This window comes from Bos javanicus, chromosome 19 (genome assembly GCF_032452875.1).
Source record: "Bos javanicus breed banteng chromosome 19, ARS-OSU_banteng_1.0, whole genome shotgun sequence".
NCBI classification, from domain to species: Eukaryota; Metazoa; Chordata; class Mammalia; order Artiodactyla; family Bovidae; genus Bos; species Bos javanicus.
Window position 1 is genome coordinate 40,220,543 of NC_083886.1, and position 245,838 is coordinate 40,466,380.

At 42.5% G+C, this 245,838-nt stretch overlaps 4 protein-coding genes, 1 long non-coding RNA gene, 1 other non-coding gene and 1 pseudogene across 14 annotated transcripts; 3 read left to right on the forward strand and 4 right to left on the reverse strand.

The window, feature by feature from the left end:
- Positions 1–5,581: 5,581 nt before the first annotated feature.
- Positions 5,582–115,586, reverse strand: NPEPPS (aminopeptidase puromycin sensitive). Of its 5 annotated transcripts, XM_061391554.1 has the most exons (24): positions 115,465–115,526; positions 109,483–109,654; positions 101,689–101,773; positions 53,762–53,839; positions 44,661–44,782; positions 36,849–36,956; positions 35,388–35,588; positions 34,839–34,935; positions 34,690–34,723; positions 33,143–33,257; positions 30,758–30,922; positions 29,816–29,920; positions 29,341–29,401; positions 27,687–27,796; positions 24,869–24,932; positions 22,984–23,123; positions 21,000–21,134; positions 19,533–19,752; positions 14,677–14,819; positions 14,001–14,057; positions 10,864–10,971; positions 10,227–10,382; positions 9,911–9,958; positions 5,582–7,063 (listed from the first exon to the last, which is right to left on the reverse strand). In XM_061391554.1, exons 1-24 carry the CDS (start codon positions 115,524–115,526, stop codon positions 6,911–6,913), a joined length of 2,739 nt encoding a protein of 912 aa, XP_061247538.1. In that variant the 3' UTR covers positions 5,582–6,910. The 5 variants fall into 5 exon arrangements, with proteins under 5 accessions (XP_061247538.1, XP_061247534.1, XP_061247533.1 ...); XM_061391550.1 differs by lacking the exon at positions 109,483–109,654 and having other exon boundaries at positions 115,465–115,586; XM_061391549.1 differs by lacking the exon at positions 115,465–115,526 and having other exon boundaries at positions 109,483–109,978.
- Positions 45,805–45,908, reverse strand: LOC133233090 (U6 spliceosomal RNA). Its single transcript, XR_009731572.1, has one exon. It is a non-coding gene; the product is annotated as a U6 spliceosomal RNA (small nuclear RNA).
- Positions 115,587–119,915: 4,329 nt separating the features above from the next.
- LOC133232312 (uncharacterized) lies at positions 119,916–147,846 on the reverse strand. Its single transcript, XR_009731364.1, has 3 exons — positions 147,552–147,846; positions 145,271–145,381; positions 119,916–120,368 (listed from the first exon to the last, which is right to left on the reverse strand). It is a non-coding gene; the product is annotated as an uncharacterized LOC133232312 (long non-coding RNA).
- Positions 147,847–147,857: 11 nt separating this feature from the next.
- Positions 147,858–167,254, forward strand: MRPL45 (mitochondrial ribosomal protein L45). Of its 2 annotated transcripts, XM_061391555.1 has the most exons (8): positions 147,944–148,068; positions 148,962–149,139; positions 149,537–149,654; positions 153,185–153,283; positions 164,719–164,767; positions 165,668–165,817; positions 166,182–166,355; positions 166,766–167,254. In XM_061391555.1, exons 1-8 carry the CDS (start codon positions 148,003–148,005, stop codon positions 166,850–166,852), a joined length of 921 nt encoding a protein of 306 aa, XP_061247539.1. In that variant the 5' UTR covers positions 147,944–148,002; the 3' UTR covers positions 166,853–167,254. The 2 variants fall into 2 exon arrangements, with proteins under 2 accessions (XP_061247540.1, XP_061247539.1); XM_061391556.1 differs by lacking the exon at positions 153,185–153,283 and having other exon boundaries at positions 147,858–148,068.
- Positions 153,292–164,712, forward strand: LOC133232308 (protein O-linked-mannose beta-1,2-N-acetylglucosaminyltransferase 1-like; annotated as a pseudogene).
- Positions 167,255–169,153: 1,899 nt separating the features above from the next.
- GPR179 (G protein-coupled receptor 179) lies at positions 169,154–186,852 on the reverse strand. Its single transcript, XM_061391557.1, has 11 exons — positions 185,737–186,852; positions 184,335–184,443; positions 182,620–182,707; positions 181,964–182,199; positions 181,113–181,181; positions 180,641–180,750; positions 180,109–180,347; positions 179,801–179,939; positions 179,084–179,189; positions 177,920–178,066; positions 169,154–176,266 (listed from the first exon to the last, which is right to left on the reverse strand). Exons 1-11 carry the CDS (start codon positions 186,717–186,719, stop codon positions 171,236–171,238), a joined length of 7,257 nt encoding a protein of 2,418 aa, XP_061247541.1. The 5' UTR covers positions 186,720–186,852; the 3' UTR covers positions 169,154–171,235.
- A 5,876-nt stretch (positions 186,853–192,728) lies between these two features.
- SOCS7 (suppressor of cytokine signaling 7) lies at positions 192,729–221,668 on the forward strand. Of its 4 annotated transcripts, XM_061391559.1 has the most exons (10): positions 192,735–193,900; positions 201,197–201,261; positions 203,826–203,930; positions 204,410–204,511; positions 205,412–205,542; positions 206,013–206,181; positions 208,262–208,390; positions 217,262–217,397; positions 217,815–217,968; positions 221,408–221,668. In XM_061391559.1, the coding sequence occupies exons 1-9, from the start codon at positions 192,933–192,935 to the stop codon at positions 217,936–217,938; spliced, it is 1,929 nt and encodes a 642-aa protein (XP_061247543.1). In that variant the 5' UTR covers positions 192,735–192,932; the 3' UTR covers positions 217,939–217,968; positions 221,408–221,668. The 4 variants fall into 4 exon arrangements, 3 of the variants coding, with proteins under 3 accessions (XP_061247543.1, XP_061247545.1, XP_061247544.1); XM_061391560.1 differs by lacking the exon at positions 204,410–204,511 and having other exon boundaries at positions 192,736–193,900; XR_009731365.1 differs by lacking the exons at positions 208,262–208,390; positions 217,815–217,968; positions 221,408–221,668 and adding an exon at positions 208,111–208,219 and having other exon boundaries at positions 192,729–193,900; positions 217,262–217,350.
- The last annotated feature ends 24,170 nt before the right edge of the window (positions 221,669–245,838 follow it).

Here is a 245,838-nt window from a genome sequence, read left to right on the forward strand (position 1 = left end):
GATGACAGGGACATTGAAAGCTACTCAGACTACTCCTGTCTCAGGTCTTGCCTTGGTTTGATGCACACAGGTGGGTCCTTTAGAGTTGTGTGGCACATTTGTTTTCCATGTTGGAAGCAGTGAGGTATAGTTACCAAATTAGTGGTACAAGCACAGGAGTGGAAGTAACACAGTGGCCCAAGCTGGCAAGGCAGGCATCAAGCAGGTAAGCAGGGGCCAGTGGGAGGAAGTCATGGCCTTATTTCAACAGCTGCAGCAAGCTGACCCCCCTGTGGGTTTTCAAGCCAGCTCTGTCTCTGCATAGCACTGTCTTTGTGAAATCCATCACCATATACCTTCCTCAGTCCAGTTCATGGTAATCAAAATGTGTGGCTAGATAGCCAGGCAGTGGTGTATAAGGTTGCAAATGTTAGTTCCAAATATAGTGCAGTTCACATTGCCAGTGAGGAAAGAACATTGAGTGAATTCATTACATGAACCACTTAAACTAACTGAACCCAAGAGCTTAAAGCCACATTCTTCAAATATGTACACTCCACAGAACTGGCACTTAGCGTCAGGCAGTCAGGCTGATGAAAACATTTGTGAACCAAAGAAGCTAAACAAGGAAGATTTTCTCAAGGTGTGCATTTGCCAACTGTCTTTGTTTTCCAGTCATCTTTGGTGGTGAGTTCCATGACTTAGAGCTTGACATCAGGGGTTGCAGGTGTATGCCTGGCATACTTAGATGCATAAGGCAAAGACTGAAACTCTGTGGCACTGGTTACAAAGGGGAACAGGCAAAGAGGGCACAGCCTGTCTTCGTACTAAAAATAATTAGATGCCTAGTGTATAAAAACATAGCTGGAAGAATATGCCCCAAACTTATCTGGCAAGCATGATTGTCTTCAGGAGGTGGATTTATAAGAAGGGATAGTCATTCTCTGGGATAGTTTTTTTTTTCATTTCAAAATTTGGAAAATGGATATGTATTACATTTGTGAACAGAATTAAAAATTTAAGGGGATACTTTGTTAGATGAATAGCAAATTGTTACAATGAGGTTGGTAAAAGCATGCATGCGTGCAGAGTCACTTCAGTCCTGTCCGATTCTTTGTGACCCCATTGTAGCCCATCAGGCTTCTCTGTCCATTGGATTCTCCAGGCAAGAATACTGGAGTGGGTTGCCATGCCCTCCTCCAGGGGATCATCCCCACCCATGGATCAAACCCATGTCCCTTATGTCTCTTGAAATGACAGGCGGGTTCTTTACCACTAGCGCCACCTGGGAGGCCCAAAGAAGAGCATGCTGCTGCTGCTGCTGCTGCTGCTCAGTCGCTTCAGTCGTGTCTGACTGTGTGAGACCCCATAGACGGCAGCCCACCAGGCTCCCCTGTCCCCGGGATTCTCCAGGCAAGAACACTGGAGTGGGTTGCCATTTCCTGCTCCAATGCATGAAAGTGAAAAGTGAAAGTGAAGTCGCTCAGTCGTGTCCGACTCTTCTCGACCCCATGGACTGCAGCCCACCAGGCTCCTCCGTCCATGGGATTTTCCAGGCAAGAGTACTGGAGTGGGGTGCCATCGCCTTCTCCGAAAGAAGAGTGTAGACTATCTAATTATTCTCTACCATACACAAAACACACATTTGCACATACTGGGTATAGAACAGGGTGCTCAAATAGAACTGTCTTCGGCTATGGATATGATCTATATCTGTACTGCCCAACATGGCAGCCATGACTGAAGCGACTTAGCAGCAGCAGCAGGAGCAGCCATGGGTGGCTACTGAGCACTTGAATGTGGAACTTACTTTAAACTTAAATAGCTGCATATGGGAAACTTAAATAGCTGCATATGGCTGGTGGCTACTGTATTTGGACACACAGGTCTAGAATTTTCCATTTATAGGGAGCAAAATGTCAGCAGAGGCAGGGAAAGACCAGCTTTGGTAGCCAAGAGATCTTCTATAAGACATGCTGTCCATCCAGTGGAGATAGAGTCTTTTTGTTTCGAGGATGACATGAGAGGAGGCACTTCTTTACACTTGTAAAGGCCACAGCATTAACTTCATCCTTCTACATCCTTCATAGTCTCCTGACTTTAAATGCTCCATTGATAGAAGAGCCACTGACCTATTAGGAAAGCAGCAGTCATCTCACGCATCCTCATTCATGTCAAATATTTTTAATGTTTTGTATTTTTTTTCTTATAAACTGTTTCTCTCCACCTCTCCTCCACTATCTGGTATCCTGTGTTGTCTTAAGATTTCTCCTATTAAATCATCAGCCATTCAGTGTACTGTTTCCTTCTTAATGTCTTTAAAAGTCTAATAAGCATGAAGAAGAGTATATCCATAAGGTTAGTATACATAATACAAGGTAATCAACACCTTAATGAATCAGAGTGGGTTAAGATTGCAGTGTAATGTATACCTGTACAATTAGTCAAATTTATGATAAAGGTTAAGGTTGTTTGGAGGTGAGAGGAGGTGGATGTCACAGAGGACCATACTGGTATGATCAGCCAAACTATGGCAAGACTGTTTTTCCCTTCTTGGTTTTCATTGTAATTGGTGTATAGCATATCTACTGGCAGCTGGCAGCAGCTTCCTGAGAAAGCACAAGTTACAATAGATAGTAAGCTATGTTCCTTCTCTGTTGCTAATTCCACCCCAGCATTGTACCAGGAGCTCAGGAGTGAAAGCTACAGCTGCCAGGTATCAGCAATTAAATGAGAGAAGCAGAGTTCTCTTTGGCTACCTTATGTGAAGAGCCAACTCATTGGAAAAAGACCCTGATGCTGGGAAAGACTGAGGGCGGGATAAAGAGGTGACAGAGAATGAAATGTTTGGATGGCGTCACCGACTCAACGACATTCGAGCAAACTCCGGGGGATGGCAAAGGACAGGGAACCCTGGCTGCTGTGGTCAATGGGGTCAAAAGAGCCGGACACGACTTAGCGACTGAACAACAGCAAGACTTATGTACAAGTGGCAGTAACAACCCAATCAACTTTCCTTCCTGACACTACCATTCATCACAAAGTTAACCATCAAACCATTAGAAGGACCAATCATCCTCTGACTTGGTTTCCTAGGGAAAGGAAGTTATTTGGCCCACACGTTTCCTTACTATCAGGGTCCCCTGTCTCACTCTTGGATTAGAAACCAAACACCTTGACCACTTCACTTGTACTAGGATTGTTCTAAGAAGGCAGGTCAATTTGGGGTGGGTACTAGGATTGTTCTAAGAAGGCAGGTCAATTTGGGGTGGGTATTTTGCATTACCAGAAAAGATGCACGCTGAGTCATGCACTCTTTGCTATCCTACTCCATGGACTGTAGCCCACCAGACTCTTGTGTCCGTGGGATTTCCCCGGCAAGAATACTGGAGTAGGTGGTCTATGCCTTCTCCAGGGGAACTTCCTGAATCAAACTAGAGTCTCCTGCATCGGCAGGTGGATTCTTTACTACTGAGCCACCTGGTATAAGCCCACAGAAGGCAGAGTCTTATTAAAAACAACTCCGAGATCCTAAAACTAGTATCTAGTAACAGCAGATTTATTCTTCAGTCATGTATGATACTGTAAGTATAAAGTCAACATTATATTACCAAAAGCTTATTTTCTTGCTGAGAAAAAAATCACTAGCCCTACAAATGTGGCTCCAAGTCCAGGACTCATTTGGATAACAGAGTTGAAAGACTTGATTTAAAGCTATAAACCCCCTCATACTCCCCAAATTGCACACTACAGAGATACATTCTTTATAAAGGGGTTCCTTACTTCCTGAAACTCATTCTTAGAAAATGCCAGATAAGAATTCATCCACCGCTGCCCACTGTCCCAAAAGCCTCTACTGCTTCCCATGAATATGAAATAACATTTTCTATAAGAAACTAACACTTTTGTCTTTCTTCCCAACTTCCTCATTTCTAAAAATTTTAACCAAGGGATATTACAGAAAAGGGGTTTCCCTGATATCTCCATTGGTAAAGAATCCGCCTGCAATGCAGGAGACCCCGGTTCGAGTCCTGGATCAGGAAGGTATGCTGAAGGGATAGGCTACCCACTCTTGTGTTCTTGGGCTTCCCTTGTGGCTCAGCTGGTAAAGAATCTGTGTGCAATGTGGGAGACCTGGGTTCAGTCCGTGGGTTGGGAAGATCCTCTGGAGAAGGGAAAGGCTACGCACTCCAGTATTCTGGCCTTGAGAATTCCATGGACTACTGTCCATGGGGTCGCAAAGAGGCAGACACAACTGAGCAACTTTCACAAACATTAGGGAAAAGGAGAATCATTAAGTATTTTTAAAGCTATTGCTTGTATCCATTGTGACTGCATGATCTTCTAATTGTGGAAACCTAACAATCAGCCGGAAGAACACAGGTTTGTGCAGACTGGCAAGCTTGAGTTGACCACTAGGACTGAGAGTTATTTGCTGTTTAACTAGCTAATTTTTCTGAAAGCTAATGCTTTCTCATCTGTAAAATGAGTATATTACCTAGGATAGGGAGCTATTTGGAAGGCAAACAATAAACTAAAACATCTGACAGGGAATTCCTGTGCAGTCCAGTGGTTAGGACTCCATGCTTTCACTGCCGAGGGCATCAGTTCAATCTCTGGTCGAGAAACTAAGATTCTACAAGCTTCACGGCGCAGCCACATAAAACAAAACAAAATATCTGACATGGAAAAGGCTGGATTAAGACCTTTAGAGACCCAAAGCATCAAGACTATGATGCCCAAATCAATCAAGATATTAGTGGAAAACAGAGAATATACTTAAAACTGGGTAATTTGAGGAAAGTTTAATAAAGGGACTGTTCACAAAGACATGGGCAGAGTTCAGGAGCTAGTAAATAAGTGGTCCATTCTATCCCTACGTCTGGAAGCTAAGGAGGGCTGCTTGTTAGGAGTCACAGTCTTTGGTAGAGGAACACAGACAACCTATGTGACCTGGCGACTTAGAAGCCAGGGAAATAAATACCCAGGCTTCTAAATATCCATTCCTCAGCCTTTTGATCTTCTGAGGGTGTTACTAATAGGATCAACACAACCTGAAGTCAGAGGCAACAGAACCTGTTGATGCAGTCCACAGGGGTCAAGACCTGGGACACCAAACAGGATGAGCAGCAGTTCTGAAGAGGAATGCAGCCAGCACCATCTCCTCCCCAACACGATTCAAACCACTCAACTGTTATATACACACAACTTGCATGTGTGCTAAAACTGAGACAACTTCTTTCCAGCATTTGATTGAGTTCTTTCATTAAAACAATGTCTCTTAGTCTGTTGGTGTCTTTACTTTGCTGGTACCGTAAGCACATGCCTAGATAAAAGGAAGCCTCAGGACATAGGAACTGACAGGCTAAGGTTAGCTCCTTAATGCTGACTCTAAGGAGCTATAAGAAGTTTCTGAGTTAATCCAGAAGTAATTTAGGAGGAATCTTAGGGTATTTCTGGCTAGGTACTATTCATTAGAAATTCAGCCACTGGATTTTCTTAGACTCAAAAAACCCCTATGGTAGTAAAACTTCTTATAATCCTACTGAATGACAGAAAAGGTTTTAGTTGCTTACCGAAGAGAATAAAGGACATCAGGACATCAATTTCACATTGACATTTTTATTAACGCCAACTGTTTTTTAATTATTATTTTTTTTTAAAACAATAGCACAAAAATGTTTCAAGGAAGCAGTCTCACAATCTGATGACCTTCTGAAATACAGTTAAGCCACACCAAATATGAATTCCTGTTAATAACACACAAAAATATTTTTTTTTTTTTTAAAGAAAAAGAAAAGAAAAAAAGTAGGGAAAGAGGAAAGGAATAAGATTTAGAGTTAAAACTCACTGGATTAGGTTGGTGAGGCTTGTTAGTAGGATACACTGTGGAAGCAGAGTGGCACACACAAGCTTACAGTCTTTTTTTTAAATCAGTTACCACTAATACATGGGCCCTGCATCAGCAACCACTGACTTCTTACAGGCCGAACTGAACCAGAAGCCAGTGCTGATACTGTCAGAAAGAGGGTCAACAGTTGGCCTGTCATTTTTAGCAGAATAACTCCTTCAGAAAGGCCTGACTGAAAACTTTTCATTTCTATTGTCTCACCTATATGCATTTCAGGATTCTTAAAAGTCATCTTAAAAAAGAAAGAAAAAATAATGTATATCAGTTTCTCTTATTTAATGTGGCTATAAAAGATGTTTCCTTATTATTTATCTCTAAGAAGGACACCGGGGTGGTGGGTTGGGATGGAATTAAGGGAAGGAAAAAACCCAGACCAGGATAGGTTTTGTTTTTTTCAAACATTTTTTTTTTTTTTTTCTTGCCAAGGGGTCACACAGAAGGGAAGGCAAGGAGGAAAACTACAATCCTTGGTTCAGATTGAGTTATGCAGGAAAATATATCTTCCTGATCAGTCCCCATGCCAAATAAACAAAAAACAAGAAACCCCACTTGAGATTATGCACAGACTCTATATTATACCAGCTATCAGCCTTTAATGTTAACCATTCCCAGCAATGGACACTTGGCTTGTAGGCTGCTTGGAGAACCCACTTCACAAAAATCCTCTTTACAGAAGCCTCTAGTTTCCTTTTCGTAGGTTATAAAAACAGAACATCTGTCATTAACAGGAGAGTGTTAAATACTTTTAACCACTGACAAGGCTTCAGGAAGTTTCACAGTTTCGTTATGCTCTATTTTATTACTATCATATTTACATTTTTATTTTTTTGCTGAATTGCTGATTTTCCTTTTTCAATAGAATTTAATTCTGGAGTGTGAGCAGGAACCAGTTAACTACATTCATTGTCCAACCCCCACTGGCTTGAAAGAAGACTCCAAATTCTTGGCGTGTGAATCAGCTGTCAGCCGCCCCACCTTCTCCCTGCACAAAGCAGGACCGCAGTGGCGGTGTGCTCAGGGTCACGCTGTGGGCGGCGAGGCCTTGCGCTGCAGGAGGTACTGGTGGATGCTCTCAGCATCGCGCTTTAGCCAAGCAGCATTCAGCAGGATATTTTCACAACACTGCTGGATGGTACGCTCAGCTGAAGGAGCTGGGTGACTCTCGAAGAAAGCCTGGCATGAGACAATCCAGAATGTAGGATCATTACTAGCAATAGTAAGAAGCTAATATCACAGGTCATGAAAAAATACCCACCGTCTATGAAGGATTCATAAGCTTCACTCATGAAAACTGACCACTGCCAGGCTAAAAGAAAACAAGCTGCACCTTAGACCTGCAGATTCTTCCCCTAATGTATTATATGCTAAAGAGCCTAATCACAGAGAAAGAACCTATATTCTTTAAGGTTCATTGTCCAAGTAGCAAAAAACGAAACAGAACGTTTATCAAGGACAAAGCCCCCTGTGTTACTTCATCTAAATGACGATCTTATCACCCAATTCACAGGGGTTAAAAAAACCTACTTGAAGTCTAGACTTTGAAATCAGCCTTGGGACTTGATCTAGCCCCCATTATGTACTAAAGTGTGACTGAGTAAATTAACTGCTCTGTTTTATCATCTATGAGAAAATATAATACTTGGCAGAGAGTAGTTAAGGATTCAACACATTTTGGCTACTTCCAATAAAGATTAATTTGTAAGGGATAATAAAACTAAGAAGCTTAAATTGCTGCCATATTCTAATAATTTAAAATTTTATAGACACATTTTCATACAGTAAACTACTTCCGAGTTCATTGTAATTATTGCAGTGCTTATTGATTAAAGGTTGAATAAACCATTTTCTAATGAAGTACACCTGGTTTCATAGAAAATATCAACCAGCAAAAGGATGGGGACCAGGGGGCGGGGGGGTCTTTCCTTTGAAAGAGTCATCACAGGTCTATAAGAGAGAATGACTAATTCATCAGATTAAGTCTAAACCTCTTAGAAATCAGTTACTTTATTGACATGGATGACAATGGCTCCTGCTCCAAGGCTCCTATCACAGTTGGGTTCTTAAGGCCTGAGTAAGACTTCTCATTCTATCTCAACAAATAGTACCACTGCTTACATATAAGAAACCCTTGACTACTTCCCTCTTCCTCCCCCAGATATGTTCACAATACAGACAAAACATTCAATAAATACTGGCTGTATTAAAGACTAACAAAACAAGCCCTGGAATCAAGATTGCTGGGAGAAATATCAGTAGCCTCAGATATGCAGATGACACCACCCTTACAGCAGAAAGCAAAGAACTGAAGAGCCTCTTGATGAAAGTCAAAGAGGAGGGTGAAAAAGTTGGCTTAAAACTCAACATTCAGAAAACTAAGATCATGGCATCTGGTCCCATCACTTCATGGCAAACAGATGGGTAAACAATGGAAACAGTGACAGACTTTATTTTTTGCGTCTCCAAAGTCACTGCAGGTGGTGACTGCAGCCATGAAATTAAAAGATGCTTGCTTCTTGGAAGAAAAGTTATGACCAACCTAGACAGCATATTAAAACAGAGACATTACTTTGCCAACAAAGGTCCGTCTAGTCAAAGATACGGTTTTTCCAGTAGTCATGTATGGATGTGAGAGTTGTTGGGACTGTGAAGAAAGCTGAGCGCCGAAGAATTGATGCTTCTGAACTGTGGTGTTGGAGGAGACTCTTGAAGAGTCCCTTGGACTATAAGGACATCCAACCAGTCCATCCTAAAGGAAATCAGTCCTGAATATTCATTGGAAGGACCGATGCTAAATCTGAAAATCCAATACTCTGACCACCTGATGCAAAGAACTGATTCATTTGAAAAGACCCTGATGCTGGGAAAGATTGAAGGTGGGAGGAGAAGGGGACGACAGACGATGAGATGGTTGGATGGCATCACCAACTCAATGGAGAACAGTTTGGGTAAACTCTGGGAGTTGGTGATGGACAGGGAAGCCTGGCGAGCTGCAGTCCATGGGGTCGCAAAGAGTCGAACACGACCGAGCAACTGAACTGAACTGAATCTCTTTCATTACTCCATCTCCTCCAAGCTACTTTATCATTTTTGCTTCCCAATATCTCCCCTTTCCAAATTGCATTCTCTATACTGCAGCCAGATTGCAATTCTTATCATATAAACCAGATTAAGTCACCCCTTTGTTTATAGGCCATTTCAAAAAGGGCTTCCCATTCTTAGGAGCATTTTCATATGGGCTACAAGGCCCTCTTCAGTCAGGCCTCTACTTTACACTAGCCTTAACTTGGCCACTGGCCTCCCCTTGAACTAATTATATGTATTTCTCCTTCAGGAATATTTATTACCTTTACAATAAAGTGATTATTTACATAATACAATGCATAATATTGAATCTTGATCTAGACTCTCTGTTATGTACTAACCTGTGACTGAGTAAATTAACTCATAATGTGAACCAAACATTATAGCTCTCAGAATTTCCAAATCCACCCCTGAAACCTTCTTGCTTTCAAGAATGAAAGTGGAAGTGACACTTAAAGGGCTAGGAGTAGAGTCCCTACGTACTCATCTTGTCTCTCTGTGCACATAAAAGACCTCTGAAAGGTATTAGAAGGGAAAAAGAACTAATATGAAAGATCTACTATGTTCCAGGCCCCCTATATTACTTAGTCTAGACATCTTATCACCTCATTTTATGGAAGAGAAGACGGGCTCATAGAGGTTAAAAAGCCCGCTTGAAGTCACACAACTAACAAGGGGCAGAGCACAGATTTACATCCAGGTTGACTCTAAAGTCCACATTCTTTCAACCACTTCAATGCCCTCAAAGATGATTCCAACTCTAAATTCTTCAGGCCTTAAGGATACAACCTATCCTTTCTCCCAGAAAAACATGGAGACACTACTAAAGTACATCACCCCAATAATCTATGATTATAATTGATTAGTATTTTTATTTTCTGGATTGAAAATAATAATAAAAGTGAAATAAAAGTGAAAAGTAAACTGTATTTTCCTTACCTTAACTTCTCCAGCCATTTTATCAACTGCAAATCCCTCAACTGATAGCTGAAAAAACAATGGTTTATAAACAGTAAGTACAACTAAGAGGTTAGGAACAAACTTCCATTTACCATAAAAACAAATCATTCCACTCTTTCCCAACTTCAGTTTATTCTACAGGGTACAGGATGGGCTATGGAGAAACTGTTTAGTAAAGCTAGTAACTACTTAAGGAAACTTTTAAAAAGCAAAGACAATAATCTATGGGTTGAATGAATCATGAATGTCTCAATAATATCCATGATAAGCAAACTACTCAAACATTTTCACCTACCTTTATTAGTCTAGATATTAAGAATCCTCCCTGGTATCGATTATAAAGTTCTTCCCAGTTGTCCTTTATGAATTTCCAAGCAGCCTTCCTTCCATGCTTACTGCCTCCAGCCACTCCACCAATTACTGACACAGTGTCCTGTGGACGTACCTCTTCCTAAAAAAAGAGAACTATAAGTCTAGCGTATCCAGAATATTGTCTGATGCCAGAAACGGCAAATGCTGTTGAGGTACCCAAGTAATCCCCTTCTTATTTCAGGAATAACTGGCACCAGAAGCTTCTAGCAAAGAGGAGAATGTTTAACCTACAGATCAGCCAAATTGAGAATGAAGCACTGAGATGGGTACAAAAGATGGCTGCTCAATAGATACCTGCTCTAGGGTAAAGAAAGAAGAGCCAGGAAGTAGGCACAGGGATGTGCTAACCTTACAGTTTATTTCGTCTCCCAACTATTCTGATTCTTACCGCTAGAGGGAAATACAGTGTGGCTAGTAACAAAAGCTTACTCCAGTTTTTCAAGAAAGAGGAAGCCTTTAGTCTAGGATTAAGACAGATCAAGAGAATACTGAATCAAGGACACTTGCTATAGATCAGCTGGTAGTAATTCCCTCTAAAAGCAGTTTTCACTGTAACTTACTGAAAGTGCAAACGTGAGGACTTTTTGAATCAATTCAGGTGAAAGAGTAGCCCCAAGGACTCTTTCAATTCGGTTTTTCTCTTCCTGCATATCTGCTTGTTTGTGAAGCTATAGTGAAAAAATACAGAAAGAGACAATTAATTTCTCCCTGAATAAGGTGAAACTTTTGCTTTACATTCTCATTGGCTAAGATTGCAGGATATGAAATTAACAAAAGAATATTTTTCAAGAGGTTTGAGCACTAAATTTGTCCTGTGCCCCTAGAGTAAGTCATTAAGTGTTAAGTGCTCACTACATAAATAGCTTGTCATCAGTTCTGAGCAGTTCAACCTCAGGATCTAAGGGGTGAGCCCGTCATGACCAAATTCTTTATTCATTGATGTCTGACCAATGTTCTATGTTAGATAGGCAAAATGATCATTACTAATACCACTGGAAATCAATTCATCAGTTAAAAAATACAGGAAGCATTATTGAAAGTAATATTTTGAGAATATTTGATGACATAAACATGCCACTGATATATTAACTGAAAGAAGAGATACAAAGCAAAATGGTTCTAAATTTTAAAAAATTTAATGAGAAGGGGAGACAAAAACCCTGAAAACACATCAAAATGTTAACATTAATAATGGTCTCTGATCAGTAGGATTATGCAGTATCACATTTTTAACTGCAAAGTATTATGAATGCAGAGCATTAAGAAAATAGAAAAGCATAAAGAAAAAATTACTATATTTACATTAACCAAATCATGAATAAGATCATATTATACATGCTATATTTGTGATCTTTTTAAAATTACAAGTAAGTTCTATTTTCTTCTTTATACTTTTCTAGCCTCTAAATCTTCCATAGTGAATATACCAAAATCTCTTTTCATAATTAGAAACAAAACATTATTATGTTTTTTAAAAATTAGAACTTCAAATGTATATGAGATACTTCTCTAAGACAACTTAATTTATAGACTCTCTTGACCTTTTTTTTTTCCCTCTGAAGAGTTAACACTGACCAGTGTCTGGAGACCCCATCACAGCTCCCAGTTTCCTCTTCCTTTCCTTTGGACTCTTTTGAGCAGCAGTGTAGTAAAATAGATAGGAGGTCAGAAGACCTGGGTTCTAGACCCAGTTTTGCCTCTAACTAGCTGTGTGATCTTGACTAAGTCCTTAACCTCTCCAGGTCTCAGTTTCCCCATCTGTAAAATGAGCGGGGTGGACAGATGATTTCTAAGGTCCTCTTCAGCTCTAATATTCAAGGTCTGAACTCTGGCATTTAGGAAGCATTCCCCACCCCACCCCCAAGAGGACCTGTTATAGGAGTCCACTAGATGGCACCATAACACTACATTTCAAATATACTCTGAATTAGTTATTTAGCCTGCTTCATTCTTCTTACACAAAATCCTCATCTCTCATCAACTGGCTTTGTTTCCTTTAATTTTATATAGGTATAGTTGATTTACAATGTTGTGTTTTCAATGTACAGAAAGTGATTCAGTTATACATATATAATAATAATTTGCACCTGCTAACCCCAAACTCCCAGTCCATCCCTCCCCAACCTCTCCTAACTGGTTTCTTGAAGAACCCTGATTCTGCCTTCATTAGAGCTCTTTGCATAGTAAAGTTGAATCATTGTGGGCTCCCTTGTGTTAAGCAGATGCAAACTCTTATTAAATAAACACACTGGTATAAATTCTTAAACGTATGCCATGACATGAAAATGTCAAACGACCTGTCATGAAATTTTCAGAACCCTTATTTTTCCCATATCTTTATGGAATAGACAAAATATACCAACTATCTCATTTCACATGCAAAGAAATGCATGATTTATAGTGCACAGGTTCACAGAATATTAAGAGTGAGAAAGAGACCTTAATGTCATTTAGTTGAAAGGTAAACCCAAAGTATAATTTTTTATGTTATTAGAAAGGAAACCCTTATACAACATAGGCAGTTAACGCAATACAATTGCAATTTAGTTTCTTAAATAAAGTTTGTGTATTTTTAAAACATTCTAGTCATTTAAATACGATTTGTTTAAAACTAAAATACCAGAAGTTAGATTTTTAATTGTGATGCACTTGGGGTCAGAAAAGTATTCTGATTAAGATCCCTAAGTGTGGATCTTTTAATGAATGGGTCTGATGGATGATTTGGGTATTTAGGCACGTATTGCATGTTTTATTTGATAAGTAGAATCAGCTCCCTCCACCTCTAATGCAACCAGGTTAGACTAATAACTGCATGGATACAGACTGGAGACAGCACTTGTTCTACAGTATTAGGACTTTCGAACAGATCACTGCCATTATAAGGACATGGAAAGTTTTAAATATATATTTTTTCTAAGTCAGAGTTTAATTATATGCCAACCACCCTGGGAAACTACAAGAGGCTATGAAAGCAAGTGAATTAATTTTCTGTCTGTTCATAAGAGGCACCAGCCTAGACCAAATCCTTGAGGCACCTATTCATCTATCCCTTTCCTAAGCACAGAAATAAACTTAAAATGGGCAGAACCCTGAGTAAGTTTGCATTGATGGGAAAATTTTTAAGAACTGGACTTTTTAATCTAACTTAACATTTTAGTATTAAGATTTAAGATACATAAACTTGTGATTTATAAAAGTGAATAAATGAGATGACCTGGCATTTGTATTGGTAGTATAGATGAGCAGATATTTCTCCTGCTGCTGCTGCTCCTAAGTCGCTTCAGTCGTGTCCGACCCTGTGCGACCCCATAGATGGCAGCCCACCAGGCTCCCCTGTCCCTGGGATTCTCCAGGCAAGAACACTGGAGTGGGTTGCCATTTCCCTCTCCAATGCATGGAAGTGAAAAGTGAAAGTGAAGTCGCTCAGTCGTGTCTGACTCTTAGCGACCCTATGGACTGCAGCCCACCAGGCTCCTCCGCCCAGGGGATTTTCCAGGCAAGAGTACTGCAATGGGTTGCCACTGCCTTCTCCAGATATTTCTCCTATAGCTTCCTAAATATATGCATGCCTACAGTATGCATATCAGCATATATTTCTTTTGTTACGACTTTTTTTTTTAAACCATTCAAGGTCATACTCTCTGTGTCAATTCAACTTCAAAAGCAGAAAATAGGAGCCCTTTCCAAATTTACTCACCTTCAGCATAATGTCTAAGGTAGTGCCATCACCATGCTTCAAAACAGTCAGATAGACCTACAAGAGAATACGGAACAAAAAAGAAGGCATCTGATTATATGTAACTTATTCCAAATATTCTAATGTTAAGACAGAAAACAAGTTAAAAAAAAAAATTGTGTGGATATTACATAGAAATTATGGCAACAATCTAAGAGCCCACTTGAACAACCAGAAAGGTAGATGGCAGGTAGTAACAGCAGAGCACAGGAGACTGTGCACTGATAATCACCTTTTAGTACCCTAGTGTGGACTGAGAAACTACACAAATGAGATGTTGCCTACAGGCTCCCTAGATGGTGTGTGTTAAGAGAATTAGGCATGATTTGTAGGTTAATACTTAGGTCTACTTAGGTCATTTTTGTTGTTGTTTAATCACTGAGTCATGTCTGACTCTTTTCAACCCCAAGGACTGTAGCCTGCCAGGCTCCTCTGTCAATGGGATTTCCCAGGCAAGAATACTGGAGTGGGTTGCTATTCCCTTCTCCAGGGGATCTTCCCAACCTAGGGATCAAACCCAGGTCTCCTGCACTGCAAGCAGACTCTTTAGGTCATTTTTGGTTATTATTAAATACATTCCACACTACACAGAATGATGCAGACACCTAGAAATCAAAGTACTTTATTATGAGCCTACCGGACTCCTCAGATCAGCGGAGAGAATCTGTTTCCCTTCTACATGGTCCTTAAACCGACGACGGGCTTCTTCTAATGTTGCCTTATGTCCTGCTTTTCCTAGTTTGCCCAGGACCAAGCCCCTCAGGAGTGCATCTAGGTGACCTGATTGAGAAGTAAAAGAGATACAGAACTACTTAAAAAGCTTAGTTTTTACAAATATGCCACCTGGATATTGTATAATTGTGTTAGACCACGCCTACAATCTTGAACAAACAAAATCAATTACCTTAGTACTTGAGAGAACACTTAATTTAAATTTATCAAACAATAAGAATGAAGTACGTAACACACTAAGATAGGCAAATACGCTGACTCTATGCCAACTGTATTTATTAAATATTTATTAAATGCCAACTGTATCTATTTAAATATTTATTAAATATTCTATCTAGGTAGTTACACCTGTAAGAATTATGTGTGGAAGGAATACACTTAGATCATACAGTTTTGACCCAAAATTTAGAGGAAGGCCACATACAGAACTAGTATGCCAGGGAGATTAAATTGGAATCTTAGATTTTTTAAATCAAAATCTGATGGATTATTCCAAAGATATGCAGGTGGCTGATAAGCACATGAACCAATACCATTAGCCATTGCTGCTGCTGCTAAGTCACTTCAGTCGTGTCCGACTCTGTGCGACTCCATAGACGGCAGCCCACTAGGCTCCTCTGTCCCTGGGAGTCTCCAGGCAAGAACACTGGAGTGGGTTGCCATTTCCTTCTCCAATGCATGAAAGTGAAAAGTGAAAGTGAAGTTGCTCAGTCGTATCCGACCCTCAGTGACCCCATGGACTGCAGCCTACCAGGCTCCTCTGTCCATGGGATTTTCCAGGCAAGAGTCCTGGAGTGGGGTGCCATTGCCTTCTCCCCATTAGCCATTAGGGAAATACGAATCAAGACCACAATGAGATGCCACTTCAAACCAATTAGGATGGCTAAAATAAAAGACAATACCAAGTGTTGGCAAGGATGGAGAGAAATTAGAACCCTCATATACTGCTGGTAGGAATGTAAAATGGTGTGGGCACTTTGAAAAAAAGTCCAGTAATTCCTTTTGAGGAATTAATAAACACAGAGTATGAACCAGCAGTTCCACTCTGGAGAAATGAATTCATAACAGTAAAAAAGTAGAAACAATCCAAGCATATATACACTGATGAACGAACAAAGAAAATGTAGTATAATCATGCAATACAATGAAATATTATTTGACTATAAAAAGGAAGTACTGATACATGCTGTAACACGGGTGAACCTTGAAAATACTGTAGAAAGAAGCCAAATAAAAAATGCCACACAGAGTACGATTCCATTTATATGAAATGTCAGAACAGGTAGATCTGTGAGGCACTAAGCAGATCAGTGGTTGCCTGGGACTGGGTTGCCAGGGAGTAGAGAGTAACTGCCAACAGGAATGGAGCTTCTTTTGAGTGTAAAGACATTTTTCTAGAATTAAGATAGTGGTGGTGGTGGTCGTTGTACAGCACTGTGAGAAAAGACTGAACTGTATATTTAAAAGGGTGCTTTTTTTGTATATTGATTATATCTTAAAAAAAAAGTTAATACTAGCACACAAACTGATAGATTCCAACAGTACAACAAATAAATTGTGATATATTCATACAATGAAATACCACTCAGCAATAAAAAGAAATGAACAACCTATATGTATCTCTAGAACATTATACTGAGAGAAGCCAGATAAAAGAACAGAATATATATTATGATCCCACTTATATAAAGTTCTAGAAGAGACTATATTAATCTAGGGTGAAAGAAGTCAGAATAGCGTTTGCCTGCAGGGGGTGGAAGGGGAGGGGGGTGGCAGGAACTGACTGGGAAGTAGCTTCAGAACAACCTCCTGTGGTGACGGAAATGTGGTATGCATTTGTCCAGTCACTGAACTGAACGTATGCGTTTTGCTGTATTTAAACTGTAACTCCATAGAAGGTTTAAGGAAACCATAAGAAATCAATAGACAACACAACTAGAGACTAGTTAAGGTTCTTAAAAGAACCAATTTATAATTCTGGTGCTGATTTGCTGTGTTGATGTAGAATCTTTATTATTTTGCTATATTTGATTCTTCCATCTGTAAAACTGGAAAACTGAAGACATTCTCCCTATTTAAAAAAGGTGTTTTTGAGCCCTTGAAGTCTCACATATTATCATCATGAAAGAAAAGTGCAACACCCATCAATTTACCTCCATCTGTGTCCATCTACTTCCTGTCTTGTTCTTAGGGATCTGCTGTTTTACAACCTAAAGCCAACTCCTCTCAAGTATTCAGCCATCACTCCAGCAGCTACCTCTCTCTTTCACATCATGAATTTTTCTTTACTGTATCATTTTCATCAACAAAGACATATTATAAAATTCCCCACCATAAAAAAAAAAAAAGTGCCTCTTTGGTCCCACATCTCTCTCCTAGTCCCTTTTATCTGATTTTCTTTTTAGCAAAACTTTAAAAAGTTGTCTGAAACTGCTGCCTCCTTTTCCTCTCCTTCCATTCTGGTGGTGTTCACCACCACGCCATGTGAAGCTGCTCAGTCATGTGTGACTCTATGTGATCCCATGGACTGTGGCCTACCACACTCCTCTGTCCATGGGATTTTCCAGGCAAGAGTACTGGAGTGAGTTGCCATTTCATTCTCCAGAGGATCTTCCCAACCCAGGGATCAAATCCGGGTCTCCCGCATTGTAGGCAGATGCTTTACCATCTGAGGATGGGAAGTCCTGGTGGACTTCCACCATGCCATAGAACCCAGTTAATGTAACCACCAGTTCATCATCATTCTGCCTGACTTGGTACAGTATTGGCACAGTTGATTGCTTTTCCCCCTCTACTGCTTAAGGCTTCTAGGACACTCCTCTTCCTCCTAACTCTCCTACATCACTGGCCAGTCAGTCTCCTTTGCTGATTCCCCCTCTTCTACCCAATCTTTGAATCCTGAACTGCCCAAGGACCCAGTCCTCACACCTCTTTTCTCCACCTACACTCAAGCCATAGGTGGTCTCATCCAATCTTATGGCTGTAAATACCATCTATGCACTAAATGTACTACTCAGCCTGCACCTCTAGGCATGGTACTCTACTTGGATGTCTAAAAGGACCTCAAATTTAACATGTCCAAAATGAAACTCCTGATTCCCTTTTGCATCCAAACCTGCTTCTACAGAAGTTTTCCCTGTCTCTGTATATGATAACTTCACTCTTTCAGTTCTTCAGGCCAAAATTTGATGACTCCCCTCTTTCTCCACCACACAGTCAGGCCACCACCAAGTAGTTTTAGTTCCACCCTCAAAACATACCCAGAATTTACTACTTGCAAATGCTAGTCGCAGGCAGCATCCAGATGCATTACTCAAACAGCTTTCTAACTTGTCTTCCTACTTCCTCTTTTGCCTCCCCCGCTGCAGCCTGTTCTTCACACGGCTGAGTAAATCAAGTCATGTTCCTCTGCTTCAGACTTCCAAATGAGTTTTTCATACCACTAAATGTGAAAGTCCCAAAGGTCCTGTTGGAGCTGCTCTGCTCTCACCCTCCTCTCTCCCACACTTACTCTGTCCTGACTTTACCAGCCTCCGTGTTACTCTTTGAGCACCTAAGCATGCCTCTATCTCAGGTCTCTTGTACTTGCTGTTTTCGGTTTGGACCATTTCCCTACTACATAGCCTCACAGTTCTCTTCTACAGGTCTCGGCTTATGGTTAAATATCACCTCACTGGTTTTCCTGCATTTTCCCGTCCACTCTCTATCCTATAAAACAGTGGCTTATTACTCCTACTCCTGGCCTACCTTACCTAAACTTTTTCTTCATGATACTTGCTGCCACCTAAAATATTATCTATTGAATTGTTTGCTGTGTCTTCCCCCAGAATGAAAGCCACACAGGGCAACTTTTTATTCACTGTTATACTACCAGCTCTTAGTGTAGTACCTGGTATTTACTGGGTGCATAAGTGCTTGCTGAATCAGTGGAAGAAAGATATAGAGCTCTAGACAATTTTTACTATTATTCTTATTGCAAAAGACTCCCAGAACAAGAAGGGCAGGAGGAAATACAACATTCAGTTATTAGCATATGGTAGAAAATATATCTAAAGCCTGTACTCACTATTCCTAACATTTACATGATAGCAAAAGAATACATGATTACAGAAATAAAGAGAACACATGTAGAAAGCAAATAACTCCTTTAACGCAGAAAACTGGCCTCTGTGTCTCTCAACACCATTTCAGGTCGTACATAGGTGTCTGGTATTTATGGTAACAACAAAATAATCCAAAATCCCCTTTAGCTTTTCTTGATTAAAAATGGGCCTTTGGAACTCTGTACAAGACTTATTTCCACCATTTGCTCTGTGCTTAAATCATATTTAGCAACAAATACACATACTACTGTTTTTATGTTGGTTACCCATGTAAATTCACCAGGAGGCTTAAAAGTCCTAAGTCTTAATTTCTAGTTAGCTGAATACATAGTAATGTCCAGTAGATACAAAGATGATGTTACTGTTAACCACAGCTGAGTTTTCGACTCATTAGAAAAGACCCTGAGGCTGGGAAAGACTGAAGGCAAGAGAAGGGGACGACAAAGGACGAGATGGTTGGATGGCATCACCAACTCTATAGACACAAGTTTGAGCAGGCTCCAGGAGATGGTGAAGGACAGGGAAGCCTGGTGTGCTGCAGTCCATGGGGTCGCAGAGTCGGACATGACTGAGCAACTGAACAACAACAACAGCAAATAGCTGAGGTAAAAAGGACCAATTTCTGATCAATTCTTTCCGCATTTAGTACATTCATTACCTTCTCCAGGTTTGGGGTCCCAGCCCAGTCTCTCCCCTATAGGTGAAAAGACATCTTTCACAAACTCTTGGATTTCCTCATAGAAGTCTGTGTGGGACAAGAGAGTTGAGAGAATCCCCAGGTTACAGCTCAGGTCGCTCCATACAGTATAATTGGGCTCATTCACAAAAGCCTCCATGACTTTTAGAACCTCTACAGTGCTAATGATTCCAGCTCGAGCCTGGGATAGGAAAAAACATAAATCAATCTAATCTTCAAACAAAAACAAAACAAAAAGCACAAGCATGCATTTTTGGCACTGTCTTATGCTAATTAGTCATTCCTTAGGGAAGAGACTAGACTATATAAGTTCAGAACACTGTAGAATTTTATAAAGTAAAAACTGTATTATGACATTCCTTACTTTTTTGCTATTTATAAAACAGCTACTTTTTAAAAATGTTAAAATTTCACCAATTTAGAAAGAACAAAGAAGAAAGAGAACAGTTAACTTCCTATTTCTATTCAGTTTCTAGGGTCTTGGTATTGTTTGTCTTTTGAAAATTTTCATACTGTCAGAAAAGGTACAAAAACAGTTGGGGCTTTGGTTTTTGACAGAGGCGCTTTCTAAACTGGAGCTGCAAACTGTGTAAACTTCAGCCTGTCCTTTACTCATTTCTAAAAGAAGACAAACTGGAAGGTACTACAAATTCATCCCTTTCAGAATTAACTAACAGAGTTAGGAAAAAGAACTTCTGTTACAGCAGCCAACTGCACAAACACACCACTCTCCTGGGACAGGTCTCTCTCAGCAATGAGCTCAGCAGATGTGAGGTTTTGTGCATCAATGCTAATCTGTGTTTATACAAAGGAGGAATCCAAAACCAGTTACTATAGACGGGAATGAAAATTTCAAGTCCAATTAAAGGAACATTAGGAGGAATCTGACAATTTTATCACAAAGACATCTAGAAATTATCTAACCTATGTTTTGGAGTTATAAAGATAATACTACTAAGTGCTCCTTTAAATTTTTTCTTGAACAAAGCTAAATATAAATAGCATTTTAGAATGATAATGGGCTATTATAATTTGAATAGTAATGGAATGTTTAAAAAATTCCAGAGTCTCCCAGCAAAGTACAACCACTATTTTAGAAAAATATAAATCACTGAATTATTTTTAAAAAATCATCAATAGAGAAATCTCTTCAAGGTTCATGTCTGTGTCTATTGAAAAGAATTTATGCCTTACAAATGATTGGTTATGTACAGTTGCAGAAAGCTGGCTTAAGAAAGTGAGATTTGTTTCTGGAAAATTATATAGGTTCAATCTTGCATATCAATTAATAATTAGTCATTTTCTTTAGTCCCAAAGGCATGCACCTCTCAGGAAGAACTATATTCTTCTAATTATGTTCTAGTCAGCCATTCCAGGAAAAACAAAACCATTTAATCAACAAAATCCATTATACTACTTGAGGCTCACCAAGGAGAAGAGGTCATTCTGTAGTCCAAGTCGATCCACTGGGGGGAGAGAAAGGTCTCGAATCCCTGGTAATAAACTCTCCAGCATGGCTGAGCTGTACTGGGTCCGGTAAAACCCGACTGTTCCCAGGTTTAACTGAAAAGACATCCAACAGGTATTATTAAACAGTTGCAATTATTTTTTAAATCAGTTTTTTGTAGATATGAAAAGAGTTTTAGCTTTAGTACACCTGGATGAAAAACAATGAAGCTCATTTATGTTAATAGACAGGGAATAAAATGAAACAACACATAAAGATAGTAATCACTTGTCAAAGATAAAAACAGAGGCAATACAAAACAGAAACTTGACATAAGTGAGAGGCAAAGTGAGTGACAGTGGGAAGAACACAGCTGAAAAGGAGGAAATAATCGGGCTAATTTTCTAATTTCAGTGGATAGTTTTCAGTTCATAGAAAATATTTACTGTATATAAAAACTCTTGGATAATAAAGTCTCCAAGGAAGACTAAACCTTTACAAACATTGATCTGCTGAACCCAGAGTCTCAACAGAATAGCAACTGCCAGGACCTAGATTTTAAAGAATTATATGGACTTAAAAGGCAACTTCATATGATTTTTGGAGTGAGGTAATCATTGACTATCACTATTTTCTATGCTCAGTCAGTAAAGAGTCTGCTTGCAATTCAGGAGATTGCCTGAGATGCAAGAGACCAGGGTTTGATCCCTGGGTCAGGAAGATCCCCTGGAGGAAGAAATCACAACCCACCCCAGTATCCTTGCCTGGGAAATTCCACGGTAGCAAGAGTCAGACACAACTTAGTGACCAAAGCATTATTTACCAACACTCAAAAATATGTTTTATAATACTTATATACAAAATATTTTAATGATAAAATGACAGTATAAGATATACGTATTTTACTATTTATATGTATTTAAAAATCACTTCACATTTCTAATACAGTAATTGTTTTGATTCCCTGTATCTTTTACTATAGGAAGAATACCTTTATTTACCTAATTATAACCATACTGTACTTTTTTCTTATAAGAAAAATTTCATACTGCTACATATGCTCCAGGTTATAATTTCAAATGGCAATATAGTAGACCACTGAGAATATTTTAAAATATATTTAAAACAGAGTAAGAAATAGTTCTGCAAGCATGAAAGGCTGAGACAATATGTAATTCTATTGCATGTGTGCATGTTTAGTCACTTCAGTTGTGTCCAACTCTTTGACTCAATGGACAATAGTCCGCCAGGCTCCTCTGTCCATGAGATTCACCAGGCAAGAATACTGGAGTGGATTGCCATGCCCTCCTCCAGGGGACCTTCCCAACCCAGGGACTGAACCTGTGTCTCCTGCATCTCTTGCATTGCAGATGGATTGTTTACTCACTGAGCCACCTGGGAAGCCCATAATTCCTATCAGGAATCTATAATTGGGAGAAAAATTTGTAGCAGATATTTTCATTATGAAAGGTAGAGTACAGAATGATGAAAAATAATATTTACTGTTATTTTTGTGAAATGCCTTTAAAACACCAGCTAAAAGGAACTTCCCATTTCAGTGACACAAACTGATTATTATGTCTGATCTCACTTGATTATAGTTGTACACACACAATGACAACATATCACTGAAGTTAACATGTCACTACAATGACAGGGCAGTTTGAAGTTGCAAGACTACAAATGTTTTGGTTAATGCGACTTTATACAGAGACTACTCTTTTTTTCATCTTTAATCCTATCCCTTTTTAATTGCTTATTGACCACTCCCTTAACTGACATAAAGGCAAATATCTAGACAATACTAAATTTCACATAAGAAAGTTTAGAAATGTCTTTTTCTTTTCAAGTCCTAGACCAAAATGAATCAGTAGAATTTAGAGCCAGCCATAAAATGCATACAGGAAATGAAAGAAATAAATCAATTTAGTTAAGATAAAAATGGAACGGCCTTTCTGGACTCACCTTCACCCACTGGTCTGGTTTGACATCTTTTAAAACTATATTCATCTCTGGCTTGTCCATCAGAATCTTCATTTTGGCATGGCTGGAATCTTCACTAGTAGAGATTGTGATAGGAACCATCCATTGGGGACAGTCTTCTCCTTAAGCAAGAGAATAACAAACAGAAAACTTGAAAATAATTTTTCACTGGAAGAAATGTAAAGTAAGGTAGAGAGGGGACTGGTGTCCCATGTATGGGCTTGAACCTGTTAAGCCAACAGCTCCTTTTTAATGATGCATGAACTCTTCTAGGTAACCTGAGTAATAATGAAGAAAGAACTTACTAACAAAATCATAACAGCCTATAAAAAAGAGAACAACAGAATCTGTATTTGTGTAAAATCACAAATACAACGATTTTGTTGTTTTTCCCTTTTCAGAGCAATATTATACTTAGTCTGCTTAGTCGTGTCCAACTCTTTGTGACCCTATGGATTGTAGCAATAGAGATAATGATTTTAATGATAAAAGACATTTCGAGTGGGTTAAATCTCTCATACAGCACTTAAACAAACTCTAAAGTGCAGTCCTTAATAGGTATATATACTGCTAAGACACTGTGATAGGATACACCTTGGGAGCTGTTGGATTCCGTCACTGAGGAGTCATAGCTAAAAGCCAAAGGTTTTGTAAGACAAATACATATACTCTCTCAAGTATTAGCAAAACCAGATTTTGCATTAAGATGCCAAACAAAAGAAAGTCATAGCCCAGTACATTAATGGAACTATCTTAATCACTTAAATAGCTTTATGCTATCAGGCTAAACCACAAATGAAAATTCTCTCCTGATGCTAGGATAATTCAGGTTTTAATACAGCCTACAGTGGTCACAGAGCACTAGAAAAACCCGCAAAACCTGTCGGTCATACAGTGCAGACTGCTGGTATATGTGGAAAATAGCATCTGCGATATTATTTATTTAGATAATAAACCTGTCGTCGGACTTGTCAGACACATTTACTAAGACAGCAATTCTTGATGCTGGCAAGGCTAAGAGTTGAAGGCTGTAACCTTGGTAGAGTGCATCATCATTTGGTGGGTCGAACATGAAAAGGCACTGGTGGTTCTGATAAACCTCTCTCCCTGTTGACAACGATTTTAAAGGAAGTGAGAAAGGTGCATAAAAATACTTCTTAATTTTTCAATTTATCTTTAATTCCCTGGGTACAAGAGTCTACTGTCATGTAGAAATATTTGAAAAAGCACAGTTGAGTGGCAGTTAAAGAGTATAAACTTATATAACGCCTACTCTTTAACTCATTATATAGGTGATCCTGGACAATCTAACTTACCTAGCTATGCCTCAGCTCCCTCATTTGTAAAACAGAAATAATACGACCCACTTAGTAGGGTTGCTAAGAGTATGAAATAAGGATCGGCTATAGTGCTTACTAGCACAATGACTGGTACAAAATAAATCTAAATAATCATTGGGCTTTATCTGCTTAGTTACTTACTATGACCAAGAGTTTTTTTTTAAAAAGTCACTGTGTATACACTGGGTACACAAGTATACCAAATGTACTTAGCACACAGGGGCATAAGACTTGGTACAAAATTGCATACCAAGTTTTCTTTCAGGGATTCAGGCTAGAGACATCATTTCTTGATGTTCATATCTTTATCTATTCATTATAGCTTCCAATAACACAGAGAGACGCAGAATACTACAATACCCCATGAACCTCCTTTTCCTTCCCTATCATTTTTATTCTATTACCATTTCCTTGTTTCTATTTAATTCTATTATTTTTACATGGATAATTATTTATTATTAGTTTGAACACTACTGGTATAGTATCCAAATTTACTGATTAGCTCCCATGTATAGCCATTTGCTTACCAACATATGGTCCACTGGCACAGAACTTCTTTTGGGACAACCTCAGTAATCTGTCATCTTCTACCTAAAGAAGCAAAACAAAACAAAGGTTGTAGGAGCATTAACACTTTTTTTCCTTAGAGGAGACATTTCTGTGACAAAGCAGAGGTGAAACCAGTACAGCCAAATGGCTCCCGAATACACAAAATGCAATGGTGATAAACATGATGATACTACAGAATGGAAGAAAACTCACTATTTCTCAGTAAGGTCTCAAAATAACAATACTCTAAAAATAAAAGGCCAGGTACTGAGTAATATTGCCCATGAGAACAGAGATGTATCCAGATAAGCACTTCAAAATTTCAAAACGCAGACACAGTTAACTTATGAAGGAGGATTATATGTTTAGTCTTTTCCATTTCCAAAAAGTGGCAACATTAAATTAGCATGTGGATTCAATATTCAAAGTCATTTAGAATAGATACATGTATATGGATGGCTGAGTCCCTCCAGCTGTTCACCTGAAACTACCACAACATTGTTAATTGGCTTTACCCCACACAAAATAAAAAGTTTCAAGTTTGGGTAAAAAAAAAGAATGGCAAACATGAAAGCAGAACACAACCTATTTCAAAGGATAAGCTTTGCAAAGAAACACAAAAAAGGCAGGGGGAGAGACTGCAATCAACTAAAAAAACAGAAGCAACAAAACCAAGTACATTAAAAAAAATACTTCAACAATACTCAATCTTTTGCTTACTGTTTGTTACTATACTGTAGAACATTTTAAATAACACAAGCTATAACAGATTTAAGTTCACCTGAATCAAATGTAAAGTTGGGTCAATGACCTTTATAAAGGGATCAACTAGAGATAGAAATGAAAACTTAAAAATCTGAGTGGGGAAGCAATGGCCACTTCAATGCCATAAAGGAACTACTAATGAACTTAACTACATCACTGATTAGTTATGTATCACACAGATTTCCTTGAAAAAGTTATTAGGTAACCTTTAAATAGATTCAGAAATAAAGCAAAAATATTTAAATTTAGGGACATAAGGTGAGAGACAGATCATAATCAAGATGCTATGTTGCAGAGCTCTCCTATTTGTAAAAGAACTAAGTCATAGGCATGCATTTTATTGTAATGTAAGAAGGAGGATGAATTTGGCTATGCTTGCAGACAAAAAAAGTGCAAAAAAAGTAGCTTCAAAGTAGCTTGATGTTTTAAGTTCCTTGAGTCTCAATAACATTGGGAGGAAGTGGAGTATTAGTATCTTCTCTTCTGATAAATTATTATGCTCTTAAAAGTATACTCTACTTGAAAAAATTATGGCCTTAGTTTGCTTTATGTATAATCATTAAATATTTTAATAGTTTTGAGGTGTTGACAGTTTTTGAGGGATAGAAATTCCCAGAAGTAAAAGCAACAATCATCTTTGTATATTATTCTTTAAACAGGTAAAATGAAAACCATCTATCTGTATAGAGTGTCAATGTCAAGTTTGATCAAGTCATCTCCTATAACAGACTAGTCCAAAGTGGAGAAAGAAGACTAGAAAGAAACAGAATGGTCACAATGGTAGCTCACTAAAGTTTTAGATATCTTTTCCCACCAAGCAGGATTAATTGTGTTATCTAAATTGCCTTTTCAAATGCTTGCAGCCAATCTGAGAGGTCCTCCAATGTGTATACTTTATTATAAAATACAGTCATATTTAAGCTTAAGATGGGTCTCTAAAAGGTTAACTTGCAAGCACTTGGGTGCATTCTGAGAGTACACGGGCTGATTTAAATGTCATCTAGATTCTTAAATTACAGAAAAGCAAATTTACTAACTTAAACTGCCACAATGAGAAGGCTTTGTAAAATATTAGCTTTAGGGACAATGCAGAACCACAAGGACAAACACATACAAAAAAAGAGCTATGAATCTTCCTCCCTAAAAATGAATAGAATTAATTCTCTATGCAGCTCATAAAACCATGGCAAAGAATTTTTTTTTTTTTTTTAGTTCTACCAGTTTATTGCTACCAACCCGTCACCCTCCACCCTCATGCACACATGCTCAGTCATGTAACCCCATGGACTGCAGCCAGCCAGGCGCCTCTGTCCATGGACTTTTCCAGGCAAGAATACTGGAGTGGGTTGCCATTTCCTTCTCCTATGGCAAAGAAATTTAAGAGAAAGATTTCACAATTTCATACAATTAAACTAAGTTAAGACAAACTTTCTGATGTGCATTATAGGATGATGTGTAATTTTCAATCCTTCTGGAGGACAACTCATTTTGAACTACACCTGCCTGAATTCAGATAACAGTTCAACTAATATGAATGTAATTCTAATCAAAGTCACATCACACTGCCATCCAATATTAAAAACTAATTTTGAAGAATGGTATTATAAATGGGTGTTGAATTTTATCAAATCTTTTTTATGCATCTAGTAATGCATATGGTTCTTCTAATTTGATTCTGTTAATGTAGTAATTATGAGTCAATATCTTGCTTAATTTGTTTAATATTAAACCAACTCTGCATTCTTAGAATAAATCTCCTTTGGTGATTTTAGAATTATATCAACAATGTTACAGTGTTTTCCTCGAGGACAGTAAGAGCAGACAATATTTTGTTTTCTACCGTCCCCATGTATAATTTTAAAGATGTGGGGCAAACTTTTGGGTATAGAGATAATAAATCACTGAGAAAAGAGTGTAAGGGCTGGTTTAAATCTTACCTAGAATACTTAAAGTACAGAAAAGCAAATTTGTAACACCGACTGAATTTCATTTAATATATCAGACAAATTGAAGAACTTGGTAGAAGTTTACCTGTTCTGCTTCTACATAAATGAGAGGGAATCCCATTTGTTTGGTCCAGGTATTCATCACAGCTGCTATAGGTTTACCACTAGCATTTTCTAAACTTTCCCAGAGATCCTCTAGAAGATAAATACAAACAATGAAAATCTAAAATGTTTACATTTTTATTTTTGTAAACAAACCAGAAATTTTATATAACTCGAAACTGCATCATTGACCAATTTTGTATTTTTTTCAGGTTCAGGAAACAAACAGTGGACCAAATTAATGTTACCCCTGCCTTGCCATTAAGTGAACTATATTATAATTTGTTCCAATTTATTAAAAAAATTACAGATTATAAACAAAAGACAAACAGGTGAGTTCAAACAAGAAACAGGAACAAACAAATGGAAACATATTCAAGAATACTACAAGATGATCATTCACAAAATTAAAACCATTATACCCATTCAACTAACGGAAGTTAAAAAATATTCAATGCTGATGAGGCCGAGGTAAAGTCCATATGGTCAAACAACTCTGGTGGCTGAATAAGCAAAACAACCATACAATGTAGCATAACTATAACAGAGGAATGAACAGAGGAAAAAGTCCTTAAAGAAAAATCCAAAGAATAAAGTTTCACAAGACATAATTTTTGTTCTGAATCTTGAAGAGGAGTTGCTCATTAGACAGGGGAGAAAGGAACATTCCAAATATACGGACTATATGTACAAAAAGGAAAGTACAGGGGAATTCCCTGGCCGTCCAGTGGTTAGGACTCTGCCCTTTCACTGCTGTGAGCCTGGGTTGGATCCCTGATCAGCGATCTATTAAATTCCTGATTGGGGATTCTATTAAACATTAATGACGTTACACAAATCTTCTTGCTTTTTAAACTATTTTTGTTCATTAAGGAACTCAGTTTCATAATCAATCAACTGCTGCTGCTGCTGCTAAGTCACTTCAGTCGTGTCCGATTCTGTGAGACCCCATAGACGGCAGCCCACCAGGCTTCCCCATCCCTGGGATTCTCCAGGCAAGAATACTGGAGTGGGTTGCCACTTCCTTCTCCAATGCATGAAAGTGAAAAGTGAAAGTGAAGTCACTCAGTCGTTTCCGACTCTTAGTGACCCCATGGACTGCAGCCTACCAGGCTCCTCCATCCATGGGATTTTCCAGGCAAGAGTACTGGAGTGGGGTGCCATTGCCTTCTCCAAATCAATCAACTAGTACACCTTTATTCTTCCTTTTGACTCTAGTATCTAATAAATCATAGACTATCATAAAATTTTAAGAATTTCCTTCAATGAAAATCTGCAGTTCCACAAGTTCAACTCCTACAAATGGTTAATCTGCAGCTATTTTAATGTCCAATGGTCAATTAAGGGCAACAAAACCCACAAATCACCAAAAAAGAACAAGCTATGGTAAAGTAAACAGAACTTTTCAGACTCTTCAGCAAAACATTGAGCTGTGGAAAGCAGACTACTGAAGGTTGACCAAAAGGATAATAGGTCCTGATTCATACTGATCTATGATGTAATATATCTTCAAAAAAGTCGACTTTATTTCCTATCCATCACATGGAAAATCGAGTATTTAGAAAAAAATAAAATATCGTACTCTGGATAATGTGCCGACATTCTCTCCATTTCTACCTCAAGTTATTAAAAATTACCTGTGGCAGCATTCTTTTGTTGGAACTTGGTTAAATACATGTTCATTCCTTTCTTAAAGTCCTGAGAAAACACAATTTTTAAAATCCAGGAGAGTGAGAACTCAGAATTATAGTATATTTTGACTACAGAGTACTCAAGAACTAATTTACTCAAAATTAATTGAGTATTAGATTTACTAAAACACAGTAATGTCTATTGTCTTTCGTTTAAGAATGTATACGCTTTGCCTTCTACTTTTGCTTTTAAGTTTTATACCAGACTTCCACCAACCCCCAAAATATATTTGCAAGATCATTCATTTAAGAGACCAAAACAGTCAACATAAAAAGAAATAAAGATAAGCCAGAGTAATATTCTTATAGATTCTAGAAAAATTACTTAGGAACTTAACCTAAATAAAATCAAACTTTTCTTTTTCATGTAAAACTCTGTGGGATCACCATAAAAGAATTAATTATTATTTTTTTTTCTTACCTTATCTCCAATGTAGTCATGTAGCATTCGGATGACAGATGCACCTTTGCTGTATGATATTGCATCAAATATCTCATCAACTTCAGAAGGATGGCCCACACTGACCTGGCAGACAGTATGATTCAAGGTTATAACAGGAAGCAGACAAACTGTAATAATGAATTACATAAAGAGCTTTCTAGGAAAACTCTTCTAACTCAATAAGATACTTTTTGCCTTTAGGTGACTCATACTGTGTAATTGTTTAAAAGGGTATAATAACTAATACTAATAAAACAGAATACATAACACAATCCCCATCATCTCTTTAGGGCCTGGGTTCCAGTCTTGACACTGCTTTGCTGGAAGGCAAGTCACTGTGGATCTCTTTGGAGATAGGGAGGTGAAGGTAAGGAAGGGAGAGATGAAAAACATTGGACTTCTTGCACTTATTGTAATGGCTAACAGTTACATAGGACCCAGGTTAAATATGTCAAAGTAGACTGTAAGTCTAGCTCTTTGGAGGCAAAATTTATACATATAAACTAGCCAAAATAGGACAGATTAAGTAAAAAGAATTAAAATATATATAAAGCAATGACAACAACAAAAGAGTATGTTTAGAATTTTCTTTGAAACAACAGAATCCTAATATTACCCAACAGGTATGGTTCCCCCATTACAATTCAGTAAAAATCTATTCAGTGAATGTTTATGGATACAGAAAACTTGCTTCTACAAAGATACAGATTTTAAAATGAAATAGAACTAGAACTTTGTAGAATTTCAAGGGGATCTCCTTTGTAGCTCACTCAATAAAGAATCTGCCTGCAGTTTCAAGATGGAAATATAAACTATAAAAGTGACATCACTCATGCAATTTTCTTTTCAAAGAAAATTTTAAAAACTACATATTTCATTGAAAGTGAAAGCAAAGGCCAATGACTGAAAATTACGTCTCACTTCAATGGGATGGCTGTTATCTAAGGCGTCAAGCTCCTGAGCTCGTGTATAATCAGCAGAAACAAACTGAGTCCAGATATCATACTCTGGGAAGCAGTGGTCTACACACAGATACTCAATCCATGATGCAAAGCCTTCATTTAACCAAAGATGAGTCCACCATTCCTAAAAACAGAAGATGGAAATATGTAAAGAAAAGAAGATGCTTGTCACTCCACTAATATAAAAAACTCTTATGTCCCTTCCATTATACTCTAAAACTCTTAATGAGCTAAAATTCAATTCAAAACATTTAGTAAATAACTCACATCTATAAACAAAAGAATTGCCAAGAACAGCCAACTGGTGACACTCGAATTATCACCACTGCTAAGTAACTTTTTGGTACTAAAGGTAGAAGAGGAGGAGGAAGGGGGATGAAAAACACCCTCAAGATGGAAAATGGGAAGGGAGTGCATAAATGTGTGTAAGAGCTACACTGTCATATAAAATTCAGTTTAATAAACAACTCTCTTTAAGAAATCAGAAAGTTATTAGGACCAAACAAAGAAAACTGGGAACTATCTCCGTAATGACAGGGGAAAAAATCATTGCTGAGTGACAAATTAAACTTTCTAGATAAACAGAAAAGCAGTATTGCTTATACAAGAATTGCATGAAATTAACAAAATGTCATAGCAGTAAGTTTAAATACAACTGGTATTTAAACATTTATAGAATATAAAATTCTCATTTGTTAATAATAAGAATAGTGGAGTGGACAAAGAATATAATGGGTCACAGACAAAATCAACTTTTTAAAATAGAAACAAACTTGCTAGAAAGAGATTTCAATCTAATTTTCATTAAAGTTGATTAAATCTCTTATTAAAAAAGCAATACTATATGAATTCAAGATAAAGGACAAATGTAATGGTGAAAAACAAAAGGGTATTTAAAAATTCTGAAAAGATCAAATGTTTTCAATAAAGTGATAAATGGCTATCTGTCCACATGCTTTGCATACTTATTTAACTAACAGACTCCATTGGGATAAGCTGGTACAAAGCTAGTAATTTTCCAACTCTCTCTAAACCCCTGTATTTCAGTAAATGAAAAAACTGACATCCAATAACTAGAAGTTACTCGAATACAACAGAAAGATGTTTAAAAGCAACATGAGAATGCACACATTTCCCCTACTAAAATTTAATACTGGAAGTTTAAAAATAAAATCATAAAAAATAAAATCTGCTCACACAGCAAAAAAAAAAATTGTTTGGTAGCAACAAATTTGCTGCGTTAGGAGAAAGGAACATTTCTGACATATTTGAACACAGGAACTAGCATACTTAATTTCATGTAAAAGTATATTTCAAACAACCTTTTCTTCTTTTTTCTTTTAACCCCTAAGCAAAATTTTAAACAACCAAAGCAAAAAAGAAAGGATTTACTTTCAAGGGCTGACTTTCCTTAGGAACTCTTTCAGACACATTGCTGTTTCGGTTGCTAAGACATGTCCAACTCTTTGTGACCCCATGAACAGCAGCACGCCAGGCTTCCCTGTCCTGCACAATCTCCTGGAGTTTGCTCAAACTCAGACATTTAAGAGTTGCTAAATGTTTTTCTTTCTTGCTTATTTCTGTGACATGTGGTCTCAACTAACATCCAAGTTGGGCTCTGCTCTTTGGCAGCCTAAAATGCCATCAGGGAATTTGGCTGGCTCCACAATCTCCAGTTCTTTCTTTGCAGAGGTACTTCTAGTTCACTTATTAAAAGCTGTGCTTCCAAGCTCTAACACAGTTGGTTGCTATAGATAGCACTCATTTAGAGTAAAAGGGAAAGGTCAAGACTAGAGGATAGAGATCATTCACTACAAACATTACAATAAACAAGGACTTCAACAGGAGAGCTGGACATTTTAATATTCTTCAGTTACTCTGTAGTTTCTTTGCCTTCATTTCTATCAAATATCAGCTTAAAACTTTAGGCAATGAAGAAAATGACCCTTAAAAACATTTCAACCTTATTAAAGATAGTTTGCTATTCATCAGGTTACTTTACAGCAAGTGACATATGACACAAGAAACTTCAGTTAGCCTGAATCTCACTGCATGGAAATTGTCTATCTAAGTGGAATCTCTTCCTTTCACCCAAATTAATATCCTGACTTGCCCCATTTACAGGCAGTATTTAGAACAGTTTAGGTAGTATTTTCTGTTGAATAAAGATTACCTGTATGTTCTTAATTAACATGGATATCCTGATAAAACCTTTTCAAAATAAAGTTTTTCTATCAAAAAAACTTTTTTGGTACAAATTGCCAGCCAAACCTGAAATACTATTTAGCCAACATAAGGTGTAGCAGGAAAAAAATATATTTGAGCACTTAAAAATATTAAATACCATAGTAACAAGATTTCCAAACCATTGATGGGCGAGTTCATGTCCCACAACCAGAGCAACCCACTGGCGTGATGAAGAACAGGAGTTTTTTGGATCAATAAGCAATGCAGTCTCCCTGTGTTTAAAAAAAAAAAAAAATTTTTTTTTTTTTAAAATAAAAGTATTTCAATAAAAGCAGGCATGCAGAAGTGGGGGAGGGAGATTCAAAAAGTAAATAAGATGGTCAAGTTAGGCTTTAAAGATGTCAAGAAAACATTTCCTCAGAGTACACAGGATAGAAAAAGCTCTGCGAAGATTAAAGACTACTCCAATTGAATTCATACAAAAGAATATCAAAGATGTGACACAAGTTTAATTATCAGTTTGTTTCCAGGATAGCTGCCTGAAATTTTAGGAAAACTATCTAAAGGAATTAGGCATTACTGTGCTAGACAGAAAGAGAAGACAGTTCTTCCATTAAAAGCAGAGAAGTGGCAAGCTGGGGGAAGATGCATTCCACAGTCCCAAAAAGAACACTGAACACAGTGTCCAAAACTTAGCTCATCGAAGAAGGCAATTGAAAGTAGAAGGCCAAAACTTGTTTACAGACACTGCTTTTAAAATTATACAACCCACATGTTTGTATTGTGGTGACAGACATGTAAGAACTTGGCTGCTTCAAAGTCACTTCAGTTGTGTCCGACTCTGTGTGACCCCATAGACGGCAGCCCATCAGGCTTCCCCGTCCCTGGGATTCTCCAGGCAAGAACACTGGAGTGGGTTGCCATTTCCTTCTCCAATGCATGAAAGTGAAAAGTGAAAGTGAAGTCGCTCAGCCATGTCCCACTCTTCGTGACCCCATGGACTGCAGCCTACCAGGCTCCTCCATCCATGGGATTTTCCAGGCAAGAGTACTAGAGTGGGGTGCCATAGCCTTCTCCGAGAACTTGACTGCTGCTGCTGCTAAGCCGCTTCAGTCATGTCCGACTGTGTGTGACCCCACAGACAGCAGCCCACCAGGCTCCCCCGTCCCTGGGATTCTCCAGGCAAGAACACTGGAGTGGGTTGCCATTTCCTTCTCCAATGCATGAAAGTGAAAAGTGAAAGTGAAGTCGCTCAGTGGTGTCCGACTCCTAGCGACCCCATGGACTGCAGCCTACCAGGCTCCTCCGTCCATGGGATTTGCCAGGCAAGAGTACTGGAGTTGGGTGCCATTGCCTTTTCCGGAGAACTTGACTAGAAGACATTAAATCAGGGGAAGTTCTTCAAGCTGGATATGTAACTATGTAACTACCAGGAGGAAGAGAAGGCACTGAAATGAGAAACTCAGCCAAAAATACATTTAGAAATGCTACTAATGCCAGATGCTCACTTTAAAATCTTACACTCTCAGATAGTAGCACCAGAGGGTGTTCATCTGCATTCTTGAAATGTTCAAGGAAATGGGGGAAGGTAGGAAAATTTATGGCAGATCATAAAGCAGAAGCTACTGAACTGTAATTAGGAGTGAAGCACTCATGAAATCAGTGATTTAAAAGACAAGGTAGGGTAATACATCATTAACATACCTATAAGTAACAAGGCCCCAGTTCTCCATGGCACCTTCATAAAATAAAATACAAACATTTATTGATATTTATACATACTTCTTCTTGAAAATCATAAAATTCAAAATAAAAGTTATTACAATTTATCAATAAAGTGAAATTTACTTTACCAGCTGCAAAGTCTGCAATAGCAATGAGATCAATTTTAGGTAGAGGATAAGGAACATTGAAGTAGTCCTTATAAAAAGGCAGAGTTTTAGCAGCAACCTATAAAAGTATAAAGAAAAGAACCATCTGATAAATCCTATTGCCATTCCTACAGAAATCCACAAAGGAATCCAGTTGCAAGCCAAATATCTCAAGTTATAAGAAACCAACCCTGGGGGACCCCACCTCCAGAGACTGCTTTAGCCCTAAGCTTTGTATATGTCAGCCAAACTTTAATCCATTTATAACTCAGTATGAAAAGTACAATTATATATGTCCCCCCCGCCACTCTCTAGGTTAATAAATTCCATTCTAATATTCTCTTAATCATTATCTTTCAAAATGTTAACATCAAAGTTGCTAGTTCCAAGATTCTATTAAAAGTAAAACCAAAGTAGCACAAGATATTTCAGATTAGATTATAAATAACTGTACTAATAATTGATCAGAAATGTAAATTCCCCAACCTGGAGTTATGGACTGTTGGAACAATCCTCTTCAAGTACATTTACCTCTAACGCAAATTTTCCTTGCTCTGCTTTGCCAACAGGGGTGTAAACACGGACACACACACCATCTTTTGACCTTGTTTCTACAAAGTCATATTCACCCACAACAAATGCCACCAGATATGTAGACATGACAGGTGTGCGAGCAAACTTCACTTCCACTACATTTTCATCATCAGGGTATGGTTTCCGATCAATTACATTCTTTAAAAAAAAAAAAGGAAAATTTAACAGATTTACATTAAATACCTTAAAGCAAACACTACCCCCAAACTGTAGGCTTTGTAACCTTTTCTTCCCCCTTTCCAGCACTGCTTACTTCTCTATCCTAATTTACCCAGTACTATTACACTCTCAAGGCTTTTCCTGTTAATAAAGAAAGTGAACTGATGAAGCATACACAATAAGAAGTTGGAGCTGAAGTGTTAAAACTACCAAGGATTTGTAAGGTAAAAGAAGCAACTTTTCTTGAATACCTATTAACATAACAGGTATTGGGATGTTTTAAGACTTTAATACTTTTCAAGTGAACGAAGGATAGAAGACAACAAATATTAATGAAAATAAAATGTAGTTATGAAACTGGACATTTCAAAAGGGCACAGATTTCTAGATTTAGAGCATATTCTATATGAAGGTTGGCTCTAAGCAAATTTGTGACAAATCTCATTTACTTTGAGAGTTCCCTAATTTCCCTCTTTTTCCTATTCAGGCTCTCAGTTTCCTCAAGTTCTTGCTATTTTTTCTTCCAAGCAAGACTTATTCAAGAACTGATCTGATAAATTCATTTGCATTAAACTGCAAATGAACATTTCAGTGTAATTTATTAGCTTCCTCTCTAAGAACATTTGAGAAAAGCATCTTTAAGAAGAGAATCTACGGAATTCTCTCCACTAATAAAGGAAGCAAAAGCCAGTTATTTCAGGTCCAGTAGGTGTTTCCAAGTTCCCTAGACTCCTATTATAGTCTACCGGCTACTCTATGTCTTAAATAAGGCAGTCTTAGACAACACATTTCAAGTAGTAAATGCTTATTCTACTATGAATGACATTCAATGACACCAGTGAAGGGAGCACATCCAAGAACACAATCAGTTAAAACCCAAATACACTTCATTATGTGGCTGTAACTTTTGGCATTTAGTAACAGTATCAGATTTTTTTTCTCTCAAGTAATAGTTATTAAGTTCATTTCTTACTTAGATTTCCAAATTAAAGAAAGCAGGTAATCTTGTTAACATAGCTTACAAGAAATTTCTTCCAGGGTGCGGGAAAACTCCGCAAATGAGGCAATAAAAAAAAAGAGGGCTTATAAGAAACTAAGAACACTAACATTTGTGCTCCCATTATGTGTCAAGTACTGTGCTGGGTGACTAGGTAGTTCCATGCTATCCCATCTAATCAGCAAACAAAGTATGCTAAATGCTTATTCAAAATATAAGAATACTCATTAACACATACATACCATGTTTGATAAAGCTACTCTGTCTTTAGGAACAACCAATGAAATATCAAAAGTTGCTTTGATGGCAGGTTCATCCCAGCAAGGAAAAGCTCTCCGGGCATCAGTAGCCTTAAAAAAAGAATATGAAATATGAACTATCACTGAATGAACCTACCGGACTATTTCATGTAACAACCATTTCTTTCTATCATTCATTCATTCACTTTTTCAAATATTTATTTTCTACTTAGCGCTAGGCAATAAGCTAGGCACTGATAACAAAGAAAATGCAAGGTAGCACTTTCATATACAACACATAAAACTGTCAGCATTTGACCTACTTATTTAAAGAGATCTCATTCTTTCTGTAAACATAAAAGTAATAAACTTTAAAACAAAATAAGATTTAGTGGTGCAGCAGAATATTAGTTATAAAATAAAGAATCTTTCATAAAATAGAAATAGAACCGCTGACAAGATTCTGTATCTTGCCCCTCAGTCACGTCCGACTCTCTGTGACCCAATGGACTGCAGCACACCAGGCTTCCCTGTCCTTCACTATCTCCCAGAGTTTGCTCAAACTCATGTCCATTGAGTTGATAATGCCGTCTATTCATTTCATCTTCTGTTGCCCCCTTCTCCTCCTGCCCTCAATCTTTCCCAGCATCAGGGTCTTTTTCAGTGAGTTGGCTCTTCCCATCAGGTGGCCAAAGTATTGGAGCTTCAGTATCAGTCCTTCCAGTGAATATTCAGGGTTGATTTCCTTTAGGATTGTCTGATTTGATCTCCTTGCTGGCCAAGGGACTCTCAAAAGAGTCTTCTCTAGCACCACAGTTCAAAAGCAACAATTCTTTGGTGCTCAGCCTTCTTCACGGTACAACTCTATACAGACCTTTGTTGGCAAAGTGATGTCTCTGCTTTTTAATACACTGTCTAGGTTTGTCATAGCTTTTTTTCCAAGGAGCAAGCATCTTTTAATTTCATGGCTTCAGTCACTGTCCGCAGTGATTCTGGAGCCCAAGAAAATAAAGTCTGTCACTGTTTCCACTGTTTCCCCATCTATTTGCCATGAAGTGATGGGATCGGATGCCATGATCTTCGTGTTCCGAATGTTCAGTTTTAAGCCAGTTTTCTCATTCTCCTCTTTCACCTTCATCAAGAGGCTCTTTAGTTCCTTTTCAATTTCTGCCATTAGGGTGGTGTCATCTCCATACCTGAGGTTATTGATATTTCTCCCGGCAATTTTGATTTCAGCTTGTGCTTCATCTAGCCTGGCATTTTGCATGAGGTACTCTGTGTATAAGTTAAATAAGCAGGGTGACAATATACAGCCTTGACGTACTCCTTTCCCAATTTTGAACCAGTCTGTTGTTTCACGTTCGGTTCTGTTGCTTCTTCATTTTTTTTTTTTTCCCTGAATAGCATGTGGGATCTTAGTTTCTCATCAGGGATCAAACTCATGCCCCCAGCAGTAGAAGTGTGGAATCTTAACCATTGGCCTGCCAGGAAAACATATACTTCTGAAAAAGGATTTCTTGGGGCTTCCTTGGTGGCTCAGTGGTAAAAGAATTCGCCTGCCAATGCAGGAGACAAGGGTTTGGTCCCTGATTTGAGAATATTCCATGTGCCATGGAGCAACAAGCCCCCTGTGCCACAGCTATGGAGCCTGTGCTCTAGAGCGCAGGAGCCGCAACTACTGAGCCCACATGCTGCAGCTACCGAAGCCCAGGTGCCTTAGAGCCTGTGCTCTGCAACGATAAGCCATGGCAATGCCTGCACACCACAGCTAGAGAGCAGCCCATGCGGACCACAACTAGAGGAAAGCCTGCACAGCAATGAAGACCCAGCACAGCCAGTAAATAAATATTTTTAAAAAAGGATTTCTCAAAGGAAAAATGTGACATGTCTGACTGCACTGTCAAAGAAATTAAATAAATTATGAATTCAACTAAACAGTAAATAAGATGTTTGAAAAAGTAAGTAGACTGTAAGGAAAACAATACACAGAAAAATTCAAATTAGGAGTAGCACTAAATAAAATGACACAGATAGTAAGATCTAAGTTTATTTATCTATCTGGCTGCATTGGGCCTTAGTTGCTGCACACAGGATATTTTGGTGTGGTGAGTGGGCTTCTCTCTAGTTGTACCTAGTTGTGGGTGACCCACAAACTGGAGAACAATAATACCAAAGAAGTTCTTGCACTATGGTGAAGGTTCTAAACCCCAAGTAAGGCTTCCCAGCCTGGGTACTGGACAAAGGGACTGGGAATCCCCAGGAAATCTGGCCTTGAAGGTCAGTGGGATTTGATTACAGGACTTCCACAGACTAGGGGAAATAGAGACTCCAGTCTTGGAGGGCACAAACCAAATCTTGCACGCACCAAGACCCAGAGGAAAGGAGCAGTAACCCCACAGGAGCCTGAGTCACAACTACCTGCTAATGTTGGAAGGTCTCCTGTGGAGGTTATGGGTTGACAGGGGCTCACCACAGGGACAGAGGCACTGGCAGCATCAGGCAAGGAAGGCCCCTCCCTTGGCATAGTAAACCCTCTTGGAGTTTGCCATTAACCCTACCATAGGGCAAACAACTACCAGGGAGGGAGTGCAACCACACCCATCATCAGATAATTGGATTAAAGCTTTACTGAGCAAGGCCCTGCCCACCAGAGCAAGACCCAGTTTTTCTCACTGCCAGTCCCTCCCATCAGGAAGCTTACACAAGCCTCTTAGCCTCCTCCATCAGAGGGCAGATCGAAGAAGCAAGAAGCACAGTCCCACAGCAGCTAAGACAAAAACCATAACCAAACAGAAAGTTAATCTCGATGAAAAAGCAGAAAGGTATATCACAGATAAAGGGACAGGATAAAACCCCAGAAAAACAACTAAATGAAGTGGAGATAGGCAACCTTCCAGAAAAAGAACTCAGAATAATGATAATGAAGATGACCCAAGATCTCGTGAAAACAATGAAGATACAAGAAATGTTTACCAAAGACCTACAAGAACTAAAAAACAGATGCATAATATACTAGAAGGAATCAAGAGCAGAATAACTGAGGCAAAAGAAGAGATAAATGACCTGGAGGACAGAATGGTGGAAACCACTGCTACGTAACAGAATATAGAAAAAAGGATGCAAAGAAATGAAGACAGCCTAAGAGACCTCTGGGACAACACTGAATGCACCAACATTCACATTATAGGGGTCCCAGAAGGAGGAGGGAGAGAAAAAGGACCTGAGAAAATATCTGAAGTAATAGCTGAAAATTTCCCTAACATGGGAAAGGAAACAGTTAACCAAGTCCAGGCAGCACAGAGAGTCCCAGGAAGGATAAACCCAAGGAGGAACACACTGAGACACATAGTAATCAAACTGACAAAAATTAAAGACAAAGATAAAATATTAAAAGCAACAAGAGAAAAACAACAAATAACATATAAGGGAACTCCCATCAGGCTATCAGCTGATTTCTCAATAGAAACTCCACAAGACAGAAGCAAACAGCATGATATATTTAAAGTGGTGAAAGGGAAGAACCTACAACCAAGAATACCCAGAAAGTCTCTCCTTCAGATTTGATGGACAAATCAAAAGCTTTCCAGAAAAGCAAAAGTTAAGAAAATTCAGCACCACCAAACCAGGTTTACAACAAATGCTAAAGGAACTTTAAGAAGGAAACACAAGAGAAGGAAAAGACCTTCAAAAAATAAACCCAAAATAATTGAGAAAACGGTAATAGGATCATACATACTGATAATTACCTTAAATGTAAATGGATTAAATGCACCAACCAAAAGACATACACTGGCTAGGCAGATGAAAACATGTGCATGTACGTACTTCCACTTACATCACTGTGCTTGACCCCCCCAAACTGTATGGAACTATTTTATATTGTTAAGTTAATCATGTTCCCATTATGGCTTAAAATTATAATTATCTTTTATTTTTTGTCTGGCTATTGATTGGGAAAACTGATAAACACCTTAACTATGGTGATTATATAACTATTACTCACTTTATACCACTGTATCATGATTGGTCAACAGAAAATTAATTGAACTCTATATCACCAAACAAAACTACAATTTTACAGAAAAACCTATAATCACTTTTTAAAATCCAGATGCTTATCAGAATTATCTTGAAATTTTTTGAAAAATACAAATGCCCAGGTATTGCACTTTTTCCTCCAGAGCTCAAGGTATGCTTCTAATGAGCAGTCATGTTTAAAAACAACTGGACTACATGATGATCTTTTATCTAGTTTGTTTTACTTTTTCTATTTCACATTCAGTCCTCCCATTTCATTTAGTTTATGCTTTCCAATTTCTCCATCTTCTTCTTTCTTTTTAATGTTCTTTCTCAAGCCTTTATCAAGCATAGTAGAAAAGCTTATGTATACACATAAATAGTATGTATGACATATATATTTTAGAAAACTTATGAATTTTTGCCTAACTAAAAATGTATGATATTTTGATTCCACTTGTTTGACTTAGTATGAATAGAATGCTAGATTTCTAATTAGGAAGATGAAATAAGCAAAAAAGGTTTACTGTATAGCACAGGGAACTATAGTCAGTATTTTGTAATAAACTATAATGGAAAATAATTTCAAAAATAATATATGCATAACTGAATCACCTTGCTGTGCACCTGAAACACTGTAAGTCAACTATACTTCAATAATATACATATTAAGCAAAAAGCAAACAAACAAAGGACAGGTGATAAAAGCAATCACAGGTACATTTAGGGGACAGACACTAGAGCTAAATCTATTATTAAATGATGTTCCTGAAGAAGAGATCAGAACAGAAACATAATGAAGATGCAACAGAAGAAAATACTGCTATACTGATGAAAGATCTAAATCTGAATGTGAGTAGGGTTCACCAATTATTAAAAGTTAATGAAAAGTGAACACTAGGTACAAAGAAATAATTTAACAAGCAATCACAAAGAAAATACAGCAAAATTTTAAATTGTGTTACTCTACAAAGGGATAAGACACATTTTAGTCTGACTCCTCCTATTTGACAAAATGAGATGTAAAAGACTTTAGAACATATTTTGTAATATTTATTTTTATTTATTTATTAGGCTGTGCCAAAAGACAGAGAACTTATTATTAGCAGACCTGCCTTATAAAAAATACTGAAAAGAGTCCTGTAAGCTCAAGTGAAATACAGTAAATGGTAACTCAAATCCATACAAAGAAATGAAGAACACCGTGAAGGGGAACACGTAGGAATTATAAAGACAGCATAAATATTTTTATCTGGGTTTTGTCTGTTTTTCATTCTTGGCTGCACCACACAGCTTACAGGATTTTAGGTCCCCAACAAGGGACTGAACCCTGACCAGCTCCCTGTAGTGGAAAGTCCTAACCACTAGCCTACCAGGGAATTCCCATAAACATTTTTATTTGTAATTCTTTTCTGTTTTGTCTTTACATCTGTCTTTAAAAGGCAACTGTATAAGGTAATAATTAGAAAATGACTGACAGGCTTAGATGTATTAGTACTATATAAAGATCAAATTTTTATGACAATTATAGCATGAAGGAGTCAGGAGCTACAATGAAGCAAAGTTTTTATACATTAAAAAATTTTTCATATTAACCTGAACTATATTGGGTTTCTTTAATACTTACTTATTTGGCTGTGCCAGGTCTTAGTTGTGGCATGCGAGATCTTCAGTTGCAGCACATAGAATCTAGTTCCCTAACCAAGAATCAAACCTAGGCCCCATGCATTGGGAGCTCAGAGTCGTAGCCACTGGACCACCAGGGTGGTCCCTAGACCAACATTTATGCACCTCTGAAAGAGAAAAACTGTAAGCCAATTGTATCACTCTTACTGAAGAAGTTGGGCTTGTCAAGGGAAAACTCACTCAAAAGAAACTATGGGGTGTCTCAGTTAAAAGGTAAGAAACTACTATGTGATTTGGAATTTGCCTGAATGATTTGGAGACGATTTAAGGAAGAAAGAATTCTAAGTTGAGTGCTGTCAGAAAGTGGAGGCAATTTTACCAGCAAGTATTATCTTTTCTGTTAATATAAAGAGGGCAAACTAGAGAAAGCCTAAGACTGCATTTGGTAAAAAAAAAAAACAACCAGCAGTCACTCATTTTAACCAAGAAAGGGAATTGTTTGTCTTTTGTGATGAACAAAATGACCTTGTTTTTGTCTGTGCCTGGAGGAAATTACGAAGGGTCCTTGTTTTGTCTCACCTTATCATGGTGTCAAAGTAGTAACCTTGTCTGAGGCTGGCACTTTGTCTACATCCAACAGGAAAACAACATCTATTAGCTTCAGTGCTAGGACAACTTATGTCAGGGGCTGCTCTTTCTTCCTTCCCCCTCCTCCAAACAAATCTTTTATATGTTCAGTAAAACTGGTTGTATATAAAGGCAAATGAAAGATTTTCTGATATCCCAACACTCAGGAAGTATACCACCCACATACTCTCCCTTTAAAAATCATTTGGAGACACACTGCAACAAATCATTCCAAGATGAAGAAGTGCTCAAAAGGGCTAGAGATAAGCACTGGAATCACACTCTCACATACACACACATACACACAGGTAACAAAATTATATTTACATATATATATAAAATCCATATATATCTGTATATAGCTATATATGCATACATACAGGTAAAAAAAACTTCAACACCTGGATTGCTTTTATACTTTGTACCTGTGGCTTTTCCTACTAAATGAATACTGATACTGTTATAAAAATATCATTCCCCAGCCCACATCCCTAATTCTCTCCCCTGTATAATAGAGAGAACTGAATATAGAATAAAAATTCCAAAATCATTAATACAATTATGGTTACAGGCATCTAGCCTCAAATAATCAGGCAAATAAGAGAACAGACCTTTGTCAGAATGTCTCACTGAAGATCGTGATTTTTTTTGGCTGCCCTGGGTCTTTGTTGTGGCACACGGGCTCTTCATTGCTGATATGGGCTTTCTCTACTTGTGGCAAACGGGGGCTACTCTCTGGTTACGGTGTGCAAGCTGCCCACTGCCATGGCTTCTGTTACTGCAGAGCATGGGCTCTAGGGTGCTAGCTCAGCAGCTGTGGTGCGTGGACTTTGTTGCCCTGCAGCATGTGGAATCTTAGCACCTGGACCAGGGACCAAGCCCAGGTCCCCTGCATTGGCAGCAGATCCTTTCTTTCTGTTCTTAAAACAATAATTTTATTTCATTATTTATTTTTGGTTGTGCTTTGTTTTTGTTGCTGCACGGACTTTTCTCACGTTGTGGCGAGCGGGGGCTACTCTTTGATGTGATGTGCAGGCTCTAGGGTGCACAGGCTTCAGCAGTTGTGGCAGGCAGGCTCAGTAGTTGCAGCTCCTGGGCTCTAGAGCACAGGCTCAATAGTTGTGGTGCATGGGCTCAGCTGTTCCACAGCATGTGGCATCTTCCCAGATCAGGAATAGAACCCATGTCTCCTCCACCGGCAGATGGATTCTTCACTGAGTCACCAGGGAAGCCTCTGGCAGGCAGATTCTCAACCACAGGTCCACAAGAGAAGTCCCAAGATCATAATATTTTAAAGAATGCATGCGTGCTAAGTCGCATCAGTCGTGTCCAACTCTTTGCAATCCCACTGACTGTAGTCCACCAGGCTCCTCTGTCCATGGGATTCTCCAGACAAGAATATTGGAGCGGGTTGCCATTTCCTCCTCTAGGGGACCTTTTCAACCCAGGGATTGAACCAGCATCTCTTAATGTCTCCTGCATTGGCAGGCGGACTCTTTACCACTAGTGCCACTTGGGAAGCTCATATTTTAAAGAATACCATACCTCAAACTGTGTGACAGCAGCATAGCGCACCTCTCCAGAAGGGGTAGTATATTTACTTCTATAGAAACCCTTCATTTTATCATTCAGTTCGCCAACAAAATCTATCTTTAAGGTTCCTGTACCTGTGATTGAAGATAAATGAAAATACTTTCATGGAGATATTAAGTACAAGTTATCAGAAGTATGTCATTAAGCATTAGTTCATAGCTATTGACAATGTTCAAATCATTCCTTCGTTTCTCAAACACTCTTCTTGGCAATGTAGAAAATACAGTATTTACTAAAGTAAATGGCAAACTAATCCTAAAGGAAACCTTAAAGTCATGTTTAGAGTGACTGCTAAGAAAGTTCTTTAATTTTACTAGTGAGTTTCAAATCACCAATACATGAAAAGCAGGAGAAGAAATAAATATATTCAATGTATGACCAGCTATTATGCACTGGTGCTTTAAAAATATTTAGTTGGGTAGGCATTGTCTCCATTTTGTGAGATGAAGAAACTAACCCTGAAAAGTTAAATAACTTGCCCAAGGTCACACAATTAGTAAGTAGCAAGAATGAGATTAAAAACTCAGGTCTGTTTAATCCAAAACTCATGCTCTCTGCCAATTATGCCATATACATTGATCCTTTCCTGAAATCTAAGAATATTAAAGAAATAAATTTAAACCAATAAGTATTAAATGCAAATAAAAATACCTGAATACATATTCTATTGTTATATAAGAACAAAATCAATTTAGATAAAATAGGAGGTTTTTTTTAAATTGAAGTATAGTTGATTTACAATGTTGTGCCAATCTCTGCTGTACAGTACAGTGACTCAAGTTATACACAGAGACATTCTTTTTTTATATACAAAATGAGAGTTTTTACAAATATATATACAGCTGACCCTTGAATATTATGGGGGTTAATCCACCTATAATTTATAGGTGCTTAGTTGCTAAGACGTGTCTGACTATTTGCGACCCCATAGATTGTAGCCCACCAGGCTCCTCCATTCATGGGATTTCCCAGGCAAGAATACTGGAGTGGGTTGCCATTTCCTTCTCCAGGGGATCTTCCCAACCCAGAGTTCGAACCCTGGGTCTCCTGCCTTGGCAGTCAGATTCTTTACCACTGAACCACCTGAGTAGCCCCAAAAAACATGGAACGATTCACAAATTTGCATGTTGTCCTTGCGCAGGGCCATGCTAATCTTCTCTGTATTGTTCCAATTTTAGTATACGCACAGCCTAAGCAAGCACAAGAAAAGCAACTAACGCTTCCAGAGACACCACTGGGACAGGGGTCTTCCATATCTGCAGTTCCTCCACATCTCCAAATTCAACCAACCTTGGAATGTGTGGTATGCTATTTACTACTGAAAAACATCTGAGTATAAGTGGACCCATGCAGTTCAAACCTGCGTTGTTTAAGCACCAACTATACTTTCTTTCATAACAGAAAAAACCTTATCACTATTATCTAGTGTCATCTACTAAATTCAGATGCATGACAAAACAATAATCCCATTCTACATTTTATAAATCCAGTCACAAAAATCCCCCAAAATGTTGACTTTTAATTGATCCCTTTAAAGTGCCTATTTATAAAAGAATCCAGAGCATGGGAATCTAACAAATCAGAGATATAGTATGACCATAAAGTAATTAGCCACTTAAATCAGAACTTTCATATCCTAATGCTTCAAACTGACATTTTGTAATGCTTGCAGAGCAATGACACTGACATTGTTCAAAACGTTCTTGACTTTCTGACATATCCTTTTCGAGGTTCACAAAGTCAAATCTTCACCTTCCAAAATTGAATTTGCTTTTTGGAAAGGTCCAAGTCATAAAAAGTTCAAGTCTGCAGATTATGTGAATAACAAATTGCAATCTATTTTTAGCCAAAACACTAATTGTGCCTATTAAGTAATTAAGCTAATTTCCTAATATGCTTCAAACTGGTTCTGAAAGTAATTTCAAGTAAAAATTTCAGACATTTGCAGCAAAGTCACAACTAAGGAAAGTACCACATTCTGAATCATGCTAGGAAAATAAAACCAAATAACTCACCTGAAGGTCCACTGAACAGACATTTGTGATAGTATTTTTTTTTTAAATCAGACATTCTGGCTGAAGGTGTCAATAAATACATTTTTTTTTTTTAAAGAGAATGATAGTTACTGGGACAGTAAATATAAAAACAGTAAAAGAATCTGAAACAATTCTGACTGATACTAAAGAATTTAGCTATAAATAATATAACATTTCTCTATTTTCATTAGGAATTCATTGATTAGGAAAAAAAGGCATATGTGTTCACAGTAATCAAGTTTTTGTTATTGTTGTTTAGTCGCTAAGTCATGTCCAACTCTGCAACCTAGGCTCCTTTGTCCAAGGGATTTCCCAGGCAAGGATACTGGAGTTGGTTGCCATTTCCTTCTCCCAGGATCTTCCCAACCCAGGGATCAAACCCATGTCTCCTGCTTGGCTGGCGAATTCTTTACTGCTGAGCCATCCCTGGGAAGCCCCAATAAAGTTAGTAAAGAATATCTATTAGACTATGAAAACCTCTTTAAAAATAGAACTGTTTGATGAAATTTTATGTTACAATTCCATAAATGGAATTGGTCAGTCTGTTTTTCAATAAGTCAACTATTAAGATGTCTTCATATTCCATGGCAAATCTACTTTTGACTTTTCCTACTTGGAATAAAAGTGGATTTAAAACTTTTAACTAAATAAGAAAGTCTGCTCACATTTTTACTCAGTCTTAAATCTCCAGGGTCATTAATACTATAACAAGATATTGACAATGACCATTTCTGAAAAGTGGCAGACTACAAAATACAAATTATTGGGAAGGGTTATTACCTGAAATTCAAAAAAAACATGTTTTTGTTTTTTTTAAATATATTACTAAATTTAATTGGTGTCACATTATACAGTACTAATTATAGAATATTTGCTATTGATACAGAATTTTAGGGCAAAAACAAGAGGAAAAAGAACTTCATGATAAATTTCATCTGTCAATTTTATACCACACTAAAGAACCAACTGCCAGAAAGTCTGATTTTATACCTATTTTCACATATAACTGACTTTACTTCCTCAAATTAGATGCCTTATTTGAATAGCCAAGGTATACAATATTTACCTTCTTGGGGTGATAAGCCTTTTAATACATATAAGCTCATTTATTAATTAAACAACTGAAAAATTAGGACTTACTCCAAAAAACTTTGGTTTTCAAAGCTTGCTGCTACTGCTAAGTTGCTTCAGTTGTGTCCAATTCTGTGCGACCCCACAGACAGCAGCCCACCAGGCTCCCCCATCCCTGGGATTCTCCAGGCAAGAACACTGGAGTGGGTTGCCATTTCCTTCTCCAATGCATGAAAGTGCAAAGTGAAAGTGAAGTCGCTCAGTCGTGTCTGACTCTTAGCGACCCCATGGACTGTAGCCTCCCAGGCTCCTCCGTCCATGGGATTTTCCAGGCAAGAGTACTGGAGTGGGGTGCCATTGCCTTGTTGCAAAATCTGAAGTAACAAAATTACTAAAAATTATATTATAAAAAATTTAATGCGTCTAGCTATGAAATTTAAGACAGATTACTTTATATAAAGAGAGTAAGTCTCTGACTTTTTGTCACCATTTCTTATGATCCTGTTTTCTACTCCTCAAAATGTTAGTATCTTCTAGCATTTCACAAATGATTGTCACTCTACAGGATCCTTAACCACTGATTCTAAGGTTGTTAGGCCTTACAATGATCATGGGAAGTTAACCAATATTCTAAAATGGTGCCAATTTCAGAAACGAAGATGTTTTACTTTGTTATATAGTATTTGGCACGACTGTTAAGTTTGAATTGGCTAAACACAAAGGTTACTAATGTCCTCCTGATACATGCTCAGTATTTATTACCAGAAGAGAGACCACTTACTGAAATTTGAAAAAAAAAATCAGGATTTTATTCTTAAAGCAAAGAATGACTAGGTAACTTTGACCCAGATATCTGAAGAAAATGTGAAAGCCAATGATTTTCAAACAGATATTTATATATATTCAATAATTTAATACAATCACATCTGTAAATGAGATAACTTTTAATTCTAATATTCATATTAGTTACTTAAGTATATCATATTAGCTAAAAATCTCCAAAACTTTGTCAAATATACTTTGTATGTGTGCGCTAAGTCATTTCAGTTGCGTCCAACTCTTATTTAGAGTCCCTATGGACCACAGCCCACCAGGCTCCTCTGTCCATGGGATTCTCCAGGCAAGAATACTGGAGTGGGTTGCCATTCCCTTCTCCAGGGGATCTTCCAGATCCAGGGATCAAACCTGCATCTCTTAAGTCTGCTGTATTGTCAGGCGGGTTCATTACTAGCGTCACCTAGGAAAAAAGTATAGTGTATACTAACTATAGTGTATACTATAGTGTATACTATACCAAAGTATAGTGTATACTAACAGTCATAATCTTCAATGACTTGTTCCTGCTTTTATTAGAAATGACTTAACAATTTACCATGTCTACTGTAAAAAGTCCTTATCAAGAATGATGTAGCTCTTATATACTGATAATGCTGCTAAGTCACTTCAGTCGTGTCCGACTCTGTGCGACCCCATAGACGGCAGCCCACCAGGCTCCCCCATCCCTGGGATTCTCCAGGCAAGAACACTGGAGTGGGTTGCCATTTCCTTCTCCAATGCATGAAAGTGAAAAGTGAAAGTGAAGTTGCTCAGTCGTATCCAACTCTTAGCGACCCCATGGACTGCAGCCTACCAGGCTCCTCCATCCATGGGATTTTCCAGGCAAGAGTACTGGAGTGGGGTGCCACTGCCTTCTCCATACTGATAATAAATGACCTCTTATATATAAAGGAGTAAAGAACGGTAGAGAATACACATGACATGCTAACTTCTGTGTTCTTAAATGGTATAAACATAAATGCTTATAAAAGCATGGAGCAGTTTTGAAAGAATACATAGGAAACTGATCACTTCAGAGAAGTGGAGCTGAGAAAAAGACAGGAATAGAACAAACAACAAATTATCACTATGTATCATTTGAATTTCAAACCATGTACATGTGTTATATTTTTTTAACATTTAAAAAATAAAAGGAGCATAATGTGGTAGTTAGTAGTACAAAGTTTTGAATCAAACTGCGTGTGTTCTATGACTGCCACTATACTAGCTGTTGACCTTGGGCAAGTTATTTAAGTTAAATACATCATTTGGTGCAATAGTTTATCTTTAAAGCGGAGATCATAGAATCTATTTCAAAACGGATTAACAAATGTTTATGATGCACATAAAACAGTACATGGCACAGATTAAGCACTCAGGAGATACATGTGTGAATATATAATACACACATATATTCATATACAGGTATACATCACACACACACGTATACATATACCTTCTGGGAGTTTATGTCCTTTCTTATCTGATGAGTTCCAGCAAATATATTCTGGCTTCTTTTGATAAACACACTAATATTTTTGATTTAAAAAATTATGTCAAATTTCCTAATGCTAAACAATTGAATCTATGCTATTTTTTTTCTATACATGCTAACTAGGTTTATGTATCTTCTTCTTAGGCTATTTTAAGCCACCTTTAAATATTTTTGCTCCTCTCTTCCTCATTTTTATTTCATTAATTTCTGCTCTTAAATCTTTCTCTTCTACTTTCTTCAAGTTATCTATTCTTTTTGTCTAACATTGAGCTTGATGCCCTCTTAATTAATTTTTAGCCTTTCTTCTGAGCTAAATATCCTCTCTGAAAATAATGCTTTACCTGCATCCCACATGCTCCATATGTAGCAATTTTATTATTCAGTTATAAATATTTTCTAATTCCTGTAACAAATCTTCGACTCATTAATTTTCAGAAGTATCATTTTTCCAATATATGAGAAGGCATTTTTTGTTCGTCTTTTGCTACTGACTTTAATCTTTTCACAGTATGAACACAGAATATAGTCTGTAATGATACAGATTTTAAATTTTTAAAAAATTTCCTATCATTTCTATCAAAATAATAGTTCACAGTTTTAAACCTCATATATCTGCCTGCAATGTAGGAGACCCAGGTTCGATCCCTGAGTTGGGAAGATTCCCTGAAGAAGGAAATGGCAACCCACTCCAGTATTCTTGCCTGGAAAATCCCATGGACAGAGGAACCTGGCGAGCTTTAGTCCATGGGGTTGCAAAGAGTCAGACACGACTGAGCAGCTAACACACAATACAGTTCTACAGGCCCACCCATATAAGCTGCAGGCACGCCCAATGCTACTTATTCCCTATACCTGCCTCAGTAACAACTCTGTGATTCCTAAATACCTTGCTTATTTAGCTATTTTTTTCACTTTTCAATTTTCTTCTTACTATAACAAGTGAAGTTTGAGCTAAACTACATCTCCACTACTATATCTTTCACAAAGAATTAAAATTGTCTATAACTTCAAAGATCTGAAAATACTTTCTTTAACTTCATTGCGTGGCTAAGCACAGAATTCTAAATTGAGAGTCAGATTCACTTATAATTTTCAAGGAATGGCTTTATTAAGAGTCCAGTTTCCATTGTAAATCTACTGCTGTTTTGATTTCTGAACCTTGAAGGTAACTTCCTCCTAACTCCCTGTCTCAGGTAGAAACTCTCTGAGAGCCTCACTCTACCCCCTGAAAATTCTAAAATTTGCTTTGGTGTGGGACTTCTTATATTAATTGAGGTTCCTTTTGATAGTGTATTTTTTCAAACTTAAGGCTTCTGTCTCATCAGTTCAAAAAAATTTTCATGTTGTGTGTTTTTCAAAATTTCCCCTTCCCATTTTCTATGTCCTGTCTTTCACTAGCTGGATGTCTGGTCCTGACAGATCAGTCCTCCAATCTTCCTATTTGGAAGATGCCTCTATTTCACCTCTCAAAACTTCTTTTGTTTTTTTTACTCCTAATATATTATAATTTCCAAAGGTGTTCTTACTCTATTCCATCCTGTTCTTATTTAATGAATGTAATATTAGTAATACTCCTTAGGATACTAATCTGTTTGGGTTTGGGGGGGCTTTCTTTTCATTTTTCTTTGCTTCTTTCAATTTTCTATATTTCTATTATACTTATTGCTTTCCTTTTTGCTTTATGTTTCATTTAGAAGTTTATCAAATGTCTGGTAATTGTTGCCCCAGTGACTTTGGGATGGGCCATGCTATTTGCTTTGCACAATGAAATGTGAAGGAACATCACCATCCACGTAGAATCTTTAAATGTTTGTGATTTGTTGCTGTCTCCAGGCCCGAGCTTCTCCCCTCTGCCATATGAGAGAACAGCATGCTGCACATAGCAGCTACTCACTACAGAGCCTGGCATCAATAGTCATATGAGCTCAGTGGAGTTCAGGGAAGTTGGCAATATGTCTGCAGATGATCAGCAGTCCTCAGGGCGATGTGTAAACAAGAAATATCTGTTGTAAGCCACTGATATTTGTGATCCCATTTGTGGGTTAAAATGTACACATACACTTACGTATACATAGAATATTTCTGGAAGGATTCACTAGACAGTAAAAGTAGAAAATTCACTAGACAATAAAATTTCTCAGAGAGAGAAATTCTCTATTTTCAGGTTATAATCTTCAGTATCTTTTAATACAGGTTTATGGCAAACATTTGTTTTTATAATAATTTCACACAAAAATAATCCTAGTGAGAAAAAGACAAAATGAAAGATCTTTAAGAGTACCAGGATAAAACTTCTCCAATTTAAAATTTTTCTATAAATACTTTCATATTGAGGGAATATATTCTCAATATAAAAATTACGGAAAACAGAGAAGGGTATAAATAAGAATAAAAATCATCAATTGTCAACAACCAGACATATAATATTATTCATACCATTTTAGAGATATGATTCATCACCTTGTATGTGTAATTCTGTATTCTGCTTTTCAATTTTACATTATAATAAGTACTTTACAGTGTTAAGAATGCATAAACCTCACTTTTAACTGCTGGATGTATTCACCATACATATATGTCATAATTAGCTTAATTATTCCCTTAGTGTTGGACAAATGTATTAATTCTAATTTTTTTACTATCTCAGTAATGTCTGAACAGACACTTCTAGGCATAAGGTATTTCTTGTATTTATGACTCTTCTTTAGGATACTATATTCCTAATACCAGAACTTCCAGGTCAAAAGACATGAATATCTTTAGGCTCTTAACAAATACTGCCAGGCTGCTTTCCAAGTAAATTACATGGATTTACATTCTTAGTAGTAATATTAAGGCAGTCACATTGAGATTCATTTTTTTACTTCTGATTACGTGACAGACAAAAACTGGTATTATCAGTAGCAGTTATTTTAATATTTCTCATTACGAGGAGGACAAATATCTTCACACACTGTTATTATTCATTTGCATTTTCTTTCATATTATCTGTGGCTTTTTATATGCTCATTTATCAAAGTCTCAGTACTTTACCAACTGATTTGTATATAATTTCTTCCATTATATTAAGCTCAGAACGTCTAGTTTCTTTGTGCTTTTAAATAGCACATATAGTAATGTATCAACGAATCTTTCCTTTCATGTCCTCACTTAGCATAGCATCTCTCTAATCTCTCTAACTATACCTCAAAATCAACTGTGGAACATTTGCCTCAGATATTTGGATTCAATTAGTAGAAGAACTAGGTAGATGTAATTTTAAAAAACTGAAACCGAAAAAGTGAAAAGAATGCATTATGTTCTGGAATAGAATGACTGTCGTTTTTTACTTTTTTCTGGTGGGCTAAAAGTTGAAACGAACCTGACTGTTTTAAGCTCTGTCTTAATACTTTGTTATTGTTGTTCAGTTGTCAAGTAGTGTCTGACTCTTTGAGACCCCATGGACTGCAGCACGCCAGGCCTCCCTGTCTCTCACCATCTCCCGGAGTTTGCCCAAGATCTTAATACTTAATCTCCCTAAAACAAAGAGCTTTTTTTTTAAACAACAACAACAAAAAAGACATGCAATAAATTTGGGGGGAAGAAGTAAGATGTCGCTATTCATTATGGGATTTAATAAAAGCCATGTCTCCTACCTGGTTGGAGAGTACTAGGAAAAGACAAGGTGACTTTTTCATCTTCATTTTGATAGTTAAATCCTGTAGCATGTATTTCTGGAATGGAAAAAAAAAAATTACTTCACAGATCTGACTGGACCAAATCCAGGCTGCAGCAATTAACATTTTCAAGAGCAAAATCTCAAATAAAATTAAATATTCTGAATTTAATAAATTAAGCTCCTATTAACAAGAGTGTCATTTCAAACTAACCTATTTTAGACTATGTAACCTAAGTATGCTCCTTAAAAACAACTACACATCCTACATTAATTCGCAAAACTTCCATGATATAAGGAAATAGGGCTACTATAAATGTGAAAAGGTTTTCTACAGATTCCCAGACACACTGCATCCTTCTTTGTGTGATAATGATACTGCTTTATTCGTTGCAGTCTTACTCCTGAACATTTAAAATACAGAATAGGTTGCCAAGATTTCAGTGTCAGAGATATGTTAGTGATAAAGAACCTGCCTGCCAATGCAGAAGACACGGGTTAGGTCCCCGATCTGGGAAAATCCCACATGCAACTAATTTAAGCCCATGCATGCCCATGCAACACAACTAATGAGCCTGTGCTCTAGGGCCCAGAAACTGCAACTCCTGAGACCACGTTCCACAACTACTGAAGCCTGTGCACCTAGAGCACAGGATCTGCAACAAGATGAACCACTGTACTGAGAAGCCCTCGCACTGCAACTAGAGAGTAGCCCCCGCTCCCCATGACTAGAGAAAAGCCAAAGATCCAACACAGTCAAAAATAATTCAAAAAAATAAACAAAACAAAGAAACAGATTTATCAGTGAAAGTTCTGTTCTCCCACTCAAACACAGGTAACAATTCCAACAAGATGTAAGTCGTATTTCCACTGAAATTCTTTGTTGTTACATTTTATAGAAATAAGGAAGGTAAAAACAGGTGTGCGGATTAAATTAAGGTTTTGATTTACTCCCTACCAGTAGTAAGAAGCGGAGAAGGCAATGGCACCCCACTCCAGTACTCTTGCCTGGAAAATCCCATGGACAGAGGAGCCTGGTAGGCTGCAGTCCATGGGGTCGCTGAGGGTCAGACATGACTGAGCGGCTTCACTTTCACTTTTCACTTTCACGCATTGGAGGAGGAAATGGCAACCCACTCCAGTGTTCTTGCCTGGAGAATCCCAGGGACGGGGGAGTCTGGTAGGCTGCTATCTATGGGGCTGCACAGAGTCGGACACGACTGAAGTGACTTAGTAGTAGTAGTATTAGTAGTAGTAAGAAGAGCCTGCTTATTTAAATGATACTTCAGAATACTTAGTTGACACTTTAGGAAAAGAGCTAAGCAGATCAACTCCCACCCACATCTTCATTCCAAAAGAAAAAGTGCCCAAAGAAGGTAGCCTTAATAAGCACTTGAAAAGATGTTCAACATCTTTAATCAATCAAAACCACAGTGTGATACCACTTCATACCCACTAGGACAACTATAACCAAAAAGACAATAATAAGTTTAGGGAAGATGTAAAGAATCTGGAACCCTCACACACTGCTGATCGGAATGTAAAAATGTTTCCAAATGTTCTGGGTAACAGCCTGGCAGTTCCTCAAAAGACTAAACACAGAATTAACTGTATAACCCAGAAATTAGGTATATACCCAAGAGAAATGAATAAATATGTCCACACAAAAATGTATACACAAAGGTTCTTAGCACTCAAAAAGTAGAAACAACTCAAATGTCCATCAACTGATGAACAGATAATATGGGATATACAATGGAATACTATGTGACAATAAAAAGAAGTGTTAATATATGCTACAATATGGACAAGCCTTGAAAACATGTTAAGTGAAAGAAATCAAACACAAAAGGCCACATGTCTATATGAAATGTTCAAAATAGGTAAATCCATACAGACAGAAAGTAAACTAGTGGCTGCCTAGGGCTGGAAGGTCATGCAGAAATGGAAAGTGACAGCTCATGGATACTTTGTTTTTGGGGTGATGAAAATGTTCTAAAATTGATTCTGACGGTAGCTTAAAAACCACTGAATTGAATTCTATAGTGTGTGAATTTTATCTCAAAAAGTTTTCATTAAAAGAGAGGCAGCCTTACCAGTCACAGGCTTAAGTTTGATACGGGTAACAGTGATTCAGATTTAATAACATTCTATGAGTCAGGCAAGATGCCCACAATTCACTCTCTTCTCATAAATTACCAAAGATTAAATTCCCAATGTTTCTAATATGATGGTTCAAACATGTTTTATAAAGCCAAAATCTTTATAAAACCAATAAGAATTTATAATATGTTTTTAAAAGAACTTTATAATCAATTATTCCTCATTTTACAGATGAAGAAAATGATGTATAAAAAGTAAATGATTTACTCAAGATCACACTGCTGGACTAGAACTCAGTTCCTTTGCTATTCCTATTGCCAAAATTCTTTCTACTATCATAAGATAGCTCCTAAATTTGAACAGAAATTCAAAGTTTGGTATATATACAATACTGATGAAACAAATCTCTACTGAAACAATGACTTTTGCTGGCAAAAATCTGAGATTTGCTCTAACTTGATCCCCAAGAATAGAATATTCCTTAGCCTACAGGGAAGCTAAAAAGCACTTCAAAGATTAAGAATGCACTTTTCTAACTCAGATATAAAGTAGCATTATGGTACCTCTAAGGTACTCTGCGGAGAAGGCAATGGCAACCCACTCCAGTACTCTTGCCTGGAAAATCCCATGGGCGGAGGAGCCTGGTAGGCTGAGGTCCATGGGGTCGCCAAGAGTCGGACACGACTGAACGACTTCACTTTCACTCATTGGAGAAGGAAATGGCACCCCACTCGTTTTCTTGCCTGGAGAATCCCAGGGACCGGGGAGCCTGGTGTGCTGCCATCTATGGGGTTGCACAGAGCTGGACACGACTGAAGCAACTTAGCAGCAGCAGCAACAGCAAGGTACTCTGATCAAAAACTATCTCTATAAAAGTTTACTAAAACTAACTTGTTTTTATAAATGCATAAGCTTCAAACTGCTAAGAAATGAAGACAGAAAAGCAAAAGAATAGCAGTTTTTAAATGGAAACAATCAAATACTGTATTGCTAGATTATATCCTACTGCATATCCTTCCAAATGTACACATATCAACTACACCTGTGTATAAAACAAAGAGCAAAATTTCCTCCAAAATTCTCTCTCAGTAAAAAGAAAGTAGCCATATATCTGAATTCTTTAAAAGTCTCCTGGATTATGGGATACTCTTCTAATTGCTTCGCATGGACAACATACCACGTTTGCAAAAGTCGATTTTGAAATAACCTCAGTCATTTGTAGTTTTGTACATCACCACCACTATTCAGTGGCGTGAGCCAAAAATAAGAAATCATCCTAACTGCCTCCCCCTCCATGTCTCTTTGTCTCTAACACCATATATTCAACAAGCAAGTTCAACATTCTTAATCCCAGAATTTTCAAGGTTTTACTTCTCTCCTAGGTCCCTATAATAGCTTCTTAACTGGTCTGTTTCCATTTTTGCTGCCTTATAGTCTACGTTATAGCAGCTAGGGTAATCGGTGAGATCAAAGCCTCTAATGGGAGTCCTACAATATTCAGAATGAAAATCTAAATCTGCTTGAGATGGGCAATTATTTCTTGGAGAGGATCCAAAAAAAGCACTAACCACAAAATAAAAAAACTGACATATCAGATTGCATTAATATCCTACTGTATAACACAGGGAACTATATTCAACAGCCTTTGATAAACCATATGGAAAAGAATTATATAAAAAAGAATATAAATGTAAAAAACACTTAAAACTTGTAATTATCAAAAGACACTATGAAGAAAACGAACAGGCAAACCACAGACGAAGAGAAAATATTTTACTTTGTATAGATGCAAAAAACTTATATCCAGAATATACATAAAAACTTCTACAACCCAGTGATAAAAAGACAGGTAACCAAAAACATCTTTAACAGAATCTTTGACACTGGTCTCAGGAGTACAATATCTTTCTAGATATATTTCCTCAGGCAAGGGGGAAAAAAGCAAAAATAAACAAATGGGATTACATCAAACTAAAGGCTTTTGCACAGCAAAGGAAACCATCAATAAAACAAAACGACAACCTATCAAATGGGAGAAGACATCTGCAAACAACATATCCTATAAGGGGTTAATCTACAAAACGTATAAAGAACCCATACAACTAACAATAACAGCAACAAAAACAACCTGATTTAAAAATGGACTAAAAAGAGGAACTATTAAATAGACACTTTTTCCAAATAAGACATACAAATGGCCAATAAGCACATGAAAAGATGTTCAACATCACTAATTTTTAGGGAAATGCAATTCAAAACCACAATGAGATACTCCCTCATGCCAGTTAGACTGGTTATTATCGAAAAGACAAAAAATAACAGGCCAGTGCTCTGTGACAACATGGAGTGATGGGGTGGGGAGGGAGGTGGCGTTCAGGATGGGTGGGTTCAGGATGAGGGGGACACATGTATACCTATGGCCGATTCACGTTGATGTACGGTCAAAGTCGCTCAACTGTGTCCGACTCTTTGTGACCGCATGGACTATATACAGTCCATGGAACTCTCCAGGCCAGAATACTGGAGTGGGTAGCTTTTTCCTTCTCCAGGGGATCTTCGCAACCCAGGGATTGAACCCAGGTCTCCCACACTGCAGGCAGATTCTTTACCAGCTGAGCCACAAAGAAGCCCTGATGTATGGCAAAAGCCATCACAATATTGTAAAGTAATTATCCTCCAATTAAACAAAATAAATTTTTTAAAAAAGGTAACAAATGTTGGCAAGGATCTGCAGAAAAGTAACTTTCACACACTGTTGGTGGGAATGTAAACTAGTATAACCACTATGGAAGACAGTATGGATATGCCTCAAAAATTTAAGAATAGAACTACCATATGACCCAGATATCCTACTTCTGGTATTTATCCAATGAATACAAAAACACTAATTCAAAAAGATATACGCATCCCTATGTTCATCACATTTACAATAGCAAAGATGTGGAAACAACCTACGGACCCATCCACTGGTGAATGAACTAAGATGTGGGATATACAAAAAATGGAATATTACTCAGCCATAAAAAGATGAAATCTTGTCATCTGCGACTACATGGACGGACCTTGAGGCTATTGTGTTAAGTAAAATAAGTCAGATAGAGAAAGGATACATACCATATGATACTACTGAGATTATACACATATAAAGTAATTAGGGACTTCCCTGGTGATCCAGTGGCTAAAACAACATGCGCCCGATGCAGGAGGCCCAGGTTCGATCCCTGGTTGGGAACTAGATCCCATACGATGCAACTGAGAGTCTGCATGCCACAACTAAAGGTCCTGGGACGATCTGGTGGTAAGCACACCATAAGGGCATACAGAAGTAGAAATACAATGCTGTGCACGTGAAAAATATGACAAAATGCTGTTGTCGATGTGGAGCAACAACTAGAACTCATATTTTGCCACTGATGCCTCACTGTTGTTCCTCAAAGACTGCAAGCATTCTATAACCTCAGAGTTTCTGCAACTTCACGAAAAATTCTTTATCCAGTTACCTACACATTTTATGTCATTCAGGTCTCTGCTCAAATAATTTCTTTAGAAATCTGTTCCATCACCTTAAACAACAAGCTTCATTCTATATTCTGTTCCTGTGATTTCTGAGTACTTATCACTACATTCATTACATTACATTATTTGTTACTTATCTTCCCAAATTGAATACATGTATCTGGAATGTTGACTCCTAGTTTTGTCCACCACTCTACCTCCAATACTTGAATGATTTCTGGCACACAGTAGGTTTAGTAATCATCAGCAGAATGAATAGCTCACTTCAAAAACAACATTCTAAGTGATTACATCATGAAGATCATCAATAGTACCCATATAAAATATATTAATAAAAAGTACCTTTACTAATGATATATGAATAGGGATTTATGGCTAGAGAGAAAATTTTCAATTAAAACATAATACAGTAATTCAAAAAGGCCTTAGAAGATAGTATTTGCTCTGGAACAATCAGATTGTTCAAAGTGTGGAAAGCCATTAATATAATACTAAAGATACATGAAAAGTATCAATAAATATGCTTCAATAAAGTAGAGAAAAGGCAATATTACCAAATTAATGTTTACATTAATACAGTTATAATTTAAATTGTATATATGTAAATTGAGCATTATAAGTAGATAGTTTCCTACATCATGAATAAATAGTATCAATAACCTCATATGCAGATGACACCACTCTTATGGCAGAAAGCAAAGAAGAACTAAAAAGTCTCTTGATGAGGTGGAACAGGAAAGTGAAAAAGTTGGCTTAGAACTCAACATTCAAAAAACTAAGATCATGGCATCCAGTCCCATCATTTCATGGCAAATAGATGGGGAAACAATGGTAACAATGACAGACTATTTTGTTGGGCTCCAAAATCACTGCAGATGGTGACTGAAGCCATGAAATGAAAAGACGCTTGCTCCTTGGAAGAAAAGCTATGATGAACCTAGACAGCATATTAAAAAGCAGAGACATTGCTTTGCCGACAAAGGTCCATCTAGTCAAAGCTATGGTTTTTGCAGTAGTTATGTATGGATGTGAGAGTTGGACTACAAAGAAAGCTGAGCGCTGAAGAATTGGTGTTTTTGAATTGTGGTATTGGAGAAGACTCCTGAGAGTCCCTTGGACTGCAATGAGATCAAACCAGTCAATCGTAAAAAAAATCAGTCCTGAATATTTATTGGAAGGACTAATGCTGAAGCTGAAATGCCAATACTTTGGCCACGTGATGTGAAAAAATGACTCAGGAGAAGACCCTGATGCTGGGAAAGACTGAAAGCAGGAGAAGGGGATGACAGAGAATGAGATGGCTGGATGCAATCACCGACTCAATGGACATGAGTTAGAGGAAGCTCCGAGAGTTGGTGATGGACAGGGAAGCCTAGTGTTCTGCAGTCCACGGGCTTGCAAAGAGTTGGACATGGAGTATGTCAAGGCTGTATACTGTCACCCTGCTTATTTAACTTATAGGCAGAGTACATCACGAGAAATGCTGGGCTGGATGAAGCATAAGTTGGAATCAAGACTGCTGGGAGAAACATCAATAACCTCAGATATGCAGATGACACCACCCTTATGGCAGAAAGTGAAGAACTAAAGAGCCTCTTAATCAAAGTGAAAGAGGAGAGGGAAAAAGTTGGCTTAAAGCTCAACATTCAAAAAACTAAGACCACGGCATCCGGTCCCATCACTTCATGGCAAATAGATGGGGAAACAGTGGAAACAGTGACAGATTTTATTTTTTTCGGCTCCAAAATCACTGCAGATGGTGACCGTAGCCATGAAATTAAAAGATGCTTACTCCGTGGAAGGAAAGTTATGGCCAACCTAGACAAAATATTAAAAAGCAGAGACATTACTTTGCCAACAAAGGTCTGTCTAGTCAAAGCTATGGTTTTTCCAGTAGTCATGTATGGATGTGAGAGTTGGACTATAAAGAAAACTAAGCGCCGAAGAATTGATGGTTTTGAACTGTGGTGTTGCAGAAGACTCTTGGGAGTCCCTTGGATTGCAAAGACATCCAACCAGTCCATCCTAAAGGAAATCGGTCCTGAATGTTCACTGGAAGGACTGATGTTGAAGCTGAAACTCCAATACTTTGGCCGCCTGATGCGAAGAGCTGACTCATCTGAAAAGACCCTGATGTTAGGAAAGACTGAAGGCGGGGGAAGAAGGGGACGACAGAGGATGAGATGGTCTAATGGCATCACTAACTCAATGGACATGAGTCTGCATAAACTCTGGGAGTTGGTGATGGACAGGGAGGCCAGGCGTGCTGCAGTCCATGGGGTCACAAAGAGTCAGACATGACTGAGTGACTGAACTGAACTGAAGCTTAACCAAACTTAACCTTGACAAAAAAATCTTTAAAAAAATATTTTAAATGTGAAAATAGTAACCTTATAATCAGGCATATGCAGTTATTCAAATCTGAGCCTTCACTGTCACATCTATAAAATTAAAATCATTATCTATTCTTTAGTTATTTGAAGATTATATATAATGCACTCTATGTAAAGTGCTTAGCATAGTGTCTGGTTATGACCTTCAAAAAAACGAACACTCTTTTTCTAGATCACAATATATCTAACAGTTCTTTGTTAACTACAACTAATTCATTGTTGTTGTTGAGCCCCTAAGTCATATCTAACTTTGCAACCCCATGGACTGTAGCCCGTCAGACTCCTCTGTCCATTGGATTTCCCAGGCAAGAATACTGAAGTGGTTGCCACTTTCTTTTCCAGGGGATCTTCCGGACCCAGGGATCAAACCTGTGTCTTCTATTTGGCAGAAGGATTCTTTACTGCCACCAGGAAAGCCCACTAATTCATTATACCTGTATAAATAAGGACTCTTGCTGAAATTACTTACAACAGAGCACTACATTTCAGAAAAAAACTAAACATAATTGGCATTTTGAAATATGTGGACATAAACACACATATTTGGGTATAAGCATGCATGTGTTGAGTATGTATTTTAGTAATCAAATAAACAGAAGTAAAACTTGAATATAATCATAGCATGTATAAAACCATAACAAAAAAACCTTATACCCAAAACTACTAACAATATTCACTTTGATTAAAAAAGGTTATTCATGACAATATATACCTACAAAGTTAAAAAATAATTTGATATAATTTTGACTTAGAAGTATAAAGAATTTCAGAACTATATACACAAAATGCTATCATTTATGAGCACACACACAATACATACGTAGATACAGATATATAGACATACATATATCTATAGATATCTGTAGATATATAGACACACATGAACATATATGTCTATAAATGCTTAGAACATCTGAGGAAGGATACACACAAACCTGACAACTTTTTCTCTAGGCAGGAGAGATGGAAGGCTGGAGAGGGGGAAAGCAGGCTTACTTAGTACTGTATAACTTTTGAATTTGGCATCATGCTGCTACTGCTGCTAAGTCACTTCAGTCATGTCCAACTCTGTGTGACCCCATAGACAGCAGCCCACCAGGCTCCCCCGTCCCTGGGATTCTCCAGGCAAGAACACTGGAGTGGGCTGCCATTTCCTTCTCCAATGCATGAAAGTGAAAAGTGAAAGGGAAGTCGTTCAGTTGCGTCTGACTCTTTGCGACCCCATGGACTGCAGCCTACCAGGGTCCTGAACATATTAATTATGAAAAATTTTGTAATGGTAAAATCTTTTCAAAGATACTCCTTCTGAGATCCTGATCAAATTTGTATAGCATGTCCATTTATCAAACAAATCTAATGATTATGTGTTCTCATTCTGGGCTTTCCAAGTATGGCTTATTAAGGAGGCGGCACTCTTGCCTAGATCTTTAGGACTCTGGTCAATCATAATTAAAAAACCACAGTCATTCTTAGAGAACATAAAAGGTGAAGTGGCTCATCCTGTTTTCACAGTCTACCAGTGCAAAAAGCTTTCACTATAACCAAAAGAAGGCAGACACACTTAATTACTGTACCACTTCAGTTCAGTTCAGTCGCTCAGTCGTGTCCGACTCTTTGGGACTCCATGAACCATAGCACGCCAGGCCTCCCTGTCCATCACCAACTCCCGGAGTTTACCCAAACTCATGTCCATTGAGTCAGTAATGCTAACTAATCATCTCATCCTCTGTCATCCCCTTCTCCTCCTGCCTTCAATCTTTCTTAACATCAGGGTCTTTTCAAATGAGTCAGCTCTTCATATCAGGTGGCCAAAATATTGGAGTTTCAGCTTCAACATCAGTCCTTCCAATGAACACCCAGGATTGATTTCCTTTAGGATGGACTGGTTGGATCTCCTTGCAGTCCAAGGGACTCTCAAGAGTCTTCTCCAACACCACAGTCCAAAACCATCAATTCTTCAGTGCTCAGCTTTCTTTATAGCCCAACTCTCACATCCAGACATGACTACTGGAAAAACCACAGCTTTCACTAGATGGACCTTTGTTGGCAAAGTAATGTCTCTGCTTTTGAATATGCTACTCAGGTTGGTCATAACTTTCCTTCCAAGGAGTAAGCATCTTTTAATTTCATGGCTGCAATCACCATGTGCAGTGATTTTAGAGCCCAGAAAAATAAAGTCTGACACTGTTTCCACTGTTTCCCCATCTATTTCCCATGAAGTGATGGGGCCAGATGCCATGACCTTAGTTTTCTGAATGCTGCGTTTTAAGCCAACTTTTTCCCTCTCCTCTTTCTCTTTCATCAAGAGGCTTTTAAGTTCTTCTTCACTTTCTGCCATAAGGGTGGTGTCATCTGCATATCTGAGGTTATTGATACTTCTTCTGGCAATCTTGATTCCAGCTTGTGCTTCTTCCAGCCCAGCGTTTCTCATGATGTACTCTGCATATAAGTTAAATAAACAGGGTGACAATATACAGCCTTGATGTACTCCTTTTCCTATTTGGAACCAGTCTGTTGTTGTGTGTCCAGTTCTAACTGTTGCTTCCTGACCGGCATATAGGTTTCTCAAGAGGCAGGTCAGGTGGTCTGGTATTCCCATCTCTTTCAGAATTTTCCACAGTTTGTTGTGATCCACACAGTCAAAGGCTTTGGCATAGTCAATAAAGCAGAAATAGATGTTTTTCTGCAACTCTCTTGCTTTTTCGATGATCCATCGGATGTTGGCAATTTGATCTCTGGTTCCTCTGCCTTTTCTAAAACCAGCTTGAACATCTGGAAGTTCACGGTTCATGTATTGCTGAAGCCTGGCTTGGAGAATTTTGAGCATTACTTTACTAGCGTGTGAGATGAGTGCAATTGTGCGGTAGTTTGAGCATTCTTTGGCATTGCCTTCCTTTGGGATTGGAATGAAAACTGACCAATCACCACTTAAGTCTCTGACAAAATTTGAGAACCTTTCTCATATGAGTTCTTCTAGAATACAGAGTTTATTTTCTGTTTGATATTTGTGTAGGTATGCTATCTGGATCAGTACCTTTCCTTTAAAATGCTCACTTCCACAAAGAATACCAGGATTCTCAGGTCCCTTCATAAATCTACTTTACTTATGAACCTATCTTCAGGGCAGGAATAAAGACGCAGACATAGAGAAGTAAAGACAAAGTAGAGACATAGAGAACAGAACAGAGAACTGATCTGTGGACACAGCAGGGTGGGGAGAGAAGGTGGACGAACTGAGAGAGCAGCACTGATACACACACATATGCTCTACCATGTAAATAGATAGCTCATGGGAAGCTGCTGTGTAACACAGGGAGCTCAGCTGGGTATTGTGCAATGACATAGAGGGGTAGGATAGGAGGGTGGTGGGACGGATGCTCTAGAGGGAGGGGATATCTATATTCTTATAGTGAATTCACCTTGTTGTACAGCAGAAACACAATACTGTAAAACAATTATCATCCAATTAAAAATATTAAAATTAAAAATTTCTTCATTGTAATTTTCTCCCTTTCTGCTGGCCTTTCTCATTTTATCATTTAATATGTTAATTCTGTGCTCTCTTCTGCCATAGTAGGCCTCAAGAGGGATACAATGCTTTTTATTTAGTAAGCACCTACCCCTATGTGGGAACCTATAGCTGTTAAGGCCAATTTGCATTAACAATGAGTAACACAATGAGGAATTATAAGTAACTCCTGTTTTCCCTATTAAAAAAATCTAGGTCAGAGTTTCTCCTAACTGAAAATTTCTAAATATATCCATATGCACTTACAATCCTGTATTTCAATTTAATCTTTTATTCCATCTGTACCATGCTACCTAAATATTAAAAAGTAAAGCATTAAATATAAAAAATAAAGAATAAGTAAACAGTTTCCTTCCTATTAAGCACAGGCTTCGTACAGGTCTCACTGGTTATCTGATCTCTTTATTGCACTGACAATGTAAACATAAAACATTATCTGGGAACTTCCCTGGCAATCCAGTGATTAAGACTCCATGCTTCCAATGTAGGGTGCACGTTTCAATCCCTGGTAGGGGAGCTAAGATCCCATATGCCATGAGGTCCAGCCAAAAAAAAAATTATTTAGATGCTAAAGTGGCTCACTTTTTTTTTTTCAAATTTAAATAATACCAGTAGTCACATAAATTCCATTTTAAAGTAGTACTAAATCCACAGAAGGCTGACCAAGAACTTAATCAACAGATACTAAAGGTATCATTTCCTCCATGTCATCTACTAAATGGAACACTGCAGAGCAGTGGGGAAAGGATCATGTTCTCATAAGCAGTACTGAGACAACAGAATTCCCATTAAGGAGTAAAAGCCAAGCTTTGGGATCTGGATTCACACTGCACCTAAAAAGTAGATTATTTTTCAGTCGCTCAGTCATGTCTGACTCCTTGCAACCCCACTGACTGCAGCATGCCAGGCTTCCCTGTCCTTTACCAACTCCCAGAGCTTGTGCAAACGCATGTCCGTCGAGTCCGTGATACCATCCATCTCATCCTCTGCTGTCCCCTTCTCCTGTCTTCAATCTTTCCCAGCATCAGGGTCTTATCTAATGAGTCGGCTCTTCGCATCAGGTGGCCAAAGTACTGAAGCTGAAGCTTCAGCATCAGTCCTTCCAATGAATATTAAGGATTGATTTCAAGATTGACTGGTTTGATCTCTGAGCAGTCCAAGAGACTTTCAAGGGTTTTCTCCAACACCACAGTTCAAAAGCATAAATTCTTTGATGCTCAGCCTTCTTTATGGTCCAACTTTCACATCCATACATGACTACTGGAAAAACCCTGATTAGATGGACCTTTGTTGGCAAAGTAATGTCTCTGCTTTTTGATATGCTGTCAAAGCTCGTAACAGCTTTTCTTCCAAGGAACAAGCGTCCTTTAATTTCATGGCTGTAGTCACTGTCTGCAGCGATTTCGGAGCCCAAGAAAATAAACTCTGTCACTGTTTCCATTGTTTCCCCATCTATTTGCCATAAAATGATGGGACCAGATGCCATGATCTTAGTTTTTTGAAGCTGAGTTTTAAGCCAACTTTTTCACTCTCCTGTTTCACCTTCATCAAGAGGCTCTTTAGTTCCTCTTTGCTTTCTGCCATTAGAGGTGTTATCTGCATATCTGAGGTTATTGATATTTCTCCCAGCAATACTGATTCCAGCTTGTGCTTCATCCAGCCCGGCATTTCGCATTATGAACTGCATATAAGTTAAATAAGCAGGGTGACAATACACATCCTTGATGAACTCCTTCCCCAATTTGGAACCAGTCGGTTGTTCCATTTCCGGTTCTAGCTGTTGCTTCTTGACCTGCATACAGGTTTCTCAGGAGGCAGGTAAGGTGGTCTGGTATTCCCATCTCTTTAAGAATTTTCCACAGTTTGTTGTGATCCACACAGTCAAAGGCTTTAGCGTAGTCAATGAAGCAGATGTTTTTCTGGAATTTTCTTGGTTTTACTATGATCCAACGGACATTGGCAATCTGATCTCTGGTTCCTCTGCCTTTTCTGAATCCAGCTTGAACATCTGGAAATTCTCAGTTCACGTACCTTTGAAGCCTAACTTGGAGAATTTTGAGCATTACTTTGCTAGCATGTGAGATGAGTGCAATTGTGCAGTAGCTTGAATATTTTTTGGCATTGCCTTTCTTTGGGACTGGAATGAAAACTGACCTTTTGCAGTCCTGTGGCCACTGCTGAGTTTTCCAAATTTGCTGGCATATTGAGTACAGCACTTGAACAGTATCATCTTTTAGGATCTTACATAGCTCAACTGGAATTCCATCATCTCCTCTAGCTTTGTTCATAGTAGTGCTTCTTAAGGCCCCCTTGACTTCATACTCCAGGATGTCAGGCTCTAGGTGAGTGACCACCCCACTGTGGTTATCCAGATCATTAAGACCTTTTCTGCATAGTTTTTCCGTGTATTCTTGCCACCTTTTCTCAATCTCTTCTGCCTCTGTTATGTCCCAAATGTTTCTGTCCTTTATTGTGTCCATCCTTGCATGAAATGTTCACTGATATCTACCAATTTTCTTTTTAAATACATGAAAAAAATTTTTAACTTTACAGTATAAAGAAATGCAAAGTAAAAGAAATGCAAAGTAAAAGCAGTGCAAAGTAACACATTTTTTACCATCAGATTAACAAAAGATCAAAAAATTTGAGAAGAGAAGCTGCTAATAAGCACGCTGTTTGGCTAACAAGCTGGTAGATGTTGGTACAATCTCTATAAAGTAAATCTGACAACATGATCTCTATAAATTTGACAATATCAAGCAAAATTATGAATATACCTCCTGACCCAGAAATTGCCTTCCAGGAATTTATCCTAGAGACCTATTCACACGTGCAAAATGATGTGAGATATGTATACTACTACTCATTGCAGTATGGGTTCTTAATGATTTATTATAAATTCATTCCATTATATCATAAAAAAGAGGAAGCTCTTTATGTACTGATTTACAACAAGCTCCAAAGTATAGACCAGTTTCTCAGAAGATGCTACATTTATATTAAGAAGGAAGTCTCAGTTCAGTTCAGTTCAGTTGCTCAGTCCTGTCCGACTCTTTGCAACCCCATGAATCGCAGCATGCCAGGCCTCCCTGTCCAACACCAATTCCTGGAGTTTTCCCAACTCATGTCACAATTAACAAAAGTTGGTACTTCACCAGTAAAATTTACCAGAAGCAGTAAGTTTTAAGTTTAGAACAACACCTCTTCTTCCTTACTTTATCTAACTTTTTAATATTAGTCTTCTACATACACATATATATTCTGTCTCTCTCTCTGCATTCAGAAAGTTTTCCTATATTAATACTTGAGCATGATAATCTTGGGTTGAAAGGTAATCATTAGTTGAGCCATGAAACTAATGAGCCAAGACCTAATAGGCCTTCCCCATTTGTATAAACATAATGAAATTTTTAATCACAGAAAAGGAAGTACAAAGAGAGAACTACAAAGTGGTACACTCAAGAGACCACATTTTTAAAAAGATTGAAATGGAAAAAATTATATAAAATCAGCCAAAGTTGTCAGTGCTTACATCATCTATGAAATCCATATTGGATTCTGCCTTCATATTATATTATACAAAATTCCACAAAAACATCTATTTCTGCTTTTCTGACTATGACAAAGCGTTTGACTGTGTGGATCACAATAAACTGTGGAAAATTCTTCAAGTGTTGGGAATACCAGACCACTTGTCCTGCCTCTTGAGAAATCTGTATGCAAGTCAGGAAGCATCAGTTAGAACTGGACATGGAACAACAGAGTGGTTCCAAATAGGAAAACGAGGGTGTCAAGGCTGTATATTGTCACCCTGTTTATTTAACTTATATGCAGAGTACATCGTGAGAAACGCTGGGCTGGATGAAGCACAAGCTGGAATCAAGACTGCCGGGAGAAATATCAATAACCTCAGATATGCAGATGACACCACCCTTATGGCAGAAAGTGAAGAAGAACTAAAGAGCCTCTTGATGAAAGTGAAAGAGGGAGTGAAAAAGTTGGCTTAAAGCTCAACTAAGATCATGGCATCTGGTCCCATCACTTCATGGGAAATAGATGGGGAAAGAGTGGCAACAGTGACAGACTTTATTTTTGGAGCTCCAAAATCACTGCAGATGATGACTGTAGCCATGAAATTAAAAGACACTTGCTCCTTGGAAGAAAAGCCATGACCAATCTAGATAGCATATTAAAAAGCAGAGACATTACGTTGCCAGCAAAGGTCCGTCTAGTCAAAGCTATGGTTTTTCCAGTAGTCATGTATGGATGTGAGAGTTGGACTGTGAAGAAAGCTGAGCGCTGCAGAATTGATGCTTTTGAACTGTGGTGTTGGAGAAGACTCTTGAGAGTCCCTTGGACTGCAAGGAGATCCAACCAGTCCATCCTAAAGGAAATCAGTCCTAAGTGTTCATTGAAGGACTGATGTTGAAGCTGAAACTCCAATACTTTGGCCACCTGATGCGAAGAGCTGACTCACTGGAAAAGACCCTGATGCTGGGAAAGATTGAAGGCGTGAAGAGAAGGGGACGACAGAAGATGAGATGGTTGGATGGCATCACTGACTCAATGGAGACGAGTTTGGGTAAACTCCAGGAGTTGGTGATGGACAGGGAGGCCTGGCATGCTGCAGTCCATGGGGTTGCAAAGAGTCGGACACAAGTGAGCGACTGAACTGAACAAATGTAAAATCTAAACATCTCAACTTAGAAGCTCCAATTCAACTGTACTTGTAAGGTTTCTTTATAAACTGTCTAAGTGGAACTCAGAATGTTATTTCCTCCAAGCCATTGCTGTATGTAAGTAACAGGAAACCTAGCCTAAGTAGTTCTATATAGCCCTCATAAGCCTGTATAGTTCAGTACTAGATTAAACATGTGATGAGGTGCTTTTTTTTTTTTTTGGCAAACTACCCACCATATTATGTTTGTGGTTTTAGAAGCCATTCTGCTGTATGCACAGTTGCACTTCAAGCAATACCTATATTCAAAGTTCCATATTTTGAAATGGATTTATATAATAATCATCCTACCCTATTAAGCAATCTAAAAATTCTAAAGAGAATTAGCCATATACCAAATACACATGAAACCCAAAATGACTGCTGCATAATTAGTTAAAATGACTTATCAGCAATGCAAGTATCAGAGTAACACAAAAACAGATTCTAGGCCTGGTTCTGCCACTGATTATGTGGTATTATAATACTACTTAAATCTCTGGATCTGTTTTCCTTATGTATAAAACAATTAGAAACTTTATTTCAAATAATGGAGTAGTATGTAAAGAAACTTTCCTCTTCACTTACCCAGCTCCCTTAAAACTAAAAAAGTTAAATGGGGAGAAAAAAAATCTCAAAGGTATGACAAAGAAACAAGATAAGGAAGCCAAGATGAAGAAGAAATAGAATTCCAGAAATAGGAAGCTCTTGTATGCCAGGCCACTTTTGTTCTAAAGTCACTTGCTGATCTGGTATACATGTCTTAAAGGCTGAGTCTGGTGGGCTCCTGGGACAAAAAGTGGAATCCAGGGTCTGTTAAGATTTCGGGGTGGGGGTCCAGGTAAACCAATTCCTCCTGTGGATCTGAACCTCAAAAGGTGATAACATTACAGTAAAGGTGACTAAAAAAAAAAGTCCACACAGGAAACCACTTGGACTTCAGAAAATCTAAAGCCCTTATACTGGAAAAAGATTGTAACTGAGTACTAGTGACTCCCAGATAAAGTAAACAAAAGTCTTCCCTAGATGAAAAAAATATCATCTTATTTTGATGACACAATTTTCCTAATTGAACATCCAATAATCGAATAAAGCCTGGCATGGAGGACAAGACAAATTAAATAGAAACAGTTAAAACAATGTCTTTATTACTCAAAGACATGTAACTAGCTAAATATACATATGTAGCTAAAAAAATTAAACTATACCACAATAATACCATATAAATCAGAGGATGATAAATAGAGATTAAGTGCTCTAAGATACTTGTACTACCCAGAAGGGTAAAATGATCAATTAATACTGGATTTTTTTTTCCACCTGCAAAGTGTGGCATCCAGGAATTCCCTGACCAGGAATCAAACCTTGCCCCCTGCAGTGGGAGCATGGAGTCATAACAACCAAACCACCAGGAAAGTCCCAACACTGGATTTTTTTTTTTAAGTCAGGGATGGCTGTTAATTCCCAGAGTATTGACACACATCCAAAAAACAACTACAAATTAAAAAAAAAATTTTTTTTAAACTTTTCTAAAATTACATACGTAAGAAAATGGTACATAAAAAGCCAAATAACAGTAATTACATTAAATGTAAATAGATTAAATGCTTTAGAAGACAAAGATTTTCAGACTGGATTTTAAAAGGAAAAAAAAAGTAAAAAGAGCTGTTTACCTAAAACATAAAGATTTGAAAAGAGTGAAGGTAAAGAATGAGAAAAAATTGCATACAAACATTAACCAATAATTCATAAAACAAACAGGAGGAAAAAATTGGTAAAAAATGAAGATTTAAACAAAACTAACACACGACTTTATAAGACATACATAAAAAAATACATCCAACAGCTATACTCTGTTTCAAGTTTTTTTAATTTATTTCTAAATTTTATTTATTTATTTTTGGCTGTGTCGGATCTTAGTTGCAGCATAGAGGCTTCTCTTTTTAGTTGTGGCTCAAGGGCTCCAGAGTGCATGGCTCTATAGGTGCAGCACATGGGCTCTCCAGTTGTGGCGCAAAGACTCAAGAGTTGCAGTGCCTGGGCTTAGCTGCCCTGCAGCAAGTGGGATCCTAGTTCCTGGACCAGGGACAGAACTCCAGTCCTTGCATTGAAAGGCAGATTCTTAACCATGGGACCACCAGGAAATCCCAGCTATATAGTCTTTTGAAGCACACACGAGCATTTTAAAGTTGACCATATCTTAGGCCATAAAGCAAGTCTTATTGAGCACATAGCACACATACAGACATCATACAGTAAATTAAACTAGAAAAATTTTAGGTACATATAAAAATTCCATAGACTAAAAATTAAAAAATATTTTTCACTGAATGATAAAAACTGAACATCAAAAAATGTAGAGGCAGACCAGTGGCTGCCTGGGGATAAGGAAAGGGAGAGAAACGGATTACAAAGGGGCATGAGGAAATACTGTGTGGGTGATGGCTATGGTCATGACCCTTGCATTCACAGGTCAAAAAGTATCAAATTATACATTTTCTGATATGCAGCTTATTATATATGAATACTGCATATACCTTCACAAAGCTATAAGGGGCGTGGGAGGGGAGAGGAGGAAAGGAGCACCAGCAATAGCAAGTAACAAGAGCTATAGTCATTGCCTGGAGAATTTTCCGCAAAACAAACAAATCCCGCCCCCCCCCCCAAAAAAAAAATCCAAAAAACTGTGGGATATAGCTAAAATCAGGACATTTTTAGGAGGAAAATTTACAGCTTCAAATGAATATACTAGAAAAGCAATTAATAAGCCAAGCATCCATCTCAAGAAATTAAAAAAACCAAAAACTTACAGTTGTTTTATAAACAAAGCCAAAGAAAGTAGAAGGAAATAATTAAGGTAAGAGCAAAAGTTAAGGAAACAGAAAACAAACATTTAATTAGGATTTTTAAAAAAATCAAAAGTGAGGGTTTCCCTGGTGGTCTTGATATTTTATTATAAGGATCTCAAAGCAAAGATGCCTTGCAATTCTAAAAATCTGAAACTATTCACAGCAGAGATTTTTCACACAATGTTCTACGGCAGTTCTATAGATTACAGGTTTGCCCAAATATTGATTCCTTGGCCTTTGGGTCAGCCAGCAGATCCTGAACAATGAGAGGCTCACCCTTCTGTGAGCCTCTCCTTTCCAGTGTACCAAGAAAATATCCTTTTCTATTAATATCTTGGGGGGGGGAAAGCTAAGAAGCACTGATCTGGAGAACAATTAACTCTTTAGCATATAAGAACAGCATATATATTATGAAAAAAGACAAAAGATACTAAACAAGTGGTGGCAAGGATATGTACAAAAGGGAAACTTGGTAATACTGTTGGGAATGGAAACTGGTACAGCCATTACAGAAAACAGTATAAAGATTCTTCAAAACATTAGAAAAAGAACTACTTTACAGGGACTTCCCTGGTGGTGCAATGGGTGAGAATCTACTTGCAAATGTAGGGGACATGCATTCTATCTCTGGTCTAGGAGGATTCTACACGACGTGGAGCAACTAAGCCTGAGGGTCACAACTACTAAGCCTGAGTGCTGCAACTACCGAAGCCCATGTACCCAGAGCCTGTGCTCCACAACAAGAGAAGCCACGGCAACGAGAAACCAGTGCACTGTAATGAGAATAGCCCCTGCTCGCCACAGCTAGAGGAAGCCCACACAAAGCAACGAAGACCCAGTGCAGCCATAAATAAATAAATGAAAATTAAAAAAAAAAAAGAGAACTTTATAATCCAGCAATCTCACTTCTGTATACATAAAGGAAATGAAATCAGTACCTCCCAAGTTCATTGCAGTTTTACTTACAATAAGTATAACACAGGAACAACGTAAATGTCTGTCAATGATGGATGAATGGATACAGAAAACATGATGTGTTTGTGTGTGTGGCTGTGTATATGTGTAAACAGAATATTGCTCAGGTGCTTCAGCTGCGTCAGACTCTTTGTGACGGTGTGGACTATGGCCCACCAGGCTCCTCTGTCTATGGGGATTCTTCAGGCAAGAATACTGGAGTGCGTTGCCATCCTCCAGGGGATCTTCCTGACCAAGGCATTGAACCCTCGCCTCTTTTGTCTCCTGCACTGGCAGGAGGATTCTTTACCACTAGCGCCACCTGGGGAGCCCTAAATGGAATATTATTCAGACTTAAGAAATTCTTGCCATTTGTGACAACGTGGATGAATTTGGAGGACATTATGCTAAATGAAATAGGCCACACACAAAAAGGCAAGTATTACATGACAGCACATAAGTGGAATCTAAAATAATCAAACTCACAGAAGCAGAAAGTAGAATGGTGGTTGCCAGGAGCTGGAGGGAGGGGGAAATGGAGAGATATTGGTCCAGGGTATGAAGTTTCAGTTATGGAAGATGACTAAGTTCTGGAAATCTAGGTACAGCAATGTGTTTGTTGTACTGCATGCTTAAAACTTGCTAGCGGGTAGATCACAGATGATGATGAAAATGGTGATCAAAATGAAGCAAGGAAAAGAAAAATGGTTAACTATGTGAGGTGACAGACATGTTAATTAGCACTGTATATTGTCACCCTGTTTATTTAACTTATATGCAGAGTACATCATGAGAAACGCTGGACTGGAAGAAGCACAAGCCGGAATCAAGATTGCTGGGAGAAATATCAATAACCTCAGATATGCAGATGACACCACCCTTATGGCAGAAAGTGAAGAGGAACTCAAAAGCCTCTTGATGAAAGTGAAAGAGGAGAGTGAAAAAGTTGGCTTAAAGCTCAACATTCAGAAAACGAAGATCATGGCATCTGGTCCCATCACTTCATGGGAAATAGATGGGGGAACAGTGGAAACAGTGTCAGACTTTATTTTTTGGGCTCCAAAATCACTGCAGATGGTGACTGCAGCCATGAAATTAAAAGACACTTACTCCTTGGAAGAAAAGTTATGACCAACCTGAGTAGCATATTGAAAAGAAGAGACATTACTTTGCCAACAAAGGTCCGTCTAGTCAAGGCTATGGTTTTCCCAGTGGTCATGTATGGATGTGAGAGTTGGACTGCGAAGAAAGCTGAGTGCTGAAGAATTGATGCTTTTGAACTGTGGTGTTGGAGAAGACTGCTGAGAGTCCCTTGGACTGCAAGGAGATCCAACCAGTCCATTATGAAGGAGATCAGCCCTGGGTGTTCTTTGGAAGGAATGATGCTGAAGCTGAAACTCCAGTACTTTGGCCACCTCATGCGAAGAGTTGACTCATTAGAAAAGACTCTGATGCTGGGAGGGATTGGGGGCAGGAGAAGAAGGGGACGACAGAGGATGAGATGGCTGGATGGCATCACTGACTCGATGGACGTGAGTCTGAGTGAACTCTGGGAGTTGGTGATGGACAGGGAGGCCTGGCGTGCTGCGATTCATGGGGTCACAAAGAGTGGGACACGACTGAGCGACTGAACTGAATTGAATGTACATGTATATCAAAACATCAAATTACATACCTTAAAAATAGATAGCTTTTACTAATTATACTTCAATAAAACTGGAAAAAACAATAGCATATAATATAGTATTATATAATACTACGGAATCATTTTTCTCTCCATTTAATCTAAAAAGTATATAATTTACAATTTTTAAGTTCTCCGTTTCCTTAATAGTAAAACACCATACAGAATCTCTACAATTAGTAACTATCCTTTTTTAATTAACTTTAAACTTTTTATTTTGTATTGGGTACAAGACATCTTGATTGTATTCCTCAAAAGGAAGTAAAATACAAATTAAAGCTAATGAAAAATAATCCCAAATATAATTTTGTTACACATAAAGTCAATAAATAAGCATATGAAGAAATTCATGCCTAACAAATATGACAGACTTACTCTATTCTTTTAGACTCTGCTTTAGTTCACTCAATAAAAATTTACTGAACACCAACTATATGTCAGACACCATGGAAGACTACACATGAAAAAGAATGAATCATGGCTCTTAGACCTTAAGGAACTTAGATTCTAATAGGAAGCAGCACAGACACAAACATATAATTAAAATATGGTATGGTTAAATTAATGACAGGCTGTGATTTAAGGGCATGGACCCTAGGAGCCAATTTTATGACCTAAAAGTAACCTCTCTGTAAGGAGGAGTATCTGTATGATTCTGTATTTAGTGCCTAGCACAAAGTAAACAATGAACTCATTGTTTTTATTATCATTACTATTAACATTATCATTCTTAAGAAAAATGATACCCTTGGTTGCACCTGGTCAGAAGGCTAGGAAACCTAACAGGAAGACAAATATACCTTGTATAATCAAACAATACATCATCTAAATGCTTAAACTAATAGTCACTAAAGCAATCTATATCACCTTGAAGCTGTTTAATGTTTTAAAACTCGCCAAATACAGATGATTTTTTCATTTATTATTTTTATAATGTTTCCATGAGTTTTGCTGGCTTTTTTAAAATTAGTTTATTCTTGGTTGCACTAGGTCCTTGTCGCTGCACACTGGCATTCTCTAGTTGCGGTGAATGGGGGCTATTTTTCCTTGCAGGACATGAGCGTCTCATTGCAGTAGCTTCCCTTGTTGCAGAACACAGGCTCTAGGCGTACGTACTTAAGTAGTCGTACCATGTGGGCTCACAAGCTGGGATGCGTGGGCCCTCGTGCTCAAGGGCTCAGTAGTTGGCGGTGCGCAGGTTTAGTTATCCCTCGGCATGTGGAATCTTCCCAGACCAGGGATCAAAACCAAGTCCCTTGCATTGGCAGGTGGATGATTATCCACTGCACCACCAGGAAAGTCCCCAAATAAAACTTTTAAACTATGATACACTCATATACTTTATATTTGTACATAGCCATATGGAAAAAACTATTCATTAGTCTTTCAATCAGTCACTCAGGGGGTGTCCAACTCTGCCACCCCGTGGACTGCAGCACACGAGGCCTTCCTGTCCATCAACCCCCGGAGCTTACTCAAACTCATGTCTATCGAGTCGGTGATACCATCCAACCATATCATCCTCTGTTGCCCCCTTCTCTTCCTCCCTTCTATTTTTCCTAGCATCAGGGTCTTTTCCAATGAGTCAGTTCTTCGAATCAAGTGGCCAAAGTGTTGGAGCTTCAGCTTCAGCATCAGTCCTTCCAATGAATATTTAGGATTGATTTCCTTTAGAATTCACTGGTCTATCTCCTTGCTGTCCAAGGGACTCTCAAGTCTTCCAACACCACAGTTCAGAAGCACTAATTCTTCGGCGCTCAGCTTTCTTCATGGTCCAACTCTCACATCCACACATAACTAGTTTGGAAAAACCATAGCTTTGACTATACAGACCTTTATCAGTAAAACAGTGTTTCTGCTTTTTAATATTCTGTCTAGGTTGGTCATAGCTTTTTTTCCAAGGAGCAAGCATCTTTTAATTTCATGGCTGCAGTCATCATCTGCAGTGATTATCTGATTTTACCAATTTAAACTCAGATTTTATCAGTAATCTGAAGTTACTGATATTTCTCCCTGCAATCTTAATTCCAGTTTACGGTTCATCCAACCCAGCATTTTGCATGATGTACTCTGCATAGAAGTTAAATAAGCAGAGTGACAATATGCACTCTTCATGTACTTCTTTCTCAATATGGAACCAGTCCACTGTTCCATGTCTGGTTCTAACTGTTGATTCTTGACCTGCGTACAGATTTCTCAGGAGGCAGGTAAGGTGGTCTGGTATTCCCATCTCTTGAAGAATCTTCCACAGTTTGTTGTGATCCACACAGTCAAAAGCTTTTGGTGTAATCAAAAAACCAGAAGTAGATCTTTTTCTGGAACTCTCTTGCTTTTTCTATGAGCCAACGGATGTTGGCAATCTGATCTCTGGTTCTTCTGACTTTTCTAAACCCAGCTTGAACATCTGGAAGTTCTCGGTTCACAAACTATTGAAGCCTCACTTTAAGAATTTTGAGCATTACTTTGCTAGCATGTGAGATGAGGGCAACTGCACAGTAGTTTGAACATTCTTTGGCATTGCCTTTCTCTAGGACTGGAATGAAAACTGACCTTTTCCAATTCTGTGGCCTGAGTTTTCCAAATTTGTTGGTATACTAACTGCAGCACTTTAACAGCACCATCTTTTAGGATTTGAAATAGCTCAGCTGGAATTCCATCACCTCCACTAGTTTTGTTCACAGTGATACCTCCTAAGGCCCATTTAACTTCATACTCCAAGATGTCTGGCTATGGGTGAGTGATCAACCATTATGGTTATCTGGGTCATTAAGATCTTTTGTGTTATACTTCTGTGTATTCTTGCCACCTCTTCTCAATCTCTTCTGCTTCTGTTAGGTTCATACCATTTCTGCCCTTTATTGTGCCTGTCTTTGCATGAAATTAGGCACTCTTATCTATCAGATCTAGTCCCTTAAATCTATTTCTCACTTCCATTGTATAATCATAAGGGATTTGATTTAGTCATACCTGAATGGTCTAGTGGTTTTCCCTACTTTCTTCAATTTAAGTCTGAATTTGGCAATAAGGAGTTCATGATCTGAGCCACAGTCAGCTCCTGATCTTGTTTTTGTTGACTGTATAGAGCTTCTCTGTCTTTGGCTGCAAAGAATATAATCAATCTGATTTCGGTGTTGACCATCTGGTGATGTCCATGTGTAGAGTCTTCTCTTGTGTTGTTGGAAGAGGGTGTTTGCTATAACCAGTGCATTTTCTTGGCAAAACTCTATTAGTCTTTGCCCTGCTTCATTCTGTATTCCAAGGCCAAATTTGCCTGTTACTCCAGGCGTTTCTTGACTTCCTACTTTTGCATTCCAGTCCCCTATAATGAAAAGGACATCTTTTTTGGGTGTTAGTTCTAAAAGGTCTCGTGGGTCTTCATAGAACCGTTCAACTTCAGCTTCTTCAGCATTACTGGTTGGGGCATAGACTTGGATTACTGTGATATTGAATGGTGTCAGACTTTATTTTTGGGGGCTCCAAAATCACTGCAGATGGTGACTGCAGCTATGAAATTAAAAGATGCTTACTCCTTGGAAGAAAAGTTATGACCAACCTAGATAGCATATTGAAAAGCAGAGACACTACTTAGCCAGCAAAGGTCAGTCTAGTCAAGGCTATGGTTTTTCCAGGGGTCATGTATGGATGTAAGAGTTGTACTGTGAAGAAAGCTGAGCGCTGAAGACTGGAAGCTTTTGAACTGTGGTGTTGGAGAAGACTCTTGAGAGTCCCTTGGACTGCAAGGAGATCCAACCAGTCCATTCTGAAGGAGATCAGCCCTGGGTGTTCTTTGGAAGGAATGATGCTAAAGCTGAAACTCCAGTACTTTGGCCACGTCATGCAAAGAGTTGACTCATTGGAAAAGACTCTGATGCTGGGAGGGATTGGGGGCAGGAGGAGAAGGGGATGACAGAGGATGAGATGACTAGATGGCATCACTGACACGATGGACGTGAGTCTGACTGAACTCCAGGAGTTGGTGATGGACATGAATCGCATGCTGAGATTCATGGGGTTGCAAAGAGTGGGACACGACTGAGCGACTGAACTGAACTGAACTTGCATGAAATGTTCCCTTGGTATCTCTAATTTTCTTGAAGAGATATCCGGTCTTTCCCATTCTATTGTTTTCCTCTATTTCTTTGCATTGATCACTGAGGAAGGCTTTCTTATCTCTCCTTGCTATTCTTTAGAACTCTGCATTCAGATGGATATATCTTTCCTTTTCTCCTTTGCCTTTGGCCTCTCTTGTTTTCTCAGCTATTTTATCTTCTTTTCTCAGCTCATCAGTCTTTCACTATCATTCAAAACCAATTAAAGTGAAAGTGAAAAAATTCAAGCATGTACAATTGCAAACTTCATGTTCTTTATCTCTGATTTGTACTAAAAAGGAATAAAAGAGCTGGCTAAAGCTATCATTTGTTCCTTCTAAGATTTATTCAGTCTGACTCCAGTTTACTTTCTTGCCACACAGCAGGTCTTGTAGGATCTCAGTTTCCCAAATGAGTTCTCAGTTACCAGGGGCTGAACCTGGACCACATCAGTAAAAGCCCGAAATCCCAACCACTAGGCTACCAGGGAACTCCCGAAGACTACTTATTTTAAAATGGATCCATTCTGGGAGTTCCCTGGTGGTCTAGTGGTTAGGATTTGGCACTTTCACTGCCATGGCTTTCAATCCCTGGTCAGGAACTGAGAGATCCCACAAGCCATGGTGCTGCCAAAAAAAAAAAAAAAAGATCCATTCTGTACAGAAAGCAGAATACAGTTCACAGATACACTCAGAAATCCCAACAAGATAAGGAATTAAAAATGTGACGTTTTATTTTATTGTTAATACCATATATAAGTTCTCTTGAAGAATATGTCATCTGTTTATCTCTATTCTTTTTGCAATTGCTTTTAAGTTTCTTGTAGATAAAGGATACTTCAGACATGCTTTCACACTTACCACTTAAAAATCAATATTAAATAAAAACCTGAAAGACTACACAACGGCCACTTAAGAAACAAAACAAAACAAAACTTTGACACTGGGGACAGAAAGGTTTCAAATAAATAATAAACTTCCTTAACTAATTTATCTGAAAAGCAAGCAGAATCTGAGAGATAGAGGGGAACTTTCTGCACATTACTTGCAGTTCCACAATAATCAAAGGTATGCAGGTGCCTCTAACATAATTAACATAAATAAATACTTATTTACACATCAGCAAGATTTAAATAGGAAATTCCTTGGTGGTTTAGTGGTTAGGACTCGGTGCTGTCACTGATGTGAGCCTGGGTTTGATCCTTAGTTGGGGAACTAAGATCCAAAAAGCCACACAGCATGACCAAAGAGGGGAAAAAGAAAAAAAGACTCAAATAAACCAAAAATGCTAAATGTTTATAAAGCAGCCACATAATGTAGGTTTGGAACCAGTGCTTAAATGTTAGAATATATATACCTTCAGAGTAAAATTCAATTAAAATAGAAAATTGCAAAATATTGGGAGAGGAAAAAAAAAAACATACTTTCCAAAACTATCTCTGAATTGCTTACAGTTGTCAAAGCACCCAAAACAGGATCTGCAGGGAATTCCCTGGCAGTTCAGTGGTCAGGAGTCCAGCTTTCACTGCTGAGGGCCTGAGCTCAATCCCTGGTTGGAGAACTATGATCCCACAAGCCATGTAGCATGGCCAAAATAAAAAAAGTATCAACAGGTAATATATCTGGACTAAAAGGTATGAGAAAGTTTTAGTTTCTACTTGAAATGATCTCACTTTCACCTTTTCAAGGAAGACAGGATAGAAGAGTAGACATCTCATACTCAGTATAGTTAGTATAACACAGGACTTCCCTGTGGTGCTAGTGGTAAAGAATCCACCTGCTAATATGAAAGACCTAAACTAAGAGACAAGGGTTCACTCCCTGGGTCAGGAAGATCTTCTGGAGAAGGGAATGGCAACCCACTCCAGTATTCTTGCCTGGAGAATCCGTGGCCACAGTAGCCTGGTGGGGTATAGTCCGTGGGATCATAAAGAGCTGGACACAACTGAAGTGACTTAGCACATTGGCAGTTCAGTGGTTAAGACCCCATGATTCCAAAGCACAGGGCTCAGGCTTGATACCTGGTCAGGGAACTATGATTCCACATGCCAAGTGACAACAAAGCCCATGAGTTGCAACTAGAAAGCCAATGAGCCACAACTAGAGAGACGGTGTGCCTCAACTATAGAGCCTAAGAATTCTGGGACCTGTGTGCCACAACTAGAGAGGCCTCAATAAAAGATTCCGCATGCCACAACAAAGATCCTGAGGGCCACAAGGAAGACCCGACACAGCCAAAAATAAGAAAAGAGATGTATACCATATTAGCTTAAAAAAAAGCAAGTTGTGGAGAGGGAGATGGGAGGGATGTTCAAGAGGAAGGGGACATATGTATATCTATGGTTAATTCATGTTGGGGTCTGAGAGAAAACAGCAAAATTATGTTAAGCAATTATCCTTCAATTAAAAAATAAATTAAAAAAAAGCAAGTTGTAAAACATTATGCATATATATCATAATCTAACTTCTGTAACTACAGGGAAAAACTTGCATGTATAAAAAAGAATTCACATCAGATTATTAATAAGGGTTACTTCTGAGACTAGTGGGGTAGTACCACCTGGTATAATAAAGTGAGGGAAGAAGACTTTCACATCTCATATTTTCTATTGTTGGATTTTATTACAACAAGCATGTATTTCTTTTGTAATATTAAAAGACAGGCAAAACAATATATTAAACACCATGTCAAGAACACAACCTATAATTGTTCATTTTAAAAATTGTTCCTGTGCAATGTTTTTGAAAGTATTTTACACTTTAATAACAATCTTCAAATCATTAAACCATCATTTTAAAACACTTCCTAATGATCATGTGTGTGTGTGTGGGGGTGTGAGCACGCACGCACACCTCAACTCAGTTGTGTCCGACTCTCTGCGACCCCATGGACTGTAGCCTGCCATGCTCCTCTGTCCATGGAATTCTCCAGGCAAGAATATTGGAGTGGGTTTGCCATTTCCTTTTTTGGGGGGGATCTTCCTGACCCAGGGGTCAAACTCACAGCTCTCATGTCTCCTGCACCTTTAATACTTTAAGTACTTTAGTGCCTTTAATACCTTTAGTACTACCTGGAAAGCCCAAATGATCATCTGTATCTGGCCAGTAAACCGCTGAACTTACACAATCAAGTAAAATATCACCTTCTGCTACAGATTTCATAAGGAAATATATTTCACATTTTAAAATGATGAATCTAATTCACTCCAGTATTTTGCTTGGAAAATTCCAAAGACAGAGGAGATTGGCAGGCTATGGTCCATGTGGTCACAAGAGTTGGACACAACTCAGCAACGAAACAACAACAAACAGAGAAGTACAAAGGAAAAAAAACGATGCATCTAGACTTCCACTCTGGCTATTTAGCAGCTTAGCTGGTATTAGAATAACCCTAAATACTGAATTTTTAAAAATAAGTGTTTGAATGTGAGTCACACACAGATCAGCTCTAGATTCACGGGCTCTTTATTCCCTTGTTGGCATTTGCTGACTTCTAAGCAGAACATAGAGGCCAACAGAGAAAGCAGAGTAATAAAGCTTGCAATAATTTCACTAGGCTGAGGAGATAAAACTTGGAATTCAGGACTACCAAAGCAGCCAGTCTTCATATGGCCAGAAAAATGGAATAATAGATAAAGTCTAACATTCTTCATTCAACTTCCCCTCAAGATATTTACTGCCTCCTATATTACAGTAGTTTTATGATGGTAGACAACTAGAAGTTGGATTTCAGGGCCAAGAAAGAAAGGAAAAATCTTAGCAAAAACCTCTAACAGGGCTACAAACTAGAAAGAAGGGCAAATTGGGGGCAGGGGGGGGAGATTCAACAGGACCAAGATGACCTTGCTTAGTGAGAGACTGAAAGCTCTCCCCCTAAGATGAGGAATAAGGATGCCTGATTTTGCCACTTCTATTCAACACAGGACTAGAAGTTCTAGCTAGAGTAACTAGGCAACAAAAATAAATACAAGGCCTTCAATTGGAAAGGAAAAAGTAAAATTATCTCTGTTTGCAGATGAAATAATCTTGTATGTAGAAAACCCTAAAGGTTATATACATATACACGTTAGAACTAATAAATGAATTCAGTAATGTTGCAGGATAAAAAAATCAATTAAAACAATCAGCTGCATTTCTATACTCTAAGAGTAAACAATCTCAAAAGGAAACTTATAAAACTGTTCCACTTGCAATAGCATCAAAAAATCAAAATACGAAAAAATTTAACCAAAGAGGTGGAAGACTTGTACACAAAAAACTACAAAACCATGTTCAAAGAACTTTAAAAAACACAAAGATAAATGGAAAGACATCCTTTGTTCAAAGATTGTGTGCGTGTGTGGGTATGCATGCGTTCAGTCATGTCTGACTCTTTGCAACCCATAGACTATGGCCCATCAGGCTCCTCTGTCTATGGGATTTTTCAGGCAAGAATACTGGAGTGGGTTGCCACTTCCTTCTCCAGGGATCTTTCTGACTCAGGGATCGAACCCACACCTCCTGCATTAGCAGATGGATTCTTTACCGCTGAGCCACCTGAGAAGCCCCTGTTCGTGGATTACAAGACAATACTGTTAAGATTGCCACAAACCTGTGTGCTGCGCTTAGTCACTAAGTCATGTCCAACTCAGCCCACCAGGCCCTTCTGTCCATGGGGATGCTCGAGGCAATAATACGGGAGTGAACTGTCACGCCCTCCTTAAGGGGATCTTCCAAACCCAGGGATCGAACCAAGGTCTCCCACATTGCAGGCGGATTCTTTACTACCAAAGGAAATCTATGTTGTTGTTCAGTCGCTCGGTCGAGACCAACTCTTTGCAACCCCATGGACTGCCAACATGCCAGGCTTCCCTGTCCTTCACCATCTCCTGGAGCTTGCTCAAACTCATGTACACTAAGTTGGTGATGCCATCCAACCATCTCATCCTCTGTTGTTCCCTTCTTCTGCTTTCAATCTTTCCCAGCAACAGGGAAAGAGTTGCCTCTTCACATCAGATGGCCAAAGTATTACAGATTCAGCTTCAGCATCAGTCCTTCCAATGATAATTCAGGACTGATTTCCTTTAGGACTGACTGGTTGGATCTCCTTGCAGTCCAAGGGACTCTCAAGAAATTTCTCCAATACCACAGTATTGGTAAAAACATCAATTCTTTGGAACTCAGCCTTCTTTATGGTCCAACTCTCACATCCATATATGACTTTTGGAAAAACTATAGCTTTGATTATACGGACCTTTGTTGGCAAAGTAATGTCTCTGCTTTTTAATATGCTGTCTCGGTTGGTCACAGCTTTTCTTCCAAGGAGCAACCATCTTTTAATTTCATGGGCATAGTCCATAAGCAGTGATTTTGGAGCCCAAGAAAAACCTTGTCACTGTTTCCACTGTTTCCTCATCTATTTGCCATGAAGTGATGGGAACGGATCATGATCTTGGTTTTCTTGGCTGTAAGCCAGCCTTTTCTCTCTCCTCTTTCACCTTCATCAAGAGGCTCTTTAGTTCCTCTTCACTTTCTGCCATAAGGGTGGTGTCATCTGCATATCTGAGGTTATTGATATTTCTCCCTGCAATCTTGATTCCAGATTGAGCTTCATTCAGTCCAGCATTTTGCATGATATACTCTGCATATAAGTTAAATAAGCAGGGTAACAATATGCAGCCTTGATGTGCTCCTTTCCCAATTTGGAATCAGTCCATTGTTTCATGTCTGGTTCTAACTGTTGTTTCTTGAACCTGCACACAGGTTTCTCAGGAGGCAGGTAAGGAGGCCTGGTATTCCCATCTCTTGAAGAATTTTCCAGTTTGTTGTGATCCACACAGTCAAAGGCTTTGGTGTAGTCAATGAAGCAGAAATAGATCTCTTTCTGGAATTCTCTTGCTTTTTCTGTGATCCAATGGGTGTAGGCAATTTGACCTCGTTTCTCTGCTTTTTCTAAATCCAGCTTGTACATCTTGAAGTTCTCCGTTCATGTACTGTTGAAGCCTAGCTTGAAGGATTTTGAGCATTATCTTGCTAGCATGTGAGATGAGTGCAATTGTGTGGTAGTTTGAACATTCTTTGGCATTGCCCTTCTTTGGGACTGGAATGAAAACTGACCTTTTGTAGTCCTGCGGCTACTGCTGAGTTTTCCAAATTTGCTGGCATATTGAGTGCAGCACTTTCACAGCATCATCTCTCAGGTTTTAAATAGTTCAGCTGCAATTCCATCACCTCCACTAGCTTTGTTCGTGGTGATGCTTCCTAGGGCCCACTTGACTTCACACTCCAGGATGTCTGGCTCTACGTAAGTGATCACACCATCGTGGTTATCCGGGTCATTAAGATCTTGTATAGTTCTTCTGTGTATTCTTGCCACCTCTTCTTAATCTCTTCTGCTTCTGTTAGTTCCATATCGTTTCTGTCCTTTATTATGCCCATCTTTGCATGAAATGTTCCCTTGGTATCTCTAATATTTCAACAACCTCTAGTCTTTCCCATTCTATTGTTTTCTTCTATTGCTTTGCATTGTTCACTGAGGAAGGCTTTCTTATCTCTCCTTGCTATTCTCTGGAACTCTGCATTCAGATGGGCATATATTTCCCTTTCTTCTTTGCCTTTTGTTTCTCTTCTTTTCTCAGCTACTTGTAAGGCCTCCTCAGACAATCATTTTGCCTTTTTGCATTTCCTTTTTGTGTGGATTGTTTTGATCACCACCTCCTGTAAAACGTTACAAACCTCTGTCCATATTTATTTAGGCACTCTATCAGATCTAATCCTTTGAATCTATTTGTCCCTTCCATTGTATAAATGTAAGGGACTTAAGTCATAACTGAATAGCCTAGTGGTTTTCCCTACTTTCTTCAATTTAAATCTGAATTTTGCAGTAAGTATACAGTACTAAGTAAGCCTGCTTTTCCCCTCTCCAGACTTTGTATTCCAAGGCCAAATTTGCCTGTAATTCCAGGTAGCTCTTGACTTTCTATTTTTGCATTCTAGTCCCCTATGATGAAAAGGACATTTTTTTGGTGTTCACTCTAGAAGGTTCTGTAGGTCTTCATAGAACAGTTCAATTTCAGCTTTTCAGCATTAGTGGTTGGGACATAGACTTGGATTACTGTGATATTGAATGGTTTGCCTTGGAAACAAACTGAGATAATGCTGTCATTTTTGAGAATGCACCCGAGTACTGCATTTCAGACTCTTTTGTTGACTATGAGGGCTACTCCATTTCTTCTAAGGCATTTTTGCCCACAGTAGTAGATACAATGGTCATCTGAATTAAAATAATCCATTTCCATTCATTTTAGTTCACTGATTCCTAAAATATAGATTAGTGCAATCCCTCTCAAATGCCCAACAGCATTTTTTACAGAAACTTAAAAACCCACCCCAAAATTCATACAGAATCTCGAAGAACCCTAGAGAGCCAAAACAATCTTGAAAAAAGAACAAATTTGGAAGTCTCACATTTCCTGATAATAAAGCTACAAGTCTGACTCTTTGTGACCCCCACAAACTGCAGCCTGCCAGGCTTCTCTGTCCATGGAATTCTCCAGGCAAGAATACTGGAGTGGATTGCCATTCCCTTCTCCAGAGGATCTTCCTGAGGCAGGGATCAAACCCTGGTCTCCTGCATCACAGGCAGATTCTTTACCATTTGAGCTACAAGGAAGTCCCTAATAAAGCTAGTGTTAATGCCAAAAAGTGTGGTACTGGCATTAAGACAGACATACAGACCAACGGAATAGAATGAAGAGCCCAGAAATAAACTCTTCGACGTGCGGAAACAATTTTCAACAAGAGTGCTGAGACCATTCATTCATTCAATGGGGAAAGTTCAGTTCAGTTGCTCAGTCATGTCTGACTCTTTGCAGCCCCATGAACCACAGCACGCCAGGCCTCCCTGTCCATCACCAACTCCTGGAGTCCACCCAAACCCATGTCCATTGTGTCGGTGATGCCATCCAACCAACTCATCCTCTGTTGTCCCCTTCTCCTCCTGCCCTCAATCTTTCCCAGCATCAGGGTCTTTTCAAGTGAGTCAGTTCTTCGCATCAGGTGGCCAAAGTATTGAAGTTTCAGCTTCAACATCCATCCTTCCAATGAACACCCAGGACTGGTCTCCTTTAGGATGGACTGGTTGGATCTCGGGGCAGTCTTCAAAAAATAGTATTTGGGAAACCAGATATCCATATGCAAAAGAACGAAGTTAGATCTTTTATACCATATACAAAAATGAATCAAAATGTGGGAATTAATGCTATAAAATGGACCTAAATGTGGAACTAACACTATAAAACTCTTAGAAGAAAATAAAAGAGAAAAGTTTCATGACATTGGATTTGGCAATAATTCCAAAAGCACAGGCAGCAAAAGGAAAAATAGACAAATTAGATATCATCAAAATTTAATGTATATTCTTCATGAATGGTAAACTTTTGTGCATCAAAGGACACAGAGAATTCCAGTGGTTAGGACTGCTGAAAGCCAGGTTCAATCCCTGGTCAGGGAACTAAGATCCCAAAAGCCATGCGGTGGGGCCAAACAAACAACAAAAATACACAATCAACCAAGTGAAAAGCCAACCTACAGAATGAAAGAAAGTATCTGCATAATATATCTGACAAGGGGTTAATATTCAGAGTATATGAAGAACTCCTACACTCTACAACAAACAAACAATCCAATTCAAAATGGCAAAGAACTTGAACAGACATTTCTCCAAGATACACAATTGGCCAATAAGTGAATGAAAAGATACTTAGTATGACTAATCATTAAGGGAATACAAGTCAAAACCACAATGAGTTACCACTTCAGACCTATTAGGATGGTTATTACCAAAAAAAGAAAATAATACATGCTAGCAAGGGTATGGAGTAATTGGAACCCTTGTGTACTATCAGTGGGAATGAAAAATGGTACAGCCTGTACAGAAAACAGTATGGTAAAAAAAGTAAAAATAGAATCAGCATATGATCAAGCCATTCATTTTGGAGTATATATCCAAAAGAATTAAAACAGAGTCTGAAAGAGATATTTATACACTTATGTTCATTTCAGCATTATACACAATAGGTAAAAGTTGGAGACAAACCAAGTGTCTATTGATAAAGTATACAAACTACATTTCCTTTAAAACGAAACACGCCGCAACATGGATGAACCTTAGAGACGTTACTGAAGTTAAGTTGGTCATGAAATGACAAATGCTGGAAGATTCCACTTATATAAAGTACCTAGAGTAGTCAAATTCATAGACAGAAAGTATAATCGTAGTTGCCAGAGGCTGAGGGACAGGGGAAATGGGTGTTATTATTCAATGTGCACTGAGTTTTGGTTTTGCAAGACAGAATCGTGGAGATGGATAGTAGGAATGATTGTTCTACAAGGTAAACATGTACCAATGAACTCTACGTTTATAAATGGTTAAGACGATAAATTTTGTTTTGTGAATTTTACCACAATTTTTTAAAAAAGATGACCTAGCTGTATTCTGTCTGCAGAAGAAAAGAAAATTCCTCTCTAGAACAAGTTAAAATCTGCTGAGAGAAACTAAGGAAGATCTAAATAAAGGGAGAAATGTATGTTCTTCATGAATGGTAAACCTCAATATTGCTCTCCCCAATGGAGTCAATGCAATTCCTATAACAACATCATTAGGCTTTTCTATAGAAATTGACAAGCAGATTTTAAAATGAAAATTAAAGGGACCAAAATAATTTTAAAAAGAACAAGTATGGAGCCCTCACACTACCTGATTTCAAGACTCAAAATACAACAGAAAGAGTCTAGAAATTCAAGGGGGAACAAATAACCTCTATAATAAATATTGCTAAAAAAAAGTAGACACCCATATACCAATAACTAATCAATTAATTAAAAATAGAACCTTTACCCTTATCTCATTACGTAAACAAAATTTTTAACTCAAAATGGATCAAAATATCTAAATGTAAAAGTTAAAGTTATAAAACTTCTAGAAGATAATCATAATGTCCTTGAATTCTGCAACATCTTAAGTAAGTCATTAAAAAAGCCATACACTGTAAAAGAAAAATTCAACAAACTGGAATCCATTGAAATTTAAAACTTATGCTCTTCAAAAAATAAAAAGGCAAATCACAGAACTTTCCTGGTGGAGCGGTGGATAAGAATCCTCCTGCCGATGAAGGGGACATGGGTTCAATCCCTGGTCCGGGAAGACTTCACATGCCGTAGAGCAACTAAGCCACAACTTCTGAAACCTGCACGCTCTAGGGTCTGCGAGCCACAACTAATGAGCCCCTGTGCTGCAACTACTGAAGCCCATGAGCCTAGAGGTTGTGCTCTGCAACAAGAGAAGCCACCACAATGAGAGACCCGTGCACCACAGCTAGAGAGTAGTCCCTGATCTCTGCAACCAGATACAGCTACACATAGCAACAAAGACCTAGTGCAGCCATAAATAAATAAATTAATTTTTTTTTTAAAAAAAAGGCAAGCCACAGACTGGGAGAGTATGCAAAACATATATCCACCAAAGACTTAAACCTGGAATATATGAAAACTCTTAAAATTCACTTAGAAGATAAACAACTTCCTCCAGTTGGCAAAAGGTATGAACAGACACTTCATCAAGGGAAGATAATACAAATGGCAAATAAGGACTTTACATCAATAGCCATTAGGGAAATATTAATTAAAACCACCATAAGACACTACTACACAACCACTGGAATAGCTAAAATTAAAAAGATGAAATATAACAAATGTTAGTAAGGATATGGAGCAACTGGAACTCTCACACAGTTGATGGGAATATACAATGGTACAGAGATTTTAGAAAACTGGCAGTTTCTTTTAAAATTCTCCATTTACCATATGATGCAGCCATTTTATTTACAGGTATTTACCCAAGAGCGATGAAAGCATATGTCCACAAACGGCACAGATTGCTTTTACATCTTAAAAATAACAACCTTTTATGTTGGAAATAAAATCACCAAGAGGATTTCTGATATCTGGTCACACATGTAAACATCTTAGAAGCTGACATCCCATCCTAAGACCACAAGTAAAAAGCTGGAGAAACTGGAGATCACCAATTCTCCTCAGATCCACCAGAGAAGTGAGGACAAATAGTAAACCACTGCTGAAAAATTGGAGACAGGCAGAAAATCACAACTTATCAGTGCAGAAACCCAAAAGAAGAAATCACCTCTGGCAACCAGTGCTGGGGGAGGAAAACCTGAACTGTAACTGAGGAAGTGCTGGAGGCTCAGTGTGAAAAAGTTTGAGAGTTTAAAATTCCAGGAAGACCTCGTCATAGGGGGACCTTCACGCTTTTGTGAGTCTTACCTCTAGGAGCTATACAAGGTCCTAAAAGTGAATATCAGGGAAAAATCCCCTCAAGCTTTTGGCAAGGGGAGGGGAAAAGAAACCATTCTGAAATATGCTGGCATACTCTGGTTCTTCTTAACAAAACCTGCTCTCAGGAGAAACTGTTTTATCCAGAACTTAACCTGCTAGGGTTTTATCAGAGCCTAACCTAAGGGAAATGCCTAACTCCAGCCCTTCCAGTCATCCTGTCCCACCTAAGGGGGTAAGAAAACTTGAGAAGCACCAGTGAAGCTCTGCCCGGGAGTACTAGCTCACCAAAAGAGTAAGATTTAATCATAGGACTAAAGAATGTTTCTCCTCTGCTCTTACCTCATCACTGCATTATTAAAGGTCTATTTATCACAGTTCCTTTTACCCAGGACGTCATGTCTACCTTTCAACAAAAAATTGCAAGGGATACTAAAAGGCAGAAAACACTATTTAAAGAGACTGAACAAGAATCAAAACCAGAATCAGATATGGGAGGATATGGCACAAATGTTAGAATTATCAGATCAGTAACCTTTCTAAAAATTGAAGCTCCAACACTTTGACTACCTGATGCAAAGAGCCTACTCACTGAAAAAGACCCTGACGCTGGGAAAGATTGAATGCAGGAGAAGAGGGCGACAAAGGATGAGATGGTTGGAAGATATCACCGACTCAATGGACACGAATTTGAACAAACTCTGGGAGAGAGTAAAGGACAGGGAAGCCTGTTATGCTGCAGTCCAGGGGGTTGCAAGGAGTCGAACACAACTTAGCAACTGAACAACAACAATAACATCTAATGATGGATAACACAAGCAGGGAGATGGAAGTTCTAAAGAAATAGAAATGCTAGAGATCAAAAACACTAACAGAAATAATGTCTTTGGTGGGCTCACAATTAGACACAGCTGAGAAAGGAATCTCTGAGCTTGAGGATATGACAATAGAAACTTCCAAAACTGAGAAGACAAAAAATAAGAAAAAAGCAAAAACAAAACAGAACAAAATATCCAAGAACTGTGAAAAAAGTACAAAAGGCATTGCTGCTGCTGCTAAGTCGCTTCAGTCGTGTTAGACTCTGTGTGACTCCATAGACGGCAGCCAACCAGGCTCCCCCGTCCCTGGGATTCTCCAGGCAAGAACACTGGAGTGGGTTGCCATTTCCTTCTCCAATGCATGAAACTGAAAAGTCAAAATGAAGTCGCTCAGTCGTGTCCGACTCTTTGTGATCCCATGGGCCACAGCCTACCAGGCTCCTCCATCCATGGGATTTTCTAGGCAAGAGTACTGGAGTGGGGTGCCATTGACAAAAGGCATTAAGTACATACAAAAGGAATACCAGAAAGACAAGAAGAAACAGAACCAGGGGCTTCCCTGGTGGTCCAATGGTTAAGAATCTACCTTCCAATGCAGGAGACATGGGTTTGAGACCTGGTTGGAAAAGGGGCAACTAAGCTCGAGCACCACAACAAAGAGCCCTTATGCTGTAAGGAAAGATCCTGTGTGCTACAACTAAGACCTGATGCAGCCAAATAAATAAGTATTTTTTAAAAAAGAAAGAAACAGTATTTACAGCAATAAAGAGTAATAATTTCTCTAAATTAATGTCAGAAACCAAACCACAGATCCAGGAAACAGAAAAGATCGAGAGAATAATGGGGAGGTGGCGGGGGTGGAAAGAAGAGGGGGAAAAAAAAAAACAACTACACTTAGCCATATCAGAGTCAAAATTTAGAAAATAAAAGCTAGAGAAAAAAAAAATCTTGAAAGATGCTAGAGGGAAAAAATACCTTAAGTATAGAGAACCAAAGATAAGAATTACATTCGACTTCTCAGAAATTATCCTAGCAAGAAAAGAATAGAATGAAGTCTTTAAAGTGTTGAGAGAGAAAAACTACTAACCTAAAATCCTGTACCTTTCAAAATCGTCCTTCAAACTGTAGGAAAATCTTTCAATCTTTTCGTGAATCTAAACTGCTCTTAAAAAAAAAGTCTTTTTAAGTGAAAAGAAATAGACTTTTTCAAACAAAAATTGAGGGAATCTGTTGCCAGTACACGTACTTTCCAAGAAATGTTAAAAGTTCTTTAAAGAGAAGGAGAATTATGTAAGTCAAAAACTCAGATTTACGTAAGAAAGGAAGAGCATCAAAGAATGAATAAATAAGAGTAAAATAAAAATGTTTCTCTTATTCCTAATTCATCTAAAAGATAATCATTTGTTCAAAATACTAATAGCAGCAATGTATTTGACTATGTTGGCTTCTGTGTGGAAGCATATGCATAAGTGAAATGAATGACATCAATGATACAAGGAATGGGAAAGAAGAATTAGGAATATATTATTATAAGGTACTCACATTACCTGTGAAATATTATCTTTTTATTTGAAAGTGGACTAGATTAGAAGTAAATGTGTACTGCAAACTCTAAGGCAATCACTAAAAAAATTTTTTTAAGTATAACTGATATGCTAAAAAAGGAGAGAAAGTGGCATCATACAAAATGTTCAATTCAAACCATAAAAAGGCAGGACTTCTGTAGTGGTCAATGGTTAAGAATCCACTGGCCAGTGCAAGGGACATGGGCTTGATCCATTTTCTACAATCTCTTACAGAAGACAGAGGCAGAGGGAATATTTCCAAACTCATTCTATGAGACTAGTCATTACCTCACTATCAAAACCAGACAAAGACATTACAAGAATATTATAGACCAATATCTCTTAGAGACACAGATGCAAAAATTCTCAACAAAATATTAGTGAATAAAATCCAACAATGTATATGTATATGTATGGCTGTATCCTTTCACTGTTCACCTGAAACTACCATTATATTGTTAATCAGCTATACTCCAATACTAAATAAAAAATTTAAATTTGAAAAAAAAAATTATAAAAATAATTATGTACCATCACCAAGTGGAATTTAACCTAGTATGCAAGGCTGTTTCAATGTTTAAAAATCAATTAATGTACTCCATCACAGTTAGGCTAAAGAAAAACCACATAACCAAATGAATAGATGCACAAAAAACATTTGACAAAATACAACGCTCTTTCATAATAAAAACAATCAACAAACTAGAAATGAAGATGAACATCTTTAACTTGATAAGGAATATCTACAAACACCATACAGCTAACATACTTAATGAGAAACTCTGAGTTTTCCAGCTAAGATGAAGAACGAGCAAGGATGGCTCCTCTCACCTCTGCTTTTCAAAATCATACTGGAAGTTCTAGCTAATACAATTAAGACAAGAAAAGGAAAAAGTATACATACTGGAAAGGTAGAAATAAAATTATCTTTGTTCACAAATGATATGGTCATATAGAAAATTCAAAGGAATCAACAAAAAACACTTGCAACTAATAAGCCATTAAAGCAAGGATGCAGGATACAAGGTTAACACACTGAAGTCAACTGCTTTCCCATATACCAGCAATGAATAAGTAGTATCTGAAATTTTAAAAAAAGTATAATTTACATTATCACCCCACAAAATGAAATACTTAGGTATAAATCTAACAAACTATGTATAAGATTCATACAAAGAAAACTACAAAACTCTGATGAAAGACACTAAAGGAGTAAAAGAAGAAAAAGATATTCCATGTTCATGGATAAGAAGACCCAATATTGTCAAGCTATCTGTTCTTCCCAACCTGAACTACAGACTCAATACCAATTCCAATCAAAATCCTAGAAAGTTATTTTGTGGATATTTTTAAATTGACTCTAGAGTTTATATGGAGAAGCAAACAATCCAGAATGTCCAACTCAATACAGAAGGAGAAGAACAAAGTCAGAGGACTGACACTACCCAACTTCATTCAAGACTTAAAAATAAGAAAGATGATGTGGCATTGGAGAAGTAAGAGAAAAACAGATAAATGAAAAAGAACAGACAGCCTAGAAACAGACCCACATAAATACAGTCAACTGATCTTGAAAAAGGAGCAAAAGTAATACAATGGATGTATCTTTTCAATATATGGTGTTGGAAACTGAACACCCAAATGCAAAAATAATAATAATCCAGGCAGATCTTACCTGTTTTACAAAAATTTACTCAAAATAGATTACAGTCCTAAGAAAAGTCTTAAAGAGATGGGAATGCCAGACCACCTTACCTACCTCCTGAGAAACCTGTATGCAGGTCAAGAAGCAACAGCTAGAACCAGAAATGGAACAACAGACTGGTTCCAAATTGGGAAAGGAGTACGTCAAGGCTGTGTATTGTCACCCTGCTTATTTAACTTATATGCAGAGTTCATAACGCGAAATGCCGGGCTGGATGAAGCACAAGCTGGAATCAAGATTGCTGGGAGAAATATCAGTAACCTCAGATATGCAGATGACACCACCCTTATGGCAGAAAGCAAAGAGGAACTAAAGAGTTTCTTGATGAAGGTGAAAGAGGAGAGTGAAAAAAGCTGGCTTAAAACTCAACACTCAAAAAACTAAGATCATAGCATCCGGTCCCATCACTACATGGCAAATAGAAGGGACAACAATGGAAAAAGTGACAGACTTTATTTTCTTGGGCTTCAAAATCATTGCAGATGATGACTGCAGCCATGAAATTAAAAGATGCTTGCTCCTTGGAAGAAAAGATATGACAAACCTAGACAATGTATTAAAAAGCAGAGATATTACTTTGCCGACAAAATCCGTCTAGTCAAAGCTATGGTTTTTCCAGTAGTTATGTATGGATGTGAGTGTGGGACCATAAAGAAGGCTGAACACTGAAGAATCGATGCTTTTGAACTGTGGTGTAATCCTAAAGGAAATCAGTCCTAAATATTCATTAGAAGGACTGATGCTGAAGCTGAAGTTCCAATACTTTGGCCACTTGATGAGAAAAGCTGACTCATTAGAAAAGACCCTGATACTGGGAAAGACTGAAGGCAGGAGCAGAAAGGAATGACAGATGACGAGATGGTTGGATGGCATCCCTGACTCAATGGACATGAGTTTGAGCAAGCTCCAGATGGTGAAGGACAGGGAAGCCTGGTGTGCTGCAGTCCATGGAGTAGCAAAGAGCTGGACATAACTGAGGGAGGGACTGATCAATGACCAAAGTGTAAAATACAAAGCTATAAAATTCTTGGAAGATAACATACAAGAAAATTTAATTGACCTTGGGTATGGTGAAGACATTTCACATACAACACCACCAAAGACACAATCCATGAAAGAAGTAAATAACCTGGACTTCATTAAAATTAAAAGCTTCAGGAACTTTCCTGGTGGTCCAGTGGTTAAGAATCTCCCTTCCAATGTACGGGACACGGGTCTGATCCTCAGTCCAGGAACTAAGATCCCACATGCTGCAGGGCAACTAAGCCTGTGCACCGCAACTACAGAGCCTGCACTCTAGAGCCTGTGCACCACAAACCAGCTAGAGAAGCCTGCATGCTGCAACAAAGAACGTGTGCACCACAAATAAGACCCTATGGAGTCAAATAAATGTACAAACAATCCTTAAAACTCAACAATAAGAAAAAGAACAATCCAGCTAATATTGTTCTATTGTTCTTTTTCCAACTAATATTGTGCCAGGCTTTCCAGGTGGCTCAGTAGTAAAGAATCCGCCTGCCAATGCAGGAGACGGAAGAGACACAGAATTCGATCCCTGGGTTGGAAAGATCGCCTGGAAAAGGAAATGGCAACCCACTCCAGTGTTCTTGCCTGGAAAATTCCATGGACAGAGGAGCCTGGCAGGCTATAGTCCATGGGGTTGCAAAGAGTCAGACAAGACTGAGCACGCATGAATGCAACTAATGTTGTGCAAAAGACCTGAACATACCCACCAAAGAAGATATTTTGATGGCAAGAAATCATTACGGTCCTGTAAATTAAAATAATGCCACACCACTACACATCTATAGAATAGCTAAAATCCAAAACACAACAACAAATGCTGGGGAGTATGAGGAGCAACAGGAACTCTAATTTATTGCTGGTTGGAATCCAAAATGATAAGAGTCCTTTGGAGGACATTTTGGCAATTTCTGACAAAACTAAACACACTCTTATCATAGGATCCAGCAATCATGCTCCTTTGTATCTAGTGAAAGGAGTTCAAATCTTATGTCCTCTACAGAAAGAACCCTTATTCATAACTGTCAAAACTTGGAAGCAACCAAGAAGACCTTCAGCAGGTGAATGGATAAATAAACTTATGTACAGACAAGGGAACAGTACTCAGAGATAAAAAGAAAGGCGCTACCAAACAATGAAAAGACATGGAAAAATGCTTATTACTATATGAAAAAAGCCAACCTGAAAAGGCAACATACTGTGTGACTCCAACTAATGACAAACTGGCAAAGACAAAACTATGGCAAAAAGATTAGTGGTTGCCAGGGAGAAAGATAAGTAAATAGGCAGAGCACAGGAAGATTTTTAGAGTAGTGAAAAGATTCTGTACAATACTATAATGGCAGTGGCAGATACACGTCATTACATATTTGTCAAAACCCATGGAATGTGTAACAGCAAGAGTGAACTCTAAACTATGGACTTTAGGTGAGAATGACATCAATGTAGGCTCATTTACTGTAACAAATGTACCACTCTGGTTTGGGATGTTGATAGTGGGAGAGGCTGTACGTATGGGTACGAGAGAAATCTCTGTACTTCCTCATCAATTTTGCACTAAATTTAAAACTCTAAAAACTAAAGCTTTTTAATTTAAAAAATAAAATCAACATTTAATTCTGAAAACAAGCTGCCCTGATAGTTACCAGAGAACCAGGAAAATATTTGGTTCCTTAATGTAGCCTGGACACTATGGCAAGCTTATGCAATAATTTATCTATTCTTCAGAAGAGTAACAGCACATAATAGACTTTATGTTCAAAATTTCCAAAACTTGGGAGCTCCCTGGCTATCCAGTGGCTAGGGTTTGGCACTTTCACTGCCATGAGCCCAGGTTCAATCCTGGTTTGGAAAATAAGATCCCATAAGTAGAGTGGTGCAGTCCAGAAAAAACAATAGCAAATAAACAAGTGGTGGTGGTTTAGTCGCTAAGTCAGGTCCGACTCTTGTGACCCCATGGACAGTCTCCTCTGCCCATGGGATTCTCCAGGCAAGAATACTGGAATAGGTTGTCATTTCCTTCTCCAGGGGATCTTCCCAACCCAGGAACTGAACCCAGGCCTCCTGCACTGCAGGCAGATTCTTTACCAACTGAGCTATAACGGAAGTCCCCAAATAAAAAAAAGACAAAATAAAAACAAGTTCTCAAAAATAATGCCATTTTAGTGTTCAAAAACTCTAAAAGCTACCTAAAAAAAGATGTTATGTTACATTTTGAATTTTTAAAAAATACATACCATGGAACTCATATCGCAAACTAAAACTATTTGCTTAACATATTTAATAGTAATAGCATATTATACATAATTTGTATCAGTTTCAATTAAGAACCAAGAAGAATCTAATAAGGGATTTTCCTCTTTTTAATGATACATCTATGCTCAAGTCTTATCTTCATGTCCAAGTGATAAAGAATATGCACAACACACCAGAGTTCCCTGAAATCCCTCTTCAGAGGTTGCAAAATCAACAGCATTCTGACCCACAAAAATGTTCTGTTTGGCCAGAAAAGTTGTTTAAAATGTTAATATATTTATGTGAGATATAGACTCTTCGGTTCAGCCTCTGCCCCGATTTCTTATCTTCCTACATCCAGCCCAATTCATTCAAGTTTGTTGAATGAATTGGTTTTAGGCCCTACCCTATATTGTTATTAGTATAACTAAAGTTATATTCAGATTTCTTTAAAAATTTTCATATGAATAGTGGTATCATATTTTAGTACATTTGTACTGGAAAAGGTACCTTCCCTTCTTTCACTCTTCCCGATTTGAGAGCTAGCACTTAATTAGTCACGTATGTATTTTCAGAACAATGCCATAAACAATTCTATCACAAAGAGAAAGTGGTATATTAATGTTTTTACTAACCCACACATAATTGTATGGAAGAATAAAGGTTACTAATAATTGTATAAAAGCTTATAATCAAATGCGAGGAACCTTCTTGTTTTTGAATAGTTTTACTCAAAATTAATATTTGGCAATATTTCTGTTTGTTTTATCCTTTCATGAAATACACATGCACATATGCGTCATACTGAAATACACAATTCTACTTCAAGAATAAATGTGTTAAAATTTACATGCTTTATATGGCTAAACCAAAGTGATGCTGGTGGATCTGAAACTATATAATAGAACTTTGCGTGATATGTAACCAACGGAAAAGCTTTTTCTCACATAGCTAATTCTACAAACACATACCTGACAGAGTATACTAAGGGAAAAGTTGGTACAAAACTTTCAAGTGATCATTCTCTATGTGATTATGCCCAAGCATCAACTATTAATGATAAATTAAAAGACTATTTACCTGTCAGGACCTGAGTTCAGGCACTCAAAAGTTTCGTATTTCTCTTGCAGAAGCTGATGACAATACTAATCCCTGCACTGTGTAGGGAGGTGCATTCCTTGCACTGGCTTAAGTGCTAATGATTTCACCAACCCTTGAAGTGCAGAACAGTAAAAAAACAGTTTTCAGCCGTTTTTCTTACTGATTTCTCATTTTAAAAATTACAAAGTAAGATTTCAAATAGGTTTTAAAATAAATTATTTCTGTTTAAAAGGCAGTGCCTTAGTTTAAAAAGACATGCCAATAGATCTATCTGGATTACTGCACATATCACAAGATGGCCTTTTTCATCAATTAAAAATTTACACACAGAAGCAACAATTTCATGCCTTCAAATAATTTTCTGATTTTACCTTAAAGCACCAAGATTTTGGCTACAGATACGTAAAGCCGTCTTCCAGAAGGCAATCATAAATATTAATAGGTACTGGATAAGATTAGCTGGGTTAAAAAATCCTATCTCTCCTATTGACTCATTTATTACCCTGCCACCGGCTTACAGCCCTGGAAGAAGCTGATAGTCAAGTTCATAACTACTAGTTTCTAAAGAAACAGTGCTATAGTCTCCCAATAAGACAAAAATCAAGAAATACTTCCATATCTAAGGGCAAAATTAAGCTTTGTATATATCTGGAAGGCCAAATCTGTTTCTGTCTCCTTAAAGTATCAAATTAATGGAACTTCCTATTCTGTTATACTCTAAAATTAAGTGGGTTTACACATGACTACTGCTATGAGTTGAGAAATGTACCTTAGCTAGTTCTGAAGAAAATATTTTATGTATCTAAAAACATTTAATGTTTTATATGAATCTCTCTCCAAATCCTATTGCCTATCAATTTTCCTTAAGAATACTAACACTGCTTCCTTAAGATTCAGATCTTTATGCACTTGGCACATTCAGTTACACATATTCAAACATTTAAATTCTCTGAATTCTTTTCCTGCCACTTTAGTAGAGGAGGATAAAAACAAACCTGAGCTGAAACTAGGCCAACTGGAGGATACACATTTATGTTGCTAGTTCTATCTAGCTAAACTTAACAACATTTTGAAACCCTGCATTGAATTTAAACGCTCTCTACCTACAACAAAGAAAGCTTGCCTTGATATGCTTACCTAAGGTGCTTCCATTTTTCCTCCGTTAAAGAAATTAAATAATCTCTTTCATTTACCAAAGATTTTTTTTTAAGTTGGCACTCAAACAAAGTCCATTTGAAGGATCTGTTCCTCTAACTTAAAATGGCAGCAGTTGACCTCATTTACAATCAACTGAACTTAAGTACTTCTTGGCAATAATATGCTCAACTGATACATATCTTATCTTTCTATAGACAAGATAATTTAAGAAAAATTGAGGAGACACATATAGCCAGGCCTTAAAATGTTACTTGTATGCTTATTTTCAGTATACTATGAAAAAGGGAAATAGCAATACAGAATGTAAATCAAAAGGTCAAATTTCTAACAATGTATAACGAAAGAGAAGATTTTCTAAGAGGCAAAGTCTGAGTAGCAAAGACTAACCAATAAGCCATTTTAACAGGGAATGTCAAGTCAAAAGTAAAGCGCAATCCAGATCCAAAACTGATACACTTGTGAGTTCATGACAAACTTGGTAACTTTTTCAAAAGCAGTTTATGTGGAATAAGAATTCAGGCAGAAATGGATTATTAAGTTTAATTCTTATTGTAATTACAAGATCTAAAATATTTCTTTGTTAAAGATGCTAAGTTCCCACACATTCTATGCTATGTTTCTTTTCAACATTTTCTTCCTCTATAACTAACTCCATCATTTAGTTTCTAACCTTCACATTAGATCTCATAAAGCAAATATTTTCTCCCAATTATGAGTAACACTATCTCAATTTTAATCTATTGTTTAAGAGAATTAAAAAAAACACTAAGAAACTCACGTATAAACTAGTCTGCTTGAGAAACTTTTCATGTTCAAAGTATTTAATTTTTCAAAATAACTCTTCAGATCTATGTGAATGGTATTATATTTATTTTACACTCATGAAAATGTGATCTGCCTAGGGTCACAAAATAACTTAATGTTTGAAGTAGAAATAAAATTGTGACATTTTCTTTATTTCATATTATTCAAATATCTCCTATAACCATCTAAAGAATTTTCCTATTTTGAAGGTAACAAACATTGATATCTTAATCTGAAGTGTATGTATTAAACACACACACACACACCAAAGCACACACAAAAGTACATATTATACACAAACATGGAGACAGCAAACTAAAAGGGAAAACAGCGCTTACCTTCATCTCCTTCTGGTACATATGAAGCTGTAATAATGTCAATATCAGCACAATTCATCACAATCTGATTGGTTGCCTGCCTCACCTAAGATGGCAAAAAAAAAAGTCAGCAGTGTCAGAAATAGCCTAGATTATTAATATGTACATCTTCATCTTGGCCTAATATATGTCATAGGCAATTTTTTAAAAAATCCAGACATGACTAAAACCTAAACTAAGTATTTATGCAACAATGGTAGAAATAAATGACTAGTTCTAAATATCCAAAGCAATTCACATTTTTGTGGTAATATTCAAAGCAATAATAAATACTTAGGTATTTCACAGAATTCAAGTATCTGACCAACGAGCTAAATAAAAGCCTTTTTCCCCCCCCACTTAAACCTTGATTTAAAACAACTTAAATTTTTTAATTTCAAAAAAATTTTAATTAGGAAACCTTTCTTACATGTTGCAAATAATTATGTATCTCAACCTGCATATCATACCCATCATGAGTGTACGCTCTTTTTGTAAAAATAGAGGAAGAAATCTGGTATCGTAAACTATGTCAAAACTTCATAAAACACTCTTTAAATTTTTTATTTTCCCAAAGAAACATCTTGAATGTAACAGACACTAATGACTCACCACCAAGATTAAATAAACTTTTACAGCTTTGTCTTATTTGACTTAGATCCAAAAAAGTAAAATATAGGTACAAAGAATGCCCCTTCCTCTCTTCCTCATTCCTTAGAGATAACCACTATCCTAAGCTAATGTATATCTTTCTCATATATGTTTAGTACTTTTGTTAGTTATATAAAGAACAGCAATGTTTTTAATCTTATACAAATGATATCAAAGTGTGTATAACCTTTGCACTGTATTCCATTGTTGTTTAAACGAGAATTTTTCTGATCGCTAGTAACATTAGTTATCTCTTTTGTTTCTTCTTTCTCTCTCTCTCTCCCCCCAACTTCTACAACCACCCCCCCACCTCCCTTCTTCCCTCCCTCCCTCTCTCATTTTCTTTCTTCTTTGGCCCTTAAGTTTTTCCTCTGCAACTTATTCATAACCCCGGCTCATTTTCCAATTTGGTTGTAACCTTGTTTTTATATAATTGTTCAAATTCATTTTCAGACATTTCAACAGTCTAAATCTAAAACAACAAAAACACAGATGTCCTAAATCACAAACAAATGCCCACAGAGGCCAATGAAACAGGTGAGTACAGTAGGCCAGGTAAAGGCTATGCATAAAGGAAAGCTATGTGCAAAGGAAGGAGGAAGTATACATTTCCTGGAGCCAACCAATTATTGGTAAATACGGGGAAAAAAAAACAAACAATGTTGACAGATCTTTCCATTTTAAAAAGCCACAAATACAAATTTTACGTGCAATCTCCCAACTTTTAACTAATGACAATTAATTCAGATTCTTTAAAAACACTGTGTAGATCAAACAAAACCAACTGTAGCCAACAGTGCCTTGAGGTCACTGAACAGACCACAACACTAAGTAAAGAAACAGAGTAATATAAAATCTGTATGAAAAACCTACCTAAGAGTAATTATTTTATTAGGAACCAATACATACATATGATTAATATTAAATTAAAATTACCTGGCCTAAATTATAGACAGTATGTTATTAAACTTATAACAGATTGTCAAAGTCTCTAACATATAAAGAGAAACTATTTTGGCTTATAAAAAACAAAATCTTCTCATAAATCTTCCTGTTTCTAAACAAAAATACCATTCAGTGAACAGTTTTTTAATTTTGTAAGTGGTAATATTCCTTTCTTCACACTGTTTATTTTGCCAGAACACATCTAAACAACACTAAAACTTTTAGTCCCAACTGTTTATAGCACTACATTTAAACAAAAAGAAAAAAACAACTTTGCCTTTTCACAAACTGACTTTAAAAAATTTTTTCAGAAACACAGGAATAAAGCATTTTCTAGCATATGCACCAAAGGGTAAAATGAATAAAAAACTTTCCAGGGTTTGAAGTTAGCATACAGAATAACAACTGTGGTTTAGTTACATGTCTTAATCTTTACCTAGGCAACTTTTATTTTCATCCATCAACATCTACAATGAATTTAATGGTAGCCAAGCAATTAATCTACCATGTCAAGATACCTGTACTACACTACATATGCCAAATGACATTTATCTCACTATTGTACCGTTTTGAGGAAAAGTGTTTGTACTTTGGAAAGGCACAGGACACAACATCCAGTTACAAGTACATTCCAATTCCTCCTGGGTTTAGAGAAAACCCACCAGTTTGTAGAAAGGACAGGGAAGCCTGGTGTGCAGCAGTCCGTGGGGTCGCACAGAGTCAGCCACGACTGAGCAACTGAGCAACAAACACCACGACCAGTTTATACTAATGAATTAAGCTGCTTGTTGAACAGCAACTAATTTTTTTTCCAGAGTACTGCCATTTCTGGAAGGCAATACTCAAATTTCAAAAACCAGACAGTATATTCTGTCTCATATTAGAAATGCACTTTATAGACAACAGAATAATCCATAGAAAGTATTTCTTTTACCACTTAGTGCCTCACACAAGGTAATCTTTTAATAGATGTTATTATTCAGACACATGCACAGAGAACAAGACTAAATGTGCTCTACTCATAAAGATATTAATCTGAATGTCATCTAACAGCATTCACCTAATGGTTTACAAAGCACTTAATCAAAAGGATAGCAAACTTAAGAATAATGTGCTGTATTATAAAGCACATATATATTATATTGGATATCAGCATACTCTTATGTATCATCCAAGGAATGTAATTTAAAACATCCAGGACTTAAGAATGCACTCAACTATCACACTGATCTTTCTGATGCTTTACCAACAAGAGCTCTAACCTGATGATTCAGTGATTTCTCACAGGTTAACATCATCATGTTACTGAATACTGCTTGTATGTTCCACTATCAAAAATACAGGTAATAATGTAAGTCAACTATACTTCAATTAAAAAAAAAACAAAAAAAACTAGTAATAAATCAAAAGAATTTCAGCATTAAGATCTTCACTTTCCAAGCTTAAAATAGAAGCAGAATGTTAAAGGTGGGCATATAAATTGTTTTGATAAAAAACTTACTTCCAACCTTTCCATCTGAATAAATGGGTTATTAGTGTATTCTTTCTTTAATTCAAACTAGGGCTAGTTAAGTCTTCTTGGGGTCCCATACAGACTGTATTTCAACTAAACCAAACCACCCTAAGTAACGTTTCTACTGAAGAGACAACTTGACCACTGGTAACAATTTTGCAATGGAAGTTTCCTAAGAGAGAGAAAGGGAGCCATCTGAGACAATTTTTTTCCTGAATGAGTCTTTACCACAGTCACTCAGGAACACGCCTTACGTGTACTATTAAGACTCAAAAGGGTTTTTTCCTGATTGCTAAAACCCTGAGATTTTAGTAAAAGGAAACTTCCAGTCTGACAATTCCAAAAACCAGTCAGTCTGAAGCTTGACAAGTTTCATTTTGCCTAACAAGCAATTTCATCATTAAAATTTTGTAATAATCATTGCCTTTGTGGAACAGTACTATAATTTCTAAAGACAATAAGGAGCAAATAATTAGTAAACACAAATTGAGCCAAGTTTTCTAACAAAAGAGCCACTAAAAACAGCAAGCTGCAGAAAGTCAAACAAGTAAACATACAGAACATTACTATTTATTGTTTATATACCATAAAACTTTAAAATTATACATAGAAGTAACAGCTACCAAAAAAGAGAATTTACCGCTCAGGGTGAGGGTGGGAAGAGATGGAAATGGACTTTAGTGGTATCTGTGACATATTATTTTCCAAAAAACATCTAAAGTCTAAAACAAAGGGGACAAAGCACTAACATCTGCTAAATCTAAGTGGTAGGTTACTTCTCTGTATTTAAAATATTTCTAAATTTAAAATAAAATATCAAAATGATTGCAAATGGCCAAATAAACTGAGAACTACATACTTGTATGGTGTTCAAAATGGAATCTCCAAGATCTAGAGAACTAATCTCAATTAACAACAAAACAGCTATTTGAAGGCTCAGTCCTTTGACACCGACTCACATACAGATTACAGTAAGATTTACTTTACAGTAAGAACAGTCTCATTTATGTAGCAAAGTTCAGAGACGTCTCACTGATAATTTACTATTCAAGACCACATTTATGTAGGCTGCATTGTACAATATCAATTATCAAGAACCAGGAAGTTAAAAAAAAAAAATAAAGCCTTTATGGAAACCAGAAGTGATGACACAAAGTCCATACAATAAAGCTCATACCTTTCACTCAGAAGAGAATCCATCAAACACATTTAGAAAAAAATTTTAAGCTCAAACAAGCTTGTTTATTTGGTTACTTAGAGCTATTCAGATCAAATTTAGTAAAACAGAACAGGGAAAAAATTGCACAATAGGGAGCAACAACACACAGTAAGCAGCAAGTAATAACCTGAGAATAAGAAAAACAAAAAAACTTTATAAAGAACAAATATGAAACTAATAAATTATAGTACATAGTTCTGGGTAATCTATGGTTATAAGTATCAGTGACATATTGAGAATGCTTTTCAGTATTTAGAAAACCTAGAATACGAGCAATCACAGAGTTTAAAAAGGTAAATATTTCCATAGAATCAGTAAATATTTTTTAAAGTCTGAGTGTCTCAAAGAGTAAGCTTCATTTATCTGGAAAACTCACCGCAGAATTCACTGCCAGTTGATACTGGATAAAACTTACCAAACAAAACTTTCTTATACTCGGGGGTTTCCTCAATGATACATTTCAAGAAACATAATAGAAATCTGAACAAATTCAATTCCTTATGACCAATCTTTCAAATTTACTTTAAGACCATTTAGTGATCTAGCATAATGCTGGACAAAATTGATTACTTTTATCTTTTTTAAAAGTAAAAAAAAAAAAAAAAAAAAAAAAACCCTACCAAAATGACTGCATAGAAAATCTGCAAAATTTGGGCAGAAACTTCTGTAACACAGGGCTGACAATAACATCCATTTAGGTGCCAAGTTTCAGTCTGCCAAACAATCTACTGTATCTGTAACTCTCCTCAAAGTGCCAATTTAGTCATCTCCATCATGAATATTTTGTTGGCAGAGGCCAGGGATTGTTTAGTATATCCTGACTCCTATTTCTCTGGCACAGGTAAACTATTTCCATAACACAATTACTGTATAAAGCACTATACACTCATAACCAGGAACTGTCACCACTCACATAAACTTGTAATCTATTTTTAAATGAATTACCTACAAAGCAAGAGAGTCAGAATTTGAAATAGCTATGAAAGTCTATTCCTCTCACATATCCTAATGTAAAACGAGGGGAAAGGGAATGTCCCATTTTTCTAGGCCCATGATAACACATTTTCAAAACCTGCTGAATTAGACCACACACACTTATGTAAAAGACAACTACTTTTTAAATCAGTGCATACTGACTAATTCATCTTCCCCAGGAGTCCACACCCAGGCCTGGTTAAAAATCCACTAAATTTCTAACATGTAACCTGTACAAATACTCTGGGCTTATTACAAAATTTTGTAACTAAAGCAACCAAGCAACTTGCATACTTTGTGCAATGTAATTCCAAACTGTTAGGGGACTGACACAATATCAGTTATCAATTTGGCTTCCAGAGATATAATTGTGTCCACATTTTTAGACTTCCACAATCAGATACCACCTAATCCCACAGGTTAAACTTACTGCTCCAATCTATTTCAAAAACATCAATATATGCTAACAACTGTTAACTTTTTACTAATGTTAACTCCTCTTTACATTTTCAAAAGCGGCAATGTGTACAATTAAAAAGTCCATTCTTCCTTTAATAAAACCTGTTTTCTTCCTTGTATCAGATTAACAAGTCCCTGCTAATACCTTGTACATTACCATGTGCTCCCTCAGTGTCCCGAACCAGCCTGCCATATATTTCTCATTTCTTTCAAAAAGCCAAGTAGAAAATGGGCCAAGTAGAAAACGGATAAGCATGTCACTGCTTGCTGTTCTACCCTAACACTTAAATAAAACCTTTATTAGCAATTTTTTTCTGAAAATTTTCCCTATACCTCTCAAAATCATGAACCCATTATGGGGTATACCTCTCAAAATTACGAACCTATTAGGGTATACTTCTCAAAATTATGAATCCATTATGGGGTAAAACAACTATGGAGTTAAAAAAAAATGATTTTTTCAATGTTAGCCTTTTGACATAATGCGAACTCATTCATTGCTAGGTCCTTCTTCCCGCAGGTCTGCCAAGTCACAAGACACACTACTGTTTACACTCCCTCCCATCTGCCCCCAGCCAATATATATCAAACATTCTATAGTCACTTGGCTCAAACAAACAGTCTCCCAAATAACCCTCTCAAATCCTAATTTAGACCCAGGGTGCACTCTTTCTGATTCATATTCTCAACGGAAAATTTTTTAATCACCTGACTTTCACAGGGGTAAGTTTCGTCTTTAGATGCAGAGCCCTCATGCTTTCCTACAAGCACCCCAAATCTGACAGTATACTTTTTAATTCTACACTTTTAGACACATTTTCAACCTGAGTACTCGGCTTTCAAATACAACTGCCAACTTTCAATTCATTCCAACGCTATGCTAGTCTACATTTCTTTTATTTCATTGCTACATACACCCTGTTCTTTAAGATTGAGGCCTACTGATTTTTCCCCCTAACTGCAGTAGGAAAAGAAATGAAACAAAATATATTTATCATCATTCTTTTTCAAGGTAACAAGACATTTAAAGCTATCGTTACAACAAGATATTTAAAGGTACTAGTAAACAGTTCCCATTTTTCATCAGGAACTTCACATAATACATCACATAACACGGTATCACAAATGTCTATTGTTCCTGACCTTTGTAGGGCATCAATACTAACGATCTCCAAAATCAAACAATACTTTAGATAATCTGCGGGGGGAGGGGCGGGGGAGCATGATTCACCAAAAACTGCAATGAAGAGTAATGGAATATTTTCACCAGTGGTATACTAAAACTAATGGCTTCTTTCAGAGGAGGGTACTGCTAAGCAACCATCGCTGTAGCAATAAATCCACCTGCTTCAAAGGCTGCAAAGCCAGAAGATGAGAGGAAAAGCGGAGACGAGGGTCCTCCTTCAGCTTCTCTAGAGGTTAGGAGAGAACAAAGTCACTGCTGCACTGTCACTAGAGGGGAAGGGGGAGGGGGCGGATCATCTTAGAAACCCTGCCCCTGGGCCGGAGCAGGCGGGGAGAACTCAGCTAGGCTGCACGGGATTAACATTCCCCTTCTCACTCTCTTCCCCCTTCTAGAATCCCCTCCTCTCTTAACGCGCGGCAGCCGGAGTCCCAGATGACTGCCCCTTCCAAAGTGTCCTCCGTGGAGCGTAGGGAGAACGACGGAAAAGGCTGAGCATGGACTCCGATGACCCCTCTGGCCTCCCCAACACCCTCCAGCCTCTCCCAGACCACGACCAAGCCCAGAAGGGCCAGGGTCTGGGGGAGGCCCCACACAGGTGTGCTGGCCCCAGAGGCGCGCGGCCCGGGCCCCAGCCCAGCAGGGCAGAGCACATAGACCGGGCACCCAGCGGCCGCCCCAGAGGGGCGCGCCCGTCCCCGAGCCGGCCTCCCCAGCCCCAGGTCCGCAGCGCCCAGGCCCGCCCGCCAGGTCGGGCCCCCAGCCCAGCCCGCGGGCGCGGCCTAACTGCTTGCCCGGCAGCTCGCCCCCGGCGCCCGAGGGTCGCCGTACCTGGGCGGAGGCCTCCAGCTTGCCCTCGAAGGTGAAGTCCAGCAAGTCGGGCTTGAGGCAGAGGCTGTAGTTGATGGGGGAGACGTCGGCAGGCAGCCGCTCGAAGGGCCTCTTCTCCGGCATCGCGGCGAGGCCCAGGCTGTGGAGGCGGCGGCGGCGGCGAGAGGAGCGGCTGAGGAGGAGAAGGAGGAGGGGAGGAGGCGGAGGGCCGAGGAAGAGCAGGCGGCGAGCAAGGGAGGGGGCGGCGGCTGCCAGCCACATCCACCGAGCGCCGGCGACCGCCTGAGGAGAGCGACCGGGGGAGTCTGGGGGCGGGGGAGAGACCCAGCCCGAGCGCCAGGGGCCAGCAGGGAGGCAGTGCGGGCGGGCGGGCTGGCGGGCCGGCTGCCTACGGGGAAGGGGGCGGAGGGGAGGGAAGGGGAGGAGGGCCAGCGGGGAGGGAAGGCGGTGGCGGCGGCAGCTGCGTGCGCGGCCCCGCGGGGCGGGCGCGCCTCCGCCGATGTGCGCGCACGCGCCGAGGCAGGGGAAGGAGCGGCGAGGGCGCGGCCGGCTGGGCGGGAGGATGCGGGTTAGCGAGCGAGCCTTGGAGGCGGGAGGGGGCTGCTGGCGCTGCACCTGTCCGCGCCGTCGCGGACAGCGGACTGCTCCCGGAGCCGGAAGAAGCCCGGAAGGGTTTGAGAAGCAGAGAAAAGGTGTGAGGGCTCCCTTATCACACCCCCACGGCCCCCCACATTCCCTTCACCACCCCAATCTCCACCCCCCGGCCTGTCTTTGGAGTAGAAACCTATGCAGTTGGTCAGTCCAAAATGTTAAAATACCAATTTAGAGCAAAATCCCAGCCTAGATTTTTAGCTCCAGATCAACAGAAAGCCCTGACTGGAGTCTCTTTGGCCGTAATTATTCTTGTTATTTTCAGTGTAACTTCAAGGGATGATATGAAAAATTTTGTCAGAAAATCTTTTAATAATCCAGGTTACTAAAATCAGTAAGATTTGGACCTTTGGGCAAGTGCTTTCAAAAGTTAGAAGTTTTGTTTTCATGATTTCATGTTAAAAAGTAAGATATGTTTCACTTTTTTTCTGCTTTCATCTTTGTTTCTACTTAAAAAAAAAAAAAAAAAGACCTGGGAATTCCCTGACCGTCCAGTGGTTAGGACTCTGTGCCCTCACAGAGTCTGGGTTCTATCCGTGGTGGAGGAACTGAGATGCCACAAGCCCTGCAGTGCGCCAAAAAAATTATAGTCATAAAGACCTTTTACCAATTGTGGCCTCTTTAAAGGTAAATTAGCTGTGGCTCCCTCAGTTTTATAGCCATCTCATTGAGGCATATATTTTTTAATATATATTATACATAAATGTGTATATATTTAGATGTTTTAAAGTGTCAAGGATGAGGAGATTTTATCTATCCCCATGTTCCTTTATAAAACCTTCTTATATAGCACCCCTTGTCAAAACTCAGTGCTGAAGGCTGTACTGAACCAGCATTGTCCAATAGAAATATAATGCAATCTGGCTAACTTTAAATTTTCTAATAGCCACATCAAAAACAGGAAAAAGGTGAAATTGATACATCTTATTTAACCCAGTATATGCAAAATATTATCATTTCAGCATGTAACCAATAAAAAATATTAATGAAAGAGTTCCATGGTGGCCTGATGGTTAGGATTCCTTTCACTGCCATGGCCTAGATTCAATCCTGATTGGAGAAAACTGAGATCCCACAAGCTTCACGGCCAAATATATATATATATATATATATATATATGCATATAGTATATATATGTGTATATATGCAACTTTTTTTCCAAAATAAGAGTTTGAAATCCAGTGTATATTTTACATTTACAGTACATCTCAATTCTGACTTGGCACATTCTGAGTGCTTAACAGTCACATGTGACTAGTAGCTATTATCAATATATTGATCAGCACCATCTTGGACTCTAGGCCTGTCCTGCTATCCTCTGAATCCTACAAACCTTTTAAGACAGACTGAAAAGCTGCAGTCCTTTCGAACTAAGATGTGAGATGGGGCCTTTTGTTGCATGGATGCATTTCTGTGACCATTTTTGGTCATAAACTAATAATTCTAATATAATTTGTTAATCTAATAATAATGTATTGAGTGCTTACTAAACACTTTACATGTACTAATTCATTTAATCCATTCAACAATTCTTTTAGGTCAACACCATTATCCCCATTTTACAGATGAGAAAACAGACACACAGAGATTTAGAGACTTGCCCAAGGTTGTACAGCTAGTAAATGGCAGAGCTGGCATTAAGACTCAGCCATTTTTTTTCCCTCCTGGAAAATTTTGTTGCAGCTTCCCTATTTCCTAATTCTTCAGAACTATACAAAAAAGATCTTAATTACCCAGATAACCACAATGGTGTAATCACTCACCTAGAGCCAGACATCCTAGGGTGCAAAGTCAAGTGGGCCTTAGGAAGCATCACTATGAGCAAAGCTAGCAGAGGTGATGAAATTCCAGCTGAGCTATTTCAAATCCTAAAAGATGATGCTTTTCAAGTGCTGCACTGAATATGCCAGCAAATTTAGAAAACTCATCAGTGGCCACAGGACTGGAAAAGATCAGTTTTCATTCCAATCCCAAAGAAAGGCAATGCCAAAGAATGTTCAAACTACCACACAATAGCACTCATCTCACACTCTGCTGCTGCTAAGTCACTTCAGTCGTGTCTGACTCTGTGCGACCCCATAGACAGCAGCCCACCAGGCTTCCCCGTCCCTGGGATTCTCCAGGCAAGAACACTAGAGTGGGTTGCCATTTCCTTCTCCAATGCATGAAAGTGAAAAGTGAAAGTGAAGTCGCTCAGTCGTGTCCGACTCTGTGGGACTCCATGGACTGCTGCCTACCAGGCTCCTCTGTCCATGGGATTTTCCAGGTAAGAGTACTGGAGTGGGGTGCCATTGCCTTCTCCCATCTCACACTCTAGCAAAGTAATTTTGAGCTAGCTTAGCTCAAAATTCTCCAAGCTAAGCTTCAATAGAATGTGAACCAAGAAATTCCAGATGTTCAAGCTGGGTTTAGCAAAGGCAGAGGAACCAGAGATCAGATTGCCAACATCCGTTGGATCATAGAAAAACCAAGAAAATTCCAGAAAAACTTCTGCTTCATTGACTACACTAAAGCCTTTGACTGTGTGGATCACAACAAACTGGAAAATTCTTCAAGAGATGGGAATACCAGACCACCTTACCTGCCTCCTGAGAAATCTGTATATATGTCAAGAAGCAACAGTTAGAACTGGACATGGAACAATGGACTGGTTCTAAATTGGGAAAGGAGTACATCAAGGCTGTGTATTGTCACCCTGATTATTTAACTTATATGCAGAGTACATCATTTGAAATGCTGGGCTGGATGAAGCACAAGCTGGAATCAAGATTGCTGAGAGAAATATCAATAACCTCAGCTATCAGACGCCACCCTTATGGCAGAAAGTGAAGAGGAACTAAAGAGCCCCTTGATGAAAGTGAAAGAGGCGAGTGAAAAAGCTGGCTTAAAACTCAACACTCAAAAAACGAAGATCATGGCATCCGGTCCCATCACTTCATGGGAAATAGATGGGGAAACAATGGTAACAGTGACAGACTGTTTTCTTGAGCTCCAAAATCACTGCAGATGGTGACTGCCGCCATGAATTTAAAAGACACTTGCTTCTTGGAAGAAAAGCTATGACAAACCTAGACAGCATATTAAAAAGCAGGGACATTACAGCCCAAGGTCCATCTAGTTAAAGCTGTGGATTTTCCATAGTCATATATGAATGTGACAGTAGGACCATAAAGAAAGCTGAGCGCTGAAGAATTGATGCTTTTGAACGGTGGTGTTGGATGAGACTCTTGAGAGTCCCTTGGACTTTAAGATCAAACCAGTCAATCCTAAAGGAAATCAGTTCTGAATATTCATTGGAAGGACTGATGCAGAAGCTGAATCTCCAATACTTTGGCCACCTGATGGGAAGAGCTGACTCACTGGAAAAGACCCTGATGCTGGGAAAAATCAAAGGCATGAGAAGGGGACAACAGAGGATGAGATAATTGGATGGCATCACCAATTCAATGAACATGAGTTTGAGCAAGCTCTGGGAGTTGGTGATGGACAGGGAAGCCTGGCGTGCTGCAGTCCATGGGGTCACAAAGAGTCAGACACAACTGAGCAACTGATCTGTACCTGAACTTCTTTATTTTCATTATGCAAGAACCCATGAGGCTCCCTTTTTCTGTTAAAGCAAATTTAATATATAACCATTTAAGGCTCTCCATGAGCTGTCGTTACCATTTTCTCAGACTTGTTTCTCTTTACCCTTTAACACAGATTCTCCAGTCTTAGCAAGCTAACCTGGTTCTTAGAGCTTGCTCACTATCTCTTCTTTACCACTGCTCATGCATTATTGCTTGGAAAGACCTCCTCATCCTTCTTGGCAAACCCATGCCCCTCCCTTCCTTCAAAACTCACCTCTTCCAGAAAGTCCTCATTGACTGACTCCACCCAGCTGTAACCCATTTCCCATCATCTCTCACATACTGGCTTTTGCTGACTTATTTGTACTTGTTCTGTCATTTTAATTTGTCTTATATACATATCTTTTTGAGATGTAAGACGCAAGAGCTTGACTTCTTCTCCTGTAACTGTCAGGACTGAGCCCTGCACAAAGTACATCTCAATTGTTATTGACCTGACTAACCAGTTGACCAAGAGATAATACTTTACCCTTTGTATTGAAGGGTAAAAAAAAACCCTTTGTGTTGTGTGCTTCATAGAGAAACTATGTGAACCTAAGGTTAGAGGCAACCTTCTTTTATAAAATCACAGGAATTTTTGAAAAGCAAAACAAAAAACCTACCAGGGCTAATGGACTTCATGGCAACAGTAATTGTGACCCTGCTGAGGATAAAGGGGAGAAACTTACTTGGCCCCATCCCTAGTCCCATGACCCAGAGGTTCCAATGCAGCAAGTCAAGACTGAACCCAGGCCTCCTGGGATAGAGGAATGGAAGATAGCATATAGTTCCCATAAAAAGACTAAGGATCTGACATATGTTCCAGACAGTCTTCTTTGGGATAACTTAAATGAAGTTTAAGGCTCTCAGAAATTAATTTCCTTCCAATGGGGCTTCAGAAAGAATGGAAAAGGCAATATATCTCAAGGTCATTAGCAGCACTTCCCACAGATTTCTTGGCTTCTCTCTTTAACTGATAATAATGGCCTTAAAGCAGATAAGTGCATAATGTATACTTTTCTCAAAGAAATATATAATTTCTTATATATATTTCAAAAAGTATAATATACTTTTCTCAAAGTATATTATATTCACTTGTGGTTTGAGAATTTCTAAAAAAAAAATGTCATGTTCTTAATATCAGAATGATCTTCATAGCACCAGTTGGAGTAAAAGGATATACAGTTGGCACCTAACTGGACAACCCAAGTTTGAACTATGCTAGTCCACTCCAGTGTTCTTGCCTGGAGAATCCCAGGGACGGGGGAGCCTGGTGGGTTGCCGTCTATGGGGTCGCACAGAGTCGGACACGACTGAAGTGACTTAGCAGCAGCAGCAGCAGCAGTCCACTTATATTTGGGTTTTTTTTTTTTTTTTCATTTAATACAAACTATACGACTACATGATCTGTAGTTGAATCCTCAGATGCAGGGGACTGACTATAAAGTTATATTAAGAGACAGATTTTTTTGACAGGAGGGAGTAGTCAGCGCCCCTAATCTCTATGCTGTTCAAGGGTCAACTATATAGGGCAAATGTAAGTCATTGAAGATGTTTCACAGCAAAGAGAATATGAAGGAACTGGGTTATGGATCCAAAATATTCCCCACATTACATGAAAGTAAATCATTATTGTAACCATTTAGTTTCACTGACTTAGAAATTATAGGCTTCAATATCAGTTTTGAACTTGTAACTCTAGTTCCACTAAGGAGAGTCTTACCTGCGGAAGATGGTGAAGGGGTTCCAAAAACCAGGGAAACAAAAAGTTGGAGAGCAATCCATAGGTAGCTGATGCCATGAGATCCCAGCCTTCACTCTTTTCTGTAACTTAAAATGGCTGTTGGAATGACCGTTGGGGAGTAGATAGAATGTTGCCTACCTATCCTGTGTTCTTCATTAAAGAGAAGTAGATTAATTCCATATGCTTTATTTAAAATGTGGATAATAACGATACGTAACAGGTGATATATGTATGTGTGTCTGTATGTATTCATTCCTTTATTTATTTGAGGATGGCAATATGACATTATATACATCCAAATATGGCCAAAGAAAGGCCCTCAGAGTTGGAAAGAATTTTATTTCTCTTGGTATCTTTCCATCAGGAAGTTGAAAAAGTCATGCATTTCCACCTCCACCTGTCTTCCTTTCTAGCGCCTCTCCTCTTTTTTTTTTTCCTTTCCGAGTACTTCTGCGTCCTTTTTCACTAACACCAGTCCAGGATTATTTACCAATCCCAAGTGACTGGGCAACTCTATGACTAAACGCATGCCCTTTGTTGATGATCTTCAAGTTGAGATGAGCCTGTTTGGCCCTGTCCTCTCATGAAGGGTCAGTCACCAGGCTCTTGCAGAACATGAATTAGAAAATAAGGCCAACGCCCTCTGCTGCAGGGAAGAATGCATATATCTGTGTCTAATGCGTGGGCCCCTGGAATGCTGCTACATTTCCCTTGAAATCATATGTCTTTAAAGGTTACAGTGTCCTTCTGGAGCTGGCATGTTAGAATTAACTTAGCAATGGTGTTGCCTTGACTTCAAATCCCAAAGAAATAAGTGAGGGCTCAGATTGAACTAGACCAGTGAAGTAGCCAAGAGCATTGTCTTAGCAACTTAGCAACAGTCACCATAGCCTCAGTTTCTCCACCCTTGGCTCTATTTCTATTTGTTTTTTAAATCCCTGACAAGAATAATTTACATCAGAATTAGTCCTCCCTTAAGTCTTGACCCCTTACCTCAAAGAGAATAATCTCACCCATGTCTAACCCTAGGTTAAGGGTGGGGTGAAGAAAAGACACTCAAAATACTAAGGCCTGCCAACCTGCCTTTGAAATTTTAGCCATATCTTAAATAACAGGATGAAAATCTGCTGCTGCCAGGCTCCCTACAGAATTTGCATTGGAGTCAAGATAAATAAACACTTAAAAAGTGTAGGGGGAGCTAGTAATTAGCTTGTGGTCTGCTTATGCACAGGACTGAACTGAAAGTTATCTTGTTCTCAATAAAAAATGAATAAGATAATAATGCCAGAGGGGAAGAGAGATTGAAAGGTAGGCATCTAGTCCCCTTTCATTTGCAGATGTTCTGCTTTATTCTAGGAAAATAGTCTTGGAATATGGAGGCTAGCCTTTGAGATCTGGTGCCTGTTTTTTCCAAAATAAAATTTAGAGGGTATCATCTCTGTATTGTGGATTGACTCAAGAAGAAGCCACAGAAACAAAAAGCAATTCAGACTATTCATATTCTTTAGTCCTTGGGAAGCCATACCAGCAGATTTCTAGATACGGTCTATTTTAGTTCAAAGTGCGATCACACTGTATAAAATATACATTCACTGAGAAGGAGGCAGAGCACAGATACCCTGGGGACCTGACATCAGAAATTAGGGCAGGCCAAAAAAAAAAAAAAGACAAAACTCTTTAGGCAAAAAGGCACAATTCAGACATTCAAGATATATATATATATATATATTTATTTATTTATTTGACTGCATCAGGTTGTAGGCTTAATTGCTCCCTAGCATGTGGGATCTTAGTTCCCCAACCAGAGACTGAAGTTCCCTGCAGTGCAAGGTGGATTCTTAACTGCTGGACCACCAGGGAAGTCCTGGGAACAATGTGTGTGTGTGTGTGTGTGTGTGTATATATATATATATATATATATTTTTTTTTTTTTTTGCCCCAAACCTAGATTAGCTACTTAGTAGGAAAACAATCTTAGGAACTCTACATCAGGAAGCCCTGAACTCTCTGTCCTGTTCTGATATGTCTCAGTGCCAAGTGATGCCAAAATATGACATCTTTGTTTGGCCCTATGTACTTTTAATAAAGTGATTCATTACTATCTTATCTCAGTTTAAAAGGCTATCATGTAGAGGGGAGGCTGACAGGATCAAAGGAGTTGAAAAGGTAGAGGAGGGAAAAAAAAGAAAAGGTAGAGGAGAGGAAAAGGAGTTGCTATTTTACCGATAGTGCTATTCTTACTGTTTGACAGGGTAAATCACTTTCTTTGGTTTATAAGCCCCTTTTATTTTTTCTGGGAGTTAGAATACTGCAGTTCTGTCCAGGTTGGGTTCAGACTTGAAGTTTACAAATTGCAGTCCTGAAAGCTGACACTTGTTTTATACTCCTAAACAAGAAATTAAAACTAAATGGTAAAATCTTTAAAATCTTAGTTTTCTCTGGCTTTTCCCACCCTCATGGTAAAGGGACAGAGAAGCCCAATATGCTGTATTACAAACACTAGGATTCAAACTTAAAGGATAGGCACAGTAAATTGAAAATAAGTTCCTTTTGCTTTGTTCTTTTTTTATTATTTTTATAAGGGATTTCAAATAAAAAGGATCAGAAAGTTACAGAGATAGATTTTTGCAGTTAATTTGGGGGAGAAATTTGCCCCAAATTAACTGCAAAAAAAAGCCATGAAGAGAATTTCTGATTCTCGGTCCTGTCTCCTTTCAAAATATCCATGCCATCATAGGTAACTGTCAGAGGACAAGTGCTGAAATATTAGAAGGACTAACTACATGTCCTAGATTTAACTGGACAGTCCTGTTTTCAAATATTCTCCATGGCTGTTGTCATAACCATGTAAATGTCCTAAAAATTCCAAAATTCTGGCATTTGAGTTTAAAGAAAATGAAAGAAGAATTGTGGGCCTGGGAGTCAAGATTAAGAGGGCACATGATAGCTGGTGTCAAGGCCAGGTAATAGGAAGGAGACAGAAAGATCTGATTGCTAGAATAACCAGGCAGCTCACAGCTCAAATGAAGGTAACAGAATCCCACACCATGGAGCATCAGCTAATGCTAAGAAGAATGCTCCCTCCATGAGCATTCAAAGCAGACTCAGAACAATGTTGCTGTTTTCAGCCTGCCTCTGGAGTACTGGTACTCCAGCCTCCATTAAACAGGGTGAGACCTGACAGAGGGAGATCTGCCATAGTAACAAGTCCTATAAAGTAGAACAATGCCAGGAATCCTTTAGTGAAAGAGGTGAGGGGGGATAATCTCATTAGAAAAAAAATATTTTCATGCAGCAAATTTGAAGTCTTCCAGGTGCTTTACAAATCAGGTCTGTTCATTCCTCAGGACTAGCAAACCTAACAAGAGAAACAAGTTCTCTAGGTTCATAAATCCATATGGTTAATCCTAGGCTCTCAGCCCCTATACAAACAAACTCTAGAGATCCAACTGAAGTATACTCTTTACTTAGTATAACTAACCCATTACCACTCTAAATAATAGGGACACATTTAAATGTTTTTCACAGTATTTTTTGTGTGAGTGTGGGAATCTGTGGAGCAGAAGAAAGGTTCAGTTCTTTTTCTTTTATCATGACCATTGTTGTTTTTTGGTCACTAAGTCATGTCTGACTCCGTGCAACTCCATGGACTCTAGCCCTCCAGGTTCCTCTGTTCATGAGATTTCCCAGGCAAGAATACTGGAGTGGGTTGTCATTTCCATCTCCAGGGGATCTTCACAACCCAAGGATCAAACCTGCATCTCCTGCAGAATTGCAAGTGAATTCTTTACTGCTGAGCCCCCGGATAAGCCCCAACATGAGTGTTGCTAACCTTGTAATTCCATGCAATAACCCTCAAGGTACATTCTCATCAGCCAGATTGGCAGGCATGGGTGGGGGGTGGCAGGGGGCAAGGGAGGGCTCCTGTTCTGTGGAGTAGGCCAAGTAGCTTTCCCAAATACTAGGATTGCCAGATAAAGTACAGGACGGCTATTTAAATTTGATCTTCAGATAAAAAATACGTTTTTAAAGTTGTTTTTTAGTACAAATATGTTTTAGATATTTCATCAGATCAGATCAGATCAGTCGCTCAGTCGTGTCGGACTCTTTGCGACCCCATGAATCGCAGCACGCCAGGCCTCCCTGTCCATCACCAACTCACGTTCACCCAGACTCACGTCCATCGAGTCAGTGATGCCATCCAGCCATCTCATCCTCTGTCGTCCCCTTCTCCTCCTGCCCCCAATCCCTCCCAGCATCAGAGTCTTTTCCAATGAGTCAACTCTTCGCATGAGGTGGCCAAAGTACTGGAGTTTCAGCTTTAGCATCATTCCTTCCAAAGAAATCCCAGGGCTGATCTCCTTCAGAATGGACTGGTTGGATCTCCTTGCAGTCCAAGGGACTCTCAAGAGTCTTCTCCAACACCACAGTTCAAAAGCATCAATTCTTTGGCGCTCAGCCTTCTTCACAGTCCAACTCTCACATCCATACATGACCACAGGAAAAACCATAGCCTTGACTAGACGAACCTTTGTTGGCATAGGAGCTGTTAACACTAAAACGTGCAATATTTGGGAGGAACACTTATACTAAAAAACTGTTTACCTGAAATTCAAATTTAATTGAAGATTCGACTCTAGAGTTTTATTTGCTAAATCTGGCAACTCCACCAGTAGTCTACTTTCAGATTTTGAAGATGGCAGCCATGGCTTTTGAACTGTTTGATTTTATTAAAGGGAATTTAAAAGTAGCTTTGTGTGTTTGCAAAAATCTTTCTCTTGAGAGTCATTGGCATTCTGTCTTGTTTAGTTTTTTAGGTTATGAAACCCCTAAAAGGATTCTCTCTCTTCAAATTTTCATATTCCCCAGGGTATTAACTTTACCTGGAAAGTAAAACAGCATAGGTTGATATCAGCTGGCTCCATAAAAATCAACTTGTCTCTTCAAATATTTCAAACACTTTAAATACTTTTTCTGAGATTAAATACCCATGTTCAAAATAGGGTGGTGATTGTGCCATATTTTGTAAGAGAAATTGCTTTGAAAGTGATGTTGGCAAGATTATGTGGAATAGCAGCCAAATGCTATCTACCACACTGGGAAACCAATGATGGTTTTTTTCTTTCTTTCTCCTACCACTGTTACTATCTTAATATCCTTTTAACGTTTCCACTCACCTGCAAATGATTCAGGCAGACATTATAGACCCGATTCTGCCACTTTGGGAGAGATCAAAGCTTAGCCATTTCAATGTGGGAGGGAAAAAAACAACTGTGAATAATAAATATTCACAGAGCTGAAATCAAAGAATATCTCAGGAGAATCACATCTTGCCATAAGCCAGGGAGAGAAATCTTTTCCATAATTATTAATAATTTGGTTCTTTAGAAAAATCATCTCTTCACCTGTTTATTAAACATTTACTGAATGCCTAGAGGAACTCATTGTGTGTGTATGTGTATGTGTGCACACTCAGTCGCTCAGTTGGGTCTGCCTCTTTGCAACCCCATGGACTGTAGCCCACAAAGCTCCTCTGTCCATCAGATGGTCCAGGAAAGAATACAGGAGTGGGTTGCCATTTCCTCCTCCAAGGGATCTTCCCAACCCAGGGATTGAATGTGTCTCCTGTGTCTCCTACATTTGCAGGTGGATTCTTTACCACCGAGCCACCTGAGAAGCCCCATGTATGTGTATAACTTGACTGAAATATAATATTCAGGAATAAAATGGACAAATCTTAAATGTTTAGGTCAGTACTTAGTGACAATTGTAACCATTGTGTAACTACTAGTCAAAACAAGATACAGAATATTTTCATCACCCCAGAAAGTTTCCTCATGGCACTTTCAGTCAATCCCCACTCCTGCCCCTACTTCACCCACTTCACCCAAGCAACCCGAGGACTTCCTGCTTTCTGTCACCATAGATTTTCTTTGCCTGTTCCTGTACTTCATGTCAGTGAAATCATTTAGTATGTGTTACGTGTGTTTGTGTGTATGTGTGGTGTGTGGCTTTATACAACATAATGTTTCTGATCTACATGTGTTGTATCAGTACTCCATTCCATCATATTGCTGAGTAGTATGGTAGGAGGATACTGGAATTTATTTATTCCTTCTCTAATTTAAATGACATTTGTATAATTTCCAGTTTGTGGCTATTATAACTAAGGCTACTTATGAGGATTCTTATACAGTCTTATACATATATGTCTTCATTTCTCTTGACTACGTACTTAAGAATGCAATTCCTGGATCATGGGTTAAAAATATGTTTAATTTTGTAAGAAACTGCCAAACAATTCTCCAACGTGGTGGTTCCTTTTTACACTCCCACCAGCACTATATGAAAGTTCCACTTTTTCCACATCTTCATGGACATGTGGTGTTGTCAGTCTTTTTTTAGCCCTTCTAGTGGATGTAATTGATAGCTCCTTATGGCTTTAATTTGCATTTTCCTGATGGTTACTGGTGTTGAGCATTGTCACAGGTTGAATTCCCTTGGAAGCAGACTCATTGGGAGATTAGTTAGCAGTAGGTTTTTTCAGGGAGAGCACTTGGGTTCAACCTCTGTGCAAGAAAAAAGACAGAAGCACTATTGGACAAGGGATGAAGTTGATTTGTTGTACAATGGAGTCTCAGAGACCTCATCTGACCTTAATCAAGAGCACTGAAAATGCACTTGAAAAAATACAAAATATTCTGAGTTTAGGCAAGTGGCTGGACTTCTCTGCCCCCATATTAATGGCCACTGTGACCTTGGGCAAGTCAGTGCTCTTCAGCATAGGCAGTCAATGAAGTGGATTGATTGAAGGCTGTTTCCTGACAGCCTCTCCAACATTGAAGAATAAGTCCTTCATTCCAAAGGAGAAAGGAGAATCAGAGTGGCATATCATAGCATTTGTTACAAGCACTTTTCATGCCTTATTGGCCATTTATATCTCTCTTTTTGTGAGGCATCTGTTCAAGTCTTTTGCCCATTTTTTAATTGGGTAGCTCAACTTTTTGCTGTTAATTTACAGGCATTCCATAAATTATCCGGATATGACTCCTTGGTCAAGTATATACAGTGATTACTATTTTTCCCAGTCTGTCATTTGTCTACTCATTTTCTTAGTGATGTCATTTTGATGAAGTCCAATTTTTCAATTTTTTTCTTTTATGGCTAGTGCTTTTTGTGTCCTGCTCAGAAATGTTTTCCTTCTTCAAATTTACAAAGATTCTCTTCTGTATTTTTTTCTAGAAGCTGTTCTTGTGCTATTTTAAAAACTAAGGTTTAAAAAAATTTTTTTTAAATAAGGTTTACTGTAAGGAGGTTTTTGATTATAAAAGGATTACTTGATCAATGTAGGGAATACAGAAATTTTAGATGAGCATTAATAAAATAGTATCAGTAAATCTAAACAAAATCACTGTTAATAGTACACTGACCACCTGTATTTTTTCCAGTGATACACAACACATGCACTTACACACACACTTACCATTTAGGGATCATAACCAATTTCACTTACTATATCATTCATTCATTATTAAATATTCTCCATTATGACAATGGCTATAAATATATGCGAACTTATTTAATTAACTTATAAACTACTTAACTTATTTTCAGTTCAGTTCAGTTGCTCAGTCGTGTCCGACTCTTTGCAACCCATGAACCACAGCACGCCAGGCCTCCCTGTCCTCACCAACTCCCAGAGTTCACCCAAACCCATGTCCATTGAGTGGGTGATGCCATCCAACCATCTCATCTGCTGTCGTCCCCTTCTCCTCCTACCTTCAATCCTTCCCAGCATCAGGGTCTTTTCAAATGAGTCAGCTCTTTGCATCAGGTGGCCAAAGTATTGTAGTTTCAGTTTCAACATCAATCCTTCCAATGAACACCCAGGACTGATCTTTAGAATGGACTGGTGGGATCTCCTTGCAGTCCAAGGGACTCTCAAGAGTCTTCTCCAACACCACAGTTCAAAAGCATCAATTCTTCGGTGCTCAGCTTTCTTTATAGTCCAACTCTCACATCCATACATGACCACTGGAAAAACCATAGCCTTGACTAGACGGACCTTTGTTGGCAAAGTAATGTCTCTGCTTTTTAATATGCTGTCTAAGTTGGTCATAACTTTCCTTCCAAGGAGTAAGCGTCTTTTAATTTCATGGCTGCAATCACCATCTGTAGTGATTTTGGAACCCAGAAAAATAAAGTTACCCACTGTTTCCCCATCTATTTCCCATGAAGTGATGGGACCGGATGCCATGATTTCAGTTTTCTGAATGTTGAGCTTTAAGCCAACTTTTTCACTCTCCTCTTTCTCTTTCATCCAGAGGCTCTTTAGTTCTTCTTCACTTTCTGCCATAAGGGTGGTGTCATATGCATATCTGAGGTCATTGACATTTCTCCTGGCAATCTTGATTCCAGCTTGTGCTTCTTCCAGCCCAGCGTTTCTCATGATGTACTCTGCATATAAGTTAAATAAGCAGGGAGACAATATACAGCCTTGACGTATTCTTTTCCTATTTGGAACCAGTCTGTTGTTCCGTGTCCAGTTCTAACTGTTGCTTCCTGACCTGCATATAGGTTTCTCAAGAGGCAGGTCAGGTGGTCTGGTATTCCCATCTCTTTCAGAATTTTCCACAGTTTGTTGTGATCCACAGTCAAAGGCTTTGGCATAGTCAATAAAGCAGAAATAGACGTTTTTCTGGAACTCTCTTGCCTTTTTGATGATCCATCAGATGTTGGCAATTTGATCTCTGGTTCCTCTGCCTTTTCTAAAACCAGCTTGAACATCTGGAAGTTCACAGTTCATATATTGCTGAAGCCTGGCTTGGAGAATTTTAAGCATTACTTACTAGCGTGTGAGATGAGTGCAATTGTGCGGTAGTTTGAGCATTCTTTGGCATTGCCTTCCTTTGGGATTGGAATGAAAACTGACCTTTCCCAGTCCTGTGGCCACTGCTGAGGTTTCCAAATTTGCTGGCATATTGAGTGCAGCACTTTCACAGGGTCATCTTTCAGGATTTGAAATAGCTCAACTGGTATTCCATCACCTCCACTAGCTTTGTTCGTAGTGATGCTTCCTAAGGCCCACTTGACTTCACATTCCAGGATGTCTGGCTCTAGGTGAGTGATCACACCATCGTGATTATTTTATTTTATTAATTTCCTATTCTTGGATATTTAAAGTGTTTCCAATTATGTTTGCTGTTTTAAATACAATCCATAAAGAACCAAATGCTAAAGTCTTTGACTGTGTGGATCACAACAAACTGTGGAAAATTCTTCAAGAGATGGGAATAATAGACACCTTACCTGCCTCCTGAGAAATGTGTATGCAGGTCAAGAAACAACAGTTAGAATTGGACATGGAACAATGGACTGGTTCAAAATTGGGGAAAGAGTATACAAGGCTGTATATTGTCACCCTGTTTATTTAATTTATATGCAGAGTACATCATGTGAAATGCTGGGCTGGATGAAAAGCAAGCTGGAATCAAGATTGCCGGGAGAAATATCAATAACCTCAGATACACAGAAGACACTACACTAATGGCAGAAAGCAAAGAGGAACTGAAGAGCCTCTTGATGAAAGTGAAAGAGAATGAAAAAGCTGGCTTAAAACTCAACATTCAGAAAACTAAGATCATGGCATCTGGTCACATGACTTCATGACAAATAGATGGGGAAACAGTCGAAACAGTGACAGACTTTATTTTCTTGGGCTCCAAAATCACTGCAGATGGTGACTGCAGCCATGAAATTAAAAGACACTTGCTCCTTGGAAGAAAAGCTATGACAAACCTAGACAAAATATTAAAAAACAGAATCATTACTTTGCCAACAAAGGTCAGTCTAGTCAAAGCTATGGTTTTTCCATAGTTACATATGGATGTGAGAGTTGGACCATAAGGGAGCCTGAGCACTGAAGAATTGATGGTTTTGAATTGTGGTGTTGGAGAATCCTCTTGAGAGTCCCTTGGACTGCAAGGAGATCAAACCAGTCAAGCCTAAAGGAAATCAACCCTGAATATTCATTGGAAGGCTTGATGCTGAAGCTGAAGTTCCAATATTTTGGCCAGCTGATGAGAACTGACTCAGGAAAAGATCCTGATGTTGGGAAAGATAGAAGGCAGGAGGAGAAGGGGATGAGATGGTTGTATGGCATCACCGACTCAACGGACATGACTTTGAGCTAGCTCCAGGAGATGTAAAGGACAGGGATGCCTGGCGCACTGCAGTCCATGGGGTTGCAAAGAGCTGGACACAGTTGAGCAACTGAACAATATAAAACCAAGCAGATGGGTAGCCCAAGCTAAGATTTTAAAGAAACATCATTCCAGCATTTAAAAATAAAATAATCAAAGAAAAAGAGGAAAATGAGAACAAAGAAAAGAAAAAGTAAAAATTTTTTTTTGGCTGCACTGGGTCTCCCTTGCTGCACATGGGCTTTCTCTAGTTGCAGTAGGTGGGCGTTACTTTTCGTTGCAGTACACAGGTTTCTCATTGTGTCAGCTTCTCCTATTGCAGAGCACAGGCTCTGTAGTTGTAACACACAGGCCTAGTTGTCTTGTGGCATAGGGAATCCTCCTGGACCAGAGATGGAACCCCCTGTATCTCCCGCATTGGCAGGCGGATTCTTATCCACTGTCCCACCAGGAAAGTCCAAGAGAAGTAAATCTTTACTCTTAAGATAAAACCAAAGGAAGATTTCACTGAAGTCCTCTCTTCTCATCTTCCTCTTTCTCTTAATACTTCACTCAGAGGACAGTTGTTTGAAACTTTCTCCTAACTCCACTTTTCCTGGTTCTTCCATTTCCTTCCTTCTTTCCCCCATGTCTGTTTGTCCCCTGACACCATTCTGATTAAATTCTTCTCATTTTCCTATAAATATCTGCCTTTTTCAATATAAATTAAGTTGAAGCTCTATTGCATTTTCTCTAGGACCCAACCCTCATTTTACCAGTCTGGTAGAAAAACACTCTTTTTGCCTCTGGGAGAAATAAAGGTTGTGAAAATTCATACTGATTATATTTTTTCTGTCGTATAAAGAACCTATGTGAACAAACTCATAGATATATAGATTATCTTTTTCCTCCTACATGTTATTGTTTCCTTAGGCTCAATATCTAGAAGTGAAACCCTGAATCAAAGAGCATCGACACTTTTAAGGCTCTTAATACATGTCAAACTCCCCTCCAGAAATGTACCAACTTACCTTCTTTTTAGCAAAGCATGAGAATATCTGGTTCCATACCCTCCAGCATCAGGCTGTAAAGTTTGTTTTCTTTTATCTTTGTTAATTGAGTAAGTGAAAGTGCTATCCCATTGTTCCTTATTTGCATTTCTTTGACTCCTAGTTAGGAAGCACTTTTTTCTTTTAAAGCTGGCCACTTTAATTGCTTTGGTGAATTGCTATGCACTTGATACTATGTATTTCTTTCACTTATCCCTCCAAGTACCACATGAAGCACATGGTATTCTCATTTTGGAAAACTGAGAAATGCATTGATTAACTGACTTGCCTGGGATTGCAGTGGGTAGTTACTGGCAGACCCAGGCCAACCTGACACAGAAGAGGCACTCTTTCCACCTCAACATTCAGTCTCAATGCGGGAGACCCGGGTTCGATCCCAGGGTCAGGAAGATCCCCTGGAGAAGGAAATGGCAACCAACTCCAGAACTCTTGCCTGGAAAATTCCATGGATGGAGGAGCCTAGTAGGCTATAGTCCATGGAGTCACAAAGAGTCAGACATGACTGAGCGACTTCACTTTCACTTTCAGTTACTGGCAGACCCAGGCCAACCTGACACAGAAGAGGCACTCTTTCCACCTCAACACTCAGTCTTCCTGTGATCTCTTTCCATGAACTCCAGGGTTGGTGTGATATAACCCAAAGAATGCCTGGAACAAGACAAGTCTAGAGCTTGAGTTCCCATTTAGTTCTTCCCTAATAGATGGTGCATAATTTGGTTTTAGAAAAGGCAGAGGAACCAGAGATCAAATTGCCAACATCTGCTGGATCATGGAAAAAGCAAGAGAGTTCCAGAAAAACATCTATTTCTGCTTTATTGGCTATGCCAAAGCCTTTGACTGTGTGGATCACAATAAACTGTGGAAAACTCTTCAAGAGATGGGAATACCAGACCACCTGATCTGCCTCTTGAGAAATTTGTATGCAGGTCAGGAAGCAACAGTTAGAACTGGACATGGAACAACAGACTGGTTCCAAATAGGAAAAGGAGTTCGTCAAGGCTGTATATTGTCACCCTGTTTATTTAACTTATATGCAGAGTACATCATGAGAAACACTGGACTGGAAGAAACACAAGCTGGAATCAAGATTGCCGGGAGAAGTATCAATAACCTCAGATATGCAGATGACAGCACCCTTATGGCAGAAAGTGAAGAGGAACTAAAAAGCCTCTTGATGAAGGTGAAAGTGGAGAGTGAAAAAGTTGGCTTAAAGCTCAACATTCAGAAAATGAAGATCATGGCATCCGGTCCCATCACTTCATGGGAAATAGATGGGGAAACAGTGGAAACAGTGTCAGACTTTATTTTTCTGGGCTCCAAAATCACTGCAGATGGTGACTGCAGCCATGAAATTAAAAGATGCTTACTCCTTGGAAGGAAAGTGATGACCTACCTAGATAGCATATTCAAAAGCAGAGACATTACTTTGCCAACAAAGGTCTGTCTAGTCAAGACTATGGTTTTTCCTGTGGTCATGTATGGATGTGAGAGTTGGACTGTGAAGAAGGCTGAGTGCCGAAGAATTGATGCTTTTGAACTGTGGTGTTGGAGAAGACTCTTGAGAGTCCCTTGGACTGCAAGGAGATCCAACCAGTGCATTCTGAAGGAGATCAGCCCTGGGATTTCTTTGGAAGGAATGATGCTAAAGCTGAAACTCCAGTACTTTGGCCACCTCATGCGAAGAATTGACTCATTGGAAAAGACTCTGATGCTGGGAGGGATTGGGGGCAGGAGGAGAAGGGGATGACAGAGGATGAGATGGCTGAATGGCATCACTGACTTGATGGACATGAGTCTGAGTGAACTCCGGGAGTTGGTGATGGACAGGGAGGCCTGGCGTGCTGCGATTCATGGGGTCCCAAAGAGTCGGACACAACTGAGCGACTGATCTGATCTGATCTGAATTTGGTCCATGCAAGAGCAGATGTGCTTCCATCACCTGTTTCATTTAAATATTGAGAGCTGTACACAGCAGCAGTATTTACAATAGCCAAGACATGGAAGCAACCTAAATGTTCATCGACAGATGAATGGATAAAGAAGAGGTGGTGCATATATACAGTGGAATACTACTCAGCCATGTGCTGTGCTCAGTCACTCTGTCTCTGCGGCCCCATGGACTGTAACCCATTGGGCTCCTCTGTCCATGAAGTTTTCCAGGCAAGAATTCAGAGTGGGTTGCCATTTCCTATTCCAGGGAATCTTCCCCACCCAAGGATTGAACCCATGTCTCCTGCATTGGCAGGCAGATTCTTTACCACTAGCGCCACCTGTGTATTCTTTGCTTTGTGGAAAAATATCCCTATAGTCAAAGCTACGGTTTTTTCAGTAGTCACATATGGATGTGCCAGTTGGACCTTAGAGAAAGCTGAGCACTGAAAAACTTATGCTTTTGAACTGTGGTGTTGGAGAAGACTCTTGAGAGTTGAACAACAAAGAGATCAAACCAGTCAATCTTAAAGGAAGTCAACCCTGAATATACATTAGAAGGACTGATGCTGAAACTGAAGCTCCAATGCTTTGGCCACCTGATGAGCTGACTCATTGGAAAAGACCCTGATGCTGGGAAAGACTGAAGGGAAGAGGAGAAGGGGGCGACAGAGGATGAGATGGTTAAATAGCATCACTGACTCAATGGACATGAATTTGAGCAAACTCCGGGAGATGATGAAGGACTGGGAAGCTTAGTGTGCTGCATTCCATGGGGTCACAAAGAGTCGGACATGACTTAGTGACTGAACAACAAGCACTACCTGGGAAGCTGTAAAAATAGCAAAATAATTCCAGCTACAGCAACATGGATGGACCTAGGGACCGACTGCCGTACTGAGTGAAGTAAGTCAGACAGGAAGGACGAGCTATCATATGACATTTCTTTTATGTGGAATCTAAAGAGAAATGATACAAATGAAGTTATTTATAAAACAGAAATAGATTCACAGACTTGGAGAAGGAACTTATGGTTGTCATGAGGGAAGGATGGGGGGAAGGGAGAGTTAGGGAGTTTGGGATCATCACGCACACACGCACATATTTAAAATGGATAACCAACAAGGTCCTACTGTGTAAAACACAGAACTCCGTCAATTCCATGGGGCAGCCTGCATGGGAGGAGAGTTTGGGGGAGGATGGATACATGTAAATATATGGCTGAGTCCCTTTGCTATCCACCTGGAACTGTCACAACATTGTTAGTTGGCTATACTCCAATATAAGATAAAAAGTTTAAAAAAAAAATACTTCCTTCCTTTCTGACCTGCTTTTCTGTCCTTCTCAGTGTCCTGTCTCCCTGATATGTTGCATTATTTTCCAAAGGATCTCTGACTGTGTCTATCTGCCTATTTCGCTCTCTGTTCCCTGCCCCCCCACCCAGTTTTGTTTCCATGGTCACACCCTCTGTGTTTCTACTTTTACCCTCTATCTTTCTCTAGACTCTCTACCATCCTCTTTGCATCTGTTCTCTATGTTCATTTCTGTAGAAGCTACAAGATAGTCATAAAGTCTGCAAACATAGAGAATAGTTTATATTTGTACAGATTGAACCCCCTTGATTACTTCTTCTGGGATATGTATGTTTATTCAGTGAAAAAAAATCAGAGATAAATTATATGAGATAAGGCATCATAGACTCATTTGCAAGGGATGGTAGGAACAGCATTAGCACTGTATGCACTGCAGCTTGGCCCATGGCATTGAACAAGGCATCTTTAGTGAGGAACATATTGTGTAATATTATTGAACATAGCATGTTTTGTATTGTAATATTCATAAATCTTTTATTAAGTATATTCACCCATGTTTCCAAATTTTATGACCATTTGTAGTTCATCAGTGCATTTTTTTCTTGCCTTTCCTTTCTCTTTGCATTATCTATATTTCTTCATAAATATCCTCTTCATTAGAACTAGCCCCTGCTTTAATGACTTAGCTTTGGAATAGAACAAAATCCTTAAGTGGAAGTCTATTGAGAACCAGAAGCTGTAGAACAGTCGAGTTCTATTTTGGCCCTTTTATGTTTCTATCAATGGCCAGAATTTCTGTCCCAATTAAGAAGAGGAAATTACTCAAAAGAGGCCCCTTAGCAACACTCAGCACCCATTTAATAAAACAGCATATCAACCGTGGCCTTTTTATTTTACTGAAACAATCTGAGAAATTATTTAAAAAAGTAAAATATATCCCTATTGAGTACCATTTCCTGAGGCCTTTAAATGTTTATCTATTATTCCTTTCTTTCCTTTTTTGGAATATCATTGAGGGACAAAAACATATTATTCCCACAGCACAAATGAGAAGTGGTGTACAGATAGGTTGTGAATTTCCAAGGCTCACAAAGATCTGAAGCCAGAAACTGGGTCTCTCTGCTGACTGAATCCCTTGGCCAGGCCTTTTTATCCTACAAGAGGCTGTCTAGTTAATGTAGAAGATGTGGCTTGCTTATTCATTTGCTCATAGAAAAATGAATCTTTTTTCATTCCTCCCTTCCTCCTACCTAAAAAGAAGTAAGGAAAGAAAGAGAAAGAGGGAATTCCCTGGCAGTCCAGTGGTTAGGACTCCATGCTTTTGCTACCAAGAGCATGGGTTTGATTCCTGGTTAGGGACCTAAGATCCCACAAGCAAAAAGAAAGAAAGAAAAGAAGAAAGAGGGGTTGCCTGGTGGTCCAATGGTTAGGACTCTTGGATCCCACAAGTTGTGTGGTGGTTGGGGTGGGGGAGAGAAAGAAAGAAACGAGGGAGGAATGGAAGGAGGGAGGGAGGAAGAAAAGAAAGGATCCACAGCAGCCTGTCAACAACTGGAATGGCTCAGATGATAGCCAGTCACCCAGAGGCAGGGAAAGGGTTGTGGTCACTGGTGATTTCAGTGATTTTTCCCACCACCAGCTACCATCACAATTTCCAGAAAAGCTGCCAAGTAGGAATTAGCATTTCACAGATGCCCCTGCCCCCACTATTATGGATCTTGGAACTTTTCCTGACTGCCCTTTGCCCTCATACCTTCCTACCCACAGATAAACAGGCTAGGTATTTGACCTCACCTGCATTTGAAGAACTAGAGTACTTGCAAAGGTGCCTTCCTTCTGCCAGAAATCCTTCCTGAAGCTGAGTTACTAACTTTCTAACTTTCCCTAATCTGGATTGTTTCCTTACAATTAAAACACCAGGGATACGCACTTTATCTGTACTTTCCATTTTCCCTTTCTCCTCTTCTCCTCCCCCACTCCAAACAATGCACTCAAGGTTCAAACTATTGAGATACCATGTTGCAGGTAATTGGTAATTGAAGTGCTTATCTTCACTTGTAGAGTATGTGACTTATGTTGTACCCTTACACTGCATAGGGTCTGGCCCATTGTTGGGACTCAAACGAATGTTAATTGAATAGAAGAACTTGCCTAAGTTGGCCTCAGGCACTCCTGGATTTCAGTGTGCTGAGTTCCAGGGAAAATTAGACTGACTAAGCCAACTGCTCCCTTCCTGTCTGGGAAGAACCACCCAGAGAACAGAACAGGGAGGCCGCACCTCTGCAAAGGGAGAGAGAGGGCTTGACTGCTGTCCCCTTTGCCTGTGATTCCACCCCATACTTTTTCCTCTGTCACAGGCTAAATAAGGCGGTTCTGAAACTCATTTTTTCCAGACACGTTTGTGGGCAGAGCTACTAATTGAACCTGCTGTGGGCTAGATAGGGATCAGGGTAGAGACCAGAGTCTGATTTATACCATAGGAAGCCCTAAGAAAGGTTAGAATTTGATAAGAACCTAAACAGACTAATCTCTCAGGAGAGGAATCTGTCTGTAGGGGTTTAGAGTGTGATCTCTAGAGACATGCTATCTAGGTTCAAATAGTATTTGTGCAATTTTTAAACTGTGTGACCTTGGACAAGCTACTTAACCTCTTTATACCTCAATTTCCTTACACATGAAGTAGGGACAACAACAGTATCTGCGTCACAAGGTTGATTAAATCAGTTAATACATGAACACGCTCAATATTGTTATTACTAAGAATGATGCCTTTGGAGGGAAGCAGGTTTACTATGCTGAGGTTTGTATGTGTAAATGCAGGGCTGGGGCAGAGTTAATCATCAGGGTCTGGAGACAGTGGAATGACTTTGTACAAATGAGTGAGAAGAATCTGGAGTTCAGGGTTGGGGAGCAATCAGAGTAAGGAGGAGAAATGAGGGAGAAGGGAAAAATTAAAAGCCATTTCAAATTTCCAATAGTATAATAGCAAGATATCTTTTAAAAACAAGATCAAAATTGTTTATGTTGCTGAGCTCTAAACTACCACTGAGGTAAAATGGTACAACTCCTTGGAGAGTAACTTGGCACTACCAAAATTAAAAGCTACACATCTGGAGAAGGTAATGGCAACCCACTCCAGTGTTCTCGCCTGGAGAATCCCAGGGATGGGGGAGCCTGGTGGGCTGCCGTCTATGGAGTCACACAGAGTCGGACATGACTGAAGCGACTTAGCAGCAGCAGCAGCAAAGTCACAAGATACATGCTCGATATACAAAAAACAATTGCATTTTTGTATACTAGCAATAGACAGTTGGAAATCAAAATTTTTAAAAGTAGTATGCAAATGGCATCAAAAATAAAAGAAAGAAAAGTCTAAGGTATTAATCTAGCAAAATATAAACAGACTTTCTTTGGTAAGAACTATAAAATACTAAGAATTAAAAGAGGTCTAATTAATAGGAGAAATATTCTATATTCATCATGAGAAGTTTCAGTACTGTTAAGATATCAATTCTCTATAAATTGATTCAATGTCATCTCAAATCACAATCTCAGCAAGAATTCTTTAAACAAATTGACAAGCTAAATCTAAAATTTGTATGGAAAAGCAAAACTCTCCAATTAGGCAACACATTTTGAAAAAGAAAACAACTGAAGAACTCACACTACCTAATTTCAAGACTTACCATAAAAACTACAGAAGTAATCAAATATTGGTAAAGCATCAACACACATACAATAAAACAGAGTCCAGAACAGTCCAATACTTAAATGGTCACTACTTTTTTAAAAAGATGCCTAGGTAACTCAACAATAAAGTATAGTCCTTTAAAACAACAGAAAATCCATGTGTAAAAGTAGTAATTGGAAATCCACTGTGTAAAAAAATAAACCTCAACCCATACTTCATACCTATATGAAAACTAACTCAATGTATTACAAAACTGTAAACAATAGATTACAGAACTAAATAAAATGACTAAAAGTATAAAACTTGTAGACGAAAACATTGAAGAAAAGTGTGGCCTTGGGTTCAACAAAGACTTCTTAGCTAGGTTAGGCAAGGTATAGGCTCTAGACCTTCAACACAATTTAAAAAGCATGAACCAGAAACCTGCCAACGACAATATGTAAATGAATGGATATAGCTATGCTCCAATAAAATATTATTTATGGATGCTGAAAAAAAATAAAAAATAAAAATAAAAGCTACATATCTTTTGATCCTTCCATTCTATTTCCAGGTATTTATCCTACCTTGGTATTTGCAAACAGACTTATGGCCTCTTTGTAATGCCAAAACTTGGGGAACCACCTAAGCGTCCGTCAGTACTGTCTATCTATGCAATAGAATACTATGTAGTCATTAAAAAGATTGAGGCAAAGTTACACATATTATTTATGGAATAATAGCCAAGCTAAATAAAAAAAGAGCTCTATCACAGGCAGAGAGAGAGCACCAAGAGCCAAGTGGAGGAGCAATGATGAAGTCTAAGCTGGAGTCTATATCCTCGAACACAGAGACATCATGTATGGAGTGGGTGGTGCGGGTAATGAGAGTTGGGAATGACAAGTCTCTGCAGAGTTTCACAGAGGGAAGAGCGGCATGACAACAGGTGGGGAATTAGCAAATGGAGAAGTCACTGATAATACCTTTAAAAGCTGCTGGTGTTTGTAGGGCCCAAACAGATCTGTACTTGTGTGGTGCCTGAGTGGTTCTGGTTTGCTTAATGGACTAGGAACAGATCAGAGAAAGGTAGTAAAGGAGCAGGTAGATAGGGCTAAGAAAATGAGCCTGAAGCAATGTGGGTGGATAATCACAGCTATATAGATTTTTAACTAGCTTATCAACTGAGCTCAAAGGATACTGATTAAAAAATTTGATATCAATAAAGAGAGGGACTTCACTGTCGTATTGTTGTTCAGTCACTAAGTCGTGTCCAACTCTCTGTGACTCCATGGTCTGCAGCACGTTAGACCTCTCTGTCCTTTACCATCTCCTGGAGTCCACCCAAATTCATGTCCATTGAGTCCGTGATGCCATTTCATCCTCTGCCACCCTCTTCTCCTTTTGCCTTCAGTCTTTCCCAGCATCAGGGTCGTTTCCCATGAGTTGGCTCTTTGCATCTATTCAGGGTTGATTTTCTGTAGGATTGACATGGTTTAATGTTCTTGCAATCCAGGGGACTCTCAAGAATCTTCTCCAGCACCACAGTTCAAAAGCATCAATTCTTTAGTGCTCAACCTTCTTTATGGTCCAACTCTCACATCTGTACATAACTACTGGAAAAATCATAGCTTTAACTATCCAAACCTTTGTCAGGAAAGTGATGTCTTTGCTTTTTATAGGCTGTCTAGGTTTGTCATAGCTTTTCTTCCAAGGAGCAAGTGTCTCTTAATTTCATGGCTGCAGTCACTGTCCACAGTGATTTTGGAGCCCAAGAAAATAAAATCTGTCATTGCTTCCACTTTTCCCCCTTCTATTTGCCTTGAAGTGACAGGACCAGCTGCCATGATCTTAGTTTTTTGGATGTTGAGTTCCAAGCCAGTTTTTCACTATCCTCTTTCACACCTCATCAAGAGGCTCTTTAGTTCCTCTTCACTTTCTGCCATTAGAGTGATACTATCTGCATATCTGAGGCTGTTAATATTTCTCCCAGCCGTCTTGATTCACACTTGTGATTCATCCAGCCCAGCATTTTGTATGATGTACTCTGTATATATATTAAATAAACAGGGTGACAATATACAGCCATGACGTAGTCCTTTCACAATTTGGAACCAGTCAGTTGTTCCATATAAGGTTGTAACTGTTGTTGCTTAAGCTGCATATAAGTTTCTCAGAGACAGGTAAGGTGGTCTGGTATTCCCATCTCTTTAAGAATCTTTCATAGTTTGTTGTGATCCACAAGTCAAATGCTTTCACGTAGTCAATAAAGCAGATGCTTTTCTGAAATTCCCTTGCTTTCTCTATGATTCTAGCGAATGTTGGCAATTTGATCATTGGTTCCTCTGCCTTTTCTAAACCCAGCTTGTACATGTGGAAGTTTTCAGCTCACTTATTGCTAAAGCCTAGCTTGAAGGATTTTGAGTGTAACCTTACTAGCATGTGAGATGAGCGAAGCTTGTACGTTCGGTAGCTTGTACATTCTTTGGCACTGTCCTTCTTTGGGACTGGAATGAAAACTGAGCTTTTCCAGCCCTGTGGCCACAGCTGAGTTTTCCAAATTTGCTGACATATTGACTGCAGCACTTGAATAGCATCATCTTTTAGGATGTGAAATAGCTCAGCTGGAATTATATCACCTCCACTAGCTTTGTTTGTAGTAATGCTTCCTAAGGCCCACTTGACTTCACATTCCAGGATGCATGGCTCCAGGTGAGTGACCACACCATCGTGGTTATCCTGATCATTAAGACCTTTTTTGTATGGTTCTTCTGTGTATTCTTGCCACCTCTTCTTAATCTCTTCTGCCTCTGTTAGGTCCCTACTGTTTCTGTCCTTTATTGTGCCCATACTTGCATGAAATGTTCCCTTAATGTTCCAATTTTCTTGAAGAGATACCTAGTCTTTCTCATTCTACTGTTTTCTTCTTTTTCTTTGCATTGTTCATTTAAGAAGGCCTTCTTATCTCTCCTTGCTATTCTCAAACTCTGCATTCAGTTGGGTATTATCTTTTCTTTTCTCCCTTTTTACTTCTCTTCTTTCCTCAGCCATTTGTAAAGCCTCCTCGGACAACCTCTCTGCCTTCTTGAATTTCTTTTTCTTTGGGATGGTTTTGGTCACTGTTTCCTGTATAGTGTTATGAACTTCTGTCCATAGTTCTTCAGGCACTCTGTCAGATCTATCCCTTGAATGTATTCATCACCTCCACTGTATAATCATATAGGATTCAATTTAGGTCATACCTGAATGACCTAGCAGTTTTCCCTACTTTCCTCAGTTTAAGCCTGAATTTCACAGTAAGGAACTCATGATCAGAGCCACGGCTGGCTCCAGGTCTTATTTTCACTGACTGTATAGAGCTTCTCCATCTTTGGCTGCAAAAAACATAATCAATCTGATTTTGCTATTGACCATTTGGTGATGTCCATGGGTAGAGTCATCTCTTGTGTTTTTGGAAAACAGTGTTTGCTATGACCAGTGTGTTCTCTTGGCAAAACTTTGTTAGCCTTTGTTCTGCTTCTTTTTGTACTCCAAGGCCAAAAAAATGAAAGTAAAAAGTGATAGTGTTAGTCATTCAGTCGTGTCCAATTCATGGAATTCTCCAGGCAAGAATACTGGAGTAGGTAGCCATACCCTTCTGCAAGGGATCTTTCCAACCTAGGGATCAAGCCCAGGTCTCCTGCATTGCAGGAAGATTCTTTACTATCAGAGCCATCAGGTAAGCCCTTGAACCATCAAACCTGCCTGTTAGTCCAGGTATGTCTTGACTTCCTACTTTTGCATTCCAATCCCTTATGATGAAGAGGACATCTTTTTTTGGTGTTAGTTCTAGAAGATCATGTTGGTCTTCACAGAAGTGGTCTACTTCAGCTTCACTGGCATCAATGGTTGGGGCATGGACTTGAATTACTGTGATGTTGAACACTTTGCCTCAAAAACGAACCAAGAACATTCTATCATTTTTGAGATTGCACCCAAGTACTGAATTTGGACTTTTTTGTTGACTATGAGGGCTACTCCATTCCTTCTAAGGCATTCTTGCCCACAGCAGTAGATATAATGGTCATCTGAATTAAATTCACCCATTCCCATACACTTTAGTTCACTGATTCCTAAGATGTCAATGTTCACTCTTGTCATCTCCTGCTTGACCACGTCCAATTTACCTTGATTCATGGACCTAACATTCCAGGTTCCTATGCAATATTGTTTGTTATAGCATCAGACTTTACTTTCACCACCAGACACATCCACAACTGAGTGTCATTTCTGCTTTGGCCCAGATGCTTCATTCTTTCTGGAGCTATTCGTAATTGCCCCCTGCTCTTCCCCAGTAGCACAGTGGACACCTGCTGACTCATAGTCCCGTGTCGTATCTTTTTGCATTTTCATACTGTTCACGGGGTCTCACGGCAAGAATACTAGAGTGTTTTGCCATTCCCTCCTCCAGTGGACCACATTTTGTCAGAACTCTCCACTATGATCCATCAGTGTTAGGGGCCCTGCACGGCATGGCTCATAGCTTGAGTTACACAAGTCCCTTCACCAGGACAAGGCTGTGATCCATGAAGGAATCACTGGTGTATTAGATATTTTTAAAATCAGTAGCTTAGATAGTGATCTAGCTGGGAAAGATAATAGAATGGATGATAGAAGCAGATTTATTTATTTATATAAATATTTATTTATTTGGCTGCATGGGGCCTTAGTTGTGTCATGCAGGATCTTCCTTTCATCACGTGGGATCTTTCGTGGTGGTGCACGGACTGTCTAGTTGTGGGGGGCAGGTTCAGCAGTTAGAAGCGAGATTTAAAATGATCTTAGACTGACAAGTATCCTATGATACTACTTATATATGAATCTGAAAAGAAATGATACAAGTGAACTGATTTACGACACAGAAATAGACTCACAGATACAGAAGACAAATTCATGGTTAGCAAAGGCAAAAGGTGGGGAGGGATAAATGAACAGATACAAAGTACTATATGTAAAATAGGGAAGAACAAGGACCTGCACACAGAGCTGTACTCAGTATCTTGTAATAACCTATAATGGAAAAGAAATATATGTATAACTGAATTGCTGTACACCTGAAACCTTGCAAATCAACTATCCTTCAATTAAAAATGTTTTAAAATAAACTCATCTTGACAGATTAGAACAAAATGCCAAAATCAAGAAAATGAAACTTGACAAGGATAAAATAAAACCCCAGATGTAGGGGACTTCCCTGGCTGTCCAATGGGTAAGACTCTGAGCTTCCACTGCAGGGGGCATGGGTTTTATCCCTGATAAAGGAACTAAGATCCTGCATGCTGGGTGGTGCAGCCAAGAAAAATCAATTGTATAGGAAGGAGTGGGGCTGCCTTGACAGCATTTTATATGAAAGATTTAGGACTCACCAAACCAAATGTAGTCACAGTTTCATGAAAAGACACAATGTCGGATAAAAAGAGATCTGTGCTTTAATTAAAAGATCTTTTACCCAGATCTGACCGGTTCTGGGTACCTCATGTTTAAAAAGCTATCGATGGGGACTTCCCTCTTTTGGTCTAGTGGCTAAGACTCTGTGCTCCTAATGTAGGGGGCCCAGGTTCAGCTCCTAGTCGGGGAACTAGATCCCACATGCCACAAGTAAGAGTTCAAATACCACAACTCAAGATCCTGCATGCCACAACGAAGATCAAAGACCCCGTGTGCCGCAACTAAGACCTGGCACAGTCAAAATAAATAAATGAATGAATACTAAAAAAAAAAAAAAGACACTGATGAACCAGTGTATGTCCAGGGAGAGATCAGGTTGAAAAAGGATCTAGTAACTTCCCAAGTAAGGAAGAATTTGATGGAGTTTAAAGATATTAGATATTGGGAAGAGAAGAGCAAGGTAGATAAATAATAACTGTCCTCAAATAACTGGCTTTTTTCAAGCACAGGCTAATAACATGAAATCGCCAACCATCCTACTATCTTGATTTATAAAAATGCAACTTCATTTGGTTCAACCTAATAGAAGACAATGTCAACTCCTTTTGCTATGCTGCAGAAGGTAAATGAGAATCAATGGTTGAACAAGGGAAGCAATTACATCAGTATAGGAAGGAATTTGTCACAATCAGATGCTCAAGAATACAAGGAGCTGCTTCACAAAATTCTCAGTTCTATCTCATTGAAAGAGCCCAGGCAGAGCAGTCTGTTAGGAATATTAAGCATTTCTGTATTTAGTGGGAGACTGTCCATGATCTCGCCTAAGAATCCAACCTCTCCACAGTACAGGGACAACACACCAGACCACTCTGACAGCAGCCCAGGCCATCCTTGTGTTGTCTTACACTGCTGTGTCTTGGTGCGCGTCAATCCCCATGCTTCGAATTGCACATCTTCTTGCTATGTATCCTGCAAATTCTTACTCATCTCTCCACACACTACCCGAGCATGGCCCCACCTGAACTCTAAATAATGTGTCATACTCTTATTTATTTTTGGTCACGCTGGGTCTTTGCTGCTGCACTCAGGCTTTCTTTAGTTGTAGTGAGAGGGGCAACTCTTCGTTGTGGTACACAGGCTTCTCACTCTGGTGGCTTCTCTTGTTGTGGGGTACATGCTCTAGGTGCGTGGGCTTCAGTAGTTGTGACATATGGGCTCTTATTTGCTCGAGACACATGGAATCTTCCTCGACCAGGAATCAACCCAGGGCCTCTGCATTGGCAGGTGGATTCCTAGCCACTGTGCCACCAGGGAAGTCCCATACTCTCTTTTATACCCTGCACCCTCTGCAGTGGGACTTAATATTCTTTTGCAATGTTTTTGTGTACTTCTTTCCTACTAAATGCAAGCCGCTTGTGGACCAGAAATGTCTCTTTTCATTTTCCATAGTCCCAGTGACCAGAGCAACATCTATGGTAACTCAATAAATATTCATGAAATGAATGAGATTAGATGTTTTGATTTTATATATAAAAATAACAAATTATCATACAAATACATTTTGTATCACATTAATCAAAACTAGTGTCCTTACTACATGTGATACACATTGATATTTTCTAATTTTTTTTCATTTTAAAAAATAGAATTATTCTAGTTTCCAAAATTAACTTGGGTTCTCAGCTTTACACTGAAACACACTGAACTACAGGGTCAAGAGGCAAGGATCTGAATGGAAGATCTAAGAACTTGATAGGAGCTCTGGGCCTTCTCCCAGAAAGATGCATATATGCATTAAATTAGCATTCAATTTCAGAGGCTCTCTGGACCCACTGCAGTCCTTCCATACATCACAGGTTGTGAGAAAGTTCCTTCTAATGCTTCAATCTTATTTTTGTGAGACGCATCAAGAAGTAGTCTAGGAGTATTTTAGAGTCACCCATAGGGAGAGCACAAAACTGGAAGGGAAGTACATAAAGAACAAAGAATAGAGGGAAAATTCTGAGATGGGATAGGCAAGACAGATAAATACACGTGAAAAGTTAAAGGAATAGGGAACAGAATAAATCCTGGCTAAGGGTGAGGAGGAAGGGGAAGGTAGGAGCTGCCAGGTCAGGGTTTCAGGCCTGCAGAATCTGATATTCTTTGCAGACAATGGAACTTGGGGTTCCAGCCCTGTAGCTTTCATCTTCCCTCCCGAGGGCTCACTATGCCTTCCTCCCCTTTTTTAGGCAGACCTTATGGAAACTCTGAAACTCTTTTTCTCTTTTCTTCCAGATGGGAAGCTCTGGCAGAAAGAATGTTCTGGCCTGTGTGCAATGACTCCATTCTCTCTGCCAAAGGATAAAGCGAAAATCTGCTTTCTTGGAAACCAGCTCCTGTCTTCAGGAAGCATGACCCTAGTGAGGGAGTGACTGGGACCTTTGCGTAAAGGGGAGGTAAGGAAATAATCGTCAGCATCCGCTAGCACGGTGGCACAGAAGGACAGTAATAGGTGAACACCAACGAATGATTTAAAAATGGAATCTGTCTCCAAGATCTCAGCTCACACAGATAACTTACTACATCGCTCTTTGAATCTTAAATAACTCTGACGTGTTTTCAACAGTCTGTTGAGGAGGAAACAGACATACAACTCACATTTCCACAGGACAAACAGTGAGAGGGACATGTATGAAGTCTAGAAGCTCCTATTAAGCTCTCAGGAATCTTGGAGATTTTAAGAACTTCTGTGAGGGTCCAGAAAACCTGGAACATTACAAAAGTCCAAAAGTAACTAGACTGAGGCAAAGAGAATGGAATTTGGGGTGGGGTTAGGAGACCTGAGTTAGTCCCTATATAGAATCCTGACTCATTTTGTGATAACAGCCAGTCACTTCCTGGCTCAGTGTTCCAGTCCTCGTTCACCTCATCCACCCTTACCCCAGCCCCTTCCCCTGCCCAAGAAAAATAAAATCATAATTTTATTCTCTCTGGAAAAAGTTAAACATGATTATTTCTGTAAAGCAAAAATAGCTGATTTCTCAGGGTGAGATGATTTTGTTTACTTTATAACCAGTGTAACCTCCTGGGTGGTATATAAAGCCATGAGAACGGCAAACTTATTTGTTGTTGGGATCCTCAGATGGGCATGGAGTTCATAGGTGGTGTGCTTGCTTCTTCTGTTTTCTGGGATGACACTGTTGTGTTGTAAAGGCCTTTGGAGAAAGGTTTGGGAGATAACTGGGTAACACCCAACTAGGTCAGGGAATGAGTCAGGGCTCAAGGACTCGATACCAACCTCTCCCACTCCTGCCAGGAAACCTCTGGGGTGAGAGAGAGATGAGAGAGGAGCTGAGGGGCGGGCCTTACCGCTGCCTGCCCTGGGGCCTCTGGCTTGCGGTTTCACCCTGGTTTGCCCTGCAGCTGTAACGTGTCTGCTGACACGCAAGCCCTGACATGCTCGCCCTCCCTCTTTCCCAAACTTCTGCTCAGTCTCAGAAACAGATGGTACATTCCACCCCAGAAATGACTATAGGAGAGATGAGAAGGGAAGAACAGAACCAGGTGGAGAGGTGGCTCTTCAGAAAACGCAGGGCAAAATAGAAAGGACTTTTTGTCAAGGAAGTGAGGAGGAAGTAGAAAATAAACTCACCTCCAAGGAAATCAAGATGAGAAAAAGGCAGAAGAGTGCCATGGCTGGGCTGACACAGAGAACAGAATAGGAACGAGGGCGGAGGCTGGGCAGGACCAAGAAGCACAAGCCCGGAAACCTCTAAGACTCAAGAGCAAAATGGCAAAAAGTTACATTTCTTGTTTGGAGGTATACTCAGCTTCCAAAAATTCACCTTTCTTTCCTCAACACCATTCCCTGTTTGTGGCAATTCTGAGGACTCTCCACTAGTTAAGACACAATTTTATGTACCTACTGTGTACCAGTCACAAGTTTTCATATAGGATTTTAGTGTTCACAACAGCCCTACATGGTAAATTTTCTTATTTAAAATAGTAAATTTTATTATCCCCATTTCACAGATGGGTACATTGGGCCTCAGAAAAGTTAAATAATGTGCCCATAGAATTCCAAAGTAGTGGACCCAGCCAGTTGAATTCCACTATACCAAGCTGCCTTTGATTTGATGTCAAGTTAAATCAAAATAATGTCAAGAGTGGAGACTTCTTAAGCCTTCCAGGAGCAGTAAGAAGCAGACCAGGTAAGGAATAATGAATGGAGATCTCTTAATCTCTGAATGTAAGTACTAAAAAAACCCTGTAACTGTTGGGTTTGCATAGGCCTCTTTGTGATCAGAGATGCCAGTGAAACCTTGGTACCCTCTAGTGGAAGTTTCCTGCATTCACACAGCTTCCACCCCGAAGAGCTGGAACTGGAGAGCATCCCCAAGAACTGCCAGGTAGAAGATACATGTTCATACGTCAGGGCCCATAGAGGGTAAAGGAAAGAACAAAGACCAGAGGGAAGGTGCGTTGAGCAATTGGTTCACAAGGGTCCTTAAAGGGAGTCTTTGTCAGGCCTTTATGCATTATTAATAGGAGCTCAACCCTGGTGGCTCTCTGTCAGTAAAGAATCCACCTCCAGTTCAGGAGACTGAGTTTGATCCCTGGGTAGGGAAGATCTCCTGGAGAAGGAAATGGCAGAACACTCTAGTATTCTTGCCTGAGAAATCCCATGGAGTGGGCTACAGTCTATGGGGTCGAAAGAGTTGGACATGACTTAGCAACTAAACCACCGCCACACATCAGTAGGGACTGTAGGTTTTTAGGACTCTGGAGTGCTATTTTTTTTAATGGGGAAAATTAGTGATCAGCGATATGAAGTGACTCCCAAGGCCACAAGGAAGTCAATGTCAGGAATGGTGAGACTAGAACCCATGTTTCCTGCCTCCCAAACCAGAATTCTTTCCATTATATCACACTTTCTGTTTGTTGGGAACCCAGCCTATGAGAACAAGCGCCCGGGCTCCTGAACCTCATGCCCACACTCTGCAGGCACTGCTGGAGCTTCTTCCGCAAGTTCCCAGTGCCAAGATGTCAGATTTATTTCTGTCTCTCTCCTCCTGCAGAGGTAATCCCTGGGAATGGAAGTGGGTTAGAAGCAGATTACTCTGATCCAGGGGCTTTGCTCTCTCCTCCCTGAACGTGGCGGGTAGGGAGCGGAGAGGGGAAGTCACAAATAGCCTGAAATTCCCTTTCAGGATTATCGCTTGATTTAGCCAGCTGGGGTGAAAGTGGAGCAAGAAGAGGGGAGGGATTAACTTGAGACCTCACTTGAACAGCAGGATGCATGGGCTTCTTTTCTGGCTGAGCCAGGACGAGCAGTATCTCTTCCTAAACATACCTTTAGAAATCAAGAGTCTGAGGCAGGCAGAAAAAGATAAAGGAGAAAGCCTTTGTCTTCAGCTTCAGGGATGAATGGAAGGATGGATGAGACAGAATAGCGAGGAGAAGAAAGTCATGCAGCACAGAAATAAGGAATCACCTTGGGGTATGGAAACAATCTACATTTTGATGGTTTTAGCTTTAACATAAGCTCTTCGCTTTTCCCTAACAAAAGAGACCTAAAACAAATAAGGCTTCCTGAGGATCTCCAATTCATATCCAGGTTATGGGCTCTTTTGCTTTAGGGACACTGTACTGGGGTGGAATCTGGGACCACTGATAGTATCTGTGTCAGCACAAGGGGCAGTTCCACTTAGCAGGACCCTGCTGCTGCTGCTGCTGAGTCACTTTAGTCGTGTCCGACTCTGTGCAACCCCACAGACGGCAGCCCACCAGGCTCCCCTGTCCCTGGGATTCTCCAGGCAAGAACAAGGGAGTGGGTTGCCATCTCCTTCTCCAATGCATGAAAGTGAAAAGTGAAAGTGAAGTCGCCCAGTCATGTCCGACTCTTAGCAACTCTGCTAGGCTCCATCTATCCCTTCCACGGCTATGATGGGGCTTGGAAGCAGTTACCCTAACTAACCAGAGCGGGACATGTATTAACTCATTTACTAAGTTAGTAACAATTCTATGAGTTAGGCACTTAATTACTCCTTTTCTATAGTGAGGAAAAGAGGTGGAACTAAGATGTACAGTCAGGCACCATTACTTAAGAGCTTTGTCAACTCTCCAAGTGACGTAAAAACTCTGCTAACGTTAGCTAAAGATCGGTTGAGACCATTTCTTAGAAAGTTAGAAGTCACGGTTTCTATGTCACCTTACCTTGGACAGTTCACTCCCTTTGCTCTTCATGTTCTCATCCAAGGGAGGGAAGTACAGTATAAACACATGGCAAGCCTACTGCTCACTTCAATCCAAGTGTCATATTGTTTACTGTAATCAATAAACATATTGTAATCAGATTCTTCCAATTCTCCAGAAGTATTTTCCTTGTTCAAATCAACAGTGCTTCTCCTGGAAAGTAGGTTAGTGTTTAGTTGCTAAGTCGTGTCTGACTCTTTTTGTGACTCTGTGAACTGCAGACTGTAGGGCTTCTCTGTCCATGGGATTTTCCTGGCCAAGGATACTAGAGTGGGTTGCCATTTCCTTCTCCAGGGAATCTTCCTGACCCGAGGATCAAACCCATGTCTCCTGCATTGGCAAGCAGATTCTTTACCCACTGAGACAGTAGGGAAGCCCAGAATGTAGGTCTACCAGGCAGAATTTCAGAAGTTCCAATCTTTGACATCATCTGCCACTGTGGTGGTGTGTTGGGGGGTGGGGTGGGGAATGCAAGCACAGTGTATGTCCCACTGCTTATGGGATATCCCATCCTCTTTGGATCCATTTAGAATAAGACAATGAGTGATCCCAGGAACTCCCTATATTTGGGGAAACACAGAAATCAGCTTTGCCCTCTGCCTCATGACAGTTTATCTGGCATTCTACTGATTCACTTATTTTTTTCCCATGATCCACTTAATGAATAAATATTTGAGTGTCTACTATGTGCAAGACTGTTTCTTTGCAAGGCTGAGCCCCTAACCACCTTATTCCTTCCTCTAATTACAAAATGAGTTTCCTTTTCTTGTTCTTATCTTGATTTTTCTGAAATGTGAACTTCTATGTTTGTGGAATTAAGAAGTACCCTTTTCATGTTAACATCCCCAGGTAGACAGCTCCCAATTTTCCATGCAGTTAATGAGACAGGAAGATAAAATGAATTTTCCAAACAGCAGCTATAAAACCCACTTACAACTGATCTCAAAATGAATTAAAAGCAATTGACTCCCCTTATTATTTCATCCAGGTTGATATGAACAAGTTTGTGTTCCCTGAGAAACTGACCAGAGGGAAGGCGGAGACGATCTAGGACGTGTTGGCTACCATGTGAGACAAACATAAGACTCTACAGTGAAGCAGATAATTCCAGAAAGACTGTATCAATGTTCTGCATTAATAACCACTCATCATGGAGTGGGGTTTCCTCACTTTTCAGGAAAAGCAGTTAAAACCAATTCATGTTCTATTTTGGGGAGCATAGAGTAGATAGGACTTTGTTAAGAAATAACTATTTTTATATATATCTCACTTAAATGCTTAATATATTCTTTAGCATATACATATAACACCTAATTTCATGTCACTATTAATGTGTCATGCTATAGGTTCAAGGCAATGGTTAAGACTTATAAGAATATTCTTAGCCTTGAAGACTATATAGGTACTTTCCTGGCAGTCCAGTGGTTAAGGCTGTGTTTCCACTGCAGACAGCACGAGCTCAATCCCTGGTTGGGGAACTAAGATCCCACAAGCTGCGGTGAAGCCAAAAAATGTGTGTGTGTACACACAGTATAGTCAAAAAGTCAAGATTTAAGACATCAGATCCCCAAATCCAAAAGTAATCTCCCTTTCCTTTGACAGTTGTTAGCATTTTACTTGGACCTTTGTAGCAATTCTATTGTACAGCTCATAGATCCCAACTCATTGCAAAATACCATAGGTAAGTGTTCAATAAACATTAATTGGCAGAATGAGATAAAAACCTAAAGGGTAAGTATGAAAAGTGCTTATTATTCACCTATGATTACAGTACTGGATTTTCCAGGATGATCCCAACAACATGAATCCTTTAACCACTTAATGTTAAGAAATACAGTACAGTAGTCAGTGCATGGGTTCTGGGGTCAGACTGTTTGAATTTGAATCCCAGTTCTGCCGATTATCAGCCGTGTGATCTTAAATAAATTATGTACTTATTTTCAAGGCGGCACATCTTATTGTTATATACAAGAATATTACTCTTGTTTGTGATGAGGATTGAGTTAAAATATATAAAATTACTCGGAAAATTGCCTGGCATCTGTTAAATTATTTCTAAGTATAAGCCATTTTTTGTTAATAAAACCTGTGCCTCTGTCCCCAAATGGCAAACAAATGCTTTTGTCAGTCCACGTGTCTTTTGCTTCAATAAACATAGTTGTCATTAATCTCCTTAATTCGATAGGATATTCTTCTCACAGTATAGACTGGGAAAATTAGAGCTCTGGCTAAGGTTACCCACCATACGGGGATATACACCCAGAAGCTAGACATTTTCGTCCTTCCTAAGATCCAAGTAGGCACTGAAGAAAACACTTGTCTCAGAAGGGAAACACCTTTTCGTTCTTTACGGAATGGAAAAAAGGTGCAGCTCCGTCCCAAACCTGGAACGCAGTAGCTCCCGGCCGCCAGAAACCCTGGTGCGCAGGCGCAGTTGCGGCTCCACGCTCTCCGCCCGGCGCGTGACAACCGTGCTTCCACCCTACCCCCCAACTCCATCTGACTGCGCAAGAGCAACCCGACTCCACCCTCGCTCCCTCCCGAATGCGTACGTGCGCGTTCGCGCCTTTCACACTTGGCGGAGGGCGCGTGCCCTGGAAAATTCCACGCCCGAGCTAGCTCCGCCCTATGCGCCTTCTTTCCAGCCTCCGGCTCTTCACAGTTTCCTTCCCAGCTGCCTTTGCGTGAGCAAAATGGCAGCCCCCTTGCCGCGGAGTTTGTCTTGCTTATCCAGGGCTGTAGGATGGTGGTCTCGGCAGGTGGGTAGGGGTGGGGTGGCTGGAAGTCTGGGGGCTGGAGGAGGACAGAGTAGAGGGAAATACTCATTTTACGGTTGTCCTTGGTGAACTTGGGCGATACAGATCGTGCCTAGGTAGGGAGCAGTTGAGGTAGGCGAGACACAGTTATTGTATAGCTATGTGGCTGAGTGGGGAGAGCCTTGGTAGGGCTATCAGGGCGGGCAAGTTCTCGGGGATTAAGTTTCTCCGGTTTGCCCTGGATCTCATTGGCGTACGGGTGTTAAATGGGAAAGAAGTAATGGTTTGGAAGATGGTCTCGCTTCCCGTTGATTTTTTATAAATGTTCTAAATTGGTCAGTAGCTGTAAAGGAGGGAGAATCGTTCCTGCCTGAACAAACTTCATGGTCAGCGAGAGATCTGGCCTTTAAGGAGCTTATTGGTTAATTGGAAACTAGAACGACAAAATAAAGTTTACGTTGAGGCTCCCAATAGAATGAGCACAATGTAATCTGAGTAAATGTAGAGATTTCTGAGTTAAGGTAGAGCAGAAGAAAAGAGAGTACTGGGTTGGTGTTTAAGTTCCCCATAGACTGAGCGTTGTTTCATCAGTCTGATCAACCTTGCTTTTATCAACTTTCATCAACTCTGCATTCTTGAGTTGGCATAGCCCTGTAGTATGAAAAGTACTAAAATAAAGCCTTTAGTAAAGATTGAGTGGTATTAGTATTAGGAAAAGTTGCTAACTGGCTTTTAGTAAGAGACAGCTATAATTGTTAAGATAGAAGCATTTCCCCGTTATGTGTGGCTTTATAATTGTTCCTAAGTCATTCTTTGGTTGTGCCCTTTCTATCTTTGCTTACAGTTTGTATAAGATTTTTTCCCAGGTTACCTAACCTTTTTCTGCTATCCTCCAGCCAATCCTAATGACTCAGTCCACAGCAGTAGTTCCAGTGAGAACTAAAAAACGTTTCACACCCCCTATTTATCAACCCAAATACAAAACAGAAAAAGAGTTCACAGAATATGCCCGGAAAGCAGGACTGGTGATTCCTCAAGAAAGTTTGGAACGTCCCATACATCTGGCCTGTACAGGTAAAGCCCTAACCCAGTCCCCTTCTGTCAAAGGTCTTCTTGAAAAGTGGAATGATTTGGACTGTGAATGATAGCATTTAATTAACCCCCAAATCAGTTCAGCTTCAATAATTTGTATACATTATGTTTCATGAGGTCATCTTTGATCTTGTTTTCACAATATTCCTAGAAGACCAGAGTAAAGTTTCTCCCTTTTGTACAAGAAGCAGCTAAGACTCTTTTGAAGACTAACATTATCTTACTCTACTTTTTCTAATCCTGCATGATTTCTTCTGCATGGAAAAGTCTGTTCATAATCTATTTTGTATCCAGGAGCCCTCCCAATTTTTTATGACCTCAAGATGACTTTTTCTCAATCTTGCAATGCTTTCTTAGTTTTCTCCTTCTCTCTTTACAGCTAGTATCTTTGATGCCTATGTTCCTCCTGAGGGTGATGCCCGAGTGTCATCTCTTTCTAAGGAAGGACTGGCACAGAGGACTGAGCGATTGAAGAAGAATGTGGCATCACAATTGTCGTAGGTATCTGAGACAGCTGGGAGTTAATATTAAAATAAAAATTTCTTGTTGCTACTTAATCCAGAGAGGCCATCTTGGATTAATTGTGTATAACTCCTTTGATAACTTGACAGTATATTCTTTCCCTGAAATAGACTTAATGGATAATAGTATGGACATTCTGAATCTTAGCATCTCAGCCTTGACTTGTCATTTTTGTCACGTCATTTAGGAAGTTGACATTGAAGTTTGTAGGACACTTTTTTGATCACATATTTAACAATTTAAAGTAGTAATAAGAGAGAGCATATTTATAAGAGAAATACCTGAGATTTTAAGAGAGTAAGAAAAACCAAAAAGGCTTAAGAAGACAGACCTGTTCTAGGGAGCTAACTGCGCTTTAGTTAAGGAGCAGAAGCCAAAACTGTCTTCTTAAAGAGATTTTCAATATCTGTCACTCTGGCTCTGACTATATCTAAATTATAGGCTCTTTAAGGTCATATATAGATTTCTATGTGTAAGTGCAAGTGTATTAAGTTAGTGTCAACTCTTCATGTGGCTACAGCATTCCTCTAAATACAGATCTTATCATATCAACACCTCTGCCTCAGACTCCCTGTGGCTCCTTATTATCTGAAGAATAAAATATAGATTTCTTCAGTGGTATTCAGGGCTTTTTAAAAAATAATTTGCCTCTTACCTTTCTCTCCACCATTGTCTATTTCATTTTTCTCATCCTAAACTTTAACATTTCCAAACTAATTGCTAGTTCCTTGACAACTGCTGTGCTGCGTCTCTTTGCACATCCTTTCCTTTGTCTGAAAAATGTCTTTTTTCCTCAGGCATTGTGTCTGCTGTTTTTTGTTTTTTTAAATATTTATTTATTTTTGGCTGTAATGGCTTCTCTTGTTGTGGAGCACGGCCCTACACCCCACACTACATGTGGGCTTCAGTAGTTGCTGTATGTGGGCTCAATAGTTATGGCTGCTGGGCTCCATAGCACCGTAGCTGTGGCACAGGGGCCTAGTTGCCCTCAACATGTTGGATCTTCCCAGTCAGGAATTAAAATGGTGTCCCTTGCATTGCAAGGCAGATTCTTAACCACTGGACCACCAGGAAAGCCCTGCTTTTTTTTTTAATAATATACCCCCAGTTCTTCCCTCTCCTCTCCCTTCCCCCTTGGCAACCACAAGTCTGTTCTCTTTGTTTCTTTGTTGTTGTTCAACTGCTAAGTTGTGTCCAATTCTTTGTGTCCCCATGAACTTCAGGACACCAGGCTTCCAGGTCCTTCACTATCTCCCGGAGTTTGCTCATGTCCTTTGGGTCAGAGATGCCATCCAACCATCTCATCCTCTATCGCCCCCTTTTCCTGCTCTCAATCTTTTTGAGCAGCAGGGTCTTTTCCAGTGAGTCAGCTCTTTGCATGAGGTGGCCAGAGTATTGGAGTTTCAGCTTCAGCATCAGTCCTTCCAGTGAATTTTCAGGGTTGATTTCCTTTAGAATTGACTGGTTTGATTTCCTTGCTGTCCAGGGGATTCTCAAGAGTCTTGTCCACAATCAAAAGCACCAATTCTTCAGTGCTCAACCTTCTTTATGGTCCACCTGTCACATCCATACTTGACTACTGGAAAAACCATAGCTTTGATTATGTTTGTGTTTTATAGATGTTTCTTTCTGCCCTTTTTTTTTTTGGCTGCACCACTCAGCATATGGGATCTTAGTATACCGACCAGAGGGATCAAACCTGCACTTCCTGCAGTGGAAACTCAGGGTCTTAACCACTGGACATCCCTGTGTTGTATTTTAGACTCCACATATAAGTGATATTATATGGTATTTGTTTTTCTCTTTCTGACTTACTTTGTTAAGTATGATAATCTCTAGGTCTGCTTTTAATTTCTGTGTCTGCTTTTAAGCCTTCCCTGACTTTTTTTGGAGTTGCCTTTGTTATAATTATAACTGTATGCTTATTTTTACTGTCTCTGGTAACTCTATATTCTGTTGCTCTCCTCTCATGTATTTCTCTCCTGGCTTGTGAACTCTTTGGTGGAAGAGTTCATGATGTTGATGAATACAACACTTATTGTCTAGGGGAGGAGAACAGTTACTGATTGTACACACATAATTACAGATAGAATAAAGTATGAGTGCTCTGAAAACACAGGACGGGGAAAGATAACTTTCCCCGTCTGGAAGTTCAGAGTAGGCTTCTCTAAGAAAATGACATTTAAAGCTGGGATCTAAAGGGTTGCTTGGAGTTAGCTGAGTAGAGAAATGTGGTGAGAAATAGCATTCCAGGGAAACAAAACAAGGCTTTGAGGTGAAAAGAGTGTAAAGAAGTTGATTTTGTCAAATGCTTTTTCTCTGATCATTGACGATAATGTGATATTTGTCCTTTATTGTATTGATATGGTATATTACATTAATTGATTTTTTAGTGTTAAGCCAACCCTGCATTCCTGGGATAAATTCCTCTAGGTTATGGTGTCCCTCATCCTCTTAATACATTTTTGGTAACACTGATTAGATCAGAATTCCCTGTTTACATTATTATAACTATGAAAATGCTGTTGACAGCTGAGTCATGCAGTACATTATTATTACATTTCCTTTCCTGCATAATAATTTTTTATTTTCCTGGCATTAAGTGTCTTTTTTTTCTCATTTCCTTATAGAACCCCTGGTTGTGTTAATTTTCTCTTACTGTGTAGAAAACATTATTTTATCAACCTCATCATAAAGAAGAAAGCCCTTCTGGAGCCTTCTTACCTTTTTCAGTCTGGATTGGTCTCTCTTCAGGCTCACTGTACATTGTGGGATCTACTTTTATCATCATCCTGCTAAGCCATTTGCCTTGCTCTTATATATATTCCCTGTTTCCTGGATTTTATGTCTTTCTCCTTCATGGTACATTCAGTTGTTTTGGTGGTACACATTTCCTCGCAGCTTCCTGAGAAAGAGTGGAAGGTAAATAAGTGAAATGTTGCAAGGCTAAGAAAAAGTCTTTCTTTTAGTCTCCCACTTCATTTATAATTTGCCCATAGGCTTCCCTGGTGGTCTAGTTGTTAAGACTTCACGCTTCCCCTGCAGAGGGCACAAGTTCAATCCCTGGTTGGAGAACTAAGAACCTGTCATGCTGTGCAGTGTGGCCAAAAAAAATAATTTGCCCAGATATAGAATTCTGGACTGGGAGTCATTTTTTTCTCCATCAAAAATACTCCTCCATTGTCTTTCTAATCTTTCTAACTTCTGATGTTGCTAGTTAGAAGCCCAATGTCTTTCTGACTCTTGAACCTCTGTATGAAACCTGTTTTTTCTTCCTTAGTGCTTATAGGATATTTTCTTTGATGTCAAAATTCCAGAAATTCACTATGAGAAGCTTTGGTTTTTCTTTAGAATTAAGTTAGAAGGCTGAATTTATAGGACTTGGCACATTCAAAAAACAATTACTGAATAAATGAACAGACATTAATGGAGGTAAAGTAAGCTGTTAAGTTATGGAAATTGAATGACATCTTCTTTAAAATGATTCTCATGCTTAATTTTACAGAATCCGGAGGATAAAAGAAAGTGATCCTAATTTTAAAGTAAAGGACTTCCCTGAAAAAGCCCAGGATATCTTCATTGAAGCTCATCTGTGTCTAAACAAGTATGTGAACTCCCTGTCTTATACCCACTATGTTCTCAGCAGCTATTATTCTAGGTGTGTTTTTTTTCCTTCAGGTGAGAATTCTAGAGTGAGAGACCTTCCTCTTTGGGAAATAATTGGAGCCTGGAGCTATCCTTGACTTCTCTCACTGCGTCTGGGAATTTTCACCATTTGGTCTGGCTCAGCTCCACTGGCAAATGTTAGGACTCTGCTTAATGGCAGCTGTTTTCACCCCACCTGATCCCTAACTCATCCTGATCCTTTCTTTGTGTCTTTTAGTCACTAAATCGTGTCCAACCCTTTGTAACCCCATGGACTCTAGCCCGCCAGGCTTCCGTGTGTTATACTATCTCTTGAAGTTTGGTCAGATTCATGTCCATTGAGTCAATAATGCTATCTAACCATCTCATCCTCTGTTGTCCTCTTCTCCTTTTGCCTTCAATCTTCCCCAATATCAGGGTCCTTTCCAATGAGTTGGCTCTTATCATCAGGTGGCCAACATATTGGAGCTTCAGCATCAGACCTTCCAATGTCTAATTGATCAGACCTTCCAGTCTCTGATTACTCAAGATTGATTTTCTGTAGAATTGACAGCTTTGGTGTCCTTGCAGTCTAGGGGACTCTCAAAAGTCTTTTCCAGCATCACAATTTGAAAGCATCAGTTCTTCAGCACTCACCCTTCTTTATGGTCCAACTCTCACATCCATGCCTGACTACTGGAGAAACCATAGCTTTGACTCCATGTACCTTTGTCAGAAAAGTGATGTCTCTGCTTTTTAATACGCTGTCTAGATTTGTCATAACTTTCCTTCCAAGGAGCAAACATCTTTTAATTTCATGGCTACAGTCACTATCTGCAGTGATTTTGGAGCCCAAGAAAGTAAAATCTGTCACTGCTTCCACTTTTTCCCCTTCCGTTTGCCATGAAGCTATGGGACTGGATGCCATAATCTTCGTTTTTTGGATGTTGAGTTTTAAGTCAGCTTTTTCACTCTCCTCTTTCATCCTCATCAAGTGGCTCTTTAGTTCCTCTTCACTTTCGGCCATTAGAGTGGTATCATTTGCATATCTGAGGTTGTTGATATTTATCCCAGCAGTCTTGATTCCAGCTTGTGATTCATCCAGCCCAGCATTTCACATGATGTACTCTGCATGCTGCTGCTGCTAAGTCGCTTCAGTCGTGTCCAACTCTGTGCAACCCCATAGACAGCAGCCCACCAACCTCTGCCGCCCCTGGGATTCTCCAGGCAAGAACACTGGAGTGGGTTGCCATTTCCTTCTCCAATGCATGAAAGTGAAAAGTGAAAGTGAAGTCGCTCAGTTGTGTCTGACTCCTAGCGACCCCGTGGACTGCAGCCTACCAGGCTCCTCCATCCATGGGATTTCCCAGACAAGAGTACTGGAGTGGGTTGCCATTGCCTTCTCCAGTATTCTGCATAGAAGTACATAAATAAGCAAGGTGACAATATACAGCCTTCAGTTCAGTTCAGTCGCTCAGTTGTGTCCGACCCCGTGAATCGCAGTACGCCAGGCCTCCCTGTCCATCACCAGCTCCCGGAGTTCATTCAAACTCACGTCTATCAAGTCGGTGATGCCATCCAGCCATCTCATCCTCTGTCGTCCCCTTTACCTCCTGCCCCCAATCCCTCCCAGCATCAGAGTCTTCCAGTGAGTCAACTCTTCACATCAGGTGGCCAAAGTACTGGAGTTTCAGCTTTAGCATCATCCCCTCCAAAGAACACCCAGGGCTGATCTCCTTTAGAATGGACTTACTGTATTCCTTTTCTAGTTTTGAACCAGTCGGTTATTTCATGTCCAGTCTGTTTCTTCTTGACCTGCATGCAAGTTTCTCAGGAGACAGGTAAGGTGGTCTGCTATTCCCACCTCTGAGTTTTCCAGTTTGTTGGGATCCACACAGTCAAAGGTTTAGCTTAGTCAATCAAGGAGAAGTAGATGTTTTTCTGGAATTCCCTTGCTCTCTCTATAATACAGCAAATGCTGGCAATTTGATCTCTGTTTCCTCTGCTTTTTCTAAACCCAGCTTGTACATCTGTAAGTTCTCAGTTCACATATTGCTGAAGCCTAGCTTGAAGACTTTGAGCATAACCTTACTAGCATGTGAAATGAGCGCAATTGTTTGATAGCTTGAACATTCTTTGGCATTGCCCTTCTTTGGGATTGGAAAGGAAACTGATCTTTTCCAGTCCTGTGGCCGCTACTGAGTTTTCCAAATTGCTGACGTATTGAGTGCAGCGCTTGAACAGCATCATCTTTTAGGATTTGAAATAGCTCAGCTGGAATTCCATCACCTCCACTAGCTTTGCAATACTGAAATCAGATTGACCATATTCTTTGTAGCTGAAGATGGAGGAGCTCAATACAGTCAGCAAAAACAAGATCTGGAGCTGACTGTGGCTCAGATAATGAGCTCCATATTGCAAAATTCAGGCTTAAATTGAAGAAAGTAGGGAAAACCACTAGGTCACTCAGGTATGACCTAAATCGATCCCTTATGAATTATAGAGTGGAGGTGACAAATAGATTCAAAGGATTAGATCTGGTAGACACAGTGCCTGAAGAACTATGGGCGGAGATTCATAACATTGTACAGGAGGCGGTGATCAAGACCATCCCCAGGAAAAAGAAATTCATGAAGGCAAAGTGGTCGTCTGAGGAGGCATTACAAATAGCTGAGGAAAGAAGAGGAGTGAAAGGCAAGCGAGAAAGGGAAAGATATACCCAACTGAATACAGAGTTAAAGAGAATAGCAAGGAGGTAAGAAGGCCTTTTTAAATGAATAATGCAAAGAGAGGAAAGCAACAGAATGGGAAAGACTAGAGATCTTTTCAAGAAAATTGGAGATATCAAGGGGACATTTCATGCAAGTATGGGCACAATAAAGAATAGGAATCATATGGACCTAACAGAAGCAGAAGAGATTAAGGACAGGTGGCAATAATAGAAGAACTATATTTTAAAAAGTTAATGATCGGGGGTGGGGCCGCGAGTGGCATGGAGGAGGCGGAGGCCGTGGTGCTCCGGGCCGAGATGTGCGGGCCCGAGTGGGGCTTGAACGGGGCCCGCCCGGGGTTCCTTGAGATATTGCTGCAGGCATGGGTTGTCCAGGACAGTGGTGACCCCCCAACATACGACATGGACAACTGGAAGCCCAGCTCTCTCATCAAGCCCTTTGGGGCGTGAGAAAAGCGGAGCTGGTATCTTACCTGGAAGTATAAACTGACCACCCAGTGGGCCCTGGAGGTTCTGTCAGGAGCCGTGCTTTTCATACTGGTGACCGTCATCGTCAACATCAAGTTGATCCTGGACACACGACACGCTATCAGCGAGGCCAGTGAAGACCTGGAGCCAGAACAAGACTATGATGAGGCCCTGGGCCGACTGGAGCCTCCAAGGCGCAGAGGCAGTGGTCCCCGACGTGTCCTGGACGTGGAGGTATACTCAAGCCGCGGCAAAGTGTATGTGCCAGTGGACGGCACCACGGTGCTGGAGGGTGAGGCCCAGGAGCAGGGCCGGGGCAGCCAAGTCATCGTCCTCAACCAGGCCACGGGCCATGGATGGCAGAGCGAGTGTCTGAGACCTATTCACCTCATGAGGATGAGGCTGTGGTGCTGTTCCTCAACATGGCGGCAGCTGGCCGAGTGCTCATGTGCACCGTCAAGCACGAGGGCTCCTTCCTCCTCAGGGACACCGCCAGGGCTCTGCTGAGGAACCTAGGCAGCCAGGCTGGCCCTGCCCTGGCCTAGAGGGACACCAGGGCCTTCGTGGGACAAAGAGGAGGTCCTTTGCTCGCGGAGAAACATTATAAGTCACCTGCCCTCTCCTCCTGGGGGGATCCAGTTCTGCTGAAGACAGATGTGCTGCTGAGCTCAGCTGAAGAGGCAGAGTGCCACTGGGCAGACACAGAGCTGAACCGTCGCCGCTGCTACTGCAGCAAAGTTGAGGGCTACGGGAGCGTGTGCAGCTGCAAGGACCCCACACCCATCGAGTTCAGCCCTGACCCACTCCCAGACAACAAGGTCCTTGATGTGCCTGTGGCTGTCATTGCGGGGAACCGGCCCAATTACCTGTACAGGATGCTGCGCTCTCTACTCTCAGCCCAGGGGGTGTCTCCCCAGATGATAAGTTTTCATTGATGGCTACTGTAAGGAGCTGATGGAGGTCGTGGCGCTGCTTGGTCTGAGGAGCATCCAGCACACTCCCATCAGCATCAAGAACGCCCGTGTGCCTCAGCACTACAAGGCCAGCCTCACTGCCACTTTCAACCTGTTTCCGGAAGCCAAGTTTGCTGTGGTTCTGGGAGAGGACCTGGATATTGCTGTGGATCCTTTCAGTTACCTGAGCCAATCCGTCCACCTGCTGGAGGAGGACGACAGCTTGTACTGTATCTCTGCCTGGAATGACCAGGGCTGTGAACACACGGCGGAGGACCCAGCAGTGCTGTACCGTGTGGAGACCATGCCTGGGCTGGGCTGGGTACTCAGGAAGTTCTTGTACAAGGAAGAATTTGAGCCCAAGTGGCCCACACCAGAAAAGCTCTGGGACTGGGACATGTTTATGCGGATGCCAGAACAACGCCGAGGCCGAGAGTGCATTATCCCTGACGTGTCCTGATCCTACCGCTTTGGCATCATTGGCCTCAACATGAATGGCTACTTCCATGAGGCCTACTTCAAGAAGCACAAGTTCAGCATGGTTCCAGGTGTCCAGCTCAGGAACGTGGACGGTCTAAAGAAGGACACTTATGAAGTAGAAGTTCACAGGCTTCTCAGTGAAGCGGAGGTTCTGGACCACAGCAAGAACCCTTGTGAAGACTCTTTCCTGCCAGACACAGAGGGCCACACCTACATGGCATTTATCCGGATGGAGAAGGACAATGACTTCACCACCTGGACTCAGCTTGCCAAGTGTCTCCGAATCTGGGACCTGGATGTGTGTGACAACCACCGGGGCCTGTGGAGACTGTTTCAGAAGAAGAACCACTTCCTGGTGGTGGGGGTCCCAGCCTCCCCATACTCAATGAGGAAGCTACCATCAATCACCCCAATTTTCTTGGAGTCACCCACAAAGGAGGAGGGAGGCCCGGGAGCTGCAGAACAGACATGAGACCTCCTCCAGGAACCTGCAGGGCTGCGTACTGTGTAGCCCCAGGCAGGCTAGCCCTTTATCCAATCCTGTAGGATTTTGTAGACACTGGCAGGGGCTGGGTCTGGTTTTTTTAACATGAAACTTAATTACTAACTCCCAGGGGAGGGTTCCTCTGCTCCAACACCCCTGTTCCTGAGTTGGAGGTCTATTTATTTACTTTCTTGTTGGGAAAGGGCAGGAGAGTACCTGGGAATCACTGGGATCCCTGGGCAGCCCATTCTGCCCTTTGCATACTCCCTCCTCCCAGGCCTGACTGAGAATCTAAGGTATTTATTGACTGTCCTGAGGGTCTTGGAAACAGCTGAAGCCTGGAGGGCCTTGATTCTTTGTTTTTTTTTTTTTTGGACTGGGGTGCTGCCCTGAGGGTGGGGCAGGCTCTTACTCAGGAAACTGCTGTGCCCAACCCATGGACAGGCCCACCTGGGGCCCACATGCTGATGCAGACTCACTCAGAGACCCTCAGACACTGAACCAGGCCTCTTCTCAGCCTCCTCTTTGTCCAGATTTCCAAAGCTGGATAAGGTGGTCATTGATTAAAAAAGGAGAAAAGCTCAAAAAAAAAAAAAAAAGTTAATGATCGAGATAACCATGAGTGTGGTCACTCAGAGCCAGATATCCTGGAATGTGAAGTCAAGTGGGCCTTAGGAAGCATTACTTCAAACAAAGCTAATGGAGGTGATGAAATTCCAGCTGAGCTATTTAAAATCTTAAAAGATGATGCTGTTCAAGTCTTGACTCAATATGTGAAGCAATTTGGACAACTCAGCAGTGGCCACAGTTGGGTTGCTATTTTGTTATTGGGTTGCAGGAGCTCTTTATGTGTTCTGAATAGTAATCCCATGTCAGATATATGCTTTATAAATATTTTCTCCCATTTCATGGATTTTTACTTTCTTGGTAGTGTACTTTGAAATAAGAACATTTTAATTTTTGTTAAGTCCAAGTTACATGTGTTTTCTTTTGTTGTCTGAGTTTTTACTGTCAAATCTACAAATCATTGCCAAATTCAGTGTCATGGAATTTTTCCCTAATGTTTTCTTCTAAGAGTTTTATAGATTTGGTTCTCACATTTTGGTCTTTGATCCCTTTTGAGTATGCTGTAATGTAAGCATCTGACTTCATTTTTTTTTTTTTTAATAATATCACCTATGTATTTATTTGTTAATTTTGGCTGTGTGTGCTGGATCTTTTGTCGCTGTGCTCAGACTTTCTCTAGTTGCACCCAGCCAGGGCTACTCTTTGTTTTGGTGCGTGAGCCTCTCGTTGCAGTGGTGTCTTCTGTTGCAGAGCGAGGGCACTAGGCACACTGGCTTCAGTAGCTGGGGCTTGAGGGCTGTAGAGAATGGGCTCAGTCGTGGCACACAAGGTTCATTGGTCCCAGGCGTGTGGGATCTTCTGGAACCAGGGACTGAACCAGTGTTCCCTGAATTGGCAGGCGGATTCTTAACCACTGGACCACTAGGGAAGTCCCAGTGGTATAACTTTCTGATTCTCTTCTTTCCTTTTCTATAGATTTTTTAAAACTTATTTTCTTAATGGTTACTTTGGGGATTAGAATTAGTATCTTAACCGTCTAGTTTGGATAATATCAAAGTTTCAATAGTGTACAAGCAGTCTGCTCCTTCCCCTTTGCATTGTTACTGCCGCTGATTATATGTTTATACACTATGTGCCCATAACATAGATTTGTAACCAATGTTTTATGCATGTGCCTTTTAAATCAAATAGGAAAAAAATGAGGAGTTACAGATCAGAAGGACAGGAATACTGGCCTTTATGTTTACCTATATAGTAACCTGTACCAGTGCTGATTGTTTCTTATTGCTTTAAGTTACTGTCCAGTGTCCTTTCATTTAGGTCTGAAAAACGCCTTTAGTATATCTAATAGGACAGATCTCCTGGTAATAAACCCTCCCAATTTTTGTTTATCTGAAAATATCTACAATTCTCCTTCATTCTTTTTTCTTTCTCTTTTTTTTTTTTTCTTTTGCCATACCTCATGGCATGTGGAACTTCCCCGACCAGCGATTTAACCCATGTCCCCTGAAATGGAAGTGCATTAACCACTGAGCCACCAGGGAAGCCCTCTCCTTCATTTTTAAAAGATAGTGTTTCTATCTATAAAATTCGTAGTTGACAGATTTTCTTTTAGGCCTTTAAATACATCATCCCACTGCCTTTTGGCCTCCATAGTTTCTGATAAGAAACCAACTGTAACCTTTGTAAGGTCCCTGGTATGTGACAAATTAATTCTCTTCTGTTGCTTTTAAGATTTTCTCTTTGTCTCTTGGTTTTGACACTTGGACTGTACTGTGTCTCAGTGTGGATTTCTTTGAGTTCATTCTGCTTGGAGTTTGTGGAGTTTCTTGGATATGAACATTCATTTCTTTTACCAGATTTGAAATGTTTTCAGCCATCCTTTCTATTTTTTCTTTTTTTGGCTATACTATGCGTTATGCAGGAACTTCCCCGGCCAGGTATTGAACCTGTGTCCCCTGCAGTGGAAGCACAGACTCTTAACCACTGGACCCTTAGAGAAGCTCCTTCAGCCGTTATTTCTTCAAATGTTTTTTTTGCCTCCTCTCTTCTCCTTCTGGGACTCCTGATATGTGTGTTCATGCACTTGACGGTGTCCTACAGGTACCTCAGGCTCTACTCATTTTTCTTCATTGTTTTCTTCTTTTTGCTTCTTAGATTGGATACTTTCAATAGTTTTATCCGCAAGTTATGGGTAAAGAATCCGCCTGCAATGCAGGAGACCTGGGTTCGATCCCTGGGTTGGGAAGATCCCCTGGATAAGGGAAAGACTACCCACTCCGGTATTCTGACCTAGAGAATTCCATGGACTGTATAGTCCATGGGGACGCAAAGAGAGGGAAACAACTGAGCAACTTTCACTTGCTCCTTAGATTGGATGCTTTCAATAGTTTTATCCTCGAGGTAACTGATCCCGTGTTTCTTCCTGCTCAGATTTGCTGTTCAGCCCCTGTAGTGAATTTTTTTTAAGTCTTTATTGGATTTGTTACCTTATTGCTAGCTTTTTTTTTTTTTTAATGTGTTGGCTTTTTGGTCAGGAGATATGTGGGATCTTAGCTCCCCAACCAGGAATTGAACCTGCACCCCCTGCTCTGGAAGGTGAAATCTTAACCACTGTACTGCCAGGGAAGTCCCTAACCCCCGTAGTGAATTTTTAATTTCTTTCACTGTATTTTGCAGTTCTAGAATTTGTTTGGTTCATTTTCATAATTTTTATCTCTTTACTGATTGATGTACTTATTTCGTAGATTGTTTTAGAATTTCCTTTAGTTCTTTTCGCCTGGTTGCCTTTATCTCAGTGAGCATGTAGGACAGTTGATTTAATGTCTTTGGCTAATAATTCTAATGTCTGGGCTTCCTCAGGGATAGCTTCTGTCAAAAATTTTTTTCTGTAAGTGGGCCATAGTTTCATGTTTCTTTGTATACTTTGTAACTTTTTGTTGAGAATTGGACATTCTGAGCATCATTATGTGGTAACTCTGAAAATCAGATTGCTCTGCTCCTCAGAAATTGCTGACTTTGTTGATTAGTGCCGCTGCCATCCATTTGTGACTTTTCCAAACTAATACTGCCAAGTGTGTATTCTTTGTTTCGGGTAGTCATCAGTGAAGTTTCCGTTCCATTACCTCTGCAGTCGGCCAGTGACCTGACAAAGATTTCCTAAATTGTCTGACTGAATAAAAACAAAATAGGTGTTCTTTTCCCTTTATCCCTTTATATCTGTTGATGGGAAAAGCTGCTGCAGCCAGCAGGGCTGAAACCGTGGCATGGTTTGTGCTGGTCTCTCTGCCATCCACCAGATTGACCAGAATGTGCAAACTCAAATTTTGGAGGGGAAGGTCCCTGCTGCCTGCCCAAGTACCAGCCATCCACTCCAGAACACAGACCGCTGTCCCGCAGTCATGGCAGGGCTGAGGGAAAGAGGAGGGGAGGTGGTTTGTACATGTTCTTAAATCCAGGCTCATTGGCTTCTCCCTTCATCAGGCACTCCCCTGGTTGTTATAAGTATCCAGAGTTCTGAGATTTTGCTTTGCTTATTTATCAGTTACTTCAATGAAGGGACCCACCCCTAGTGCTTCCTGGTCTGTTGTTTTGCTTGATGTCTGTGTCTGTTGATTTTGCTAGATTGATTCCAGGTCTGTTTTGTAGTGTTGATGATGGAGTGTGTTTCTTCTGAGGGAATTGCAGACAACCTAAGTTATGAATACGCTCCCAGAGAGGTTTTCTCTGTGTGTTTCTGCCAAATCCTCTAGGGATAGCATTGGCAAGGTATTAGTTTTTATGTTAATTTCTTAGTTTAGGAATTCTTGCATCATAGAGATACTGTAAATTTTGTGTCTACATCTGAGTATAATGTGTACTTAGGGCTTTAATTTTTCAGTTTTCATGGGGTTTTTTGGTTGCTGTTGTTTGTTTTTTAGATTTTTTACCCCTGCTCAGAGCCCTAGACAGAGGGAAGCTTTGTCTCTAGGTTGGTGGGCTGTTTTTCTAGTTTCCTTTTCCTGCGCCTGCCAGACTCTTTTGAGGGTCACAGCTTTATACAGGGATTTCAGTTCCAACTCCCTGTCCTTCCAACATCCTGGGTTTTAGGAAAAGTCAAGCTCTAGCCATCAGATCCTATTTCTGGATCCTTAAATCATCTCTTACCTGGTTGTGGTATCAGGTTATGTTCTTTCCATTCTACTTTTAATTTGCTCTTCCTCTCTGGCACCTATGGACTTAACTTCCTTTCTCGTGTACTAGGCTAGAGATTTAAAAATGTGTGTGTGTCTGTGTTTATTATATTCTGTCCAGCCTTTCTGGATGTTTACAGTGGGAGGGTAAATTTTATTGCAAACTTACTTATAGGATAAGTTCTATTACAAAATACCGAGTCAGCTCATAAAAGGGGGAGTTTATTTCTACTGAAGATTTCTAGGCCAAGATAGTGATGAGGCAGAATTCATTCGGAGGTGCCAGGTGTGGTGGCTGTGGTATCTGTCACCACAACTTGGTGTAGTCTAGTCTAGAGCTACAGTGAGGGGAAATGACTCAGAGTCTTTTTTATTTGGAATAGAAGTGGAAGTGAAACAGAATTAACCTATCACCCACTCTGGCATTAGAGACACAGTTTTTCAAAGAGCAAGACTTTAACCACTTAGGAAGTGTTAAATTGCAGAAGATAGAAAAAAAAAGAAAAGAAAAAAAGCAACAAAAAAAATAAATTGCAGGAGAAAGTCATGAATGTGTATCTGAAAGAAACTGATCTGTGGTCTTAGGTTTACTTGAAGCCTACTTCAGTTAGGAACCCTCCTAAAATCTTACATGTACAGGAGCTTGGGTTTGTTGTTTCATTTTCTTCCTGAATAGAATCAGCATAACTTGGTCACTCTGGCAGCCACAAAGATGGGATGGAGGGACAGTTTGTTTGGAAAGGACCAGAAATGACAAGTTGTTATCTTTTACTTTTTCTAAACCTTAAGCTTTTTATTTTGTATTGGAGTATAGCCATTTAATGGAAGCCGTTGACTTCCTTGGTGGCTCAGACAGTAAAAGCATCTGCCTACAATGCAGGAGACTCGGGTTGGATCCCTGGGTCAGGAAGATCCACTGGAGAAGGAAATGGCAACCTGCTCCAGTACTCTTGCCTGTAAATCCCATGGACGGAGAAGCCTGGTAGGCTACAATCCATGGGGGTCGCAAAGAGTCAGACATGACTGAGCGACTTCGCTTTCTTTCCATAGCTGTTTAACAGTGTTGTAGTGTCAGATGAACAGTGAAGGACTCAGCCATACTGGTTATCTCTTGGCTGGGTTCAAGGATGAAAGTGTAAGAAATAAGGCTAGGCAGTTGGTATTGATGATGTATCCATGGTAAGAGGAGATAAGTTGAGCTTTTGATTGTTGTTTGTGTTGAATCTTGTTCCAGCTTAGAACAGAAATCAGTCCCCATGTCCCAGTGAGGGTCTCTTACCCATCTCAAGGATATCTAGTAATTTCATAGAAATTTCTTTCTGCTCCTGAAATTCAAACACAACTTTGCACTGCTTTTAGAGCTCATGGTTTTCTGAGAAATCATGTTATTCTTCATCTTTGTATTTCTAGGACTTAGTATATTACCTGGCTTATAGTAGGTGTGCAGAAAATATTTGTAAAAATGAAGGGAATGATTTTCCATTTTCAGGGCCATTTTCAACTTTCATATAGTGTATCATAAAAGCAGTAGTCAGTGATACAAATTTCTTTCCTTTTTAGCTCAGACCATGACCGACTTCATACCTTGGTAACCGAAAACTGTTTTCCGGTAGGTTCTCATCTTCCTTAGAATTGTGGGATGCCTGAGTAGACAGATTCTAGATAGCACCTCAGTTTTCTTAAGGATCAGTTTTGAGAGTACAGGAAGTTTAAGGCAAAAGGCCGAAGTTCGTTATGTTTGGCTGCATGGTAATGACTTGGTATGGAGTCTGGTAAAGGCCGTGCAGTTGCAGATAGAGGAGGTCCCTGAGCAAGCAGTACTGAGACTGCAGATCCTGAGGGGAGGGGATGGTCACATTAGGCCAGCCCTGCACATGCCTGGGCCACAATAAAGGACTTAAGCAGTGTGCTTGAGGCTTACACTGTGTGGTAACCAGGGCGCTAGGTACTCTGGGAGACTCCTGACAATGAGGACTTTGTGGTTTAGTTAGAAGTTCAAGAATAAGAATTTCAGTTGCTCCCAGTTCTGCCTCATCTCCCCAGGCACAAGTATAGCTATCCTAGTCTAAGGAGGTTATTAGCCTTTATAAAAGTCTATCAAATTCCTATAAAAACTGCCGAAAGGTAAGAGGAAAAAAACAAATGTGCAGCCAACAGAAATGCACGCAGTAGCGAGCAGATTATGACAGTGTGTGGGAGGGATAACATATTAGGTAAGCTGGCAGTTTGGAATGCGGTCTTCATTGATTTGGAGAAGGGTTCTCCAGGTGGTAATTGGCTCTTGAGTCATGATTTAGAAATGAAAAGAGAGTTGTAAGGTGAGCTGAAGCAATAGCTTAAGCAAAATTTAGAAAAGTGAGAGAAAATAAGCACCACAGCGCATTTGATGGGAAACGTTGCATGTTGACTGTGGCATTGCAGGAAGAGGAAGCATGGAAATAAGCACCCACTTCCCTAAGGGGGCGGGGGGTGCGGGCAGGAATCCAGTTGAACTCTTCTCTGCCCTCAGGACATGGTCTGGGACATCAAATATAAGACTGTCCGCTGGAGCTTCGTAGAGTCTTTAGAGCCACCCCAGGTGGTGCAGGTTCGCTGTTCGAGTCTGGTGACCAAGAGCAACGCGTATGGCCAGGTCACCGTCCGCATGCACACCCGGCAGGTAGAGGCACCAGTCTGCTTTCCTCCCAGCTTTTCTTTACTCTCAGGTTGAGCACCTACCTCTGAGTCCTGGGTATAGCTACCAGGACTGTGAGTTCTAAGGAAAGGCTCGCCATGGTCTTTCTTGGCTTGTCACTGCACCCTTCCCACTGCTGTATGTTAGCTGTGAACACAGGTGTGGGGATATTATTCCCTCCCCTTCCTGGGATCCCTCCTACCTCCTTCCACTCCCTCCACCCTGACCGCCCTCCCCACCCAGTCAAAAACCCTCTAAGAGTAAAGTGTCAGTGGTTGATCAGTTAGTCTGGATTCAGAATTAAACAACTCTGAGGACTAACCAACTTGACGTGCTTTCATCTTTGCAGACTCTGGCCATCTATGACCGGTTTGGCCGGTTGATGTATGGACAGGAAGATGTGCCCAGGGATGTCCTGGAGTATGTTGTCTTTGAAAAGCACCTGGCGAATCCCTATGGCAGCTGGAGAATGCATGGCAAGATTGTTCCCCCATGGGCACCCCCTAAGCAGCCCATCCTTAAGGTAAAGCAGCTCTCACGGTTTAAGGTGTGCTAAGTTGCTTGAGTCTGATGTCCAGCTCTTTGTAACCCCATGTACTGTAGCCCACCAGGATCCTCTGTCCATGGGATTATCCTGGGAAGAATACTGTAGTGGGTTGCCATGTCCTCCTCCAGGGGATTTTCCCCACCCAGGAATTGAACCCCCCGCATCTTCCGTCTCCTGTATTGGCGGACGGGTTCTTTACCACTAGGGCCTCCTGGTTTAAGACGTGGCATCCTCAGCCACTCCTGTTGGGCACCTCCTAGTGGAGAGGGAGGGTGATGCCGCCCCAGGAAGAGGAATTCTTTGCGGATGGGCCTGGAGGCAGGCCTGAATCTCCTGGGTAAACCATGGACTTGGATAATAGATAACTTAGCTTCCTGCTCTTTCAGACGGTGATGATCCCTGGGCCCCAGCTGAAACCTGGGGAAGAGTATGAAGAGCTGCAAAGAGAGGCCCATAAGCCTCAGCTAGCGTGACGGCAAGAATGATTCCTGGGGTGAAGCATGGGTGATGAAGCAGCTGGAAGCTGTGAAGTCTGGGTGTCCGGAAGCTGTGAAGTCACCTGTCTTTCTTCACGCTGTAGAAAGAACTGCCTTTGTTCTCTCTTACCCTGCTTGGGTCTTTTAAGCAGTCTTATCCTCAATAACAACTGCTGCTGGTTGGGCCCTGGTGGGTTGGTTCTGTGCACAGCAATGGCTCTGCTTCTTTTTTTCCATCTTAAATCTAGTTTCTAACTCCAGATGAAAGATGGTATGTTTCAGAGAACGTGATACCAGCTTGCCCAAAGCAAGAACTGTCAGGAGCAAACTGGCAGGACTTTCTAATTACAGGGCAGGGATCAGAGTTGGAAATAAAACACTTATCAAGTATTAGACAAATTGTGGTGGGTTCTCTACATTTCTCCTGGTTCAGGCTGGAAGTGGACAAGTCTTCAGATGGTAGACGTGGAAGTTAACTATGACTGATGACTTATAGGAAATCCAGACTTGAGAAAAATAATTAGTGTTTATAAAAGTGATGTCATTTAAGAGGGTCTCTTCTCATACACTGATTCACTAAATCAGTACCTGTATTTCACAAATGAATGTAAATCCAAAGACATCATTTAGTCCTCAGCTTTTAGATTTTGTTCTTAATTATCGACTGTATCCTGATGTAATCCCAGGAGGCGTTGGTAGAGGCAGGGGCCATGGAAGTGTGGATACATTTGGGAAATTCATCAGTAAGACTTGGTTCCCTGATTTCTAGCACCTTTTGGAGATGGTGACTATTTTTGCAGCCCAGATTTGGAGGCAAAGATTCCAGGATATGAACCTGTGGAGAGGGAAACAGCCCAGCCCCTACTTGTGCCTTAGCTCCAGCTGGAGGAGGATGTAGGACTTCACATACTCATGTCCTGGGTCATCTGAGGTGTGACAGGGAAGTCACTGTCCCAGCAGCAAGCTTGGCTTGTAGCACTATTACACTGATCAGCCCATGAGGTCTCCCCTTAAAAATTAGAACCTTATTTCTCATATTTCTGTGTTTTTTTTTTTAAATTTTATTTTATTTTTAAACTTTACATAATTGTATTAGTTTTGCCAAATATCAAAATGAATCCGCCACAGGTATACATGTGTTCCCCATCCTGAACCCTCCTCCCTCCTCCCTCCCCATACCATCCCTCTGGGTCGTCCCAGTGCACCAGCCCCAAGCATCCAGTATCGTGTATCGAACCTGGACTGGCAACTCGTTTCTTATGTGTACGAGACAGCAAAGGAGACACTGATGTATAGATCAGTCTTATGGACTCTGTGGGAGAAGGAGAGGGTGGGAAGATTTGGGAGAATGACATTGAAACATGTAAAATATCATATTTCTGTTTTTTAAGTCTAGAGTTTTCTTTTAAGGAGTTTATCACTTGGCTAAGGATTAATCTGTTCTGACCTTGAGAGTAGAGTCCAAAGAAATGAATCAGGTTGAGAATAACCTGACTCCTCTCTGTAAAGCTACCATCTCAGCAAAGCAGCAAATAGACCAGGCCTCACTAGGGAGAACTAAGGTTTTAATAACAGCTGCCAAGTGCAGACCACAGAAACAAGATGTGTATGCTTAGGGGAGAGGCAGCACTAGCGGGTTAATCCAAAGCAGCCACTCTCATCAGGCTACTTAGTCTCAACCCTTTTGGCTTAAAAATGTACATCAGTTTCCAGCATTGCTGCCCAAGTGAGGTTTGGTCATATCCTATTTGCCTGAGCCCCGGATTAAGGCAAAATGAGAAGGGAGGTGCTTTCAGTAGGATCCACAGCTGGGGGGTGTGTGGAGTAAGGGAGGGGCAGTCCTGGGTGGGACAGGGAGCAGAGAAAGCACACTTAATGACCAAACAGCATTTTGATTTCTATGAAAATATTTAAAGCTTTCAAATAAGCTATTTCACCCCACTCCCCTAGATCTGTCTCAGGGGTCTGTAGATAATCCTAAATAGCAGCTAAGCAATAGCTGCCACCAGGGAGCCAGAGGATAAGTGCAGTTTTCATTTCCCCTTGGGGTCAAATCCAGCTGAGCGGATGGCCCAGATGTACAGGATTGGCTCGAAGGGCTGGGCAGAGACCATCTGCAGTGCTAGCCATGTAGCTGAACACTGGCTGAGAATTAACCAGACCGCCCCTTAGTCTCTAAGGCTGCAGTGTGGCTACCAGAGCAGCCACTGTCTTTTCCTTACCTGTCTACTATTAATGTTTAGAAATGTTGAAAAAATAAATTTACCATAACAAATAAGCTAGAAACAACTACAGTGGTCAAGAAAGCATTCTTTATTTTTTCCCCATGGCTTATTTCACAGCCGTGATTACAGGGACGACTTTTCTGTTCCCAGCTAGTCCATTCTCAGTGGGATTGTTTTCAGGTGCAGAATTTCCATTGGTTCAGAAGCTATGAGGGCTTCCCATGTGGCTCAAGGGAAGAGAATTATTGCCAATGCAGGAGACACAAGAGATGTGGGTTTGATCTGTGGCTCCGGAAGATTCTCGAGTAGGAAATGGAAACCCAGTCCAGTATTCTTGCCTGGAAAATACTATGGACAGAGGACCTGGTGTTCTACAGTTCACGGGGTCATGAAGAGTCGGATACAACAGTATACACACACACACAAGCTGCGAGGCTGAGAATTCAGCCCAGGGAAAGAATACACTTTAATTACTGCTCTGGAAGCCTGGGGAAGGGCTCCTAGGTAAGAGGGAGAGCTTAGATAGGGAACAAGGATGTCTGGTCTCTGCAAGTGGGTTATTCCATGCTTTCTCCTCCTTTTTGGACATGGAGCACTTTTGCTACTTTCTGCGAAGCCCTGTAGCTGCCCAGAATATTTTATTTACATGCAAACTTTTTTTTCCCATTGGGTATTTGGTTGCCTTTTGTCTTTTTTCCTCCTTGTGAATGGCATCAGTATCTGTCCAGTTAGAAGGTGGGTCCCTGCCCAGCTCTGCCGTGTTTACTCTGCCTATTTCCACCCCCTCACCTCTGCCAGATCTGGGATGTCTGTGACCAGTGTTTTTCTCCTTTCTCATTTCCCTTTGGTAGTATCACCTATTTCCAGCACTCTTGTTATCTAGGACCGCTTAAGTAAGAGTAGCCTGAATTGGCTTGAAAGAATAGAACCAGAAAGAGCTCCCTAAGAAAGGAGGCTTTGTACCTAAGGATGCCCTTTCCCTGGCTGTTGGGCTCTAACCTGCCCCCACCACGAATCTTCCTGAAGGCAAGTACAGTGCTGGCTGTAAACAGGACCTCCTTTCTTGCTCAAGCTTCTTGGGAAAGAGACTGATGTGGGCCTCTTGTTAATGAGCAGGTGAGCTGGAGTGGTTCTTGTCTCAGAACCAGAAATTCCCCAGGCTCCCGTTGCATTTGACAACAGAGAGGAGTCCCTTTGATGACAGTACTGAAAGGCTAGGAGAATGAGGCAGAGGGGTGAACTCTGCAGACTGTCAAAAGATGGGGCAGGAAGAAGGGAAGGCCATCTGAGAAGGCTAGCAAGAGGCATGCTTCTTCAACTGTGAGACGGTGTCTGGAAAGGAGAGCTCTCCCTCGGCCTGCGTGGGCAGGACCTGGAGCCGTTGCCTTTCCCTTTACGCTCTCTGTCTCCTACGTTGCTTTGGACGCCAGATGTTGATACGGACATAAATGTGCTTGATTGACTCTACTTCAGCAGTCAAGCAGGGCAGGTAAGAGGATCAATAAAACAGAAACTGGGGGTCCAAAGTCAAAATGACAAGATCTTTAAGGCATTACAGGGACCTCTTTTGAGCCATTTAAGTTTTCCTCTGATTTGCCTTTGAACTTGAATTAAGTAGCTTCTAAACTCTCTGTGGTGACCTTTTATAATCTTCAGCCTCTATGTTGCCAATGCCTTGAGTGGTTTAGTTTCTTCTCAAAAAATATCCCTGGGAGACTTCAGAGAAGAATGTGTCTACCTTTGTGAAAGTGTGGGCCGGGTACAGCTGACTCCCTTTTGTCATTAACATTAGCTTTACTAGTGATGTCACAGATGGCTTGTGTTGAGTACTCTAGCTGGATGGGAGGATTAATTAGAAGCAGAAGGTCTGGCTCTCGTCCTCTGGAGCAGGAAGGAGAACTGGAAGTAAAGAGAGGCTGGTACTTCCTTTTGGAGTCTGAGTTGCACCTTTCTTGTACAGTTTGCCTTTGGAATGAGTTGACTTCTGGCCTTCTTGGAGAGGGAAAGTGGCCAAGTTTGTGAAAGGGAAAGGAAAGGGAAAGTGGCCAACCAACCTTTAGGTTGTTTCAGTTTTTTGGAAACACCTAGAACTTGGAAAGAACCTTGACTGTTCTGAAAGCTAGCCACCCAGTGTATGACCTCACTGATGCAGTTGTTACTCCCAGTCCCAAGGATAGACAGTTGGAGGGGTGAGTTCTTCAAGTTGAGTTTCAGAAGCTACTTCTTGGTCTTCAGTTAAGGAAGAAGACTTCTGAGTCATAGCTTCTTGGAGGGTTGGCTCTGGGCCTAAGCTGGTCCTTGGCCCAGGTTCTGAAGGGACTTGGAGTTCTCTGACACCCTCCAGAGTAAAGGTGCTGGCTGGCTTGTTCACTTTGGGGCGGGGGCTTTTGCTGTCTGGAAAGAAGCTACCCAAAGGTCTCTGGACTAAAAGGCATGGTGGGTTCTCAGGGGCTGTGGGGCAGAGCATTTGCTTCTGAGTTGCTGTTAAAGCCAGGAGACCAGATTCCTCAGATGGGGCTCCAGTTCCCTCCCAGAGACATGTGTCGATGTCTGCCATGGTGCCTGTTATTTTATTTCCTTCGGGATCTGTGACTTCCCATTGACACAGCTCTGCCACCCGGCTCCCCATACTGCTTACTCCATGGGGACTGTCTTTGGATTGGTCCATGGCTGGAGCATCTGGCTGAGGAGAGAGCCCTTCTGACCTTGTACCTTCCCAAGGGCAGATTGCCTCCGTCTCTCCGCTGACTTTTACTTCTTCTGAAGAGTGTTCTTCAGTCCCTCCAGATTCTGCCTTTTGCAGGAACATTTCTCTTTGCCCTTGAGATTCTCTGTCTACCTCTTGTTCACATCCCCCTTTCTCTGCTGTTTCTTGGCTCACCTCCCAAAGGCAGATTTCTGTTTTCTTATCAGGGGGAGCTTCTTGTGCTTCCTGTGGACATACTTCTGCTACGCTGGCCCCCACACTGCCTGCTGCCTTGGGACTTTCTTTGCTACTGTCGGAAGCTTGGGCTGGTTCCTGCTTTCCATCTGCCCTCTCAGGCTTTTCCTGAAGGGCCACAGCTTTGTGCTCTGGTTTTTCTGGGGCTTTCCCCTTCTCCTCTTGAGTTTCCTCATCTCCATCCTGTCTTGACGCCCCTTCCTCAGGGGTTCTTTCAGTCACTTCCCAGGGACAGGTCTCAGCTTTGGCACCGCCGTCAGGTTTGGGAGCGTCTGTGGCGGAAGCGTCCCACAGGCAGACCTCAGCGAGCCTGTCCCCAGCTCTGGGCAGTGTCTGAGAGCCGGCTTTAGGTTGGTCAGGGCACTGACTATGTGGGTGGGAGGAGGAGTCCCTGGGGGCCGTGCTGTCCTGGAGATGGACAGGTTGTAGTTCACTGCTCACTTTTTCCCCATCTTCAGCAGTGACTTCTGCTTTTTCTGGGGCTACGTGTTCTGGGGAGGAGTCCATCTTTGGGTCTTGCGTCAGGCCCCCTTTCTCTGCTGCCTCATCACTTATTTCTAGGGAGGGCTCCTCTACCCCTCTGCTGGACACGTCTGAGACCTCAGGGGCCTGAGCAGTGGGTGCCCTCAAGTCCTTCTCCCAGGGACACACAGCTTCCTTCTCTTGACTCAGTTGTGTTTCCCATTTCGATCTGTCTTCTCCCAGGGAGATGAGTCTCCCCTTTTCTAGCATTTTCTCCCTCTGCCCCACTGAGTCAGTTCTCATCTCTTGTTCTAATTCCTTCCCAGGGGCTCCTTCATCCACCTCCCAGGGACAGACCTTGACTTTTTCACTAGTAGGTGCTCCCTCCGCTTCCCAGGGACATACCTCCACTGGTCTGCACCCCACACGGTCCAGCTCCTGGACCCCAGGTTTTGGCTTGTCAGTGCCCAGAGTGTCTGAATGCCAAGAGGAGCCCCCTGGATCCATGCTCTCCCAGGGGCAAGCCCGTTCCCGCTCCTGGGCCTGCCTCTCTGGAGTAGCAACAGCTCTCTCGCTAGGTCCAGAATCTGCAGAAGGCTTCCTCGTTTTGCTTGAAAATTGCCTAATGGCCTCCATTCCCAAAGCCCTTCTCTCCCCAGCTCTAGCACTCACCTCCCAGGGACAGACCTCTGCCTTCTCGGCAGGCAGGGTTTCCTCCACGTCCCAGGGACAAATCTCAGCAGTTTTGCTTTCCACACTGCCAGATATCTGGAAACTGGCTTTGGGTCCGCCTGTGTCTTGAAGACCAGGTTGTGGGGTAAAGCTGACAGGGTTCACACTCTCCCAGGGACAGACTGCTTCCTGCATTGGCATCTGTTCCTCAGGCTTTGCCCAACTTGGGCTAGCTTTGATGCCTGATATTTCAAGCATCTTCTCCTTGTCCTTTTGAGATTCTCTTCCTTTTGGTGCCTGCCCTGATGTCCAGTCCTCTGTCGTTCTCTCATTCACCTCCCAGGGACAGACTTCTGCCTTGGCAGGTGTTGCTCCCTTTCCCTCTGACCTGAGATCTGGTGGGCAGACCTGCGCTGCTCTACTGCCTTTATTGCTGAGGAGCTGGCCATCAGCTTTGGATGAGGAATTGTCTAGATGTGGGCCAGAGTGCCCAGCAGCTGTGCTTTCCCACGGACACACTGACTCTTGCTGTTGGCTAAGTTTCTGCACTGCTTTCCCAGTCCATCTCCTCATCTCTCCAAAGCTCCCTGTTCTGGAGGTGTCCCACTTTTCCTGGGGAGATTCGCCACCTGGCCCCTGACTCAGCATTTCTTTCCCTACTACCTCATCACCCAGCTCCCAGGGACAGATCTCTGCCTTCCCAATGGCAGGAGTATCTCCTGCCTCCCATGGACAGACTTCAGTGATGCTACTGCCCAAACTCCCTGAGCAACCGGGGGTTCCTGGGGCCTGAGTAGAAACCACTGAGGGGCCCCGGAAATCTGTCCTTTCCCACTGACAAAGAGACTCCAAGCCTTCACCCAGTTTCTGTTCTTTCCAGAAGATTGTTTTCTTGGGGGTTTTCTGCTTTTCCTGGGGGAGTTTCTTTACTCCCTCCTGGGATGGTTTCCCTGTCTCTCCTTCTTCACTTGCCTCCCAGGGACACAGCTCTGCCGTGGTGATGTCAGATGTACACGGTCCTGGGCCAGGGGCTTCCCACCGATGTGTCTCCACCTCTCTAGGCTCCACACTGCCCACTGCCTCAGACCTGCCCCTGGTTCTGTCCGAGTCCTGAGGGGCTGACCCAGGAGACATACCCCCAGGATCAGCACTCTCCCAAGGACAAACTGCCTCCTGACCCCTGACCAACCTCTCTGGCTTTTTCCGAGCCATAACAACCGCATCTTTGGGCTCGGATTTTTCTGAGGCTTTCTCCTTCTCACCTTGGGAGGCATCTAGATATTGCCGTAGGGCCTCCTCCTCAGGGACTCCACCCACCTCCCAGGGGCAGATTTCAGCTTTGTTGCTACCATCAGGCTGACACAGTTCTGACTCGGTGACTTCCCAGGGGCACACTTCTGTCACCCTGGGGTCAGCACTGCCCAGGGGCTGGAGGCCAGCTTTGGGTAGTTCCCGCCACCCCACAGGAGCTTCTTTTGCTTGCTTAGCATTTTTGTCCCCAGCTGTGCCCTGCCTGAGTTGCTTCAGTGTGGCAGGGCCTGTTTTACCTGCTCTCTCAACCTTCCCCTCCCCTAGACACTGGGAAGTCCTCCTGCCTCTGTCTTCTTGTTCCCTGCTGCCGTCCCGGTGACAGACTTGGAGCATCCTGCTGGTGTGAGCGTTCTGTTGGTTCTGGAGGGACTCTTCATCATCACAGGGGCCAAGTGCCGCCTGCTTACTCACCCCCTTGGGCCGGCCTGGCCTGGGAGATCTGGGGCATGCCCCCACACCCTCTCCAGAAGCTCGGCCCTTCTCCTCCTTCTTAGGACTCCCTTCCCCACTCTCCTTCTCTCTGTGTGTGCTCCGAGAACGGGTCAGAGCTTTGATAGCCAGGCCCAGACTGCGCATGGAACCCTGCTGGACAGGGGTCTTGAGGCTGTGGGATTTAGAGAAGATCTTGGGCCTGTTCTCATCCTCCTCAGTTTCCCCCTGGAGACGCCCATCCTCTGTGTCCATCCCATTCTCCCCAGGCCCCCTCTTCTCTACTGCCACAGAGAGGGCCCTCCAGAGTCGGGCCCGAGCTGGGGCGTGAGATGGGTTGCCTTGCTCTGGCCCCAAGGGGCCTTCCTGAGCCACATTTTCTTTCTTCACGGGCAGTTCTGCATTCTCCCACGGGCAGATGTAGGTAAGTAGGTTGGGGCTTTGTGGGGGTACTGGGATGGGTGCCAGGGCAGGGGCAGGAGCTGGCATCAGAGCTGGGGCCAAAGTGGAGGTGGGAGACAGCATCCCCGGCTCCCCCAGGCCCGCCCCGGACGTGGCCATGATGGGTGTGGAGATCTGGTGCCGGATGGGCACGTGCGGCAGCCTTCTGGCAGCCTCCTCGTGCAGCCGTCCGGAGACGTGGGAGCTGTCCACGCTGCGGCTCTTGGCCGGGGAAGGTGGGGCCGACACGGGGGCTGCTCGAACTCGCTCCAGCCTCCGGGCCGAGGGCCTCCGCGCCGGGCTGGCCAAGGCGGCCTCTGCCTTCCTTCTCTCCTCCCGCTCCTTTGCCTGCCGGTAGGTCTCCTCCAGGTAGGCCTGGCTGGCCACGAGCAGGGCCTTTTCCCTGGCGCCGGCCACGACGCTCAGCGACTTGTGCAGCGAGGCGGGCCGGGCGCGGGGCAACCGCTCGCACACCGTCAGGTTGTGGGCGCTGGCCGACCTGAAGCCCAGCGCGGGGGGCCCGGCCGCCGACTCGCCGGACTCGCGGCTGTCGGATCGCGGCCCCTTGCGGGCCAGCTTCCTCCGCAGCAGCGAGTCGACCAGAGGCGGGCTGTGGTCCCGGTGGGGGTCACAGTCCTGCTCGCAGGTGCTGCGGCACTTACGCAGGCCGGGCGGCGTGGCGGGCTCCCGGAGGCTGGCGCTGAGCAGCCGGCGGCGGGAGGAGCCGGGCAGGCTGCCGCGGCCCGCGGAGCCCGAGTCCCGGGAGTGCTGGCGGGCCAGCGCCTCGGGGAACTCGGCCAGGTACCTCATGAAGGAGCGGCCCAGGCCCTGGCGCCAGCTGGCCCGCTTCTTGGGCAGGTGGGGGTTGTTCGCAGCCATTTCCTTGGTCTTATGAACCTCGAGCTGGGCGTAGAGCTTCTTCAGCTCGTCCTGGGGGCCGGAGAGCAAAGCCGCGTGAGGACCATCCTCTCCATCCCCTGGTGGGCGCTGCTCTGCCCCTCAGCTGGTGCTGAGACCCTTTTTTCTGGGGGAACGCTTTCCCACCAAGCCGTGTCCCTTCCTGGCTTTTAAAACACTTGGAAAAGTCACTTCTCCGTTTCTTCAGGGCCAACACCAACCTAGTTCTGAGCCCGACCCACTCAACCCTGAGGACGCAGGGCCCTGCCTTCTACCTGGCACTGTGGTCTGGTGGGCGGTCCCAGCTTGGCGCACAGGAAACGTGGGTTTGAGGCTGCTGACCTATGGTATGCCTCAAGGCTATTTTCTTGCCCTCTCTGAGCCTCTACTTCAATAAAGGAAGGAAATCTGACTGCCTAGTGTTCACTGCCTTAAAGAAGTGGTGCAATCAGTGGATGTGAAAACGGCCATTGTTGTTGTTGTTGTTAAGTCGCTTCAGTCGTGTCCGACTCTGTGCGACCCCATAGACGGAAGCCCACCAGGCTCCCCCGTCCCTGGGATTCTCCAGGCAAGAACACTGGAGTGGGTTGCCATTTCCTTCTCCAATGCATGAAAGTGAAAAGTGAAAGTGAAGTCACTCAGTCATGTCCGACTCTAGCGACCCCATGGACTGCAGCCTACCAGGCTCCTCCGTCCATGGGATTTTCTAGGCAAGAGTACTGGAGTGGGGTGCCATTGCCTTTTCAGGTGTAAGTGACAGGATGGGGCTTTGAAAGCTCTTCCTACTTTGGTGCTCTCCCCACAGTGAGCATAGGGAGAGCACACCCACTGCTGATCCCCAAGCTGGAGGGTCAAGGATGGCATGGCAGTGGCCACCTGCCTCCACTTAGGCCTACCTGATAGATTGGGGTCTCAGTTCAACCTATCCCCAGGAGGCAGGAAACACAGAACTCAGATGGTGAGGAGGACATGGGGGCAGTTGAGACAAGGAAGGAAGGAATTGGGGGATGTAAACAAGTCAGATGTGGAGGGGGCTTCAGGGAAGGTGGAGGGATGGACCCAGTGGCTTCCTGGGACTGTTCCCACTGTAGATTCTATAAAACAATGGGCTTTACTGCCAGTCTCTTTATTTCCTAACTCTCTGAGCCTCTCATCAAGGTTCCTATCACCATTATGATATTCTTAAGCAGAAAAATATGGTAAGGATGCTCTCCTGATGTAAGACTCAGGAAGCACTTCCTTTCTCTAACACTGCTGAGTCCAAGGAAAGAGGATCCTGGTATGGAAATCCTTGGTAGCCAGTGGCTGAATTACCCAACCCTGATGGCCCTAGGAGCACTAACTGCTGGGTGTGCTGGGGGCTGAGGGGCTTTTCAGTCTGCCACTCATGGTGGCCCTGTTGAGTGGAGGACACAGGTGATTTGAGCTCCACTCATGGTTCTGCCTCCCTTGCCAAGTGGGTCAGGAATGTGAGTTTCGGTATTTGGGGGGATCTTTTCACATGTGTGGTCTCCTTTGTGTAGAAGCAGGAGAAGCAACTTGGGGCAATGGTGGAGAAGAAAGGGATGCAAGGCTAGGGGGAGGACAGGGGACCTTCAGTGGCACACAGCCCGAGTGGCAGGGCATCACTGCTCCATGTCCAGTCCCTAAGTACCATCAAGAGGAGGTCAGGAGGGCAGCACCTACCCGAATGTCTCCAGGGTCCAGGCTGCGCTCGCTCCAGGCTGAAGTGATGCTGCTGTTGAGGTAGGAGCCTGAGCGCTGCAGGTCCAGCTCGTCTTCGTACACCTCATCCAAGATCTCCTCTCGGGGAGGAGCCCCCAGCTTCCGGAACTGGCCAGGGTGGGCATGATCAGGAAAAAGACTCATGTTGGCTCCCTACCCTGTGGCATATGTATTTACTCCATAAATCCTCAACCCCTTCTGATTTGGGATTCTGGAGGTCAAAAGAGTATTGTTCCATCTCATCCTTCCTGATTTTCTCTAACTTAGAGACCAGGGGTCTCTAATGCCCTGTGCCCACAATTCCTAGCCATGTCCTTCAGCCCCCTCACCTATCTTCTGTAACTGCTTCCGAGTTTATTTTCAGAGTCTGCCAACCTTCCAATTGTGTTACAAGGACCCCCTTCAGCTCTAGCTCTTATTACCCTTGCCCAGGGATTGGAGACAGAGCGTCCTTCCCCAGCTCCTATATGCGTGCTAAGTCGCTTCAGTCTTGTCCAAGTCTTTGCAACCCCAAGGACTGTAGCCTGCTAGGCTCCTCTGTCCATGGGATCCTCCAGGCAAGAATACTGAAGAGGATTGCCATTCCCTTCTCCAGGGGGATCTTCCCCACCCAGAGATCAAATCTGGGTTCCCACATTGCCGGGGGATTCTTTACCATCTGAGCCACCAGGGAAGCCCTTAGCCAACTCCTACTGCTGCTGCTGCTGCTGCTGCTAAGTCACTTCTGTCGTGTCCGACTCTGTGCAACCCCATAGACAACAGCCCACCAGGCTCCCCCGTCCCTGGGACTCTCCAGGCAAGAACACTGGAGTGGGTTGCCATTTCCTTTTCCAATACATGAAAATGAAAAGTGAAAGTGAAGTCGCTCAGTTGTATCCAACTCTTTGCGACCCCATGGACTGCAACCTACCAGGCTCCTCCGTCCATAGGATTTTCCAGGCAAGAGTGCTGGAGCGGGGTGCCATTGCCTTCTCCGAGCCAACTCCTAAGTGGGCTCCAAATCCCTCTGGGCCCAGGTGTCATTCTCGCCCTGACCTGGACAGGGCACTGTGGACACAGCAGGTCCACAGTGCCCCTGGCCAAGGGGCCGGGGTCACCTCACTTCGAGGCCAGAGAAGACCTCACCTTAGGGATGAAGATCAGAGCCAGCGTGGCGGTGACTGTGCTGTGAGTGTGAAAGAAGAAGAGGAGGAGCGTCCAGTCCGGGTGCAAGGAGGGAAGCAGCACAAACCTGGGGGTGAGGTGGTGGTGGTGGGGTGATGGCTAGCTGCGGGTGGGAGCGGCCTCTTCCCTCTCACCTGTCCCAGTGGCTCTCCCCCCAACCCCAGCCCTGACCTCCTGCAGGTGCTCAGTGGAGTGAGGAAGGCACTCTTCCTTCTTCCTGCCCTCCCACCTCAGGGCTCATGTTAATCCCCACTTCCAAGAAGCCTTCCCAGACTCCTCCAGCTTGCCTTCTCTGGCTGCTTATAGCACTGTTATGAACCGCCCCGTGGATTGGTTCTACCTTCACCACAGGGCCAGGTCCTTGTGGACACGCACAGCAGGTCTGCTGCTGGGACGGCTGAGGTATGAGGGGAAGGAGGCAGGGAGAATGGAGCCCGTGTAGGGAGGAGAGCGGTAGGGGATGGAATGGGAGAGCACTTAGGGTGTTGGGCGAGACATAGGGTACAGGAAGGATGTCTGTAGGGTAGGGAGAGAACTCTAGGTGAGGGACTTTCCTCACCTTGCTGCGGTGTAGCGGGTGTTGCCAGCAGGATTTTGGGATGGGGGTACCCTCCCCTGGGAGAGGTGAGGAATGGTGTTAGGGTGGAAGGCGTGGTGGGTAGGAGGGCTTGTCCTCACCTGGCTGCGTGGAAGGCGGCAGAAAGCAGCAGCTCGTTGTGCAGGGCGATGCCCATGTATCGTGGCTCGTGGAAGGCTGAGGGGACAGCCCGGGTGGCGTAGCAGAGGAAGCTGCCCCAGCACAGGAGCAGCATCTCAGCTGTAGGGAAGGGAGGGAGGGACAGAGCCAGGTACCACCTCAGCAGCCACGCCACCCCTTTCTCTGTAGGGGGTTCTGAGGGGAGCCTGGTCCAGGTACAGGAGGAAGAACCCTTGGAGGTAGAGGGCGGGGGACCAGAGTGAGGCTGGACTCTGTGGGAGTAACTCACCCACCACCATGATGTAGTCCCAGCGGTCGTGGTGGCAGAGGTAGAAGTGGCGTCCCGTGTGTGTGTGGCCCCGTGTTACCAGTGACGTGTGCTGAATTCCTGGCTCCAGGACCCCTGCCGTCCACACAGCCAGGAAGCCCAGCACCAGCAGCAGGAGCAGCCCCAGACGCCGCAGCAGCCGCCCGCTGCTCAGGTGGGGGCCCCGCTGGGCCGTTCGAGACAGAAAGAGCTGGAGCACTCTACAAGGGTCAGGGTGTGGCTGGTAGACGCAGGGAGAGGGGACGCCTCTGGCCATTGCTTCCCTCCCCTCCACACATCCCTGTTCTCCCATCCCTTCCATGGGTCACTGCCTCCTCTTACCGCCCCCCCAAAAAAGTTACATGGTGGGGAGGGCTACAGTGACGGGAGCAGGCCTTGGGGGCCCAGAGGAGCAGATTGGGTAGGGGGTCTGGCGGTGAAGAACTCCATCCCATAAATGAGTTGGGATGGCCTGGAGGAGCCGCATGAGAACAAGGCCCTACCCAGACCCTACCTATAAAGCTTGAGTATAATGGTGCCGTAGACAATGGCAAAGCCCAGCAGCCGGACCCAGCGGAGGGCGATGCAGCGAAAGACACTGGGCTTGAAGTACAGGATGAAGACCTGGTGGGGAGGGGGTAAAAACAATTGCTGTCCATTGCACTTGCACTGGGTGCCAGGCCTACGCTAAGCACCTTGCTGATCCTTCTAACAGCCTCCCCACAGAGACATCATCACCTCCATTCTGCAGAGGAGCAGCTTTCTTATCAGAGAGGTTAGATAACTTGTCCTAAGTTACACAACAGGTCATAGAGCTCTTTTAAGCCTCACTAGGCCAGCCTGTCACCTGTAGGTACGAGCAGGGAGATTTTGAGGTCTCTGAATCCCCCCACAGGATACAGAGGACAGATTCTGGGGTGTGGAGGGTGCCAGGTTGGGACTGGGGGATCCCAGGAGGTGGGGTCAGGCTCTAGCCACAAACTCACAGGGAAGTAGAGCAGCAGGGATCCGAAAAGGATGGCTTCCAGCAGTACCACTCCAGATGCCCGGATCCTCTGTGAACCCAGGAAAGAAAGATGCACATAAGCAGGATAGCGAGAGGATAGAGCCTGGAGGATGGTGCAGGAGGGTCTCAGGTCTGTTTGAGGGGTCACTCTGTGGCCCTGAGCTAAAGCTACCCCCTATAACTTCAGCTGTGCCTTCTTCATCCACAGGCTCTTAGCTCCACTGGCACTAAGCCTAGCTGAGGCCAAGGTTTCACATAGCCCCTGCAGCCCCATGCCCCTCCCAATCTCACCCTGGGCCTTGCTGCAGACCTGGGCTGGAATTGGAGGCTGCTGGAGCTAGAAGGGATCTCAGGCTTTCCCCCAAGCTTTGGGTCAGACAGCTCCCTTGCCTAGAAACTCCCTTCTCTGTCAATTGACCAAACTTGGCTCAAGTGTCATGTTCTCCAGAAAGACATCCCACACCATCTCAGGCGGGATGACTGGGTCCCTTTTCTGACCTGCCACAGCAACTGGCACCTCCATCCTGGCCCCTGTCTTACTGTGCTGTCATTGCTTCTTCCACTCAACTGGGAGCTCCATAAGGGACCAGATCACTTCCCCTAGTGCCTACACAGTGCTTTGAATCAAGTCCAGTGACTTCATTGCACAGGTGAGGAAACAGGTCTATGGTGGTGAGGTCACTTGCTTAATGTCAGAGAGTGAGTTAGATTAAGGCTCAAACTTGCATTTTTCAAGTTCTAGCCTTAGGTAGTCTTTGGTCTCCCCCTGATGCTAGAGATTCACGATGGGTAGGACATGTGCAGAGAAGAGAGCTGTGGGGCCTTGCTTGCCTTGCTCTGGCGGCAGCGATAGGAGACCAGCATGCTCAGGAAGACAACCAGCATGCAGCACGTCTGACAGGCCAGCACCGCTGCCCTCAGCCTGGGGGCTTCCTCCACCAGGCACGGCGTGGCATCCAGGCAGCTGGCACAGCCCTCGGCACATGGTTGGCAGCGCAGCAGCCTCCCGGGGCTGCCTTGAGGGGACCCAAATTGCCCAGGAGGCTGGGCAGCACCCTCCTCTGAGCCTATAATGAACAAGATGGGTACAGGGAGAAGGGCGTGGCTGGGGCATCCTGAGACCCCAGCCTTCTCTCCTCATGGTTGGCACAGTTCTTATCCTGCCCTCTTAGGGTCTGTGGCCCCTGGGGGAAGGAATGAGGAAGTGAGTACTTGCAGGGAAAGGCAGAAGAAGAGGTGATACCAGGCTAGGACTCACCATGAGGTCAGCTTGCATCAAATTGCCATGTTTTAGGCTCATTCTCAGAAGGCATAGACACCCCCAAATTGGACCCTGCCTGTGTCTCCTGCTTCTCTCGACATTCTGCCCTGGCCCCACAAGTTTTTCTCCCAGTATCTCACCCCAACCTGCCTTTCTTCCGCAGATACCCACCTCCAATCAGCCCAGCCTGTAAAACACCTGCCTGTCCCTCACCACTGTTACATACCCAAGGAGTTGCTTGCCCCGTAGAAGCCAGGTCGGCAGCGGCACAGGTAGTGGCCAAGGACAAAGCCCCGACTCTCCAGGGGGACGCACTGTGGGGCCAACAAACACCATAGGTATTTATATGGGGCTTTCCCGCCGGGGAAGAGTAGGAGGGTCATCTACCCTCCTATCCACAGCCCCTGGGTCTACACTGGGGAGCCCCAGTCCTGGGGAAGCCATCCCTCCCTGCAGACCCTACCCTGACCCCACCATTGTCTCTCTTATCAAAGAGACCTCCAAACACAGAGTTTGGAGATGGATCAGCCTTTTATCCAGACTAGCTGTGACAGGAGCCTCATAGGTCCCATTTCCCAATCCCCAGCTGTTGCTAGAGCAAGGTGCTGGGGCGGTAGAAGCAGAGAGAACTCTGAGATCAACCACACCTGTGTGCCTACATCCTGCTTCAAAGGGTCAACATCAGCCTCCCTCTTTGGCACACAGGTGAGTTGAAAAGGCACCCACGGGGGAGCAGCTTCCTCTATTAGGGCCATCTGCCTTTGGTGTAGGACTGCTCTCCCCAGCCCTAATGCCAGGCTAATGCCAGGCTGGTGGGGTGCCAAGGCCAGCTCTTTATTCCAACTCCACCCACTGATGTTTGCCCAGCAGGAGACAGAGCAGACCTCAGAGCCAGGCAGCGAAGATAAGCACATGGATGAGGTCAGATCTACTGTAGGGAGTGGCCAGGAACAGATAGCAATGGGGCAAAGGAAGGAAGATTCCATATCCAGCCCTGATTTCACCTAAAGGGTGCTTATGAAATCGTGGCCCAACTTTCCCCTCTGCTCAGATTGCTAGAAAATGCTCTGTTTCTGCCACAGTCTGCACCATCAGACAAATGCATACCCAGAGACATGAATGTGGCTGGGTTTAAAAGTGCATTGGACAATGGGAGCCTTTATGCATCCCTGGATGTATAGCTTCAGACACATGTCCCCTGAAGAGCAGCAGATGCCCAGACCCGCTCCACTTCCCAGCAGGCTGCGGGGCTCGCCTTGGCTTTGGTTCAGCTCAGGAACAAGCATGCAGTCAGTGTTACTGTGGAGCGGATTAGTTCACTGGCCTCCCAGTTTCCCAGTAGTGGGTTTGCAGGATTACCAACCATTGCTTTCCATTATCCAGATTCTCCTGCATCCACGGCTTTGATTTTGCCAGCACCTGGTCCAGGTTCCATCACCTTTACCAGTTCCCGAGCTCTTCAAGCTCCTTCTCTGGTTAGTCTCCTCCTACATCTCAACTTTTTCCTATATTCCTCCTACATCCCAATTCCACTTATTTCAACAAACACCCAATAAAGCATCCTTTGTGGGTTAGAAGGAGCCCAGAGCTCTGTTGACATGGAGAATGTGGTTCAGGAGAAGGAAAGGGGTTGATTAATAGAGGCTCAGGAAGTGGTCCTGGGAAGGGATCCTGAAGCACCCAGTACCAGAAGGGAGAGCAGACAGGGAGGCACATTGAGATTACAAAGGAATGAAGGTGGCTGTCTCAGATTGGGGATGGGGCTAGGCTGTAAGTGTCCTCACTTTTAAATAGCCTGGTATCTCATTTCTATCTGTCTCATCAATAGGGACTTCCCTGAAGCCCTGAGAGGCTGATGTGCCTTCGTCAGCTGCTCCTGATGGCATGATGGGAAAGGGGAAGGGAGGTAGGAAACCCGTACCCCACTCTCCGTATCCTTACCTGGGTGCTGTTGAGATCACACAGGTGTGTGTTAGAGTACCAGCCTGGGCCACTGGCACACTGATTGATGTCCACGCTCTGAAGGTCTACGTCCATCTGCACCTGCCCCCTAGGGCAGTGAATTGGCAGTTAGGGGTATAGTGAAGGGTGCCAAGGTGGACATGTATCCTTGGATCTCAGATCATGGTGCAATGCAAGCTTTACGCACTTTAGCACAGTGGCTGTGGTGTGCCAGGAGAGAGGGCACACATGCATGCCACTTCTCCAATGCTATTAACCCTCACTGTCTCTGCAGCAACAATCCTCCTCCCCCTAGATTTTTCCCTTGCCCCACCCCCCATCCCTCAGCTTTTCAACATCCTAGCATTTCCTGATTTCTATCAATGGGGAAAGGGAGTGGGCAAGACATATGGGAGCTGCAGTTCTGATGATCTGTCTGAAAGGGATTTTCATACTTCCCCACTGCGTGTATACACACTTATACTCAAACAGGCACACAAAGCACAGATATTAACAATGCCCCACTCTGCCCAAACCAGGTCTGAATTGATCATAATGAAGGAGATATGGAATAGAGGGGCCCAGATTCAAGAGCTGCCTGGCCTGAGGGCTCTCAACCCTGGCTCTGAGCCCACTGGGGAGAGAGCTGGCAAAAAGCCAGGCTGCCTGTGGCCAGGAGAGGAACTCTGCTGGGGACAATGAATGGGGACACAGAGCTGGGAAAACAACGTTGATTGTTGAATGCCTAGCGGTATAGTATCCACCTGCTCCCTCCTTCCCATCATGGCTCCCACTCAGCTCTTTACTCCGGTTGAGGGAGGAGGTCAATTATTTGAGGAGCATCACAGGCTCCTGGGTCAGGACTTGATGTAAGAATACAGCCATGGGAGTGATACTGGGACCTGGACAACTTCTGGGCGGAAAGGGCCATGGTTCCAAGCCTCCCCCCAGGTGTTTTCCTTCACTTGCAGAAGCCTCCTTTTCCAGTTCTAGATTGCTAGAGAGTAGCGGGTTTCACTCCTGGGACACCCATCTGACTCCTCCGAGAAGCCGGTACACAGATTGTAACGGCTATCCCTGCCAAACCCTCTCCTGCATTGTCCCCATTACTCAGATCTGGGAACCAGGACCTATGCCCAGCTGTGCCCCCCATCAGTACACACACACACGTGTGTATACCTATATGTAAATGGATCGATCATACACACACCTGTATATGTTAACACATAGTTAGAGTCCTAGAGTCAACTGCAAATATACACAGCTGAATGCAAATACACACATCTGTGTCCTCCAGACGCACGTGTGCATACCAAATAGCCTATGCACAGCTAGGACCCCCCCCTCCCCCGCCACCTCCACAGATCCACAATAGCATCAAATCCTGCACAAACCCACTTACCTGACCTCCGGACTGAGGTCTGGCTTGAGTCCATAGAAGGTGGCTGAGAGTGTGATAAGCCAGCCGGGACGCAGTCGACCCTCCTGGCATTCCAGGAAGGGAGGAGACAGTCTCACGTGCTGCACGTCCCCGACATATCCATCCCCCTGTGGCCACTTGGGGCTGCCAAGGCTCCCTAGGTCATTGGTCAGCACCCGCTTTTGCAGGTCAGCGGGGTGCAGGGCTCCAGTTGAGCTCTCCTCCTGCACCCTGTTCCCGGACAAGTCCTGAAGGATGGTCTCCTCCCCAACCCGGGTGGCCTGCAGGGCCAGCTGCAGGTGGCTGGCCCCCGGTGGAGGGTTAAAAGTCAGCAAAGCCCGGTATGCCCTTGGGTCCCCCTCGGCCACACTGCGGACTAGTGCCTGGTACCATTCCACGTCCTCCTCCACACTGGACTCCCGGATGTCATTGGCTTGTAGCAGCATGTTGAGGAAATTGGCGGCCTGGGTCACAGCACCTGCTGCTCTCCATAGGACTGGGGGGAGCCCTGGTCTGGCTCCGGGTCCGGGGGCTTCATAGCGCTCACTGCAGTTAGCCCCAGACAGGTGTTGAGCATCTCCAGAGTAGAGAAAAGCCAGGGCTGCCTCAGCCCCCTCTGGGGGCACCCAAATGGGTACAGACCCTGGCTTGACTTTGGAGGACAGTGCGGGCAGAGAGCGGAGGGTCCTTGGAACCCCCAGAGCCCAGCCAAAGAGGAAACAGCAGCCTAGCAGCCCTGCCGCCGGAGAAGGCATGGCCACTGCCCTGGTGTCCATCCTCAGGGCAGCCTGCAGGGCCCTGGGGTCCAGGCTGCCTGTGGGATTTGGTGGCTGCAGTGCTTCCACACCTCGAATCCTCGAATCCTCCTCGTTTCCTCTCTTCCTCTCTCTCATGCTTATGCTGTCTTGCTCCGGGTTTTTTTTTTTTTCTTCCAACATCATCATCTGGCTTCTGGACGTCAGCATGAGGGCTCTGCTCCCTCCCCTCTCAGTGTGGCCCCTCGCTGCAAACCCTCTTAATCCTGGCACACCACTCTTCCCTCCCACTCTTATCCAATATCCAGGCTCCCTCCCCCTACTTCCCACCGTACATCTGCTCCAGAGAGACACAGAAGGGAGGGGAGACGAAGGGACCAGCAGTTCTGTCTCCCTCCCTCCCTCCCTCCCTCTGCCCTTTGCTCCATTAGGAGAGATGGGCAAATCCAGGATGGGGCGCCATAGCAACCGCAGATGAGCCGGTGCCCCTCTCTCCACTCCTCTGCTCCACTTAGCCTCCTGGCAGCAATTTCGACGGCCATGATAAAGGGCCAAGCTGCAGCTCCCCGCAATCTGCTCTAGCTGCCTGTGCCCCCCCTCACCCTGACACCGTGCTGCTAAACTGGAATTTGAGACTAGGGATGGCGAGGGGTGGGCCAGAGAGCTCAATAGAACCATAATTGGTGTGTGTACAGATTGTGCGAGTGTACAAAGTCTTTTTCATGTGTGTTATCTCAATGAATCTTCCTCACACCCACCTGTGCTGAATGTTCTTATCCCAATTTCACAAACAGTAAAGCTCAGAGACTCACTTAGCTGCTCCATTTAAGTTGAGACTCAAACCCAGAACTCTGACTCCCCTACAATGTCCCAGCTGAGACATTGGTTTTTCCCTTGTCTTCAGACCTGCAGTCAACTTTTCCTGAGTACTGAGCCTGCTGCTCTTCAGACGAGAACTATACCCCTGGCTTTCATGGTTTTCAGGCGCTCAGACTCAGCCTTGAATTACACCATCAGTGTATTAGTCAGCTTGGGCTGCCACAGCGAAATACCATAGACTGGGTGGCTTAAACAATAAGAGTATATTTCTCACAGTTCTGGTGGCTACTGAATCCAAGATCAAGGTGCTGACCAATTTGACTCCCTCCTGAGAGCTTTCTTCCTGGTTTGCAGATGTTGCTGTTTGTAGAGACCACGTGTAAAGCAAGGGAAGGGTTTAGCAACCACCACCCAACCCTTCCTACCTATACTCGGGGATCTGGGGCATCAAAGGCTTAAGAAGGGGGGTGGGACAGAGTGACAAGGAAAGAAACTACCAGAAAACACAAGCACAGGAGCCAAATCACTGGGTGACAGATCAGCAATGGGAAGGTGGTGGAAGAGGGGCAGAGAGGAAGGCTGAGGCTCTGTTTTGTGGCTGACTTCAAGAATCCGCACTCTTTTGGATCCAAAAACATCAACCCCCTACCATCACCCTGTTATTCATCCTTAGAGACCTCAAGAAAGCCTCACTATAGAGGAGGAAAGCAAGGACCAGAGCTGAAGCACCTTCCCTAGGATCACGCTGTTGCTTGTGATGGAGCAGGTGTCCACTACCCTACCCAGGGGAGCCTTCCTTTTCCTGCATGACAATGGTTAAGATTCTGTACTTCCACTTCAGGGAAACAGGTTTGATCCCTGCTCGGGGAACCTCTAAGAACCTCTAAGATCCTGCATGCCAAGCAGTGTGGCCAAAATGAAACAAAACAACAGACAACACACGCCTGGGGGTGGGGGAGTCCTGCTGGGGGTGGAGTGGGCTGAGAGAGTAAACAGTTTTCCCTCTGCTTCTTTCACCTTCATTTTCTCCTCCTCAGCCCTGTCTTCTTTCTTTTTCATAAAGGCAGTGGCTAACCTCTCCTGCTTTTCCCAGTCTTCTTACCCACCACATCCTTCTCCGTGTTGGACACAGTAACTGGAAAGCCCAGAGTTAGCACTGTCTGAGGCAGCCTCCTTGGATCCAGAAGGGTGTGGATTCTTGAAGTCAGCCACCAAACAAAGCTTCAGCCTTCCTCTCGTCCCTCTTCCACCACCTTCCCGTTGCTGATCCGTCACCCAGTGATTTGGCTCCTATGCATGTGCTGGTAGTTTCTTTCCTTCCCACTCTGCCCCACCCTCCTCAAGTCTTTGATGCCCCAGATCCCCGCGTATAGGTAGGAAGGGTTGGGTGGTGGTTGCTAAAAATTTCCCTTGTTTTACATGTGGCCTCTACAAACATCAATTCTGCTTTGGAACCTTCATTGGGAATGTAAAGGGTGGAGGAAGAGATGGAAGCTAGAGGACAACCCCTCACAAAATCCCTATAATGTTAGAACTGAACGTGCCTATAGCAAGTGGTCACTGCGGTCAGACCGTATCACACATCTATAGTTCCCTCCTTTGCCTCTCTGATTCCATGTGCTAACAGAGAGAAGGATGGCAGGGGGCAGGCATGGTGAGCAAGTGCCCCATCCCATGTTCTTGGTATTACTGGTTACTGTTAGCCAAGAGCCAACAGAACACTTTTGGTGAAGACATAATAGTTGTTTTTTCCTCCAAGAAGTTATGGCATTGAAACATGTATAATATCATATATGAAACGAATTGCCAGTCCAGGTTCGATGCATGATACAGGATGCTTGGGGCTGGTGCACTGGGATGCCCCAGAGGGATGGTACGGGGAGGGAGGTGGGAGTGGGGTTCAGGATGGGGAACACGTGGACACCCGTGGCGGATTCATGTTGATGTATGGCAAAAACCAATACAATATTGTAAAGTAATTAGCCTCCAATTAAAATAAATAGATCTTTAAAAAAAAAAGGGGGAAACAAAAAAGAACTAATGTCTGTATAGCACTGTAGCATTTGTTTCCCAGGTGGCACTAGTGGTAAAGAACCGACCTGCCTGGTGGGCTCTAGTCCACAGGGTTGCAAAGAGTCTGACACAACTGAGGTGACTTAGCACACACGCACGTGGCATTTGCAAGTTTTCATTTAATCCCTACGATAGCCCCATCAAGAGGAGATTGACCTATTTTTACAAATGAAACACAAGTTCAAAGGTGTTTAATTATTTGCTCTTGGTAATATGTTCAGGAAGTGGCAGGACTAGGACTCAAACTAGATGGCAAACTCCAGAGGGGCAGAGACCATGCTTGTTTCACTCATCACTGCACTCCTGAAGCTGTTGCTGAATGACTGCGTGAACTCAAGACTGGTTTAGATTCTGTGTTGTTCTTTGCAAACCTTTAAAACTAGGGTTCTACCACTGTAGAGACAACTTATATAGCCCTCAAGAAAAAGGTATCTGTGGACACAAAATCCACCCAACACATACTCACACAAATCCAACTCACACAAAAATACACTTCCTTTGCTGCTGCTAAGTCGCTTCAGTCGTGTCCGACTCTGTGCAACCCCATAGACGGCAGCCCACCAGGCTCCACCATCCCTGGGATTCTCCAGGCAAGAACACTGGAGTGGGTTGCCATTTCCTTCTCCACTTCCTTTACTTGGACTTAATTTTTGATATTTTTTCCAGGAACTGGGCTACAGGCCTGGATATTAAGGGAAAGGGAGAAAGGCAGCATTCCTTGCCCTGGCCTCTGTGTGCTCTGGGCTGGTGGAGATAACCCAGGGGGCAGACATGGCCGGCTTCCCTCTGGGGCCAAGAAATTAGCTGGACAGCAGAGGGTGCTGCAGAGCTTCAAGACCTTGCATTGATGGGGTAATCTGTTCCCCAGCCAGAATTTTCTAGAAATAACCAGGGTCTTGTTTGGATGGTCTTCTTAGGCCTCTGGTGTTCTATGATCCTATAACAATTTCTCTTCTTTTCTCCAGAAACTTAAGTGACACCTAAGAGGGAGCTGAGGGAGAGAGGGTAGAAAATATACTCTTTGGGATCAGAACTGGTTTTGAATTCCATTGCACCTTTATGGACTCTGTGACCTTAGGTAAGTAACTTCAGTTTTTTTCATGGGCAAGGGAGGTTATTAATTCTGTTGTGCAGAATCAGAGATCAATTTGTATCAGGAGTCTCTTACAAGCATGGAACAATCATTCCATGTATCAAGGGCCTACTCTGTGCCAGGCAGTCCTTGGCATTGGAAAGTCCATGATGGACAAAAAGCAAACTAGACCCCTGCTCTCACGGAGCTGATGGTTTAGTAGGGAAGACAGACTTTAATCAAATAACTCCACAGACAGGTGACAAATCACACTTGTGCAATTAAGTGCAACAAAAGAGTAGTCTTAGAACTCAGTGAGGAGGAATTACCCAGGCAAGGAGATTTCCCTGAGGTAGAAAGGAGTAAGTTTAACTTGAAGGATGAGTAGGAAGCAAAAAATGGAGGGAAAAGGCCTTTCAAGAAAAGGGAATCACTTATGCAATGGCCATAACGTGTGAGCCTGACCCAGGGAGCTCCTGGAACTGCAGGGCAGAGAGAACAAGGTGGAGCTTGGTGGAAGATGAGGCCAGAGAAGCAGGGGTCGGATCACACAGGACTCCATAGGCCTCCTTAAGGAGTTCTATCTTTAGCCTAAGAACGATGGGAAACCACAGAGGGTTATAATCACAGGTTACTGGCGAATACAGTTTTAAAAGGTCTCTCTGGCTGTAAAACTCAGAGCAGATGGCTAGACTATCGACCCCTCAATGCACCTTCAGGTACTAAAGTTGCTCAATACTGCTAGATGATCCTTCCTCCTTATCCTTTGCATCCCTCAACATCTCTTCATGGGATGATTGCAGAAACTGGTCTCCCTGCCTCCAGTCACACCTCCTCTACACAGGCTTGATTTTATTTGATCTTCACAGCATGCTTGCAGGTAAGCAAAGGAGCAATCCTTATCCTGAGTTTGCAGATGAGAAAACTGAAGTGTAGTGGTGATGTGGGACTGGGTTGTGAAAGACAATTGTTAAAATTTCAGAAATTTTGTAAGCCAGTTGTTAAACACAGCCAATTATTGAAAATCAAATCATACAAACTTATAATTAAATGTATTAAAAACAAAGGTAAAGTTTAAAAATAAAATATTTAAAAAAAAGAACGAGTTAAAAAAAAAATAAATAAAAATAAAAACAAAGGTAATAAATTCCCCAAACTCATCACTTCTTAATAATCTTACTATTACTATTTACCTATGCTCTTGAGGCTATTTGTATTACTGTTTCTACTACATAATATGAAACTACCACATAATAGTATTCTCTATATTCAATAAAGTCAGGATGGTAGACTGAAACCAGCCTTGGTGGGAATCTTTGCACCATAGAATTGGCAAACACTACAGAAAGGGACTTGATTTATTGTTTCTTTCTTTATCTAGATTTAAGAAACTGATGAAGAATAATAATTCAGATTTTAAATGAATGTATTATGTCTGTAGCCATTATGTTCTGGATAGACAAAGCTTGAGGAAACATCCTTTCAGTTATTTAAAAACTGTTTTCTGATCAGCAAGGAAGCTGCTCCCATATTTGACAGTTAAGACGTCTTTGTTTATTCATTTTTTTCTTACACTGACAGAGGACATCAACCAATAACCATGTCGCAATTACATTCCCCGCCTCAATAGAAACCAGTTTGGCTACCCATATAGGAGTTTGGCAAAAGCCAATGAAAGTATTCTGTGAGAATAAATTGGTTATAAAGAATTTGCAAATGTGCATTATTATTTGTAAATTCTGTGTTACATATCCTTTACATCAGTACAATTTATGATAAATTTATGTACATATATATGCATACATTCCCCTTTTCTCCCAACAGTCGGCTGTTCAACATTTATCAGCACAGCCCTGGCTCTAGAACATATTCCTCACGTGTCATTCTATAAATATTCATTGGATGCCAAGGCGGGGATACAGTCAATGAACAAATGACTCGGCCACGGTCACACGTCGCAAGCTGCATAGGTAGGACCAGAGCCAGAGGTATTGTCCTCCCAAGGCCAGCGGCTCTCTCCCAGGACGATACCAGGCTTTCCAGGGCCATCCCACATTACCCTCACCAGAAGGGGTGGTTTCGCCCAGAGCGCCCGGGAAGTGAAAAACTAGGGTCGGGTTGAGGACTAAAGGCCAGGCGAGAAGCAGCTCACGACCAATAGCGGCCCAGGCTTCGCGCAACGTCACTCTCTGAAGAGGCCAGGGCGAGCAAGCCCTGGGGGAGGGGGCGTGACCACCATCTCCCGGAAGTGACGCCATCTGGGGGTGGTGCTCGGTGGCGGCGACGCGCGGCCTGGGCTCGCGCTGGGCTCCGCGCGCCCCCCGCCCCCTCTATGAGGCAGAGGCCGCGGCGGCCGTTAGCGCTGTCGCTCCGGGGGCCGCGGCGGGCGGGGCTCCGGCGGGGCCCGGCCTAGTCCCCACCCCAGCCCGGCTCCCAGCCGCCCGCCCTCCCTCTCCCCGATGCAGGGGGCCGAGCTCCGGGATGGCGAGGCGGCGGCGGCGGCCGCTTCGTACCGCGTCCTGAGCCGCCTGCTCGGCTATGGAGAGGCGGCCCCCGAGCCAGGCCCGCCGCCGCCGCCCCCGGGCCATGGCCCCGCGCCGCCACCCTTCCTCGCGCGGCCCGGCCCGCGGGGCTCCAGGCCGCCTCAGCTGATGGTGTTCCGCAACGTGGGTCGGCCGCCGGAGGAGGAGGACGCGGAGGCGGCCCAGGAGCCGGGACCCTCGGAACTGCTCTGTCCCCGGCACCGCTGTGCCCTGGACCCCAAGGCCCTGCCGCCGGGGTTGGCGCTCGAGCGGACCTGGGGCCCGGCGGCTGGACTAGAGGCGCAGTTGGCCGCTCTGGGGCTCGGGCAGCCGGCTGGGCCGGGGGTCAAGACGGTCGGCGGGGGTTGCTGCCCGTGCCCGTGTCCCCCGCAGCCGCCCCCTCCGCAGCCCCAGCCGCCTGCTGCCGCCCCGCAGGCCGGGGAGGACCCCACGGAAACGAGCGACGCGCTGCTGGTCCTGGAGGGCTTGGAGTCGGAGGCAGAGAGCCTGGAGACTAACAGCTGCTCGGAAGAGGAGCTCAGCAGCCCGGGCCGCGGAGGAGGAGGGGGCGGCCGGCTTCTACTGCAGACCCCCGGCCCTGAATTACCCCCGGTGCCCTTCCCGATGCAGGACTTGGTCCCTCCCGGGCGCTTGAGTCGAGGGGAGCAGCCGCAGCAGCCTCCCCCGCCGCCGCCGCCTCCTGGGCCCCTCCGGCCACTCGCCGGCCTTTCTCGGAAGGGCTCCCTCAAAATCCGCCTCAGTCGCCTCTTCCGCACGAAGAGCTGCAACGGTGGCTCTGGCGGTGGGGATGGGGCCGGCAAGAGGCCTTCTGGAGAGCTGGCTGCTTCAGCTGCGAGCCTGACAGACATGGGCGGCTCTGTGGGCCGGGAGCTGGACGCGGGGAGGTGAGACCGGCTCGGGGGCATTAGGGTTGGCTGACAAACTTCCTTTTCTCTTTTCATTTCCCTTTTATTCTACTGCTAAAAAAAGATCCTGACAGTTCTTAACGTGTGGCCTTCATCAGGAGGCAGAGACTTGGGGCTAAAGGTGGTAATATCTTCCAAAAGGTCAGAGCTGTTTGTGGGAGCAGCCTTCACTACCCCCCCACCCCCACCCCCACTTCTCAGCTGGTTAGCATCTCTCTGGGCGATGATTTGAAACCACCCCACCCCGGCCCAGCTTTTAAAGTTTTTTCAAGGTTTGTGTCTACCATTACCCCTGGCAGGAAGCTTGCTGGAAAGGTGTGGCCTTTGGGGCAGAAAGTTTGAGTTTGACCACCTTGCTTATTCTTTCTGTGTACCAGCACCCCCCTTCACACTCATGCATGCAAATGATGTGACAGACTTGTGTAGTTGTAGGCCAGCAGTCAGCTGGGCATCTCTAGTCAAAATTTTAATGTTTTCTTGATTGGTTACTTAGACATACTTGATATCTCAAGCCTGTGTGCTAACCACTGTGAGAATAGAAAATAGCCTTGTTCTCAAACCTGTATGAGAATTCTAAGTATGATGTGCATGCATACTCAGTCCTGTCTGACTCTGCGACCCACAAGGCTCCTCTGTTCATGGAATTCTCCAGGCAAGAATACTGGCATGGGTTGCCATTTCCTGCTCCAGGGGATCTTCCCCACCCAGGGGTCGAAACTGCATCTCTTGCATGTCCTGCATTGGCAGGCAGATTCTATACCACTGGGCCACCTGTACATGAATTCTACCCCAGTTGATGAAAATTCCAAACTTAGACATAGATTTTTTTCTGCATTTCTGAAGTGCAGACAGCTCTCTGACATCCAGTGTTAGATTTTCTCTTGTGGTAACTGCCATTGTGGTTTGCACTGCTGAATGGGTTCTTAGAACGTTTGGAATTGGTTTTGGTGCAGCTCATAAGATGCACCAGTAGCCACAACCCAAGGCTGAAAAACAGGTAGACAAATTGAGAATTTTACTGTGCACCAGAATCACGTGGGGAGCTTTGGGAAAAGATCAGACGGCCCCAAGATTTGAATTAAAAAAAAACTCCCTCATATGATCTGGACTGAAAATCACTCATCCATGGACTTCTCCTTTCAAAGGAACTTTTACTCCAAGAGGAAAGTATGGGATCACTTTTTTGTTATTCTTGTTGGCCGCATGGCCTGGGGGGATGGAACTTGTGTTCCCTGCAGTGGAAGTGTGGAGTCCTAATCACTGGACCTCCAGGAAATTCCTGGTCAGTTTGATTTTGTTGCCTTTTCTGAACAGCTTGCCAGGGTCTCATCTTGGGATCAGACAAAACCTAAACTCCCTGAAGAAACCAGTAAGTTGAGGCGTGTTGTCCCTTCAGGTAAATGTATGTTTCACCATTTGCCTCCCAATAAACTCACGCTGGGAGCTCAGGTCTGAAAAAGCATGTGGCTGCTGAAGCAGCTTTTTTCTGGTAGGCTCTTCATTCGATGCTCCACTTAGCGGTGTAGATGAAATTTTCATTTGCTGGGGGCAGGGCAGGATTGAAGCTGTGGGTAATGACCTAGGATAGATTGCTAATTTTCTTGTGGTTTGTCCTGCCTTTGTTCCATATTGACCAGGACTTGGTCTAAGATTCCACAGACACCAAATATGAGGTGTGGCGTGAAATTAGCTGCAACATCTAATAGATTAGGAACAGGAAAAGGTATATAACATTATACGGTTTTTTGCCTTTGGAAGCAGAATTTAATGGTCATTGGCTGCTCTGTCACCAACCCTCACGCTAAGCACAATACCGATTTCTCCTGCAGAGCAAATTGGTCTGTAGCTCTGCAAAGAAGCTTAGTTCAGGGCACTGGAGAATTACATTTCTTGGTCCAAGAACTTTTTCTGATGAATTGGAGAAGAGCTAGGTATTCATGTATGAACGTTTGGTTGACTGCTGTTAGGAGGCACATGTTGTACAGAGAATGTGAACATGTGGATTCCATGTAGGACTCCAACATCACCTGTGAGATGCAGCCCGATTTTGTTTTCTTCATGCTTCCCTCCTTTTTTAATCTGTAAAATGGGAGTGATTCCTGTCTTGTTCCTGACCTTATAGGAATAGAGTGAAGACAAGAGAAATTAAGATGGGATATTTTTTGCCTTTGGAGGAGAGGTAGTAAAATAGAACTGGTGAAGTTTTAAAAAATGCTTAGGATTTACTGTTAGATTTTCTCGTTAGCTTTTCCATAGCTTACTATGTGCCAGTCTTGCTGGCAGTCTTGCAGCTGTGAGAAACTTGATAAGTCTGGCCAGGGTAGTTGTGATTTCTGTGGCTCTACACCTCAGTAAGTCTGCCCTGTTGGGAGGAAGGATAAGTTTGGATTTTTAGCTTGTTCTCTTGTTTCGATTGGTAGGACCTGGAAGCCATGAGAAATGTCAGCCCTTTGCCAGAAGGTGTATCCCTGGCTTCTTATTGTTGGTTGGAGTTAATTATGAGTCTCTGCAGTCTTTGCTGTATAATTTGGGGATTTTGCAGTAACCTCTAGGCATGATTCTCTTTGCTCTTCTCAGTATTTGCCTTTCCCACAGCTGTCACGAGAAAGTATCTCCAACAGTCTTTTTTTTTGGCTGTGCTGTGTCTCCATTGCTGTGCACGAGCCTTCTCTAGTTTCAGTGAGTGGGGGCCAGTCTTCGTTGCAGTGCACAGGCTTCTCATTGCAGTGGCCTCTCTTGTTCCGGAGCACAGCCTCTAGGCTTCAGTAGTTGTGGCTTGTGGACTCTGGAGCACTGAGTCAGTATTCGCCTCAGGGTATATGGGATCTTCTCAGAGCAGGGATTGAACCTGTGTTCCCTGCAGTGGCAGGCCGCCTCCCAACCGTTGGACCACCAGGGAAGCCCTCGTACAGTTATTTTAAATTTTGTTTTTTTTTGGCAGCGCTGCATGGCATGCAGGATCTTAGTTCCTTGACCAGAGAAACTAACCTGCACCCCCTGCAGTGGAAGCACAGAGTCTTACTGAACCACAAGGGAAGTCCCCCATGATCATTTTACAAGACTTAACAGTTTCCATATTAAAAAAATATATATATTTATTTATTTGGCTGCTATCTTTAGTTGCGGGACACAAGAATCTAGTTCCTTGACCAGGGATTGAACCCAGGCTACCTGCAGTCTTAGCCACTGGACCACCAGGGAAGTCCCTCATATTTTAACATTAAACAAGACTTTAGTTCCTTTCACATGCTTTGGAGTCTGCTAAGTTGACCTTCCTGGATACACTGAGTCTTAGGTCCTGAGGTCTAGTATGAGTTCACTTAGAGAACTCTTGAAGTGAAGGAATACATGGGCTCACCAGCTAATCAGGTTTCTGTTCTGGAGAACTGGGCTAGGCTGTGTAAGACACATATGTTGAAATTCAGAGAGCTGGGCTTGATGCCTGTGGGCTTCGGTGTTATATAGGATTGCTATTTCAGGAAAACCAGTTAAGTTCCCTTGTCTGGTTCACATATGTTTAGCTGATTGTCTTCCTTTGTATTTGGTGAGAAATAGCATTCAACCCGACTTTTTTTGAAGCATTCCATAATACACATTTGGTTGGAAATGGGTACCTTGTTCATTTCTCAAGGGTTTTTTTTTTTTTTTAATCCTACTTAACGATTGAGGCTATTGCTGGCAGTCTTCATAGTTGTGAGGTGGAAAAATGGAGAACAGTTTTGTAGTGGTTTCCTATCTATTTGTTTGGGAAAAAAGATACAATTTTGGAAAGAAAGGCTGCCTTGGCATCAGTTTGGGGCCCTGCTGTCTTGGATAGACCTGGCAGACCCGAGAAACCCTTTTCTCTGTTTTCTTGAGTCTTCAGGTCTAAGAGAGTCTTTTTGAGAAAGAGCATGACATACTGAGAGAAAAATGATTGTATGGTGTGGTGAAGAGGGTCTGCCTTTGTGTTTAGGTTTTGGGTCCATATTCTGTTGATCTTTTCAACTATTTTTCCATGAAGTGGTTGTGGTTGGCAGCTCTGTTTTGGAATGAGCAACCTGGCTTTAGAAATCTCTGTCCCTTTGAGTCTTGTGTCTTTTACTCCTTTACATTTTGCCCACTGACATCATTTCTAAGGTTTTAGACCTTGGGCTACCCCTCTGGGCTTTTCCCTGGAAGTTCCCTCCATAGGTTCTTTAGTTGGTTTATGGTGGAGTTTTGGATCTGACCTTGTTGCACAGATGTCTGTGTATTGGAACTAAAAACGAGCACATGGTTTTTGTGCCTGTAGCACATGAACAGACACTGGCTTGTGATGTGTTGGAAATGGCACAGGCTGGCGGACTTGGCACTGTGTGCTTTAACAGGGGCAGAGGTAAATTGTGGCTGCAAAACCTGATACTTGGATCCTACATTAAAAGTTAGCAAAGGACATGTGTAAGTCTTAGGACACTGTAGAGGGGATTTATGGACAAGAGAGAAAGAGCATTACTATGTCATTGTTTGTATTTTAGGTTTCAAGGAATTTGAAAAGTGGCCAGTAGTTATATCAGTGTGTTGTCAACCTGTCTAGTCTAATGTTTTTAACTCCTTTTATCCCACAGATCTGTTGCCATTTAATTAGTAATTTGCAGAGTGGAAGTGGACAGAGACATCCTATGTCTTTGTTACCCGCAGCACAAGCAGTGCATAGTTGACCCAAAGCACAGCTAGCCGCAGAGAAGACCTAAGGTCTTCTGCTTGCCACCTGAGGCATAGCCCACCAGTCCTACTGACATCATCCTTCAGGTCTTTCTGCTGCTAAGATGCAAGTAGTCCACTGGCAGAGTTACAGTGGCTTAACTTTGTACCCTAATGCTTGTCAAGGTGATTTGGGGAGGAGGAGAATAATATGGAATGTCGTATAGAAGGGTTAGTTAAAAATTTTACCTGGAGCCATATCATTCTTGTTGGTTTCCAAACAACAGCATATCTAGCTTAGAATGATTATCATTTTAAATGTTTCAGATATACAAAAAGAAATTTATAAAATGTATATACTATAATAATAATGAAATGTATATTAGGTAACCATCACTAAGCTTAACAAATAACATGTTATCAGTATCTTTGAAGACCCCTGAGTGTGGCTTCCTGATTACAACTCCCCCCTCCCCCGTGTGACCACCATCCTCAATTTTATGTTAATCATTCCCTTGCTTTGTTTTTTATAGTTGTCTAGATTGGTCTTTCCATGAATGACTGCCATTAGAATGCTCTCAGGATCCTTGAGAGGGAAACTGCTTTGGATTTTTAGTTAGACAATATCTCCCCAAAGAGAGAAGGAAGCACTTATATTTGTTACTGGCCTTTCAGCCTCTTAGACCTTCTACCTCTCTAAGCTTCCTTATTTGTCCGAAAAAAACCATTCTGAGATGCTCAAATGGCTCTGCCTGGGTTTAGAGTCATATATATTTCTTTTTCTAGATCCTAGAAACTGTGATTTTCTTCTTCAAAATGTCGGGGATGGGGAGAAGAGCTGGAGTGAGGAGGCCTCGGCAGGATGTGTGCATTGGGTGCTGCTGTTCTTCAGCGCTTGGCACCGAGGAGCTTCGTCCTCAGCATGGGCAGATGGCAAAGCATTGCAGCTTCCTTTGAAAAGAGGCAACCAGCCAAATGGCTGAGGTGTGAACCCTCTGAGAGGCCAGTGCTTCAGGTTTCTGCTTGCTGAGTTTAATGTTGTATCCGCAAGTTACCGAATAGAAATCAGCTTGGACACTCTTTAGTCTTAAAGTTAATGTCCAGTGGAATTCGTTTTCCATCCCAGACCTCTGGAGTGTTGGGACTAAGCTGCAGACTGCCACAAGCAACTTTTATAAATAGAGGGACTGTGTGTGCGCCTGTCTTTTTTTGATGCAGCCACCTCTCCTGTGTGTGCTGTGGGCGGGGCGTTCACAGTCGGCACGTCATTAGACTTCTCAAGTCTCAGCATGGAGGCGGCTACAGAGGGAGTGTGAGATGGGTCAGGAATCCAGCATCTCAGCTATTTCTGAGTAAGGTCTTCACAGTATGGTTTTGAAATTCTGTTTGAAGTGAGTTCTGAGAAGCACAGACATCTGCGTTAAAACATAAATGCATAAAGATCATCCAAAGTCAAACAATTCAAAGTAGGATTTCATTTTGGATTTTCTTTGCTTTTCCCCATCTCTTGGTGCAGTTGAAGTTTTATTTAAACCTTTGGGTGAGAGTAATTTTGGAAAGTGAGCCAGCTCTAAGGTGTAGAGTCAGGCATTTAATTTGGTGGTGGATTTTTTTTTTAAGGACTTATTTATTGAGATACAATTTATATACCACCTAAAAGTCACCTTTTTTTTATTGCTTAGTTCTGTTAATTTTGACAGATGTCAAAATCATAACCTCTTCCACAATCAAGATATAGCATATTTTCATCACCTCCACTTCTTTCTCTTATAGTCAGTTCAGTCATCCTGAGGTGATTAGCACATTTCTATCAGAAAGACTTTTATCAGTCTTTTGGATTCCTTTCATTTCATTTCTCACCCAAAGCCAGTTTAAATTGGTGCAATGTGAAGTTACCTTTGGTGTGTCTTCAGAGATCTGGGTTTTCCAGCTGGTTTGGGAGCAGCATCAAGAACAGGCATGGGGTGGTGGGGGGGTCTATGACTGGCAGCTCAAAAAAGAAGAGGCCAGCTTCTTTGGGTGCCAGGCAGAGCATCTTAACTTGAAGAGGCTCCCTTGTTGGCTGTTGGCTTTGACCCATGGCTTGGGGGCATTTTGCAGAAATCAGAGGCCTTACTGGTTGAAGATTGCATGTATATCCTGTAGTTCTATTCTCAAATCCAAAAATCCTGCCTGGTTCACTTTGGGATCTCCTGCTCCTAAGAGCAGGCCCAGAGGGAAAGCTGGTGCTCTGAAGTGGCACCTGTTCAGATTAAGAGCCTTTCTCTTGGCTTTCCTGTGAGAATCAACTCTGCATCTGAATTCCTTCCTCTAGAAATGGACTTACTAATTACCACTCAAGATGTTTTACTCTTTTAAGGTGATGGGTGTGGAAAGCTCCAAAGAGATTTCTTATTGCTTTGTAGGCTGGTGAATTCTGTAGCCAAATCTATCTAAGGAATCGCCTTAATTATTTTTCCCTCTTTAAATTTTAGTCTTTATTACAAAAGCGTGGTTGACAGTGACTCGGGTTTGCTTTATTTTTCAGTGCATCTGGGATTGAGCGCTGCAGTGATTTAAATGCATGTGTGTGCATTCTCCGCCTCATTCTCTGTGTGCTTTCTCGCCCCTCAGGAAACCCAGGTTGACAAGAACTCAAAGTGCCTTTTCTCCAGTCTCCTTCAGCCCGCTGTTCACAGGTAGGTGATCTGTTTCTTCTTCTGTAACATCTAAAAGCAGGACTGTTCTGAGACGTGTCAGGAAACACTTGCAGATGCATCGCAGAGGGAGCTGCAGGCATGTCTGCAGTTATTTTCTTCATTCCCTGCCTGCTGGGTTTGGGGTGACGCTATTTTTAAGTTGTGGAATGTGTTCTTAACTTTGGATGCTTTATAATTTGAGGTAGAGACTGCTTGCTGGTAATTAGGTGGCCCTGGCAGTTATGCAGGCTTTAGTTCAGGGTCATCACGTATAAATTAAAAGTAGGAAATACAAATTTATAGGCTCATAGCACATAAAGGACTCTGGAAGTCATATAGTTCCTGTGCCTGCTTCCAAAGGGAGTTCATGGATTATCTAATAAACATGATCCACGATGATCTGGTCTATTTTTAAAGACTTTGGGCAAAGGGGAATCACATGAACTCTTGTCTTACCCATTTTGGGAGCTAACAGTTCTTGCAGCTGTTAAGAGTTCTTATTGGATCTAATTTAAGTCTCTCCTCATGCAGCAGGGAACACAGTTGCTAAAGTAAGAAAGTGGTCAAATATCCTTTCACCTTCTCCTTTGAAGGGGAGGTTTTTCTGAGAGGGAAACCTTTTGTTCTGAGTCAGGTGTGGAGTTTCTGCTTGAATGAGCTGTAGAAAAGGACATCTGGAGCACACAGCCTCAAGTTTCAGAAACTGAGTGCTCCTCACTGGGTGTGGCTGAGAGTCCTTTAACCCGAATCCTAGTTTCAAACTCTGTTGGATATTGTGTCCCTTGAAAAAGATGATTACAAGAATTATGATCTGGGACTGGACATTTTCAGGAAAATGTTCAACAGTCTAGTGGAACCCCCATTACTGAGTAGACTGCTGTGAACTGTCAGAACAGGTGAGTTTGGTGCCTGTAATAGGCACCGGTGGAGAAGGAGGACCTCTGTTCTTAGCCCAAGCAAGGAATTAAAGGATCTTACCCTGTAGCAGAATGTCTTTCTAGTTAGTAGTTGTTTCCCTTTTAAAGTAATGAAACCCACATTTGTAGTTTCAGGTCCCATGTTCTTATTTCAAAGAACCTTAGCTGTCTTGAATTATTTCCTTTAAGTGCTATACTACCTACAAGCTAGACCTTTCTGACCCTTCCGGAAACCTGGGCTCATTGCATTGCTCTGGGCAGCTAAAGTGAAAGTGAAAGTCGCTCATTCCTGTCTGACTCTTTGAGACCTCATGGACTGTCCATGGAATTCTTTAGGCCAGAATACTGGAGTGGGTAACCTTTCCTTTCTCCAGGGGATCTTCCCTACCCAGGGATGGAACCCAAGTCTCCCACATTGCAGGCAGATTCTTTACCAGCTGAGCCACAGGGGAAGCCCTGGGCAGCTAGGCCCTCAGTAATTAAGCTGTGTGATGAATTCCTAGAAGTTCCACTGATGACTTTTGGAAGAGCTTTTCTGCTTGTCTTAGTGTTCAAGACCTTTGTTGGAGAAAAAAAAAAAAAACACCACAAACTGTATTAGATTCTGAATGTCCAGTTTCTGGTCTTTTAGAGATATTTGTTACCTCATTTTCTTAACTGGGAAACATTAAGATTCTAGCTAGGGGCTAATTCAGCTTCCTACAAAAGAAAAAGGTGTTGGAAATAACACCCTACGGGCCAAATTAGAGAAATCCCAAATTCTGACTTGTGGATAAGATCTACCAAAACAAACTGACTCTTTGCGACCTTCAACAGAAGGTTGATAAAATAGCCTTCATTCTCTGGTGATTCATGAGGAGAGAGGGTAGCTGTGCTGGGTGGCAAGAAGGAGTGAATGTGGTAGAGAACAGAACTGCATAACATGCTGGAAAGTAAGACAAACCATGTGTACCTCCCTCTGCCCCAGTTCCTACTGAGAAGCTTCCTCTAAGCTTACCTGACTTTTGCCTGACTGTGGAAGTAATTAATTATCAGGGTTGTAAATGTACTTCTCAGCCTTTGTAGCCTCAAGTGTTAGGAATTAGTTGATATCTGAAATGGTTGGGCCTCTTAGGAGTGACTATTCTGGAAAATCTCGATGTGGAAAACCCCATTTAGAAAGAAGTTGGGGCTAACATTGGGACCTTTATCTGGATTCAGCTTAACAGTTCTTGTATTTTAATAGTGCTTGCTGTCCGTGTCCATTTGGGCTTGTAAAAAGTTGCTAGCCTTGCTCCCCGAGGCAAAAATTGATACATAAATCTGTAAAAATAAATGATGTGGGTTCCATTTGAATAAAGAAGACTTCTTGTTCAAGGTTATATCCTCAGTGGCAGAGCCAGCATTAGTTGGCTTTTCCACTGTCAATCCCATGATTTTGTCTTAAAGATCCTTGATCTGTAACAGAGTAAAGGAATAATGGAATTTAAAATTGACTTCTCAGGTGTCTGGACTAGGGGGATTCCAGCCGTGGGAGCATTAGATTTTGAACTTTCTGAGAGCCATGGACCTCTGGCGTCCCTTGCTTGCTCTCTGCCTCCCTTTGCTTCCTGGCCGTGGCTTTGGGCCAGGTGCTGCTGTAACACGCTTGCTCCGTGAATCCCTCAGGTGAAACAGTGTCTCTTGTGGACGTGGACATCTCTCAGCGGGGCCTGACCTCTCCACACCCTCCAACTCCCCCTCCTCCTCCAAGAAGAAGCCTCAGCCTCCTAGGTATAGTTTCCTCCCCTCTTCCTTCTTGCCCTGTGGGAGGGTGAGCTCTGTCGACCTGTTGTTCTTTGCCAGGAACCAAACAGACTCCTGGGTTTCTAATGATGACCCAGTTATTATATTTCTTGTCCCATTCTCAGCACCCCTCTCATTTCCAAAGTGGTTAAGTGGGTCTCTTACCTGCATGCTGTAACATCTACTGTCCATATATTATTTCAATCTTTATTTATTTATAAAGAGTATTTATCTTGTTCTGAATCTACTGCCAATGGGCAGCTTTGGGGATATCCTTACTTTCCTACTTTCAAGCAAAGGAAACCAGATTAAGATGATTGTGGCCCTCTGTGCAAAAAAGACAGGGTGAAGCTCAGGCCATTTTGCCCCCGAGGGGAGCCTGATGATCCTCTTCCCTCTCCTCTGCCTTCCCTGTGCTCATTCTGTGCCCGTATTTCTGAACCTCTTGCTTTTGTTCTCTCTTCTAGATGATATCAGTGGGACGCTGCCTACATCTGTCCTTGTGGCTCCGATGGGGTCTTCCCTGCAGTCTTTCCCCTTACCTCCGCCTCCTCCACCCCATGCCCCAGGTTAGCTTAGCTTAGAGGCAAGACTTGCAAGAGTGGGGAGAACAAAGTGAAACACTTTTGAAGGATGGGAGAGATCTATTTATGGAAATAAAAGAACTTAGGAGAAAGCTTAAATCATATCCCCTTGGCTGGACCAGAATTCCTTGGAAATGAGGCCAAGCACTGGTTATTTTAGCCTGTTTTCTTTATGGAGGCAAATCTGAGTTTTGGTAGAGATAAAAGACTGTTGGATTTTTTTTGTCTCTTTGCTACTGAAACTTGTTTGCAATCCTCGAGTCAATATCACTTAGGAAACTGCCTTAATTTCAGTAGAGTGAGGAGGTTTAATATGTTGCTGGTTTTCAAAGTTCTGTGATCTTTCTAAGCTTTTAGCATTTACTGCAGCCTTGTAAATAAGTACCAAGCATTCAGTAACCCATACCTGCTTGACCAGCCCCCAGTGCCCAAGGAATAAAATGAATGAAATCAGCATTCTTTTCTACTTGCCTGACAAAATCTACTTGCTTGGCAAAATCGTTGCTCTTCCTGGGCAAGTTAAGAGAGTCACTATTTCCAAGGCTGCCTTACCGGCACTTCACCTCGAGGTGGGAGAAGTTGGAATCGCTCTAGGCTGGTGCAGGCCCTGAAGTAGTCGCCTTAGTCAGGTTAGTGAGCTGCTGCCTCCCCCTTTCCTGGGGCTAAACGCCCCCACCCACCCTTCACAGCTTACACGAGCCCACACAGCTTTGTGTCCCAGCCCATCCAGCTCTTCCGCACTGCTTTGGCTTCCACCCTTTCCAGCTTAGCTTCTAATGCCTTGCCCGTCTTCAGTTAGCATCTCTGTTTTGGGGGGAGGGAGGGTCTACTTGAGGTTGGGAATGATAAGGAGCAACATGTGACCACTGCGCTCTTGCCCTGCAGATGCATTTCCCCGGATCGCTCCCATCCGAGCAGCCGAATCTCTGCACAGCCAGCCCCCGCAGCACCTCCAGTGTCCCCTCTACCGGCCTGACTCGAGCAGCTTTGCGGCTAGCCTTCGAGAGCTGGAGAAGGTAGGTGGTACCTGAGGACTGGCAGCTTGCCTCCTCTCACATTCTCCTAATTCTAAGCCAGGCTCCCCTTTTATTCTTTTTAGAGGAAGAGTAGTTTCTTTGTTTCTGTATTTACAGTGACAAAACAATATGTTGCTATCATTAGTTCTATGAGATGTTGTAAAATTGAATCTGAAAAAAACATCTGAACCTGGTGAGAAAAGTTATGGAGAAATATTTACATAGTCTAAGCTGACCTAGGTCCCTCATCTCTTCTTTGTAGGGCTTTGGTAATGGAACTGTAAAGTTTTTCTGTTACTTTGAAGGCCTGAAAATGTGATGAACCTGATATTGATTGCTAATGGTTGAGGCACTCCTACCAGCTTCTACCTACTGCAGTGTTTTGGAAATGGGGGGTTCTTGTGGTCAGAGTAATTGTGCTGAAAACTTTGATGTTTCTGTGTTCTAACACCTTGCCACTTCTTTGATAGTGTGGTTGGTATTGGGGGCCGATGAATTGGGAAGATGCAGAGATGAAGCTGAAAGGCAAGCCTGATGGTTCTTTTCTGGTACGAGACAGCTCCGATCCTCGTTATATCCTGAGCCTCAGTTTCCGATCACAGGGTATCACTCACCACACCAGAATGGAGCACTACAGAGGTGAGAGGTGCTGGCATTTGAAGGAAACCTTCTTTCCCCTTTGGCTTTTTCTACCTTTGCTATCTGACTTTCTCATTGGAAGGATTCACAGAAATGGAACTGTGAGTAGGTAGGAAAATCTCAGGGACTCAACTGAATATTGATATATGGGCACTGATTTCGATCACGAGAAATATTGGTGGGGATGGTGAGGAACATACATGTTCCATTTAAAAGTTTTCTCAGCATCTTGTCTCTTAAATAGAGTCTGAAGAAGACTATTGAAGAACAGAATAAAGCCAGTAAAACTCTCTTCGTAGCAGGAAGAAATAACCTAGGACCATGAGACAAATTCTCCCAAGCTTTGGTTCATGATTAAACTTACCATCTAGAGATATTAGTCATGTATATAAAGAGGAGAATTTGTTGATCCTGTGACTGTTCTGTTCTGAATTTCTTTGCACGGCAGTCACATCAATGATAATTATGTCTTTTTCTGGTCAGCTTTGTAGTCTTGTAGGAAATAGTCATCAAAACTCTATGAGAATTTGTGGAATCAACATACCGTCTGTCTTCCTCTGTGGTCAGGTTGTGCTTAATATTCCAGTCATGTCGAGAAGCTGACTTGTTCAGTACTGCTGTCTGGATGGACTTTGCATCAGGACATTTGGTATTTGATTTGGGCCACGAACTTGTAATGGTTATTGGTGGCGGGGCTGGCTAACACATACTTTGTCAAAATACCTGCAATATGCTACAAATTTAAAAAATGTGGAGAACTCTGGGGAGTTTTATGGACTTGCCCCTCCGATTCTTCTTGCTCTTCCCACATGTGATCAATCTTAAATGAACTGTATGAGATACTGCATTTCATGTAAGGGGCTCTTTCATGCTCTTCTCAGGCACCACTGTATCTTTCCTGCTGTCAGCCGCGTTCTGCTGAATTAATTTGGTTTGCTTCTCTTGTTAGGCAAGAAGTAGCTGTTTAGGTCAGCATAGCTTTGTCCATGGTTTCCTCTGCCCCCACCTCTGCTTTCAAGATGCATGAAGAGAAAGGAACTTCAGTCCAAAGACTTGGGAGAATTAGAGAACTGTGGGGTAGACTGCTACTTGTTTTCCTGCTGTTCCTAAAAGCAAAAGTCGAATAAACAAAACAAAATGCAAAACATAGCATTTCAGAGTGAAGTGCTTTTATAAACCGATTGAAATTATAAATGACTAGGCCATGGAAATGATGAATAAATGCTTGACCTCTAGGTTCCCGATAGGCGAGATGCCTATCCCAGAGTATTTTCAAATGGTTCTCCAATTACTTTTTGTTCAAAGGAACTTTTCTGCCTTGAATAAATGGAATTTTTAATAGAAGCCCTGGGCCTTTCAGTTGCCAGTTTGCAATGGAACATTTGTCTTCATCTTTTTAAGTGATCCCGAAAGAGTAGCCAAGGTTCTCAAATCTGCAGTTCTCTTGAGTGATTAGTATCCCTTTTGTGACTCTCTTGGATTTAGTGCTTTAGTTGCTGAAGTTTCTTTGTTGTTTTTTTTTTTTAAGCTATGGGAGTTCAGATTGCTTTTTGCCTTTGGGATTCTAAAGTTTGGGGTGGGATCTTTGTAATATGTTGGGGTGTGGGATTTTAGAAGTTACAGAAGGAAAAGACTTAGAATTTGATTTTTGTGCTTAACATATACATGAATGAGTGAGATCCACAAAACCGCTGTTCTTGTCTTTCCTATTCTATGCATACTTGAAGATTTAAATCTTCTTGAGGAATGTCATTTAAACTCACTTTAGCATAGCTGCCTTTTCTTTATGGTCTGTGGTTTAAAGATTAATGTTCATACTCAACAAAATCTTTTTATATCTTTTTCTGACTCAAATTTATTATTGTTTAACAGAAACATCGTAAGACTTAATTTATATATTATTAAAAGCAACATCTTTCTTTCCATTAGTTGTAGAACAAGCAGGAACAGGGACCTCTGACTCAGCTTGACCACAAGCTACCTTTCCAGGAGGGAAAATCATTAAAATGTTCGAGCCAGCTTCTCAAGTCTTCCTAAAGTAAGTTTTGCATTTTTACCTCTCCTCAACTTTCCATGGCAGGAACCTTCAGCCTGTGGTGTCATCCCAAGTTTGAGGATCGCTGTCAATCAGTGGTGGAGTTCATTAAGAGGGCCATCATGCACTCCAAGAATGGGAAGTTTCTCTATTTCTTGAGATCCAGGGTTCCAGGTAAGGCTATCGTTACATTAATTATTTAACTTACTTGGGTATGATCAAGCATAATATCCACTCCTCACCTCTCCCCTCCCTCTTCTCCCACAGTTATTCAAAGCTTTATATTAATTATTTAACTTACTTGAGTATGATCGTGCAGGATCTCTACCTCCACTCCTGCACCCACTCACCCAAAAAACCCCCAAACCAGAAACACTTAAAGCTTTTTTTCCTGGCTCTTGTAGCATCCACTCTTCCTCGAGCCTAGTGGGTAATATCCCGTCCTTATACGTTAATCCGCCAGGAGCCTGGTGGGCTATAGTCCGTGGGGTCACAAAGAGTTGGACACGGCTGACTAACACACATATTGAGAAGGAATCTTTGCTTCTCTGATCACGTGAATGAGAAAACTGATCCTGCCTCTGATATCTGGGTGTCATGTATTCACGTTTAACTTTCAGAGGTCTTTCCTTGTTCCTGATCCAGACATCTCACATTTACATGTGAAACAGAGAGCTCTCGGGTCATTTTCATGGGAAACTGGGAAAGTAAAAGAGTGTTCACTAGAAATGGGAGTGTCGAGGAGGCTGAATTTAATAGCAGTCTGCCCTGGATTCTGTGCGTTTGTACTGAAATTTTTGTTACAGTACTTTGTTGTGTCCTGTATCCCTGCCAGTATTGAATTCAGAGACTAGTCTCAGTTTGGGAGCACTGGCAGTACCTATCCTGCCCACTAAATAGGGGGTATCTATATCATCTCTGTTGAAGGCTGGGGCGAAGGGATGGTTTGGAGGAATCTGCTTTTATAATGTTGGAAAAAAGTAAAATGAGGAATTTGTAAGATAAAAACAGAACTTAAAATGAGAACATCGTGCTTTCCCACTGAATCAAATTAAGATTCTTAAACTAGGTGTCAAGAAATTGCTCTAAAAAGAAGTTATAGGGACGCCTCCGGCGGAACATCAGTAACATCTGATGATATCAGGAACATCAGTTGAGCCAGGTTACAGGAATGTGTTTTATAATCTTGGTGATTTCAGTAAGGCATGACAGGGTGTGAACTGTATTAATTCTCACTTCATTAACTACTTGCATCAGTGCTGTCAGCACAGTTGGGTCTCATGCAGTTGACTTGGTTAAATGGAAAAAGTTAGAATCCTTTCTTATAGGAACTGATTCTGCCTAGCCATTTTTAGAGTTTGTGGCTTTTGGGGGGTGTTTATTTAATAAACAGTATCAAATAAACTCAGTATCAAAAATAAGCTACTTCTCCACCTCAGGGATTCCCAGGTGGCTCAGTGGTAAAGAATCCCCCTGCCAATGTAGGAGACACAGGTTTGATTCCTGGGTTAAGAAGATCCCCTGGAAGAGGAAATGGCAACCCGCTCTAGTATTCTTGCTGAGAAAATCCCATGGACAGAGGAGCCTGGCAGGCTACGGCCCTTGGGGTCACAAGAGTCGTATGCGACTGAGCACGTACACTACCCTCAGAGAGCTCTTAGCTTCAAAAAGGGGTCAGGTAGGAAGAGAAGGCAAGAGCCCATGTTAAAGTCTATATAAAGCCTGGTGGCGATTGACAGGAACAGGGTGGGTAGTCATCTCTGTTTGTGGGTGGATCCTCTCAGAGGATTCTGGAGTCTGGAGCATGTATCACTTGTAGAGTATTGAGAGACTTCATGGAATCTTAGACTCCTCAGGTATAGCTCATTTCATTCCACAAATGTGCCTTGTCTGCAGAAATTTTAAGTAAGATTTTTAACACTGCTGAAGGTCAGTACCTGCAGGGGTTGCTGCAATTTGTTATGTGCCTGCCTACCATGTGCCAGGTATTTTGTCAGGATCTTTATTAAATATCTCTTAATTTCTTGCAACAGCCTCAAAGTTAGCTAATAGATTGGTCTCTTGAAAAAAAAAGTTTTTTTTTTTTAAAATTTTGTCAATGAAGAAACTAAGGGTGTCTCAAAAGTGAAGCCACTTACTCTAAAGGTTACCCAGCTAATTAGTGCTGAAGCCAGGATTCAAACCAATGCCCAGCTGACTCCAACTCCTGTGCTTTACTTCCCACCTTCTGCTATGGGAAAAAAAATAGCAGTAAGCAAGTTGCAGATTGAGTTTCCTGGCATAAAGGGAGGACATAAAGAAGTCAGAATTGTGTTTATCTGTGGATAAACACAGTGGAGAGTGGAGAGTGTCTTTCTAGGATACAAGTAGGATATCTATTTGCACTTAAAATTGTAATCAAATCGAGAAGGGAAAGCAAATTAGTATTTGCCCCTAGACCATAAGTGACTTCTCTTTGGAAGATTGGGACCAAGAAGACCAGGTCAGCGTTCTCCTTTACCATTGTTTGCTGCCTCCCTTTGCTTATCAGTGGTCTAGGCATTCTGTAAGGCTGACTTTATTAGGGGAGAGGATTCCCGTGAGGAGGTGGTAGTCATTAGATTTAGGTTGAGCTCTGTCAGTTTATACCAGGGATTATAACTCAGGGGATGGTAAAAGGAGCCCTTTTGTTTAGACTTTGGGTTGCTGGTAACTGCCTACAAGGGGCTCGTACTGTTTCATTTAACCCTTATGAGATCCCTTGAAGGAATGATACAGTCTCTCCCTCCTTTTTTATCTTTTTAAAAATACAGATTAAGAAACCGATGCACAGTGAATTACAGAGTCAAGATGCAGAGTCAGGTTTTTCTGGCTCAAATCTAGAGCTGAATGTACTAGCAGCATATCCAGCCTCATGCAAAAGGAGGCCAGGGATTATAGGGATTATAAAGCCAGGCCTAATGAAAGTTCTAGATGGCACCAAGTGAGGAACAAAAAGAATTTAATAAGTAGAATAACTAGCAATTGGGGGAGGGATCATTGGTCAAAAGAATGGCCCCTGAGCTTGGTTTGTCCCTTATCTCTTCTCATGACAGTGTTGGAGCATGATCATGATAAATCTGAGGTTGCCGATTACATCTCAGTCTGGTCCAATTCACAGTAGTAAGCTAGACACCTAACACCAAGCAGCAGTCTCCAAAAGAGAATGTGATTGGATTAGCACAAAACTTCTGATGCTGTGAGAGCCAAACTCAACTTGAATGTGTTCTTCTTAGTTGGAAGAATCTCCATCATCTCTGAAGTGCCTGAAGAGAAAATATTTTTTGTTTTTTTAATCACACTTTGAGTCAGACACTCTAAGGAAATCAATTGCTTCCTCTTTTGCACCATCATTAAGACTATAATTAATTGTTCAGTGATATATTTTCCATGTAGCTCAGATTTCTCAATTCAGTCCTGTTAACAGACATTTGGGGTTGGTCTTCAGGGAATAGTTTCTGGTCTTCAGGAAATAGTTTGTTGTGGGAGAAAGACCTGGGTGTTTGGGTGCTCAAGACTGGAAAGACATTCTTATTACTTTTTTTCTGAAAGAGATTCATCATGCCTGTGTGCATGCGTGCTAAGTCGCTTTAGTTGTATCTGACTCTGCAACCCCATGAACTATAGCCCATGAGCCTCCTCTGTCAGGGTTTTTCAGGCAAGAATACTGGACTGGGTTGCCATGCCCTCCTCCAGTGGTTCTTCCAAACCCAGGGATCAAACCCATACCTCTTACATCTCCTGCATTGGCAGCTGGTTTCTTTACAACTTGAGCCACCTGGGAAGCCCTCATGCCTAACCCTGGTCCTTTTAGGGGAAAGAGAAAAGAGCAAAGTGGCTGAAAATTGGATTTGTGCATGGCATCCTGGCATGAGGACAGAGGAAAGTTCTTCATGACCACTGTTGTATCTTGCTTTTCCCTTTCAGCTGCACTGGTGTCTTATGTTGGACTTATCTCCATTTCTGACCTCTTCTGTGAACATGCTTTGGATATCAGAGCTCCAATGGTTTGCTGTGTTTGGGGGCAAACAGTGAACAGTCAAGTTGACACTAGGGAATATCAGAGAATTAACAGGTTTCAAATTGCTGTTTGTGAACCTAAGTCTAAAAATAACACAATTAAATAGGCAAGTATATGTGGTCATTAAAATTTAAGTAAGCAAACAGTCAGATAATTGTATGCTACTATTATCCTGACCTCTTTAAGTGCAAGTCCTATAGTACTGTCTTTGGGAATAAATAATTAGGTACATAAATTACTTTTGTCTCTGAAACGTCATGTTGAATTTAGCAGTATTACCCCAACCTTCTAAAAGCTTTCTGTTCATCATAGTGTAATTTACTAAAGACTATATTTAAAGCATATGAGTGAAAAGGTAAAATTCAAAGAGGCATTTGAACCCAGAATCATTTTAAAACCACTTGAGTTTAAATATATTCAGGAGAGAAATCCATGTGTGAATTTTTTTTTAATGGTATATGAGGAGAGGGCCAACCAGTGGTGTATGTGGGTGGATGAGGGCTTTTGTTGTTCAGTCGCTAAGTCATGTCCAACTCTTTGGGGCCCCATGAACTACGGCACACCAGGCTCCTCTGTCCTCCACTAATCTCCTGTCATTTGCTCAAATTCACGTCCGTTGAATTGCTGATATGATGTAACCATCTCATCCTCTGTCATCCCCTTCTCCTCCTGCCTTCAATCTTTCCCAGCATCAGGGTCTTTTCCATTGAGTCATCTCTTCGCATCAGGTGGCCGGAGTATTGGAGCTTCAGCTTCAGCATGAGTCCTTCCAATGAATATTCAGTGTTGATTTCCTTTAGGATTGACTGGTTTGATCTCCTTGGTATCTAAGGGACTCTCAAGAGTCTTCTCCAACACCGCAAATTGAAAGCATCAGTTCTTCAGCACTCAGCCTTCTTTATGGTCCAACTCTCACATTCATACGTGACTACTGGAAAAACCATAGCTTTAAGTATATATGGACCTTTGTTGTTAAAGTGATGTCTCTGCTTTTGAATAGACTGCCTAGGTTTATAGCTTTTCTACCAAGGAGCAAATTTCTTTTAATTTCATGGCTGCAGTCACCATCCACAGTGATTTTGGAGCCGAGGAAAATAAAGTCTGCCGCTGCTTTCACTTTCTCCCCTTTTATTTGCCATGACGTGATGGGACTGGATACCCTGAACCTGGTTGTTCTAATGCTGAGTTTTAAGCCAGCTTTTTCACTCTCCTTTTTTGACCCTCATCAAGAGGCTCTTTCGGAGAAGGTGATGGAACCCCACTCCAGTACTCTTGCCTGGAAAATCCCAGGGACAGAGGAGCCTGGTAGGCTGCAGTCCATGGGGTATCGAAGAGTCGGACACGACTGAGCGACTTCACTTTCACTTATTACGTTCATGCATTGGAGAAGGAAATGGCAACCCACTCCAGTGCTCTTGCCTGGAGAATCCCAGGGACAGAGGAGCCTGGTAGGCTGCAGTCCATGGGGTATCGAAGAGTCGGACACGACTGAGCGACTTCACTTTCACTTATTACGTTCATGCATTGGAGAAGGAAATGGCAACCCACTCCAGTGCTCTTGCCTGGAGAATCCCAGGGACGGCGGAGCCTCGTGGGCTGCCATCTGTGGGGTCACACAGAGTCGGACATGACTGAAGCAACTTAGCAGTAGCAGTAGAAGAGGCTCTTTAGTTCTTCTTTACTTTCTACCATTAGAGTGGTATCATCTGCATATCTGAAGTTTTTTATATTTCTCCTGGAATCTTGATTCCAGCTTGTGATTCATCCAGCCCGGCATTTCTCATGATGTACTCTGCATAGAAGTTAATAAGCAGGGTGATAGTATACACTCTTGTCATACTCCTTTCCCAATTTTGAACCAATCAGTTGTTCCTTGTCCAGTCCTACCTGTTGCTTCTTGACCTGCAAACAGGTTTCTTAGGAGACAGATAATGTGGTCTGGTATTCCCATCTCTAAGAATTTTCCATATTTTTTTGTGATACACACAGTCAATGCATTAGCATAGTCAATGAAACAGAACTACATATTTTTCTGGAATTCTCTTGCTTTCTCCATGATCCAACAAATATTGACAATTTGATCTCTGGTTCCTCTGCCTTTTTGTAAACCCAGCTTGTACATCAGGAAATTCTTGGTTCACATACTGCTGAAGCATGGCTTGAAGGATTTTGAGCATAGCCTTGCTAGCATATGAAATGAACACTGTTGTTTGATAGTTTGAGCATTCTTTGGCATTGCGTTTCTTTGAGATTGGAATGAAAACTGACCTTTTCCAGTCCTGTGGCCACTGCTGAGTTTTCTATATTTGCTGGCATACTGAGGGCAGGACTTGAAGAGCATCATCTTCTAGGATTTTAAATAGCTCAGCTGGAATTCCATCACCTCCACTATCTTTGTTCATAGTAACACTTCCTAAAGCCCACTTGACTTCACACTCCAGGATGTCTGGCTCTAGGTGGAGTGACCACACTATTGTGGTTATCTGAGTCATTAAGATCTTTTTTGTATAGTTCTTCTGTGTATTCTTGCCACCTCTTTTTAATCTTTTCTGCTTCTGTTGGGTCCTTACTGTTCCTGTCCCTTATCATGCTCATCCTTGCATGAAATGTTCCGTTGATAGCTCCAGTTGTTTTGGAGAGATCTCTAGTCTTCCTCATTCTGTTGTTTTCCTGTTTCTTTGCTTATTCATTTGAGAAAGGCTTCTTACCTCTCCTTGCTATTCTCTGGAACTCTGCATTCAGCTGGGTGTATCTTTCCCTTTCTCCCTTGCCTTTTCCGTTTCTTCTTTCCTCAGCTATTTGTAAAGCCTCCTCAGACAACCACTTTGCCTTGTTGCATTTCTTTTGGATAGTTTTGGTCACTGCGTTCTATACCGTGTTACGAACTTCCTTCTATAGTGCTTCAGGCACTCTACCAGATCTAATTCCTTGAATCTATTCGTCATCTCCACCATATAATTAAAAGGAATTTGATTTAGATCATACCTGAGTGGCCTAGTGATTTTCCCTACTTTCTTCAATTTAAGCCTGAATTTTGAAATAAGGAGCTCGTGATCTGAGCTTGTGTTTCCATCGTGTAGTGGTTAGCAGGTCAGTTTTACATGCAGAAAGTCCTGGTTTTGACCCCCCGGGGAACCAGCCCCTGAGGGTGAGGGTTACAGTGCTTTAAAAATATAAGCGTTAGATTTAAAGAGATAGGGGTGAGAAGTCAAGGACTAAGAGAGACTGGTCCTGAATCAAGAAGCTGTGACTGTCTTGACAGCACCCCCCGTTAAGACAGTCACACGGGCAGATGCTCTGGAAGACTCCTGGAGAGCCCTCCTTTGAGGTTCCCTGGGCTAAACTCTTCCTCAGACAGAGCAAGTGCTCAGGGAAGGCCAGCTTTGTTGGTTCTGTGCTGTGAGCAAATTCTCTAAGCTCAATAGGCCTCAGTTTCTTCATTGTGCAGTGGGGGGTAATAGTGGTATGTGTTGGGAGCACAGCTTTGAAGACTGAGGTAAATGATTTTAAGATAAGCTTACTTATATAGCATGAAATGTATTTCAATTTTTTTAGAAAGTCTGTTATTAACAACCATGAAAAGGCTTTGGGAGACAATCTGCAAGCTTTAATTTTTTCTTCTCATGGCTTCAAACAAAATTTTAAAACTGTTTGAAATTAAACTCCCAAAATATTTTATTTTCCAACAAGTTGTGTCTACAGAGTTTGATTTGATTCAACAATGGTTGAGAAAAGAATTCTTTCAAAGGTTTTGCAACTCAGATTCTTTCTGAGAGCACTTTGCTTACCTTCCATAGTCCTTTGTTTATTGCAACAAGAGTATTCTTTATTCTCTTGAACGTGTTTCAATGTCCCTGCCATTGTGGGTGTCTCCATTCTGTGGCATTGACCCCTGGGGGCTGGAATTTCCCAGCATGGAGCCTGCTGATACTGTGATGAAACATGAGTGTGGGGCTTCCGTTGGGCTTGACTGGCCTTAGTCAGCAGGCACTTGTACACAGAACAGTACCAACTCCAGCTTGCCCAAGCTACTGTAGTTGCTTTTCTTTTAAAAGTATTATCCTAGGCTTCCCAGGTGGTACATCCTGGGCTTCCCAGGTGGCGCAGTGGTAAAGAATCCACTTGCCAAGCAGGAGACGCAAGAGATGCTCATTTGATTCCTGGGTCGGGAAGATCCGTTGGAGAAGGAAATGGTCAACCCACTCTAGTATTGTTGCCTGGAAAATTCCATGGACAGAGGAGCCTGGTGGGGTACAGTTCATGGGGTTGCAAGGAGTTAGACACAACTGAGCACACACAATTAAAGTGAACCTTTAAAAAAAATAGTTAACCAATATGAATATTATTTGGAAGCTGTTTATCTAAAAAAGAAAAAGTATTGTCATCTTTTTTTCTGTTCCTGTACCCAACCTAAATTTTCAGAAGTAAGAAGGGTGGTTGGTGGGGGTGGAGGATTGACGGGGAGTAAAAGGTAGCTAAACCTGATTGTCCAGGCTTGAAGTAAGTGACTGTGTGACCGGCCTGTAAAATTTGATCCTAGCTGCTGCCTTCTGCTTACTGTCTCTCAGTTGGAATTTGGTGGGGACCCCTCTGAACAGCCTTTTTGAGTCCTCACCTTCCAAGATACTCTAGATGCTACACAAGTGTCTCCCATTCCCAACAAGGATGCCTTTGACTGTTGTCCTTGGGCCTGAGATTGGCCACTTGGCTCCAAGCAGAGTCTCTAGCTTGACATTTTTCACTGAACTGTTTGAAGAGCAAGACTCTCAGTTGTTAGAAGTCAGGCTGGGGAAGCCCCCTGCCAGAGGATAGGCTCCCCTGAGTATGAAATATGGTAGCAGTACTATGGAAACCAAGTTTTGTGGAAGGGCGCTTTTGCACAGAAGACATATGTGAACTGTAAAGAAGCACCATTTCCCTTCCCTGGATTCTCTTCATGAGGAAGATTATATATAGTTAGCTGCCTTGTCTCATCTGAATATTTCTCTCGGTTTTTGTTCTTGAAGGACTGCCACCAACTCCAGTCCAGTTGCTCTATCCAGTGTCCCGATTCAGCAATGTCAAATCCCTCCAGCACCTTTGCCGATTCCGAATCCGACAGCTCGTCCGGATCGATCACATCCCGGATCTCCCACTGCCTAAGTATGATGGGGTCTTTAGAGCCGGAGCAGGAATGGAGGGTTACTTAAAGTGTCAGTGAGGCCTGCAAGTGGAGTGTACAGGCAGAGCCTGGCAACTCCCAGGCGTCATTTTTCACTTCTCTTGCGTCTTAGCACCTACCTTAGAAATGTCACAGTACAGCCAAGAAGGAGGAAGGTGTGTGCGTGTGTCACTTTCCCTTGTGCAGACTCTGTGAAGAGTAGAGTGGAGATGGTAAGAGTGAGGGAGACAGAACTATAATAAGTGAGAACGTGGGAATTTTCTCAAGTTGGCAGAGACTCTTTGGTGTTGTCTCAACCATACAGGGAATGAAAACAAGGGAGGGTTGAATAAAGGTGATCTTTCTTTTTTAAGTTCTGTATAACACTTGTGTGTACCCTTCTTTTGTATTATTCGTAGGCCTCTGATCTCTTATATCCGAAAGTTCTACTACTATGATCCTCAGGAAGAGGTATACCTGTCTCTAAAGGAAGCGCAGCTCATTTCCAAACAGAAGCAAGAGGTGTTGGAACCCTCCACGTAGCGAGGGGCCCCCTGCTGGTCACCACCAAGGGTATGCATACTCCACCTCACTGTCCAGCCTGGTCTCTTCCTGGGCAGTTATCCTGCACTGGGCCTTGCCCCCTTCCTCCCACCCCATGCACATATCCCAATCCAGGCATCTGTCCAGAGAGTTGCCACATCTGATCACGGAGTCCCAGGGGGGCACATACCCCAACAGGGAGAAGAACAAATAGACAAGAAAGGCTTGAGTATTTGCAAAGCAACATGCATGCTAATCACTGAATATATATAAAGAGGAGGACATAGAAGTGCAGCTGTTGGACAAATGACATGTAGAGCAGGAAACCAAAGGGGAAGAAAACTTCATCAAAGGGAACACAAAATGCCCTTAATTGCAACAGGCATGCACTTCAGTGAGAGTTCTACTATCCCATGGCTTGGAATATGGGGATGAGGAAAAAACAGCTTGCTCTTCTGTTTAAAATTCCATCTGGGCCACCGAAAAGTAAATTGGTGAAAACAATAAATTAACTAAGGGATTCATTTATGTAAGAGTGTATCCCATTGCTATACTGAGTTTTATTTATTTGTTTTCCCATAAAATACCTTGGAATACTGGTTTGTACAGGTAGATTCTAATTAGTCTTGGGGATTCCCTGGTGGTCCAGTGGTTAGAACTGTATGCTTCCAGTGCTGAGGGCTCCAGTTCGATCCCTGGTTGGGGAACTAAGATCCCCACATGCCTCGGAGCTCAGCCGAAAAAAAAAGTCTTCTTAAATTACATTAATGTGAATATTGAAAGTAGAGGTAAGTAGGGAACAGAATTACCAGAAAGTGGTGATTTTGGTAGTAAGGGTTACGTGTAAGATCTCACGTTCTAGTGATCTACTGCTGGTGTCAAAGACTACCCTTACCCCCTCTCAGTGGGGAGTGTCCTTTCTAAGCACTGAATTCTTCTAACCTCATCTGTTTCTAATCCCATCCCCCATACAGAAGAAAGGGGGAAAACCCATAGGTGGGACAGCTTTAGAGTGGAAAGGGGGCTTTAACTCTTCCCACCCTCTCAGCTCTCTTCATAATGGGAGAGAGTGACAACTGGTGTTTTTGTTCCGTGGGTGTTTTGGGGCCATGGCTCAGATGACCCCAGCTATGTGTCTCCTCTTGGCTCTGGATGTCTCTGATCCTGTGCTCTTGAGGGAAGAGCATGTGAGCCAGGACTAGCCAGGGGAAGAGGAATGAAGAGAGATCAAGAAATGGTAACTCCGGGAGGCAGTTAAGTTTTAACTTAAAGGATCCTGGGCTGGATGTGCAGTTTCTGTGTCAAATCTTCAGTTACAGGCATACCTGGGAGATGTATCACGGGTTCTGTTCCAGACCACTGGAAAAAAAGCAAATATCACAGTAAAGCAAGTCACATGATTTTTTTGGTTTCCCAACGCATATAAAGAGTTTTGTCTACACTATACTGTGGTCTGTTAAGTGTGCACTAGCATTATGTCTAAAAAATCTACATACCTTAATTTAAAAATATTTTATTGCTAAAAAATGCTAACCATCATCTGACAACGTGGAGTTCCCACAAACCTTCAACTTGTAAAAGCGCAACAAAACAAGTTAAATGAGGTTTGCCTGTATTGGCAAGTTTTGTGCACTCAGAAGTGTCTCCTAAAACATTTAAGGGCTCTTTTGTCTAGGAGGGTTTCTCTGTTTGGTGGCTTTGCAATGATTAGGGTAGGGAACTAGGGGGACCCACCTACTCATCTGCACTGTTGAGGAATAATTGGCACTGTTCAATTAGAGCACTGCTTCTGTAGGTGCTGTGCCTTAGGAGGAACCTACACGAGCACATGTATATTCAGAGAAAGGTTAGGGATGGTGGGGACTGTCCACACTTCATAATGCAGGGAATAAATGATTATCATGGACCAGAGAAGTTTTAGGGTGAGAGGGGCTTGGAGGCCAAAAGAAGTGTTTGATAGATTTTCCTAAGAGTAATCAAACTTATTCTGTGTGGTTCCAGGGGGCAGGGCAGGAACACAGAGTAAGTTATAAACAGAGTTCAGTCTCCAGCTTTATTTCTACTTCATTTTGTTTTTGGTCGCACTGCGCAGCATATAGAACTTTCCTGACCAGGGATTAAACCTGTGCCCCAAGCAGCAGAAGCTTGGATTCTTAACCACTGGACTGTCAGGGAAGTCCTCAGTTTATCTTTAGAAGAACCTTTTGAACAGATCCAAGTATGGAATGGTTTTCCACAGGAGTTAGTGAGTTCCCCATTTGTTGATTCAGCAGACCTCTATATATTAAGTAGGCAGTATGAATTGAGAAGAGAGTGCTGAACAAGATAGTCAAAGGCCCTGTTCTCACAGAGCTGCAGTTCTTTAGGGAGGATAGCAACAAGTGAGTCAGGGAATAGGCTAGTTTCAGTTGACTGTGCATGTTGTGAGGGAAATTAAATTGGGTGAAGTTCAGTGGTTAGTGGTAACATGTCATTCATACTCAAGTTTGAATGATCAGGGAAGGCTCTTGTGAGGAGGTGGCATTTTAGCTGAGATTTGAATATCAAGGAGTTAACTGTGAGAGGACCTGGGAGCAGACATTCTAGGCAAGAGATCCTCTAAGTACAAAAGCCCTGATATGATCAGGCATAGGCTGGGGCTGGCCATTGGTCATGAGTGTGGAGGGGCAGTCATATATTAGTGGAGGATTGCACTGAACTCCTGGGGTCTCTTTTTTGCTGTGACACTGGGGTTGTTGCTTGTAGCAGAGAATAAACCACCCTGCTGTGCTTGCTCTGAGGACCTCTTGAAAAAACAAGGAAGTTCTCTTGGGAACACTTCCCAAGGGAAAGGCCTTTTAAGCTATGAAATTTGGCCATTAGGATTTCTCGTTGGTCAGACTTGTTTTAATTTCAGAGTTCTTAGTGGCCACTTGGTCTGTGCATGCTGTTTCCTGGAGAATTTCTTGCCAGGGCGCTTGGAGTTACGGGACAGAGTGACAGCTGGCACAGTGCCCTTCTTGAATCGGAAGGTTAATGCCACACCGGCCTTTGTGACGATATGTCAGCCCTCTTCACTGGCCAGAAGCCGCAGGCTTGCAGCTGTTTCTATCCTGACTCGCCAGGGATTCCTCCAGGGACCCGGTTCCTTTTTTTGGTCCCTAGAGCAAGTGGGCCTTAGGGGAGAAGCAGAGGGGAAGAGTGAATGGAAAATGAAGGGGAAAGGAAAAGAGAGAAGGGAAGCGGTGTGAGGGGCATCTTTATCTGTCATATTAGGACCTTTTTTGGTGACCAGGTTGTAGGCTGCTCAGGTCTCCATGACAAAGGCCACGCTGCATCCCCAGCCACCTGCAGTGTTTGTGGAAGCACTGGGCTCTCCAGGCTCCATTCTCCCTTTGAGCTGTGCTCCTCTACCTCCAGAGGCTGGGCTGTGACTCCGTTTTGATTCCACTGTATTGAGCCACTCTAATTTTCCCCTTTTTTAACCTAGGCATTTGGTTGCCAAGCTCCAGTTTTAAAGAACCAAATGAAGCCACCATGAAAAGGAGAGTGAAGAAAACACGAGGGAGTAGGAAGGATTGGGATCCTCTGTGCAAGAGACTGGTTCCCCTCACCACCCTGGGGCTTGGATGAAGCACACCAGCGGACTCTGAGCAGGGCTCCACCATGTCACATCCAGCCCTGTGCTCCTGGAGCTGGATGAACTCCCCGGGAAACCGGAAGAAGTCTCAACACTGTTCCTTTTTCAGAAGTTTTGTTTTGTATATTTGCATTTCTCGGTACAGAAGACTCACCCTAAAGGCAACTGGGGTTTGTGCCCATTGGATTGGAAGTGGTGCTGAGGGTGAGCAGGTCTTAGGGAGGGAAGGAGAGGAGAGCAGGTTGCCAGTGATGATCATTCAGCTGGTCCCAAAGGCAGAATTCCAGTCTTCACATTGACCTTGAAGAAGGGGAAAGGAGTCAAGAGTGCAGATCAAGTTGGGAGTTTCTAATTGAGGAGAACCTGCTTCTCTGTAAGCATGGGTAGCTTTAGCAGGAACAGGAAAGAAAGGAGGGTGGATAGTCTTAAATAGAAATGCTGGACAAAACCTGGCACATGGCCCCACTGGGGAAGTAGTGACTCCTCATATACCTTCCTTCTAAGGTTTAGGAACCTGATTTCAGAATCACCTCTCATAGAAGCTATATTCGTTCTGTTTTACTGAATTCTATGACTTCATGTTAGCCCTGTTTCTCTCCCCTCAACCCCTTCCCTCGAGATAACTTCATTTCACTCTGGTCATGGTAACATCATTCCTATTGCTTCTACCAGCTGTCAAGGCAGTAGTATTTTCATCAACTGAGCAGTTCAGAGCTCCAGTCCCGGGCTGCTGCCGTTAATGGAGCGTGCTTCCAGATTCTTAATGGCAAACGGTACCCATGACTTAGGAGTCAGTGTTCCTTACCTCCATATGTCTGTCAGCTAGTAAGAGGGAATGTGGAGGAGGGTGAGAAAGGAAACTATTGTGCTCTTCCTAGAGAAAGCTCCCTCATGGCTCAGCTTTAATGGGATGTTTGAGATCAGTGAGAGGGAGGAGAGCATTACAGCTCATCTTAGGTTGGTCTGAAACAGGAGGGAGCAAAGGCTTGTTTATTTTCCTGAGTTCTTTCTAGCAACTCAGACATTTTCCTGAGTTAGATCTTGTTTGCCCTCCTTTCATTGGGAAGTCTGTCAGATGCTGATTTGAGAGCTGCCTCTTTTCCAGATAGAAGTAGAGGAAGAGGGAGAAGAATTCCAGTGCTTTTCTGAACTGGGCCATTGTCAAATCACATAGCAGTATGAGTTTGCTTTTCTGTAGAGTTACTCTGGGGAGAAGTTTGTTATTAAGATGTGAAAATTGAGCTGTTTGATCTTTATTACTCTTTTGCAGTAAGTGTTCCAGTACACTGCCTCTTTTGGTTCCCCTGTGTTTAAATCTGCCTCATCTAGTGAGATAAATAATGTCAGGTTTGTGGTTTCCTGATGGTTTAGGGTGAGGCCCCAGTGTTTTGGTGGTTTATAGGACTGCCTCACCTGGAAGCATCGACCTTCTGCCTTACGTCCCGTGTGGAATGACCGTTCCTCCTTTTAGCTGAATAGGGTGGAAACTTGCATTGTTACCTGGCTGTCAAGAGGTAATGCACAAAATGATCTTTGTAGCATAAACACAGCCCACCTCTGCTCTGTTGTTTGGCCCCTCTGCTCTCTCTGACTGTCATGGTAGTATTACCAACCAGTTAAGATAGTGATCCCAGGAATTGGCTTAACCAATGGGTCTCACCTCTTGAATGTGCAAATTAACTTGCCATCTTGCAGAAAGTGCCACCCACCTAAAGCCTACTGACTGGAATCTGTTGAGATCCTCAAGTGGCTGTTTTGCAGCTATCTGAAATCTTTTTTTAAAAAATTATGTTTTAGTGTGCACTTGTGTGGCTCTAGGCTAGCTACTGTGGAAAACACAAGAGGTGGAAGACATTTTATCTGGCCTAAGGGAGCTTTTAGGTGATGGCCACATTTAGAGAATGACTCAGCGCAGCAAAGGAGAATCGAGGGCTGGCTCTAAAGAAATTCAGAGTGGCTAAGTTCATGGAAGGCCAGATGGTCTAGGAAAGCTCTGGAGCTGTGGGACTTTGGTTTTTAGGTGAGGGGAGGACACTGAGAAATGCAGGAACAAGAGCACACAAGCAGATACCTGCACAGCGTGTACTGAACAGTGCACAGCCCCAAGTTAGAGCAGTGGCATCAAAGAATCCTTTTTCTGTGCTGTGATCTAGACCAAAACTTGCTAGTCATCAGGTAGATGTGAATGCTGAGGGGTTATGATGGCAAGGTGGAGCCCAGAGCCAGAAGTCAGCCAGGGGCCCCTGCCCTGCCCGTGGCTGAGGCTTCACTGCTCTCAGCATAGCCAGAGGGAGGGAGGCAGAGCCCTGGACCCTTTGTGGTACCAGCGGTTTCCACTGGAGGATCTGTACTCAGGTACAAAACCAAACCAGCTGAGGAGGCGTGACCCACCCTCAACCACCGTTCTTTCTCCTGCCGGGAAGGGTAGTGTTGACCATGTCTGTGACCTGTCTGTGCATGAGTCACAGCCCAGGCTATACCCTACTTCTTCCTCAGTAGGGTGGCTACAGAACAGAATTGTGCGGAGGAGACAGGCTCCATCCAGAGGTGAGGAGGAAGGGCACCAGCCCAGTCGGTCAGCAGCGGGAGCAGGAGCAGCTGGCTGTTGTCAGCACCCCCCTTCACCTGCCGGCCGTGCCCCTGGCCCTCTGCCAGTTCTGTGTAGTGCTAATTGAAACGCAGTCTGCAGAAGGAACTCATTCCTTTTTGGTGCTTGTATTTTCAACTCACAGACTGGAAAAGGCTCTCACTTCTAGGGACCCGTCATTGGTTGTGGCTAGGTGATGTCAGTACCTCGGATCTGCCTGTTTAACCTTTGCTTGTTTATGACTGATCTACTGTAACCTTCCTCAGGACAGGTGTGAACCACTGTGATCTAGTGACAGTTACTGCTACAACTTGCTATTACTTGAATTTCGTGTGCTGTGGTCACACAGGAGTGAGGAGGTATGGGGTCTTTGGTGTGGGACTAGATAAATAGGTGACGACTAGGTCTTAGGGACAGTTGGCAATGACCTTGGTCTGGTTGCCTGCCTGTGCCTAGATACAGTGAGTGTGACATCCTGGAAAGCCAGCCCTGGGTGGCAGCTCCCAGCCTCGTGAGGGCAGAGGCGTAGTGGGGAGCCCATCACCACAGTTTCTTCTGCTTTCATGCTTGTCGCTAGGGCTGATTCCACAAGCCCCTTATTAAGGTTGGGAGTGACATGGGGATGGCCACAGAACCCCTATGCTTCCAGAAAGAACCGGCGAGAGGCAGGGTGGTTAGTGTTCCCAGATCCAGGGTGAGAGACTACAGCAAAGCTGGGTGCCAGCCTTGAAGCCCTCACCCCGGGACCCAGAAGAACATGGCCTGCTTGAAACCCTTGACCCTGGTAGGAAATGGCAATTGGAGGAACTTGCCCCCTAGGTTAGATGCCCCGCTGCCCTGCCACCTCTCCCTAGGGGTTGAGCCCTGAAGTTAGAGACCTCAGCACTGGGATGTACAGCTCTGCTGCTGGAAGGAGGTCTGAAAGTCTGTGTGTGCGTATGTGTGTGTCTTTATTTGCAGAAGTCTTGCCACTAATGGGGGTGTGGAGAGCATCTCCACTGAGGGGAGACCTGCTGTTTGTTGTCCACTTCTAAGAGAATTACATGCCCCTGTCCCTAAGGGAGGAGCTTTTGAGTTAGACATTTTCCCTATGGGAATCCTCTTGGTTTGGTTCGTGGGGAAGGGGGAAGTGGAGAAGTGATTTTTAGCTCTAATTGTCGACACAGCTGTTCTTACACGGAATTTGTGCTATTGCATACATGGAGCCATCTTTCTTTTCACTGCAGCAGTGTTTATCAGTAGTTCAAAATGATTTATTTGCTCCTGGGGAGTAAAACCTTTTTTATTAAAAAATAAAAATAAAAAAAAAAGCATGCCCCTCTCCCCCCATGATAGCTATAGGATTATTGGGCCACACAGCTCAAGAAGGCAAAGTCAAATCTGCCAGTCCCCGCGATCTATCCTGTTTTGACATTAAAGTCTTCATGCTCAGCACAAAATGGCAGGAGGCCTTGATAAGACTGAAGCCTTGGGAGGTGTGAGGTGAGAGTTGGAGCATAGAGACAGAGGCACTGGGGACTCAGATACTACAGTTAGAAAAATAGAGTAAGGAACTGTATTTAAATTATCGATTCTCTGTAATCTGCCAGGGAAAGACCTTTCTTTACATGCAGATTCCATATTGTCTTTGTCTTTTTCATGCTTCTTGACCTTCCTGGTAGGTGCCCCTGAATTCTTCCTGTTTTCCATCTCTGCCCCTTCTCCCATTCCTTCCCGCTCTGGTCCCCCTCCCAGGAAGCCAGTCCTGCATGCTGAGTCTGTGACATACCTCCACGCCCATTTCATCTTCTTAAGAGGGTACCTGGAATTGCTTCCTCCCCCCTCCTACCCCCTCTTTCAAAATGCTGAGGGGCAGGCAAATGGCAGCCAGTCTGGGCAGTGAATGTCTGCTCGCAGCTGGACTGCGATCCTAGTTGCTCCTGGAGATGGAGTGTAATTGAACTTAGGACACTTCTGGTCAGAACCCAGGAGATCACAAACCACACAGCCCCGCACTGAGCTGCATCCTAAGCCCCCTACTCAGCTCAGGTGGAGCGGGAAGGCTGGTCTGACTACTCCATCCCTGGTGCTCCCTTGATTGAACAGGGACCTGCCCCTCACTGTTAGGCCCAGAACCTTTTCCAAGGGACAAGCATAATCCAGGCACCGCTCTATGGGCAGGCCTGTTGGAATGCCCAAACTGGTGCTGCCCGTGGCACAGCCACTGCTGTACATTTTTTGGTTGTTTTTAAGGAACTCAATGAAGAGGGGTGTCAATCTGGGCTCGGGGTGGTTGCCAGTTCTTCACCAGAAGGGGAGCCACATCCCCCTGCAACCACTTCCGTCCTCTTCTGCCACCCCACCCTCCAAGCCAAAGCGCAGCCTGGCTTTTGTCTTCCCATTTAGTTTTTCTCCTTTCCTCAACCTTTTTGTGCTTAATTTATTAAAATATTTGCTGTATAATTTATTTTCATAAACTATAAAAAATTACTAAATGGTTAAAATAGACTTGCAGGCCAATCTTAAATGGGGTGGGAGGGTCTGAGGGTGGGGTGGGGAAAGGGAAAGATGTTTTGATATAAACAAAACAAATGCACTTTGGATGTGTTTTGGTATTTTTCTGGGGCTAGATGGGGGGTGTTGGGATGTCCCTGTAGATTAGTTCCAGAATGGGGTGTCTGTATATACTGTATTAATAGGCATGTTGACTCTTGTAAAGGGACATTAGTAGCTGCTGCAGGTCCTGTTCGGAAAACTCATGTACAATTCCCGGTTTTTTGTAAAGTGTCAGTGCGGGAGACATTTGACTCTTGTGTTTGTATCTCCTTTTTATGATTGCTGTACTGACCCATGTCTTTTTGCGGAAGGGGTGAAAAGAGATTTGAAATAAAAATGTTTAGAAATTATTTCATGTTATTTGGGTGGTGGTTTCTCAGTCCCTCTCTCATCTCATGACTCCTCACACCATAACGACCCACTTAGGGTCAGATGGCCCACCCTGGCACTCAGGGAATCCCTGTGATGTCAGCTAAACGGATCACATCCAGAAGTGCTCTTGTCAGAATCAGAGAGATTGGAAAATTCTTGAGGCTGATGGCCATTGCTCATAGCTACTTTCTCCTTCCCTAGGAAGTGCAGGAGAATTTCAGACAGCTTTCTGGGCCTTTCTGCTCTATTTTGGGAGAGTTCATACTGCATACCATAATGGACATTCCTAGTTTATGTCTAGACTGGCAGTCAAGGTTTTTCATGAGTTTAACCTGTGTCCCTCCTGTCTTTCTAGCCTACTCCCTTTTGAGCAGTCCTCTTTGGAGAGGAAAGGACTAGAAATGTTTCTCTGATTGGTGGCTACTTGGAGCCACTCAAATCTTTCCTCTTAACTTTCTCACCCAGTCTGTCTCCAAGTTCCCCACTTAGAAGGCTGGTGTGCTAACCTTGGCACATTTTGGAGAGTTTTCTGCAGTTTCTCTGCATCCTCATCGTGGAAAGCACACTCAAGTGAGCTGAAACCCTGGTTCTCAGCTGTGGCGTTGTCTTAGGGTTGATTAGAGTGCCCCAGGAAGGAGTCTCAGGATCCCCGCTGGCCCCACTCAGCTCACTCCCAAGTCACAGGTCCATATTAGGATGAAACAATGTCTTAGCAATGTTGATAGCCATTCTGTGAAGGCATGAACTCCTGATGAAAGTTCTCTTCCCTTCTCAAAGAAAAAATGCTCCAAACTGTGAAGTAAGAGGAACATTACAAAGGAAAATGCTTAACTTGGAATCAGTAATTCCAGTGCTCTAATGTCCCCCATTTGGATACAGTTTGTCGATCATAAAGATCTTTGCCAACACCAACAGTCAAGAGTGTTAGTGGGCATTTCTTGAAAGTGAAGACATAGGTTTTCATCATTTCAAATCAACACTGTTCATATTAGTGACGATGTGTGAGGTTCGTTGGGAAAGAGGTACTAGTCCTCTCTGGCTTGAGTGATAAAGCCATAGAAGAAAAGGCATTCTTTTGGAAAGAGGAAGCCCCAAATAAAATAGTCCCTTCCCTCCCTCCTCACCCCCAAAACCTGAAACCACCTCCTTCAATTCCTGTGTTTCTTGTCTGCTTTCAGCTTCCACTTTCATTCTGTCTCACCTCAGTTGTGTCTTACCATGCCTGTTCCTAACCTACTTGAATTCAGTTATAAGCACATGGCAGTAACTGTGCAGGAGATTTCCTCCTCCATTGCATCTGTGTCCCCCGATTGAGGGTGAGATGGGAAAAGTGAATTTTCTATTTTGGTTCCTCTCCAGTCTCTTAGAGTGCAAGCATTTTGTGCCATACGGATTCTGAAGACCAACCGTTTTCTTCTGGTGCTCAGCCAAAGGCACTAGAGTTCACTCTAGCTCTGAAGAAGTACTAAAAACCGAGTTATTAATCTCTAATGGAACCCCTTCCCCAGAGGTTCTCAAGAGGAATTTTGACTGCAATTTCACTCTTGTTCACAATCCCCACTGAAGCTAGGACCTGTCACGCACCCCTCCTCCGTTGCCATGGCCTAGTTTAGACCCTTCCCCTTTTTCACCTGGACAATTTCAGCAGTTCCCAACTGGTCTTCCTGCTTCCTGTTTCCCCTCTCCAGTCCTTCCAGAATAAAGATGTGCTTAAGTCACTTCCCTAAATCACTGATGACTTTTAAACTAGATACGAAAACCTTAACTCCTCAACCTAAGATTCAAGGCCGTTTCTCCTGCTCCCGCCACACTGGAGGCACTTGGTCACAACGCATGATTTGAGGTTCCCAGATCATGGCATCTCTTCTCCTGACACTCCATCTTCCCTCATGCTGTCTTGTCTACCTGGAGGATCATTACTTCTTACCCTCTTCACCTGAAGAACTGCTATCCTTCAAGGATTTCCCTCCAGTCACCTCTAGAATTTTCACCAGCCACTCTCAGCCAAACAAATGCTCCTTTCTGTGTTAAAATATTTGTTCATGTGTCTGGAGTTACTTGACTATAATCTCTGGTCTGAAGGACAGAACCTATGTTCTATTCAGCTGTCTCCCTGCCTCCGGGCTGGCACAGTGCCAAGGTGTTGGTGCTTGAGGAAAGGTGAGATCAGCCCCCCTCCCAGGAGTGCAGCCTCATTTTCCTAGTCAGCCAGCCTTGAACCTGGATTTTCATCGTTTGCACAGGACAGTTTGGTTGTATGGAGTCATGGGGGTGGGGGGTTTAGACCCTAAATGTCAGACTTCTTGAGAATTTTAAGGAAGGGATTGGGCTTTTGGTGGGTGGAGTAAAAGCATGGAGTAAGTGATGTAGCTGTAATGTAAGATATCTCAAGGGGGATGTGGACCGCTTCCTCCTGCTGTCAGTGGTGTCAGAGAGAATGACAAAGATGCTGCCCTTTAGGTGGAAGAAGCTGCCAATGTAGGGTCAGCAGGCTTTGTCCAGTGACCAGAGGTTGCACTGAACCACACACTGGCCCCTACTGGATAAGAAAGCCTGCAGTTAAACAGCTCAGCTCAGACACCTCCTTTTTTAGTTTTATTTTATTCCATTTTAAAAAACTGTGACTGCAATGGGTCTCTGTTGCAGCGTGTGGACTCAGTAGTTAATGTTGCATGGGTTTAATTGCCCAACAGCACATGGGATCTTAGTTCCCCTTAGTCAGTCAGCCATGTCTGACTCTTTGCGACACTATGGACTGCAACACACCAGGCTTCCCTGTCCATCACCAACTCCTGGAGCTTGCTCAAACTCATGTCCATTGAATCAGTGATGCCATCCAACCATCTTATCCTCTGTCATCCCCTTCTCCTCCTGCCTTTGACCTTTCCCAGGATCAGGGTCTTTTCCAATGAGCCAGTTGTTCACATCAGGTGGCCAAAGTATTGGAGCTTCAACTTCAGCATCAGTCCTTCCAATGAATATTCAGGACTGATTTCATTTAGGATGGACTGGTTAGATCTCCTTGCTGTCCACGGGACTCTCAAGAATCTTGTGCAACACCACAGTTCAAAATCATCAGTTCTTCAGCACTCAGCTTTCTTACGGTCCAACTCTCACATCCATACATGACTACTGGAAAAACCATAGCTTTGACTATACGGATCTTTGTCGGTAAAGTAATGCCTCTGCTTTTTAATATGCTGTCTAGGTTGGTCATAGCTTTTCTTCCAAGAAGTAAGCATCTTTTAATTTCATGGCTGCAGTCACCATCTGCTGTGATTTTGGAGCCCAAGAAAATAGTCTGTCACTGTTTCCATTGTTTCCCAATCTATCTGCCATGAAGTGATGCCAAGATCTTTGGTTTTTGAATGTTGAGTTTTAAGCCAGCTTCTTCATCCTCCTCTTTCACTTTCATCAAGAGGCTCTTTAGCTCCTCTTCACTTTCTGCCATAATGGTGGTGTCATCTGCATATCTGAGGTTATTGATATTTCTCCCAGCAATCTTGATTCCAGCTCGTGCTTCATCCATTCTGGCATTTTGCATGATGTACTCTGCATATAAGTTAAATAAGCAGGGTGACAATATACAGCATTGACGTGCTCCTTTCCCAATTTGGAACCAGTCTGTTGTTCCATGTCTAATTCTAACTATTGCTTCTTGACCTGCATACAGATTTATCGGGAGGCAGGTAAGGTGGTGGTCTGGTATTCCCATCTCTTAAAAAATTTTCCAGTTTGTTGTGATCCACACAGTCAAAGGCTTTAGTGTAGTCAGTGAAGCAGATGTTTTTCTGGAATTCTCTTGCTTTTTCAGTGATCCAGTGGATGTTGGCAGTTTGATCTCTGGTTCCCTCTGCTTTTTCTAAATCCAGCTTGAACATCTGAAGTTCTGAGTTCATGTACTGTTGAAGCCTAGCTTGAAGAATTTTGAGCATTACTTTGCTAGTGTGTGAGATGAGTGCAATTGTGTGGTAGTTTGAACATTCTTTGACATTGCCTTTCTTTGGGACTGGAATGAAAACTGACCTTTTGCAGTCCTGTAGCCACTGCTGAGTTTTCCAAATTTGCTGGCATGTTGTGTGCAGCACTTTAACAGCATCATCTTTTAGGATTTGAAATAGCTCAACTGGAATCCCATCACCGCCACTAGCTTTGTTTGTAGTGATGCTTCCTAAGGCCCACTTGACTTCACATTCCAGGATATCTGGCTCTAGGTGAGTGCTCACACCATTGTGTAAGTTATCTGGGTCATTAAAATCTCTTCTGTATAATTCTGTGTATTCTGGCCACCTCTTCTTAATATCTTCTGCTTCTGTTAGGTCCATACCATTTCTGTCCTTTATTGAGCCCATCTTTGCATGAAATGTTCCCTTGGTATCTCTAATTTTCTTGAAGAGATCTCTAGTCTTTCCCATTCTATTGTTTTCTTCTATTTCTTTGCACTGATCATTTAGGAAGACTTTCTTATCTCTCCTTGCTATTCTTTGGAATTCTGTATTCAGACGGGTGTATCTTGCCTGGAGAATCCCTTGGACAGAGGAGCCTGGTGGGCTACATACAGCCCATGGGGTTGCAAGAGTTGGACACAACTGAGCAACTGATACACACACACACACATCTTTCCTTTTCTTCTTTGCCTTTCACTTCTCAGCTATTCGCAAGGCTTCCTCAGACAACCATTTTGTCCTTTTGCATTTCTTTTTCTTGGGGATGGTTTTGATCACTGCCTCCTGTACAGTGTCACAAACCTCCATCCATAGTTCTTCAGGCACTCTATCACATCTAATCCCTTGAATCTATTTGTGATTTCCACTGTATAATCACAAGGGATTTGATTTAGGACATACTTGAATGGTCTAGTGGTGTTCCCTACTCTCTTCAATTTGTGCCTGTGTTTTGCAATAAGGAGTTCATGATCTGAGCCACAGTCAGCTCCTGGTCTTGTTTTTGCTGACTGTATAGAGCTTCTCCATCTTCGGCTTCAAAGAATATAATCAATCTGATTTCGGTATTGACCATCTAGTGATATCCATGTATAGAGTTGTCTCATGTTGTTGGAAGAGGGTGTTTGCTATGACCAGTGCATTCTCTTGTCAAAACCGTGTTAGCTTTTGCCTTGCTTCATTTGTACTCCAAGGCCAAACTTACCTGTTACTCCAGGTATCTCTTGACTTCCTACTTTTGCATACCGGTCCCCTACGATGGGAAGGACATCTTTTTTTGGTGTTAGTTCTACAAGGTCTTGTAGGTCTTCATAGAACCATTCAGCTTCAGCTTCTTCGACATTAGTGGTTGGGGCATAGACTTGTATTACTGTGATGTTGAATGGTTTGCCTTGGAAGTGAACAGAGATCATTCTGTTGTTTTCGAGATTGCACCTAGTACTTCATTTCAGACTCTCCTGTTGACTATGAGGGCTACTCTGTTTCTTCTAAGGCATTCTCGTCCACAGTAGTAGATGTAATGGTCATCTGAATTAAATTCACCCATTCTGGTCCATTTTAGTTCACTGATTCCTAAAATGTCAATGTTCACTCTTGACATCTTCTGTTTGACCACTTCCAATTTACCTTGATTCATGGACCTAACATTTCAGAATCCTACACAATACTGTTCTTGACAGCATTGGACTTTACTTCTATTCACCAGTCACATCCACAACTGGGCATTGTTTTCACTTTGGCTCAGCCTCTTCATTCTTTCTGGAGCTATTTCTATACTCTTTTCTGGTAGCAAATTGGGCACCTACCAACCTGGCAAGTTCATCTTTCAGTGTCATAACTTTTTGCCTTTTCATATAAAAGTTCCCCTATAAGGGATCAAACCTGTGTCCTCTGCATCGGGAGGTGGATTCTTAACTACGGGACCACCAGGGAATTCCTCAGGCGCCCTGCACACAGGCTTCTCATCTCATCCGTGGCTTTCCCCCTTCCCCCTTCTGAGAAATATGGCTTTGTTTCTGGGTCTTAATTCTGCCAATCATGAGGGGTGATGGGATGAGCAGGAAAATAGGGGAGGCTCATTAGATTTATCCTTAGAAAAGGGTAAATTATCCTTAATTAATTGATTAATAATAATAAATTGTTATTAATTTATCCTTAAGTATGAGAAGGTTCACAGCTGAGCCTGAGGGAGTTTGGAAGATGTGGAATGGAGCAGGGGCATCGGGCAGCAGCTATCTTGTTTGAGAGACTGGCAGAGAAAGAAGATTTCAAGAAGTTTCACTGTGGATTGGGTGTCATCTCCTGGTGCCCCTTCCCTGTAACTGCCACCTTTTCCAATGTCCTAATGTGACGAAAACAGCAGTAGAGATGGATATCCTTTTCTTCTGGATATCAGGCTATTTTTTAAATGGGACCCCATACGTAGAAGTGATGGGAGGACCAGCTTTAGACAAATGAAACACGGAAGGAGTGTTTTGTGTTGTTCATCTTCAACTTGTCCTCCACCCCTCAACCTAGTGGTGTGCCAGCATACCGAGAGATGCCCCCATGAATGTTTGTGAAAACCCTGGAGCAGGCCAAAGGCAGCCAGGCTGAAAGTGGAAGCAGCAGTGGGGAAAGGCCCTCTGGGCTGGGCTTGCCTTTGGGCCTGAATGGGGCGCAGTCACACTGCCCTGCGAATGCAAGGGGAGCGCCCAGAATGCCTTATGGAGCCTGGAGGAGAGCCAGGGGGTGAGGGTGCCGTGGTTCTCAGCCAGGGAGGGGTTTCTGTGAGCCTGAATCACTTGTGTAAAGTTTTAAAGCCTCACACTCACCCCAAGACTAAGGCACCCTCCTAGAATCTCAAGAGGTCGGGGAGGGGAGAGGGGGTGGTAAGGACACAGCTCAGATGCATCCGAGGGGTCCTTCCCCTCCTCCCCACGCCTACACCCACTAGATAACACTCCCAGGTCAGGACCCTGGGTTTGAGAGCAATCTATTTATGCTTTCTCTATCTCCTCTTGAAAAGAGAGAGAGGTGTTTTTGTTTTTTTACTTACCTCATGTGTGAGTAGATGAGATAATGCATGTGAAATGTCTGGGACCCCTCCAGCACTCAAACAATCACGGGCACTAATTATTATCATTGCTATTAGTGGCATTTCCCCTTCCCAAAGGCAAAAAGGAAGAATGAAGACTTCAGGGGCCCCATCATGGGAGGCAGGAGGCACAGTGAGGATGGGCTGGAGGGAGGAGAGGGAGGAGAGGTTGTGGGTGGGTAGGACTGTGGGGATGGTGGTGGGAGCAGGTGGTGGGAGCAGCTGGAGCTGGCTGAGTTGCTGGGCTTTTCCTGCCGCCTAGTGGCTGCTCTGGGCTAGGCCACCCAGCTGTCCCCTCGGGTCTGGGTGATGGTGGGGGGAGGTTGGGCTAAGATATCCTGAACACAGTTTCAGCATCCTCTTCTGCTGCCCCCATTTAATATGCACTGTCCCCTTGGGGACCCTGGCCGGTGACCCATCTTCCCCATGGCCCTGGAGGATGGGACAAGCCCCTTTTCTCCAGGTGGAAGAGGGGGAAACCTTTGTTCTCTTGGCTTCTAGACAGAATGGGGAGCTGAGGCAGACACCCATCAAGGTTGGGGAGGCACCCTCCCACCCCACCCCCACCCCCAATGGCTTGATGGCTGCTCATGGTACAGCTGCCCCAGGGGGATGCCAGGGTCTCTTGGCATTGGGAACCCAGACCTGGATCACTGTCTGCCTTGGGTTTTTCTTTAATTCTATAAAAATGTACTACTTTGTGCAGGGCCTGGGTGAGATTCTCCTGGGTCTTCCCATCCCACATTCTCTGGAGGATTCTGCCCTTTGTCTCCAGGCAGGAAGGGGACACTGAGACTTGCAGCCCCAGGCCTGCTGGTGAAGGGCCCAATGGGGGCTTCCGAGTCAACTTGGTGTCTGGGTCTCTTGTCATCTCCCGCCCCTTGTGGAATGATGTCTTCGTTGCATCATGTCTGCCTCCTGCACTGAAGGCAGCTGTGACTCTTTGGGGCGGAGTCTGACCCTGGGTGTGGGGCTTCAGGAGGCAGCCAGGAGCCACAGGAAGGAGTCACATGTTGGGAAGGGAACCAGAGCCCAGCATCCATAGGGCCCTTGCATCTGCCCTGCTGCTCCTGCTCTCCCCACCCCCCACGCCCACTTTTCCCTCTCAGGGCCTTGTAGCCTCAGCTGCATGCACCAGGCCAGGATTGCATCATTCTTGGCTTTGTTTGCAGAGCAGCAGGTGGAGGAGCGAGGCCCCCCCACCCCCTGCCCCCCTTCCCTCTCATCTCCTGCTCTCTCCTGGGTACTCCTCCTCCTTCCTCTCTTCTCAGGCCCTTGGCACCCGGGGATTGTCTGCCTTACCTGGTGACTCTCAGCTCCCTTTCCACTCCTTCTGCTCCCCAGGGAGCCCTGGAGGCTGCTGAGGCAAAGAGAAGGAGGCTGGGGGGCAGGGATCAGCACCAGGCTGGAAACCGCCCTTCATTTCTGTCCCTCCACCCAGCTGAAGACAGGTGCCACCTGGTTGTAGACAGCATTTGGCCTCCTAGAACTTGGGAACAAGGTCAAAAATTGTCACCGGCTGAACTAAGGCTAATAATAATTGACATGAGATTAATTCATTCAGCTCTTTGTAGACGGTACTTAACTTTTATTGATCATTTATGGGGCCTTCAGGGGACCGAGCATTTTATACTCCCATCTCATGTAATCTTTCATCGACCCCATGATGTGGAAGCTGGAGCTCAGAGAGGCGAGATTACCTGCTCGAGATCACAGGGCTACTGAAGAGCGGACCCGGGACTGGAATCTCAGTCTGCTTCCCCTGGGCCTGACTTCTCAATGAGACGGAAAGGAGGGCGCTGACCAGACTTGGATATTTATTTTTACCCCCTAAAAGGAGGTTTTTGCCCAAGACACTCTTTAAGAGATAAAAGTGTCCTCTTCTTAATCTTATGAAGCAGATAAAATAAGACAACCTGAGCTAGGCCCCGGCCCCCAACCCCCCACCCAGAGGTACTGCTGCTGAAGGTTCTTAACCATGTCCGGTGTAGAATCAGGAATCGGAGTAGGAGCTTGTCAGAGATCCAGCCTGCCAGACAAGAGGGAGGCCTGCACATGTGGACCCCAAAGGCTGGGGCAGAGACAGTGAGCAGTATCATCCCTTCCCTTCCGTGTACTGGGATTCTCTGTTTGTGAAGCTTCCTATAGTGCTCAGGGTGCATTGATAAAATAGCTTTGGTGTCTAGCAATCTAGACACCATGACTTTGGCCAGCCGAAGTCCACTCTTTAGGGCCAGATGAGCATCTTTGGGGACAGACAGTTCTTAAACTTGCAAAGCCCAAGCCCAGAACTTAGGCCTGGCCAAGCAACAGTTGTTTCAGAGGCCAGCATGGGCGGCTGCTGCTGCTGGGCCATCTACTCTGCCTCCTAATTTTTACTTCCAGTGGCTACTTCGGCCCTGAAAGAGAACCAGAGGGCTCTGGGAAGAATGGAGCCTGCCTTCCACAGCCTAGAGCCCAGCTCCACCACAGCCTGGGAGAGGCCAGGTCAGGGTCTGGGCGATATGCTTCTCTGTCTCCCATCTCTTTAGCCCAAGATAGACTCCATTTGAAGGGACAAAGGGCCCCATTGACCCCATAGCCTTGTGACCTCACCAAGTCTGTCCCTCCCTTCCCCTGGCAGCCGGCAGGGCACTCACTCTGGTAGCAGACAGGGCCACAAGGCCGCTGAGAGGGCATAGCTGGGAAGCCAAGAGAGTCTGCTGCCAGCTGGGTGGGGCAGACTGGGAGTGTGTGGGTAGTGCCCCCCAGATCCGCAAAAGGAGGGGTGGCCAAGGATGAAGTTCTGCCGGGACTCCTGGCTGCAGTCCCAGGAGCAAAGCAGCAAATGCTCTGCAGGGCCAGAGCATGGGAGGGCAGGGGGCATCCAACTCCAGCCCCAAACTGGGCTGCCCGGGGGTCTCAGGGCCTCCCCAGCCTGCATTCCTGAATTCCTCCCCCTAGCATGCCCCCTACACCCAGCCTATAAAGCCCCCTTTGTCTGGGCCCACTGAAGATCTTAACTCTCCCCATCTCGGCTTCCAGCCCTCTGCTCCCTCACCCCCTGGTGCTAACAAAGAGGCCAGGGTGCAGTGGGAAGCGTGCAATCCCCTTCATGCCTCCCGGCACTGGCCCAGGGTGTTGGGCCACCAGTCCCTGGACACTGATGCCCCAGCCCCACTGCCCACCTCAGGGCAGATTAATTCCCACCCCTGTCCACCCAGGACTCCACACTCCTGTCCTGGGCAGCATGCCTGCGTCTCACATGCCTGTGCATGTGATAGCCCCTTGGTGTGGCCCTGCCCTCACAGGGGCAGGACGGAGGGGCAGCAGGCAGTCATCAGCCACCCCTGATGGGGTAGGGGGGTCTCAGTGTGGGAGGCAGGCTTTTTGCCACCTCCTTGGCTTTCACCAGAATTGGTGGCTCCACTGTCCACAAGGCAGGTTCCCAACTGGCATCTGGAGCTTCAGATGACCCTTCTTTGGCAGTAGACAAACAGTTCAGCTCCTCCTTCTGCTTGGCATATGCCTGGGGCAGGGAACACGGTAGGCGACAGGAATTTCCATTCCTGTTCCCCACACCCACCCAAGGGCCTCAGAACACATATGAAGAGAGGCAACAGGGAGTGGCCTCTCCCCATCAGCTCCTGACCTCCTGGGGTCACAGGGCTCAGACCTCTGCTCATCAGGGTGGGGTCTCCCTGTGGTCCAGGCTCTCTCTCTCTGGCCGGCTCTTGGGCAATCACAGTGGTCTGGGCCAGGGGGTCAGCTTTGTCATCAAGCTGCTTGTGACCTTGGGCTAGCCCCTCTGAGGCCTCTGTAAAATAAGGGGTGGGGCCCTTCCGACTCTGATAACCTCAGAAATGAGGAGAGGGGCTTCCCTTGGAGGCGATCTTCTCGGGACTAACGGTGCCCCCGGGACAGGCAGAACAGGAGAAGCTGGCAGGGGTGTGCCCCTGGATGTGTGAGGAGTGTGTGTGTGTGTGTGGTGTGTAAGGTGTGTGTGTATGCGCGCGCGCGACGCCTCTACCCGCGGGTGGGGTGTGGAGGGAGGGGCGGGAGGGGCGGGGCCTGTGGGCGGGGCCTGAGTGGCGGACTCCGGGCGCTCCTCGCGCGCGGCGGTGGCCGGGTGCGGCTGCGGCACCACCGACTGGGCGCATGGAGGGGCCGCCGCCCACTGCGCCCCACCGGGCTGGCGCGGCGAGGACTGCGTAGCTAGCAACAGCATGGAGCAGGTCAGCGGGTGCGGGGCCTGGGGCTCGGGTGCGTGTCTTGGGGGGGAAGGGCGGGGGGCGGGAAGACTGGCTGAGGGTGGGCGCGCTGAGAAGGACACGGCGGGAGGGGTTTGGGGCTTTGGAGCTCCGGGCGGGGCCAGAGCTCTGGGGAGGGGATAGGGCTGGTGTGACATAGAGCTGGTGCGCGCGCGCGCACACACACACACGCACACACGAGTACTCTCCCACCACTGACACAGAGGGAGGCGCTCACCGAGGGCTCACACGCTCCCTCGCTCCCCATCCTTGCTCCAGAAGGAGAACATTTAGAAGCTCCCCTCCCACTCGATAAGGTCCCGGCCCCTTCCAGGATCCTAGTAAGCTCTGCATAATAAGGAATGGCAGAGGTGGGGGTGGCTCTCCCAGGGCATGTAACTACCGCTGACCCTCCCGACCTTATCCCCTCCCCACCGTGGGACCTCTCGATACAACCATCCCCTCCCCCCTTGCACATCAAGGGGCTTCTCCCTGCCAGGCTCCCCCTCCAGTCCCAGTTACAGCAGCTGCAGCAGCTGCTGTCACCATTTCATGGCAGTGAAAAGATGGGGTGGGCTGGGCAGCTTGTCCACATGCCCCCCAAATACAGACAAGCCGCCCCAGCCAGGCCCTGGGTGGCTTCCTTTCACACAGTCTCCATCAGAGGGGTCCCGGTGATGGCCCCCTTAGGTCAGAGCACCTCACTTCCTCCAGAGCTCAGTAAATCCTGGACAAGAGGGGCCGTGCCCTTAAGTGGGTGGGAGGGGCCTTCCCTCTATCCTGACTTGCTGCCCCCAGTTCTAAGAGGGGCAGCATCCTGAGGTGGGCTGGAGGGAGGGGGCTGCCTTGCTCCCTTCCTGGTCACAACTCAGTGAGCAGTCTTGGGGTGGGGTCTGGAGTGGAAAGGTTTTCTGTTCCTGCGTGTGCCTTTACATGTCCACGCTCCCAGGCTCAGCTTAAAGCTGTGTCTGGGGCCTGGGCTCTGAGACCCCTCCCCTCTGTGGCAGAGGGTCTCTTGGGTTGGTGGTGAGAAGGGGCATGGAGGGGTGGAGGGTGATGAGTCAGGGGGTGGGGTGATTCTCAGTTCTGGGGGTTGGAGGGAGGCTCTGAGGAGTCATGAAAGGTTCTCGGCATCTTCCCTGGGCTGGGCGTTATGTGTGGGGAGGGCTGTGGGCTGGTCTAGTCTCCAGGCCTGCTGGGCATCTTGGCTGTTAATTTAAATCGCCTGTGGCAGCTCCCTGGAGCACCAGGCCTGGCAGGGATTCGTCATTCTCTGCTGTTGTCATTACTGACTCTACCTTCAACTCCACTCTGAGCACAAAAAAGCAGGGGTTGGGAGACAGGACTAAGTGCCCCTGAATTGCTCGCGTTAAAATAGTTAAATTTATGTTATGTGAATTTCATCTCCATCTCTTTTTTTTAAAGAAAGGAGAGGTAAGGCTAGGGAATACCACTGCTTTCTGCCTGGAGGACCCTAAACACATCTCAGTGGGCCTGTGGCTCAGTCTGAGCTGGTCCTCCATTCGCCTTTTGTACTTCTTCTGGGAGTCAGCTGCTTTCCGTTCCCAGAGGCAGAGCCTGGCTCTCCTGTACCCTGGCATTGTGGAAGGGACAGAACACGGAGGAGAGTCAGGACATCAAAGGGGCACTGGGAGCCCTTGGACATCTGTCCTCTCCGTGAAATCCCTGCCAGCTGTGCTGAGCGGTGGCTTTCCAGTCCTTTCTAGGTGTCCTAAAACAGCCCTGTTGAGAAGCGCAGCAGGCAGCCTGTCCCCTGGACCGTGACACACCCTCCCCCCTCACCCCACAAGGGGACTCTGATGATCAACACAACCGTGGAGGTGCCCACGCTGATGTCAGCGCCTGGAGGCAGCCGCGGCCCTACCAGCCCTGTGGGTGTCACCAGCTTCCTGAAGGTGTCAGAAGCATGGGGTGTATGGGGTGCTTCTGAAATCAGAGCTTCTTTCACCACCCCAGGGGAAGCTCCTATTTTAAGTTTCCCATGTGCGGAGCCCTCTTGTAAAGCAAAGAATCCTTTTATAGTGCAAGGACCGCCCTGATGTGTCTGTTTGGTATGTGTGGATTTTGGCATGGAGGGTTTCCTTAAAGGGGAGCATGCCTGGAATCTCTCACAGGGGCTGGAATGGCCGGGTGGAGTGAGTGCCAGGACAGAGGGGTTTGCCCCTCTGTGGTCAGTGCCCTGACCCTCTTTTTTTCTCCATTTAATTCCCCTCACTCCTTCCCGGTGCCAGACAGAGAGGGGAGCAGCTGCCGGGGATTTCCAGAGCTTCCAGGGGGAGGTGGGAGCCACCCCTCCCCAACTCTTTTCGCTGCTCCCCTCTGTTCCTCTCCTCCCGCCATCTCTTCCCTGCTTCTACATTCCCCTCCTCTCTCCTCCTCTCACCACCCCTCATCCTCCCAGAAGGGCAGAGAGACTGGGAGGAGAGTGGAGCAAACCCTGCTCCATGCAGGGATGTGCACGGGCCAGGTTGTGTGAGGCAGGGTCCAGGTGGCCTGTGGCAGAAGCAGGGATGCAAGCCAGTTGCTGGTAGCAGTTAAAAGCCCTCATCTAGAACCATGAATTTAGCATCCTGGAGCTAAAAGGGACAACCTGGCCTAGCTCCTCCCAGAGGTATCGCACTTGGTAGAAAGAGTAAAGGCTCAGCGTCAGACTTCAGCAATTTATTTATGCTCTCTGAGCCTGTTGCTTCATTATAGAGTGAAACTAATAATACCTACCTTATAGTGTTGTCATGGGGAGTCATGTTGGTAAAGAAATAATGTTTGCAAAGAGCTTTGCACATAGTTGGTGCTCAACATACTTTAACTCCATTCCTCTCCATCTTGGTGTTTTCAGGCCCCTGCTAGGTGGTGTCACAATCTTCATCAGTTGTCTCTTAGCCTTGCACACACACTCACACACACACAGTCCTCACCACCAGGCCAACTGCCTGGTATCATGCAGTGGAGAGCCTGTGGGGCTGAGACCCCAGCCCAGGGCCAAACTATGACATAGGTTTCCCAACATGATTCCCTTGGGGGGGTGGGTGCTGCCAGTTGAGAGTGGCAGGGGTGGGCATCTTTTGACCACACCCGACCTGATACTAGGGTTCGCGGAGTGTGGCTTGCTTGCCCTGCTGCTGGCCCAGGGAAGCAGCCACCTCTCTCTCCACCAGGGTCAGAGGTCCAGAAGTTGCTTGACTAGGGCCCCAGCTGTTTGGCAGGTTGCCAATGTCTCTCAGCCCTCGCCTGGCCAGAGGGCTGTACCTCCCTCCTCAAGGACTTTGAGATAATGGGATCCCTCTTGTCCAGGATTCCTCAGGGACCTGGCAGCAGGGATGAGGGTGAGGACTGGCATGGACTCGAGTGGACTGAGGTCCTGCCCTACACCATTCAAGGGACTTGCTGAGGTCTGAGGTCCCCTCTCTGGGATGCCTGGGGCTCTGCCAGAGCTGGGTCCTCCACCCTTCCCCAGCTCTCAGCCTTCAGGCCTCCTTTCCCTGCCACCTGTCTGTTATCAGCCTTCAAGGTCTAAGCCAAACACGACCTCCCAAGGTCCCTGCCTTCTCCCCTCATTATGGAAGCCTCCCTGTTTTTGTCCAGTTCTCTGTAGCACCATCACAGCACCATCCCAGCACACCATCCCAGCAACCTTTGCTGTGCTTGTTGCCCTCCCTGGAAAGTGAGCTCTTTGAAGACAAGCACATCACCTGGTCGGTCCATTCCCTGCTACCCACACAGCAGTTTGCATGTAGCCAGAGCTCAATAAATGTCTTTGAACTTGACTGACTGGGCCACCGCCTTTTTTTAATTAATATTTTTATTTATTTGGCTGTGCCAGGATCTTCATTGTGGCATGCAGGATCTTTAGTTGTGGTATGCAGAGTCTTAATTTGTGGCATGAGGGATCTATTAATAGTTACCCCATCAGCAATTGAACCTGGACCCCTTGCATTGGGAGCTTGGAATCTTAGCCACTGGACCACCAGGGAGGTCCTATGGGCCACCACCTTCCTTGGAGATGAAAATTTAGGTGGGCATGAGTTGCTTCAAGGGAACAAGCAGAAAACCTGGGGGCTGAAAGCCAGAGGAACAGGTCAGGTCTCTCTTCAGCCCTTCCCTCCACTCCTGCCCTCCTACCCGTCTCCACCAGGGGGTGCTCTCTCCCCTTCCGTGGAAAGGCCGGAAGCTGTAGCCAGGTGTATGTTTGGTCATCATGCCTATAACCCCTATGACCATAACCCCTATGGTCATCACCCCTATAGTCTTCCACTCATTGCTTTGATTCTTTATCAAATGTGAGCTCTCAGTTGGAGACTGGTGGAGAAGGCCTATTGTTTTCATCTACAGAGAGTGAAACTAAGGCTCAGAGTATGTACTTTTCTTCAAAGACATTCAGCTACTACGTGGGCAGGATGGAAACTTGAATGTGCTCTTGGTTCAGGGCTCCTTGATGACACCGTAAAACCCCACAACGGCTCCTAGGCCAGGCCTGATCCTGGCCCTGGAATGCTCTGGTCTGGGGACTCCCTGACTTCCCCCCACGCTCCTCTCCTAGCCCTGCCTGGGTCTGGGGAAGGCAGGTTCTTCCACTGGCAGGATGCTGGGTTCCTTTTCCTCTACTCCACTTATCACCCCCTCAGGCTCTCTCTCCCTTGGCTCCTGTTCCCCAACCAAAAAGCCTACTCAAGTGTCCCCCCAGAATTGGAGCTGTGCCTCAACCCCACTCACCTGTGCTGTCCCCTGTCCCTTCCTGCTAACTCTCTCAGTGGCCCAATTCCACTTCTTCACACTTGATGCTCTTCCTCACTGCACAGTCTGGTCTCCACCCCGCCTGTCCCCTGCTCGACGACACAGTGCCACTTCCTCCAGCTCTCTCTCCTCAATCCTCCTTGCTGCCTCTTCCTTCCTGCTTGCCCTGAAAGGTGGGTGCTCCTCGGGTCCCATCCCATATCTCATCTCCTCTCTGCAATGTCCCTGGAGAATCCAAACCTCACTCCTGATCCATGAATGACTTCCAAAGCCATGTCTCTAGCTCACGCCCCTCTTCAGGGAGAAGGACCCAGGGTTCAAGCTGCCAATCACTACCCCACCAGCAACACAGCCTGTATGTTAAGTGTGTGGACTTGAGTCCAAATGGTGTGTGTTAATCGCCCAGTTGTGTCCGGCTCTTGTGACACCATGGACTGTAGCCTACCAGGCTCCTCTGTCCATGGACTTCTCCAGGCAAGAATATTGGAGTGGGGAGCCCAAATGCCTGGTGGCCTCGGATAAGATGCTCAAGCTCTCTAGGCCTCAGCTTCCTTATCTGTAAATGAAGATAATACCTATTTCATAGACCCTTTATAAGGCTGAATTGGAATAAGATATACAAAGGATTACTTAGCCCAGTGCCTGGCATGTCCCCTCTCCCTGAGAACACTCTAGATAGCTAATATCTCATATTCTGAGCCATAAAACTTGGAGTTGTTCTGAAGTGTAATGAAAGTTGCTTAGTCATGTCTGACTCTTTGGGACCACATGGACTTTACAGTCCATGGAATTCTCCAGGTGAGAATATTGGAATGGGTAGCCGTTCCCTTCTCCAGGGGATCGTCCTGACCCAGGGATCGAACTCAGGTCTCCTGCATTGCAGGCGGATTCTTTACCAGCTGAGCCACAAGGGGAGCCCACTGGGAGTTGTTCTAGACTCTTCTATTTCCTTTCCATAATATGTAGTTGGTTAACAAGATCCGGGGGCCTCTGAGGATTGGTGCCCCTGCCCAGGTGCAGGGCCCTCCCATCTGATCCCCCACCCCTGGCTCCTTACTGCCCGCCCCCACAACCTCCGTTCTTTCCCACGTCATGCTACAGTGGCCCTGGCACATCTCTGCTTAAATCCCTGCTGCAAGCTAGGCTGGAATCTAAGTGCCTCAGGCCCAGTCACTCCACGGTGACATCCCCACCCACATTTCCTTCCTCATCCCTCCATGCTTCCTGCCCACGAACCTTCCACTTGGCTCCAGCCACACTGCTGGAGTCTGCTTTCTCCTGCCTCCCTGCTTTTGTCCACAATCTTCTTTCTTCCCATGGCCCACCACACCCTGTCCCATCCATGACACCCTCCAAAGATCATGGCCGCTTGCTTCTGAAAGCCTTCCTCTGCTTCTGCAGCCTTCCATGGCTCCTCTCCTGGGATCTCACACTAGAGTCAGGATTGGTAAGACCAGGACTCCTAAAGGGAAGGAGCTAAGCCTACCTCCTATCCCCAGGGGCCACCTCCACTCTCCTACTGCAGGGTATATTAGGACTCCCAATAAACATTTGTGAAGGGGGAAAGAAGCTGAGTGGGCTTAGAGAGGAATTTAGAAAGGGAGGAGTATAAAGAGGATCCTCAGTGAGGGGCACCCTCCATCCCATGTTGGACTTTATTGCCCTATTCCCCAGAGAGTGTGCCAGGAATAGAGTGGATTCCAGGGAGGATGGTGGGATGCAGGTAATGGGATACAGATGTCAGAGGGGATGGGGAACCGAGGTGAAAAGGAAAGATGAGAGAGATGCTGGAGAAGATGGATGGGGGAGGGCAGGACGGGATGGGGGTGCAGGTCAAGGTGCAGGAAGAGGTGGGAAGGGCAGCAGGGTGGGGGAAGAATCCACTTTCTGGGAAGTGGGAGAGGGTGGGGGAGGTGAGCGCAGTGCATTGTGGAGGGAGGAATTGCCTGCCGGCCAGTGTGAGCTCATTTCCTCTCACCGCCTCCTGCAGTGTCTGAGGGCATGAAGCTCTGGAAAAAGTGAGTCAGGGGTACCCTAGGGGCCACCCGCCCCCCTTCCCCACACCCTCAGTCCAGTCTGGATCTCAGTTGCCACTGCTCCCCCCCTTACACAGACAACCCATTTGTTTTGAGAGGAAAGAACCCCTGAGCCAGCCTTGGACTGTTGGAGCTTCAGGGCAGAAAGTCAGACAGAGGGACCTGGTTGAAGACTAAGCAAGAAAATACAGGTGGTGTGATGGGTTACAGTTAGATAGCAGGAAAGACTTCTCAGAAGTGGGGCATAATTTCGCTGCATATGACCTTGATGGAGAGAGGTGAGGAAGAGGAGTCATTAACTGCCCCACCACCACTACAAAAGCATCCTTTTCTACTGCCAGAGAATTTAAAACATAAAGACTTAACAAGTCAATATCTCCTTCCTGAGGCTTATAGGAGTAGGGGTGGTCTAGATAGTGTCTGGACAACACTGTCCCTTATAGGGTCCGAGTCCTTGATCCTGAGGATCTAGGACTTGAGGCTGATCGGCTCTCAGGAGGCAGGGTGGTGATGGTAGAGCAAATAGGTTTTATGAGGCTCCTTGCCCCAGAGGGGGTGGGACATTTCAGTAGGCAGAGTTGGCTTTCCCGCTTTCATTGCCTTCTTCATCCAAATCATATTCCTATTTATCTGTGGCCTTTGCCTTCCTTTCTTCACAATCTGGGTGAAGAAGTACAGGAGCCCTTTAGAACTACAAGAAGGCAAGGGAAAGAGGTAGCATAGGCTGTAAAATAAAAGGAGGTAGGAGGG

Bases quoted from the DNA above. Each gene is read 5' to 3' on its own strand.
- GPR179 (XM_061391557.1), bottom strand. From the start codon at position 186,719: ATGCTGACGTCCAGAAGCCAGATGATGATGTTGGAAGAAAAAAAAAAA. The intron at 180,751-181,112 runs GTGAGTTTGTGG...CCTCCCCACCAG, and splicing joins CCCTGCTGCTCTACTTCCCT to GTCTTCATCCTGTACTTCAA. The intron at 179,940-180,108 runs GTGAGTTACTCC...CCTTCCCTACAG, and splicing joins GGACTACATCATGGTGGTGG to CTGAGATGCTGCTCCTGTGC.
- MRPL45 (XM_061391555.1), top strand. From the start codon at position 148,003: ATGGCAGCCCCCTTGCCGCGGAGTTTGTCTTGCTTATCCAGGGCTGTA. The intron at 149,140-149,536 runs GTAAAGCCCTAA...CTCTCTTTACAG, and splicing joins CATACATCTGGCCTGTACAG to CTAGTATCTTTGATGCCTAT. The intron at 164,768-165,667 runs GTAGGTTCTCAT...CTCTGCCCTCAG, and splicing joins TAACCGAAAACTGTTTTCCG to GACATGGTCTGGGACATCAA.
- NPEPPS (XM_061391549.1), bottom strand. From the start codon at position 109,743: ATGTGGCTGGCAGCCGCCGCCCCCTCCCTTGCTCGCCGCCTGCTCTTC. The intron at 30,923-33,142 runs GTATTTAATATT...TTCTGTTTTTAG, and splicing joins TTGGAAATCTTGTTACTATG to GAATGGTGGACTCATCTTTG. The intron at 10,383-10,863 runs GTAAGTTACAGT...CTCTTTTTTTAG, and splicing joins TCCTCACGTTTGCACTTTCA to GAAGAGGTACGTCCACAGGA.
- SOCS7 (XM_061391559.1), top strand. From the start codon at position 192,933: ATGCAGGGGGCCGAGCTCCGGGATGGCGAGGCGGCGGCGGCGGCCGCT. The intron at 203,931-204,409 runs GTATAGTTTCCT...TCTCTCTTCTAG, and splicing joins AAGAAGCCTCAGCCTCCTAG to ATGATATCAGTGGGACGCTG. The intron at 206,182-208,261 runs GTGAGAGGTGCT...TTTCCATGGCAG, and splicing joins CAGAATGGAGCACTACAGAG to GAACCTTCAGCCTGTGGTGT.